General features: G+C 30.8%; 5 protein-coding genes across 10 annotated transcripts; 2 read left to right on the plus strand and 3 right to left on the minus strand.

Moving 5' to 3' along the window:
• Positions 1 to 16633: 16633 nt before the first annotated feature.
• On the minus strand, positions 16634 to 29066 carry LOC113401334 (serine protease nudel). Of its 2 annotated transcripts, none has more exons than XM_064215451.1 (26): positions 28925 to 29066; positions 27340 to 27415; positions 26421 to 26534; positions 25696 to 26343; positions 25565 to 25619; positions 25374 to 25487; positions 24889 to 25136; positions 24620 to 24774; positions 24358 to 24485; positions 24086 to 24266; positions 23525 to 23853; positions 23084 to 23382; positions 22879 to 22994; positions 22247 to 22406; positions 20965 to 22153; positions 20615 to 20784; positions 20428 to 20541; positions 20168 to 20345; positions 19656 to 20075; positions 19382 to 19570; positions 18892 to 19039; positions 18470 to 18632; positions 18036 to 18218; positions 17627 to 17858; positions 17384 to 17512; positions 16634 to 17046 (listed from the first exon to the last, which is right to left on the minus strand). In XM_064215451.1, the coding sequence occupies exons 1-26, from the start codon at positions 28976 to 28978 to the stop codon at positions 16734 to 16736; spliced, it is 6105 nt and encodes a 2034-aa protein (XP_064071521.1). In that variant the 5' UTR covers positions 28979 to 29066; the 3' UTR covers positions 16634 to 16733. The 2 variants fall into 2 exon arrangements, with proteins under 2 accessions (XP_064071521.1, XP_064071520.1); XM_064215450.1 differs by having other exon boundaries at positions 18036 to 18224.
• A 6598-nt stretch (positions 29067 to 35664) lies between these two features.
• LOC113401294 (uncharacterized) lies at positions 35665 to 47107 on the plus strand. Of its 2 annotated transcripts, XM_064215400.1 has the most exons (6): positions 35665 to 35904; positions 37327 to 37520; positions 42568 to 42692; positions 45627 to 45802; positions 46255 to 46290; positions 46559 to 47107. In XM_064215400.1, exons 1-6 carry the CDS (start codon positions 35722 to 35724, stop codon positions 46976 to 46978), a joined length of 1134 nt encoding a protein of 377 aa, XP_064071470.1. In that variant the 5' UTR covers positions 35665 to 35721; the 3' UTR covers positions 46979 to 47107. The 2 variants fall into 2 exon arrangements, with proteins under 2 accessions (XP_064071470.1, XP_026496934.2); XM_026641149.2 differs by lacking the exon at positions 46255 to 46290.
• Positions 47108 to 57554: 10447 nt separating this feature from the next.
• On the plus strand, positions 57555 to 94805 carry LOC113401177 (corticotropin-releasing factor-binding protein). The gene is made up of 7 exons (XM_026640988.2): positions 57555 to 57897; positions 77828 to 77927; positions 78976 to 79136; positions 81322 to 81517; positions 86265 to 86443; positions 88684 to 88792; positions 93993 to 94805. Exons 1-7 carry the CDS (start codon positions 57829 to 57831, stop codon positions 94142 to 94144), a joined length of 966 nt encoding a protein of 321 aa, XP_026496773.1. The 5' UTR covers positions 57555 to 57828; the 3' UTR covers positions 94145 to 94805.
• Positions 94806 to 101483: 6678 nt separating this feature from the next.
• LOC113401175 (acetylcholinesterase-like) lies at positions 101484 to 166503 on the minus strand. 2 transcript variants are annotated; one of them, XM_026640986.2, is made up of 7 exons: positions 166317 to 166503; positions 127589 to 128897; positions 118488 to 118630; positions 116520 to 116672; positions 105684 to 105847; positions 104038 to 104195; positions 101484 to 102733 (listed from the first exon to the last, which is right to left on the minus strand). In XM_026640986.2, the coding sequence occupies exons 2-7, from the start codon at positions 128766 to 128768 to the stop codon at positions 102621 to 102623; spliced, it is 1911 nt and encodes a 636-aa protein (XP_026496771.1). In that variant the 5' UTR covers positions 128769 to 128897; positions 166317 to 166503; the 3' UTR covers positions 101484 to 102620. The 2 variants fall into 2 exon arrangements, with proteins under 2 accessions (XP_026496771.1, XP_026496772.1); XM_026640987.2 differs by having other exon boundaries at positions 166321 to 166500.
• Positions 166504 to 175213: 8710 nt separating this feature from the next.
• On the minus strand, positions 175214 to 231403 carry LOC113401291 (protein tramtrack, beta isoform-like). 3 transcript variants are annotated; one of them, XM_064215397.1, is made up of 8 exons: positions 231067 to 231209; positions 194537 to 194701; positions 193415 to 193602; positions 192618 to 193266; positions 190898 to 191088; positions 190118 to 190204; positions 188293 to 188722; positions 186239 to 188201 (listed from the first exon to the last, which is right to left on the minus strand). In XM_064215397.1, the coding sequence occupies exons 2-8, from the start codon at positions 194679 to 194681 to the stop codon at positions 188050 to 188052; spliced, it is 1842 nt and encodes a 613-aa protein (XP_064071467.1). In that variant the 5' UTR covers positions 194682 to 194701; positions 231067 to 231209; the 3' UTR covers positions 186239 to 188049. The 3 variants fall into 3 exon arrangements, with proteins under 3 accessions (XP_064071466.1, XP_064071465.1, XP_064071467.1); XM_064215396.1 differs by lacking the exons at positions 186239 to 188201; positions 188293 to 188722 and adding an exon at positions 175214 to 182234 and having other exon boundaries at positions 231182 to 231403; XM_064215395.1 differs by lacking the exons at positions 186239 to 188201; positions 188293 to 188722 and adding an exon at positions 175214 to 182234.
• Between the last annotated feature and the right edge of the window lie 56955 nt (positions 231404 to 288358).

The raw sequence follows: 288358 nt of genomic DNA on the forward strand, positions 1-288358 counted from the left end.
TCAGCAATAAAATAAAAGTTGTGTTAGCCTAGTTTCAAGAAAATTTCAGCTGTATTATTCTGAAATATTTTGTGCCTTTTTCTTGCTGGCTACAAAACAATCAAATACTGGTTTAGTTGATAAATTGTATTAAAGTTGGTTATGAAGAATATTATGTATTTATATTATACATTATGAGGTTTATATAGTATAGTATATATGGCACAAAAAGTACGAATTGAATGAACACTCATTCGAAGCTATATTCAAAAATATAATTTTGCGCGCTACTGTTTGATACAAATATTTGCTTTGCAAACACTATGATCTATTCACAGTATATGGCTGTAATAAACATACACGCACTCACACACACAATCCTAATTTATGTATTTTTCTTGATACAAATTTACATAAAAGTAAGCATTTTAAAATTAAATATTATTCAAGTATGAAACGTATCCGTTTGGAAATCGCGTGGCAGCAAACGTTATCCTGGTAAAAAGATAGACGCTGATTTTAACTCGCAAAACTCCTTCCCTAGATTAGTTTCCTTAATTTAATTAAAATTAAATATAAACAGAATGGTTGTTACCTAAAACTTTAGTGCTACATGTTCTGATTTAAAGCAAAAACCTAGTTTAAAATCTTTGCATTTTATTCAGTCATTTTAGGTCTATATTTACTAAGCAGCAACAGAGGACTATAATGACTCATCAGAGGGCTATAAAACACATCTCGTCTGTATCACGGATTAAAATCCGAGTAAGTACCTCTAAGTTTTCGTATGCTTAATTAGCTTTTAAATATGAAACCTGCCTATGTTTGTTGATTTTCATCATTTAACCGAGTATGTAGGTCTTAAACCTCATATTTTACAAGAAGATTAAATTCACGTTTGTTACGAATTGTAGTGACTCTTTTTTATTTTATTTTTATGGCATAGATAGACGGACGGTCAAATAGACCACCTGGTGATAAATGGTCACTACTGTCCAATAACTTTGGCATTTTAAGAAATGGTAACCACTCTTACTTCATCGCCAATGCGCATCCAAGCTGAAATGTTTTTTTTATTCATGATATAGGTTGGCGGACGAGCAAATGGGCCAATAAGTGGTCACCACCGCCCATTGACAATGGCGCTGTAAGAAATATTTACCATTCCTTACATTACCAATGCGCCACCAACGTTGGGAACTAAGATGTTATGTCTCTTGTGCCCATATACTCTGGCTCACTCATGCTTCAAACCGGAATTAAGTAAGAATTCTTTATTCTGAGGACTATATATATATATAGTATATTCTTTATACAGGCAGATTTAAGTATTTGTGCCAGATGACTATGAGAGTAATTAATTTGTACTTGACTTTCCTTAAATATTGTGTTATGAGGAAAGAGCTTTCAATTTATTATATATGTATATAAAATAAAAAATCGTAAATAAATTCTGGAAAAACTGTAATAAAATTTTATAGGCTTAAGTAAATTTAAAAATAGATTATTACGTATTATGTATTCATAACTAGATTGTATACATGTATATAATAAAAAGCTAACTGAACCACTGTGTACAGAGAATATTTATTATATCTATCGTAAGGCCAAATACACCTTTTTTTAAATTGAATTGATTGTATGTTGAATTTTGATATGGTATTAACTAATTGTCTTATATATTTTTTTTTAAATGGGTGAGTGTAACTTCAGGACACAGTTGATATACAAATAAAAAAAAAAAAATTAAACACAAATCTTTCCCGCTGTTGCGTAATACAACTTTTTTATTTTACTCGGAAGAGTTTTATGTTTCTGCCTAAGAATTCTTTAAAATAAGGAAATTTAAGTAATTTATTTTACCGGGTAAACTTATGTTTTATATTATTATCGTAATTTTTTTCCATTTGCAATTTGTGTATGGTATAATATTTGAAATCTTCATTGGAATCCAGACAAACATATTTTTTGTATAAAATGTTCTTGTGTCTGTAATCTGCGTAGTGCGATTCTGCAAAAACCACTTTTTTATTAATTAACACTCTTGTCTTTGTGTGATTATTAAATATCCAAGTGTAGGTTAGATATCTCAGTATGCAGGAATCCAGTATCTTTATCTTCAATATTAAAAGAAGATTCAATTCAATGTAGCATCTATTTGTCTGTGTAGCGTGGCTGTAGCTTTATATAAATGTGTGCAATGTATCTGAAATAGAATTATAACAAATTAATATGTTAATTAGAAGGAACTAGTTCCCTTGATATAAAAATCAGCAATTATATGTTAAAGAAAAATCTGTGTACAATTGTAAATCTCAGATCAAGGCCCTTATAGCTTTTGTAAATTTTTTTTATCTCATTGGATCTTCATTGACAATGAATTATTATTAATTCATCACTACAAGATATATACGAATATGATTTTATTTTCTTTATGATTAAAAGAAAAATTTACTTAATGATGTATACTTACGTTAGGAAAAACTCTCATTCAGAGTGATACCATACCATGATACAATATCATACCAAGGTAGCTATTTGGTCCTCTGTCACGTTTTGAACAGATTTCATAGATTTACAGTTTTTACTAGAGCCTTCCGACATATTTTATCAAATTTTAATTTGACGTACTGAGTCGAGGTTAGTTCCATTTTTGAATTTCGATATCGAGTTACAGAATGCCAATTAGTGTCAAATAATACAACTCTCACGGAAAATTAGTTCGTATTACTTACAATCTCACAAATCGCTAGTGTAGATTAAATTCGAGTTTCTGAATATCAAATAGAGTTTTCATTACAAATTCCACATGGGGAATCGAAAAACGGGGTACAGAATCACCTCGTACAAACAAATACCAGTAAAATATATATAAGTCACGGTAATCATCATCATTTTCTACTGATCTTCGGTAATCCAAATATAAGGCTATAACGCAGTTTATAAGCAGATTTATCGGATGTTTAATCACAGTGTGTTTTACTGGAATGATTGTTCCCCTAACATCTAGGTAAGACTCGTAAATTCGATTGATAGATTCGGTTAAAAAAACTCCTAACCGCCTTTTAAAATACCTACGGGTTGATATACGATATATCAGAGAAAGAGAAGTTGTTGAACACAATCACGCTTCAAATAAAAATTACATTTTGTATAATAGCAATGGAGTTGCTTTAGAAAGGAAGACCTCCTTGGTGCTATACAGAGTTTAATGTAAAAAAAAAACATTAAAATTGATCCATTAACAAAAGCATCATAGACGAATTTTGAATTTCGAATTACGGATTCGGTTAAATAAATGAAATAAAAATTATATTAGATAGTAATCGATACAAAAGTAACAAACATGTCAAATTTTCATGCCTTTTATATTGAGTATACTTTAGCACCTCGTTAGCCTTCGATCGTTTGTATGTTGTCGGACCGGCGATACAGGCGTACCTACCGCAGTCAATGACTATCATATACTTATACGCAATGTATAAAACCATATTTAGGAATCCATACCGAAATAAAAATATGTTTACGACGATACATCATTATCAACTCAGAGTGTTTTTGCATATTAATTTAAAATATTTTTAATACGAAACATACTTTTGGTTTTACTGTAACATTGAGTTATTATTTAGATTATAATAATAATAAAAAAAAAAAAACATTTTTTTTTATTTTTTGACATGAAATTATTGTTTATATTAACTATTGAAATAAGAACTAAACGAATTATATCGAACATATTCCTATAAAACTTAAATTAGATGCATACATATATTACACATAGGTAGGTATTAATTTACAATAGCATATAGGGACAATGAAAATATACATAATGTACATGTGACCACTGTTTTATTGTGTCTCTTTCTTCTCAGCTCTGTGGTATTTTTTACAAATAGTAGACTATTGAACAAAAGCACGTGGAATGCTTGAATATATATATGTCTCAAATCTATGTTTACATTAAATCCAAATGTTTAAAATTAGGTTCTATGAATGTTTATTCATTGTTTTATTTTGGCGATTGTTTTAGTTAAAAAATAAATGTATAAATTATAATATATTATTCCATTGTTGTATTATTATTTATATAAATTAACATATTACGAATTTTCGATATATCGTAAATTAAAAAAAAAGGGAGTGAATTGGTGACTCAGATGAATGAATGATGTTCCCTTCCGAATATATTAAATATGTGACTCATTATTTTGGAACTCTGATGACACTAAAAGGTACCCATTACACTGAAAGCTTGATTGAGGAATTATATTTTTGTATTATTTAACATTTACAATAATATTCTAAACATAAAGACATACTAACATCGAATTTGTGGTACTGTTAAGCTATTTTTGTCTTAGATGATGAACTTATAATAATTTTATTGAGTCTTATAAGTTAATGTTACAGTACAAAATACATTTTAATACAACAAGTACTCGAATCAAAGTTATATATAAAGGCTTATTATATAACTTCTTATCGATGTTGTTTTGCTTGTTACGAAACATATACAAGTTGTACCGAAAATCAACGTCAAACCAGATGAACTTATATTTGTTAACAGTCACCTATTGATATTAGTATTTAAATACTAAGCAGCATATCTTTGTATGGGTGGTTTGGTTTGAATAGTAAGCGAACTACTTTAATTACAGTCCAGGAGACATAACACCTTAGATCCCATAGTTAGGAACGTATTGGAATTATAAGGGGCGATTAAAATGAACCATCAAGACCACTTAAATATAATCACGTCTAGCTAAGCTAATTCTTGTCTTCCTTTCTAAAATAAATTAAATAAATGGACAATGTACATACGCAGAGGCGACCACTTTCTAAAAGACAAACTATTTCTTTCACCAGTAGATAATAGTATTTTTTGGGTGCATTGGCGCTTACTTTAGTTCATTGAATTATAAAAAGGCTTAACTACATTTCTAAGAGAATATGACGCCCTTGTGAAAGCTTAATAAAAAAGACCTACTTTCTCTGAGCATAGATGAGATTATCCATATACCGATTTTGTAATATATGTAGAGATGTTTTGTTTAGATATCTTATTGAGAAAAAACATGTCTTCAATTTATTTTGGTCAAGGAAGTTTTATAAATTATAGCACAAATATAGCTTTGATTGGAACCTAGGTTTTTTGATCGCCGTGCCTAGGTCAATAGTTCAAGCGCAGTTTCTATAATTCTTTTGCTTTTTAACAGTTTCTGTCATATTCTATACACATTTAAACAAGATAGTAAAACAGTAAATGATGTCAGTCCCTCTGACTCATATCTTTTTTAAAATAAATTATTAACAAGATTTAACAATAAAATGTTATCTACAAGCTAAAATGGCAACTATATTGTTATACATACGTAGGTTGAGGCCATGCCTATATTTATATCAAACTTTAAAATATATATTTTTCGTTAAGAGTCAATTTTGATTGATTCGAAAAAAGATTTATAAGTTGAAATCGACTTAAAAGCTTAATAAAGAAATGCCATAAAAATAAGAATTCCTATTAAACTTAGGATATCCTTCGGAATATAACAGCAGGATAGGATTCAGTAGATGAAAAACATAAATAGCAGATTACTTACAGAATTCAATTACGAGTAATTGTTAAAAGGTCAATAAAACTCGCGTAATCTGGTTGTATCCGAGCCAATTATAGTTCTATTAATAAGTTATTTTATTATGCATATAAAAAAAGTTATTTGCTATAGGCTTGAAATTGAAAGAGGATTAAAAAAACAGTATTGGTAAGATAGAGTGACAAAACTTAAGGAAAATGTTCCGTAATATTTTACTTTTCTGATTTCGTACATACGATTTTTAATCGCGTATGAAATGAACATTAAATCTCTTTGAAAAGAGTAAACTGTTGGCTTGTAAATATCATTCTGCTGGGTTTAAACCAGCTAGAAATAACTTGAAGCTTATTCTACCAACACATATGAGTCCAAAATTTCATCATTATTTTCTTATCCGTCAAGCACGAGAAATACATATATAAATACAAATTACGGTTGTAACCTTTCGGTTCAGATTCACTTGTTTTAACCGGTCCATTTCAAACCTTTAATGAAATGAACATCATTTAGAACGAATGACGTAATGTGAAAGTCGGTTTGTTTTCTTTCTTCACTGCCCGTTTCCTAGAAAGATTCCTCCAAAGATAACCTCAAGTAATTTTGGATGTCACTAGTGCTCATATAGTCCCTCTCAGATGTTTTATGACGTTCGTGTTAATGACTATAACGGCACCATAAGAAATATAACTATGTTAATACTCTCTGGAACGCAGACGTCTACAGACTTCATAAAAATTACTTAGCTATTGTGTTCAGTAAACTTTTCCTCTGTGTGTTGATGTTAGTGTTACGTGGGAGCACTAAGAGCTTAAAATGCTAGACAGTAAAATAAATTATCCATTTCTAGGGCACACACATAGACGGCTTTATCCAAAATGATATAATAAAAACAAAAATTAGTTTCGTAATTATCAGCACTTTTATAACTAGGTCCTTCGACTGAAATCAATATTATTATTGATATTTTTATTATATGATATTTATATAATTTGTTTATGGTTCTTACAGATATCATTATTAGTATATCTACTAATCTAATCTAATGTATTAGTATAATAAACTAAAAAAAAAAACTTATAAGATATATAGGACATACAGACACATTTTTTTTTAAATGACTTATTAATCTTTCCGTATATGTGCTAGATGTTTTAAGACGATAAATGAAATATTGCTATAATTAATTTACTTGTATTTTTATTTTATTATTTTACCTATATCTATATCTAACTAAAATTGAGTCGCCTTATACTCTAAATTTTAGATAGCTATTGGTTTATTCAAAAAGTAATTAATTATTAAAAACAAGTTTCCATCATTGGCTTTATCAGCGTTTGAGGGAGAGAAAGGTGTTAGCTGTACTGTTTCCAACTCTGTACCCCTGATAACGTGTACGATTCACGATGATATAAAACAAATATAAGATCTGATAGTGTAACATATATACAAATTATATTTCAACTGTATTATATTTGTTAGAACAATGAGATGTACAAATAAAAGCGAGCAAAATAGCGACCGAAAGCATCCAAATTATATTTCTCAACACTACTATTTTATAAATTATATAGGAGTTTGTAAAAGAACTTACTTTTGTGACGAAGGTTAAATGTTTAAGACCTTACCTACTTTCGGTGAGGTCGAGTTCCGGTGACAAGTATCATCTTCGATGACGATTTTGACGACCTCCGTGGTCGAGTAGTGTGTACACCGGTTTTCATGGGTACGCCACTCCGAGGTCCCGGGTTCGATTCTCGGCCGAGTCGATATAGAAAAAGTTCATTATTTTTCTATGTTGTCTTGGGTGTGGGTGTTTGTGGTGCCGTCGTTACTTCTGATTTTCCATAACACAAGTGCTTTAGCTACTTACATTGGGATCAGAGTAATGTATGTGATGTTGTCCAATATTTATTATTTATTTATTTATTTATTTATGTACTGCGAAGAATATTTTTGTTATATCTTATGTAGAGACAATTTTTAATAAATTGCATAAAAATTACTAATTTTTTTAAGTCTATATTTACATGAAATAATTTTGTTCATATTTTTGAATATTTTTCATTTAAATATTGATATCGTTCGTGTATGTATATACGAGTATATTTATTGTTATATGTTGTACGAACCAGTATTTATACCACGTCATTATTTAAATATCAACAGAATGGGGAGATTCTTTTTGTCTTGTGACGCAATATAACATTGATACAGTAGCTTAATTTTATCTTAAACATAACTTAATTTAGATTTATAAATTTATACATCTAGGCCAAGACCACCGTTTTTAGAAGTTTTAAATTTGCTGCTCTACTATTGACTGGTGAATTAACATATGTTATATGTGCCAGAAATTCATCTGCTAAAAGAAATAAGGGTGACTTGTACTGATTTACGAATACAAATTTCATTATAAAATAATTATTTAATATTTATTTGAAAACATGTACAATGATGTTTTGGTTATAGAGTTTTTCCTTATTCTGTACGAATCTCTAAATTTTATTCTCGTTAAATATTTATTACGGAAATAATATATGAATAGATAAGAAGACATAAAAACAAGACCGTGATCAACAAATACAAGCGAATCGTTTTTGTTCGAAGCAAAAAGTAGAATTTTTCGCAAAATATTACGTCGATAGGTCAAGCCGGGTACTTATTATATTGAGAGGATCCTTGAAGTGATTTTTTCGTGTTTCAACAATCATCAATTAGAAGGCTTTTTATTGGCTTGCTACGATAAAGATCTCCAATAAATTTGACGTGACAGATTTATTACTGGCACAATGTTTGCAAAGTTCTTCCTCGTAAAGATTATTTGCATTATTTTTATCAAATACAATACGTACACAAAAATATTTATTTCGCGGTTATACTAACCGCACTTTAATGAATAATTGCACAGTAAGTTAATCGTTTTACATACAGTTGACTGTATTATATAAACAAAGAATATATTACAATATGCGTTAAGTCAATATTAAAATTTAAATAAAATTATTAATGGCTAATTTTTTTTCAAATTTAGAATTAAAAATAATTGATTGAGAAAGACAATAATTACTAAAGCGATATCGATGTATATTATATTATGCAAATAAAAGGATTTCTAACGTCATAAAAGTGACGTTACGTGACCGAAAAATATATTTTATTTCTCCTACAATTTTGGCGATCTTAAATACCCAACGTAGCTGAGGTACAGTCGGTCAAAGTCGTATAATCATTTGATTTGAAAATAGAACAAGATATAATTATGATGTGCAGTTTGTTATTTATGTTTAAGGATTTCGGTGGAAAGATTTGAATATAATTATAAAGCCTTAGGCTGTTTTATAACTTCCTTGTATGTCATTTCTTGCTTTACGAGTTAATTGTTGTTTTTATTAGATGGCAAACATTTGAATATCAAATATACATCGACTGATTGATTGATAATGAATCGATAAATTGCATGTTAAATATGAATATTATTTGTGTATTTTAATTCGATTGACACTAACGAGATTAATGAATATATGATTTGAAGTTACTTCCGAGGACTTTTGAGTATAGTCAGTTTGAATTTATGATAAGAATGTATTTTTTTCTCTTTGAAAAACACTACTATATGTAACTATTTAGAATATTTAATTATTCTAAATACGATGCATGCAAGTTTCCTCACAATATTTTCTATCTATATATAATATGTAGCAACATATCATTCATTTGTAGGAAACCTTGTACGTTCTGTATATTTATATAAATTTGACATTGTATGTTCAACTAAAATTATTAAAGTAAGTTCAACTAGTTTATAAAACTATAACAATAATCAAAATGTAAAATGCATGCATCACCGCGAGTCATGTCTAGTTATACAGAACTCAAAACGATATAATAATGTTTCTCGTATTGCAATTTTTTGTGTCATGGTAAATAATGAAATTAATTTTCTAAAAAAACAACTAGAAGCTTTTACTACAAATTCAATCAAAATGTAGTTTAATCTAGAAACATATTTTCTTATTGCTTCTTTATATCAAAATTGTCTTCAGAGAAAATCTTTAAATCTGAGATCAACGAGGTGGTTGCCTCTTTGCAATAAAAAAATTAAAAAATAAAATGAGTATATAAACGGGATTTTTGGATTGTCGACTAATTATTATTTGCATAATATGTGTATTTATTTATATGCAAGTCATAATTAGTTGCTTAGTTAATTATTGTCATTATAGAAGTGTCCTTCATCATTAATCTCCAATTATACGTGATGTATGCATAATTTTAACATTAGACTAATATAATTGTAGATTTAAAAATCTAATCTGTATTTCTTAATTTTTTTAAATTTTTGAGACGCCTTAATAATATTTTAAACAATTATTTGTAAGTAATATTAAGTCATGGCTGTATGTCTGATTTTCATTAAGCATTAATTTTTCAAGAAACATTAAAAAAAATTTACATGTACTGATTTTATAGAAAGGACTTAAAATCTAGTACAAGCGCTTAATGCATGTAACGGTATGTTTCGATGTCGGCGGTAGGCATTGATCTTGCGTTCCGTTCTGTGTCGCATAATTCATGCACCGATCAAATGAAGACGTAAGTATCTACTAGAAATGGCCTGCTTTCAATTTACACAAGAAAATTGATTTTCATGTCCATTTTAGAATATAATTTCTTGTATGATCAATGTTTTAATGCTCCTCGTGAAATACTTAAAGTGAAGTAAATAAAATATATGCCCCATAGCACTCCGGAATAATATAATATCTACCGGTGAAAAAATTGGGTCAGTAGCTTGGGTCGGAGATTACCCCCTACAAAAGATTTTAAAAAAAAGATCTCTTTGTAATATTAGTATAAATGTATCATATTTAGATACCTATATATTACAATGACAAGGTTACATATTCATAACTAGTATACACTTTTATGAACTAAGTACTTTCCCGATACATAATGTATGATATAATAGCTTTTTCGTATCGTCTGATTTATAAAAATAAACGTTTATGTCACCAGTACCCTTTATAAATAGGAATAAATGCCATATGTGAAATATAATTTTTAGTTAATAATGTTGATGCAGTATCTTCTGCTCACTTAGACGTTTACAAGAATAATGAACTATTTGCTATTTAAATACATTAAAAAGAACTTCCGTCTGTTAATAATTATTATATTGATGACTAAGTCTGAGCATTTCTTACTTCTACACAAGGAGTATTTGTGTGAAAGGTCAGGGCAGCTCAAACTACGCAGTAATTAAAGGTTATTTTTGGCGATAACCATCAGTAAAACAGTTACCTACGTGCGTGAAATAAAAAGCCGATGGTTTCACTCCAACGGACCTTGGTATGAAGGACCTAGAGTACAAAAAGTCAATCCATACGTATATCACATTGGCGACTTTAGCGTACACTCAAGAACTTTAAGAAAATTTGCGGTTTCCTCAAAGGCGGTAACTCTTTTATTGCTTGCAATTATATCGCTTTAATATTTATTTACAAGTCACTTTACGAATTCCACGTAAATTTAATACATTAATTATTTCTCGGTCGTAATAATTTTGGGCGTGATTTACCAACTCAGACGCGCGGAATAATGATGATGTCATCAGGGTATCATAAATATTTTAGAAACAATTGAATTGCCTCGAAAGAGAACGGTCTTGAGATATCCAATAAATTAACTTATCCAGGAACCAACGTTTCGTTTCAAGGCAGCCAAAGCAATGTCTTTATAAGAGCAATGGAAACTTCTGATTGATGCCGAAATAAATTCACCAATCCGCCGGAATGACAATCAACTTTACGACGATTTTTTTTTTATGTTTTTCATACAATTTTATTGTGTTGTAATAAAATAGACTTATGACGCTTTAGATTACCTAATTTGTCTATTAAATTAGTTCATATATTTTTTTAAATCGACTATATTCGATGTATAAACTCATGAATCACGAACTTTACATACTTATGAATAAAATATGACATAAAATATTTCATTCAATGGGCATTTATTAAACAGTAAAGTGTGTCCCGTTCATTCCTAAGCAACTGTAAACCCTTGCGTGTTGCGTCGATGTATGCATCCCATTCATAACTCTCGACTAAAAAAATTATCAAGTTACACGGACCGTAAATACAGGAGCCGTTAAAACTGTCTTACCCCGCTAACTTTAAAACACGTGGCTCGATGAAATGTAAAACGAATTAAAATACTGATTTACGACCAACATTACAATGCAATGAACGCTAACGAATTTATACGTCCTTATTGAATTATAGTCCTTATAATAATATTAAAAATATTTGAGTCATTTTTTTTCGACAGAGGAGCCGTAATAGTCGTGGTGTTGCAGATTGCAGCTAAAACACTTGGACCTTGGAGTAATAGTGCAAAGACCTTATTAAAAGTATAACACATCATCTTATTACCACGAATGGTGACATGTCGGCTGGTTATTTTTTTACCCAGATAATCAGATTTGCGATTCAACGGGGAACTGCTAAACTAACTAGGCATTCTTGCCACCATTCCACGCGATCCTGATTTATTCAGTGGCTTGTTTTATATTATACGTAATATTTTTATACGTACAATTTTTTTTTATTTTATACAAATGATAAAAAACGTTCTATTATAAAATCAAATATTATCTTACTGGCTAGTATGAAACGAACAAAAAATGAAAAACTATAAACATGTATTAATTAATTATTGATACATAAATACCTGATGGGTTAGGAAGTTTGACAAATAAATACTATGAGTATACGTTATTGTATTTTGAACATATGAATCCTTAGTTTAATTTTAAACTGATTTTGCTTCATAGTATATTAAAACCGATTCTTGTTTAATCTACGGATTTATATTAACCCATTCTTGATAATTTTGAATAATATGTCGTTCATTCGTTACTTTAAACTAGTAGTCATTTATAATTTCAGTTCGGAAAGTGTATTCTTTCAGCAGCTTAAAATATAAATTTGAATGTCTCTGGTTGAAGTAATTTCGATATTCCCAGACTTTACGGCGTCGAAACATTTTATATTCAACTTAAACAGGTATAAGGTTACAAGATTTATATTTTTATTTTAGTGACCGAACAACTGTCTCCGGTGTGATTTATTAATTCAACACTTTGTTAATGTATTTTCTATTATAAGGTTAATCACACGAATATATTTTTGGTGTATTTAGACAGAGATGTGTATTAATTGATTAATATAAAGTTATATATCACAACGTGCTTATCTGTTTGTTTAATGACTAATTTACCATTTGAAAGATATTGTAGAGTAACAGCTCATGATTATGTCACTGCTAAGCTAACCCTCTGATATATATAACTATAGAATAAGGAAGATTAAAAAATAAATAGATACAGAACATTTGTGTTTTAATTTATTGTTTATATGTACTAAGTTACAAATTTAGATTATAAAACCAATGCTCGCTCAATGGATTGATAGGAGTTGTTGATGGAGTCGTGAAGTTTTATCTATATATAAAGATAAACTTAAATAAAAGCTTATGAAATAACCCAATGCAATTTAACGATCTTAAAAGCATTCATTTAATTTTTATTAATTATTGTGTGAAATATTTACGCTATTAGAATTCTTAAATGTATAAAACATACTAGCAACAAGTCCTGTCTTCGTCTTGGTGAAATCAGACTTTTATTTAATTCCCGACCACAGTGCCAACTACCGAGTCCGATCTGCTTAACATAGATTCTCCATCCAGCAAACAAAAAATCGGTAATGGTCACATTTTGAAGATCTCCAGCCGTGGATGTGCAGAAAATGAAAAGGGGATTCATGATTGCAAATTATTAAATTGTTACAATTTAACAAAGAATAAATTTTAGAGAAAGGACAAAATGTACGAAAATCCTAAAAGAAACTTTTGTTAACGGTAGATTCACTTGTATTCTTTAAATATACAAATTATATACAATATACCCAATATACCTTATTGTAATTTTTTATATTACGTTAAGTTAAATACCTGACCGGCTTCACTCCGGTGCGATTTATTAATAATGCAAATGATACAAAATAAATATAATTTATGCCATGCCCTCAATAATATAGCTTTCTACTAGTAATTTTTTTTTAAATTGGATCATTGGTTCCGGAGATTACATCAACACACAAACAAACAAATCGAACCCCTTTATAATATTAGTATAGATGGTTATTTGTTATATGACAAGCTCGTAATCTAAGTCAGGTTATTTAAAATGCACCGTCGTTTATACGAAATTCGATTTGGTTATAATATCTTAAGTATACTATAATGGTATATTTCTTGTATATATAGACAAGTAAATATTAATAAACTTGTAAACGAAAAAAAAAAAACGTTCTAAACGTCATGATTAATAGGTTTTTGATTAGATAAATAAATTATATATTTGCTAAGAAATTGACCGAATGTATTTTAAATTGTAAAATAAGATAACACCGAATTAATATTGAATACATTTTATTATTTGAAATACTCATTTTGTTGAGAAACTGTGAGCCTCTTCGGTAGTAAGACATACGATAGATTTAATTTTAGGCAATATGATGCGATTAAAATTTTATTACATTAAAATTAAATACTTATTATTTTATAATACACATTATATTAATGTGTAGTATGTATTTATGTAGTATATTTATCTTGTTTAGTGTAATAATTTGTGTATAAATATAATTTCATATAGTATTTAACTTCTGTGCTATACACCCGCTTTCCGCTTCTTCATATTAACTCCTCCATGCTGGTTGTCTGGAAGAAATCGCTCTTAAGCGATAAGACCGCCTGTTGTACATTTCTTTTTTTTTATATTGTGTTATTGAATGTAAGTTTTTTTTTCTCGTGTATGTACAATAAAGAGTTATTATTATTATACTTCGAGTTTCGCTACAACATAACTATATATTTAGGTTATTATTAATTCGTTGATTTCTAAGATAGCATCGAAAGGTTTTATAGCGTTCTTAATAAAGTAATAAGTGACATATCGAATTTTATTAACTCCAAAGCTAAGAATCAGTTTGAAGCACCTGTCATTTTTATATAAGTGTTTACGATTATGTACAAAATCAAAAAACTTGTTTCGAATCGAACCAGTTTTAATCGTTTGTTTTATCTAAAAGTATACATTATGTAAATCCGTCATTCCTTTTTGGTGGCATAATTCTTTTCTAATGTAAAGTAAAATGTATGAATCATAATACATTTTATTAATATTATGCACATTAAATGATACGAGAGGTTACATTCTTGACCCGGGACACGATTCGGTCTAATGAACCAAATATTCTATGTAGACTGGTTTGGTTTTTTTTTTTATCATACATATTTTTACAAATTCTGACGACCGCATACAATATAAATCCACATTACAAATATAAAGCGTTTATTATATACTATATTTTAACAGAGGCTCCTAAATATAAAAATAAATTAAATTAATTATTCTATGGTTAACCCTTAATAATATCTTATTCGTCAATATAAGTTGCTCGACTTATGCCGTTTATGGGGTCAGAGCAATGTGTAAACGGGATGAAAAAAAAAAAAACCACTGGCTCTCCCACATTGCCAAGTGCAAGCAATTACGGCTTTGGTAGCTTGGTCGATAGCTCCGCGTCACAGAAAAGTGGTTGAGATATTTACAAGCTGTTGGATGCAGTAAGTTATTATATCATAATGGTTTATTAATTGTTGAGTTAATTATATTAATATGTTGAGAAATCAATAATAATAATACCTAATATTCTTATCGAATAATACGATGACTAATGTCAAGGAAGTAGAAGAACTCAATTGATAAAGAAATATTATGTACACAAGTAAGATGCAATCTACATTCTCACTTACAACTCAATGTGATGGGACAGATAACCAATAGAACCGGAATGTAATCAGGCTATCAGTATAAGTGCTTCCCGAAGCAGAGAAGTGTATACTTCCTAACTTCGGCACACAAATGACAATTTTTTTTATTGGGTTACATAGATGGTCCCATATATTATTCTATGATGTAACATATAATGTTCTTAAAGTTTACATCGCCTTAGTTGGTAGTTACATATTGGTAGATAAATTACGTAACGTTTAAGAAAAAGTATACAGCAGTACAGTATTATATTTTAATATACTTAAATAATTTAAGAAGGAAGCACGGGGTCTTCCTATATATGTTATAGCACAATAGGTACCTAACTACAAGCGGATAGATAAAAATTGTTTACAAATTGCATCGTTTAATGCGCTTTTGTTACTGATTTCAGAAATTTTTATAGCAAGTGCGTACGTATATAAAAATCATTTTGACAAATAACTCAGATGAAAGTTTTAAATTTAATAGTTTATAAGTACTTTTAGTATACTTACCTACTTATGTTTATACTTTTCACTTATATGTAAGTATAAACTTCAAAGTACAACTATTTATAAAGTTATTTAGGAAAATCATTTTTTTCCTTTGCTCTTAAACTTTTCTTCATAAAAAATCATACGAAATATAACATATAATTTAAAACTGAAATATTATGTCTACATCTCGCGCCTTTTTATTGAAGCATCTTGTAACGCTAAGTTAGTTATTTAGTACAACACTAGTGACATAGATGGCGTTGCTAAAAACATACATTCATAATATTTTTATTGTTGTTAATTGCTTATACACGCTTCATTAAAAACATGTTTATATTTTTTAGTTAAAATTTTAATTTAATACTTTGACGTCAATGCATAATAATTATAGTCATAAAAGCGTAAAACAGATGGCGCCACGTACAAAGTTAATATTTCAGTCTAATTTTTTCGTCACCATACACTTTAATCATATTGTTTGGCTTATTTAATTTTTAGATATTAAAAAAATAACTTTAACTACAACAGTAGGAACCAGATCAGACATTGTATTGTTTTACTAACTTACTATGATTAAAATTAAATATAAGTAATACTAATTTCGGAATACTCCAACCGCGGAATATAGTGGATTATTTAAAATTGTAAATTAAAAAATCATTGCATGTAAAAAATATAATTCTAAGATTTGCATGGTGTCTTTACAATTAACATATATAGTACCCAATACATAGATATTATAAAACTACTATTAAACACTGACGAGTGTGACATCTAAAGACATTCTATGAAAACTGGATAGCAATCTTCCCTTTCGTCGACAACCGCGCGGGCAATAGGCGTATGACTATTTCTCAATGTAATAGTAGTGTTCAAATTTAGCGTTATATTTGAAAACGTGTCAACAACAACATTGTTGTGTTTATCTGTTGTAACTCGGGGCATTGTCAGTTCCTTAGCGTGGCCACTTATAAATCCGAGAGTTTTACATATTTCCTCCAATTCTGATCTCGTATGGTTTTGTTTGGGAAAGCATTTTGAATACCAAACACCGTGTGATCTGACGATTACTTCGCCAACTCCGTATCTGAAATTAGATACATAGTTTAATACAAATATTCAAATGCGAAAGGTACAATAAATTATTCTATGAAAGAAGAAAATTATTTTGTGAAAGGAACTTAGAAGAGTTATTCTTAAAGAACACCCTCAAAACTCGCCTCGCCTGAAATGACAGAAAGTGGTATACGACAATGACTACATTATTAATTATAGGTAACTCTTAGAGAATGCTCGTTAATATCATGCAAGCGGAAAAGATAGAAAGTGATTCCTTATAGATTACTTTTGCAGGTCCAAAAGAGTCTGAATCGATGAATCCTTAATTTAGCATTATTATTTAAAAAATACATAAGTATACTCACGGAGTTCCATCGGGTGATCTAAGGCCTATACAAGTTCTCTCATCTTCTCCATTCGGACAATCTCTGATACCGTCGCAAACCATATCAGAAGCGACACAGTAATCTTCATTGTTGGATACCTGAGAACATCTGTAACATAAAATGAAATATAAATAGAACAAAAGACGTACTTATAATTAGTTCCACTAAAACTATAGCTACATTAATCTATTACACACAAGAAGGTTTATTCTGATAACTTACTTATATGCCTCCTTAGCAAAGCATTTACAATACATTGGGTCTTCATCACTTCTATCGTGGCAGTGAAGAATGCCATCACATAGTCTAGAAGGCATTACACGACTTAAATAATCAGAACAAGTCGTTTGTCCAGGTTCATCGGTACCATCACCGCAGTCATCGTGACCATCTTTGAAAAGTTCTTTGGAAATGCATTGACCATTATGGCATTTTAGCTGTCCAACTGGACATTCTGAAAAATTAAATATTACAATTTTTTTTCGATTTTAGCCTGATCAATTCAAAATGTACTTTTAGCAGTACATGCAGTTTAATATCTAATAGAGCTATTTTTCATTATATAATCATATATTCTACTTAATGACTTTTTCATTTATAGCAAATATTTGTAATATAGTACTAGTCTTACCACAGCCACGAAAATGTGGATCCTTATCGCATATAACGGATTTCTTTTTACATGCGTCTTTCGATTCATCAACGCCGTCTTCACAATCGGTCACACCATCGCAAATGTTACGTAATTTTATACACTTCCCACGCTTACACCTTATTCCTTCACAATTGTGAAACTCATTTTGGTCAACGGAATCTGAAACTAAATTTTCTGTTATAGCCGTACTACTCGAATATTAAATGCGTTTATAGTTGAGTGAGCAAATTACTAAATTTATTTTAACAAATTTGCTAAATCAGCAAAGGACACGTTCATAGAACATCGAGCAATGCTTAACGAAGTAATTGGATTTTACAATGTCATATATATAGTATTCATGGTGTCAAGTCACTGTGATTATTTATTTATTTATATGTAATTTTTATTATAATTGTTTATTTATTTACCTTCGTAATATTTAATTTCGTGTTTTAAATTTCCAATATCAGTTCCTATAATTCGATCACTTGACGAACAATTTTCTTTATTTATTATAAATGAGGCTGCTGGATACCATCCTTGTTTAGTATGACAAGAGATTATACCTGCCCATTGGGAACTCATAGTTGACTGTAAATTAAATTATAAATAATATTTCCTATTTATTGACCTCTGCTCAAACTAAAAATAAATTAATAGGTACGGTCGTAATCCAATATGATAATGCCTTTTATTATTAAAGCGCCATTGGTTATATTTGAGTTATTTAATTTTCTACGTGCTAATGATTTGGACTCTTTAAGCTATGCTTGGATTAAGATGTAATATTAGTGAGATATAAAATAATATATAATCATTTCAGAAACAAACAAGTCAAGATTGTACTAACATGACATAAAGTAGATGGCTTTTGTAAAATGAAACATCGGTTATGTAAGTCGCACTCGTCGGTTTCTTTTAAGAAAACATTGAAGGTGTCGTTATTTTTATCTTGTCCCACTGCGACACATACTGAGTTTTTATTATCTTCAAAATACCTAAAACGTAATATAATATACTAAAAAGTAAGCTGATGTCGATTAAAGATTTTATTTAACATTGCAAGCTGAATTAGAACCACTTTTTCTTATCCCACGGAGCTAAAATTGTATTGGTTCAGTTTCGATGACAATGCATTTTTATGATAAGCATGATGTTATTTAACACTCAGGATAAACCCCAGAGCAAAAAGTCCTCAACAGCCAATATCACAAACACAAAATTTTGTATACGCGTCAATTATTATATTCACAATTTTCTTCTATTTAACGCTTTAAAAAAATCTTTTGTATTTTTATGGCCTAATTTAATGTTGATATATTAAATAAAATGAGACTTACGAAGTTATTACCACCATAGGTTTTACCATAGTCGAATAAACTGCTGGTTGTTTCAAATGTAATAAAATAACCTTACTGCGATATAAATCTTTCTTTGCATCGATTTGATATACTTGTTCGTATGGACCTATAATTGAACCGAGAGTTTTATGTGATCCAAGTGAGACTGAAATAAAATGATGACTTAATCTGAAATCAATTGTAAAATATATATATTATGTATAAGCAATATTATAGAAGCAATTTTGTATATTTTTGAAAAAGAGAAACTTACGTAGCACTCTTCAGACAGGAATTACCCATCAAAACCCAAGATAAATCTACCAAAACCCCCATACATTTATATTTTCCATTTATATATAATTTAGCTATCCAGGGCCATAAATCATTAGAAACGGAATTTGTTTCATTGTTGTGTCCAAGTTCTTGGTTCTTTTCAAAATTTGTATAAAGAGAATGATCGCAATAAATAAACAACGCCATACAAGTTTTTGTAATATTGGGCACACATTCTTCTTTTATAACTTCAGGATTTTTTATAATATAATTATTGAGTTGGCTATCATTACTTGCTTTATATGCAAAACTAACCGGAACTTTAAGATCGATGTCTCGTTTATTTTTATTTCTTTCTTTAGAATTATCTAAGTCACCTTTCAAATTTATATACTTTATCATAAATCTATTTGCTGAACTAAAAATAAGAACAAAATTATTCATAGTTATTTACTAATAGCTTTTTATATAAATGTAGTAATTATATCACATAAATTAAAACAAAGATACCTGAAACCAAGATATCGACATATATGCGAAGCAGCTTCTTCTTGTTCATGAATCGATACATCATCTTCACATACTATTTGCCAATTTCCATCATGTTTTTTCGTTAAATAACCTTCTAAAGTCACTTCTGGTCTACCATTCAAATCAAAATCAATATATTTTCCATTTGAAAGAGTGTCTGCAACGAAATTTGAATAATTTGAACGACTTTAATACTTGCATAAACGTGATTGATTTTTTATTTGAAATTTTATACTTACAGCAATCTAATTCATCCTCTCCTAAAGGACATTGCGGTTTGCCATCACAAACTTTATTTGATGACAGGCATATTTTACTTCGCTTGCAGAGGAAATGATCTTCCTCACAACTATCTGAAATCATTTATTGTTATGATAGTGAAAAGTCGATTTTTTTTTAAATTTTATAGTTATATTTGGTACTTACAACAATCTAATTCGTCGTGACCGTCTGCGCAATCATAATTACCATCACATATAAGTTTATTATCATATGTTGTCAAATAATCGAGGCATGTGCAATCCAATTCATCGGTGCCGTCTTCACAGTCTGCTTTATGATCGCATCGAGTCGCATAAGGAACGATTTGGTATATTCTGTGAACACTCTTTATTTAACGTCAATCATTCCATATAATTATTTATTTATCTATACTCTTTTGGAAAATGATTAAACTTACACTTGCCTTTTATTTAATTTAAAATAATGATTTTCTAATATTTTTTTTAATGTTAATAAAAGAGTTGATCAAAAATTATTTAAGTATAAAATATTACCTTCTACATTGGAAGTCTATTGGTGTTAGATGTTTCTTTCTAATTTTTGCAGGTTGAAGTTCTGAAAGCATGATATCTACTATGTTATTAACAGCTTCGTCTCTAGAGTCTAGTTGTTTAAGATTGCGCGTATTATGTTCGACATTAGTTGATTCAGAAATTATCTGATCACTCATCTGATTAGTAGTATTATTTTTAACGGAAACCTCAGATTTTTCTGTAACCGAATTCGTATAAGGAAGAAATTCAATAATAAATTCATGCGAGTTTTGATCTGTTTCATTACTTATATAACTTTTGTAACTTTTTATAGACTCTTTGTTGGTGTTGCCCTCAGTACTTGCTATCAGAACATCATCGACTTCCAGTCTGTTTGTCGTTTGTTCATCATTCCCATAGTAAGTAATGGAAATTGTCGTTTCTGAGGGTAAAGCTGTCGTTATTGTTTCACTTAAATCTGAATTAATTTTATTATTTTCTTTGATAATATTCTTTTCTAATGACATTGATTCTAAGGGATATGTTTTAATATTTAATGCTTTTTGTTCCATCACTTCATTTGTTGTTGATGATGTTTTAATTGGATCAATTGTAACACTTTCGTCAAAATTTGTATCAATTTCTTCTTCGTGTGAGTAATCTACATGTGCTATTTCAACAGTAGAAGCATGTTTTAAATCTTCTTCGAGCTTGGTATATTCTGTACTTGACTTCAGTGATTGTGTGACAGACAATGGGCTTATTATATTTCTTGCATTATCACTATTAGGTTTAATTTGTAAATAACTTATAGTTTCATCGACGTATTGATCGTCTGAGTTAGATAAAGTTATATAAGAAGTTGTTTGAGTTGATTCGGTTACGTTTATGATATTCTGACTATCTGCAACGTATTCAATACTGGTTTCAGGAGTTAAGGAATTGTTTTCATTATTTAAGGTTTCTTCGTTTATTCGTTTATTCATACTTTCATTATTTAGTGACGTAATATCTGATTTTGTAATTGGCTCTGAAATCGTATTGCTTACTGAAGATCTGGCCACATCACAGTTGTATTCATCTTCTCCATCAAGACAGTCTATAATTTTATCACACATTCGTTTTTTTGGCAGACATTTTAGAATACCAGAATCACACCTAAAGCCCGGACATTCCTGTTTTGGTTGTATCATTGGTAAAGTTTTTGATGCTGTTTAAGGAAATAATTTAGCTTTTAAAACATTAGTTAAATCAACTGTACAAATTAGTTATAATTAGGATTGATTGATTAATATAAACTTACATATGTGATATCTTATCCAAGACACGAATAGGCTAACTCTTGTATAAACTCCAGGTTCGCCTTTTCTTGCACAACCATCTCCATGGCTAACAATACCTGCTACATACCACTGTTGAGTATTCAAAGGATTTCTACATAATAACGGTCCTCCACTATCACCCTGTAATTGTAATAAATAAAACCTTTTTTAATATTATTAATACAGTATTTATACTGTTTAATTTTGATTGTTGCTTGCTGCCGTACATTGTGCCCCGCTAGGTAGAGCCCACCTACTTATTCAAATTCAACCAACAAACAGCTATATATATTTCAATTGGATATGCTAACTAAGATCTAATGACCCTTGTGACTTTAGTTATGGGTTCCGGTTTGAAGAATGAGTGAGCCAGTGTAACTACAGGTACAGGGGTCATAACATATTGGTTTCCAGTGTTGATGGCACATTGGTAATTTAGTGTCAAAAATATTAACTTAAATTTAATAAGAATCCCGCATCTTCTATAAAGTCAGCTTAAATATATTTTTTCTTTTTTAAATAATTATCTAATAATCTAAAATAATACCATTTTAAGCATTTAAAATAATTATCTTTTAATCAATAAAATGTACTTATAAAACTTATGACTTACTTGACATGTATCTCTTCCACCTTCGACAAGACCAGCACATACTTCTTTGCCATCTAAATCATCTTGATGTTTACATTTGTCCCAAATTGGAACCTCTACCTCGCGCATATGATCAGCTGTAATTATATTTAATTTGATTTTATCATAAACTTTGGTTTTGTAAACAGTAATTAAACATGTTTGCGTCTTAATATATTTTACTTACGATCAGGTCCGTGTTCTACCGTAGCTCCCCATCCTACAGCGGTACAAATGGTTCCAGCTGGTGGTCCCCACATCCAATCTGCGCCAGCAACTTCTGGGCTTGGTAAGCATATTGGACGCACCCAGCGACTAAATTGTATGCCAGGTTTTACTCTTAATAATGATAGATCATTCTTCATGTCCTCTTGATTATAATTATGATTGACAATTATATGAGTTACGCGATGGTTTTGTTCTTGGGGTGAAAAAGAAAATCGACGAAGCATACCAACTTGCACCTCATAATAATACTGCCAAAACCTGAATGGTAGAATGTTTTATATTAAAAAGGCCATTGTGAATTTTATATAATAGAACATGAGTAACTTGTATAAACAATTGTATAATTATTGTAAATTTAATAATGCATTTTTTTTTTGTAATTATTAAATAATGTGTTTACTTATTCACGCAGTGTGCTGCTGACATGACCCAATTTTGATTTATTATTACTCCACCACAGTGAAACACTCCATCTCTGTATAAAGCAACCATCCAAGGCCAAGCAGCCGGCTGACTAGGTTTACCTCCAACCACTCTACCCTGAGCCCTCTTGCTCCTTACTTCATTTATTTTACCGTCACTTAAATAATTCAAAGGGATCTCTGATCTCACGCTTTTATTTCCTACGTTTCTTTTCATTCGACCGCCGTAAAACGTCATAGGTTGTCGTTGCCTTTGGAGAAGATATCTTTTGTTCCGGCCAAAGAGATGGTTTTCTATCGCAGTATTCTGTGACAAAAGCACCGTAAAGTTTATATGACAAAAAGTACCTAATATATTTGAATTAAGGTTAAATTAAATTTTTCATATTCATTTAGTAATAATAAACATAATAAAATACTTACTGTATTAAATTAATCAAATTCAAGTTATAATTTGAGTTATAGCATTTTTAAAAGAAGCTATCATTTTACAGTCTATTAATCGTCTATTTAAACTAATTATCGAAAAGAAAACTTACCTCTTTTAACAGCTGTGTTGCAGTAAGAACTCTGGTACCGCACAATAAGTCGGGGCACGTGACATATACGGCAGAGGAATTCAAACATGTGTTACTTGTTTGTAAAAATCCCCCGGGAGCAGTACTTATGTAATTTACTCTAAGTAATGGGTCTATTTGTAAGATTTGAATAAATGGTGGTCTGTAAGATATTTTAATAAAAAAAAATTAATAATCCAAAATAATTTTATAACTGTTTCTTCTCAGATTTTCTCTGACTTGAAATAAAGTACCTTATAATAAGGCCTGTTTCACGACGACATGCATCATGTGCCCACATGTAAGGGTTGTTACAAACAGCGTACCAATTTCCTTTATAATTTCTGTGTAAGTACCCATCTGTGTTTGATATTGCAAACAGCTGCAAAATTCACAATTTTGAACTCTTATTGTAATATAATATAATTATAATCGGTATATCATTAGGAACTACAATATTTTATTTTTTAATGCTAAATAAAAAAATATGTACAGATTTTTAAATTATGTACTCACGGGGTTCTTGTGTAAACTTGGGGCTAACATTGTACAATCAATTTCGTCTTTGTTATTCGGACAATCAACTATATTATTGCAGCGTTGTTCCTTAGAAAAACATGTGCTTAAATTAAAATTAAGATCTTCACAACTAAATGCATCTTCGCTGCAGCCTGTAGATGATTGATAATAATTATTATTGGAAGTTCTTTTTTTATTTTAACTTAGTCACAGTTTTCAGTCTACTTTTTCTTTCTAATAGTAAAGTAAAATTTGAATGTACTCACCATAACAACCCATTTCATCTTCACCAAATGGACAATCGAAATATCCGTCACATATTCTAGATTCATCCACTCTAGATTTACAACTGCATCTAGATTCATCGCTCACGTCATCACAGTCAACGTTACCATCGCACCAGTTATTTTCATCAACACAGAAGCTACCGCTTTCACAGGATATCTTACCCATCGGACATTCAACTTCATGGACAGAAGTGTTAGGCGGTTCTTCCTTAAAAGCTATTTCATGTCTAAAACCAATTCATTTTCTTTTAGGTTTGCTTAGAACACTATATAAATAAATTGAAATTTATTTATCTTTTAAAGCATCTGTTGCCTTGTTACTAATATAAATGTTTGTTTTAATAGCAATTTAATTTTACGAGTATAAACAATTTATTATTCAAATAATATTATATTATGGTGTTTATATTTTACTTACGAGCTAAATAAATTACAGCTACCATTAAATTTATTATATTACTTACTTGGGAGCAATAAATTTCATGGCAATTTCAATATCTTGCGGATGTGGCTTATGTTTTGGTGCATCCATAGCACGATTTTGGACGTAAGATGAAATAAAATCTGATGAAAATTGTCTAAAAATAACAAAATATTTTGACATTTAATATCGTAATAAATTATGTAAAAAATGTGAACGTACAATATAACCTACCTAGGAAACGATGGAATAAATGATTGATATTCATGATGAGGAGCATCATATATACCTAAAATATTAAGAAACGTTAATACATGTTGGTGATTTTATACAATGTAACTAGTTAATATATTATTATACTGTACCGTGTAAATTTGGATAACTCTGTCTCATGAGTCGCTTTAGCAAACATGTTTCCGTTAGTTGTGGGTTTAGGACGTCGCGTGAATGAATCATAGAATGTTGGGGCGTTCCGTGTATTTGTTCAGAATTATCAAAATTATAAGTGTCAATAGGTACACTTTTTATAGGTGTTAAAAAATTAGGAATATGAATAGGATTTGTTTCTCTTTTTGATACATCTGTAGGTTTGACCCTAAGTTTTGGGTAATCTTTAACTACGTTCCTTATATTTTCTTTAATTATATGATCTAATTCTTCTTTATTTATACGATGATTTGAAAGATTATTCTCTGTAAGGGATTTCAATTTCATAACGAGTTCCTTGCAAGCTTCTTTGTGATTATCTTCGTTACAAAGAAATTCGTGTTCTGCTATAATTTTCTTTGCTTTTTGTTTATCGTTATCTTTAAATTTAATATTTCTTTCTAATTTTCCACTTTTATATATTTGCGTTGAAGATACAGTTTCTCTTTTTTTTCGTTCACTTGGATTTAGTTTTGATGTTTTATTCTTCAATCGAAGCAAAATTTCTATTTCGTCTTGTAATATTGAAACGTTTTGTTCCTCGTGAAATCCAGATAGAACGATTAGTTCTGTTTTATGAACATTATCTTTAAAAAAAAACGTAATTAAAGATTATAATTATCTCAAAAAACAATAAGAGAATAATTTATTATTTTTAACTTACTGTCACTCTGCAGTAGCCTTAATATCAATAGATAGAATGCAATCACTATTAAAATTAAAGATATTATTGCAAGTACTTTCTGTATAATAGAGTAACATTTTTGACCATTTCGTCCTGAAATTAATAATAATGTTTGTATCAGCTAAAACTGAGCTAAAACTCTTTTAAGGATGATATACATCAATACCACTAATCACTCATATAATATAATAATCTCGCACTTGTGTAATCGACGACAATATTGTAAGTGCTTTGGGAAATGTCAAAGGACGGAAAAAAGGGATAATAATAAAAAAATGTGGCCTTCACAGAAGTGGCGTAGATGTGAAGAATCGAATATGAAGGTTATTGAAAGAATAATTAATTAAAAAAAAACATTAGCATTTCGTTACTAAAATAAATTTTACTCGTAATATTTCAATGATATTTCGCAACAAAGTATACGCTTTGAGTACATACAAAGGGAGAGATGCCGTATGGTCGCGGAAAGAATATGAGAACGTGATAATATGAGTCCCAACTAATAGATGTTTCACCACAAAATATTTGTAAAAATTAGCTTATATATATCTTTAAAATAAATCATATCGTCATCAGTCCCTAAAGTTTGTGTTAAATTGCAGCACAACTGATTGATTCGAACTGGCTCAAAATTTAGTTACAAGATTTTACCTCAAGTAAATGTAAACTTTACATACATCTTAACACAGTTGTATTTACATAACATCCTGTAAATTTTTAGTTTATAAAAAAGGTTGTCTAACTAAAGTAGAAGAAAAAAAATGAGAATTTATATTTGTTATAAGATTTTTTTTTTTATTGAAATTAAGTTTTGCACCTCGACGAACTGGAGTTATATAAATTTGTTAGAGTAAATTAAGTATAGTTAATAATTAATTCATTTATTAAACAAAGTTACCATCATCATTTGTCTCAGCTAATCCCATAGGTAGAAGACCGACTATTTTATTTTCTTCTGTATTTTCAGCAATCATCTGAATGAAATAATGTATAAATTAGTACATAAAAAGTAAACGCAATTGTTCTTAATAATTATTCTTAAGCATTTATTTAAAATAATATTCCAATTATAAACAATTACATCGTACATACATATATATATATGGGTCTTGTCCAAGTAGATTTGTTTCACTTAGCTAACAGTAATTCTATTTTTTTTAATATATCAAAAGTTTTAAGTACATAATAATGGTTGGTTGGTCGTTGTTTATATCACTATTAAATAAGGGAATATATATCTTAGTTTATGGTGGATTTTGTCATCCTCATATTTATTTAATTATAAAATAAAAACTAAAAAACGAACGAGAAACAGTTTTTTATGCGAATATTCTAACCTTACGGATGGAATATTTTCTGCTAAATTAAATGTGACCGATCTTTTTTCAAATTTCAATTAGAACTCGTCGTCAAAATGAATAAATAGACACATTCGGCACAGATATCGATGAACATACATACCAAAATAAATAAAGCCGATTTTATGGGATTTTATTTTTAATTCGATTGATAATTGCGTCCGATATAATATAAAGAAAATAATATTCGTAAGCGAATTATTGAATATAAAGAAGACTAATGTTATGTAGATAATGAAAGAATAAAAACCAAAACACAAGATTTTTTATTTATATAATAAGATAAAATTAAAGAACTCCTAGAATAAACACAAAAAAGTGATATAAATACGTTCAGATTCATAATAATTATATAATATAAAAATGTTTGTGTTTGTGACGGTAAGAAACTCGGTGGTTACTCTTTTTCTTATGAAAACTCAGTCAACCAGCTATGTGTTAACACACAGTTGACGTAATATAACAATTCACATTCTTATATCTAAATGTATTCTTGGTTTTGTCCATTTAAGTTTGCTTTTAGGTATACGTCTACTGAGGTAAAACATTGAACAGTTATTGTAGGCGCATTCGCCTTGTCATTAAAATAACTAGTTTAGTAGGGTATCCCCCGAATCAACGTCGAACAAATTGTAAATAAGCTTTAATAGGCGACTAAATATGCATTTAGTCGCCTTATATGCTCCGTAAAATAAATTAAAAACAAATTATGTCTCAAGAACGCAACGGTATACAGGTCTAGCGAAGTCAACGTCGCTGATTCGATTCTCTTCGGTGTAATATCGTTCTCTCTCGGCACACATTTAATGGAATATTAGACCAATTCTTCGCGGACATGATGTTTGCAATAGTTAGTTTTATTATTAAGTTTACAAAGTTGATTATTCTAATGTTAGGAATCCATTAATTATGACATTATTTAAAAATAAAATAGAATAAAAGCATTCTGATCATTCTCAAATCGTATTCCATATCTTTCAAAAACGACATAATCATTTACTTTAATAAATTAGTCAGAAAAACGATAGAATATAACATCAGGACGGAACGTTATCTAGTCCTAATATCTTAGATTATTACACTTGTAATTCTTTAAAATATTTATAAAACACAATTAGTACTTACGTTTGACTTTCTGTAATGCGAAACTTTTATATCACATCGGTCACCAAATGACATTCATATTTTTATATATTAAAATGTAAAGTACCGGCTCATGTCATGACAGTCGGGCTACTGTTTCGTTATGCTGTTCAACAAATATTCGGGTCGCGTTTTTGTTGATGATGAGTTTTACAAAATTGCTGATTATTATCTATTGTTACTTATAACATACATACTATTTGTTGAACTGTATATTAAAATAAATAATCTTATTACAAAATGAATTCAGATTTCTTAGAGATCTTAGTTTATTGCTATTAAAGTATACTTAATATGGCTATTATGGCATGGCTACAGGATATATTTAATGGAGTATAAAATTGGCAACCAATTGTGCGTTACTTTTATAGAAATGTCTCCACTGTCTGTATCAGGTGTCGATTTGATGACATCAGAGAGACTGTAATTTGATAGAATGCTATAGATAATTAAAGCTGTTAAGAACTATTGTGATTGTGTTAGTCGACGTTCTTTGGTTGTAATAATATACTTTGGTTATTTTATTGGTTATATAACAAAATAATTGAAAACATACTTATAAAATCGGTTGTCTTAACTGATTATTAACGCACAGCCAAAACTACTGTGTGCAGAAATTTGTAACAAAAAATTATTTTATAACGTAAGCATTCGCTAATGAAGCATTTTTGAAAATTTCAACATTAAAGGCGTAAATAAGATTAATAACTTTGCATTAATATATCGCGTATGAGCTCAACACGGGTAGTCAGTAGGAAATGAGGTAGTTGCGGGTGCATAATAAATTAAAGGAACGGCTAGACGTTTAGAAACATCCATATGTAGAAATGACTCAGGTTAAATGACAAACAACTGCTTTACTAATACGACTAGGCCGAACAATTTTAATTACAGGCCATTTGTGCAGTAATTGCGTAAACACAGTTGCTCTTTCTATTGTACCTACTCAAACATTTTAATGAGACGGCAATTCGATATGACAGGAGAGAAAACAGGACTGAACCAGAAATTGAAACAAGGGTTCGCACAATTCGAAACAAGGGTTCGAATGTACAAAACGAGGAGCCAAGAGGATAATGAGGTCATTAAATTAATGTTATGTGAATAACATTGGTATATATCTGGTTCGACATATGTACTTTATACAATCTTGTATTTAAATGATTTTATACGTTGAATCTTTATTTTGCTGTATAATATCTATAAATGCGACCGTTCGTATACATATGCGTGCTAATCTGGAAAACTAGCATAAATGGGAGATCTATATTAAACAGTATTAATGTAATCATGATTTTGTCAATAAAATGCTCAATCGAAGGCAACATGAATCGTCTAGTCAAAGTCAAAAATATTTATTAAATATAGAAGTGTTTACACTTGCTTATTGATAGTCAAAAATCTACCACCGGTTCAGATATTAACACCTCGGATCTCAGAAGAACCGGCGAAAGAAAATCAGCGGGATTTTTTTGATTAAGAGCAGACTTTCAAATACATTGAAGCAAACAGACAACATACGAGTATTTAATCTCTGTCTCCACATAGTTCCCGCTATCTATACGTTTAGATATTTTAAACAACCATCGGAATTAAATGCGGTTTTCATCAATAAGGAGAGTGCTTTATTTGTATAATACATGCATATTATAGTAGACGTAAGCCGTGAATTTAATCTACTATTCTACATTTTACATCTGTTCTACATCTAAAATTGTATAACGTTGCACACGTGTAAAGCTGGAAAGGGTAGTACATAAATATAGAATGAAATCAGTTAGTTAAAAGGCATGTTGTCCGTATCAATTAGCAACGCTTACTTTTAATATGGTATCCATTAGTCAATTACTGTTTTTTCCGGCACTTATTTCCTTTGCTTTAACGATAAACAGTGACATATAAAACAGATTCCGATAAAATGCAATGACGTTTATGACTTTTTATTATTAGTTATATTATTGTAAGCGTTACTTTTATTCTTGACAGTAAAATTTGTCTCCTTAACTTGAAATATTATTGATCATAAATGCGAAAGTAACTTTGTCTGTTGCATCTTCACGTTTAAATCGCTTAACCGATTTAGATGATGTTTGGTACGGAGATAGTTTGAGTCCCGGGAACGGAAAAGGCCCTTTATTTAATTAACCCCTCAAAAAAAAAAAGAAAAACTGAAAAACATTTTTATTTTCAAAGTGAAAAATCTTTATTCAATATAGAAGTGTTTACACTTGCTTATTGATTGTCAAAAATCTACCACCGGTTCGGAATTTAGCACCTCGGACCTGAGAAGAACCGGCGAAAGAAACTCAGCGGGATATATATATATATTTTTTTAACCATTATTATGTACAATGATAATTCTATTTTAGTTATTTGAAGCAGCCTGGAGGCGATCATTTCATTCCCAAGGTGTGCAGTCAACTAAAAAGTCATTAGTGTTGTAATATCCTTTAGCACACAAACGCTCTTTAACGATTCTTTTGAATTTTATAATTGAATAATTTTGAACGTTTTCTGGGATCCTGTTGTAAAAACGTATACATTGCCCCAAAAAAGAGTTACTAACCCTGTGTAATCGGGTACTTGGAGTAACAAGTTTATTCTTGTTCCTAGTGTTAATAGAATGTACGTCACAATTTCTGGGAAAATCGTTTATGTTTTTGCGTACATACATAACATTATCAAAAACAAATTGAGAAGCGACAGTCATTATTTTAATTTCTTTAAATTTATCTCTTAACGAATCTTTTGGGCCCAGGTTATAAATTGCACGAATAGCCCTCTTCTTTTTTTATTTTATTTTTTATTAGTCTAACCCGGTGTTTGAACCCAGGTCATCGACCGCCAGGTAATTAGTAAAACTTCACTTATGTAACTAACTAAACCTTATATGGATCAAAATCAAATACAACTCAAGAACATTGAAGTCGATTACCGAAATATTTTTAAATTTTAGCTTAGTATTTCAAGAGGTAAGTAAGCTACGGACAAACAAATACATTAAACTTCTTTACTATAGACATTAAAGCAATACAGTATTTTATTTTCGTGAATATACTGCTGTACGCTAATAGCTATAATACACTTGTAGCTTTGCTTAATTGTAATCAACAAATACATAATTTGAAACATTCGAATCCCAAAAGACTGGGATATAATGAAAACTTTACTTGGTGATACGGTTTTATGCAAGGCCACCTGGGTAGGTACAATCCACTCATCACATACTCTACCGCCAAACAGCAGTGCTCAGTATTGTTGTGGTCCGGTTGAAAGGAGAGTGAATCAATGTATTTAACTTAACTTAACTATAGGCACAAGAGACATAACGATTCGATTCGAACGATTAAGAAACATCATGTTGGTAATGCATTCGCGATTTAAGAAATGGTTAATATTCCTTACAGCGCCATTGGTTATGGGCGGTGGTGAACACTTACCATCAAGTGGCCCCTTTGCTTGTTCGCTTACGTATATCGTAAAAAAGACTAACATCAAAATGACTAACATCAAAAGATAAGCTATTTAACTTCTGTCAAAGGAAATTTGCATCAAAAGGACTCTAAAGGGATCGCTTATGTGGATACTTTAAACGTGTTTAATTTATGTTATTAAAGGTTATTTTAGTTGAAATTGATGGTTAAGCATAGTTATAACACGAATAATTTCGCCTGAAGTTTTAAATTTTCATGTAATTTGTGCTCATGTAAATGTTTGAAATATGAAATTTAATGCCTTACGGCATTGTAGCGTTTATATTATATTCCCGGGATTAATATTTGTATTAATGTTCGTATTAATTGATAAAATCAAATAGGTTCGATGATCTTGAACCATATATATAGTATATTTAAAATTTCGATTGATATGTATAAACTTATTTATGAAAATTGATTTAGATTAAAACATTTTACAATTCGATAAATGTAGCTGTAGCAACAGGCACAAGGGACATAACATCTTAGTTCCCAAGGTTCTATAATTTACCCGATTTTATTTTCATAATCATTTGAAAATAGAACAGCAAAAAAAAAAATCTAAATGTTTTTTTTTTTATTAATTCATCCGACAAAAGTCGAATATAGTTCGGACCATGTTTTCCTTAGTCATTTCTTCTTTCGGTCGTCTATTGTTGACACAATTTACCACCTACGGTGTGGATATTAAAGGGCCGTGTCTTTTGATGCGATAAATTTGTATAGCTACATAAATATAATATGAAATATATTGAGGCTATATCGCAAATTAAAAATGATTTTAGGTGAAGTAGACTTTTGGTTTCTTTTCTTTTTAATTGTATGTACATATTGAGGTGGTCACTAACCAAATATTGCGGGTTGAAATCAATGCTATTACTATTGAGTTTTCATTTAAGTGATTGATTTTAATAAGTTATATGTAGTAAAAATATCTTGATAAAATTTGTACGTATGTTTTGCCACATACATATCCACATATATACAATATCTTGATATGTCTAATTTTAACAAAATTCTGCCACATATGTATCCATGAACACGCATTGGAGCAGCGTAGTGGAAATTGTTCCAAACCTTCTCCTCAAAGGGAGAGGAGGCCTTAGCCCAGCAGTGGGAAATTCACAGGCCGTCAATGTAATGTATGTCAATAAAGGGAAAATGAATAATTGATAATGAATGGTCATGACCGTTATGGTAGCGTTCTGTTAGCCATGCGTGGTCAACTGTTGACACGATTTGCTTTGTAAACTCAGTAAATTACTAGGTTTCGGTCTTTGATACGTATATAAAAATAATTCAAAGCAATATTTCTTATTTGAGGTTTGTTCTCGGTGAAGGTTAGGTTTGTTGTGCACAGGAATTTCAGGAAACAAGTAATTATTATATAGATAATTTTTGGTAAGTTCTCTTTCTATAAGTGTTTTGTGGTTTTAGCAAAGTGGAGTAGATCCACACTATTTTAGCCGATATAGTCGTAGCCGTTTAGGATTTTGCTATGCGCGTCTATCTATTATTCCAAATAGTATTAGGGAACCAAACCATTAACAAAAGCATTCCCAAAGAAAACAGGTGCAAGGCAAGGTTTGCCATAAAATTCAACCAATTAATCGAAGTGGTTGTGTTGTTTAATAAAATGTTTATCACTAAAATTTTCAAAAATTTCACGTCATGGTATTTTAAAATCTATATAAAACTCAATAATAAAACACAATTTATTGTTCTAATCAGACTGATAAATACTGAGATTATCGCATTCAAACAAACAAAGTCTACTAACAGTCAAATTGAAACAGCATATCAAAGCTACCAACGGCTTGTATATTTGTTATATTTTAAAAGTGCTGATGAGTAATAAACTTGAACTAACGCTTACCATTTTTTTTTTAAATTAAAAGTAATTTATTTCTTTTATTTAATATAAATAAAGGATAAAGGATCTGACGTTACTCTTTTTTTCGTACTTTACATTCGTTTCGGTATATTCAAAAGCGTTCGTAATGCTCGACCATTCATAAGTACTTATTAAAGTATATTTTAATAAATATCATATTTTGATTTTGATATTTTTACTTTCAAGTTCTGAAGCAATTAAATATACGGCACAGAGTATACATACATTTCTAAATAAAATTTAACTATTAAACAACGAATTAATTGTATTTATATTCAATCGCAAAACACAATTAAATACTAATCAGTTTTACGAAGATGTTATTTAGTCATTACCCGCGGCTAAAACTTAAACTTCAAAGTAATTTAACTAAGACGCGGGGAACAATTGTTTTCATCAATTTAGTGTTGATTTTCACGTTGAATTATTTATTAGGCATAAACACCTCTTGGTAAATTATATTTTACATTAAATAAAGCGTTTATGCGACAGTCTGTTTTACGTCACTATCGATTTAAAGAACGTTTTCATTGAATTAGTGGCTTGAGTTTTGTTTCGGTTTGAATAGTGAGTGAACTAGTATAACTACAGGTACAAGGGACATAACATCTTAGTTTCCAAGGTTGGTAGCACATTGAAGTTATGGAAGGAATGGTTATTATTTCTTACAGCGTCAATGTCTATGGGAAGTGGTGACCACTTATCATCAGGTGGACCACTCGCCCGCCTTCCCATATTAATTGTTTTTTTTTTAAATTCTCTAATTATTTATATAATTATGTATATAAGACACAAATACAACCCAAGGGACGATCACAAGATAAAATTAATATCCTTATCTAAACCTTTTAGAGCGTAAAATTGCGGGAAATTTATAATTATTTCAGTAATCCGAAAACAAGTAATCCTACCAAAAAACGTAAACGGATAAAACATTTCAATTATTCCTCAGTAAAACCTGAATATTTTGTAATAAAAAGTGTTTGTACATTAACAGTTCTTTTTTGAATATTTATTTCACAACACAAAATAAGGGCTTAATGTACAATTGCATTGCATTGCAAAGCCGGTTTTGATGCTGAACGCATTACTACCAGACACGCTTAGGAAAGGGAATGAAAGTTAGTTGAGTCAAAGGAAAATCGGTGAATTAAACAGACAATCATATTACTCGCTATAAGACATACACATATACATTAGATAATATTCTATTAACATTCCGAATTAAAATGTAACGCGTAGGAAAATTCCATGAATTAATAATTATATAAATTAAAATAATTATACGTTTAAAATTCGAAGCACATTTTGAACTATCGATATTAAACTAGCGCCTATTTTTATAAAGCAAAAACAATCTTTTCAGGAAGTTTCAAGCTCGTGCAAGATATGGCACCATTTCTGGCGAAATGAATTACGTGACGTTGAAAACGTTTAAAATGAAATTCACACTTTACATACTGCTAGTTATATTCGCATCATGCTCTTGCCAGATGAATGACTCTGATACTTATTTGAGTACATTTGTAGCTGACTTGTGGATAGACGGAATGGATGTCGTGAGAATTATTTCGAGAGATTGCACAAAAAAGGTATTAAAATTATTATGCAATATATACACATTTTATTATCTGTATTTAAACAAAACTGTTGTTTTTCTAGAAGTTTCTCAATTGTTTTTCTTATCAAGATCTCATTAATTTGAATTTAGAACTTTCTGTAATTGTGTTTTGTGAATTCAATTATGAAATATATCAATATTAATAAACAAAGACAGTTAGAAAAATAATGATGATTAATAATATATTCAATCGGGTCTAGTTAGACTAGCTTATTTTATTCTTCATTGAAGCGAATTATTTCATAATTTTGTATCTCACAGACTGAGCGAATAGCTTCATATGTACATTTACAACTCTACGAAGTTTACTAAATGAAAAAATGTTCGTTTTTTTGTTCTATAAAAAGTGCTAGTGGTCACAGCGTTAATACCGAGACAGATAAAATTTTTCTACATATTGCTTCTGGCTTTGTCTCATAAAGTTTTTATTAAAAAATATTCTATAGATATGATACAATAACAATATTCTTTGTAACTAACTTCACGCTATGATATCATACGACATAATAAAGGTGGCGTTTTAATTAATTATTCACTTAATTTAAGAATTAATGACTTGGAATAATATAAAATTTAAAAAAGAGAATCGGACTTCAAACTTTTTTCTTCAAATTTAAATGAGACTAAACAGGAATACATTCGAAATAAAAAAAGAAAAAACAAATTTTAAATTTATTATCCGATAAAAACATAGTTCTAGAAAAACAAACATAATAAAACACCCGAATTGTTATGAAGAAAACTTCTTTTATACAAGTCGTTTAAAAATTATATTATGCAAGCCTCTTATTTCAAGACAATATATTATCTTTAAATAGGAGACGTATAAAATACTATCTTTAACATTATTTTAATTCGTATATAGATCATTTTTATCATAATATTTATTATATTTTTAAGGGGGTTTTCTATAGTATATCTCATAGTCGATAAAATATGTTGACCTTATTATGTAAGAGTTTGCTATAAACTTTTTATTGCTCGTTTTATTACATGAAAAAACAACTTACCTCGCGGTGAAAAGAGGTTGACACAGTCATTTAATAATGTGAAAATAAGTTTTGTGCAAATAAAATGTAAATGCTGGGAAACCTTCTTTATTTTTATACAATAAAGCAGTTTGAAGAGACAGAGGGTAATAATAATAATACAAGGGAAGTTGTCCTTCCAGAATATGATATATAAAATTTTTAGTAAAGGTCACAAATTTATTTTAAGCCAGTTCCGCGTAATTCATTTAATACACACACCTTTGGCGCAAGCGATGTTAACATATTTAAAAAAAAAACATTATAGGCATTTTTTTAACGTGTATGTATATTTTTATATCAGTTTTTTTTTTTAGTAATATAATCAACATTAATGCGTACTTTATTTTATTTTATATTTTCAGTACAAAGGTGTGAAAGAAATTATTAATAATAAGGAATATTATCCGAAGTTTGTAAGGTGTGTTAAGAGAAAGACGTTAGACGCTCTAGACCGCAGCTTGAGCCTCGACGTTGTTCCCATCGTAGATGGAGTGAATTTAGTGCGTTTTGAGCTTATCGATCATTCAGGAAACATCTTACGAGAGAATGAGACAAGGTATGTATTGGATGACTTTAATTTTTAAACAACCTTATTATTAATTAAATATTAATATTTATTTAAATAGTGTTTCATCTCTTTCGGACTCGTCGTTTGTAATTTGAAGGTATATGTTTTCGATAATTCAAGGTTTTTGTGAGTGTTATATCTGCGTTTATAGTTTTTGAATTCGTCTTGGTATCCATTACTATTATTTGATGTAAAAAAATTATCATCCATTTTGTTGAATAATTTATTTATATAAGAACATGACAATTTTTAGATTTTCAATTTATATTTGCAGGTATATGATTTAAATAATATACAATCATTTAATTAAAACGAAAACTAAAATAATGTGTTATGTATACCGACTTCAAAAGAGAAGAAGTTTGTCAATTCGAATCTATTTTTTTCATGTTTGTGACTCATTCATGAAGAAAGTATACTTTGATTTTCATATTGATACGTGCTTCAATATACAGACAGAATTATTTACAAACAACAATATGACACCGAAAATGTGTTATTGAATTTTTAATTGATATCAATTGTTCACAATTCTTTTACAAATAATTTAAAATTTCATTATTAGTATTACGTAGCTATTGGTAACATTTCTTAGGTTAGATAAATATTTATTATTATTTTAAAATATATGTTCTTTCGACGTAGGAAAATATGTTATTTTTGTTTTATATTGTTATAATTGTATTGAACGATCTGGTTCACAACGTTATATCAATATGTTTTATTTTACTCGGATAATACAATTAATATTCATTGAAAGAGTCTACGAAAAACAAGTTGAATTTTTAGAAAAATATCAGTTCTATAAATATTCATTTATTTCACTTGTTGGTAGGGCTTTGTGCAAGCCCGTCTGGTTAGGTACCACCCACTCATCAGATATTCTACCACCAAACAGCAGTACTCAGTATTGTTGTGTTCCGGTATGAAGGGTGAGTGAGCCAGTGTAAGTACAGGCACAAGGGACGTATCATTTTGGTCCCCAAGGTTGGTGGTGCATTGGTGAAGTAAGGAATGGTTAATATTTCTTACAGCGCCATTGTCTATGGGCGATGGTGATCACTTACCATCAGGTGGCCCATTTGCTCGTCCGCCTACTGATATCTTAAAAAAAAAAAAAAGTAATTTGTGTGAAAATATGTGATGTCGCCGATATCAAAGGCTAATTACACAGGGGCTATTATAGTTCACAAGTATGTGCGCAAACACATATTTTATTGCCATGACTCTCTCGCACTCTAAACCCAAAGGGATGGCAATCGAAGACTACGAGAAGATCATACTTTCAGAGTGACTGAAACATTTCTGTGGACAGTTTTTATACACACAATGAGAACTTATATTCCGGGATGCTTTGAACAACTTCTCGACGGAATAATTCATTTAATTTTTAGCCAGGGAAGGCCTCTGTCTTTACTTGACATTATCAGCCTCATGTACTTGCCACGTGATCGACTAGGCAATTGTATCAAATAAAAACCATTAAATTGTGTTTTTTTTTTTTTTAATTCAAAGTAGAGTTTCTGATATAAGTTTATTGAGATAAACGTTTGATTTTAAATATTAACATTCAATTCTTCACTCTCAAATTGATTTGATTTTGCGAAATAGTAAAATATATAATACATAAAAACATATATATACTAAGCGGGTAAAAACGTACGATGAGGAAAATATGAGGTGTGGGTCGAACAATAGGGTGCAAATCTATTCAATATGTGTTGAAAGACATTTCGTATGTTATAAGAATGAGATTATTATCATTCATAGAATTTATAACATAATATTATTATAATGCTTATATTTCGAGGAACGTGAGGCGATAATGAAGTTCAACGGCGATGACGCAAATCTAATGCTGCTTTTATAAACGACTTAAAAAAAAGTAGAAGTCAATATCGAAGTATTTCATAGATATAATTATTGAAATCTTGTAATAACTAAAGGTACTGATATAATGTATCCAGGTATTATGGTAATAAATTCAAAAACAGTGATTGAGATTGACAATGTTGTGTGTATACCAAATTCTATCCAACTGTTAAAAATTCTCATTTTTACTGTAAAATGAGCCGAGATGGCCCAGTGGGTAGAACGCGTGCATCTTAACAGATGATTTCGGGTTAAACCTAGGCAGGCACCACTGAATTTTCATGTGCTTAATTTGTGTTTATAATTCATCTTGGAGCATATATTGGAGCAGCGTGGTGAAATATGCTCCAAAACCTTCTCCTCAAAGGGAGAGGAGGCCTTAGCCCAGCAGTGGGAAATTTACAGGCTGCTAATGTAAAAAACTGTAAAATATCAATTGTCAAAATTAAGACGTATGCCGTGACGGCAAACGTCTCCTAAGTTACTCCTTTGTGGTTATATAGTTTACGCGTACCTATTTCGTTGCTGTATATTATTATATTTTTATTTATTGTTACTTATTCGTTTAATGTATTCGTTTAATTGTGAATTATTTGTGAATAATCATAATTTCTGAAGTTTCATATCTACCGGGCACCCGTGACGATCTCTCGGTAATTGTTCTATAAGTAATACATTACAGAAATATATTAAACATGTTTCGTTTCCTCTAAAAGAGTAGATTCTGGGTTCACAATTGTTCGATTTTTTTGTCACAAATATAATAATTACTTGACGTTATATTAATTAAGGTTGATAATTAAAGATACACATAATTGTTATATCATATAACAATGTGTTCCATTAATACAGTATTAGCTTTTTCAATAGCTGAGATGCGATAAAACACGTGAATCTTCAATGGTGAAATTCTGCCACGTGCACACATATATATCTTTCAACTCACACTAGGGCAGCGTCGTTTAATTAACTAGAACATTTTTTAAAAAGAAGGCCTTCGATATACTTTGGAATATTTATAGTTTCATGTTTTTAAATAGCATGCATTTTTTACGTCGCCAATGTTTATAGGACGTCTATCATTGACCATTTACTATCAAGCTCGACCGCTAACATAAGACATAAAATAAAATAATGTAAAAGAGTTAACAAAATTATTATTTCGAATAATCCCCCAAAGATTTATTATACGCTATATCTTTTATTAAATAAAGTGATAAATCACAATTTCGCGAAAAAAGTCGAGATGTTTGCTGCCCGTAAGAGCCAAGGTTAATGCACGCGAAATAATTTGTCAACGTCATGTAAAGTGGGTTTCAAATACAATTGTGTAAGCGCTCCGGTTTCGTCAATGTGGCAAAACAATACAGTAGGTAGAATAAATATTTATAGCTTAATAAATTTTATAACGCTCGCCTGCAGTTTGATTGACGTAAACATTTAACACATAAAAACACGAGTTGTTGTGATGTCCATTGCAATGTGATGTGTTCAATGGATTTGAATATACACATTTTAAACCTATGGGTATCTTGGACTACTATTGGAAACTATTGGAGTTTATATGTTCAACATTTTATTAGTAACAGAAAATATTCAAAGATTTTATTTAAAATTTAATTATATATTTCCTTTGAAGATTTTTCTTCAAAGACAACAATACTACAAACGATACTATACCTATATAATGCAATTACATACTATAGTCAGATACATAAATACAAATTTATTGGCAATAGAGTTATATATATTGTCAAAATATGTGATCTTGCGGTTGAAATAGACTTATATAAAAATATTTTTGTATTAAACATGCAGGGATGTTTCCAAAAACGTTTGGACTCTATAAACGTAATAATGTCAATTCCGTTTGGCTCCATTACATTTTTGTTTGCGTATCTATTTTTTCTTCTAATTGTTGTATTGAATGTCAAACACACAACAATATATTCAGATGGCGTAAAAAAACCCTAACCAATAAGAACCAGTTAAACATAATACAGAGTATCTTATCGACAAAAATTGAAATGCATCATTCTACATTTGCTATGGTTTATTTAACAAAGCACGGTATTAAGTACGTTATTAAACCAACTACGCGTAGACGCCGATACCATACGGATTACGCGTGCAAATTGCATACGATCAGCAAATGCAAAGACGGAGCAGTGTTCACAGAAATTAATTATTAAGTTAATTAAATAGTAATAATTAATCTTATGTTCGTATGCAATGGTCGTAATGCACTCCAGTACACGGTCATCTCTAAGCTTTATTACTATATACATAGAACTCAAACTTGCAATAGCATCTTGTGAAAATGCATACGTTAAATCCGAAGCAGTATACCGATCCAATAGAAAACGCTACGTCTGTACGGTCTCGTATAGTACGTATGTCATTCAATTTGTTCTAGCGTTATGAACCGATAAAAACATAAGTGTATTGGAAGCGTGAATTGAAATATGAAACTAATACGTATGAACGATCCAATTTATATTGAACATGGACTATAAACAAGATTTTATTGGACGTATTAATATGAACTGACATTATAATTTTATTATAAACTTTTCTAAGTTAATTTGTTTTATTGCGTATTCGTAATAAAATAATATATTCAAATTATTACACATTCTATTCTTAAAAAATAAAACATATATTTAGCCTCAGTCTGTACCTGCCTTTGCCAAGTTTTTCTAAAATATTCAAAGAATTTTGATGCGGTTTACAATATAAGATAGAGCGATAAATGAGAAAGGTTTCATATATATATTTAATATTTTGTACAAAATGGGTGAACTAAAACGACATTTTACCTACAACATTGTTTTCGTAAACTTACATGGCTAACGCTGGTTAAACCTTAGGAGATACATTAGAACAATGTACAATTCTATTCTAGGTCTTAAGCAAACCAACAGAAAAGTTTACATAACATGTATCTGCATCCTAAGGTATACTCATAACAATCATATTTATCTATTACAGATTAGAAAAAAAACTATTGGTGTTTGCAAAGCCAGACCGGTAACTATTGACCAGATTCAGTGTTAACAAAAAAATAAATCAATTAAATTAAATAATATTAAGATATAAAACTAAAGCAACTTCCACTTCGCTCTAATGATATACCGTTGAATTATTTAGATCCTATTTTTAGTTCGTGGACTGAAAGAGAGTTGGAAGAAGACGAATGGAAAAATCTTGCCCTAAGACGATTAGCGAGAGTATTTCGCACTCATGTTATAAAGTTCGACTTTGAAGATGACAACATTAATGATAAAGGTAAGTAAGATAATTATCTGATTTCGTGTAATGATTTGTATATCATAATAATTGTTGGTAGAATTTATAGCGGTAACTTTACAAGGTAAATTACTTGAATCCGACGATTTAAAAGTATACTTAATTTTTCAATATAAATTTTTCGCTGTCTTTGCTTTTAGTCGTCTCATTCACACTAGGACATCTTATAAGCGCGAACTTCACTCACTCTAATGCGCACCGTACAATATTATATAGATGATAAAAAGCTTGATTAGCATACGTTGAATTTTGCAGGATATTAATTTTATTGTAATTTACCTACATACCCATGTAATTTGACTTTTAAAAATGAGTAACTCCTGAGTTTTATGCCGGTTTTATTTTGGTATAATCTACATTCCGACCCGTATCGTACGTATCTACATTAATTTTGTAAAATAACAATTTAATAGTGCTTGTTCGAACCTGCTATATACTTTTTATACTAGTATAAAATATGAAATATTATTAAATTAAAAAGTTCAAAAAAAGGTATTCAATAAACGTGCAAACGATTGACAGATATGGTGTGTTATGGACATTGAAATGAATGAATAAAAATAATCATATCATAACCATAACATGAATTAACCCAGATATTATACACGCGAGTGTGTAGGCGTGGGCGTGGGCTATACCTATTATATCCAGTGTTATGCAATATGTAAATCTTTACGTTAATTACCTGTCTATACATTACAATTTGATGTTCGCAGTTTGAACGTGCTAACTGTATACATTATACACATTGTAGAAAGGAATACTGGTCACAGCGTGTGAATATCCGACTAGACAAAGGTGTCCAAAACGCTGTTTGAGTATATATGTATATATAATTTTACATATGTTATATAGGTCGACGGACTGGCAAATGGACCACCTGGTGGTAAGTGGCCACCACTGCCCATAGTGTATGAAATATTAATCAAACTTCATATTACCAATGCTTTAAGAAAGCTTGGAAAATAAGATGTTATATCCCTTTATTCACTCCTCAAACCGGAACAACATGATACTAAGTATTGGTGCTTGGCGTTAGAATTTATTATGATTGTGTGGTACCTACCTAAACGGACTTGCACAAAGCCCTACCACCAATGATGTTGATAGATATATGTGATAGAATTTTATCTGATACTGAGTTTTATAATTATAATGATAAAAATTATGAACACAAATTAGGCTTGTGAAAACTGAAGGGTGCTTGTCCGGTTTTAAGCCCCAATTTTTTAAAGTACAGCCACTTGGCAGACTCTGTCCTAAGCTTATAACAATATAATCAGTGTTAATATTTTTTAACAAAAGTCTATTGTATATGAAATTTAATATAAGTAATACACATAATATCTATGACATATATTATCCTCCTGACCGATTTCGGGCATAGCGGCGGAGAGAGTAGCCAACTGCGCGGAGCACAGGACATTCGTACGCACACATAGATGCATCTAATTCCGATTAGACGGTAAATCCGACACGATCGGAAAGAGTTCAGATACAGAACCAAAAGCATTATTTCGAGGTACATCAAAAATTGCCAATTTCCAGACCCCGATCTGCTACTGAAAATAACGACGAAAAACCCAACATTTTTTAATGGTCCCCTCGCCAATTTTACTCCAATACTTTACGTTTAATAGGCCACAGGCCTGATAACTTATGAAAATTATGTAAGAATATCTTTACTTACATAGATTTATAAAAAAGAAATATAAACTTCGTAAGAAACTTATCTTATTTACAAGTTCGAAGCATTTACATACTTATTATGAGTTATTATTTCGTATTTCATTTTAATAAATTCATCTCATGTATCTTTGTTATATAATAACTCTCTAATTATATTCCTTCAACTCTAATAGCCGAGGAACATTCAGTAAATTTGATATATAATTGTAGTAACGTTATTAAATGTAACCGGAGTGTTTCTGTACATAATGAGAAATCAGACATTGCGGTGATGGGAAGTAATCGAATTAAATATGTATCATGAATAAATCTTATAGGTATATGGAAATGGATGAACATTATTTTGAGATTATTAGGGCTTGTTTGTAGTTCGCCCAAAATAGACAAAATCATTTTAGGAAGCTTACAATAATTCGCATAAAGAAAAAAATTGGAACAGATCTTATTACATATAAGACTAAATTATAAATCATGCAGAGTCCAGTAAACAATGGGAAGTTTGGCGTGAGCAGAGAGAGCCCTAATTGCACAGAATAATGTTCACATTATTGGGATACCACAAATTGGGAAAAACAATTTTTTTAATAATATCCATTCATTTAACGATGATCCGTAATGGCGTTATGAGCAGTACATAGGGATCCCAAATAAAAATCATCGGTACCTGGTACCGGGTGGCACCACATGTCTTTGGTTAGTATCATTAGATCCTAATCTTCTAAATACAAGAGGAAGTCTCCGACCAGTGATTGATTGTCTCCGTAACTGATTGATAGTTTACTTTAAACCCCCTTTAGGGTAACTTATGTCCTAGAAGCGGGTACGATAGTAGGCGTGGATAGCATAATATTTATGAATAATCTTCCTGACCGATATCGGCCATTTTGGCCATTCTCAAGATAGACTAGTCATTTGAACAGAACATAATAATAATTAATATATAATAAGTTTGAATGAAAATGTAAGTAGCTTTTTTATGGCAGGTATATTGGGTCATATGGCAATTTTTCACCAAGGCCCATAGACATTAGTGCTGCAAGAAGTATTAACTATTCCTGACATCGCCAATGCGTCACCAGCCTTGGGAACTAAGATGTTATGTACGGTGTGCCTGTAGTACTGGCTCACTCACCCTTCAAACCGGAAGATAACAATACTAAATATTGCTGTTAGAGATTAATCAGCGTTAGTCATGAGTTTATAATATAGAGTAAATGTTTGCAGTTGAATACAGAGGTCGACGTCGTCATCACATGATGATCATGATGATGTTTGGAATCGTATCCATTGGAATGGTCCTTATACCTATGGGCTTTCAATTTCTTGCCGTGTTGGGAGGGAAGGCACTCCTCTTGGCCAAGATGGCTCTCATACTTGCATCGATACAAGGACTTAAAAAGGTAACTATAGACAATTTTAAATTATAAAAATGACACCTGAAAATTTCATACATATTTTAATAAAAAATATTTACATTTAGCTCTTAATTTTATAAAAAATACTATTAATAACAGCTAATATATAAATTATGACGAAATATATTTGTTTTAAAAGTATTTTCATAATCAATTTAAAATAAGACAGATTTGTAATTAAACATTTAGTAACTTAACGTAACAGGAAATTATTAATTATCTGTTACCATAAATTATCTGTCCACGCATGTATTGGGTTTTCATTTAGGTACACATATTTTAACATTATTAAACATCAATCGCACGTCGTAATAATTTAATTGAATTTATGCGTTAATTCAACAGTCACTGAGGTTAACTTAATTTTAACAAATTTAACGAAATTCCAAACTAAATTGTCCCACATTAACACGCTTAACATTCTTGTTCTATTTTAGGTAGACACTTATGATGGGTATCATGAAAGAGGGAAGGTATGACAATCTATAAATATAACCACACTTAGCTTAACCCTTATCTGTCCAAGGGTACGTTATGATCCCACTGAAAAAATTAGAACTGTCTGCAAATTATTATAATAGACAATAAAATGTGTTAAATTATTACAATAAATTCAACAAAAGTTCTGGGCGTATACGGGTTAATAACAATATAAAGACAACCAAAGAAAACTAATCACTAAACAGCAGCACGTTACTAATCAAAAACGATGATAAAAGGTTAACAGATGTTCTGTTCCAGATTGCTGCAAGTCCGCTAAGCTACGGCTTCTACCATTCCTACCCTCCTTTTGATCATCATTACGATAAAAGAAGCCGTGACGAACACACGCCATCAACAGCATATCTTGAGTCACAATTTGTAAAGAAAAAACTCAATCAAGCTGATGATACAGCTGATTTAACAATACCAGAATCAGATAAAACATTTACAAATATTGGGAAAGAAATGACAAAAAATGAAGCAATTATTAAAGAAGATTTAAGACAGTATCCAATTTACACAGGGCTCACGTCACCCGATAAATTAACTTCTATAGATTCACAACCAACATTAGTTGATCTTACAACTAGACCGGGAGAAGTTCAAGTGGACTACTCGTTAGATTTGCCCTTCAATGGATTTCGTTTTCAAAGTCCCACTCCTGTCGTTTCAGCTTGACGTATTTGCAAGACTCTTCAGAGATCTATTCGATGTAATAACTAGAATGTTTTCATATTTTGCACAAGTTCTGTATCCAAACAGACATGTTTTATATAATAGTTATTGACAATGTTTAATAAATATATTTGTTGTATATGTAATACGTGTATTCGAATGTAAACTAAAGTTGTTTTCTTTTAATATTCTTTTTATTTCGATCTAACTCTCATTTGCTTAAAATATCCGTCGTATTAAAAATATAAGAGTTACATTTTCTTTGTGACCGTTTATCTATACTAATATTAAAAATGCGAAAGTAACTCTGTCTGTTATCTCTTCGCGCTTCAATCGCTGAGCCGATTTAGATTAATTTGGTATAGAGTTAGTTTGTGCCTCAGGGAAGGATACGAGTTTTCTTTATTCCACCGAAGACGTAAAATTCAGTTTTACCTTTTGTGTATTATAAAGTTTCAGCTAGTAAGTAAATGAATAAAGGATAAGTAGTATGTGATTTCAAGTATGATTAATAAATTTAAAAGACAGAATTAATTATATTATATCGTAAATTAATACTAATATTGCAGTATATCAAGTAAGATTCACTTCCAAGGAATTTAATACAGGAAAATAAAGAATGAAGTAGCTCTACCCCGTGACGTCATATTTTATGATCACATTAACATCTAATGGCACTTTATTTTGAAAGCAATTAATGGTATTGCTCAAGCTTTTATGTGTTTTCACTTTATTAGTCGACCCCATCTCTATTCAAGTTTAGATTTTTAAATAAAATATTTATATACAACCTTCAATTTTATCATACGCTTAATATAAAAACCGTATTAGTATTTGTTTCGTTTCTCCTTTATTCATAAATTGTTTTAGGTTACTTTGTCCTATTTTAATTAATTCAACGGACTGTAGCGCAATTGTGGAGTATTTTTTATTGACATAGAATTAGGCATAAAATGTTAATTTCCTTTCATTCAAAATATGTATATTGTATATACCTACGTATATATAAATCTGCGGTACTTACCCCATCTTTGGTTAAAATTAGCGTGTTCTATCAATTCAGCCATCTTGGCGCGTTCCCCGTTCTTTGTCGAGCCGCAGCAACAGACCATTTATATACCCGTGACACCTGTATTTTTTATTTATACTTAATTTACTAAGTAAAATATTAGATTTATACAATATATACATATTATGATGGAATATGTGATATGTACATTTTTTTTTATTTAATCAAAATTATTATTGTTAATCTTTTCTTCATTTGAGTACATCGCTTAAATGAAAGCTTATTTATTAATAGGAAGGTTATAATATCAGTCAGATATCTCGTTCAGGATGCTTTACTCAGCAGATCGAAAGACACCCCAGCTTAAGTCAACTCTTCAAATACCACAGCGTTTCTGTTCTATAGACCCATTTTTGTGTTGTATCTTATCGAGTTGCTGTGAGCCGAAACCACTTCGAATGATGAAAGCGATTACATCGGTAACATCGATTGAAGCTGTATTCAGTCTATACCTTATTCAAAGATTGCCTGCGATAAATCGTTACTAAACAGCGATTAAGAAATAGTATTTAAACTTGTATTATTTCAACTTAAATGTTGTGAAAGCGTTGTTAAAGTAATCATATAAAATATGGTGGCTTATTTCGTAGCTCCATGTTTGAGATGGCCTAGAACATAGAATACGTAGATCTGTAAGGATACTGGCTTGAAAAAATTAACTATAAATGAAAAATAAAATCAAAATATTATTATTGTGCGCGACTGTGGCAGTTATGTGGGTTACATGTGTTGCTTATGTCAGCGTGCGTCTCTGATTTAACAACTATCTGTTATAGTCTTTAAATGAAATTCTTCATAAGCAAGGCGGACGTAGTTTTTTTACATTCGCAATAAGAAAACTTGTACGTAGTACCCCTGGTTTCCTCCCTCGGAATCAATCTATACTAATTAATATTATTATGGGATGTTACTAGATAACCTGAATGTTACTATTCTTTATTAGTGCCATCTTTTCTTATACTTTCATATAAATCTAACAAAATATATATCTCGTTTATTGATCTAACAGTCCATTTGATATAGTTTTTTGACTCACGGGAGCAGGGAAGTTGGTGCATGTTCAACTCCGTGAAGCTCTCTATATAACAATCACAGGATTGGAATTATACTAGTGTAAGCGCAGTTCTGACAGTCACCGACAGCATTCGCCTGTAATGTAACAATGAAGATTCAATTTTGATCATTCGTTTGCAGTCGAGTCAGTTGCTTTTACACTGTAAGCTTTTTTTTTTCATGTTATATTATAAATTATATCATTACAGATTACTCACTTTAACGAACAGATCTTCTCACTTACTTTTGTAATTTGAATCTGAACTGTTACAATACAGGTGAAGGTTCTTATGACTCGAAGTTAAAAAGAGAGAAAAAGAAGTGGAATATACTTTATTCAATTTCTTTCTGACTTATTATTTAATCGATTAAGGTGATTTCGAGTTATAGTCTAATAACTTATTAAAACTTTTGTCAATCGATAATTATTTTCACTTGGTGGCAGGGCTTTGTACAAGCCCGTCTGGGTAGGTACCACCAGTTATTCTACCGCCAAACAGCAATACTTAGTATTGTTGTGTTACGGTTTGAAGAGCGAGTGAGCCAGTGTAACTCAAGGCACAAGGGACATAACATCTTAGCTCCCAAAGTTGGTAGCGCTTTGATGTAATGCAAGGAATGGTTTTTATTTCCTACTGTGTCAATGTCTACGGGCTTTGGTGACCACTTACCATCAGGTGGCCTATATGCCCGTCTGCCTATCTTTATATAAAAAAAAAACTTATAATTGTTCAATATAAATAATCTATCAATTGTCATATATTTTTATGACATTTATAAAAGGCGAAAAGTGCGTTCCAATTTTCAAATACAATTAAATTAATTTGTAATCGTATATAAGTATGGAAAAAGATTGTAAGTTACAAATTATCCGACAATTAATGTAGGCGAGTTGTACATTTGTCAAGCTATTTGCTTACGTTTAATGAAAAACACTTAGAAATTAACATATCTACTACAACAATAAAAAATATATAGCAATAACAAAAAGTTCGGTTACAAGTCCGGGCAATCATAACTGGGTTTTCATGTGTTTATAATACGTTTCTCGCTTGGCATAGGAGTATTGTGTAATGAAACCAGGAAGAGCTTGATGATCCAAGCCTGCTTAAGAGGACGGGAAGCCTTTGTACAGTCGTTGACCATTTTTATTGCAATTTTATTGTTATTCGAAAGTTACTTTTTAACGACATTCTCTTTAAAAACATATTTTTATTTCAAATTGTAATTGCATGATATGCTCTTTTTTAATGTTGCTCTATTATTATTAAAGGCCCATCAAATTTATGATACTAAACGAGAATAGCTCTATTTCACTTCACACTTTGCTTTCAAGAATTTGTGGTCGTGAAGCTTATATAGTTCCAAAACAGTTTAACTATAGAAATACATTGATGTTGGATCAAAAGTCTAAGACGAAATTATTTAAAAATATTTTTTAAAACTTTTTTTTTTGTAAAATAGCATGTATCATACGAAAAAATCAAAATCAAAATATATTTTATTCAAGTAGGTTTTTACAAGCACTTTTGAATCGTCATTTAACAAACCAGGTATATTACTCTTTTTCAACATTAAAAAATACAAAGTCATGTTAGTTAAATACAATTATATATGTATGTAATTTTGTTAAAATGCGAAACATTAGGCCATAGTACAAGATCAGCCAAGTAAATAGTACAATTCGATCACCTGAACCATGCCGCTGAACCAGCTCCTAATTAGGAGATTAGAGCTTTGTCCACAAGTGGATGAATTACTGGACTTTTACTGTGAATACATTTTATTATTATTTAATAATTTTCTTGTAAATTCACGCGCCAAACTTAACTTTTAAATATAAAAATTCTAATAACATCCATGGAAGCAGAGCTTACTTAAGTATTCGCTGCTCGTAATAAATTCACAAGTTTAACTTGCTAGGAGACCTACTTTATTTACTGAAGTCGCGAAAACTAAAGGTATAATTACGAACTCGGTCAAAACAATAACATATGGATGAAACTTACACGCTTTAAAAAAAATATATTAAAAATAATCTGTTAGTAATAATCTCCCCACAAAGAACAACAATAAAAAATATAAACACACATAACATAATAGTTACCATAACATTAAACAAATTAGTCCCTACAGCTGGAAAAGCATTAACAGCAGATACGACTAGATAGTCGTATGTCTATGAATTACGAACGTCCATTGATTGTCAATTTCCATGGATATTGCTATTACGGGCCAATCTGTGTGCTTTTACGTCATCTATAAATAAAGCAGATCAGCATAGTGAGATACTGCCTTTGTTAGGAAGTAGTTGTAACGAACAAAATTAAAAGCAAGATTTTTTTTGGTGACGTCACGTTTACTACGTCATTATCACTATTCAGCATCACAGAAAAGCCAAAATAACATTTACCTTTAAAACTACCGCTATTTTAACAATACATCATAATATTATATATTCTCGCTGTTTCTGCAATGACATGTTCCGTATGTTTATTTCGTTAAAGTAACGATGGTTAGAATGAGATTCAAATAAGACAATAATTAGCAGGTATATCATGATTTTAATGTTCAATGCTCTAATGGTATGCAACATGTAATAGATATTCATCTGCTTAGCCAAAAGGTTGATTGGCAGAAAGTCCTTTATACACATTTAGCCCTCATATCGTAGTACCATATTGTATCTAATAATTCTGCAAATGATTGTTGATCTTTATATTTGTATCGATTCTCGCTAATGTGACTTCTGTTGCCAATTATTCTATGAATTATTTATAAACGTATTCCTCTCTCTATTCGTAGGTCAAGCATATTCGAAATAAAATCAGAACGTATTTACGACGAGTACATAGTGATTTATTTTTCTACGAGTGTAATTACTTATATTGTCCCCGATCCTCATTAATCGGCTTGTCCTATCGATTAAGCAGCATCGCTGTGAACAATAGCTGATCCAAAACTAATGAAATAGGGATACTCGCACCAATTACAGGATTTGCTGCTCTGGAGTAGGGATTAAGTCCTGTTTTAATCAGAGGCTTAAGCTTCTTTGTTGAACCTAGTAAGTTTGCACAAACAGTGAATTTCTCTAACAATTCCTTTAACGTATGCGAATACAAACAAGATTAAAGCTAGATTTACATTTTGGTATACTCTTCAAATATATTACTAATTAAATCGAGAGAGTGAAGATTCAAAATGTTTGAACTTTTGGTCAATGTTTTAGGGGACACTTTGCAAAGACAAAGACGATTTCGTCACTTCCTAATTACATTTACATGCCTCGCCATTGGTCTAATTTATAAGACTGAAGATTCGACGTTTTGGGTTGAAACCCGAAAGGGTCAAGCCTTACGAAAACAAAAAAAAACGTTTTTTTGGCACGAAATTATAAGTTGAATTAGTTTACACTCCCAAACTCTGGAAGTCTCGTAAAGTCAAGCCTGCGCTTGAACTATTCCTGATCATGTCTGATTGCTGTATCATAAGACTGCAAAAACTTATTGTTATATATAACGGGGCGAGATTACTTTGATTTTTGATTTGGATAATTAATGAATATTTGGCAATGATGTTTGATGGCTGATTTACTTTTAAGAGCGGGTCACCCCGAATGGAGTTGTAAGTGTCATGTCAACGCGAGTCGTTATGTTTTGACAAGCGATTCGAATGCGATGGTTGCTTGAAAACCCATTTGCTCTTAATCGAGATGAATTATTGTAATCCTTTGATATTATTGTGTTGTACGATTATTGAATCAATTAATACAGTGATCAGACGATATTAAATACGTCTTATTTTATGAATATCTCCATTGCACGCCCACATAGTCTTACAAATGTCGGATCAATCCCCGAACCCAACTGTTCGGCATCCTGCTCCTCCGACTTATATAAGTTTTTGCAGTTGCCTTTTGTAATTGGCTATTCTCCGTTGAGAATGTGCACTGTGACCGAAATCAGACCGAACATTACGCTCACGTTTGTTTTATTAGGTCGCCTTTTTACGAAAGATTTGACTTGATAATAATCATAGCAATTCTATTCTCTAGTAAATAATACATTGCCATGTCATTATTAATATAATGTAAAATTCAAACACAATTCGGGCAATAATATAAATGTATATTTTATGAAATGTTATACTCATAAGTGTGTTTCCAACCTTATATGTATCTTTCTGCACATTAATGCATTTACTCAGACACATCGGCAGTCGACCATTACTTCGAGACGTATTTTCCGCTGGAATAATTTCAAAACTAGACCGTGTATTTTGTATTTAATATAAATATCAATTTTCTGTTTTATAGGTAACATATACGAGTGCGATGAGAGGTATAGAATAAAATAATATATCAAAGATTTTCATTAAATTATATTTTGATATTTAAAATAAAAAAATATTTTTTATAATAATTGTATATATTGAGACAAAATAAATCAATAGAACCAACGTTTGTCAACTCGTATATAGTTTATCGGTTCAAATTCCAAATCGGGCCAATTAAAAGTTATTGGGTTTTTCTGTCGAAAAAATACTCAGTCAGCCTCTGGAAACAGAATATGGAAATCGGAATTGTGTAAACATACGTGTCTTGGAAAGCACGTAAAGCCGTTGGTGCTGAGCCTGAGTTATTTCCGGTCGTGTTGGATTTGTCGCCCCATCGGGTTATGAGAGTCAGAGAATAGAGAGTGCCCTATGTTTTCACAAGCATTATAATATAACCTCCGCAATTAGCTGGTCTCTCTTGAGATTGGCCGTGACTGGCGACAGGACGACATCATTATCACAACAGTATATTATAGTACTTTGATTGAAGTATTATTAAAGCAATCTAGGTCATTCTGTTAGATAAGTTTGTTTGATGTGAAACATCTATTGGTTTTTTTTTATGGTATTGGTGGCAAACGAGCATATGGGCCACCTGATGGTTTGTGGTCACTACCGCCCATAGACGCTGGCGCTGGCGCATGGCGCTATAACAAATATTAACCATTCCTTACATCGTCAACGCTCCCCCAACCTTGGGAACTAAGATGTTATATTCTTTATGTCTGTTGTTACACTGGCTCACACACCCCTCAAACCGGAACACAACAATACTGAGTACCGTTGTTTGACCGTAGAATATCTGATGAGTGGGTGGCACCTACCCAAACGGGCTTGCACAAAGCCCTACCACCAAGAAAATTTATGCGCTTCGAGGGTAAAACCGCCTAGTATTCCGTGACGGCAAACGGCATTCTCGGCCGTAGCTCACACGTTTACTGTAAATATTGTTGCTATTAAAATAGTAAGAAAAATATGTTCATTTTACTTACGAAACTTTGCGTTCTTTTTTATTTTACTTTATATTTATTAACTGGTTTAATAATAACTTCCTTTAATAACCATCAATGTCTTACATCTGGCGTTCTACATAATATTTGTTTGGCGGGTATAAATCGTTATGATTTATTTGTAAGTAAATTTCTTATACTGAATTATATATCTATATATTGTATGCCCATTTACATATATGTTAATTTAATATAATTAATATTCATAAGGTTATGTTCGGTTCTTTATCGATAACAATAACTGATGTCAGAATTTTTAGTTTATCGAAAAGGTTTGTCGGAAAGTTACAGAAAATCAGAAGGTGAACATCGATATATAGAACTAAATATAATAACTGAGATATATATAGTATTTTTATTAAATCACTAATAAAATATGAGAGGAAGGGAAAACATAAAAGTACGTATTCTTAGAAATGCCGTTTTATTGCATCCAACTTTTACCTTCGTTAAGCTGATTCACGATGACTCATCTTTGGCAACTCTGTACTTGTGCATGTGATTGTGAGTTGCCTCTGTGGAAAGGAATACTCACAGATACCTAAACCAAGTTCAATTCCCTGGGCTGGTCGATGAATGATGATGAATGATGGAAAATTTATTGGGTTTTTCTGACAAAAAAATCTCAATAGCAGCTTGGAGTGCGGAAGTTGGATATGTGTACACTCCCATGATTAGGAAAACCGTTGATGATAAGCCTAAACTTTTGCCTTGACTTTTTTCCATCCTATCAGATTATGAGAATGAGGTAATACATAGTAAACCTTGGTTTACAAGCTTGGCTTGGCTTAGCTGATATGCATATTATTTAATACAAGATTATATAGATGATAGAAATCGTGGAGCTATCAAGCTTCACTTAACATAGTTCTGTAAAATGACGTCTCAAAAGTACTTGAATAAAGTATATTTTGATTCAAATTTTAGATTTTGCGTACACGCATGTTCATGTTCAGTCTCCTTTGATTCGCTGCCGTGACTGAATACAGGGAAGGACATTGTGAGTTACGCGACCAATACGCACACAATTTTATACGAAAGGTACAACATTCTCTTCAATTGTAATTTTAGGTTACGTCTATAGATATCGTTTTATGTATATTTAGTTAATGCCGATGCAAAAATTATTGCTTAGTAAATAAATAATTCGTCGTCTAGGCTTTTTTTCGGAATATTCTTTAAAATAAAAAAATAATTTAATTATAAAAGACCAAAAAGTTTTTAATTCTTTTATTAGAATTATATAGCCTATTATTTTTAATGAGCTTGTCTGTCCATATAGACTTTTTACACGACAGCCCAAAAGAGGAGTGTAATGTTTTCAGAGTTCATGAGAGTTTCTTTAATTCATCTTAACTTATAAACGCCCGAACAGATTTCGATGTATGGGATTTAATTAGAATTCTTATCATCACGAGTGATAATTGATTAATTCATTCATTCATAAAGTAAATATATATATTTTTTTTATTTATCCCCCTTAAGTTTTGGCCTTTTTAAATATGCTCGATAATAAATAGCTACTGAAATAATATCTAGAACCCTGTTCAAGTATCAAAGTGAAATATAGTGAATTTTATAAATAGAACTTTGACTGAAAAGATTGCATAAATTGCCTGAAAGGATAGTTCTTGAAGGTTGCAAAAGCGGATTTATACAATCCATTTTTCTTTTACTTTATCTGCCTGTACAAAGTATATAGCTTAAAGGACTTAAAATCATCTTCGTATAAAAATTTATAAACTACTGATCATGACCACATTACATTATAAATCAATAAATTATCTTAAGTATTGAATACAATGAATACGTGCGTGTAATGCTACTGCTATGTGGAATGAAGATTTTGACGTTTTGAAGTTCTACGAAATTAAAATCGGGATCCAGTAGAAATTAATAACTGACATTTTTTATGCATATTAAAGACGACTTAAATTCTTCAACAACTTCAATCGTAGAGCGTAGAGTCTAAGTTGTATATATCTAATAACTTTTATATATAAATTGAAAATGTTGAAATTAAAATTATATTAGGAATGTAATTAAAGCTTCTCTAGTGTATTCGTTCCTGTGTGATGACTTTTTGTATTGTATATTGCAGCTTATTGTACCTTAACTCAAAGACCCCTGAATATATTTTTACTTTAATGTATTAATTTTTTTCCTTTGATAAAAGGACTAGTGAGGTAATACTAAAATATAAGGCCAAAAAGAAACGGCTCTTTGTAAATATATCTAATTATCGGTAAAACGGATTTGGAAATTTCGAAATATATTATTTTCTAATTATTTAATATATACCGAAATTTTACTTGCTGGTAGAGTTTTAGGGCCGTCTAGGTAGGTACCACCCACTCGTTAGGCATCCTTCACCAAACAGCAATACTTAGCATTGTTGTGTTACAGCTGGAAGAGTTGGTGAGGCAGTGTAACCACATGTACAACGGTACATCTTAGTATCCAAAATTGGGGGTGCATTGGCGATATAAGGAATGGTTAATATTTCTAACAACGCTAATGTCTATGGACTGCGTTCACCTTATACCATCAGGTAGCTCATTTGTCCGTCCTACTAATTAAATAAAAACAAGAAAACAATTTCAGAAAAAGAATTAAATAAAATATACAAATAGAGGTATGGACATAGGCTACTCATTTAAATTTTTAAGACGATTTGGTGGTTTTTTTATCACAGTGCTCCAGTTAGAACCAGGGGATTGATTATAAATTTAGCAAAAGTTCATCAAACGCAAGCACGCTTCGCTGTTACCTTCGCCGCTGAGATAAACTACATACACAAATGGAAACACCGACTGGTTTATTCGGATTCGAAGTCGCGATGTATCTACTTAAATATATACAAAAGTAAATATAAATATAAAAAAATACGCATTGTATAAATTGCAAAACGTGACAAATATTTACATAATAATTATTCTCATTAACCATTTATAAAATCATAAACGACAGTTTAAACATTTACCGAGCAAATAACTGATAAAATTCGCTCGTGCGCCGCGATAACATTTCTATCGAAGTGGTCCTACGTCTAGCATATGCTTATGCTGCTATCAAATATATATTTAATTTTTTAAATTGCATTGCGTTTATTCTATTTAGCGCGCAATATATACAGCCAGCGTCGTCCAAAGAGACATTAATCCTTATTTCCATGTTATTTTAATTATGTGAAATTAAAAGTGTAGGAAATTAAAGTACGTCAAAGGAAGGCGCATCTGAGAGTGCGCAGAACATTCTGAAAACGTATAAATGTAACGGGGAAGGCTGCCCATTCACAATTTAGCTGAAGCCGACGTCACCGCTCCGTGACAACTTTGAAAACGGTGACAACTTTACGTGTTACGGACGATTAATTCTTTTACAATATGAAAGCGTTCTTTTGTATCATCGTGGCAGTGTTAGCTTGCAATGGCATTGAAAGCCTTCTTTTACCGGTAAGTGAGCTCTGATTACTATTTTCGCAAAAGTTTTATGTATTACTTTAACAGAAAGAAAATTTAAGAATATTATATATTTAATATTTAAATTAAATTTAATAAATTATTTGAAAGCTAGTAAAATATTATAATTGAGTTTGTAGAATACTTTTTTGGGTGGTAAAAATATGTTATAAGTTTCAATAAATTAAAAAACATAAAAATCACTTTTTTATATATCTAAACATTAAATAGGATGTATGATGATTAATTTAGCATGTTTTTTTTATAATTGTATAAGCAAATAAATATTTATCTTAGGTATAAATAAATAAATAATTAAAATAAGATTTTAAATGAACATGGTTATTTTTATTACTATTAGTAATTGAGAGTTCACGTGACTCGTGAACAAGACATTCGTAGATAATGTTGAAATATCTAGCTCAACCAAATAAAAATAAAAAACATGGTTAATACCCCATTTCAAATTCTTATCGTAATAATTAAAATTACCCAATAATGTCATATTCGTAAGATAACGGAATGAAAATGAATCATTAAAATATTACTTAATAATTATCTTAACATTCTTATGATACAATTGTAAAAGAAAACGGACTTTATTAAAATATTCAGTAGATGATAATGTTATATGTTAATTTCATTGCGAATAACACATTTGTTCAAATATTTAAATAGAACCATAATATTCGCACAATTGTACGCGTTTATCTCAATCGGTTTCGAAAATACTCTTTGTTATTGTTTGTTCAAACCACCAACCAACATAATACATGGTGAATTATTTTGAAGGATTCAAAAGCGTTTAATTAATTTACTTTGATGCGTCCGACTTTCGGATGTTCATACTTTGGCCTAACATATTTTGAGGTAGTCCAAATTCGATTTAATACATTATTCTATTCGCGATGGTTTCTGTTTTCTCAAATATGATGATGATCTCTTGAGTGCTTATTCTCAAGGGAAACTAAACAATTGAGCAACAGCAGATTTTATAGTCACACTCTACTATACCTTGATTAAAATAAACTTATGAGGCGGATTTTCGATACGATCTAAGATATTTTAGGCGTAAGACCAACGGTTAAGTGGTTTTAGATACATAGGAGTATAAAGAATACCAACTTCCAAACTGCTACTAAAAATGACGGAAAACCAAATTTACACAGTTTGGTCCAATACGGGGTTTGGCCAAAATTTGGATCAAAATTCACGATTAGAATTAATTGGACCACAAATGTTAGACCAGTACCCACTGACCAATCTTATATCTTGCGAAACATATTATTTCCATTCAATTTCATTCGACAGTATTTAATTAAATAAAAAACACCTTAAATAGTGTAGGAAAATGAAATCGTATTCGCTTTTATAGTTCGACATCCCCAATGTAAGGTAATACTCATTAGAAGACCGGAAATCGAGCGTATGTAATAAATCTCCATTAAATGGAAAATAATCTTGACTCTGAGGGTGTAAAATGGCAAGTTGTTAATTAAAGAAGAGGCAATGTTACTCATACTTAATTCCACTTATCCTTACTTACTTAGACTTAGGATAATAATAATGAACAAAACCAAAATTAGACGATTGTAAGTTTTAAGCATTTCTGAAGTCCTGTAATTGATGAGTGTTTAGAAATTAATATTTCAGTCTTTTCAGATAACTTCATTATTTCCTCCGGTTATTCTCAAGTTATTCTCGAGGTTATTCTTTGCGAACCGGTAGTAGACTTATGACAGACAATAGATGAAATGCTTGATTTAATTTTTACACTTTATATAATCAGTAGTTCTGTATTACTAAAGTGGATTCAACTACATTATTTATCGAGGAATGCTCGATGCTGATGCTGATTAATGCATTTCATCATATGAATGGCTGAACTCTTTATACTACGAATATATTTTGATAGAAACAGTGACAGATTTGGTATATACACGAGAAGTAAAGATAAACATGTTACACCTTATAACATCAAGTTACATTTCGACTTGACAAAGTTAGTACATCCTTCCTGTGGCAGGGTGTTCGATTTTATAACAAAATTGCGCAGAACATTTACCTATAGCTTAATATATAATAAAAAACAATCTTATAAAATATAATACTGGACAGGATTAAATAAATTGTATAAGAGTTGGTTATTATTATTCGTTGAAAGTCTTATATCACAGAAATTTAACTGATTTACTGAGTTTCACGTATGTTTTTTTCAGCAGAATCATCATTCTTACAGTATACTTTATTCAAGTTTAATTTAATTTGCTTTTAAATTTATCGGATATCCTCAGAGATTGATTTTGTTTTTGTGTTCCTGATATATCTCGTGTTTCTGAACGTTCTTTTGTTTGTTATGTCTTGTGTGGAAATATTGATATGGACTTTAAACCGTTTTCAACTGATGCGTAATTGCATATTGATTACCTTCATCGTGCAAGAGATTAATTAATATGATAAATTTGTTCATGGGTTCGAACACAATGTATTCAGTTGAGAATAAGTTGTTCCATCAACTGGACCACTTGGGCCCTTTTATATTTAAGTAGAACAATGTAATTATTGTATTCAAATCGACTGAATAATTTTTCTTGGAAGAATATCCAATTCCACGTAGTCCACACCTATCTAATAATTAATTGTTAGCCCATGAATTAGTAAATTAAACAAAGTTACGCTTTGACGAAATACTAAGTAAATGAATTAAAAAAAAAAAAAATTATGTTTCAGTATATCGGCTATTTTCATTAGATCATATATTGGTAATTTTATTAAATAACATAGAATAATATGTCATATTTGTGAGTATATGACTTCGTTTGTTTCATGTCTGTTTAAATATATTAAAATATATTGAACAAATTAATGTTGACCTTGAACTAATCCTTTGTTACTGATAAGTTATATTTAAATCTGCCCAGTCTATAAATTAACGCCCGAAAGTAAGTTAGCTCCGTCAATAGACAATGAAATTATAAGTAATATTATAATTTCCTTAACCGCCGCCAAACCGGGGGTAATAAAGATGAAGATGTTTTGTTCCTTGTACAGTAATTTGCCTCACTTGCCTATAAAACCCCAACAAAGTTACAATGTATTTACTCTTTGAGCGTAGAATGAGCAATGAATGGTGATACCAGGTGCACTTCCTCGAAGGTCAACTACCAGTAATAGATATAAGGCCCTACTATATTAAATAACTACAAGTGTTTGTGGAAAAATTGATCCCTACGACCGTTATATTTACAGTTATTTACGTATCGAATCGTATGAACCTCGTTATAAATAACCATTGTTTCGACCAGTCAAATATCAGCCAACCCATAAATAACAAGAGTTATTGGGTACTATAATACAATACACAATACAATACATTGTATTGTTTTATATTGATGTACGAGTATAAAATCATTGTTATATAGATCGTTTAGATTGCATTAATGCTTTTAAAGATTGGGCTTGATGTAGAGTGTTATGTAAACACGGCAAATAATAAATTTTATAAGACTCTAAGACACTGTTGACAACGCTTTTGCTAGTTCCTTTACAACTCTTTTCATGACCATACAGGTTGTTCAGCTCCAAGTGGTGATGTCAGGTCAGCTCTATGTGTTTAAAACGTTTATTTTTTTTTTTGTTAGCGTGGACTAAGTAGTTCTCATTATTTGCACAAATTAAGATGTGTCCATTGCATTGGCGGTCAATACCAGCGAAGAAAAGCCAATTAGTTAGATGTTACAGTCCTCAATGGTATGTGTAAACACTAGTGCACACACCAATCCCTAATTATCTTTATCTGATGCAATAGATCACATTAGCAGCCTGTAAAGTATCCCACTGCTGGGCTAAGGACTCCTCTCCCTTTGAGGAGAAGGTTTGGAGCATATTCCACCACGCTGCTCCAATGCGGGTTGGTGGAATACACATGCGGCAGAATTTCGTTGAAATTAGACACATGCAGGTTTCCTCACGATGTTTTCCTTCACCGCCGAGCACGAGATGAATTATAAACACAAATTAAGCACATGAAACATATAAATGTATATGGGATAGACCATTTTGACGGAATTCCATTATCATCAGTGAGAAAGAAGAAACGATAAAAAAAAAATTTACTTCCCATATGAAGGTTATTTTAATGCGTTCGATTTTTGAAATTCCAAGTTGTCTTGAGCTGACAACTTGAACTTTCTCTCTGATTATATTCTATCTTATCTTATCTCATCTCCCCTGATTTATATTCTATCTTCGGATATCTGTACTGAAATTGATTCGGGTCCACTTTTATTCGATCCAAAAAAGTAACATGAATAGCTGATTAGGTCTCCATTAAATGCGATTCAGGATTTGCCTAAGTTTCTCTGTGGGTTAACCCGGTCTGAAAAGGATAAAACAGAAACGATAAATATGCTATCTTCGACAAATCTTCCAATGGCAACATGTATCGCCTATTTTGGTCAGGTCCGTTGCGATTTTGCCTTCTGTCTCGTGGTCAAGTAATTTAAAACCACCGCGATAATCAGTTTGTGAGCTTTTCGCGTTTCAAAATAATATATTACTTGTACATTACTAATAACACTTTTTTAAATATATATATGAAAAAAATAATGTGTAGTAGGTTTATATTAAATGTAAGATTTATAAAATTGTCGTTTTACAATACAAGTTGGAAAGGACTTTAATGTATTTTCTACCGCGAAGAAGCTAAGTCGTAATTAAATCAAATCGTCTAGGCTGTTTTCGTTTTTGTTGGCTTTCAGGCAGTATAAATTTTATTATATTTAACTGACATATGTAGCTTTGAATATCAAATATTTCAAAAGAGTTACTAATGAGTTTCTTGCTGGTTCTTCTTGGTACAAGTGGTTCCGAATACTTTACGTTTAATAATATTCTAATTATTAAACGTAAAGAGAGCCGAGATGGCCCAGTGGTTAGAACGCGTGCATCTTAACCGATGATTTCGGGTTCAAACCCAGGCAGGCACCACTGAATTTACATGTGCTTAATTTGTTTATAATTCATCTCGTGCTCGGCGGTGAAGGAAAACATCGTGAGGAAACCTGCATGTGTCTAATTTCAACGAAATTCTGCCACATGTGTATTCCACCAACCCGCATTGGAGCAGCGTGGTGGAATATGCTTCATATCTTCTCCTCAAGGGGAGAGCAGGCCTTAGCCCAGCAGTTGGAAATTTACAGGCTGATTATGTTATATGTTAATATTCTAAAAAATAACGATTCAAAAGTACTCGTAATAGTACAAACAACAAAATAAGACATTTCCTGTTTTGAAATTGGTTTAAATTAAAGGACAGTCTTCAAAAACTAACGAGCCGTCTGTTCCTGGAATAAAAAGTTCTGTAAGGAAAACTTTAAATATATTTTTTACGTACTTCCAATAGTTCTTGTAAGTACTTGAGGTATTCTTTAGTTAGTTAAGTCAAGTCGTTGATTGAATTCCTTCACTTTAAATTAATGACATACATTTTTATAAACGTATTTCAAATATTTTTTGTAATTTCCTTTCATACTGTATAGAAAATAAAAGCAAACAAACGAGGAAAGCCGATAAGCGACTAAGGAAAGTCGATTCAAAAAAAGGATCGTCTTTAGTAAACCTCAAAGGGCTTAGTAGGACTTAGAGATAATTATTATCTAGCTATCTAGCTAAACTAAGAAAAATGTTGAAGACTATCAGATATGCAAAGAAAAAATACTTTTAAGTTTCTGCTGATTAATCAGTTGTTGCAACCATCGTTGCAAGGTTTCGAGGAATTACTAAATAATCGTAAAGCTTGTGTCAGGACCGGGTCTGATTGTAGATTTTTTTACCACCTCATAACTTATTTCATAAACACATTTATAAAGACAAAATGGCTCAGTCACTATAACACGTCAATCTAATTCTTATGTTGTGGGTTCAAGTCGTCACACTGTGTTGTTGACGTTGAATCATGAATGGAAACAATTTAAGCAAAATGGGCGTCAGGTTCAAATAAAGTCTAAAAGATAGGATATATTTGCCCAGTTGTGAGATATTTACAGACTATTTACATTATATACACACTTAACAATAGTTAATTCGTTGTTTGAATTCTCGTAACAATGTTATTTATCGTTAAACGTAAGCAACAACATACTCTTCCAAACTAATATTATCTTTTTTACGTAATATAAGTGACGTCACGGCTTACTACAACTACAGGGTCACTGAGACACTTTTTATCACGAATAAATACGTAAATATTGAAATTCCTTGTATTATGATTTATTAAAGAAAACTATATCCTGTCACTTTAATAAAAACATACACAAAAAAATTCAAAATAAGCGCCATAGATTTTTAATTTTGACATATTGTGTGTTGTCTTTGTTTATTTATTTTTATTTTGATATGTTAAATTGATATATGTTTGAATTTGTGTCTTAAATGTATGCCAGTGTGTGTAATTTTTTACTAATTTAATGTATTTCTTAAACACATTTTTTTAAATATTAGCTATCTGCTTTTCCCTATAAACTTTAAGAAATTTCATACACCCTCCGTCCGCTTGATTTTCATAAAAGGGGTACAAGGTTTTTGTTTCACGTTTTCATATATATATTTTATACAAATAAAAAATGTATACACAAAACGAGTAACGCATACCCACATTTATATACAAACCTAATATTATTATTTCGCCTTTACCAACATCGAAATAAAACGAGAATAAAACGTTATAAAACGTTACGAATTGCCATCAGAATATCATCTTGACCTAAGCAATAATTGTCGTATGACATGACAGCAACCAATAGACCTATTTACGACGACAGCTTGTGATATAGCCATTTCATCACCTAAATTAAGTAACAGAAAATTCTTGTTGACAGAACAAGAATTTTCTGTTACTTATTACTTTATCGGTTATTTTGTTTTATTTTTATTTTTTATTTTTTTATAAATATTGGACAACATCACATACATTACTTTGATCCCAATGTAAGTAACTAAAGCACTTGTATTATGGAAAATCAGAAGTAACGACGGTACCACATGCACCCAGACCCAAAACAACATATAAAACTAATGAACTCTTTCTACATCGACTCGGCCGGGAATCGAACCCGGGACCTCGGAGTGGCGTAGCCATGAAAACCGGTGTACACACTACTTGACCACGGAGGTCGTCATGTTTTATTATTAGTTTAGTATGTATCCGTGTACCAAATGGTTTTAATTTAATTTTCATTGCAATATTTTAGATGAATACCCACTTCTCACGATGTATATTATATATTGTTCATCAAGCCATAACGTACATACCATTTTGACTGCCCCGTTGGTACAGTGATTATATATAAAGCACCAGATTCCGAGATCCCGAGTTCAAACCTCAGGTCGGGTTAATAAAAAATATTGGGTTTTTCAGTCGAAAATTCTCAGTAGCGGTCCGAAGTCTGGAAGTTGAAAGTGTGTAGATTCTTATATCTTGGTAAGTCTATCTGAAGTATTTCCAATCGTATTGGATTTGCCGTCCGATCAGATTATGAGAGTATGGGAATAGAAAGTGCACCTGTGCTTGCGTATTTGTGCACTATATTTCCTGTGTTGTTGGCTAGTCTCCCATGAGATTTGTCACCGACGTCAAAATCGGTCAGGACAACATTATTATTAATATATACCATTGTAATATGCGGTAGATGTTTGTTCAGATAAATTAAAATAAAATCTAAATATTATTAAAAAGCAAAACTTTTTAAAAGTCGAACTTTAGTGAGCTCAGAAATGAATTTCCAAGTGATCAAGCTTAAATTTAATTAAAGAGTTTTTACACAGTTCAGATATTGGATATCGTATTTGTTGAATTTCAAAGCAAGAGAAATTTAAACTTTTGACTAATTCTTTTTATTAATTTATCGTAATTATGTTTTACTATTTTTCCTTTTTGATTATTTAACACGAACAAATAACAATGATCTCGTTTACATGGAATATTGAACGACTATTTAATATATATCCTGAATAATCTAGCATATTTATTTCTTTTGAAATATAAAATATATTCATTAACTTGATATTATCACAAACGTACTCAAGATTACCTTATAAAAGAATATTATTATATTTATAAAAATAAACTATATTGGCTGACCTGTTAAGAGGGTGGGCGATAACTGATAAAAATGTCATGAAAAGTAAGTGGCTATTGATAATAAGGGTTAAGAGGAAATTGTCACTTATGAGGGAATTAAACGCTTTTTTTTAAAAGTAAAAGGTCGGAAGTGATTACGTTTGAATATAAAATAAATAAATGGCAAAGATTTGAAAGACTATCTATTGTATAATTTTATTCGAAAACTTTTATATAGTAAAAATATAATAACATAGCGTTCATTTGAGTAAGTATTATTTATTTTTTAATTTATGCGCTAAGTCGAGGCTTAAGTTATCATTTAAAGAGATTCGTCTGATCTTGACTTTATCTTTTTATTAATTTACGTAAGAAAAAGTAAATAAATTCATTCGGTATTATCAATGACTAACTCTACACACGGGTTTACCCGCACGAAATTTATGAAACTACCTATGGCACACAAAACCGTCACCCCTCATTTAATCTCTCGAGGAGTGAATTAAATAAAGTAGCCTATGTCCTTTCCCGGGACTCAAATTATTTCCTCGAATATTTCCCAAGTTCATCTGAATTGGTTCAACGGTTTAAGTTTGAAGAAGTAACAGACAGAGATACTTTATTTATAATATTAGTATATACTCTATCATAAGTAATATTATCTTGCTTAAATAAATGTTATACATTATCACAGTATAAAAATGTACACGCCAGTAATACCAAATGATATTAGCCCTTGTCCATTCCAAAAATCACTACTTTTATCACTAAAACGTTTAAGGGCGTTGACGTAATGTAAGCCTTATTCTTTAAGAATACATTGAATTTAGATAACTGAATCGATATCTATTCTAGTCAGTCAGTCAGTAATGGATCTGAACCATTAATATATCATTGTACTAAGTAACCGATTACTAAGTGTAAGGTTATTTATATTAAATACAGATTTTGACTTTGCGTTGATTGTATTAATTGGTTGTAGAGCTTTGTATAAGCCAATCTGGGTAGCTTCCACGCATCACCGACAAACATCAATGCTTACTATCGTGGTAGAGTCACATAACATCTTATATCCCAAGCTTGATGTAAGGGATGGTTATTATGTCTTTGGGTGGTAAAGATTACCTGCTTTAGCCCATTTCCCAATAAATATTTTGAATTTGGTTAGATCGAACAATTGTCCATCTTATTCCGGCACTGAATTGCAATAAATTACAGTAATACTCAGGTCGAGGTTTCATACCCACTCAGCAATCCATTGCTAGAACTACTAATATTACTACAATTGCTATAAATATCTGATAAGAAATACAATATATTATTTGTAATATAAGACATAATAAAGCACATGTCTTCCAATATGTATTTATATATTGTATTAAAAAAGGTTAAAACTGTATATTATAAAACATTAAAAAATAAAAAAATATGACTATTCCAACTTTAAAATTTAATAGTTGATTCAAAGGAAAACCCATGTTGTTTTTTTATTTAGGTAGCTGGACGAGCAAATGGGCTACCTGATGGTAAGTGGTTACTACCGCCCATAGACAATGGCATTGTAAGAAATATTAACCATTCTTTACATCGCCAATGTGCCACCAATCTTAGGAAGTAAGATGTGTTGTGTCCCTTGTACCTGTAGTTACACCAACTCATTCACCCTTCTAACCGGAACACAACAATACTGGGTACTGTTGTTTGGCAGTAGAATAACTGACTAATGAGACAACCCACATATACCCAGTCTGGGTAGACATTAACCGACCAGACCTACCTACCTAACAGAGGGGCTAGCAGAAAGCCCTACCACCAAATAAAAGTGACTGGATCAGAAGCAAGATTAACACATTTTTCATTTTACATTATTAATTAATATTATGTATATTCAATTTTAATCTATAATTAGCAAGCTAATTATAAAATAAATTGTGTTATCATTAAAATTAACACTGAATCAAAATCAAAATATTATTTATTTTACTAGACTCGTAATATGACTTTTGCATGGTTGACTTACACTCATTATTAATTATTAAATATAATAATTAAGGCATCAGAATTTAGTCTACTGAGAAGAACCGGCAAGACTAGCAACTCAGTACTTATTCTTATTCACCTTCACCAATTTAGATTGTTTATAAAATACAATAAAATGAATGATCGGTTGTGTGTATTATCATGCATTTAAATTGACGAATGTTAACTTAAATTATATATGTTGTTTTGGATTTATGAAATAAAAATAATTTCTCTCTTAATATGTATATGTTTATCCTGTACAATAATGACACTGAAGTGTATTTTGTCTTTCGTAAGAGATTCATTTGAATTAGCATTTGCTAATCAACATTTTGAAATCTCTTAGCTAGCAATTAAATATTTTCTAAATTTAATGAAAGATTCTTAATCCCGCTTCCATAGACAATAACACAAATAACTTTAAGTTTCAATCTTTATATAGTTATATTGAGTCAATATAAATTAAATTATTTCAATGATTTTTAATATCATTAGTAAGGATAATTTTTACGAAAGAATGAATTGCTTAATACGGAAAACGCGTTGGTAGATGTATCTTATTGTATACGACATTCGTACGCTAAACCTATTGATTCTACAAAAAAGGTAGATGAAATATATTGTAGCCAATTGTCTCTAATTTAATTTCTTACATAATTATTTTCATAGTAAAATGAATTGAAAAGTGTTTATTGTCAAAATACTGTTTCAGCGCGCCATTTTTTCCAATATGGAACGCGAGCGGCAAAAATCACCAATTAATTTTAACGGTTGACAAAAAGACGAGAAAAGGGCATTGAACTGTTTTGCCTTAGCCTATTTATATAAAGATAATATAGCTGTTCAATATTATGCAATATAAAGAGCAAATAACTTTTGTGTAAAAATATTACAAATTTAATTTAAAGGATAAAAATCGTCCCAAAATATCACAATAATTTGAGCAGTTAGTGACTCGCATGGATGTACGATATCATGTTCTACATCACTAATCATGTAGCAAAATTACCTCCCTTGAGTATCTATAACGGCAGTCATTTGTCTAGAGGATATTAATTAAACACCGAGTGGCTCTGCTGCACCCTGTATATACTTTTTTTATTAAGGAAGTTTTTACTTTGAAATATGGAACTGCTTTATTTATAGAGGACTTGAAGGCGGGTTGCGCGCTTAAACATTTGCTTTGTCATGTTAATGTTGTTTGAAAATGATGTGGAAGATAAATTTGTATAAGTTTTAGGAAAATGTATAAGAGATAATGTATCCTATTTGGTATCGGTTCAGTTAAGAGTCAAGAGGAAAAATTGTAAGGAACTAACTTACATTCGTATTTATAATATTAATCAGGATGTTGGGTTTAGTGGAAAGCTAGCAAGATACGAATCAGTGTATATTATCGTTAAGATATTAATTAAGTATTGAAAGCGTAGAACTAAGAAATGTATTCGATATATCATAACTTGCATAAATATCACACTTGATAAATCTCTTGAAGTTGATGTCGATTACGTTACGGCTATTAAATTTAGTCGCTACAGTATTTATAGGTTTTTAATTTAAATTGCGGTGTTTTTAGTTATTGTTTAAAATAATTTTATTAATGGTTCACTGGCCGTAACGCATTGATTTAATTATAAAATGAATTTTAAAAAACGGTCATAACCCGACACGCTTCTTTAATTTAATTTGCGTTTGTCTCATGCCGACGACAGTAACATGGATGCGTTGACAGGACAAGTTTTATTACATTTAAATTGTTTCCATTTTGATTTTTTTTATTATATAATTGAGTTGCAGTACATTATTTATTGCTCAATAATATTTAAAATATATATTATGTTAAAATAACTACTAAATATATTTAAAGTAAAGTAAAGAAACGATTTGCTGACTAACTCCTGCGTTTTAATCGTAGTGTGTGTCTCAGTTTTTTTAACTAAAGTATCAAGTTTTGTCTTGTTTATATAGCAAATTTATCTTTAATTTGTATATTATTTTATGAAAAAAGGTAAGGATATCTATGAAAAATAACAAGTCCAATCTATAGGATATTATGGAAGATTGTATGGTCGCCAGTACCACGGTAAAAAAATTAAATGTCAATTAGTTGAATGACCTAGACTATGTCGGGGGAAAGTGCTTTGATATGTTTTTACCTGGAACTAGGCCTCCCCGGGCGCCCAAGGAAGCGATGGCTGGATGTCGTGAAACAGGAGATGAGAGCCAATGGACTCACGAGACGACGCTAAAGACCATGCAAAGTGGAGTAGGCTTAGTCGAAAGGCAAACCCTGGCAATAGACGAGATTAATAAATACCAGGCAGAAAAAAAAGTCAAACAAAAATAAATGAAATCTCTATGTTAGGTTAAAAGTTAGGTATATATTAATTTATACATGCGATGCGAAACTTAGGGATTGTAACAATGAACAAAACAATTCACCTAGTCGATTAACTGTTTGTTACCAGTAAAAGTCGTTATATTGTAAATAATTTAATTCAAATCACAGATTCAAATACTACAGATACTCTTTTTGTTTCAAAAAAAGAACGCAATATATGCTAATAAAAAAAAAACGTTTTATATTTCAACAAAGAAATACAACCCTCATTTAAATTATCAATTATATGTTACACGAGGAATATTTGAATGATATACATTTTGAGAATTATAATCGTGTAGTGTCCCGTTATCTATTGTACAGTTGTATTTCAAAGAATTTCTGTTATAAAGTTATTCATATTCAATATTTGTACCAGGAATTGAATGAATACTATCAATATATATGTTACTGTAAAAGCTCGAACTAAGGTAAATCTTAAGATTTTCCAGTAAAACCTAAGATTTACCGACATTAGTTGGTAAATGTAAGTATTTATTATAAAGGAACGACTTTTTCGGACTTTTACCATTCCAACCTAACCATTTTTTTTTTTGTTTTACGAGGAGGAAATACATTTACGCATGCCTCCCGGTCGGGGAACCGGGACGGGTATGTGGGACTCAACCGGGATCTAATGCCCCGTGCCAGGGCATGCTAATTCTAATGCCTTGTCCTACCCACTAAAACCATCCTCGGGTTTCCACCATGCCGCCGAGTGGTGAGGCTACGGGATCGCCCCCACCAGCGGCAGCCGCCGTAAGGCGGCTGAATATTCATGGAGAGCGCGCCTAGTGCGCGCCTAGTGCGCGCCTTCCCCCTCATCCTCCACGTAGGAATGTCGCGAACTCCCCCGAGTCCGCTACTGGAGGCTGGGCGTCAACGAAGCTGACGCCCTGCGGCGGATAAGATGGTAGGCTCCGCCGCTGGCCGCCAGTGTAAAACACCTGGGAGGCTCGAGTAGCGAGCCCTCCCACTCCCTCCTAGCCAACGAGGCCACTCACATGGTCTGCCCTGACGCCGATCAGGGACGTACCAAGAGCAGCCCCACGGCATCCCTTCCGCCAGTCTTAGCCGTGGCCGACGAGCAAGCTCAAGCCGGCTTCTTTGCCCAGGGTACACAACGAGGAGGTTACTGGCATGTACCCCATTCCAACCTAACCTAACATGTAAATCATAAGATTTTTCAAGTGAATGATGGTAAAAGTTCGAATCCCAAAGTTTTATGGACATTTGCCATTCAAAATCGGTAAATCTTAGGTTTTACTGGAAAATCTTAAGATTTACCGTAGTTCGAGCTTTTACAGTAACATATACATATGACGAGCGTATCTTTAACTGTTACGGAAAAATTAGCTACCAAAGACTAACAAGGAAATAGAAATGTGATTGACGCAGAATTTTTAATAATCATAGTTTGTTTATAGCCCCTTGTTTTAAAGTAGTAGGTGGACGGGCAAATAGGCCACCTGGCGGTTTGTGGTGGTGTTTGTCACCACCGCCCATTAATATTAGCGCTGCGAGAAATATTAACCATTCCTTACATCGATTATGCGCCACCAACCTTGGAAACTATGATGTTATCTCCCTTGTACCTGTAGTTACACTGGTTTACCCTCCAAACCGGAACATACCAATTCAAAGTTTTGCTGTTTAGCGGCAGAATACCTAATGAGTCGGTGAAAGAATAATTAAAGAGGATAAAAAATATACCATAAAAGACAACTTTATCTTGTGTATATCACCAAGTATTGTGTGAAGTATTTAGAATTGGGATAAAATATGGAATGAGACCTTCCAGTAATTATTAAAATATGTGGCCTGTTGCAGAGGCTCTGCCAAAACCATCAGTATAAAATAAATAAAAAAAGTAAAAAATAATTTCAACAGTAACAATAAGTGAGTATGTTTGAAATACATGTTCGGAATTTTGTATCCTAGTAACAAAATTAAGTTTATTCGTATTTTAACTAATTACATAACGTATTTAAAAAAGTATTACGTTACTTAACAAACCCGTTTCTTGTGGAGTCTTTGTGCATTTTATATGTGACGTGTTAATTATGTAAACATCTTTTTAATTAATTGCTTGTAATAAATAATAAATGTTTGGGTCTCAACGGTTCTACTCAATTTGGTGATCTGTCGCGCTACTAAATTCGTACATTTAATCTGTACATTTTATTGAAGTGCTTATTTTTCTTAAATATACTGTATGCTAGTCCATGTACCCGATAGTATAAGCTATCGGAAGTATACAGAATCCAGTTTTCCTCAGTAATGGAGTAATTAATCAACTACAAAATTTCACGGAATATATATATTAAAACACTTATTTAAGGATTTATTGAAACGCTAAATACATTTTATTTTAAACAGAAGATAAATAGCGTTATCCATATTTCCTCATCACTTCAAAATGAGAAACTTACATACAAAATTTTATTGAAAAATTCTCTCATACACTTGGTGGTAGGGCTTTGTGCAAGCTCCGATCCACTGATCATATTATGTTCTACCGCTTAGCGGCAATACTTTGTATTGTTGTATTCTGGATTGAAGGGTGAGTGAGCCAATGTAACAAGGAACATAATCACTTTGTTCCCACATTTTGTGTGGTGCGTTGAAGATGTACGGACTGATTAACTTATAACGTCAAAAATGACACTGAAAATATTGTTTAGTAGGTATGCCAGGTCATCACTTTCTGTTAAACATTGAATAATTTTAATTACACGAATACGTATCGTTACAAAAATAGATGTAAGTTAATTTCTAACTTCAAAGTTCGAATACTGTTTAATATCAAATGTTTAATATCAGTCTTTGAAATATTCATCGTTTGCAATAAGTAATACATTTAAATTTTCTCAAACGTATTTCACGTGCTGTATGTTTGATTACGAAAGCCTACGCAATCAAAGTACCTAGCTTGATTGAAGAACTGGGTTCTTGGTAATTGAATAAAATGGGTTCTATATTTCGAATTAGGAATCTTTTTAGTATAAATGGGATATAACGAGGTTTTGATTTTATTTGAAATACGAATACGATTTTTTTAATACGTAGATTTGGTCAGAGTAAAATAGGCCAATCCGTTCTAAAGTTTCTTTTAGTCTTTAGCTACCTCTAGCCGGCTCAAACAACAACGACTCATAGGGATGTTGTGAGAGCCGACTAAAGGTAATGGTCATTTCAACCTTATCCATCGAAACTGTTTTGTGGCGATGGCGGACAACTAACTAACCAGCAAAAAAACAAATAAGACATATCATACTATAAATAAAAAAAAACACATAAATATAAATATGTTTAAAAAACAAAGCCAGTGAATTAATATAGATAACAAGAAATATTCATATGAATAATAATATATGTATGTTGCCTCTCGAAAGGACCCATAAAAGTGGATTTCCTGAATCCTCTTCATATGCCTTTCACGTACAATTATTGTACCCTAACGTTGAAAGTTACTTAGATAGAAACATATTTTGTAGGTTTTTCATAAAGGATACTTGCTTCTGACACAGACTGGAAAGTCTAAAAAATTGCATTAATGTCAGTTTGAATGAGACTTTTGCGTGGCTTTGCGACACTGCATTAGCGTGTTTGCACAGCGTTGTTTAATTTAATTTACGTATTTGGAAGTATAATAAGTATATCGTCTTTACATTTTCTACTCGCACTACTCTCTGTTACCAACTTTGCAACCTTCAAGAAGGAAGACGCACCTGTAAGCCTTCCAGTGTAGCAGATGCCCATGGGCATCCGGTGCTAGTCATTTACCATCAGATGACCCCCATTACCTTTCCACCATTGCCATAAAAACATGGACTTAATCTTTGAAAAACGCAAATATGGAAATTATTATATAGCTGCCGTCTGCGCCCTTTTTTTTGCGTGTGAGTTGACCATACTCGCTGCAGGTTTTATTTTGGATTATGTTATCCTATCTGTTAAGTCAGAATGTAAGCTATCTGTATTTAAAATTTCATCTAAATCTATCCAGCCGTTTTGTTATGACTTATTAACAAATATCCAAACAGTCACAATATATTAGCAGAATTCACAAAACGATTATCTCAATACTAGTGCGACCCTACTAACCGAATCAAAGATCTATGATTATTTTAACTCCTTTCATGTATAATTCATGTTCAAATTATACAAAATACTATAAACTCGTATCTAATTTTAAGAATCGACAAATAAATAAAACTAAATCCATCGGTCGATAATAACTGATGACTCGACAATGTATAGATATCATTTATAATCTTCTAGCGGACGTGTTGAGAGGTATTCGTGGAAGGGCCCTTCAAGGGCCCATCATTAGACAATGCTCAAAGATTCCACAGATAGGATATGACCTTTTACACTTAAACATGCCAAGTATATACATTAAGGAGGCAAGAGAGATCCCAAGATACATAGACCCAATATCAACCAATGATATATTACTAATTTAAAATTAGAACATAGACGTTATCAAATGGTCCCGATACACGTAACGACTTATTTTTCTTCTGCATTTGTTATTAAGTTGGTAATAAACGAGTAAGCTTGTTCTATTTTCCTCAGTGCAGAACATTGTATAAAATAGAAAACGTGCAGTCTGAATCCTTAGCAACATAACACAAGCCACGTTTTTGAGTTAACTGTGCAGAAGTAAGAGCAAAATTGTCGTTGAGGATGTAGCTGAGCTGCATTGCAAAATGAGCATGTAAAATTCGACATGCTCATTTTGCATGCATCTTTTTTGCAAATATATGTAATTCTATGCATCATAATTATTAAAGGTGACGTCATGTTATTAACACTTTTTTGAGCTTAATTACATTTAAGAGGACAGTCCTTGCGGAACGCCTAAATAGCGCTTACTGTTTTCGAAATATCTTAAAACTGGAGCATTGATTATGGATGAAAAAAAACATTCAGTATCTTAATAGATAGATCTCAAGTTTCACCGCATGATATTTATAAAATTTGTATAAATAACTCAGTAAATTCATCGTCAACATCACTCCAAACACTGAAATCGACCTTTTCTATTAACGTTTTTTAAGCTATTTAGCTGCTAGTTTATACATGTATTTTTGGTTAAATGGGGACACAAAAGTGTAAATAATAAGTTCACCGTGTTAAATTTCTATTATATCACATAATATTATAGTATTTTTTATTTAAATATTGCTTACTTTTTGGCATTCGTCGTCCATACTTTTTAGTATGGAGAAAATCATTTGACGGTTTTGACTTATTATTCGACATCGCTGTCAATAAATTTTCAGTCCCTCCCCAGATCTCAAGGTGGGAGCACGTCAGTTTTTATTTCGAGCCGAGTCTTATAATTTCGCGAATCGTCTACGCACACATAGACAAGTTAGCATAAGGGTGGGGCGCGAGTGTCGTGGGATGCAATTGTTAATTTTTACTTTCAAGATTTATCGACTATTGGTCAAGTCACATATTATTAAGTTAGTTCTTTGATAAATAAATATTTTTGTAATAATTAATAAAAATTGAACGATTTTAATTGGCTTTTTAATTACCCTGTATGAATCTACCCCATGGCGTACGAATTTACCGCATTTACTGTACGAACGTACCCCTACCATACCAATACGTGGGGTACATTCGTACAATTATTTTCTGTAGAAAAAAGCCTATAACCCTTTAACCTTTTGTCATAAGAATTTTGGACTTTTTTGTAACAAACTATAATATATTTGTTACACTTAAGCACATAAACTAGGTAAATACGACAATTAATCACATCGTAAAAAAATAAAATCTGAAAAGTGTACGAAGGGTAACTATTTTCCCCTAATGTCGAATTAAAAGTACAAAATTATAAGGATGAACATAGTGAATACCCGAATGAACCTGAATGTAATGTAATTTTTGCACTATCCAGCTTATTTTTTTCTCTTAATACGAAATTTAAAACAAACGCCAACTCATACCCAAACTCATGTCGTTTAGTTCGTCTGCTTAATTCCTAATTATTTAAATGCTTATTTAAAATAGTGCATAGTGCTAAGCAAAAACGGTTGATATACATTCCATTTTGTACTGATGCTATACTTAGTTAGTACCTTTCATGACCAGATACCGTCAGCGGGCCGCCCCCCTGATTTTTGTGTAATATAAAATAATTTTAATTGACTTGTTTAACCAAGAAGATTTTTGTCTTTAGTTAATTAAAAAAAAACTGATTAATATTTACCTCCATTATTTTTATTTATAAAATTTAAGTAAGTGATTATTTAATGTGTCTTAACGCCCTAATTCGTTATACCTACCAACCTTAAAATATCCAGAAAATAATTATTTAGTTAGAGGAGAGCAGTAGAATCAATAAAAATTATAATGTATGAGGCATCTTAATGCACTCTGACCGCACCCTATGCTAACAAATAATTTATAATTGTGTTTGCGAGTGACATCCTTATAGCTAATACATTACTCATAAATAAATGTATTTTTATAAATCCAACGTTATGAACGCGCAATGAAAATTTAATTTATTCGTTGCAACGAAAACAAGCAACTAATTGTCTAGGGGGTGCGTACGATACACTGCACAATGCAAGTGTATTATTGGAAAGTACCTATGTGTGTGTTCTAAAATAAATTCCCACGCTGACAAACTATGCTCTTAAGTATCGAGAATGAACTCAATATTCCATTTTCAAATTTCAGATCGAATTAAAAGTAAATGCAATTATAGCTGTGGCGAAGCCACGTATGTTACGACAGATAATTCTTTTGAGTTATTACCTTTTGCATGCGAAAATAATAAAGTCAGATATTTAAAAATATTACTCGACAATAATTGTCAGGCGTGATAACGTTGCCGGATTGATTTTGGTCTTTTGTTCCCAATTGAATGAATGAATATGAATGATAATGAAATATTAAATTTAAGATGAACATTATATACATTTTATTGATCTGTCCGTGTCTTTCGTTGTAAGTTTCTAAACCTAATGTTGTTTGGAAGCAGTCGCTATTAAGCTATAAGGCGGCTTCATTATACAAATGTGTTTATTATGATCTATTATAATAAACACTTCTCATTTTCTTTTATGTATATGGTGTACAAGACAAGAGTGTAATATATCTATCTATCTATAGATATCTGATAATTAGTAATTCTGTATTTATTATCATATTTTGATTTGATCATTATTCAATATAATTTGATTTTTAATACGTATCTAATCAAATTAAATACATAATAATTGCAAAATGATTATATTTTGCAATTATTATGTATGTATGTACATGTAGTTTAAATATCCGAAATAAACGTCTTCGAAAATGTTTCTTATATTCATATTTATATAATTATGAATATTAATGTTTATAGTTTTTAATGTAAACTAACTTTTTTAAAGACATGGAGAGGGCTACGGAGTCCAGGACATGCGCCATCTTGGTTTTCCAGAGTGCGACGTTATCCGATACCCACACATCGCATCATTGATCCCATCGAAGGTATGTTTAAATATATATAAATTTTAATATTATTTATGAATAATAGCTATTTAATGATTATAAATACACATTAAATATTCTCGATTCTAGATTTTTTATTTAAAATGATTTCAGTAATTGATTGGATTAAAAACTATAAAAGTCCACAAATGTCATTTTAAATTTAAAAATAATTATAATTAGGCCAACAACAGCACATAGTTTTTTTTAGTCATTTATATATCAAGTTATGTAAAAAACTACAACATACATTGAAGATTAGATTGTTCTTTTAAAAAAATACATATATAGGTATAGTTTGTATTATATAAAAAAGTTGAAACTACTGAATTATTAAAATTATAATATATTTAAATATCGTACAATCATTGTTTAAGTAAAAACATTAAAATGTTATAATATTAAAAAATAAATAAATTCTCATCATTAACGTTGTCCCAGCTCACCTGGGGTCGCAGTTTGTCTTCGACCTCCATTCGTTCCGGTCATCCGAGACATGCCTTTGTATTTTGCATGCATTTAATCTTTCACACAATCTATTCATCTCTGTTTTTACCTTTCTTTCCTTTTTCATCTATCAATTCTCATATTCAACACCCTTACTTAATGCCCAAAATAGGGTAAATAACTTCCCCCCTCGCTGTCTACGATTGTCCACTTGTGACTTTATATCAAGTTCTCAATTCTCATCCTCTTTTTATGTAATGCATCATGTTATGATTCATAAATAATAAGAGGAGTAATAATTGTTTTATAAATACTTCTTTTAAGTATTAAAATCAAGGAACTTATAGTAAGGCTTATATATTACAGTTTGAAATTGACTTACTATATTTTTTTACATAACTAACTTTGTTAGTTAAATACAAGTTGGATATGTAAATATATATACTTTATCTTAAAAATTATACTCACAACATCGTCCCATTTACAAGATGCAATTATTTATTACGTACTACATAATATTTAAAAATCAAAATATGTATAAATTGTTTCAAAGTAAAATTATTTTATCCGATTACTATTTTTATATACTATTTTAAAATAGACTGTTTCCTGGTAACGTCCGAAGAAGGGGAGCTATTCTTTAAGTCGCCGTCTGACGAGCCGACAGTATGTGGTATCTACATGATAGCGGAGCCAGATAAGCGGATCCAGGTCATATTCAACTATCTAGATGTGCCGTGCGACAATGGCGGCTTAGTCGCGGTAAGTTACCAATTATACTATTAATATTTATTTGAAAGCACTAGATAAAAATGTTTAATAATTATTATTATATACTTAATTCGCGGTCTAATTGCATCTAACGTAATATATATTATTAATAAATGTAGAATTGGTAGAGAAAGCATATATGGTTGATTAATTCGTTACGGTCATAAATCTTAAATCATCTTCGTTAAATAGTATTTTATTTTTTGTGTTCATAATGCCTTTTACATCTGTGGTAAAGTTATTGCAATGGCAGTGTTATTATTTCAATCAAAAGCCGAGAGTCAGTGGCTAGAAAAATAATGCTTAACCGAAAATAGCGGGTTCGAATCAGGACAAGATTTTTATATATTTTTGTAATAATTATTAATACATCTCATGCTCGGCTGTACATGTTCCCAAAGTTAAGAGATTGATTTGTGAACAAAATCCCAATAAATTGACTTCATATTAATTCGATTTTTTTCAGCTACATTTTAGAGCTCATTTTCTCCATAAAAAAATTGTAATAAGTATTACGCTTCAATGAATTTTCGCAATAAAGTCGCTTTCAAACAACTTTTCTTTTAATTGGAAAGCTGGCGTAACTCCGCAGCATGCATTGGCTGACAAAAAATTTAAATGCAAGCCATGTGTTGCAACTTTGTTGAAAAATTTTTCATCTCACCCTGTGTAACAGTTCGATGAAGAGTGTTTTATACGCGACCTATAATCCAAGTCACATAGTCGGAAGTTTTAGTAAAATAAATGTTAATTTCACGTATATAACAAGTAAAAAGTAAATTTTTACTTGGAATAATTTACTTCTTATTTAAGACGATTGCACACTGTGAGATCGAATGAATTAAAATCAGGCAATTAAAAAATATAATTGTGATTTATACGCTTCTACATGAAATAAAAAAATTCAGACTATTTTTGACTAACGTACGTAACTTTTTAAGAGACGTTACGTATAACTTCTTGTTTATCAAAATACGATAAGGAATATTGTAAGCATGGATTTCGTTTATTTCTGTGATAATATCCTTTTAAACAATTTCGGTTACAACTTCCGTTCTCAACTAAGACTCACCAACTAGTGCACTCTCATAGTGAGTTCAGTCGCGGAATTAACAGCTTTACAATTTTTTTTTATATTAACAGCCTGTAAATTTCCACACTGTTCCAATGCGGATTGGTGGCTAAACATGTGGCAGAATTTCATTGAAATTAGACACATGCAGGTTTCCTTACGATGTTTCCCTTTACCGCTGAGCACGAGATGAATTATAAAAACAAATTACGCACATGAAAATTAATTAGTGCTTGCCTGGGTTTGAACCCGCAATCATCGGTTGAGATGCACGCGTTCTAACCCCTGGGACATCTCGGCTCTCGACAAATTTACATATATTCCGAATTACAAGAGTTTAGAGACTGGCAAGGTCCAGAAACAGGGCTGCTATTAAAACATTTTCATTGGCGCTATCCATGATTTGAACCCAATATTCGAGATCTGCATCCTTTTAAACAGCCACAATACCATGGAGGTAGTGAGCAATATATAATCACTGTAATAAATCATCATCCATAATTTTAATGCAAATATAATAAATAAAGTGTTAAAGTTATACTGCGAGAAAATAGTCAATTTTCTATTGCGCGGGTAGAAAATGGGATTGTTACTTAATACCTAACAAGATTGCAGTTTATAACTTGATTACGTGATGTTATAAAACTTTTTAATTGTATTCTAAGAAGTTAGTACTTCATGAATTAAAGACATAAAATAAAAAATGTGTTTACAATTTAATAGTAAAATGAATTTGGGATGACAATAATTCAACTTCTAACTTGTTAACTTGATTGTCATCAATCAGAAGTTTCACTTCAATAAAATAAAATCGCATATGTTTGTCTTGTGATAAAACGAATCAATTTAATTGTTTAGTTTATAAGGTAGTCAATTTCTATGTTTTGGGTTCGATTTCTTGGTTCAGACACATTATTCGGGCTACCTTATCTAGAAATTCCAAGCAGCGATCTGAAATTAGGTAGTTGGTTACACTCCCAAGCCACTCCCTCCGATCATTTCAAATTATCGTAATATTGGAGTATGAGATTGAGATAGAGAGTGCATCCATGTTAATGCACGCACTTGTCATATGTCATTTTAATTAATTACTTCTATTTGTAGTGGATCGATGGCTGGGAGTTGAACGGGCAGGTCTGGCCAGCGGATTCCTGGGACGACGACAGGGTTGTAGAGTCGTGCGACACTCGACCACAACGCAAGCTAGTGTCCCGACAGAACGCAGCGCTAGTCCAGTATAGGGTACCGGCTCGTGGAAAAGGATTTGCGATAACGATACGACATTTGAGAAATGCAAGACGTAAGTTGTCTATACGTTTTGTTTTATAGAAGTATAAGTACTTCACTACTTATTGAAATATATTGTGATTAGTCTGACTATTTGTTGTTAGTTATGTCTCAGAATTTCATAATACATTTTATGTATTAAATGGTTTTAATCCCTAATTGTAAATACTTACCTAAACGGCGAATATACATAAGCGGCACTATTCAGCTACTCCAAATTTATACTCATATCTTTAAAAAATATAATTTTGAATATTTAATAATATTCGTAGGAATATTTCAGTAGGATAAATAAAATCTAAAGATTAAATAATCTTGAAACTTGAGTTTGATGTTATAAACACTTATTATTGTCATGTAACTTGTAATGAAATGAATTAAATATATATAAAAGTGTTCCTGGTTCGCAGTGTAAATGTCTGTATGTTTTTATGTTATGTAATAATCATTATTCGTTATGGTTTTTTAACGCAAAACCATGAGTTAATGAAATATACATAATTTTATTATTTTAAAATGTTTAATTACGTTTTAATATGAAAAAAATATATTTATTATTATATGTTTTAGGAAAAATGTTGCGATCTCTTATATCAATTAGTTTCCTAAACACTGCTTTCTAATTTTGACTCATAATCATAATATTCAATTTGATTGATTATTTTAAGAGTTTATTTAGCTTTCTAACGACTTTTTATCCCATCATATATTACTGTTTCCCTGTTGTATAATCCAGCCCAGGCACAAAGGTAGCTAAAAGTATTCATTATGCAGGCTGTTCGACGCCCGCTTGCCTTTATATTCGTTACATTGCGTCACAAGTCAGCCAGTGTATTGCTTTTTTTTAATTAGGTTCCTTTAACTGTAATTAAGTCTGCACTTGAATATTTATACTTATATGAAATGCAAATATACTTAACTAGCTGCCCGTCCAGTAACGTTGAACGTAGGTAGAATAAGGGTTTATATGAAAATATTCTGTCGTAATACATAATATTATAACTGGTTTACGCGGCGCACTCCGCTCTCCGCGAGGTCAAAGTGATAGAGCATGTTTTTTTTTTTCGACATTTTCAACAGCGTCATATTTCAGCAAATTTACGCATAACCCAATAAATTAAACACTTCCCTCATGAATCATTCCGTCCAATGGTGACTAACGCTATATATAAAAATCCTAATGTTTTCTTTGAAGTTTTTGATTTTATCGCTTTTACAGACAAACCGACGGTTGTGACGGAAATATATTATTTGATGATATGTAGTGATATAGTTTTTAGTTCGGCTGAAATAAGAATTTTAATTATATAATAATTATAATATTTTATAGAAAAAAAATCTGGTACCCAATTACTCTGTAACCTACTGAGTCCAACCCATACCATCCATATAACCACTCAAAAACACACAAAAAATCTTCCGAATCGCTGCAGCTGTTAAGGAGGAGTTCAGTGATATACACCTGTAAACAAGAATTATTTATATAGAGATTTTATTGTACATTAGAATCAACGCGAACATAATTAAACAAAATTTCGTACAAACGGTCTTATCGCTGGTAAACGATCTATTTAAGGCAACAGTTATCATTTAGCACGTTTGCTAGATTAACACTTATTATATAAATATTAGAAAAGTAATTTTATCACACTCGAATAATAGTCGCGAGCCATTATTTTAAAAGGATGTTCATTTCATTCCCCTTATCTATGTGGAATAAAATGAAAATAATAACACAATTTAAGTATGAAAATGTAATACTTTCATGTATGTATTTTAATAAGTTATAGTTTAATTATTGCGAATACTTATAAAATATATTTTTTATTGTCTTTACTCTTGTAGCAATCGGTCTCACATAGTAATGCACGGCGACAATTTAACGTGGAGGGGCGCGCCTTTGTAAGTGAATAATACTATACTGTAGTAGACAAAGTACTACCGATAAAGAACCCTTAGAATTTGCATAGTCTATGCGCTCTGCAACCAATGGTATAATTATTACGTAAACTTTTTGTAAGCCCTTCTGGGTAAGTACCACCCACTAATCAGATATTCTACCGCCAAACAGGAGTACTCAATATTGTTGTGTTCCTTTCTGAATAATGGTAGACATCTTAGTTTCTAAGGTTACTGGAGCATTCGCGATGTAAGGAATAGTTATTTCTTATAACGCCATTTTCTATGGGTCGTGGAGACCACTTACCATCAGGTGGCCCATATATTTCACGCATATATAAAATCCTTATAAAATTAAATATATTTATACACAATTCAGCTTAAACATTTTGCACCTCTAGCAGAATAGATAGTATTAAATATTTTTCCTTGAAAAAATGAATAAATAAATATTTGGATCGGGATTCTATCGAAGTTTATTCAACTCTAAGATATTAAACTATATCGACGAAAATAAAAATAAAACAAACAAATGAAAACAATTGTAAATACAACTAAAATATATTTCACTTAAGCCAAATCGAGATTGCAATAGTTTTTTTTTTTTTTTATCAAATGAAACTTTCAATAAACCGAGCAAATTTCACTCTAAATTCTACCACGAATTTATTTTAACGTTTCGTAGCTCAATGCACAAATAGAATTGGAAGCAATGGAAACGGAAAATGAATACTCGAATTTAAAATGGATTTATTTATATAAATCTACTAGTTATCGACCGCGATTTCGCTCACGTTTTAGTCATGTCAACTGTATTTGGAGTATAAAAAAGGAACCTATATACTCCCTTAGAGTTTAAGCTGCTTCATCTAAAGTTTCATCATATTTAGTTCATAGGTTTGGCCGTGAAAGCGTTACAGACGGATAGACAGAGAGACAGACAGAGTTACTTTTACTTTTGTAATATTATTATTTATAAAAGAAGAAGAAAATACAATAGTGCAACGATAAATATTGAAGAAAATGTGTAAACGATCGCATCTAAAAGCAATTTAAAATTCAATACGAAAATTAAAGGAACGAACCGTTCACCTCAATTTTGTTTTCTAAAATATTTTTTCATAAAAATCTTAATAATGAATAATAGACGTCAATCGTCAGTCATATTAAAATTAATGACGGTGTTACGATTTCAATAAAGATAATCTTGTTACTTTATTAAAAACATAAAAACATAATCAGCCTGTAAATTTCCCACTGCTGGGCTAAGGCCTCCTCTCCCGTTGAGGAGAATGTATGGAGCATATTCCACCACGCTGCTCCAATGCGGGTTGGTGGAATACACATGTGGCAAAATTTCGTTGAAATTAGACACATGCAGGTTTCGTCACGATGTTTTCCTTCACCGCCGAGTTACTTTATTATTTTCACACTTCTATACATATATTGTTTAAATCATAAAGTTTAAGTATTTAAGTAACGAATCATTTTAATTGACGGTGAGTAAAAGTCCGAGCTTTGCCTCGCCACAACTGGACCACAACACGAGGAGGGTTATGGATGCGTTACGTTGACATAATCTCGTAGCCTCCCCGAACCGTACTGAAGACGGCCATTAAAGTGGTTTAAGTGGTTGGGAATCCCACGTAATCCGAATCCCTCCCAAAAGGGGTCTCAGAGCTTTCTGAAGAAAACGAGTATCGTTGTATAATACTTATATTTATGACGTAACAATCTCCAATAAATAACATAATTTACGGTGCACGAAGAGTTGAATTTATTTACTTTAAGAGCGTGTACTATCGAACTCTTTATTATAGGAATATATAGAAAATGCGGTCATTTTATTCTTGTGTCTATAGAATCTTCATGCAAATAAACTTTACAAGTATGGCTCGATTGTTTGAACAAGGCTTGACTGGTTTTATTGACCACACTGACTTTTTTAAACCACAGATCTCTAATATTGCTAGGATGTTTAACATTTCTAGGCACATCAATCTAAATAAAAAATAAATCACTTGTGTGTTTCCTCTTTTTACAATAATATACAAGATTATATAAACGATAAAAAAGGCGTGGAGTTAGTATTTGTTGATTTCTAGGTAGGATATACATAGATTTTTATTGACATACTCTGTAATAAAAATGGTGGAAAAGATTAACCACTGAGATTCTTGGCTATTCTTCTCGGTAGAATCTACTTTCTGAACCGGTGGTTGCTACACATTTAATTCAACACTATAATATAACGATTCAAAAGTGCTTTTATGAGTCTACTTGAACTAAGAATATTTTGATTTTGAATAAATTTATACAATAGGTCGGTTTATATTAAAAAAAAATGTTATAATCAAAACAAATATATAATATATTAAAATCTGACAAAGTAAAAACATCGTTATCATAATCTTTATAAAAGGACGTATCTGCAATATATTAATGGAGTAAGTTTGTAATAGGTTTTTGTCATACATAATTAGTGACTGATAATTAAATTCCATTTGAACTTTAATCCAACTTTTGGACTACAATCGGCACAGATTTTAAGAAAAAACCTCAACCTTAATACACACAATAGGTACCAACTACATAGGGCTTCTAAAACTTCATTCAATCTGTCTAATCAGGAATAATATATTAAATTGAAATAATTTATTTGTTTATTAACAGTTGATTGATTTTTATAAGAGAATAGTTAGTGAGTTTCGGTTTGATTCTCTTCCAGCCAGAGAAGCCTGAGGTGGCTTTTTATTTAATAAATCTCGTTAAATAACTACTCCAAAGTTTGTTTTTAATTATGCGTGTAGTACAAATTTGTATGACATATGTTCTTTTTAAAATAAAACGTATTTTATTAGCGTGCAATCAGATGCTGTTCGGGACAGAAGGAGTGTACACGTTGCGTAATCATGGAGAAACTGGGAACTGCTCAATGATCGCCGTATCTCCAGCCAGCGTCCGTGTTCTGGACCTCAACGTGGGTCAGTCTATTAAAAGGGGAACTCTTCTGGATGTTGAAACAGGGACCATTTCTCATGTAAGTATTCTTAAAGAATTCCATAAATATGATAAATCATTTGAAATCATTTTTCATGTTTCCTTTTATTATTTGAATTTAGAATTAAAAAATCCAAGATTATAACACATCTCTTATAATTATATTTCTATTGGCTTGAGACAATAAATAACCAAATATTATAATAATTTACTGACACTCAACAAACCAATAAATCAGAACTATGAATAATACATTTTATAATAAACTTTTTTTTATCGTCTGCATTAAGTTAGTTATCATATTTTAAATACTAATGTTAAGTTTTATTTTTTTATTATTAAAATAGATCGTATCTATAAAATATTTAATTACTTAAATACCTATGGCAGTCAAAGGAAAAGAGCTTTTGAATTTTTAAAGTGCGGGCTGAATTTCCATTACCGAATAATTTTATGCCCGAGGGTACGTATTTTATCAAGTGAAATAAAATAATATAAAATTTCTTGTACATATACAACCTCTTTATATTTTAATTTTATAAAATACGTAGATGTACGAGCTGATAGGCCTTCTGACGATCAACGGTGCCACCGCCCATAGACATGGAAGCTTTAAGAAATGTTAACGTGCAAAAACGCTTCACTGTGAAGTTTACTTGAATAAAATTGATTTGAATTGATTTAACCATTCCTTACATCGCCAATGCCACCTTGGGAACTTAGTGTTATGTCTCTTGTGCCTGTATCAATACGTAAATAAAATAATTTTATTATTCAATACTAAATTAATTTGAATTTAATAATATTACAAAAACAGTTCGATTCCTTATTTTAATTTGTGAAATAATAATTTCATTTTAATAGAATAAAAAGTATCCTAACTTTGCACTGAAGAAGCACCTCTATCTAAACATTGACTTACAAAATTTCAATATAATAAGCGGTTCGACGAAATTAGATTACGAAAATGCGAATTTCGCTTCAGAATCCCGAAAACCATCATAATATTTATTATCATTACTTAACTTTATTAAGTAACACAATACAATACTGTGGTTGGCTTATAATATTTTCTTAATGTTATTCTATTTTCTATTTTTGGTTCAAAATTCGATATCTGCTTATAAAATACGAATACGAACTATACAAATATTTGTATAGTTCGTGCGTGTTTTTCGAACACTTCTCGACACACAGTTTCTCAACAATGATCGATAAGTTTAGAATGTTCTTTTATGATATAAATCATGACAAAGGATTATGTAATTTATTGTATAATATACAAAACGAACGCAGTAATAAATAGCTTATTAACGTTATAATAAAATTAATGAAAGGAATTTCTGTCCGTAATACGCTTGAAAGGATTTAGAACCTTATTTATAATCCTGCATTCATTACAAAACGGCTTAGCAGCTCGCCTTAATATAAAAATATTGTGTTTATTTTATACAAAATACTTTTATAACATAAAATATTATGTTGTTCTGAAAAGAAAATTAAATTATGAGATTGATAATAGTTCAATTTAACTCTTAGAACTATTTTCATTAAATAATTAGTCGATCTAACAAAACTCTTGATTGGTTTGCTTGAAGGTGTATTTTAAATAATTTTATAAAGGCAATGTCTCACGTTTCTATCCTAATTACTTGAGTTTAATTTCGATACCGTCTTTGCTATCGATATTGGTAAACGACACGACACATTCCTTGAGGCATTCATGACGATACGTGAAATCGTAATAAACAAACACATTAACAAACTCACTTCGCAATTACTATATTAATTAGGATAATCTGTCTCTCGTTAAAATATCTAGAAAGTAGATAACTGTTTATAGGAATGAACGTCTAAGAACAAATAATAATGTTGTATAGAATATTGTACGGCCTGGTGATAAAAGGACCAATATCAATAACCCTTATTCAGAATAGAAACATTGAACAGATGTCGTTTGTTTTATGTAACATACACCCTTTGCATAATACTGTTATTAGTAATGTTAAGCTTATATTATCTGAGCAAATTTAATTCCTTTTTTAAATAATTTAGTTTAGAAGCAAAATGTGTTTTACGTATTACTCAAATTTGTACTTGTACTGTTTTAGCATTAGGCCACATATTTATACAAGTGTGTAAAATACAACACAGATAGAATTCAATCCCACGGTGTTATATTAGAATATCCTTCACGAATGCTATCGACGCCGTAAAACGTTTACATACGTATCCAAGCTTGAATTAATTAACCCGTGTTTACATTGTTCGTTTGTCCAGTGCACAAAGCGTGGCCTCGTGGACTACGCGGATATTGGGGGAGCCAGCGGCCTCGACCACACCAAAATGGAGATCTACGACAGTATATGCGGTCTCAACTCGAATGAAGGTAACTGAATAATTACGCTTAGCTTGCTAAATGCTGTTCTTTCATAAACATATACATTTTAATTATAAATGTTAAGAAATTAAATATTCCAATGTTGGTATAAGTCCTCCTCTCATTTTTTAGGAGAACAGGACTTAAAGTTTGATGCACCACTCTATGGCAAATAATTTGTATCATTTTCTCATTTTGAATTATTATCTAATTTAAATCAAGTAGGATTCTACATACTGATATCACCATTTTCTAATTTGTCTAAATAAAATTACCAGTGGTATAAAATTTAAACTGTCTAACTCTTAATTAAGAGTGTCCGAATTCTTTAGACAATATCATCAGAAGTAATAGGCATTTTACCGCTCCAGTTCACTAATAAAGTCCTCATACCTTTTAACTCAATAACAAGAATTTCCATTCATACTAGAAAGGTTCATAGAATTAAACTTAATTATCTTGCATCTAAAACGTAATTAGTCACAGTATATAGTACGAAATAGATTTTTTTTATATTACATTTTATCTATCTTATCTAGACTCTATAAGAAATAGAATAAATGATTCTGTTATTAAGGTCAACATAACTTCTATTGAATGAATTGTGATAGAACTCGTCATGTTAATAGTTACTTTACTTAATAAGTCTGTATTGCAGAAGTCAATAAAAATCGAACCAAGATCTATTTTGTATAACATCTACTGAAATGGTTCTATAATATTCTTTTTATTAACGTATGAGTAACTATAACTATATCTGTATACATATACGTATATATCTGAATTTTACACATAATATTTTTACAACAAAAAACTCAACATCTAAGTATATACGTATATAAAATTGAAATGGCTGAATTATATTTATTTTCATTCGTCTGTCGGTTTGTCCATTTCAATCAAAACGGGTAAAAATTATAGTATATTTACATGACGTTTTTATGATTTCATGATATGATACAAATTTACACGTTACGTCACGAGGCTGCATTAATTATCAAATAATATAGTATTGATTTGATATTAATAATGCTAATGAGAATTATACGTTATGCGTTTGATGACTGGTAAACTAATTTATAAATGTTTATTTAAATAAATTATGAATTTGGGTGGAATTGTTATCGCGATGTGCACTTGCACCTCTTTATCCCTTATGGGTGTGTGTGTATTGTGAGAATTAATTACGAAATTTTCTTCAAAATATTTTTTCTTATCACTGAATTAACAACACAGCAACACAACATCTGCTTGCGAATTCACGGCAGGCATTTCATTAATAATTTTCCGATAGGTATGGTTAATTTTTTTCATTCTTATTTTTACGTCAAATTGTCCACTATAAACAAATATCATGTAAATTTTATTATTAAATTTTATTTAAGTATTTAACATTGATATTTTAGTAGGAAAAATTTATTATATGAATGAAATTATTACGTAAAATCTCAAATTAATTAATAAATCTAAAAACCGAATTATATTAGATCCATATTGGAGTTATTTTATTAAGGAAGGAAACCATATACAAAATAATATTATTTACTGGCGACATTCGAAATCGTACTAACAGCTGTTCTCATTCATAAACTTACCATATTAAAAATATGGACAAAGAAATCCGTAACATTTTCCTACATTCGGATTTGCGAACATCTTGATGGAATATATCAATTATTATTCCTTTCTACTCCAACCAATATGAACGCGAAGTATTGCGTGGTTTTGACAATCTTGTCACGAAGTTATAATGACGCGAAATGTGTAAAAGGGCTCACTTTAATGGGAAAAAGGATCATAAAAGAATATCTAAGTGTAAAAGTATGGTACTTTTTTACCCGACCACTGTTAGGCCATGGCTTTAAGGCTTAAAATTGATTCCATCGATCTGACCCAATGTTAGTTTGAAAATTTCTTCTGACGCCTCAGATTATAAGACAAAAGACAAATGGACCGTACGAAACATTCAAGAGAAGCAACAAAATCAAAAGCGATTACAAAGTCCTGTAGAACGAAATGACTCGTATTTTTGTCAAAGTATTTATTGGTTAAATATTTTTTTTTTAATTATTACACACAACACAGGGAATTAGCATTACGTATTGATTTTGTATTCGCTTTTGTGTATACAACTTTTTTCGCAATGTTTTCTTTTAAAGCTAGGAAGTAACATTGGGAGCTGCTGTCACAAGACAAGTCAAACCCACATTTTACGGCAAAATATAACTTCTTAGTCCTCGTTTTGGTTCCAAGTCTGTATGTCATATTTGAGAACAATTTGTTAGATATACCAACCACATTTTTAGACATATTATGTGACGTAACAAACCATAAATATTATATCGGCATCGTTAGATGCCGTCTAAATATATATAAGATCATATAATTTTTCAATTGCAATATAATTCTGTCCTTTGATAGAAATATTTTTATACGAAAGGGGGTAAAGTAAACAAACATTTTATTGATACATTTTTGAATATTACGCTTGATAAGATTATATTGACTGTCTTGTAAGATATTATTGGTGCAAAGAAAAGATGAAAGAGTCGAAGAAAAGCAGTTCGACTTTCTTGTTGAATATAATCAATTGTATTTTATTGTATCTACTACTTTAAAATGTTTTAACTAATCTTTAATTATCTTTATATATTTATCTATTATTATAAGATATATTAATTTCAATCATATTATTCATATCAATGTGTTTTTTATGCTCTTAGAATTAATTTACTTGTTTTGTAGGGCTTTTTGCAAGCCCGTCTGGGTAAGTACTAACCACTTGTTATATGTATATTACACCACCAAACAGCAGTACTCAGCATTGTTGTGTTCCGTTTTGAAGGGTGAGTGAGCCAGTGTAACTCCAGGCACAAGGGGCATAACATCTTATTTCCAAGGTTCGCGGTGCATTAGCGATGTAAGGATTAATATTTCTTACAGACATTGACTATGGACGGTGGTGACCGCTTACCATCAATTGGTCGTTTTGCTCGCCCGCCTACCTATATAATAAAAAATAAAATAACGAGAACTCACTGAAAACTGCATTACTGCATACATTTTACGACAAGACAATATAAAATGAAATTCTAAAATTTTGTAATAAAGAAAACAAGTCTGCGCAGATTTGTAGAGTTTAAAGGATAAAAGACAATTTTACTTAAACTAAAATAGAAACGAAATTTTATTATATTTGTCAAAGTTCAAGTTTTCTTGCCTCTAAAAGCTTGTAAATCGAATCAACTCAAATAAGATTAGAACTCGTTGTGCATAATAATTGCATATCGTTATTGACAAGTCGCGTCTTGGCTAAAATCGGTTGACGTTATTTGAGTAAATTTGTTCAACGATAAAGTGCCATTTTTTAAATATCAGAATTATTTTATTGGGAAAAAGGAACATTGTGACAAATTTAATAAATGATTTCAAGGTTTTTTTTTTTTCATAAAAAAGTAAGTGGTAAATGAAACATCATTTAGTATACTATAAATAAGTTAAATGATCCACAGCCATGTCTGATTCATATCAAGCAAAATAATTTATCAAAATAGATCACTTAACATAATACGTTTAAACTTTTAATGAATGTGTCATTGAAAATTAATAAAATTAATATCTATACTAATATTATATATGCAAAAGTAAGTCTGTTTATCTGTCGGTTACTCTTATATACTCATGACTGTACCTAATTTGATGAAATTTGCTATGAAACAAGCTTGAAACCCAAGGAAGGACATGCGCTACTTTTTATGCCTAACACCGACCAACACCTTTAAATTTAATATATATTTCATAAAATATTTGCACAAATTGTTTGATAATTTACACATCATGCCAACAATGCTATTCTGCAAGAACTCACCTCGTATCTCACTCGTGAAATTTTGGAAACCGAAATACGGTTAAAAGACATTTTGATGCGTATCCTTTAATGTTATAATTTATAAGTTATTTTCTGATATTATATCTATGTTCTGTTCAGTAGTTCGTATCGATGTTTTTATAACGGAATAGCTTCTACTGGTAATCATTTGAAATGAGCCGACAATGAAAATGATCGCATTCGAAATTTGATTTGAAGCGTTAAATTCGCAATACTAGGACACAATGGGAATGGTATGCGTGGAAATGAATTTCAAACGGCTTTCTATTATACAAACATTCACACAAACTCTGTAGCGGGTATCCGTAATCGTATAGTACGTATGTACTATTCGATTGGAATCCAATGCATTATCAAAAACGAGAAGAAACTTTTTCCCGGTACTATTATAGTATATTTTTCGACGTTAAAACGTCGATCTTGGTGGTAGGGCTTTGTGCAAGCCCGTCTGGGTAGGTACCAACCACTCATCAGATGTTCTACCGCCAAACAGCAGTACTCAGTATTATTGTGTTCCGATTTGAAGGGTGAGTGACCCAGTTTAACTACAGGCACAAGGTACGTAATATCTTAGTTCCCAAGGATGGCGGCGCATTGGTGATGTAAGGAATGTTTAATATTTCTTACAACGTCATTGTCTATGTCTGGTGGTGACTATTTACCATCAGGTGGCCCATTTGCTCGCACGCTTACCGATATCATAAAAAAAAAACTATGATATAAGAAATGATTCGTTAATATTGATGATAGTCGTGGATTGGTTGATTAATAAAAACATAATAGTGGAATCGTCTAAAGCTTGTATTAAAAAGTGTACTTGGAAAAAAACTGTTCTTATTCGAAGCAATTCAAAATAAGAATATTATAATGCATTCATTTTTATAATTAAATTAAAAAATAGTTTATTTTAAATAACGAAATACAGCAAACGCTTGTTGTTGTAAACAACTGTTTAATGCGTGTAGAGGATGACAAAATTTATTGGAACCGTTGTACAGTTAACGGATCATTATTCGTTACTCAGAAACGATTGGTTACAGATGTACAATAATGATTCAATAAATATGAAACGAGCATTAATCAAATTAATCTATTATGAAAATGTATGATACAAATTAAAATTAATTAATTAGATTGTAATGTAATTAGTAAAAATAAATTAAAAGAAAAAAGCATAATATCTAAGCGTTGAAATTCATCTAGATTTAGTCATTTTTATCTGTCAATAGCGCCATTTCATTTCAGCAGCGACCTCCGAAAGACCTTTGAATATGTATCAAATTATAAATAATTCATTGAAATATATTTACTTTGTTTCAGCTCATCGTCCCATGCTGATCGCGTGTGAAGATACGGTTATACGACTCGTATCCAGCGGACGATATCAAAATTCAATTACCCTGGCATTTTCACCCCTTCCCCTGGAACACTACGAACATGCTGATTTAATCTGCAGTATCAATGAAGTTTAAATAAATTTATTACCTTGGACATCGATTTGCGGCTCCGGCGATTCGACAGATGTTCTTGGCTTTTGATTTTTTTCTATAGAAGTCATGTCTAAGTACGATGAGTATTATTTGTCGATAAAGTTTTATAGGTATTAGACTTGTAACGACAATCTCGGTTTCAGCGGTTTACAAAACTGTATGTTTATTAACAGTGCGTGATTAAAAAAAAAACATAATGTTATAAACTTTATGGTAAAAGTCCTAACAACTATCTAACCGGCCTTTGTTGAGGAATTTCATTTATTTAAAATAAGAACACGTCATATGCTAATAATAAATTATATCGACTATAATTGTCTCGACTTATGTTACCGATTATTTACATCACTAATAAATCGATTATATCCGAATAAACGTTACAAGCGTAGTTGGTATCTTAAGCTTAATATATATGTAAACGTTTTAAAGTAAACTTCAAAGTAGGGATAGTATACCAAGAAAAACTAAATGTTTACTCATATTATAATGTACTTCAGAAGTAAATGTAGAAGCTATATCTAGTCAATCGGTAAAAACGGGTAGTTACTTCCCAACCGCCAAATAAATAAGGTAGTTTATTTCATAATTGTTTAGTTTTAACTTTTAAACAAATATTTATGAAATTATTATGTTTCGAATGAGATTTGTTTTTTATTTTATCCCATCACTGTTTCAATACACACAACCTATTTTGAAAGAGTCATTCTTATATAAAGCTCAATTATAATTTATTACAATTCTCAACACAATAAATTAAATATAATATGTCGTTTAAACTAAACTAAAAAAATATAGTTTATTTGAAACGCCATATCATAATTATGAATAAAAATTGTATATTTAATTTATTAGAATATTTTTATATTAATGAAAAATATATTTGCTTTTAATATTCTTAGTTGATTATATCATTCTACAGTAAAAAAAAACTTACATACATAATCATTATTCTAATAAAAAAGGAGACTTTTTTGTAACACCTGACTGCAAAAACAATTAACCTATATTACATAAAACTGATAACAGAAGGTTTTCGTATATTGACGTAAAAAAAAAACGCACTCGTGACGTCAATGACAGTTAAAATGTATATTCGTAAATGAATATGAATAGTTATATTATAAATAATATAATTTTTGCCGTTTTTTTTGGGGTAAAACCTACATATAGTAGCCAAATTCTTTAATAGTTGTATCATAGATTGTGGGATATCAATAACAATCTGAATTTCATCGCACTGATTGCCTTGTGAAAACTCTAGTAACTAGTTTATAATGCTAGAATCCGAGCTCTTGGATTTCAATTCCGGGATATAGAAATATAAAACTTAATTCATCAAAATTCGATTTTTTTTATTAGCTCCGGGGATTAAGGAAGTTGGCCGGCTACATCCCCATACCTCGGAAAACATGTATGTATGCGATGTTTAGCATAGCGTGATCAATTTGTTCATCTTTAATGCCTTTAAATACATTAAAGAAAAGCAACACATTAAACTAAAATATTTGCAGCTAAATTATTATTTTTCCGTATTATTAGAATTACGTTATTGATTAACAGCTATCACTGAGAAAAAAATTAACTAAAAGCTTTTAATATCAACGAAAAAACTCTTTATATTTTTGGCATCAATAAATGCGAAATTTTATTAAAATATTTAATAATTAACTTTTATATTTTGATTGACATAACGAGTAAATAATTAATTTTTAGTTATTACTCATTTAATTTTTAATTTTTTTATGAATATTGAAATCATGACAATTCAAAATAAAAGCTGATTGCGTAGAGTGATATGCAAATGTTAGTTCATTACTGTAACTTTAAACTGTAAATAAACTAGAGAAGGATGTTCGTAGAGTTTAAGTCACGGGTATATAGAGTAATAGATTACTACTGATAGAACGATACGCAAAATAGGTTATTTGATTTTCATTTATATATTATAACGTAACAATGTTAAATATTCCCGTGTCTTGCTTAAAATTGATTTAGTATTAAACTATTTATTCAATTTCCTTACTGATTCAGCTACAAATTGGAACCGATTGTGACTTTTTGTTCTTGTCAAAAATATTTTTGTTTTATTATCTACTTCGCTGTACTTCGGAGGGCTATCGTGAGATTCCAGATTCGAATTCCGGGTAAGATACGTAAAAAGTGCTTTTGGCTTAAAAAAACTTATAAAACTGTTGATTCCACATGATCTCATAAACAGTATTTTCGAAGTACTATCACATGTTATTTTGAAACAGATAAAGATTTTATCTATGCATGCACTAATACGTTTCATTTTATTCTGCGTAACCGACACTGAGGCTGAAATCAGCCAAGAGGACATACCTTACCTTGATGTCTAACAAGTTATCACAAAAATTTTGATAATTATGATTAACTTCGAACGCCAAAAAAACTTGCACCACTCTGCTCCCATGGTGGATTATGTTAATAATAAATAAATAAATAAATATAGGACAACACCACATACATTACTCTGATCCCAATGTAAGTAGCTAAAGCTCTTGTGTTATGGAAAATCAGAAGTAACGACGGCACCACATACACCCAGACCCAAGACAACATAGAAAACTAATGAACTTTTTCTACATCGACTCGGCCGGGAATCGAACCCGGGACCTCGGAGTGGCGTACCCATGAAAACCGGTGTACACACTACTCGACCACGGAGGTCGTAATAATATGATATACATAAAATTTTCAAATTAATTATTCATGTAAATATGATTAAATTAATATAAACAAAAGTGTTTTTTTTATGATATACGTAAGTGGACGAGCAAATGATGGTAATTTGTGACCACCGCCTGTAGACAATGGCGTAAGAAATATTAACCATTCCGTACATCGCCAATGCGCCACAGACCTTGGGAACTAAGTTGTTATGACCCTTGTGCCTGTACTACACTATCTCACGCACCTTTTAAACCGTAACACAGCAATACTGAGTACTGCTGTTTGGCGGTATAATATCTGATGAGTGGGTGGTACCTACCGAGTTGAAATTCTGATAAATCAGTTGTACCTTCAATGCGAATTCAGTCATATCCTTTCCATGATTCCATTTTACAATAATATTGAATATAACATACATAAATATACTAAATTATAAAAATAATTTAAAAATGAAACCAGAATTTTAATTAAAATTTATTGAATAATTGTCTGAATAAAGATATGTTATTTGATATTTAAAGCAAACCATTATAACTATAGTCTAAAATATTCAGATAAAAATATTTGCTTTACTACAGTGAAATTTATCATCATAACAATGTACAGTGATCTCCATATAAAGTAAAAATAGTAGCTCGTAAATGACCCGCAGTTTGACCAATCTTGACTCACCTTAGAGATTGCTTAGGAGTTATTCCAGCGCAATGCTTCGCTGCTATTGGTGGATATTCAAAATTGGCAAAATTTCTTACAATACATGCACGCTTACTCACTATGTTTTCCTTCACTATCGGCTATGAGATTTATTTTTGTAAATGTGATATTAACACAAATTAGGGACACGAAAACTTACTGGACTGATTAAAATTCAAGAATAATATTCATTTTGACTCTACCCTGCATTTATTTCTTATACAGATTCCTGATTTTACAGAAACAATGATTATTCATTTTTTTTTTAAAAAACTTCGAGTAAAATTTCTACCGAACAAAATAGTATATTAGCAACATTATTTGCAGATCACTGTACATAACGTACAATAATATCGGATTTTATTTTATTTATTATTTTAAACGTTCTAATAAATAAATATAGATGATTATTTTAACAGATATTATATCTAAAGCGTAGCACACAATATTGAAATCCAAAATTATTAACAGATATTGTCAATGTCATTTGCATTTCAGTTTTAATAGGTATTTTATGAGTAAGTGCACACCTATATGAATACATTACATAGCACCTAATTTTTAAGCGATACCTACCAGATTTCGAAACAGTAAACTTGAATTTATATTATAACATTCGAAATTATATTATTATGATATTACGGACGATAGAATCAGAGTTCATTTCTGAACGGACAATTAGCTGAGAGATGATTGGTCGCCTATATTATATTAGATAATTTTGAAATTTACCCAATGATCCGGATTTTACATAATACGCTGCGTACTTTAACTGGATAAAATAGTTTTTTTTGTTTTACATGTTTATATTTATGTTATTAAAACAGTTAGTGTACAATATCGTCAATAGATGGGGTTAGTAGTTCTTTAAATCGCGCTTTAATTGTCTTAGGTTTTATTATTTTAAGTATATCGTAATTCATAAAAAAACATAGACTTTATTGGATCAAATGTTTCATTCTTAGTCAGTTAATCAGTTGTTATCCATTGAAGCTTACTCAATGATTAATTATAATTTACGGAAATTTGTATTTATTATGTGATGTGATTAAAAAAATACTTTGTATTAGTATAACAGATAAAAACTACAAAACTAATACAAGACACGTCTACTGACGATTTTGTTCATTATAAATGAATACATAGATACATTATTAATAATTATAATAAATCTATTCGAAAAATGAATTTGAAAGAGTTATCTGTTAACATTGAATCCTCATGTTTCTTAAAAGTTTACATCTCAACATTTTCCTGTAAAGTTGACCAACATACTAAGAGTTTTAATGATTCATTTTTCTCAAGTCTATCAGCCGTAATATCATAATTTAAACAATATATATTTACAATTCAATTTTACATAAAAAATAAAGAAGGATCTATATTAGATATAACAAGTTTACATTAACTTAACGTCGGAAAATCAAACGATATGTTCTCTACACATTCTGTCATTATAGAAATCGTTCTTAAACATTCAGTATTATTTGATTTATAAGGTCTTTGCATGTTTATAAAGAAAAAAAATAACGGAATGTTTTTACCAAACCGATTTCAATATAGACCTTTTGAGTACAAATTAATTAGCGTAAAAAGAAACGTTGAAAACGTCAATGCCATAGTGTTTTGAATGAATCGTAATATTTATGATACGTATATAATGTAATGACAGTCTTTTCCGCCGCATTCCTTTTCACTTTCGCGTATCTTATCAAATTTCATATAAATACATCACATGGAAAAGTAATTAGTATTATTTTAAATATTATTAAAATCAAATTAAAAAAAAAATACAAATCAATACAATATACTTCAACAGCGTTACTATATAATAAATTTGAATAATGTTCTTATTTTATTGGTTTTATAGGTTTTTTTTTCAAAAAACTTCACCATTTTTTTATATGTGCAAAACGTTTTTGTTCTACTTAATTATATGCGATATATGGTTTAATTTTTTTCTAATATTACGAGTATAAAACGCCACAGCTGCTGTCACGAGCAAGCTCGTACAATCGTATTTAAAATCCACATAGATGATATACAAATATTATATATCCGAAATATAGAAAAACATTCCAATGAAATCGGAAATTAAATTACATTTTTAATCTTGATTTTAAACTTCAATCATTATGCAGAATCATTGCGTTCACAAAAAATCTCATTTCTTAACAGCTCTAAATATTTTTACAGAAAAACATTTTATAATTTAATATAATATTAATTTATTATAATATTATCATATAGTAACGTCATCGAGTCCATATTCAATAAAGTGACAGTTTAAAGTTCGAGATTGCAGTTGCAGCGCTCAGTTTACTCGTAAGCCGATCTAACACAATATCAAACATCAATTCTTGCGTAACACATAAAAGCTTACACAAGTAACATTTAAACATTTAATTTCTAACAAAGAGTACTTTCTCTAAGGAACTACACATTTATTTACCGAGGATTATGTTTCGAATAACTAAGAAGGATTATCTGAACTCTTATAAATAGTATGATTAATTGATATTACAGTACTATTAATGTTTTAATTAAAAAAATATATATATTATAATTCAAATAAATATTTTATATGAAATAAGGTTTTCTTTTAATGATCAAATAAGTCATAATATTATATGAGATTTTTATTATCTACAACATTCTTAATATTTTTTTTTTATATTTAAAATTTATATAATGTACTAAAATATATCTAAATTTTTCACTGAAGTGGAAATACCACTAAAATTGTGTGAAAACATAATTATTTAATGAACAATTTCAACATAGTATTATAACATACAATACAAACGAGTTAAAATATAATACGAGATACTAATCAAAATCACATTTAATCTAACAGATATATTTCTTAAAATATCAACGAAGATTAATTATAATTATTATTCACAACTTTAATAATAATTAGGATGACAATTATTTTAATGGTGGTTAGAGACGCAGATTTAGTTTTAGGCCCGAATAAAATGAAACTAACGACGTTATAGAACTCTTTTAATTTTGTTAATTTAAACAAATTACTTTTATTATGACATTTAAATTCGTTCATTGAAAAACAAAAAACTGTGGAACCATGAAATCATTGCTAGAATACATACTTGCTTTTTTAAAAGTTTACATGGGACATCCAATGTGGCGTTATTATTTTGTTTATTTAAAATCTGGCGGTTTAAAATATTCAAATTTGGAATTTGAATTTGGAAATGAGTTTCTATATCGCTTCTGTTTTTATTATTTTTTCAATGAATATTTTTAAATGATCAATCGCTGTTCCATTCAAAGCATGCAAAACGTAATCGCCTAGAACCTTCTAAAATCTATTTTTCTAATGATTCCGGTTATCGCTAAATATTATATTTCATTTATCACTTTACATCTTATTTTTAACTAATTAAAGCTATCCCATACAACTTCTCAAATTGTGCTTAATTCGACGAAAAAGCAAGATAGTGCGTCATTTATCTGAACTGTGTATAAATTGAGAAGGATAACATCCCTTGAAGTACCTATTTAGTGTTGGACAGATGCCTGTGTAAATTAACACTACGTGCTTATAAATTCTTAGTTATAACAATTTAGTGTATACTAAAGTGATCACTACCATATATTAACTAACAGCGACATTTAGTACGAATATTACAGTTGAATAAATTGATGGCAATACTAATTTTGAGCGCACATTAAAGATTTTTCTATCGACCTATAGTTTAGACGTTATCGAGCGATATTTCCGTATTGAATCACATTTGGAAACCGACTAAACTGTGAATGAAATAATCAATGTGCGGTTAGGGTAAATGGCACAATTAATTTGTGTGTAAAACCATTCATATACTATATATATATATATAATACAATACATATTAAAATCGTTCAAGTTTAATTGACAACCACATATAAATATTTATTATCGCTAATGTTTTTCATTTTACAAATACCATGTTTAAAATTTTATTAAATTCATAAGATGATTTCATTTTAAAGCATTGTCATGCTGTTTACGTCACTTTGACGGAAAAATACGTTCAATGCCATTATTAGTTTATGTATAAAAAAAAAAGTTGAAATTTAATAAAAAGGTATACATAATATTCTATACATAATATTGTTGGGAATATAAATGTTTTATATTTATAAACAATACCACGATAAGATACAATTAGATTCTTATCCATCTCTGTTACTACATATACTAATTTGCACAGCATTGCCGTTTTACGTTATTATTTTGATATCCATTTACCACGTGATTTAGTTTAGTGTTAACGATTACTAAGGTACTATATATACGTCCCATTGGTACATAGAAAAGTTTTATAATATTTAAAAGTTTATCGGGATATCGCGTCCTAAATGTAAGAAGGGTTATTTACAAAATATAGTATTATTTGTATGAAGTCATAAGAATTGGATTTCATAAGATACTCAAGTGGTACGAGCCGATAGCGTCCTAAATAGTAAATATATTGTTAAAAATTCGTCTCACATCGTACACACTTCTATACATATAATATAAAATTCTAAAATTTCGCTCTAATTTAGATATGTATCGTTTGCTATTAAAGCAGAGGCACACATTGATATGTACTGTGATAGCTTCAATGTTATGTTAAAGCTGAGCAACGCTTCAACAATTAAAGCCGATGTGTAAACATTTTTTTTTTTTCTAATAAAACTAACACACACTCAACCGGTCTCAATAATATTTGACCAAGAACTAAACATACATCCAAAGATCTACAAATCTACTAGGTAGAGGAACATCGTGAAAACTAATCACATAAGCGGCTACTCCATTCTCTTATATAAGTAAATACAGAGATTATAAAATTATCTTTTTTATTTCTTACAATTAAATATTAGCCTGTTTCAACTGGACCGTGGAAGGAAACTAAAATTAACAATACAGGTAGTTAAATAATTCTGCAAATTGTTTTAAGAATGTCAATTGTTTTGATGCGTTAGAAGTAACTTAAATCTAAGCGATATTATGTGATCTCCAATGTTTGCTTTTAAATAACGTTTTAAATTAACGTGCGATCTGTGATAGATTAATTTATAGAGCCACCGTTGTCGCCAGAGCAGTGAGCAGGATGATGGGTAACGTGGTACCAGCGACGCTTGAATAGGGCCCGGTTACGGCACCATCACATGGAACATGTTCCAATTCTGAAAAAAGAATATCATATTGTCAGGGTATAATTACATCAAAACCAAAATAAATCATAGTAAATAGCTTATAAAAGCATTTTTGAATTGTCATGTTACAGTTTTGAATTAAAAGTTACTAAGTAGATTTGACAGAGAACCTTCAAGAAACTTAGTAGTTAATCTTTTTTACCAATTTACATAGATATGTTAATTAAATACGATTATATTATTATTTAATCACATGTAAACTAAGAAATATGTTAATATAACATAGTCACAGTTTCTTTAATATTATTTCTTATAGCAGCTTAATCAATATATTTTTGTAATAAGTTTTAAATGTCTTAATAATGGAAGATAAATAATTTTATATTTAATTGAAATATAATCACTCTTTGATTGTAGTCGAATTTAATACCAAAATAATTTTGTACTTAAATAAAAACGTATAGGTACACTCAAAGGTCGATTCAAAGTTATTTAAAATTTAAGCTTCGAACTGGTTTAGCGAAGAATCGAAATTATACGTTTTTACTTAACATCGCAGACTCAGTAATTTCGGCACAACAAAAAAAAGTCCGTACTGATAATTTTACGTCGTCGACCGGTTCTGTGCCTTTGAAGAATTTATATTAACTATTGAAGATACGACCTTTTATAATAGGAATTTCGATTCAACGGGAAAATGCTGCTAGCATTCTTGTCATCATTTCACGCGATCAGGATTCGTACAGTAACTATTTTTAATGCATATTTGTATATATTTAAGGACATATGTTAATTCTTATACAAATAAGGTTCAATTAAAGTTTTTAGCGTGTGTTTCCATTGATATTAAAATAAAGAGAATAACATTGTTTTACTAAGCACCGCCTAAACAACATTTATAGCTAAAGGTATGATTCTAATATAAATTAAAAGAACTAAAAATAATAATTAATAAATCAATTATTTCTTCTAGGTGTAACTTGTAGCTTGTAGTTTTATGTCATTGAATTTTTTATATATGTTTTATTTGCTTGTATGTTTCTCTTTAACATTTAGTTAAAACTTATAACAAAAGGGCATTTATAAAGGCATTAGTAAATATTTCTTTCCTTAATAAAACTACTTCAATTGCTTAGAATGTCATCTAAATAAATTAGTATACAAATTAGTATTAAAATGAAATAATAAGCACTGTTTTCAAATAAATCTTCTAAACTTTATAATATAAACCATTAAATAATCTTAATAAAAATATAGTTGTAATAAAAATCGTATCGCGAACTTGCTCTAACATTATCTCTATCAAATTTATCAATTCCAAGCTGCATTATTACCATTAAGCTTGTTCAGGAAGTCGTTCCAGAAAGCGCAGGCGGAGGCTCGGGGTCCGCGTGGTCCGGCCGGCCCGCTTGGACCGTCAGCTGTATACGTATAGTAGTGGGGCGACGACCGCGAGTACAACGGCCATTTCTCGTCGGGCTTGTGCGGTTTCCTGCAATATTGTAATACTATTTACTACAACAACACTGAGACAAGAAACCTGTTATATTGTATGAAGTAATCGACTCATTACCTTTAAATATTTTAATGTCTTGTTAATTTCGTTGATATATTAAATGTGATCACATCTATCATTGTTTTAATAATGTTCTTATTTTTCTTATTATATATATTTTGTATGTATGTAAAATATATAAGAATCAGTCATATTAAGATAAATGTGTAAAATTAACAACAAAAAATAATATTTTCAAAATTGAAATTTTATCACCGAAAATATAGATACATCAATAAACACACTGAATATTATACATTTTATATTTAAGTTACCTATATTTACTTTTAAATACGAAAATAAAATTATAATAACATAAATTGTAACCGTCGGCCGGTCGGTTTTATTATAAGACATTTACAAAATTTTTTTTTTTTTAAAATAATTAAGACATATTTTGGAATAATTCCTTGATTAATTATATTATGCTGTTGCTTCTACAGCATGACATATACATAAGTTATGTTAATTTTAGACGCTGTATATTCAAAGTGACATTAACGCTAATTTAACCGACACAGGCGAGAGATCATATGACAGGGGCAGTCAAAACGCGTCTGCGTTTCCCGTATACATATATCTCCGTCTCATGTTCTAGTTGCATTAATTGGACGTCAGACACTAGAAACCAAGTAGATTGGCCCTTGGTTTACGCATTTAAAGTGTAACTATTGTGTTACGCCATTTATTTATTTCAAAAGGTTAGTAGCTTAGTTATAATAAGTTTTATCAATACCAATATTATAAAGTAACTATGTCTGTCTGTCTGTTGCTGTTGCACTGAACCGTATTTGATTAAATTTGATATATAGCAAGCTTAAACTCCAAGGAAAAACATAGGCTACTTTTTGTGATTATCGCCTAATGACCAACCTTTAAAAGGCATTTGAAGCTGCGAGCGATAACTAATTTGAAAGAATTTTCTTGTTATAATACCGACTAGATTTTAATAATAGACCAATTTTTCATATGAAATTCATTTTAAAAAAAGTATAATAGCGCTAACAAAAGTACAAGCGTAAACAATTTTATTTATTATTACAATGATTATATAATAGAAAATAATATCAAGTTTTATACGGCCCAGTCGTTCGACTCAGTTAAAGTGAATCTAATGAAAGATGTCATACTGTAGGCGTTAAAATGTCGTCTTCAATTTGTGGTGGTGTGTAAGAAAATATATTTCTATATATATCGGCATCTTGAAGCACAGAATAAATTTAGAAACAATAGACTATCATAACTGTTTTCTCAGATACTAAGAGCCACAACTATCTGTATATTAAATCAATATCTGATAGGTAATACTATCGTTCCAACGAGCATCAAGCAGGCAGACAGTCTAACAAATTAAATTTTGGTAAATGGCAGACACACTGCCTCTCAAACTTATGATAGTTATCACCTGCAATTTAATAGACTTACCCGGTTAAAGCGAATCGTGTGAAAGACTGCATGATATGAGCGGCCAGATCTCGTTCCCGGGTGTGGTACTGAAGGGACATGTTGAGAGGGTGTCCGAAGACGTACTCCATTTCGTCGCCATGCATCACGCCCATCCATTCACCCCAGAGGCTCGTGCTTGTACGCTGAAATAAAAAAGGTATTTGTGTTTTATATACATAAGGATGAAAAAATAAATTTCCATTAATATCCATGATAGGACTGTGTCATTCAAAAATATTAATTAAGTGAATCATTTATTGATGAACGTAGTGATAATTTAATATAATGTTTTTTGCTTGTGTTTTGTATAGAATAACCTAAACATTGTAAGTACCGAAGACATGTTCACACCTTGACAAAGTAAGGCAACACAGTACGGGGCTTCACTATTTTTTATCCCCAACTTTACTCCCTCAGGGGGCATTTGTAAAATGGATTATATTTTCGTGTTTGAGGTTCAACTTTCATCAACTCCGGTTCAGTGGTGTAGCCGTAAAAGTTTACACACATTTCCAAATCTGTTAGTGGACTATTTCGGTTTTTGGGTTATTTCGGACTAAGTCTATATAAGTAAATTATCATATATTTTTTTAAATATACATTTCATTAAATTTATCATATTATTTTAGTTCCATTTTATTTACTTCAGCAGTATTATTGTATTATTATATTATATTTGTTTATGTCGTTCGAAGTAACTAAATGTATTTACATAATATATGCGAGGTAAACAAAGTCAATCCAACGGTTATGTTCACATTTTAATATGAAATGTCAAATCCGTTGGGGAGCGTATATGTGACTTAGTTGAAATAATACAACCCACTCACTTTAGTTGACTGAAGTCAAAATAAACGCCTACACTATAAAGTTTGAATTCAATTCTAATAACCGTCCTTATCAGATTCAAATGAGAGTAATATAACTTTGGGAAGTACACAAACATTTTGGTAACGTTTCATTGTTTATTTTATTAAAGTGTCTTTGTGCTTTGTTCATAAAGCCAAGCTGTTGCAGTGTTTTCTTGATTTGTAATTTATTTCAAAGAAATTTACTGTTGTTTTACTACATTTTGAAAATCTTCTAAGCGTCCTCATGGCGTAGTTAAACCATTAATCCGATTGTGATGAAGTTAAGAAAATTCTGCTAACAGCATATGCTCGTCCGCCAACCAATGCAATAAAAAAAAATAACAAATGCAGCCATTTTTAAAGGTTTCTAGAACAAAAAAAAGGAAGTTTGTATCTTATTGGACCCCTAGTATCTTATTCCCTCCTATCCGAAGTCGGTCAGGTAGCCTGGTTATTTATAAAATAACAAGCAAATTGACATTTCAGTATATAGCAATTAAGTATTACGATGTTCAAATTTGAATATCTTAACATAAATACATATTAAATTTATACATAAATGCATGTGAGTTTTATTTAGGGATAATGATTTAAGCAATCCTGTATCTTCTTTCAAATGTCCAGTCAAAGTTCGTAGAGGGAATGACACCTTAATTAAACACTCGCATCGCAAAGTTCATAAAGTTAGGATAAGATGTGATGAGCCGTTTTTATCAAATTAAGATGTGTACCGAAACGGAACTAGTTCATTAGTATGTATTAATGTAGCAAATTGCACTGAAAGGCATAAATATAAACGGTAGCAGGTCACAGCCGAAAATAGCTCTCGTTAATCTGTGACCTTTGGGTCTCAGATACGTCTGACGATGCAGAATTAATTTTATTAGTCATGTAGGGATTTAACAGTTATTTAACAGTTTAAAACAATCCTTCAAATAAAACAAATTGTTTGTTTCGTTTTTTGTTTTAATTCCATGAAGTATAAAACCTATTTTTTTTATTAATGTTAATATATTATTAAATTGCTATCAATATTACTGTATTATTTTGTTATTTTACAATTTCTATAATTTCCGTTTATATTGCGCAACAAAGAAATAGATACTTGATTTTTTTTTTTTTTTATTTAGGTATGTGTAGACTGTTACTGAATATTATAAAGTCGCAAGTCAATTACTTAATATAGTCTCTTTGCTTATTTCAAAAACTACTCGATCGATTGTCGTATTTGTATTTTACAATTACACTTCACTTATGGAAATTTAACGGGTAAAATTTTAGTACTTATATTTTCGTTCAGGCGATTGCATGCAGAGCAATGACAAGACACCAATTATTATTACATAACTGCAATGAAATAAAAATAAGTGTATCGTACTTTATTTCAAGCACGCTTTTAAATTTAAGCAATTAATGATTTTAATACGAAGTCAAGAAATGCGAAATTATATGTAATTTATAAAAAAAAAACGGGAGATAACCGAGATGTCGCAGTGGTTAAAGAACGCGAAACTAAACCGATGTTTGCGAGTTCACGCCCGGGCAATACGAGGGAATTACATGAGATAAGTCAATGTATTTAATCTCGTGCTCGATAAAGGATAACATCGCATTGAGATAGTGAGGTATCCCAGAAGTGGGACGTTTATCATTTGTTTATTATTTACTAGAAGAAGGTCGACTGTTGTTCGACATTGAAATAACTACTATGTTTAACAAAAACCAATAATGATATTGAAACTACATAATGGTCAAGATATTAACCTACTTATATTCCGTTATCGTTCGTCTGTCAAAGCGTGAGTCGACAAATCGGCCCCTACTTAACTTCCTGATTTATAGCGTACCATTTATCCTATTTATTCTGAATATATAGGTCGACTTTCAAATTCCTTTAACATCAATTTTGGATTTTCAAACGGTCCATTATAGTTAGGAATAATAACGTGATTTGTTGAGATAATTTATAAGCGATATAATTAGGCAGCTATTTAACATATAATTTGACATATAATTTAATCCAACAGTTGTTTTTTTTTTTGGAATAATGTCATACAATATATGTGTACAAAAATTGCCCGCCTCGTTGGTTTAGTAGTTAGCTCGTATCGCTGGAGATTCAAAAGTATTGGGAATTAAATTGGTTCTATGAAATTTATGGGGTTTTCCTATTAAAATATAAAACTAAAATCTTAGTCACACCCATAGATACATTGCCGTTGTCAACGACGTGTTGTTGTCGACGAAATTGGGCATAGTCTCCGACTACATCCGGTCCGACTATAAGAGTCCACTATGATATCCTGTTCAAATAGCTAGTTTTTAAAATCTGTCAGGGCGGCGAATGGCTTGCTTTCAGTTCTTATACTTAGCAAACGTTGGCTGTTAAGCTACTTGCCTCGGAGTATTTCAGTGTTTCAAAGCTCAATTTTTAATAACTTAATTTGATTATTTGTGAATATTTCAAAATACAGTAATTATGTCGAAAGGCTGTCATTTTGCACGATCGTACGTACGTGGAGCGTTCGTGGATCGTCAGAATCCTGTCCTACATATTGCATATAATTTCTGCTTAAACTAAAAGTTGACTGGAGACTGACATCGGACAGGATTTATTCTAGCTTTTGTTCCAATTATGCTTATCAGTATCAGTATAATCTATTTCAAATATAATAAAGAAATAAAAATATATTTTAATTGTATTAAATACTTTTATCAGGGTAACATGAAGCCCTTCTAATTGCAAAATAAATATGATTATCGCAATGGAAAATCAATTTTAATAAGTAATTATAATATATTTTTATTTCTTATAATTATAATATATTTATATATACATTTCTTAATATTAATATAATATTTTTTTATTTATTCGATGGGTAATAATTAATTTTTAGAATAAACTATAGTAAAATAACAGTCCGTTAATACTGTTAGTGTCCCAACACAGAGCAAAGATCACTCCAGTTAGGCAGAAGTCTTGGAGCTTATTCCAACACACAGCTCCTTGTAGCTTAGAATACACAATATGTAGCAGATACAAAGACTCACAAAGTTTCTTTATAAATTAAATAACATAGTAGTATCATACACCAGTTATATACAATTATAGTAAAATATACAGTTAATTTAAAAATCTATTAAAATAAATTATATTATTTTTTCAAGAGTTCAAGTGTAAAGTAATTATAAATACATTAAGTTTCTAGTCATGGCGTCGCCCACGTGTGAGCTATATGCAGAATCTAGATACATTTTTCTAGGATAAAAAGTATATGAGATAGTTTTACAAAATTTTGCTCGTACATAACGTGCATATAATCTACTTATATATTATAAAAGTAACCGTCCCATGAGTAAATATCACTTAAACCTTCGTTGCAAGAACGCCTTTTTATTCCTTTCCTGTTGAAGCCAGTGCCGTAATATCCTGATACATATTTTATCATCTTTTGTCGTGGCACACAACTTTAAGCATCTAAGTTTCGCTTCAGTCGCGATGTATTCATGAGACTATTAAAATTCACTAATTTTTGTTTGATGTTGATAAGTTGACCTTGGAGTTTACGATTTTGTTTAATTTCGCCTTTTGGCACAACTTAAAGCAAAGAATTGATTGACGATATCGGTCATTTAACTAAAGTTGATAATTTGAATGCTGTCAAACTTTTGAGATCAAAGATAAGAAACAAAAATAAGAAATTAATTTTAACTAGATTAAACTAGATTGCAGTTTAGTTTAGCTTAGTTGACAACAGATTCAATAAACTGTATTTATATCGTGTATCGTTATGTAGTAAGATTTTAAAATACATGCTATATATTTATATATGCATAATTGCGTTAGAATTATAAGGAAAACTATTATGTAGCTGACATTGTCATATACATAATACCTAGGTATCGAGGTACATGCACATAGTTACATTGCTTATTACAAGTTGCTTTAAAATATTAACTTCTAGTTTTGTTTAGCACTTATTTATACAAAATAGGTTTAATACGTGAGTTTAAGAAAATATGAGTTTATAAACAAAATTTTGCATGAAAATCTATTTGAGAATCTTTCATCGGTTAGGTAGTTAAAAAATGGTAGATTACCAATTTTTTCAAACATTTGAACGATTATCCAAATTTTTGTTTCGAAACATTTAACTAAGTTATCAAAATCGCAAATCGCAATGTTCCACAAGTGCAATAAAACTTCGTAACCAAAACCGAAATGGCAACTAAACTACAGACTAACTATTTTAAGTTCAATTCTGCTCCAATATTTATCCAATTCCACTGTAATATAATCCAATGACTCCATTCAAATGAAAGCCATTGAAGTTTGAAATTAATTCCCTAGTGACGTTCCACTTTATCGGAATAATAGCTTCAAAATACTGACTACATACGTCCGATTTAATTTCCGATCATCAGCTAGTATTGTCATACTAATTTAAGAAGAAATATCATGACGTGTTTGGTGAACATTGCTTATCCTGTTAATAAACATATAACATACGTCTATAATCTTATATTTCATAATAAAAATTCTTTTATATAATTATTTTGGTTACGTATTTTTAATTAAACAATTCAACAATTGGGAAAATCAACCTAGACAGACTTCGCCCTTCTTCTTAAGTATGTATATGAAGGCGTTAATAGATAAATTGTCAAGTTCCAAACATTGGGCTGAAGTTGAGATTAACTTAACAAAAAACCCAACAACTTTTTAATAAGCACGACCCGGTTTGAACCTATGAGTACAGCCACATCCATTTATTTTGTAGAATGACTGTCAGATAATTCTAATAAAATTCGTATTTTTACTTTCGAACTGTAAAACTCAACTGTAAAACAGTGGGCTGATCTAGGTCAAAGTAAGTCAGTAAAAAAATTGGAAATAAATCTACAAACATTCTTCGAATCAAGCCAAATTTATTTATTATGTTTTCGCAATTTCAATACTGAATATGGGCGAATTTCAGCCATTGGTCTAAAACTAATTTAAAAAAAATACCAAGGAAAAAGAGACAGCTAGCTGGTTTATTTAAACAAAGCCACAAATTTTCACCTCGCCTCGCATAAACCTTCCCAGAAAGGGGTCGGGTATCGGTATCAATAAACTCTATCTGAATCTCCATTTAAATTAAAAAAAAACAAATGTATGCAGTACGTTCTCATATTGAAAACGACTTTTAAGATTAGACAACAAAAGACGTATGTATGAGTACCCAAGGCGATTTGCGAACAATTTATTGACAGTGACAGACTTCCAGTTGATTGACGCAAAGACTTAATAATCTTTGATGATAACAAATATTCCACGTGGCGTTTACCCCTGTGACCTTCATAATGGAGATTTAGGTTGTATATTTGAAATTAATATTATTTATCTTGTACTTTCAATAAATTTAAACACTGATAATTATTACTCGATATAAAACGATTATTAAAATTCGTTGGTACTATACGTATGTAAAGAGCCACAACTGAGGCAAGTGCGCCAAACCAAATAACGCACCATTATTATTTTTAAAAGCGAGCGAGCGTCGTATGGATAATATAGGAGGAGGAGGCTGCCGGTAGGTAATTAGAGCAAATACGTTAAATGCTTCGAATTTCCTCCAGTATTCCTCAAAACAAATTCAATAAACCAAGGTTAAGCAATCACAAAGACTGGAAACATTTTTCACACGGTAATTCAATGTTCTTTCGTGTTCTCTCTCTTTTGTGAAGAAGTACAATGAGGAACAATACACTACAGTAACATCGTTATGTTTTAATGAAGTGTTTGCGTTACATATTTCTCTGTGGACACTTTTAATTTTACACAAGAAAGCAAAACAGGCGAGGCCAGGCTGTTGCTGACATTTTAATGCACACTTTGTTAGCTTAGTTTTAATTATTAAAAATCTCTTAAAGGAAATCTTTGTCTTGTTTTCTTCCCGTTATAATATTTTTCATTTGAAAAAAAAAACAACAACGATGCCGAGATTAAGTGCTTGAAACAGCTTTTTTGTTGCTGAACAGCAAACACTTGATCATGAAGATGTAGTAGGAACTTATTAATTTAAGTATATTCTTAAAAGCATTTTAAAAATGACATTTTAAAAGTCTATTATGTTCATGAAAGGTGAAGTCGCTACTTCCTCGATAAGTTGTTCTGAAGTTGGATCTGCAGCATTCGATCAATTTAAAATGAGGCTGTTATTGTGTTCAATTTTGATGTTAATTTTACGCTGAAACTTTAACAATTGACGACTCGTTAGCCTCGTGGTTAACTTATAAAACTGCAGATGTTGGGCTTAAACCCCTCACTCTTCTTACTCTAATAGGAAATGGTTTCCCAGTGTGGGTTGATGGGGATAGGCTATACTACTAATCTCCATCAATGCAAGTGACATTGGTTATTAGATTCGAGCAGTTCTGCACCAGATAGCAAGGCGGGAAGTATGTACCCCCTTGACATAATTGTTGAGTGTGAGTTAGTTCTGCAAGTCAAGTTCTTCTCCGAAGCCACGAAAAGGCAGCGTGAGGAAAATATATATGCGGACTTCGCTTGAAAAAGACCGAAGAGAAGACGTCTCTACGCGCAAATTTCGCCCCAGATATACAAGAGCCTGACTAGAGCAAAGTAAGTCTCGTTACCGTATGACTTATTCAAGCAAGCCAGCCATAGGCATCCAGCAAGACGTCACCGTTGCATAACTATGCGATCTCGTACCATGACGACGGAGAAATATATAATTGGTTTTATTGGGTAGTCTGGCATTTGGTCAGAACTTCCCACATACCAGGTTCATTTTATATAATGATGTCTTCGTTGAATATGAAATTATATGACCTTAGATCATGGTTTATTTTTTTCTGTTTATTCAAATAATTATCGTACCATCGTCATAGTTAACGCAGTTATTTATTATTATTATTATCCAAACATTAATTCTATGTGTAAATTTTTAACGGAAAGAAATTACTTATGTACCTTTCACAATATACCTGCATTTTATTTGCAACGGGTTAGCTTTAACCGCGATTCTGTCTGATGTTTCGTTTATACATTAAGAATTATTAAAAATAAAGATTATTAGGAGTAAAAACGTTATGTAAAAAAAAAAAATTTATGTTGCTATGTTATAATAATGTAACACAAATCGTTACAATTATAAATCAATTGTCAATTAAAACGTTAATATTCTAAATTTAAATTAAGGAAATGGTTGTTTGTACAAAACGTAGGAAGGATGTTAGATCAATATATCTCAATTTTCACTTTGCGATCAATCACAATTTATTCCCAGTTCACTATGGGTGAAATATAAACAGATTGGTTTTTTAGTTATCTATCTTTATCAATCTTACTTGCAGCCATTCTATCTGTTTTAAAATAGGTAGGCTGCCTAGCGAGTAATTATCTCATGGTAAGTGGTCGCCACAGCCAATAGACACCGGCTGGAAGTAATACTAGCCTAACTAAGATGTTCTGACCTCTATGCCTATAGTTAGTGGCTTTAACAACTTGCACACAATAATACTAAGTATTAGAAGGTAGGTTATTAGCGGTAGAAATTGAGATGAGTCGATGTCGCCTACACAAATGGCCTAAGCTATCTATCTTCCTGGACTCTCCGTTTGTGAACGCAATGAAAACTTTTTTACCGATTGCGTCCTCGGTCCCTAAAGACCAATATTTAAATTTTCAAACAGTCAACGATCAACATGGATTTACAACTTAAAAATTGAGATTGTGATGCTGTCTGACAATAAAATGGAGGCACATTAAAAATCATATAATTAAATACTATATTTAACAATACTTGGCAGGGTTTCGTGTAAACCCGTCTGAGTAGATACAACTATCGTTCTATTAATAATAAAAACTGCAATGGATACAATCGACATTATTTTCTAATCAATATGATCTAACGATGGCAAGATAACTAAGAAGTAAGGATAATCTTGTTTATTACAATTTACCTCATGCTCGACGGTTAAGGAAAATTTCTTGAGAATACCCACATGACTGTTTATGTATTATGAAATTAAAGGACGATAGAGGGTTTCGATGTTTTTTTTTTATATTTATAACTAGAGATTTTAACAATACACAGCGCCATTGTTAGTAAAGTAAAGCTGATATTAACAATAAAGGATTTGGGTCAACAAGACTGTCTTGAAGTCGTAGTCAACATAAACATGGCGTTCTATCCTTTTTCCTATTATATTAATAATAAATATTAATAAAATTAATATTATTTTACATCACCTTTTTATATTTTATACATTTATTACGTCTTGGATTTTGTTGAAAACTACGCCTTCTGTGTATATATTTGTAATTAAAAGGCGAATATTTACTACTGTTTATTGAATACTGTTATTTGAATTATTTTCAGAAAAAAAGAGACATTTTATATTTTGCACTAAAAAAATGTAGGTACATAAAAGTTCATTTCAAAGAATGTCTATTTTCTGTAAATGTAAACAACATGAAATACTTTTTTCTAATCCAAGTCGACGTTGTTTTTAAGGAAGCATTCATCCACCGACACATTTCCTGCAACAGTAATTAATGACAAGATCCTGTTCTACTTATGAAGAAAAGTACTGGGGCATGTCTTCACAAGAAATACGACAGATTGCAAGAAAGATAAGTTTTTCACGAGTCGGCGTGGTTATTTATATAAGTAGGTTTATTTCTTAAGATATTGTCTTTGATATTTTTACTAAAGCAACTGATTGTTTTGTCCCTGTCCTGTCCCTGTCCTGTCCCTGTAAACTGAATGTAATAGACTAATTATCTGAACAATAATGTATTTTCAAAAATCTAAATTGAATATACAGTCATTATTTGTTTGCGATCAATCTATAGACCTTGTGACGAGTTGAGACTTAAGCGTAAAAGAAGATATCAAAATATGTTTTCAAAACGGTATTTTTATTGCGATGTATTTATCGAAAAAATCTGAGATCTATCTGTCCAATCCGCAGTTGAATAAAAAAAGCGGCTCTATATTGACCGTGTAGGTACTCCCAAGCGAAAACGTACATACATATGTACATTGTACACCTACGGAGAGTACTTTTAGCTTCGATCGCTCTTTGACGTCCAATGTAAATTGCAAAAACAGTTTTCCCACTAGGCAAGCCTTTAAGGCTATATAACTGTTTCCGCCATCAGGTCAAAAAATAAATGTTGCTGGCAGCCTCTTTGCGAGGGCCCTTGCGTATGGTTCGTTAGCTAAATTAACGTGTTAGCTCAAACGGGTCTGCAGTTTGAAGTGCTTCTTCTGCACGTGAATCTCTCTAATATTTTTATGTGTATTTCGCTGCTTTATTTAAGTGCATAAATCTGCGGATAGCGCTTCTTCATAAAATATGCTATGTTTCAAGGTCACGTCGGTAAAAAGACGCTTAATTAAAATATCTTTATGAAAAAACTGCACGATTATTATTAGATTTATACTGACATAAGGTTAAAATTATGCTGACATTATATCAACGAATGGTCGAAATTGTAGAAGGAAAAACTTGATGCCATAAGCCACAGTCAACAGAAACGTTGACGCTAAAATAATAAAAAGATATTATGACAGCGAGGGCTTTTACAATTTGACAGGTCGATTCGGAGGAAGCCTGAGTCGAACTTAAAATCATTTTTCAAGTAAGAAAATATTCATTTAAACTTTTTTTCTTTTTATCGTAGTTTAAATTTCTGTTGAATAGTCTTACAAAATGTTTGTACAAAATATTGTTAGCAATTACGAAGGTTTGACTCAATACTATCAATAAATAATATGTCATACGCGAGTCATATCGGTTAACGAAAAACTACAATGGCAGTACAATACCGTGTACAGCTACCGTATGAATTATTCGTTGCAATGCTACAATTAAATATTGCATAAAATTGTTGCGCAAAAAAGGGACTACTTAGGACTTAAAATAAATTATATAAAAAGATACTTACATGTGTAAAATAGTAATAATACACGTCGACTCCGGAATCCGCCAACACCTCAGCGAAGTAGTTTGTAGGACAAACGAAGAAGTAGTCGCCGACGACATCCGCAATCATCTTCTGATTCAAGTACCCATCAGTGATCTCTTCCCAGTCCGTGTACTAGGAATAAAAATAAAAACGATTGAAATCAGGGAAAAATTGTGGTTTTCAAATTATTCTTTAACCTGTTAATATGTTACATCATCAAACAAAGGTAATAAAGTCTGAAGATGAAGTAGAATATGATTATAAGTTAATATTACCAAAAATAAAATTTGGAATAATGTTTAACCATTCCGCCATTCATTAACATATTAAAAAAAAAAAAAAGAAGAAGATTATTCACTTTTAATTCTGCAATGAGTATGCCAAAAAAACGACTTAACTAAAATATGGTTTTTAAATGTAATGCAACATCGCAAATATGGTATAATATACACAAGAGACACAGTACGCATCGGAGCATTTTCTATAGAAGGAGGCAATTTCAAATGGGAAGTCCTCATTAGTTGATTCCGTGAAACTAACTGAAGATAATGCAGTCGAGGACATTAGGAAACCGTAATTTACAAGGAAATCATAATATAAGACATTAACAATATAAAGCTAATAAAAGAAACAATTTCGTACTTAACCATTTAAAAAAATATACCAAGTCTATTTAAGGTAAATGTTTGAATGAATATATAAATCTTTTAAACAAGAAGGCCTTTATTTCTTTATGGTATATAATGTATGTTAAAAATATAAAGAACAAGTAATAGTTTTTTTTTTGTTATAGATCGGAACAAACCAGTACTAATTATCGTGTTTGGCGGTAGAATATCTGATCAGTGAGTGGTACCTACCCAGAGTTTGCAGAAAAACCTACCGCCAAGTAAAAAAAAAAACATGTATAAAAAAAAGAAAGAAAAATTTCGAAGTTATTTAATACAATGAATAATACGGTGTTGTCTTTTACAGCGATATCTAACAGCTTTTCGTTTTGGAAAAATAATGTTAATAAATTATTTTTATTGAACATTGATAACTTTTTAATTTTATGTCAAAGGAAGGGTTCTTAGAAATAATAACATTGCGCCCTCGATGTCTTAACTGATAGGATTACTACTCGTCAAAAAATAATGTCACAATAGATCGATATTAATCTGCGTTTAAATTATTTTTAGGAAGCAGTGATGAAATCATACATAGCTTGATCTGATAAATCGGCTTAAAATTCAAGAGATTGAAGAATTCGTTTTATAACGCTATAGTGCTAAGTCCTTAATAACACTATACAGCACTTTGTCATTCTATTATCTGTATGTATCAATAAATCAGTAGAGTTATTCTGTGAAAAGCAACTCGAAACTCGCCGCAGAACACGAGCATAAAATATCAGAATATGCGACATGATACGCGACATTGCGACATAATTAAAAAAAATATAGGATACAATTATCAAAATGGCGTATTACTGTCAAGTCGTTTATCAACACTTCACGAATGGTACGAAGGGAATTCTTACAGAACTTCAAAACGAATTATCAAAATACATTTTCTCGTTTTTTTCAGATCAGATCAGTTTATAAAAATATATACTATATAAAAGGTTAGATTTAATTAGATTTTAGATTAATAAATTAAAAGTAAGGAAAGTCTGCACTATTGCACTTTTTTCATTATTTTAATACTTTTAGTATTAAAATAATTTCATAAACCTATACTCGTTTGTTAATTTTTCTGTATCATTTTCTTAAGCAATTTAACTTAATATTTATGTCATAGGTAAAGTGCGTTATATCTGCATTTGTACGTAGATTTTTGTTCAGATTCACCTCATGTGCAAAACTCGTTCAGCAATAGACTTTTATAATGCAAATAAAATATCCTGTATATTGTCATGCATTATATGAATTTTACATAGAAAATAACTTTAATTTAATAACTTACCTGAAAGACAATAGCCTCCCGTTTGATTTTGGAAAATTCCTTGAATATCGTGTCTATTATTTCCAGAAACTTCTCTCTTTGTAGAAAACTCGGACCATCTTTTTCGAAGTAGTCGAGGAAGTCGTAAAGCAGAAAATACGTTCCTGTAAATAAATATTATGTTGTAGCGCATGAAATGTATCGAGAAATTTATTTAACGAATGTCTTAGCATAAAGTTACAATACTGATTAAAAATAGCAGACTGCAACCTTAAACGATTTTTGGAAATATTTATTGGTTACATTTATGAAAATATTTGGTTATTTTTAGTACTACAAGTATTTAAAACTGGATATTTACGATGTTTTTTATTTTTATTTGGTGGATTATTTATCATTATTTATCATTAAGTTATCAAATATGACGAAAAACATAATATTGCTTATATTTATTTCAAGTTTATTTGACATAGTCTTACAAAAGGTCCTATTTTATAGTTTTTGTTAATTATTTTTATTGAAATGTATTTTGATTAAAGGGGGGTTCCTTTTAAACATTTTAAGTCGTTTTCTTATTTAAACAATATAATTTAACAGTAAGAGTACCTCATTAGTTACTTTTGGAGTTGGTGTTCATATCTAAATTTACCTTGACCTTAATAATATCTGATGAACGGAAATTATTTTAAAACGATAATGTGCTTAATAGTAATTAGTTTAAATTTACATTTAAGTTGAGAAATATAATAAAGTTACAATTATTGTTATTTAAACATCAGTGAATTAATCGCAAGAAATTCTACATTATATTCTATTATATTCTACTTAGTGGGTCGAGGTCAAGGTCACCAAAAACGTAGAGAAAGGTACAATTGTGACTTAATAGTACCTTACGTTCAAAGCGTATATTAATTATTCAATATCAGGGTCATTTCTATTACGTTAGTGTCAAGACCACAACTTATGCTAGAGTTCTGTGAAACTTTTTTTAAATAAAAGTATTAAAATAATTTCATAAAACTATACTCGTTCGTTCATTTTACTGCTTTTATTTCTTGAGGAATTTAACATAATATTTATGTCATAGGTATAGTGTGTATATATTTCTCATATTATAAAGTCCAAAAGATTTTGCGCAAGCGCGGGTGCACACCTTATTTTCTTATTCGTATAAATCAACGAGCCGACAATCCAATACTGCTGTACAGAGATCAGACGCTGGATCTTTGGGTCTATATGCTTTCCGAGGCACAGTAAGAGTGAACACTACAAACTTCTAATATTCGAGCTTTTTACTATGTATTTTCGAAGGACATCCCAATAATTTTGGGTTGACTTGGGTTAAGGGACTAGTCAAATGAAGACCGCAATAAAAGTACAACAAATAATTGTTATGTCTTCTACGGTAAATTAAACTGCCTTTCTTTGTTCACCTCACCAAGTACAAAAATCATAAATCTTCCCCTCCATATCTGAATAAGTTTTTGCGCATAAACACGAACCAAGTTACAATTATATGTATATATACATACAAATAATAACATAAATCTACAGAAGTGAGACAGAAAATATGTTCAAGCGAATAAACGCATTATTGTAAAAGAGATACATATACATTTCATACTTCAACTTTACAAATAAATGAGGAACACTCATAACCCCTCGTTTATTACGCTTTTGAGTGCTCATAGCACGACTAGAGACAAAACATCATTAACAATGACAACAGATCCCTTCTTTGCATTCCTACTAACGTTCCAGTACTGCTGTTTACTAGGAACTTAACTAATAGAAATGGCTATCTGCAAAAACTGGATAAGTTTTGTCTTTTCAGTGCAAAATGTAAATTAAACTGCTTTACAATGTTAGCGTATTTAACCAAAACTTTGAAATCCTAATAAACTATTACGTGTTTAATTTAAAACTCCTATAAACGATGTTGAAAGCAAATACTAAAGCGACTGCAGTAGATAATATTCGAACTAAAGGTTTGAGCTAATAGGATCGAACTACTAATCCGAAGTTGGAATAAAATTTGATAACGATCCTTATTAGTTCATTATCCATAATGACCACAAAATATTTTAATAATTTAATATCACAATAAAAAAAAAAATACAAATTAATATTTTTAGTGGCTATATTTAAACACTTAACACAATTAACCTTTAACTTTTTCGTGCTTGGAAAATGACAACAGGCATCGCTAGTTTTCAGATAAAATATTATTTTAACATTTCATAGATACTTTTATACTCTCTTTTTAAGAAAACCCTTCTCCTGCCAGCGTCACTTAGTTCAAATTAATATTATTTTCGTAATTGCGTCTAAATATTAATGTTCCACTGTTGGGCTAAGGCCTCTCTACTTTGGGGTGCATATCAGTCGCCTCCTCGTGGCGTACCCTGGGCAACGGGGCCGGCTTGAGCTTGCTCGTCGGCCACGGCTAAGTCTAGCAGGAGGGATGCCGCGGGGCTGCATCTGGTACGTCCCTGATCAGCGTCAGGGCGGCGGAAGGAGTGGGAGGGCTCGCTACGAGCCTCCCAGGTGTTTTACAACGGCGGTCAGCGGCGGAGCCTACCATCTTATCCGCCGTAGGGCGTCAGCTTCGTTGACGCCTAGCCTGCAGTGGCGGACTCGGGGGATTTCGCCTCATTCCTACGTGGAGGATGAGGGGGAAGGCGCGCACTAGGCACTATCCATGAATATTCAGCCGCCTTACGGCGGCTGCCGCTGGTGGGGTCGCGATTGCATGCCCTTGGCGATCCCGTGGCCTCACCACTCGGCGGCATGGTGGAAACCCGAGGAAGGTTTTAGTGGGTAGGACAGGGCATTAGCATAAACGTGCCCTGGCACGGTTGAGTCCCACATACCCGTCCCGGTCCCCCGACCGGGCGGCATGCGTAAATGCATTTCCTCCTCGTAAAACAAAAAAAAAAAAGAAAGGTCTCTCTACTTGAGGAGTTAGGATCCTATTCGGATTGATACACATTTTACCTTTACTGAGTACAAAATGAATTATAAACACATTTTAAGTAGACGAAAACTTGCCCGGGCTTGACATCTATATCCTCTGTTGACAGTCACATATTCTAACGACAATCCCATTTTGACTACGTTTTACGTTGATGGCGTATTATATATAAAAAAAACACATATGATGATACTTCATTCAATAAATCGAATTAATAAATTGTATATTATTTGTAAGATGTAAAATGTAAGGAATCTATTAAACGTATCGACGTAAAAATGTTATCTTTTGAAAAAGTTATTGCATTTACATATTTGTACACGAAGATCATTGAATAAAATGCAATTTGAATATGTAAATTACTTCTTTGGATATCATATCGCATGTATGATCTATATTTTAAAGTAAACATATTATTTTATTTAAATAAAATTGGAAGTCTTGCGTTAAAATTAATAATAACACTGACTTTTAAAAATAGAAGACTTGGCAGTTATTTGATAGAAAGTTACTATTCTACAAATGTAACTGACAGTATCAATTGTAGTATTTACTTCCATTTTCGACACGAATTTTCGACAAAAAAATCTTTTGAACGTAATTAACAACACCTATTTTAAACAAATAAGCTGATAGATTTTAAATGTTTCACACTGCCGGAAATTTGTATTCAATTTTGAGTTCCAGGCGAACCTGCATTTTGCAATTTGGCGTGCCCTGGCACGGGGCATTAGGCCCCGGTTGAGTCCCACATACCCCTCCCGGTCCCCCGACCGGGCGGCATGCGTAAATGCATTTCCTCCTCGTAAAACAAAAAAAAAAAAAGGTTAGGTTAGGTTAGAAAAAGAAAAACATTAGGTGTGTTTTTATTCTATCTCAGTTATTCAGTCTGTTCAACTAAATTTTTAAGTGATTACATTGATAACTTAAATCATTAATAACAGACATTAATGTCCGTAACGAACGAACGATGTTCGTAAATAATTCGATCATTCAGGTAAATATTTTAATAATAATAAATGTATATAATGTGATATCCTTTATTCAAATACTAAGGTCAAACATATAGGTCATATGAAAGTCGCCGGATGCTTTACAAATTAAATTTTATTTGAATATATTTGCACGTAAGAGATATACGGAACGAGCGGTACACGAGTGTCTTCATTAAAGCACACTTGCAAACACTTGCCAAGCCGGAGCGTGCTTTTAGATGCATTATAACATTTTTCTATGCTACATCTTGTTTGACCAACAAAAATAACAGAAAACATTTTGTATATTTATAATGTTTTTATTAAAAAAGTTATTTCATCGGTTGGATTTATCGTGTAATAAATTATGCCTGCCTAAAAATCTATCATTATAATCTTCAATTGTAATTAATTATGGAACAATGTTTGATAACTTCTATTCTTCACAGAAAACAAATTATTTGTTCGTTAATTATATAAATTTTTGTTTTCCAGCTAACCTCACCCATACTTGAGCTAAACTGATTCCTTGTTTGGAACATGAAATTGCGAGTACAAACCCAGGCAAGGACTTCCGAATTTTCATGTGTTTAATACACTGTGCACGAGATTAATTAATATCATGCACGACGATGAAGAAAAACATAACATGGGAACCTAAATATTTCGGATGAAAATCGACCACATGATTAGGTACCAGCCAGCATTGAAATATTGTGTAATTACTCCTGTTACTATTCTGTAATTTTTGTTATAATTGTCATACCACTAAATCTCATTTTCGTTTACTAAGTATTTTAATATTATAATTGTAATTCTCAACACGAAACATGATCACGAAATCAAAAGTATCAAATAAGAGAAGTTTTTGCGTATTTGAAATTAGATTTTTCATTCAACTTTTAACTTACTTTTAAACTAAAACTTTTGATTGCCTATAAACTTTAGTTGTTTGATCTATTTTTATATAAAATTCAAATGATTGCATTTCAAACAATAATGAAATGTAACATATTGACATACTATTTATTTAAATAAATCATTTGTAAGTAAATTGATTTAATTTTTGTTTTTATTACAAGTTATTGGCTCCATAAAGTATATTTCAATTTTTTATATAAATCTACTTATATTTACAAACATTAACTTTTTGCTTGTGATTATGCTTTGTGAAATTTAATTACCACATTTTTTTTGGCATAGATAGACGGAGGGATAAAAGGACGACCTGATGGTAAATGATCACCACTGCCTATAGAAATTGGCATCCCAAAAAAGAATAATCATTCCTTAGATTGTCTCAGCAGAAGTTAAGTTCAAATCCTAGCAAGTACCACAGAAAAATCCATTTGCTTGATTTTATAATTCTTGTTTTTGGCAATAGAGGAAAGCATAGTTTAAATTATCTGTCAATGAGGTATCTACTGGCTCACTGTAGGATTTAAATATAAAATTATGTTTTCCAAGACGAGAGAATGTATTGTCAACCTTATATCTCCAGACTGCAGACTGCAGACTGGAATTTTCCTGACAGAAATACCTAATAACCTTTATTGACCTTGACATCTGTTTGTCTGCCAAAGTTATATCAGCTAGCTTGGCCATTAACCCAATCTCAAGATAGGAAGCAAAGCAAGCAAATAGGAAATTTGCATCATATGAGCGATAGATAATCAATTAGTATTGGTCTTTAGTGATGTGGTAACTAAATCAGTTCTTCTTTAGCAAACTATTGGTTTTCTTTTATGTCAGTGAAGGTTGGACATAAATCCTCCTTATATCGAGTTTTTATTTACATATCAAATAAACTATTTTATTATAAACGATAACAATATATGGTTATGTTTATGAATCCTGGTTTCTATAACGCCCAATATTTTGGAATAACTTTTATCTAGACTAAGTTTGAAAATTAGAATTGACAAATAAAGTGACTTTTAATTTGCAATACAAGTTTGTATTGTTTGATTGGGAATTACAATAATAAGTTTTTTTTTTAATTTATGTAGAGAACATCGTATAAAAAGTTTTTTATGACATAGGTATGCGGACATGCGAATGGGTAACGTAATCCACTGCGATTCATGTCATGGTATCATATAGAGTCACCATCGTCCATAGAGATTGGTCTCTTAAGATATAATAACTATTCCTTAAATCGCTAATACCCCACCAACCTTGGGAACTAAGAGATGTGCACTGACTCACTCGTTTTCAGAATATATTGAATTCTATACTGTTTTTCTGTATTGATGTCTGTTAAAGTCAGAAAAAATATATGAAAGTTAGCCTGAAAAAGTAATGTTAAAGTTTATACTAATAAAAAGAAATATTAAAAAAATTACTACAGCCCTGCTAAATCCTGAGTACCAGATAGTCCTGTTAGGGGTACGTAGCAACAAGGAGGATGGGTAAATAGGGGGGATGGAGGCCGCCTAGATACGTGGGCGAGTCTGTAGTACTTAGTAGTACGGTCTCAGACCACGGCGTGATATTGTGTTTACGTGGCATTGCGCACGCGTATACTACCCCCCTTCTCCCCTCCTTCCTACCAGGTATGTGCCACGCAGACGACCTCGAACTCTATGCCCGATATTGATATGTCACGCTTTACGACAATAACAGGGCGGCTAAGGTCAAATTTAGGGAAAATATGATATTAAATATTTTCTTTACTTAGAGGTCACAACAAGCTTAGGAACGTAGTATATGTAATAAATCCTCTGGAGCTATTTGACGACCATTAAAACGACGCTAATTTCTTCTAGCGATTAGCTAATTTAATACTACGAGGATAATAGTTTTGACACTGCTCGTACATAATAATTTTTATTATAAGTCTAGTTGTCTACGTAATTTGTTTTTTCCTGTATATGTATTATTTTATATAAAAAAAAATATTAAATTTTTTATATATCTATCTAAATAATTTATCTAAGTTGAACAAAACTAAATAGAAACCCCTAAATATTGTAGGAATATTATAATATGAAAAAAAATCTGGTTTCATTTATACCAACATTTAATTCTGAAAACAAACATTTGCGGTCAGCTCTCAAGTATAATGTAAACTCTGCGTATAGATGCTGAGCTGCATTTTAAATTAATGAGTTCTTACGTAAGAACCACTATTAATCATGCTAATATTATTAAACTGCATTTTCTTTTTTTTTTTAATATTCAAGCAAAGACTACTAACCCGGTTGCTATGTAACTTTAACGTTATATTAGAGTTTAGATATAACCCTAATATTTACACAATAAATGAGGACACGTTATTATATTAATGCGTTAGTGAAAAAAGCTTCTGAACCAATAAACATAAAACTTGTACTAAGCAATGCGCCTTGGAAAAAGTATAACAAGCTGAGTTTTGCCGTTCCACCCGCTTTAGAGGTCATAACCTGGTAGTAGGATAAGATTAAAAAATTGTAAGTGTTCTTGAAATTATAACTGATATTCAAAATGAAATTAACATAAATATTAAAAACAGATATGTATCAATAGCTTATAAATTAATTCAATTAAATTATCATTGCAATTTGTTTTTTTGAATCAGTATGTCTTTTTATTTCAATTTAATATATATGTATATGCGTTAAGCTTATAGTCTATTGGAAAGGGGTCTCAGAGATTCCATAAATAAGGAAAATAGAGAATAAGGTGCGCGTTAAGATTTATTGGTAAAGCAGACTGGGTGTGTTCGGCCATAGAGGTCACTAGGCTAAATAATTTGTTCATTCATATATATTATTACGAAATAATTTATATAAAAATAGATATAACATGATTCACGAGCTATTTTTTAATAAAACTCGGTGAATCACTATATTATGTAAAATAATTATTTTTGTAAAGTCCAGGATACAATATAATAATCTCGAATCAAATTCAATATCATCAAAATGTATTTACACAGTTAACGTTGGTGAGTACCTATTAATTCAAACGAACAACAGCCAGCAATAGTGTTGACATTCGAGCTCAGCCACAAACCGCAATATTTTGTTTTGTTCCTCAACGCGGATGTAGTGGCCACGTTTTACAGTCCCTACTTTATATTGAGTGTTCTATGAAACACTTCAAGAAAAATGGAATAAATAATTTTAAGTTACAACAGTTTGCTATTATAACATGATAATTACTGGAAGACGACAAGCTCGAAGTCCAGCGAAGATCTGCTGATGTTCAGTAAAAATATAAAATAACGCCAACATTTATAAAAGTAAAATGCAAAAAAGGCACGGGAAACTGTGAGCCCGTGGATGTTGTAAATTAAACAATAATAAAAAAATACATGATTACTATTATAAAAAAACGTAATTGGCTGTCATTATCAATCATTATGATTGGATGTAAATAATCTATTACATTAAATAATCAAAATTTTATGTATGTATATTTTATAAGTATTAATCTATCTTAAACTACATAGGATATTATTATTTAATACTTAATTATAATATGAAAACTACATAAAGTTCTTCAATAACGATGAATAATTCGAAAATTTATAAAAGACAGCTTATATTAATAAAAGAAAGCCTTTTTAAATTAATTAAAAATTTAAGTAAGTTAAAAACTCAATTCCGTTTTCCTGTTATGGATATAAATTTATGAATAATTGTAGAATCAATAAGCAGGTACGATATTATTATTATTAAATAAAATTATATTGTAATTTTCAATTGTTGACGACGTATGGTTTAGTATTCTAAAATCTGCTTTAGTAAAACTGTTATATTCTGGACTGCCTCGTTGACTTTGGCAAGATTATAAGGCAACATATTCCAACGTTCTAGGTTGATATTTTCAGTCTAACCAGTACAAAAGTATCAAATTATACCGGCAAAAAAATGCCATTATAACCTAGAGATACGTAGTTATAAGTATTACAGTAGCGTAGTCTTTGGAAAGTACCGGAAAGCACGTAAAACCTTTGTTCCTGCGCCTGATCTCTATCCGGACGTGTCGGATTGCTACTCGTATCTTATCGGATTATAAAAGTGAACATTAAGAGAGTTCATCTGTGTTTTTGCTACTACTTGAACACTATAATATCTACTACGCAGTTTGCTATGTCTTGAGACTGTCGTGACTAAAATTTGGACAAGGATGACTTCAGTTTTGACCGTGACTATACCTATGATAAAATTATTATCCAAAAAACTTACCTTCATCTTGGTTGCTTCCAAGCAGCACTTCTGTATTATGAAAATGTCCCTCTTTCATCATAGTATCAGGGTCCTTCGGTAAAAATATACCGTCCACCGTCGGGGCCGATGGGAAACCAAGAATACCAGTGTAAGAGTTCCATTGCTGCACAGATATTGTTTTGGCGTCAACGCCTCTCATACAGTCCATGACTAGACTCGGATCAGCGCTTAAAAGGCTACTATTACAACTACAATCATCTACCAGAACTTTTCCGATATCCTGTGCTCTCTCTCCCGTCATCCAACTCCAAGGAGCATTTAGAGTTCCTGACTGTAAGATTCCTCTCTTAAATAAGCCTTTCATCTCCGGTGACAACATGTGTAAGCTGACACTGCCTCCACCAGCTGACTCACCGAATAAGGTAATCAATTCAGGATCTCCGCCAAACGCACGGGCGTTATCTTTAATCCAGCGAATCGCTAACTGCTGATCCCAAAGACCCATATTTCCGGGAGCTTCTTCACTTCCAGGAGAAAAATATTTATTTAAATACAAAAAGCCGAATGCTCCGACCCTGTATTGCATCGATGCTACTATAACATCACTCGATGAAGCCATTATGTCTGCTTTATACAGGTCAAGTGTAGCTGTTCCACTCATATACCCTCCACCGTAAATCCATACTAGTATAGGCACTTTAGGCCTTTCCGTAAGAGGTTTATCTTGATGATGTCGAACTCTTAAATGTTGCGGTACCCAAATGTTCAGGTAGAGACAATCTTCCGATATATTAGTATTAGGATTCCACATTTCCTCACCCTCAAATCCTGGAAAATATTCATATCTTTCTTGATAACAACTGTTTGGCATTGTCGTAGCTTCGAGGACACCATGCCAAGGATCAATCGGTACGGGTTTTCTAAATCGCAGTGGGCCCAGAGGTGGTTTTGCAAACGGTATACCGGTAAAAATATGCACTTCACGGCCCATAACAGTCTTGGCATAGCCTTTGACAAGACCACTCTTTGTTTCAACTATGAGAGGGTCATTGTGAAAATTCTTGGGTAAAGAGCTAGTCGTGGGCGTAGTTTGCGTAGTGGATGTGGTCGTGTCGTGGTGATTCGCCCACGATCGGCACGATACAGCCGATATACAAACGCATAAAAATATCTTTGTTATTATGATTTTGAAACTCATTTCGATTTATTTTACTTCTCTGTGTATTTAACGAGATGTATGTAATCGAAAGTAGTCCGCGAGCTTTATCAAATATTTGTTAAAACACATTTCTATTTTACTTGAAATCGATGCCGCTGCTTCACATGCCTGAAACAAAAAAAAAGTTTAACATTTAACTTTCACAAAATCCTTTATCAAGATTATTTACTTAGCTTAATATACAAGTAATACTTTAACATTATTTAAGTACGAAGTATTTATATCGAGAGATTATAACATGATAATATTAATCTGAATAAAAGTAAGTAATTATAAGAGACTCATTTTAAATAGATAAATACAGATTATTAGGATTGTTGATCCATTAGGCGGCTTAAAATTGAAAGAGTTTTACTACCTCTAAAATGGTAAATCAATCACAATAAAATCCTTCGACTGCGAATGGCTCCGCTTCTTTAATGGCTATCGATGAAATTGAACTTTGAGCCGTAAAGACGATAAAACACAAATTGGCACTATCTTATATCAAAACCATCGGATAACTGATTAGATAACTTTGTATTTATTTTCAATAAATACTCTTTCAGTGCATACTTTTTAATTGTTATATTTTTGTCTCCAAAGACATGTTGTGCGAGCTTTTGGTACGTCGTATTTATTAACGAGATTTGGAAGCTTATTGGATTTGAATCTTTTTGTTTGAATTGGTATCAATTAACATACGATGCCAACCAATTTCGCTCACGATCAACAGATTGCCGATCAAAATCTATTTATATGTATGGACCAGAAAACCTTCGGACCTAAAGCCAGTGGGTAATCATAATTTCATCGGACGTTGGAATCGTTCACCAGGGAGATATTACATTGTTTCAACATTCGATATGGAGTTGCGAATGAATATTGAATTGGTGCAACTCGAGGTCATCGTGAAATTGGTTTATCATTTTAAAAACTTAGTCAATTGAACATATTTGCTATTTATACATTTTTTTTAAATAATTTCATGAAAAAGCAGCAGTTAAAATCAAATTGAGACCATTTTGAGAAAATATTGTTATTTAAATGTCTATTTTTTTGACATCATTTAAAGAAAATTATAATCCAGTAAGTTTTAGCTACAGCCTTCATTTCTATTTACGTTTTTGGCAATTCTACTTTAATATTTGTTCGTTTATTTTTATTACAATATAAACACATAAATCTCAGTACGACGGTATTATCACGACATTTAAGGGTTCTAAGACCCATAGTCAGAAAACTATTTCAATTTCAAAAGTCCACAGGAACGCGAGGTTGCGTGTCTCAGGTCGAGTGAGGTACATAATATCTTTAACTTAGCCACTAAAACTTCCATCGAGAGAGAAAGTAATTAACACAATGCATTATGTAATAGCAACTAAACAATTCCTTTAGGGAGAATAAATTCAGTCAATGTGTGGAATGGGAGAGCATATCAAAACAATGTTTGCCGAGATCACCGATCCCTCGGGAACTGTCGTCTGTAAATTAACTTAAGGCACTCTGTATGCAGACGATCGCGCTTTGTAACGAGATTCAGGCCCTACGGAACCCAATACGTAATTCCGTCCCAAACTTTCTCAACCCTATTAAATTTTCTCTCCATAAATACAAAACAATAATTCGTCCGTGAATTTTATATACACCATGAGGTATTAACGATCAATTGTTATAACCGAAATAATATAATTAAGAAAATGAAATGTATATTAAACAAATATTTTAATACATATAATAAACGCAATATTATATTATATTTGAATAAAGAAATTTCATTCGCTTGATTAAAAAAACATTTTTAATTGAATTGAAGCGCTGGTTAAAATTAAAATTAAAACACAGAATCAATACGAAATTTAAAAAAGATACCATAAGCCAACTTAATACTTCAGACATACATATGTTCTTTATTCTTTAAAGAATACAATCCTGCTGATGCAATATACATTTACAAAATAAGGTAATAGAATCTTATGTGAGGCAAGAAAAAAGCTGTAGGTGAGTCTCCCATTCCGCGACTCACGGGAGGGAGGGTAAGAGTGGGGCGGCGCGCGCCGTTCGATAAATCGATGTTTGTAATACAATGCTATGCGGCGCGACGGCCTTGGTCGCCTGCAGCCAAGACACACCTCCCTACTCTCAAGTTCAATGCCAACTCGTATATCCTGACATAAATTAAATCACATCGAAGACTAACACTACTTGTCTTAGTTTATAATAGTTTAATTTATTAGGTACGTCTTTAATAAAAAAAATTTATACGATTTTATTTATATTTGTACAATACATCGATGCTGAGAAATGTGGCTGTTGAATTTCTTTGCTGTAATTTAACTACAAATACGAATAAATTACATAAGTTTTAATCGCACACAATTTGCATTACATTATTTGTTTTTGCACTTTGTTAGCAATGTTGCTTTGAAATTTCATTACTGTTGTTAAATATTTCACGTTTGCTTGTATTTTTTTTAGTTCTAGTAGGACGTATTCATATTTATTCGACTTTTATTTTTCTCTTACTTATAAATATGATATCCTAAAGCCACAATATGTCACAACAACACCTTACACATACGAGAGATCAATCGGCCCGGGTACGACGTGTGCTAGGCGCGCATCTAAACAAACAATTTTTTTGTTGTTTACAAACTGCGTCGGTCGATTCCCCGAACTGCATTATCGCTGCGTATAACTTACTCATTAAGCTTAACAATTCGATATGATCCTTATTGACAATGGCTAAAGATCTAATTTTGAATAAAGAAGATTTTACAATACATTTAATCGAGAACGATACTAACAACGATTGCTTAGAAAAAACTTATGAGGAACAAACACATTTAATTCAAGATATGGAAATGATGGAGTCGAATAGAAAACGAATGTTACACGATATAGAAGAAAACACAGAAGAGTGGCACGAAGTTACTAAACATGTTAAGAAAAAAGTAAGGGTTTTCGATAAGAGTTTAGAAGAAAATTTAATTCAAATCGGAATTACTAGTAAGGAATTGTTACCTAAACAATTTGCTTTAGCGAAAATGTTGCGAGAAAACCAAATCACGAATATTAGTAAAGTAAAATATATAAACCCGTATAAAATTAGAATAACATTTGATGAAGAATCTAGTGCAGAAAATTTTTTAGCTTGTCAAGTATTTAAAGATTTGGGATGGCGGTGTCAAAAATCATGGGAAATAGGTATGTCATATGGAATTATTAAAAATATAGACAAAGAATTATCAGAAGAAGAATTAATCAATAGTTTACGGTGTGATATTGAAGTCGTAGCCGTACAACGTCTCAAACGTCGCACAGATGATGGTTGGGTGCATAGCGAAACAGTTAAATTAACGTTTAAAGGGTCGAATATACCAGAATATGTATATATTTTAGGTCTGAGAGTGAAAGTAGAACAATATATATTCCCAGTTACTCAATGTTCTCGATGCTGGAGGTTTGGACACACAGCAAAAATGTGTCCATCCAATAAAATAATTTGTCCGAAATGTACCAGTAACCATCCAAATTGCGAGAATAATGATTTTATATGCATTAACTGTAAGGGCAATCATATGCCTCTGGATAAAGTTTGTCCTATATTTAAAAAAGAAAAACGAATTCGAGAGATAATGGCAGAACATAATTGTTCATACTCGAAAGCGATAACCTTGTATGTCCCTCCGTCTCCAATTTTGCCTAACTCTAACTGCTCCGAAGTAAAGACTATGAAAAAGCATGTTTACGCTCCAACACCTGCGGTTCCTATAACTTGTTTAGAAGTAGAATCTATGGTTCAGGAAATTCCTCAAATTTCTGGAACGAAAAATAAAACGTCAAAGAAGAAAAGAAAGAAAAAACTTATTAACAGTGCTGAAAATATATATGTGGATAAAGAAGTGTCTTCTGATTCTGATAACAGTATAGTAGATGACAGTTATATTAATAAGGACAGTGAGGACAATTTTACGAAGGAAAACATAAGTTTGCACTATGAACTAATTGATAAACTTAAAAGTGTGATTTTTGAAAAGAATAGTAACATGTCAGATAAATTTAAAAATATTGTTAAAATCATTATTGAGTGGATTACTTTAGCTGTTGTCAACATCTTTTCAGACTTTCCGTTGGTTAAAACTCTTTTTAATTATATACAAAGCAATGGATAAAATTGACAAAAAGCTCAGCAGATTAAACATTATTCAGTGGAATTGTAGAAGCCTTAGACCAAAATTAAAGCTGTTCGAACATCTGTTAATCCAAGAGAAGGTCCATATCGCTGCAGTGAGTGAAACGTGGTTCGAACCTGATGCCCTTGTCAAAATTAAGAATTACAATATTTTTAGAAAGGATAGAGATAGTTCCTACGGAGGTGTTGCAATCATTACGCATAAATCTGTCCAAGCTCACATACATAATGTACAAATTGGTAATAGTGGTATAGAAATAATAGGTGTTAAAATATTTAATTGTACACAAATTGAAACCGTTTATTCTGTTTATTGCCCTTGTGATATTCGAACAACAAAAAGAGTTTGGGAAAACTTATTCGCTTTAGTTACTGGTAAATCAATATTAATGGGTGATTTTAATGGGCACCATTCGAGCTGGTCTGTTAAAACAGATGCTAGAGGTACGCAAATTCATGATGCTTTACTTGATACTAATCTTGTTCTTCTTAATGATGGTAGCCCTACTCGACTACAATTGAATCAAAATATTTTACGCAAGTCTTCACCGGACATAACCTTAATAACATCAGATATTGCTATAGATTTTGCTTGGCTTGTTTCAAATGAGTCTCTGGGCAGTGACCACCTCATCATTAAAATGAATACTACAGTATGTTGTAGCTTGGAGCCGTTAATGAAACGTAATTTCAAACGCGCTGATTGGGATGATTATCGAACGTATTTGGGGTCTCTTTTTTCTGATTTCAACTTCTCTGGTGATATTCAAAAAGATTATGATTTGTTTATTTATTACGTTAACAAGGCAGCAGAAAAATATATACCTTACATTAAAGTTAGTTTTGCGCCAGACAATAAATTTATCCCCAAACCCTACTGGACTCCTGAGCTATCAAAAGCCGTGGCTATTCGTCGACTAGCGTTAAAAAATTTTCGTCGTAATCCCTCCCCAAGTAATTTAATTTTCTTAAATGATAAAATAAAACATTCTTTGAAACTTATTAGAGCTGCCCAACGTGACGCTTGGCACAAATTCTGTTCATCTATTCACTATTCATCAACAACTTCAGAAATGTGGAACTATATGAAATGGATTAAAGGCTATAAAATTCAAAGATCCATAATTAGTGAAGAAAACATCAATAAAATGCTACATAGCTTATGCCCTGATTTTGTTTGTCGACATTTTCCTAACTTCACCTCGTATAATCACAACTTGGAACGGGAAATTTCAGTACATGAATTAGAAGCTTGTATAAAACCTAATGATACCGCACCAGGGTATGATAACATTTCTTTTTCTATGATCAAACAATTACCAGATATTGCTAAAAATATTTTACTTGTTCTCTATAACAAAATTTTTGTATCCGGTCATCTACCCCATCAGTGGCGTGATATTTCAATTGTTCCTATTCCTAAAAAAAGTGACGATCTAGTTAATTTTCGACCCATCTCGTTGATTTCATGTCTATGTAAGATTTTTCACTCAGTTATTAATAAAAGATTGGAATGGTTCGTCGAAAATAATAATCTCCTATCTCCAGACACTGTAGGATTTAGAAAATTGCACTCTACAAGTGATAGCCTTAGTACACTTGTATCTAGAATTCAAAAGGGTTTTTGTAAGAGTTTTGTAACCGTTGCCTGCTTTATGGATATTGATAACGCGTATAATAATATTGATATTTATTCGTTATTGCTCATTTTAGACAATTTGGGCGTAGGTACAAAATTTTGTCGGTATTTGTGGAACTTTCTCAGCGAAAGATTTCTTAAACTAAGGATTAAAAATACAATAATTACTCGTAAGACTAGCCAGGGTTTAGCTCAAGGAGATCCACTATCCCCACTACTTTTTAATATTGCAACGAGAAATATATGCGAAGAAATTAGCAATAATGTTCATATCTCTCAATATGCCGACGACTTTGTCTTGTACATTACTACGCAAAGTATTATTGAGGCAGAGAGGAAACTTCAAGCTGCAGTTGATACATTTGTTCTTATTTTAGGTAATTTAGGATTAAATATTTCGTCTATAAAAAGTAAAATTTGCGTATTCAAAAAGGGTTTTAATAGAAGTCCAGTAAACATTAATGTCAAGGGTATATCTTTGTCTGCGGTAGAACATACAAAATATTTGGGAGTATGGTTGGATAGGTCGCTGCGATGGGGAAAGCATGTCAATGAACTATGTATCAGAATTTCGAAATTTCTTAATATATTCAAAATTTTAGCTGGTCCTGGATGGGGTGTGCATCCAAAACATTTAAGGCGTTTGTACTTATCACTTATAAGAAGCCGAATAGATTATGCCAGCTTTCTTTATAGCGATTGTAGTATGGCTCATTTGGTTAAATTAGATAGAATGCAAAACAAAGCTTTACGAATAATTGGTGGATACATTAGAAGTACACCTTCTCATGTAATGGAATCAGATTTGTGTATACAACCTCTTTGTTTTCGAAGATTTTTTTTAGCAGGAAAATTCATATTAAAATCAACGTCGATGACCAGTAATTCTCTCATACCTGTATTAGACGAATTCTTGGCTTCAAATTTAATTATTACATGGAAAAGGAAACGTAAGCCTTTGTTAATAGAGGTCTACGATGCTTTAAAAAATGTAGAAATTCATAAAAGTAACTCTTTGGAATTCTTTTCTCTTGATACTTGGCCGAGCAATATTCCTTTAAAAAATATAGTAAAATCAGATATAGTTAATATGAATAAACCTAAAAGAAATTATAATACAGCATTCTTAAAAAATCATTGTTTGAATTTTATTAACAATAATTACAATACCTTTTATAAAATTTATACTGACGGCTCCAAGGATGGTCAACACATAGGTGCTGCATTTTTTGATGCAGAATCGTTGGACTCAATTTGTTTTAGGATTAGTAGTAATATTTCTATCATGCACGCTGAGTTATTGGCAGTTTCTGAAGCCTTATCATACATATCATCCCTTGACTACGACAAATTTGTTATCTTTTCGGACTCCAAATGTGCCCTTCAACATATTGCTCGATGTACATCTAACGCTAGAAGTACTCCCGTAGCATATACAATTTTAAAACAAATTTGTAGTCTGAGAGAACGATCTAAATGCGTTGTTTTGCAGTGGATTCCATCTCACATTAATCTAGTAGGCAATGACATGGCAGATACTCTTGCTAGGACTGGAGCTTGTGATGGCGTGGAAATTAATGTTAAACCTAATTTTTCCGAATGTTTACATATAGTTAAGAATAAGTGTATGGGTCAATGGAGAGAATATTTTGATAAAAGGTCGAAGGACAAGGGTATCTGGTATCGGACCATACAACCTTCCCTACCTAATCAGCCTTGGATTGACACAGTCTTATTGAACAGGAAAGACGTAGTCACTGCTTTACGGTTGCGATCTGGACACATTCCATTTGGAAAATTTGCGCATCTGATGGGAGTGGTTCCGCATCCTTATTGTTCGGTTTGTGGAGTTGTGGAGGATGCCTATCATGTTTTGATGGAGTGTATCAAGAACGAAACTATAAGACGCCAAATATTTTGTGATAAGCTTTTTTTTTGTAACGTTGGAGAATGTAACAGTATTTTGTCCATACCTGATTCTGTCTCGGCAAAGAAATTGTACAAATTGTATGAAAGTGTACAAAAAAGCTGAATTAATATAAATGTTTAATAACAGGGCGACATAGTCGCATTAGCGACAAAGCTCTTAAATAAAGAAAAAAAAAAAAAAAAAAAAAAAAAAAAAAAAAAAAAAAAAAAAAAAAAAACACCTTACACGAGACATATAATTGATAGCCCTAAAGGGAAATTTCTTCTGACAATATTTACTTTACATATAGTAAGAGTTTGACATGAATAATGATGGTGGTTTTATAAGGCGATATTTTTTGAGTTACATTCTTGATCTTGTAGTAACAAAATAGCAATGACACGCCTCACCCTATCTTTTAGGCTCTACTGTACACAATGATACGGTATCAACAAGTATTCTTAGATTTTTGAATGTTTCTTTTTCGGTGTGATAAAAATTAATTTATATATTTATAATTATTTCTCAATATTTTTATGGTTAATAGATATATACGATTATATTTGATTAATAATTGTTGATATTTAAGCAATGGAAAATATAAGTTGAACACACAAACAAGCTTAGCACTTGATGTATCTGGAACGCCCATACATAAAAGTAATATATTATTTATTAATTAGTTTTAGTGTCCGTACGAAGCAACACCAAAAATGTTAACCGATTAATAAGTAAATTGGTACTAAAAAAGGTAATATTAATTTAATAAATATTAAATATTAATATTATAAATATTATTTTTAAAGACAAACGCCTATTCCAAAACAACTATAAAAAAAAAATTAATGGATTTAAACATGCAGCAAAAGAAGCGCCCACGACAAAACGGACACCGCTTAAAAATATATGGTATGTTGAACGCAATTTCATAAATAATCTCTCGGTATCACAGCCTGTTATCCCATATATATTTTTTCGTTACGACAAATCTGTTCTTTAATCACATTCGGTTCACTTACCATTAGTCAAATAACATATCACAGTTGGAGAAATAAAAGGAAAAATCTATTCTACAAGCATCTCATAGTATAAAACTCATCTTGTGCTGGATATGTCAGATGGAAGTCTACAACATCTAAAAGCATAATCATTAACCCAAAATGGAATAGAGTGGTAGCATAAGTTGTAAATCTTTTTTACGACTCTTACATTTTTTTCACATTTCAGTAGAATATATTCTTATGTAAAAAGGTGCAATTTTAAATGTTAAATGACTTTTATCAATAGAATAATTTACGTACAACCTTGGATATTAAAGCCAAACTCTAGACCCTTTTTGTTCGTCGTTTCTGACGGTTAGTGTTCATAAATTATGCAAGTAGCTAGTCATAATATATTTAAGCGCATATAATCCATAAAAATACGAGATTGTTACGACAAATTTATTTCAATTACGACATAAAATTTTAGGAGCAATATTGTTGTGTTTGAAGCAAAGTGGTCAGACGGCAGGCGTGGTGACAAAGAATATGAAATTCTGTCACATTTTGGTATATTTCATTTTCGAAAAATATACTTTTCCTCGAGGTGCCTTTCTTTGCTTCTGGGTTTCAAACTGAAATTTGAACACAATTTAAGAATGTGAATATGGAGATTACTCGAATTCGAACGCGCGTTATGGACTACGGTTAAGATAGATATATATATAAAGATAAGGGTGTTCTATCTACTAGGCTATCTTAGCCATAGGCCATCTTATATTACTTACAAGCACCGTCTGAAAAAGAGAAAAAAATTCTCAAGTCGTTTCTTCAAGAATTCTTAAAGCCCAGAAAAACAATTGAATATTTTAGAAGAACCTTTCATCTTTCTCTTTGAGACGAACGAACAGAACTGCTTCAATTGTGATTTATTTAACGTTTAGCCAACTCCAATTTCAAATAGGTATATTTTTTATAATTATGAATAAAAGTAACAAAGAGTTGAGTCTATTTAGATGTATATATTAATTCTTTAGAGCGAACTTGATAAATGCTTTGAATGTGTTCTTGACCTAAATCTAGTAATTAATCTGAATAGTATGGATCAGAGCGGTCTAACCAAATCAATGGCTAATTGGACGCTTTTGTTGTTCAGACATCAGAGAATTCTCGGCATTTTCAACTGTTTCGAACATCTCCAGACAATCTTAAGACTAAGAAGTTATCGATTGATTTTTTATCATAATTGGGATAAAAAATCAGTTAATTCTAGAATTATTATATAAACGTGATGTTAATCAATTTTATCCTATTAGCTTATACCATGACGTGTGCCTTTGACTATTAGTAAGTTCTTAAAATAGTCATATAATGTTTTAAATATTCAAAGATAATATAATAAACCAACTATTCACTGTTTTATAGCTAATATTTTTTTTCCTTTATGTAAAAGTTCTAGAATTATATTTTCTCGTTCCATAATTTGAAACTACTGTTGACTGTTGTGCAAAATTGTCACACAATACACGCTGGAACCTTATACCAGCAATGACATTCAGCGTTCTCCAAAGAGACATTGTTTTGCATGAAGCGAACTACACGATTTATAAAATGTAGCAGATAGTGGTCCTTGGGGGCTCGTAATGCTGAGAATTGTCTATCGATCCATCTGAAGGTACGTTCAGATTCGCACATTCGTAACGTGTGTAATGAATTTACTGTGTTCAATGTCAAAATGTATGTTTTTTCTCAAGAGATTAAAAAGTTGATGGTTGCAAACGAAAACTACAGGCACAGGACAAACGGATGAACGGTTTCCGAGATGAGTGTAAGCTCTTGCGACTTTATCACTCCAGGTTCCATTTTTCAACAGAAAACCCTAATTCGAACTATACCCCTTGATTTGTAAACATATACGCTAGCCACTAAATCAGCCTAGCAGTCAAATGTATTCTGTACAAATGTTGTGTTATGAAAGGAAAAAGACACATTGCCTTGATTTTCTAAATGCATGTTTAATGTCTGTGTAGCCTATATCTTTTAAAAAATATTTTGATAAATCTTTTTATGAATAATTATAATAAAAACCAATTTAACAATCCAACATCAATGTCATAAAAATTTGAAATCGAATTTCAAAACTCTTCAAATCCCATAGGACGTCGAATCCGATACGACCAGAGAGAGTACACGCTATCGAAGCCAAAATTCGGGTTGCTGCTAAGATCGATTTCTGGACAAAAACCAAATTTAAGCTTTTTAACCAAATTCGAGATAACCCAGAACCTCGACGTCGTATATAGTGACGAGGACAAAAGTCATTAGTCGTTATAGATCTCTTCACTCACGAAGGCGCGCCTCTCCACGCTAAATTGTCCGCATGCATTAGTATGACTGTCGCTGAGTGTTCGAACGTACAAGATGTCCTCGTGTGCGTAAAATGACTAATGTGAGAATAAGGACAGCAAAAAATATTATTCAAATTAGATCAAATTAGTTAATGCACTCCGGTAATTTACCACCTTCGTGTCTGAACAGTTCTATAATGGTCTTAATATTTTAAGATTAAGAGCTTAGCCTATGATAGCAATTAAAAGCAAACTCTTATGAGTATACAAATACTAATACTGTTTATAATTCACTTCGTCCGTCTGCCGACATCATACGAAAGTTGTCCGTTAATTAATTAAAATGGAACAATTAAAAATGATTTTATATATTTACTGTATCTTGTGATAAAAGCCGAGCCGAGATGGCCCAGTGGTTGGAACGCGTGCATCTTAACCGATGATTGCGGGGTTAAATCCAGGCAAACACCACTGAATTTTCATGTGCTTCATTTGGAAGGTGGAATATGCTCCAAACCTTCTCCACAAACGGAGAGGAGGCCTTAGCCCAGCAGTGGGTAATTTAGAGGCCGTTAATGTAATGTAACGTGATAAAAGACAATACCAAAAACGTATCTGGTAATAAAAATTGTATCCATTTGTACCAAATACGAAGGTATATACAATTGTATGTAAATTTTAAGCAAAGCGTGATTTAAATAATACAAATCTGCACTATTCGGGGCATCATATTCAGATTCTTCAATTCTTAAACTGATAAGTCACGCAATGTTTCATAATTCAAGAGGTCCTTAAAATTTTGCTCCGTAGCATTTATTTTTATTTTTTACCAACTTAAAAACAGGAGTAGGTTTAAATTCGTGTGTATATATACTTTTTTTATATGTGTAAAAGTATTTTGTTTTATCTATTGCATTGGGTTCAGTTTAACTCTATGATAATCATAATAGTAATTTCATTGATATATAATATGCCAATGAGTTTTAATTTGAAGAATTTTTTAAGTCATTTTTTTATTAATATTTTTTTGGATAAAAATTTAATTTTTTACCACTATTGTCAAATTATTACAACTTGCTAATTATTGTGTTTTATTATGACGGTACGTGTATGTTTTTGATTTCCTGGAAATCCTTATTATATGCAATAAAATAGAGATATATGTTTTGTTATCGATATATTATTAATAACCTTTTAAGTATAATGTAACTTATTTATATAAGAAAAAAATGTAATATTGCCTAAATTTAATTCGTCTAATTATTCACAATAGATTTATTTTAAGCAATCAAGGGCCCCGTGGGACGAAGTATATGTTGTCCCGTTTGCATTTAGAACAGGTATTTTAAGCTAGATACCCTTTACAGCCCACTGGAAATAGAAACAAGGCCGTGTGCCAATACGAGGTCACAGCGTCATATATATTTCATAACAAGCAAGTGAAGCTCGGATGTAAAACTTGGAAATCTATTGAAAAATGTTTTACAACTCACAAATAACTTAGGAACTTTAGTTCTCGAAATTATAACGAAGCAATTACCTTGTAAGTAGTTTCTTTCGAAAAAATAAGCTGTTGGTGAATAAATTGAGTCGAAATTATCCAGTTGGTTTAACACACGGACTAAAATCCGAATAAGAACACAGATTTTTATTAAATGTGTCAATGCAAATGAATGTGTATCTGTGTGCAAACCCGAGTGTGATCTAAGATATACGAATATATGTAGACCTATTTACTAATCCGCAGTGAAACATCGTAATGTATCGAACAGAAAAGCAATGAAAAATTTCTGTAATGAAAAAATTTCATAATTAAAATCAAAAACCGATGATATATTTGACTATATATCTGTGAGGATAGAAACGTGTTATAATAATAATAATAACTCATAATAATATTGTTTCAATGGCATATATTATAATATCTCTGTATCCCTTAACTGAGTTTTTCTTTTCCCTCAACAATTCTAAAGTAAAATAAATAAAGTGCTATAGAAAATGATTTCCTAAGGAAATATTTTACATACAAATCAAAGTGAAAAAAATCAAATATACGTGGAACGTAATTAAGCATGAATATTCAGCTCATTAATAATAATAGATTTATGAATTTCTCAATTAAAACAAAAACATAAAAAATTACTAAACGTTTTTTACGACCGCAATATAAAATTCGGCATGCTCATTATCAGAGACGACACGTTATAAATTATGCGAATAGAAAAATTTATTCCGTCATCAAAAGTATCTGGCAATTGGTATTGAAATTAGAACGATTCCTCCGAGCATTATCGATTTATGTAAATACGACTGGAAGAAAATATCTTTCGGGTTTTTTTTTTCTGTATAAAAAGCAATTTGCATTATTGTTTAGAAGGGAAATGTAGGGACGAGAGTTTATCATACTTTTTTACGTCTTAGTATTCATTATGTTTTGTGTTATTAAGTTAATGTATTATTATTATATTGTTTATTTGAGGCGTCACTCGAGAATATCGAATCCAGCTACTTAAATGATTATATTATTTTTAAATAATTACTTCGATTCTGTAAAACAAATTTGAAGTTCAACGCAAATTACCAAAATATAAGAAAATTATATACGATTTTGATTTGACTTGATTATTAAAAATCAATGCCTAACAGTTATAATCAATCTATCAGATATAATTTGAATGTACATATATTATTGTCAGTGCCACGAAAAAAAGTTCTTAATCATTATGTTAAAAGAACTAAAGTTGTCATAAAACCCTAATTGTTTTATGAGATTTCATTACAGTCGGAATGGTAGTTGCAAATTTTCAATATCAGCCTCCAATAATTTCACTAAAATTGAAATTCATAAACTTATCTAATATTAATTACCATACCAGTATCAGTACTTTTAGTACTGTATTGTAGTTGCCATTTTCTTAAATATAATAAAAATAGTTTTCACTTTTATACTCAAGAAACAATTTAATATAATATTTTAGTATACGATAGCACAAAATATGTGTTAATTGCTTAAAAATATTTTTTTTATTATTATTTTTTTAAGTGTAATTAAAGAACCTCACATTTTTATGATTTCGGAACCCTTAAAATATGAAGTATCCATAATTATACCTGAATATTAAACGAACACATTTTCTCCCTCCGTTTGAATTTACGATTATAATCTCAGTTCTTTATAAATTCAGATCGGAGACGCCAATAAAGTCGCGACTATCGAATCACGCAACAAAAGAAAAGTATAAATACCCTTGAAGTTTAACTCCGCAAGATTATACAAAAATGTTTGAAGCCGAAGCACGTACCTTCGAGAAAAAAATAAATAAAACTGAAATGAAAAATTTAAATAATTTGGTTTTATCGTGTCAGCTAACAACGGCTTCGGGCTCCGCAGTCAGGCTAATTATACGAAATAAAAAATCTCTGAGGTCACTTCGTATGTATTTTGTTGAAACAACAGCTTTATGTTAAATACAATTGTACGTCCTGAACATCATAGCCATAAATTGAAGTAAGTATATATATTAAGAATATATATGAAGCTGTTAGCTTATTTTATGAGAATTAATTTGTTAGACTTGAAGAATATAGAAGAAGGGGTCTAATTTGAAGCGCTATTAACCTAGACTTTCGAACCCATTAAAGAAAAGGGTCAATTTAACTTCAGCTTAAAAAGAATGAATCTAATCTACTCAATGTTATAAGCAGAACATAATTAACAAAAGTGTCACGCCAGATTACGAAGGTCTACGGTCTATATACCGATAGGTTTCAATAGACGCATTAATTACGAAGTACATTTAAATCAATAAATACCTACTTGATACAATTATATTGTGCTTGTGCTTTCTTAATTCATATATTCAGCGCATAAATATTTAATTAAGTATTGGGTAAAACTACATCTCCTGTTAAGGTTCTTCTCAAGTTCTCGTAATGAAGAACTACATATACATATATCAAGAAGAATACAGATTTTCTATCACGAGTTGGGATATATGCGGCAGAATAGCAAACGGAACATAAATGTTTCATAATGATGCCTACATATAAATGCCTAACTTCTCGGGCCGAGCAGAAGAAAAATTATGAGCATCAATAAAATACGAAAACTTGTCTGAATTTGACTCCACAATCTTCGGTTAAAATTGACGTGCTCTATCTATTTCCCCATCCCTGCTCCTATTCATAACTCCTCATAAAATTTAAATAAAAATCCCTTTACACACAACCTTCTAATGACATGACCTCGTGGAATCTTCAACGATATTATTACCGACCTTGTCACTTTTGATCCTTGACTTGTGTAAGTGGAAACAGTGTAGATCGAAATGAGTGGTGACGCTCAGTCACGCTAAGGTAATGTATGGTCTAATTCCGATGTACGAAGTGCTGTTCGAAGACAAATAGGCACTCAAATTTTTCATTACTTTTACAAAGTTAATTTGAAAATGTTAAAAATGGGTCATAAAATATTTCCTTTTATATAGGAAACTTTAGGTTGTTTTCTATTTATGATCGCAGGCGTGTAAACACTTAACTGTTTATTTTTCACGCTTCTTACACGTTTGTATATTTAATATCTAACTATTAAAATCTAAATAATCCCATAACTACATTTATAAAAATAGACAATAGCACAGCCCATAAAATATAAGTCTCACTAGTATAATTTTAGAAATTATTATATAATGGTAATTATTATGTCGGCACATATATATATTTATAAATACTAATGCAGATGTTATGGATGGTGTGGATTTACTTGATGTTAGAGCTTCTTGCAAGTCCATCTGGATAGGTACCACCTATTTACCATATATTCTACCGCCTAATAGCTTATATGTATGTATATACTGTGTAATTATATGTTCCAGTTTGAAGGTTGAGTGAGCCAGTGTAACTACAGGCACAAGGGACAAACTATTAATATTATTACAAAACTAATGTCTATGGGCAGTGGTTACAGGTAGCCTATTTGCCAGTCTACCTATATGTCATTAGAAGTAAATAAATAAATAAATTATCAAATTGGCATCTTGTTGGTAGACGCCATATACATTGGCACGATGAGAAATATAAATCTAATCATATCTGAGTTTTGTATTGAGATGCCCCTGTAGCTAGTAGATAGTAATCCTAATATTGTGGGTTCAAACTCGGGTAACCGTTGAGTTTTCATTAACTTAATTTGTGTTTTATGTCATCAAAGTGCATGTCGAATGAAATTCAAAAGAAGACAATGCTGATACTTTTTCAATTTATTGTACCTATGCTAAAATTTCAGTATATTATTAATAAACCTATGATGTTCAAAAGTCAGAAGTATAATCTATCCCAAATACTCATTCCACTCAATTTATTTCTCTTATTTTTAATATTCATTTGTTTTTTTAAATAATCTACATGCCTTTGCCTGAAACTATGTGAACATTTTTATGTACAGTTGTAATAGTTCGGGGTTAATGTTTTTAAGTATAATTGTGGCCTTGTTTTTAGAATAAATTATAAGCCCAACTGTTATAAATTACGATTGTTTTATTATAAGCGTATGTCTAATTAAGTCATCAAAAATTAATCTTTTATTTGATGTTATTTAAATAAATCATTTTATTTTTCGGTCAGGATAAAACTATTATGGTATTTGAGTTTCAATTTCATTTTCATTTGCCTTTTAATAATATATTTTCATAAGACCTTATTAAATTTATCCTTTTAATAATTGAATTTTGCTGGATTGCATTGATTTGGTTACCAATAAAATAGTGATGACGTCATCCTGGCATTTTCTATCACGGCGACCAATCTTAATAGATACCAGCCTACGCAGGACATATTATAGTGCACAAGTGTGTGTGCAAACTTTTCCTTCACTTCTTTTCCCTCACTCCTATAATCCTAAAATGAGACAGCAAATCCAACAAAACCAGAAAGAGTTCAGCTGCAGGACCAACGGCTTAACGGGCTTTCCGTGGCATGAGAGTGTACACACTTCCATCTTTCGTGACTGTTACTAAGAAATTTTCAATAGAAAATCCAATATCGACAAAATAATTATTATCAAAGAAATCACGGGTGATCAGGCGTAAAAATCAAACAAATGCTCTTGCAGTATTATCAAAGCAATCTGCTCCATCCCAAATAAATTGTATCGTTGATATTATGAGATATGAGATCGTCATCGATAATGAAGCGAACGGGAACAAATCGTATTCTACCAATTTCAGTAGAATTCGAGAACCTCGCCTTCATGACTATCATTGTATATTATAAGTGTCATGGTATGGGCATGTTATGCGGAGGAATGAGGACAATGTTGTGAGAAAGGTTTTGAGAATGGATGTGGATGGATATAGAGGTAGGGGACGATGGATGGATTGTGTGACCATGTGTGACCACAAAAACGATGGATGGATTGTGTGAAAGACGATATGGTTAGAAAGAATGTTACTTGTGAGATGACGTCCGACAGAGAAGTATGGAAGAAGACATGCTGCGCCGACCTCAAGTAAAATTGAGATAAAGGCAGGAGGATAATTATAAATGGATACATTTTGGCGTTAAAGTCATAATTTTGTAAGAGGACATGTCAGTAGATGTCGTTTGCTTATTTATTTACGAGTGACATAAAATGAGATATGTTCAGAAATGTAGTTACTCTAATACGTAAAATCATACGTAAAATAAATATTCATCATTTTCACTATCAGTATTTAAAACGAGATATTTACCATGTTTTTTAATTTTATTTGGTGGAGCTCGATATTTCGACATTATCTACGAATGTCTTGTTCACGAGACTGACGATTGCGGGTAGACGTTGAAAGCATTAGAAGTGTCCATATCGGACTACCTCCTTTCTCGTACGTTTGCTGCGTAAACACTGGTAGTGGTAACAAACATAAAGGAACAGATAGCAACTATACGAATGCTGGCTTCCACTCCACTGCAGGTCAAGCTGGTAGGAATATCAACGATGTTCGGTCCAGTTGGTAGACCAATGATGACAAATTAAATTAAGTAAAAATCTGTTCTTAGTCTGCCTCGACCAACCTTAAGACGACATAAGAAAACTTTTAATTTAAACGCAAATCCTTTTCTATCAAGTTTCGTTTCGAGCCTGAAGAAATTATAGTGAAAAATAAAAGTGTTTTTTATCTTTGAGACCCAAAATTACGAAGTTACGTTACGAAGCGAGCGGGTAATAGAAAGTACATTATAAACAAAAACTTTCCTTATAGGTACCTATCTCGCAAGAATCCACTCTCCCATATAAACATTACCTTTATTAGTAATGAAATAAACCTATTCGTACTGGGAAAATGTGGAAATTCTTAAGTGTGTTATGTTTAGGTAAACATGTATGTGTGTGAAAAAGTTCGTTGGGTCATAAAGTCGATTATACTTCAAATAGGGCTTTATGCTTGCCCGTCTGGGAAGGTATAACTCACTCATCAAATATTCTACTCCCAAACAGCAATACCCAGTATTATCAGGTTTGAAAAGTGAGTGAACCAGTGTAACTACAGGACAAGGGACATAATCTTAGTTCCCAAGGTTGGTGGTGCATTGGCAATATAAGGAATTGTTAATGCGGTGACCATTTTCTCGTCCCCCTACCTATATTATAAAAAATACTAGAGTATCGTATAGTATTCATGGTGTATGATTATTTTAATCCACCAATCTTATCTTGAGTTCCTTGTGCATGTAATTACACTCGGTCACCACCCTTCAAACCGGGAATACATAAAACAAACATTGTAGAACAAGTATCAAAACTTCTCCTTAGCACTTTTGCCCAGCAGCGGAACAGACAGACTATTCGGATAATATCCAATATGGTTTCAATACCAAATCAAGATAGAGGTAACTATGAATGTCTGCTTTTATTAATAATTGTATAATAATCATAGACTGTTAGGCAGTTATTTATTATACGAGGAAAATATTTGTCAACAATAATAAATCCACTCATAATTGTTTTTGCTGCAAACATGCGTTCACACACATATGTATGTACAACGATAGGCTGTACACAGTATGGCAGACCCACACATATACAACAAACACACAATCCCACACTGTGAGAATAAATACGAGGAGGTTTTTAAAAGAAACAGAATAAAACCCCCTAGTTTTCAAGGTCATATAAGTATTATTAATATACGATGTCGAAATTGTTTATTATTTTTTATTGAAGTACGTGTCTGTTGTAAATATCAATTTCTATATGTAAAACATAATATCAATCATAATGTAAATACAGCAATCGTAAGGATACTTTTTAATTGATACTACTAATATTAAATATACGAAACATTTGCAGCGTTTTTATTAAGTTGATTTACTTGTACCATATTAAATAAAAATGGTTAACACAGATTAAAAATGATTACAATGATACCTTTACGCCTTCATTTTTCATATTGGTTTTATGATAATTAAATTGCTATTTCATATATATTGCTATCTAATATATATATTTACATACATTAGTGTGTTTCGGATAATATGTGCGAATGGATCACATGGATCTTAACCAAAGTTCGTGGCTTCAAATCTAAGTAAGTCCGGGTGTGGAAAAAACACGATGCTTCAAGATGAATCACGCCGTCGGAACTTTAATAAGGTCTAATCTTTGCTAATATCCGAAGTGAACAAAAGAAAATTATAATACTGGAATAATGGATATAATGTATAAAATAGTAAGATTTGTTATAAAAATAAAATGATTAATAAACGAAAAAGATTAAGCAAAAGGCTTTTTAGTTTTCTTTTCATGTAATGGCGATGAGCAATGTTTTTTAGGCTATTGAAATTAGGTAAGTAGTTGATTGTATAATTATAAGCAAATAAATAGTAATATTATCTATAATCAGATATATATTCTATTTGAATACATTTTATTTAAGATACAAAAATATCTCTTTGACATGTTATTCTAACTTCATCTGTAAGTATTTTTTACAGACAAATCCTATAACTGAATTTTAAACTACTTCCTATTGGAAGTAAATTTAAAGTATGTAAATGTAAATTGGAAGTATCTTAACGGTAATCGGTTAATAAACCGATGGTTAATATATACCTATAATGGATAATATTCCGTCAAGTGTTCAGTCCAAAAAACTTTTGACTTTTTAACTTTAAGATAACCGAAATTTAAAACTAAGTTTTTTTAAAACAACATTTAAAATTACTAAATTTTTTTTTCGCAAAGAAAACTTTTGAATAATACAAAAGTATTTTTTAATGTATCTGTATTTTTAAAATTATAGAACAATTTCTAGTAAACTAATTATTACTAAATAACTGTATACAATAAAAATAATGGTTAAATCTTTTGGTTGCCTCAAAAAAACAACGTGAAAAGAAATTGGCGTTGGGCCAATTTGAGCGTGTTAAACACATATAAAATTTGTGCTACTGTTTCTGCGTAATCTTTGTCATTTTATAAAACTAATATTATAAATACATAAACATTGAAAATTATCGTACACATTTTTAGTATTCATTATAAAAGGAAAGGAATGTAACTCATACTAGGTACTGTAAAAATAATTGAATACTATATAAAAGCGATTTTTTATCATTTAAATACGAAGGCATACAATTTCAATATAAATATAGGTATGCAGGTTTAAAAAAATATTATGAAAACTTACTCGTATATTGTATAATTTAAGTTTGTCATGTACATATATGTATGTATAGGAATCGACGGTATTTGTGTCTTGAAACTAACTTTTTAGATTGGAAAGCAACTTAGATCTGTTCATTGGGAAATATTTTCTAGTATTTTAGCACAATATAATTTAAAATAAAAATATAAATATTTAAAGAGATTTATTTTTATTAAATGAGTTATTTTACCTATAAGTCGATCCTTTCAATTGCATTAATAAAGTAAGAAATCAAAAAACCCAGTGGATGTTTTGATGACTTCCATTGTGGTATAATTTTCTAATCAGAGTTTCATAGTATACAACCAAAGGCTTTGGATAAGTTACAGATAATCCATAACGACTGCAACTCCTACCAAGCTTTACGGATATTCTTAATAGGCCATGTTCGCACCGTTTGTTATCGGTTATGCAAATCGTCTTATATGAAGCCAATTGCTATGTTTCAGATTGGCTAGCATTAGAACATTACAACATTAGCAGCCTGTAAATTTCCCACTGCTGGGCTAAGGCCTCCTTTCCCTTTGAGGAGAAGGCTTGGAGCATATTCGACCACGCTGCTCCAATGCGGGTTGGTGGATACAAATGTGGCAGATTTTCGTTGAAATTAGACACATGCAGGTTTCCTGACGATGTTTTCCTTCACCGCCGAGCACGAGATGAAATTAAGCACATGAAAATTCAGTGGTGCTTGCCTGGGTTTGAACCCGAAATCATCGGTTAAGATGCACGCGTTCTAACCACTGGGCCGTCTCGGATCTTGGCTTGGCTAGCATATTAAATAGCAATTACTGCATAATTTACTTGACAAAAGTTTGATGAAACAAAGACGGTAGAAATAACTTTGACAGATATTTGATGGCTTCTGTTTCGATAGCGATGTCATCGATAATTTCTTACAAATAACGTCACCGGTATTGAGACGTAATTTAATAAATAATGTCAATAATTCATCAAATAATATTTATTTTTTATCTTTAAAATAAAATAACGTTAGAAGTAACTTTAAAGGGAATACATTTCTATAATTGTTTTGGGTTAGTAGATCATGTTCGAGTAGTCAGAATTCCGATGATGAATTCAAAACTTCAGCATATTTTTCCGGAGGGACGCCAGATATACGCTAAGCCAATTATAATTACTGCTCGAGTCGACCTCAAAATCCCTAGAGCCCGAGAAGTGTTTAAACCTTTTAATTTGGCGTTATTTCAAAAGTACACGTAATAAAATACTTTTATTTAATAAAATAAATAGTATATAATAATAGTATTCTATGTAATTTCAATTCTTTACAAATGAAGACAGAAACGATTTTGGCTCGTATCCTGTGTTAATATGCTAGGCTTTGGATGGGATTGAATAAATCTAATTTATCATTCATTACACACATTAGGTACATATCATATATGCAGCCTTGTATCCATATAAGGAAAACTTATTGCTAACAGTTACATTCATTCACATATGAATAGTATACTTTGACATATAAGGAATAATACGTATTCAAGAATAAATATTATATAACAGCAAAATCATTTCTACAGTACAAAGCAGTGATTCTAAAAGAAGAAAGTATGTTTAATTGCACCGCTTTTGCACGCAGGTGTGGCTGTTTCTTTTTACAATATCCCACAGCACAGCTGTTTTAGCTTAGCATGTTCTCTTAGACGTGGACTGTTTTTATAAATTTTGTCACAATTCAAATTGTGATACAGAATTTAAAGATTTTTTTTTTATTATGATTTGATTGAAATGACGGCCAGTTTGTATACTTGAGTTAAATTCTAAAGCAATTAGCGCAAATCGCAATATTTTTTTTATATAAGATGGGCGTTTATTTGGGAAGGTTATTAACTACAAAACTCCACGCTATGGCCCTTAATAGCTTAGTGGTAGCCATAAACGTCAACTAATTAGGGAAAGTTTACCGATTAGTTAACAAAATACATAAGATACTTATTTATGCTACGTAAACATAAGTAAATAATCGTAAATTAGGTATATAATATGTGATCTCGTGTTAAGGCTTTATGCAAGCCAAGCCTAATCCAATAATCATCAGATATTCCACCGCCAAACAGTAATACTCAGTATTGTTGTTCCAGCTCGAAGGGTGAGTTAGCCTGTATAACTATAGCGACATAATATCTTAGCTATCCGTAAGATTTGTGGCGCATGGGCAATTTAAGGGATGATTAACATTTCTAACAGCGCCAATGTATACGGGCGGTGTTATTACTTAACATTAGGTAATTTATAGTCAATCTCAATTCAACGAAATGAATTTTCTTAGTACTTAAAAGTACATTAAAGTAATAGCCTAAAATATCTCCTCTTAAGAAGATTTTCAGTTTAATTCTCTAATGTTTCTATGCGGCTTACGTGTGATAGACATTCATCCCGACATGAAGGTATCCCTATGTTCCACGACGTTTTCCTTAACCGCCGTGTTCTTCCGTGAGATTATAAAAACAACATATGAACACCTATGATGCTTAACGGGGCTCAGATTCACGTGTTCAAACGATTAAGCCATTTTGGTTCTTACTTAAAAGCATGTAATTTAAATAAACAATTTATAAACAAAACCTGTTATTCAATAGGAGGATCTAGAACCAAAAGTTCTAGAGTATAATTATGTATATAAATATTTAATGAGCTGATCTTTAACTCACGTTCCTAAGGGCAGCCATTACCCAGTAACATAGTTAAAAACAATACTTTTTTTATAAGAAAATATTTTTAATCTTTATTATAATTCATTCTGTTTGTCACTTGTTCCTAAACGTATCAATAGAAGACTACGACTGATCGAAGCGGGATCGTTCGTATATTTATAGGCTATTAATTTTTTTTATATCCTCAGAGTCAACCTCTTCCCCCTATTTTTCAGATTAAAATTTTGTATGCCCAACGAAACGCGTCGTTAAAAGATACACAAATTACAAAGTGTAGAAATGTCCTTTGAAAACATCTACATAAAACAATTACCGCCCTAGATAATTTGTACAGTTCGTTCACCCCTGAACTTTAAAATGGAAGCAGCCTGAAGGCATCAAGTTGGCGATAGTTAAAGTCGAGCTTATTACTGTCAGTTCCGTATCCCTTTAAGAGACTGTTGTGTGTTAATAACTAAAGTTATCTTACTTAATACGTCATCATTAGTCCTAAAATTAAAATTGTGATGCTGGCTGGAAATGCAAACATTAAAAACTTAACCCAAATAATTAAAAAAAAACTAAAGGCACGGAAACAAACAATACTTTTTAGATCACGAGAATGTAACAATAATAATATAACTTTGCCAATATCCAAATTTTCGTTTGTTTGTTTCGCTTAACTTTAGTGAGGGTAGTTATTACAAATATATTTTTTTTTCAAGTTATAAATATTGCCTATGATATAGTTTAGGCCTATGGTGAAATTTTTTCGAAGGAGTATTTATTTTTTAACGATACTCATACATATTTATTTGAATACGTACCTATAAAATACAATAGAAATCTTCATCATTATTAGCATAACCCAAATATCATTATTGTATTTGTATTTAAAAAAGAAGTAATTCTAATAAGATTAAGGTAATAATCTCTCGTACCCATACTAACATTATAAACGACGACAGACTTGATCTTACGCGTAATACCTTTTGATCTTGTCGGTTCTACATACATTTCATAAAATTAAACATTGTTGATGTAGTCCGGTTGTGAAGTGTGATCGCAGCTTTATAGTAAAAATAAATTCAATAATTGTATAATGGAGGTAGACAAAAATAAAGCAGTTACCGAAGAGCGCTCAAATTTTCCTGCCAGTTCGTGACCACGACCGGTGCCAGTCTATCTAAACGTCGCTTCGGGCAAAGTTATAAAAAAGATACGATCGCAGTTAACGCCCGAGTATCATGTATAAAATCTTAAAAGGGGTCAGGATTATAAAAATAAAAAACATTTATTTTACAATTATTGATTCTGCCGAATATAGATCTGAGCCTGATGCTTCTATTAATTATGAAAAAAAAAAAAAAAACCGTAAAAATTCGACAGTCAAAAAGTTCCTTTACTGTTACATTGTTTTTTGTGTTGACATTTGAACAACTATTAATTAAAGATTTACCATTGCCAAATAATGCGTGACCTCTTCGCACAAATTAATGAAACAAAGAAAAAGAAAAGATTTACTACATCGTTATTTATTGTTTATAATGACGTTAATTCACCTTCGATGCCGTTTATAATAATATGTCATATTGACAAAATTGAGTCAAATAATATGCTTAAAAATATATTATAAAGTAAGCGAATTTAAATATTATTCTCAAATGAATATTTTTAAAGTACAACATTTGATATTAATAGCTTAAACATATTTTTCTGTATAATATTATTAAGAAGCGTGATGTTAGTAAATATTAATTTTCTCTCATCATATTTGCAGTAAACTGATAAAAATATACTGAAACAAGTTCAAAACATCAGCTATTTACTGAAATTCTCGGTAAAATTCAATAACGGTTATACCGATAAAAGTGTTCATGTTAAACTTACATTACTTATTTGTAATGACATTTTAAATCGCATGTACAAGATTGAATATAATATTAATACAATTTTAGACATTCCGGTGAACATAATTATTCAACTTATTTTTTATTTTTTTTTCTATGGTACTGACATCATCTGTTTTGAGCACACCAAGGAAGAAATGTAGACCGTCACCGTTATATGTGAAACATCGAAATTGATGGTTGGAAGAATTTATAGATAAAACAGATTTATAAAAAAATATGGAGAACAATAAATAAAAACATAGATATTTGTTAAAATAAAAAGGGAGCATGACAGTAGAAGAAAGAGTCATGCCGTTTATCCTAACGACATACGAGTCGGTCTTGCGCCTGAGTGTTTCTGAGGCTCGAAAAAATGTTTCACATAGATATAGAAACAGAACTTTACGGCCAGTATCATTCTCGAATCCAGATGAAATTATTGATATGATAGTTGCAATATTCTACTGTACTGTAAACTAAATGGCGCATACTTAAATTTATATTCATATACCAAATAAAATTATATACCAAAATTTGCTAACGGCGATAGATTTACCCAAAATACAGCAAGAAAATAGTCTACCATTACGAAAAAAAAACATTAGCATAAATAAAGATATAAAAAAATACAAATTATACAGAACATACTTTTTCATACTTATGGCAACACTATATCATAAATACATATATATATATAGAGCCAAATATCAAATTATTATTTATTCACGTAGCCTTTTACATGAAGTTTGAAATATAGTGTAAGATTTGTTAAAATTTTATTACAAATATAAGCTTTATAGACTTTTAAAAAGGGTCAGACAGTAATCCGATTATTATGAAATATAAAATAGTTCGCCTTAACGCTCTATGCGACTGGCTGCTGCGCCCATATCTGCGCCCACTTGACTTATTCATGCTTGTACACAGTTCGTACTGTGTTAAAAAATGCAAAAAAGTTTAAAAAATATCGTCAGAAGTACAGTAATTATTTGTCAAATTTATTGATATGTAATCTTTCTTTTCGCTTTCCTGCAATCTGTGGGAGTGATTTCGTGAAAAGGGACGGAAGTGTGTAACACGCAGCCGAAGAAGCGCTCGTCGTTTGACCAATGATCCCACGCGATGCTAGACTTAGTTGCCAAATGGTACCAACCAATTTTCCAAGTTTCTTACCAAAGTGAGAAGTCAGATGTTACACATTTGTGACTAGTATGGGGCTCAGTCGTTTTATTTAGTAGACATTACTAAAACTTTGTAAAGAATATGAATAAAAAATTGAACTTGTTATAAAGTATTAAAATTTATAGTTAAATATACAATAGAATTCCAGATAATAGAATTAATTCAGTGCTTCCTCGAAAAGTAAATATTTTTTTAAGGAAAAAGGTCGTAAATTTACGAATTTAGTCTTAAAACAATTTTTTAGCTTATAAATAATCATAAAAAAGGCACTATTCGCATTAAAAAAAAGAAAATTATATTCAGTCTGAACGGAGCAAATTCTTAAATATTTCAGATCTTTATTTGTTTTGTTTTTCTTTTAAATAGTTTGTTGGAGTTAGATGCAGATTTCCTTAAGACAAAAAGTACCTTACTTACCTTATGTTGTAAATATATGTATAAGCATGATGTATAATTTATCTTTTATCCATTATCTTTTACAATATAATTACATTATGTTGGCATGTAGTTACAAACACGCAAGACCACAGTTCATTTGCAAGTCTTACGCAAGACTCAAGAGATGAGACTCATGATACCATGATTTTTAAAACATCATATGATTCTATTATAACTTAATCAGCTATAAGGAGAGGACAGTAAACCGCATTAGATAAATTTAATATAATAATAAACCGGCCATATTAAGGATTACTTAATATTACACAAATTAACGTACAATTTCGGAAAATGACGATTCGCTTATTTTAAGAAACAAATAGAAAAGGTTTAACTGATTATTAATAATTGAACAAAACAATTGATTTTTTACGAGTCCTTTCCTATTCAGTGAGTTCAACAAACGACGTACATATGTTATAATAGTAATAACGTACATTTTTAAGTATTTTTTAATAATAGAATCACCGACTTCAATAAATAATAACTATTTATTTACTTGTATGGGATGTTACGAATTGAATAAGTTTTCAAACTGAAGACACGACGAATATTTTTGTAAAATATTTATATGTGAACATAATTATTATGTAATCAACATTTATTAAGAGACGAAATAGACGTCAGACCACAGTGCATATGGTGCAAACAACATAATTGCAATGTTTGAATTTAGCGTGTAATTTCCCAGAAAATTAAGTATCACAATGAGTTAGTTCCGTTTAATTAATAAGCAATTTAAAATATTTTCGTAAACGTATCGTAGACTTAATTTAATTGATTCAATAACAATAATACCTTAAGACTGATAAGATTCGTTTTATATTATATTGAGAATAATAAATATTATTTAATTTTATCCTTGTAGTGCTTGCTTGGGTTTAAAACCGAAGATTGCAGGTTGAAATCTGCGATTTTATATTGTACTTAATTTTTTTTGATGACTCATCTCGTGCTCGATGGTGAAAATCACAAAAAAAAATTATTATATCCAATTAAAATCTGCCTCATTTATCTACCTACACACTCTTGGACAACGTCGTAGACAAAGCTTCAAACTTTCTCAAAAAGGAGGAGGAGGAGGAGGATGCTTTAGCTCTACATCAGAACACCAACACGCTGTATTTTTTGTTTTCCTTTTTTTTCAAATACTTTATTATTTACTTGCAAGAACAATAACAGGATATCATTTATCTTACTAGTTGGATTTACGTTCTAATTATAAATTCAAGGTATAATAAATAGGTGATTCTTTTACATAATATCAAAAGAGTCAATGTGCTTCAATAAACTCTGATTTCTTTTATAGATGCTGCAGAGCAAAAAGTGTCCTATCATATTAGAGACACGCAAATAAGGCCGCTTGAGGCCGGAGGGCTCATAAAAGTCGTGAATCATACTTAATTCTCCGTCAGAGACACACTCGCTACCCGCGTCCGTGAGCGGAATACCTATATACTATTTCTCCGTTGAATTTCTTTTAATGTCGAAAATAATATAACGCTTTATGTCATCAAATAATTTATCACATTTTTATGGTTCTTTCTGAATATAATCACAAAAGACATAATAATATTTTTGAACTTGTAACTTCAATTTAAAAAAAAAATGGTTTGTAAAAATTTATTTTAACTCAACATTATCTTTGTATTACGTTATCTCCTGTAAAAAGACGGAGCAGTTTTGATTTAATTCGGTTTGGCGATGGCTTTAATAATAATCTCATTTTTATATAATTTGGTGTCGAAACTCAATCGTAATCATTAAAAAATTTGAGGAAAACATTTTTGAATTCATGAAAAAGTGAATGTTTATTCAATCAAACATTTTTTTTCTGCTCTCATTTAATTTTTTTTTGATTATGATAAAATTCAAACTATCAAACAAAAAAGGTAAATCCGTTGAGGAAAAGATACTAGTTACTGTTTAGTAATAAGAATCAGTTTAATTATCATCACTCATAGCAAAAGTATAACATCTTCACGTGAACGGAAAAAAGTATAATTTATCATTATTCTTTCATAAAATTAATTGAAAAATTATAAAAGCAAGTTAAATTCCTAGTAGTAGATATGTTTAATAATTCGTAGAATGAAAACATTTCCAATGTATTTTCAGTTAACAAATTCTACAAAAGCAGGTTTATAAGGATTTGTATTTTAATGCTACAATAACGAATGAGATGTTAAAATAATATCTACATTAATAACATCGAACACGGGCTACCGTTTTAAATTATATAATGCTATGCAATTTATATGATAAAACAAAGAGAAAAATAATTTTATAATGCTTATTTTATATTTACTCGTTGCAATAAAAACGAAATAAAAATATTTTACGGTACACTCAAAATATATTTGATTTCTTACTTTTAAATAATTTAATAATCTATGTAACATTATTAACTTATGAGATCTTTACTTTAAATTTAAATTACTTTAATCGTAATTTACGATGTTAATTTTAATATTAAGCTACTAATTCCGATTGTATTATTGATACCGAGATATCATTTCTTGTCACACAGTACAGTATTTTTATATATTATATATTATGGATTATATTATTATAAATAGAAAAAAAAACAATGTCAGTGTAGGCCACGTCTTCCAAGAAGACGACAAGCTCGAAGTCCAGCGAAGATCTGCTGATGTTCAGTAAAATAACGCCAACATTTATAAAAGTAAAATGCAAAAAAGGCACGGGCAACTGTGAGCCCGTGGATGTTATAAATTATATAAAAAAAAACTCTTATTTTTATAACATCTAATTTTTAAACAGGCAATGTTAAAATTTTAGTAAAACGTTACATACCAAATGAAAGCAATGAAAATAAGGATATGGAATTTTAATGATCTGGTGAAACGCAGTACAAAGTAATTATCACAATAATATCAAAGCAAATAGAAAAGTAAGACGTAGCGAGCAAAAACGCGTCTGCTCGAGCATACGCGCTACTTTGCGCCACTAAACTATTAGCTAATACATTGCATACTCATTGTTTTACTCGAGTAAACCTCTGCGTGCCTGATTCCTTAAGTCTCAAAAGCATTTTTATCTGCTTGTATTTCGGTTAAACTCTAACTGAGCGAGCAATACAATGGTAAAGTCATATCAAATTATAATATCGATTCGATATATGGACTATTATTATAAAAAAGTAATAAGTTTAATGAATAATTAATTAGCGACATTAATGCTTATAATACCGGTCCAATGATTCAGCTGTTAACAGTTGACTGATATTATTTCCATGTCGTACACACACAAATGAACGAGTAAAATGTTTTACGGTATTTACATTTTGTTTTGTATACATATCGTTAATTTTCCTCGTATAGTAAACATTTGTTTTGAACCAGCTATTTAGAATGCATTTTACTGAATGTAATTATTAAATAATAATATTATGTATTATTTAAAATGAGTGCATTATCTGTTATGTTATACAATTGAAGACGCAAATTTTGATTTACATTTTACATATTTTAATTATTTAATTATAATAAATAAATATTGGACAACATCACATACATTACTCTGATCCCAATGTAAGTAGCTAAAGCACTTGTGTTATGGAAAATCAGAAGTAAGGACGGTACCACATACACCCAGACCCAAGACAATATAGAAAACTAATGAACTCTTTCTACATCGACTCGGCCGGTAATCGAACCCCAGACCTCGGAGCGGCGTACCCATGAAAACCGGTGTACACACTACTTGACCACGGAGGTCGTCGAAATGAGTATGAGTAATTATATGAGTAAACAAATACTTCGGTCCAGTATCAGCCTTATAAGTTCAGATATAGACGGACTGCAGATAGTAATATTGATTCAGTTTTCAGTAACAATTCTACATCTGAATTAAGAGAAAATGCTATAGAAGAAACGGAGTTTGTACGATGCGTTTTAAATAAATAGCACCAAACCATTCTTTCAATCGATAAATTATTAGTATTTCCCTACTATTACAAATACCTTTGTAATCTTGTTGTCTGAAAAGTATAATTATTGATTTCCACTAAGTGGCTTTGTTCAAGCCCGTCTGGGTAGGTACTCGTATATTCTACCGAGAAGCATTAATACTTTGCATTGTTGTGTTCCGGTTTGAAAGCTGAGTGAGCCAGTGTAGCTACACAAGGGACATAATAACTTAGTTCCAAAGTTGGTGACGTAATGATAAAAATATCTTACGGTGCCTATATGAGCGATGGTGAACACATACCTATTTCGTAAAACATTAAAAAAATCTAATCGGTTCTACTCAGTAGAATCTACATTCCAAACCATGAGTAGATTTAAATCGAAATTAAATTAGGCACTATTTAACTGAGCCCATGTTAATAATGTCAACATCGCATACTTTAATTGAATTAAAAGTAAATGTGATTCTACAATTGTAATATATTTTTATTGTATTATATCTTTGTAATATATCTTTAGGGTCTCAAAGAATGTGGAGCATTATTCAATTGTGATACCCTTTTTATTTTAATGGAAGTAGCCATACTATATACTACAAAGACAGAAACTAGCTTATCTTTCATATTTATATATACATTTTTGAGTAAAAATACAATATTATGCCGTATCACACTGAAAAACTGAATAAATTTAAAATTATCTGCTGTAAAGAAATCGATGAATGATAGAAAATTTGGGATTTGGTACAAATCTATACAGTGTGAAATACCTCGAGTGCCGTGGATTCATAATATTAAACTTATATATTTTACATATTCACGTTCCGGATGTTATCTATGAAATCATTTTGCGTAACGTAATTATCTTTAAGTAGTAGTTGTAACATGATAGACGATGTTCAAAACATCCTCAATTATACAAAAACCCAAAATTGATAATTATGATGTTGGCCCATACTTAAACCTTTAAAATGTTGGTAGATGTGAACTTGCAAAATTAAAACTATTTTTAATATGTTTCTTATAATAATATTAAGATACGTTGGGCCTAATATGCCCTAAAAAGTAAAAAATAAAATAAATTAAATCATAATATATTTGTACATTACGTCTAAATTTTAATATTAATGGTGACGATAGATGGTACATGTTAACTCTATATATTATACGAGGCGAGATAGGTTAGTGGTTTGAACGCCTGAATATTGATCGAAGATTGATTCATACACCGGCAAGCACTTCTGAGTTTTCATTCATCATTCATAATCCATCTCGTTCCTTCGAAACATCGCCAGGAAACCTGCATATGTCGGATTAAATCCTGCCACATTTGTATCCATCAATTTGTATTGAATAATATTAATAGGTGTAATAAGCTATACGGATGTTCAGTACTATTATATTTACTATGCTAACAAGATTAGATTTCGTAGGCAATTAAGGTTTTACTTCATGATATTTTATTAATAAGAAGATTCCAGTCATGTTCAATTCTAGAGACTTATTCCGATATTTCACCTACCTTGTTCCAAATACTAATCGATTTTTTTAAAATATTAATCATAAGAGCTTATCGAAAGTCACAATGACAATCAAAATTTTAAAATAAAATCATCGAAATGATATTAGTACCGATTTCGAAATTCGAATGAATATGGTTACAAAATAATTAAACTTAAATCGTTATTAGGTTGCTAGTTTAAATCTAAAAATGTTTAAGTTTATAAATATCTAGTTGTATAAGTTAATTTTCTGCAGATATTAGCTACGACTCAGTTAGAATATTAGTTATATTTTTTTTTATTTTTATGAAATCGGTAGACGAACGAGCAAATGGGCCCACCTGATGGCAAGTGGTCACCACCGCTCATAGACAATGGCGTTGTAAGAAATATCAACCACTCCTTACATAACCAATGCGCCTCCAACCCTGGGAACCAAGATGTTACGTCCCTTATGCCTGTAGTTACACTGGCTCACTCACCCTTCAATAATCAATAATTTAAGAATACTGAGTACTGCTGTTTGGCGGTAGAATATCTGATGAGTGGGTGGTACCTACCCAGACGGACTTGCACAAAGCCCTACCAACAAGTAAATATATTGTATGTTAGTAAATATGTATATTAAACGATTTAGTCAACGTGATTATGTTGACTTTCTAAAAGCACCTTTAAGATGATTACAAAACATCTAAATTTCGTTTATATATTTCGATATTAATATTCTATACACGAACGTTTCTTCGGAAGTAATTACTTACATTATGGCGTTAACAGTTTCAAAATCTATCGCTTAATTTAAAAGAAGTAAGTGAACAAACTGAGAGAAATACTTTGAGATACACTATTGAAAGAAGCTTTTCGCAGATAGTTAGTCAGGATTGCCTTTCATTTAAATAATGTCTTAATTGAGTGATCAGTGATTCTTTGAGAATATGAAGTCTTATAACGGCTTCTGGTGTTTTTTAGTTAGCTTTCCGTGTTATTTATTTTTTAAGTAGACTGTTGGCAAAATGAATAGTGTGTTTTTTACTCCAAACATGTAGAAGAAGGTTTAACGTAACGGTAAGCTGACTAAGTGGTCACATGTGGCCCAAGATATCATAGTTTTATTAGATGCTTTAAAGGAAAAAGGCGGGAGATGAACTGCTAAATAATTTGGTAAATATATATGTAGAGCAGGAAACTTTTAAGAACAGTACAATTGATTATTAATATAAAATTAAAGACCACTAGACGGGAGTTTTTATAAATATATCTAAGAGTTTTATGCATCTCATATTCTTAAATTGAGTTTAAGGGTACAATTTTTTAAAAAGCGTTAAGTTGGCATTTATGAGACCGCCAATGTACATATTCAGTATTATTTATGATATCATCCCCAAACTAGCTAGAGACAACTCGTGTATCATATTCGAAATAATTAATGATGCTGACTCCGGTCTTTTGATATTCTCCTTTTCGCTTTCAGCCAAGGTGTTTGGGTGCATTTTAAAGCGTGTGCGCAAATATGTGCACTTGACTCAATTCCTTGATTCAAATTCTGATGGTATATCCGACGAATTTGGAAGTTCAGGCTCAGTAACAATGGTTCTACGTGCTTTCTGAGGCAAGGCCAACCTCAAGGCTTTGGACTGCTACTGAGAATTTACCGAGAGAAAACCCCAAACTATATATATACATATATGAAAATAATTAAACGAATATTGAATCTAAGAATATCAAATGATGTATTTATAGTGTTGTCAGACCAAATCGAATACGGGCCATTTTTTAAATTTGAATTACATTTGGTTCCTATCCAAGCCAAAGGGCACACGACAAACGTATTCAAGTGTTAACTCTTTAGAAACTGTGTCAACATGAGAATTTATTCACACGAACCGTGATTTTAACTGCATTTTTAAAAAATATCTCTAGACATTATGGATATACCTCCGGGGTTCTATAGACCATAGATAAAATATAATTAAGAGTATACTTTACTTTAATTAATTTATGGATCCATCCATTCATTTATGGATCCAATAAGCCACCTATTAAAAATTATATAGATTTTTTAAAAATAAGGAAATGAAGGTTAATTTGATATATTACTTGTATTGTAACCAGAACATTAGTAACAATATATAATATACCAATTCACATAATTGTATTTCGAAAAAGATTTTATTTATTGTATAACATGATACATTGAATCTGACTACCGATTGTATTGTGTATAAAAAAAAATGTCTTTTTTTTTATTTATAAAGATATTAGAGTTTCAAAAGAACGTTTTGTATGACTTATATATTCTCAAGGAACGGTGACATAATTGAGGACAAAATTATTATTTCATTCATTAACAATTAAAAATATGTTTTTGAAATCAGCTGTTTGATCAAAGCAAATTTAGATGGTTCTTAAATAATCGAAACTAATGTAGGCCGTCTATAATTGGCCTGTAGAGGTCAGGCGGCAGTTACTGCGAAAAACGAGTGACCTGAAACATATCTATTTATAGAAAGGATCAAACTTTATTTCGCAAAACAAAATCAGTCCAATACGCCCACACTGTTTTCTTAAAATATATTTATTCGAATAACCTTCGTATGGAAACAAAATTACCAAGGCTTTGATGGCGGAAAATTAACTTATTATGTCTGACAATTCTAAAAAGGGAAGAATAGATGTAGATGATAACTATCGTATATTATGCATGAACGTCATCGGAAGACCGCAAGCTTAATACTGGTTAGAGCTGGTCTCAATGTAACCACAATCTGCACAAATAGAGAAAGAGATCAGGCACAGAACCAATGAAACAATTAAATCAAATATATCTTATCCAAAAAGGCTAACTTTTGAATCGTTATTCTACACAACTGTATTAAACGTATAGCTACTACCGGTTCGGAATGTAGATTCTACCGAGAAGAACCGGCAAGAAACTCAATAGTCACTCTTGCAACCAACGACTTACTTGTTTTCCATATAACAAGCCGTATTTATAACACAGCCTTATTGATTTAGTCTAGGCTGGTAATAAATATTTTTGGACAGAAAAAACTTAATAGCTTTAATTGGTTTTACTCGGGATTTCAGTAGACCAGAACCTCGGGATTTCCATTTAACTCTTGATTATCTACATAAAGAACTAGACGATACAACCACAATTATAAACACTGTATAACCATTGACGATGGAAGAAATCAAATTGTCAAAATTAGATCACAATAAACAAACCTGCTAACATTAATTATTACCAGGTGACCTACATATCCACAAAATTCTCATACTTCGTATCACCTTTGGCGGTGGCTCAAACTTGGATGAACTTTACTAAGAAATTCAAATAGTTAGATAGCACATAACGATAAACGAGGAACTTCAATTTATATTACGACAAATTAGTTAAAAGTACTATTTTGCGTGTTTGATTTCAGACATCATTCATTTTCCGTTGAGTGATAATTGAAAAATTTTATGACTATATAATATGCTGTTTCTAATTCAATAGCAACTGGAAGTGACAAAGTTGGCGATGTGGTACCATTACCCAAAAACCACAAAGCCGTTAATTCTTCGCCAGATCCCTTTCTCTCATTTCAAGACTAAAACTTAGGCAAAAGGGATTTACATACATAGGGAAATATGTAGTATATAATATGAAGAATATTCTTTGAGCAAAGCTGTCTAGATAGGTATACTCATCACATGTGTATTTTTAAATGTTGAAAAAGTGTAACTACTGAGTTTCTTGCCGGTTCTTCACGGTAGAATCTACATTCCGAACCGGTGGTAGCTTCACTTGATATAGTTTGTTAAATGACGATTCCAAAGTGCTTGTAATAGCCTACTTGAATAAAGTATATATTGATTTGATTTGATTTGATTTGACATATTTTACCGTCATACAGCAATACTAAGTAATGTAGTTTTGTATTCTGGTTTTTTAGGGTGGCTTAGTATTACTACAGACACAAAGAAGATAACATTTTAATTCCCAATTTTGGCGGCGCATTGACAATGTAAAGTTAATATTTCTAGCAGTGCCGATGCCTTGGGACGATTTTACTAAGTACCATTTGCCAGTCTGCCTTCATCATCTGCGCAGTTGGCTAGATCCTTGAAATCTATACTCGTTGATATTAATACCAACAAATCATTTTTTTTCTACCACTAGAACCTTAACGGCTTAATAAACCGATATAAATAGACTCACCAGCATAATGGGACATTTTGTTGTGTTTCATTTAAAAAAAAATACTGCACTTTTTCGCTGCAGAGGCAGAGGTGATCACTGTATCTCTATTATTATGTGGCCTTATATCATGTTTTCCTTCTAAGCATAAAAACGGTACAACGCCTCTGGAATCGAGTGACTGATCAGACTGTTCTGCCTTTCTGCGTCGAGGTAAGGATGTACATACAAAATAATATATCTATTACAAAAAAAAAAAAATAGATATCTTTGAAATATTATTCTGCCTGATCGCATATTATTTGTTATATTTTTATTAATTGTAATTCGCCTACAAATCATACTGTATAAACTAATACTACCCGGAAGCTAGCATTAATGGATATCGTATTAGTTTGCGTTATATCTACATACAAAAAAAAAAACAATATTATAAGCTGTCGTTAACACTTTTATAGGGTCTCAAATAATCGCGTGTAATCTTTAGATTTTTAAAGCGCATCCCTATTTTGAACTGCAGCTGTGAAACTGGGCTGCCCTCTGCTCAGCGTGAGATTTAATTAAATTATTTGAATGAATCCGACGCTTCCGCCGCCCCGTAGCGAGCCGACTGTGCAGGATATATCAATTGCCGCTACAAAACAATATATATGTCTGTTTGTTGATAGTTCATATTGCTGCAACTGTTTACTTCAAACAAATCATAATATATAATAATTATTATTATTATTGTTGTATGTTTAATTAGTTTATCATATTTTTATAAAACTTTTAACATATTTAACAACTTTGATCGTAACTAAATTCAACTTTCGAACGTTCTATTCTAAAATCAAATAAGCTTTTCTCTTTAAGCGAAACTTTGACTTCTTTAACAGTTTTAAATGATTGATACGAACTATTATATGAAAAAAATCGACCTTGAACTACAAGGGGGCCGTAATAATTAATAATAATAAGCGCTTGGCGACATGCATAATTACAAATTGTGTTTCATGTAACGTACATACGTATGGTGGACACAACAGGTGGCTGACTCCTGATGACCTTGGATTTTTTAACAGGGGTTGCACACAGTATGAAGTTCACATACACTCACTCGCGTTTTGTATGTAATGTCATATATGAAGGGCTGTAGAGAACGTAGACACGATGTAAGCCCGTCAACGTCCCTGAGTAGACTGAGCATCGGTGTCGCCGGAGCTCACTCCTAGGGTTGCCATATGGATATTTTATTACTCCCCAGCCGAATTAAATATTCCTCTCGCTCAAAACATAATTTATCATAAACGTATGTAACTTTAAATAATCAATATTAATGATGATATAAATCAGCAAAACTTAGATAAATAGGATTAGAAACAGAATATGGTGTAAATTGTCTGGTAGAAAACATAAATTCTACCAAAATCCATCAACATCTAATATATTTATTTGATATCAAGGAAGTCGTTAAATTAATTTTAATAATTTTATATAGATATAATATTTATAAAATAAAACGGACCGACCATATTTTTTAAAAATATATCTGTATAATTTCAGGGTAAACGCATTACGCTGTCATCACAAAGTGTAGATGATCACTCCTCCCGACCGCCGTGCCCGGGGCACCCTATACGATAACCTGTTACTAATACGTTTTTAGCAATCGGAAACATTTAACTTGTTTAATATACACTGCTGAATTTGTAAAGAACTTTAGAAGTACTCTTTAAGGCAATCAGCAATGGTGTCCTAAGTATGCATTGTAACGTTGTCGATTGGTATTTCACAAGCCCATGTTTTCCGTGGAGCAACACCTCAAAAACGATTAAATAATTGCAGATTCGCGGTTGTACTGGCTTATTTGGGAATTCACAACGAAATTGGGACATTTGAACGAACTTTGATTGTACTGGTAAGAAAATACGGCGTCTGAAATTCAATTGAAATACAAATTTGGATATTTCATTAAATAAATTTGCAAAGTCAAAAAATAAACACATACTAAAAGATAATGTTGTAATTAGATTAATATTAACGACATCACAACATATGTATAAATAAAAATTCTATACATTTGAACGTACCAAAATTTGACTCTATATAAAAAAAAATAATGTACAGGTAAATTTATAATATAATAACTATTAACATTAATTATAAAACTTACAAATATTATTATTGTAATATATTAACTTGCGCTTAGAAGTTCAGGCAAGGCTATTCTACCGTGCCTCGAAACACACGTAAAGCCATTGATCACGCGTGATATCTCTGGTCTCGTCAGCTTGCCTACCCATCGGATTATAAGATTGAATGACTATGCACTGTAATATTTTCTTATCACTGGACTGCATTGACCGTGATCGAAATTAGCTCAGGTTCACTTAAAAGCTGTTCTGTTATAATTTATAATCATAATAATAAATGCGAAAAGCTCTATGGTTTACCCGCCTAGCGATGTAAAAAGATTCAGGTTCGATCCTGACCCCTTGGACTATTGTCATCCTATCATCCTAGTCCACGCTTAAAGCTTAATTGGAAATAGAATATTAGAAATTCTTTAAAAAGATACATTGATACTATTATTTAAAAAAAGTAAGTGAGTTTTCATTTATTTCATTATTCGTTTTCATCTTAACTAAGTTTTCAGAGGCCTACATAGAACCCAGTTATAATTTATTTGAAATTCTTTAATGTTTTTCTTGAAAAAAAAACTTGTACAATAAATAAATGAAAATATATAATAAGGTTCCGTGAAGCAATCTAACAGTCCCTTGGAGTCTTATAAGCGGTCAAGGCAGTGACCCTATCGGCTCGCCAATTAATTTGCGGACGAATGATTTGCATCGTTGTGTTACTTTGAAAACATTGAATCAACTAGTATACGTTCAGATAAAATAAGTAAATAAAACAACTTTTCTATCTTTAATATAAGGATTATCTAATTACTTTTATAATAATATAATCCTTTGACATTGATACCATGACGTAGCCTGTTTATGTATATTAGTCAAACAACACCTGATTGGATTGAAAATCGTTTCACTTTATATTATTATTGAATAAAAATTCAATTGCTAGCAATAAAACTTGCGGATAATAGTTATTTACACTATAGCCTTTTTAAACAAGAATGCTCATTGATTTGAAAAAATCTACTACAGAATTACTTGCCAGTTCTTCTTGGTAGAATCTACATGCCGAACCGGTGGTAGCTTCATTTAATATAGTCTTGTAAAATGACGACAAGTGCTTGTAAAAGCCTACTTGAATAAAATAGATTTTGATAGAAGTCTTACTCTTATTTCGACCAAATCTCATTCGGTAATCTGAAGTGTAACTTACAATAAGAAACTTCGTCCCATAAATAATAATTAATAATCAAACATTAGATCCAACCTTCTCATCCTCATCATCATTATGATCAGCCTGTATTAGTCCACTGCTGGTCATAGGCCTCTTCCAAGGCACGCCACTGAGCCCGATCTTCGGCCCTCCTCATCACCTTTCTACCAGCCAGCCTTCCTTACATCATCGCTCCACCTTGCCACAGAGCGCGTCCTACACTACGCTTGCCGATTCGCTGTCAACTTTCTCATCATATTTAAATTATTATCTTAGGAAGATTAACGAAAAAAGGACCGTTTTGGCATAGCTCTCAGTCTGAGGTCCACAATGCTCTTACTTATACAAGATTAATATTTAGTTGAATAAAAAAATACTTGGTGACAAAGGGTTTTATTGGATTCTAATTTTATTATCTCGCTCGAAAACCGTGCGCGCTCTCACATGATGTGGGTTTCGTTATAGGATGTGGTAAGGTATGGGTTGGTATTTTTAATGCATATTGTATTTAAAAGACCAAGCGGTACCAACTCTGTCTCTTCGGAAAGCGTTACGAGATCGCTTGCGCATTCTACCGTGATTATAAAACCATTGCGACAGCCATCCTAAGCCCAGATCAGAAGCTGCGAGAACATGTAGATTTAAAACAAAAAATAAAATTTAATTTTAGAATTAATTTAATTTAATTTAAATCTACCGCAAAACTATACTTTGATTGTAGATTATACCGCTAATGATCATTTATGTACAATTAAATCTATACGTCCTGCATAAAAATCAACAAATACTATATATCTATCATAATATAATATATATCTAAAATAATATTAATCATCTATTAATATTTTTTTTATTTAAAATTCAATCCATCTTACATGGCGTTTGTGTTAGTAACCAACTGTTCTTTAATATAGAATCCAATACCCTGAAGAATGCATTTTTGACTTTGCAGAGTCGAAAACTTGATGTTTTAAACACAGCAAAAAAACCAATAAATAGTTAATGTGGCCACAAAAAATACATTAATATTTTATTTCGGTACTACGATGTCACACACAGATATATACACAGACTTAATTCTCCTTTTTCTTTTTTAAATTAACAAAATCATGGTTAATGACATGTAACTATATCTAAGATATAGTTAAAAAGTACTGGGATCACGTATAAATTGAACATAAAATTATTACAAAAAATACGACGAGTAACTTAGTTGGTACGATTGAAATGATTTTTTATGAAAATAATACGTAATTATAAAATTTATTCGTATGAAATTAATTAAATTTTTTTGTTCAAATTATTTATTTATGGACCGTATCATGTGTTACTGACCCAGAAACGTTTCATTTCTGTCACGTGTTTTAATAGGAAGCGTTTTAATTATTCTTTATAATAGTTATATAGCTAAACAATACTATATTGATTGCTTTTACCTTTGAGAATAGCAAGATATTATTCTATTTAGTATTCAAGCAAGTAAGCGACCCGAGATCACGTTCCTGTCTCAACACTGCAGAAATATCTAAGCAGGTATGAATTCATAACGAATATACAATAGCTACTATTGCTGTAAAGGTGCATTTAATGCAAGTTTCAGGATAAACTATATTCACTAGTTCACTCCCACGATTCCGCTTGTCTGGACTCGAACGTTAAATTTTACGAGCAATTGCTACGTGTCGTTGCAGAATTTTTTATATACACTATATAACAATTTCTGCAACAATATATGTATATACTGTTATTTATTTTTACACCGGCTTCGTGCTAGAATCGCCGTAACTATGCCATTTTGTAAAGAAATAAATATTGTATATCGTATGTTTTAAGCTTAATGAATTACTGCGCTTAATGGCATTGTAGATTGATTATAATATTGAAAATGCACTAATACTACACGGATAGAGGCTTCTGAAATAATTCCACGATCAATCAAAGTAATGAGGTGAGCGTCATCACAGAAACAAATACAGAATTAGGTACTTATTATTATTTTAAAAATATAATTTATTATTTTAGACATGATGAAAATGCCTTTATATAAAATGTTTATAATTTATATAAAATCGCAAATTTGAAATTCTTTGACTTCGAAGTCTCGAAAACTTTGAACTTCGATGACTTCGTTTTACGAAGTGATTGAATTTCAAAGTCTGTGGGGACAGTACCTTTTAAGTATAAATATGTCTCGGCTATCAATATTCTGTACATCTCACTAATTAATTACTATGATCATCTCTAAATGAATTCCTTAAAAATTACCAGTGAAAAATTATTTTAACTACATTATACATATCGTATTTGACAATATTATTGGCCATAGTATAAGGCGAACTCTGTATGATGTGCTCTTAAAACGGAAGAGCTTAAGTTTAGCGAACAATTACGAACCACACATAACTGTTCAGTTATTTGAAATTTGTTCTAACATTGTAATCAAATAGTTACTAAAGAAATGTTGTTGATATATTATTCTAGTTATTATTCGTTATAACATTTAATATGAATAATAATTGAATTTTGAAATGTATGGGATTGCAATTTCATATATCAATTTCCTTACGTTGATTTATATTTATTTATTTAATATATAATATTTTTTTAATCTAACTTAGTGGTATGGTACCAAAAATATATATATGTAGACTCAACTAGACAGAGAGACTGATCGACGTTGTATAAAAATCAACTTGTATTGGTTACCGGTGGTTAATGACTCAGTTTTATCGATTATAATTAGAATTAATTACTTATATTATATTTGAGGAAGTTTTATTTATTAATTTTAGCCGAAAGATCAATCAAGAGATAAAAGACATTGTTGGTATTCGAAGAACTGATTAAATTATTAAACACTTAAAAATTTAATATTAATAAAAAACAGTACACACATATATTATATAAGTAAGAATAATAAATATAATTACATTACATTTACATAATATATAAATTGAATAAATATTATTTACTTAAATTATCAAATTATATTTAAAAAAAAAAACAAGATTCAAAACCGGGCATAAATCGCATCATAAACGATCATAATTACCTATACACTTAAAGGTTGTTGCATAACCTTTGCAGGTATGTCATTGAATCATATAACGGTCTATAAAGTCAACCAATCAATTTATATAAAGAAATTAATTGTATTATATAAAACCCAGCAAACATTTATGAATAAATAAATTTGAAGCTAATATTAAATATACTTATATGTTCTATTAAAGGGGTAGGCCATCAGAATGACTGGTATTTTTGTTGTACTGACACGGTGGTACAAATTCATCTGTCAGTTGCGTTATTGATGAATTTCACAATATTTTCTTATATTTAACTATAACTTAATTAATAAGTGTCCGACAACATTTATTTTAAATACTAGTAAATGTATTATATACAAGACTGTGTAGGTAATATTACCGGATAATAATTGTAAGGATAGAAGGAATATGTATGCAGATAAACTGTTGAAAAACTATGAGTGGTGGATATTGTTATATATTTAATATATCGGGCCTTCAATTAAATTATAAAAAAGCCTAAGGTAACTTAACTAACCGTTTATAAGCTATTGAGAGTTCTTCTAAGGATATTTTCTTTTCCGAAACTGTAGTTAGTCTTTGATTTATCAATCGATTAATACGTGTAATGCTTCTTTATTAAATAAACGATTTTGATTTGATTTTATAAAACTAAAAACCGGCAAAGTCTGAGTCGAACTCGCGCACAAAGGTACCTTACCATTATATATAAAAACGGCAAAAAATTGTGTCTGATGTATGGGAGCCCCCTTAATTTTAAAAAACATGCATCATCTATACAAATTACAACTCTCTTACAATCACGGTTCATGAGATACAGCCTGGTGACAGACGGACGGACAAACGGATGGACCGTGAAGTCTTAGAGTAATAACAGAATTAACTAAGATCTTTCAGAGCCTACGTACTGATACTAAGATCTTAGATCTGGAATTCACTCAACATTTATGCTTTTATATTAAACTCACTTTTTATCTCACTTCTGAATATTCATAAATCTCTATATAGTATAATGTCGTATAAACGCTACTTTGTGAGATTAGCAGTGATGCGAACGATGTTTCCGCCCAGACGTTTTTGCGCGATTGAGCAATAAATATCCAAATACACATTTATAATTCAAGCAGGATTATATGGTATTCTGTAACTTAAAATCGAACGTAAAAACTAAACCTGAACTGAAATAATTACATACAGGTTTAAAAACATATATCAAAGTAAAAGGTCACTCATTAGCATTAGCATTTTAGCATTAGCAGCCTGTAAATTTCCCACTGCTGGGCTAAAGGCCTCCTCTGCCTTTGAGGAGAAGGTTTTTGGAGCATATTCCACCACGCTGCTCCAATGCCGGTTGGCGGAATACACATGTGGCAGAATTTCGTTGAAATTAGACACATGCAGGTTTCTTCACGATGTTTTCCTTCACCGCCCAGCACGAGATGAATTATAAACAAATTAAGTACATGAAAGTTCAGTGGTGCCTGCCTGGGTTGAACCTTAAATCATCGGTTAAGCTGCACGCGTTCTAACCACTGGGCCATCTCGGCTCTTAAAGGTCACTCACCTCACATTATTTGAAACAAACAAATTGTTTGGCTAGAGTAAGTTAGAAATATATTTAAATAACATGCTATACTAAAAATTACTCTTTAACTATAACAAATATCACAGATTTAACTATTAAAGTAACGAAATACTGAATCTTAGCAAGCATTCACACCTCACGTAAAGTTAGCTGCCAAAATAATATAGTAGGAATCGTAAGTAAAGTAACCATAATAGCGTTCCTTTTTACCATAACTGGTCAACCTCATTAAATATTGTTATCAATCATTGGATACAAGAAAAAATACTGAAATTTTGTTAAACTTACATTACCACTGGTTGTAAGGCTTTTGGGTAGATACCAACCACTCATCAGATATTCTACCGCCAAACAACAGTACTCAGTATTGTTGTGTTCCGGTTTGAAGGGTGAGTGAGCTAGTGTAACAACAGGCACGAGGGCCATGACATTTTAGTTCTCAAGTTTGGTGGCGCATTGGCAATGTAAGGTATATTTCTTACAGTGCCATTGTCTATGAGCAGTGGTGGTTAAAATTTAATTTTAGACTTACTTCCTAATAAAGTAACATACTACTACATCACACACATTCTTATTAACGACGTATTTAAAGGTGTATACAAAATACTTCGTTCCATAAATGATTGTAACGACGTCGTAAAATGAATAAATAACTTGTAAGGATTCGGTTGTCCTAAATTAGTGGCAATCTCGTTTGTGGTACACCCATTTGTTTGAATTGCCCGATGTTCGGTAGATTACTAAACATTATTTGTAACTTACCTTCGTATTCACAGCTATAAGACCGACTTGGATATAAACTTCGAGTAGGCTACGCGGATTTATTCTCACTTTTATCGTTACATCCTACTAATATTATAAATGTGAAAGTTCGATGATATTTGGATAGAGATATCTAATACTCTGATTTAATACACAGACTATCTAACACTTTTGTAAAGTTATCTCTGCTAATTTGATAATATTGTTGTGATCAGTAAATACAAATAAGGTTTTTGTTTGCCTAATTTTCTACTAAAGAGAAGATTTGGAGTTTGTGCCCCCACATTGCACCATTATAATCTCTGCATTGAGTTTTGTGTACGAAATCGTCCTCCTCGAGAACTGAATAAATTATTTACAGTCATAAAATAATGAAACACGTGAATTTCAATTTCAAATGATATTTGGACGAGCTAAAACACAATTGCTATTTCGTCGTTGTTTAATTTACTTCATTGCGTGTCATCTTTTATCTTAAGAGACTATTTAATTATATATTATGTATAAAAACTGCAGTCTGACTTCGATTTTCACTACTTATTTTCCATTACATTTTTTTTTTCATTCGGTAAAGTAAAATTTTAGTCAATTTGTTATGTTCTAAGCTATTACAATTTTATTTAAATAAGTATTGTAGGCCTTAATTACTCGCCATAAATATAAAAAAGGTCATATAAAAATAAATTCCTATTTCAGGAGTTACAATTGTAACTCCAAAGAAATCCGGCAATTAGCGGCTGTAAAGAAAACGGATAGTTATTTTTTTTTCTTAATTTTGGCTTTTATTTGTGCCGAGAGAGCACAGATTATTTCACCAAAGTCACGCGCAAGATAGTTATTTAACCGGATAGATGTCGCGAATGTTTTGACACGTCACATAATCTTCTATCTTGTATTCTTGGCTTAATTTTTAAAAAAAAAAGTTCGTCATTCCTTTTATTAGTCATATTTAATTTATTAAAATTCTAAATTTGCCTTTAATTTCTTGTACTGATCTACTTATTGTAATGGACATTCTATTAAAAACAACGTTTTCTTAAGCGAAACTCATAATCTAATTAGGCCGAATAGTGGATATGCGTTTCGTATCCTATTAATAGAAATATTTTTACCTTGAAAGGTTTTTTTTTATTATATGTTTTATCGTAATAGGAAAAGAGGACGAAATAAAAGATCTTTTAATGAAACAAATATATTTCATTACGAAATTAATTACCCAACAAATCCATTTTCAACACGTTTTCAAACCATTTTTTATAATAGGAAAATGTGCCTTTAAGTGCCAAATTTTCATTTAACACACTAAAAAGTATGGTTACTTATATTGAGATCATCGTTATGTCCAAAAACATTTAAAAAAACGAACAGTTGATTCTACTGTCCGTCAGTGCTAGTAACCATATTTTTTAGTAAAAATTTTTACGCCTAATGGTAACACTACAACACACACATTTATTGCACATTTAGATATTTCGTGAAGTGTTTTTGTCTTTTTTTTTCTTAATTTTTAGAGATCCAAGACATTTACTATAATTTTGCACATCAATATTAATTGAAACAATATACACAATAGCAATTTTAAGTGACTTAATACATATCCAAAATATTGAACTATCCTAAGTTAGTTGGAAAATGGACAAGAGATTTAAAACCAATGGACTGTTCCGTAGATAAAAATTTGACATAATATTTGCCAAATAAAAAAATCTTAAAATTCCTATTAAAAAGTTTGACGTGTTAAAACTATAAAACAGGACTATCTGTTTAACAGTAATAATTATCTGAAATATACCAGTAAAAAAAATATATTATATCATATAACAGTATGTATTACACTAGCGTTGGCTTAAAATTAAGGAATTTATCCTCCAAACAATATTTTCTATTGTCTTTATGTTTGTAATATTATACATATCTAATGTTAAAATTACATAATATGACATAAGAAAATCTTGCGAATTCAAGGTTTAGTATTACAGATTATATAATTATTAGATAATTAATAAACAAAATTTTAAAGTTTTATTTTTGAATAAACAAAAATATACATATGATGATGCTTGGAGAATAAATTCCCATTCATAGACATATTGAATTAAAAACATTTTACAACAAAAACCTTTTTTTAAACTACCTATCAGAAGTGAGACTAATATTAAAATTTACCACAAGAATCTTCCCGTAGAATCTTTAAGCAATGATCTTGTACCATACGAAGATATTTATTTAACTTCGTCATACAATAAAAAAAGGCCATAAAACAAGTTAACACACATGATCGAACATTAACGAGTCGAAATCAAATTAATATTAACTATCTAGCTGTTCCTGTTTCGTTATATTAAATACATAATAAATTAAAATAAGTAACGTTAAAAATACTAAACGCTATTTAACAAAAAAAAAAAAACGATTCCGCAAAATATAAAATAATTATGTACTTATTGTAATCCATTATTTCTACTACCAATTACATAAACCAAAGCTTTGAACGGTTGTTAATAAAAAAAAAAAAAACACTTTGGTTTTAGAGACTCCCATTAAGTCCAACGAAATCAACGATCTATAAATACTGGAAAATAATAATCTTATGTAATTATGTTCTTAAAACAAATTATTGCTGTTGTTGTTTGTATATCAAAATGTAATGTGATTATATTTTAATAACTATGGAAGCATCAATAAATAAAATGTCTCTGAAGAACAATTTCTATCACATATCATTACACGTTGTAGCACCACGCAGTTAATAGACCCATCTACGATATCTACACTTACCTCTATTCATTGTTTGTATATGGTCATGTATAAAAATCAATACATCTGAAAAATAATTTAAGGTCCGTATATAAAACATTCTGTATAAGTTATGTTTAAAATTAAATAAACTCTCTTATTGTTTTTATATCATAAACTATTGAGACTGCGTTTTGGCTTTTAAAAAGTTTAAAATCAATACCTATTAATTAATTATATTACTTATTGACTGCGAAATTTCTGGCCTACTTTATGTCTACCCGAAAATCAGTCTACGTTCGATCGTTGGCTAGGCTGTGGAGAGACTTCAGCTGTCAGACATAGCGCGGTTACAACTAATAGTAATATCACAATATTAGCAACCACCAAGTAAGCATTCGTTGTCTTTCTTCCGATTAAATATTAGTTTTATACATCGACTACATTTAAATAGTACAACATATCCTAGTTCTCTCATCGTCCCCTGGTGATTGCTTTTTGAAAACCTTACAGAACATTTAAAAGACTTATGTCAATTAAGTTAGAAGTCTCGTCTATCGTTGCTATTCGATGTAAATTGAATTAGAGAAGACACATTCTTATGTTATCGAAAAAAAAAAAAAAAACATAACATGACGTAGAAAATTAATATTCGTTGTATTAAAAATTATTCCATTAAACATAACTTTTATAAATTATAACCAAACGCGATTTTATAATTGGACGGAGATAATTATATAATGTTAAACACTTTTAAAATTGTGCGCAAATCTAAATTAATATACAGTGTCCTTACACCGATCCCATATAAATCTGATGCTTTAAAAACCTCTCTCGCACCTTGTGTGTTCAATTAAATAAAATAAAAAAAAAAACTGAGAGTAAATAATGCCCATTGGCTCACAGTACGCGGTAAAATTATTACATTTGCTTATAATCTGTGGCCATAACACAGATAAAATAAATTCTAGCTCCGAAGAAAAGGACAATATGTCTTTAGTGGTAATCATTATCATTTTGAACAGAATATTCACTTAATCTAATATATCACAATTGTCCTGGTATAGCACATATTTACAAAACATTTGCTGTGCTCGATATATATTTAGAATCTGATTTTAAATTATACATTATAAATTACAGTAATAAGTTATGTGAACATGTATTATAAAGAAGACCACACCAATATTAAAGACTACTAGAATTCAAAATAATCACTCAAAGGTACCTCTCTGCCTGACTGTATTTTTTGTAATTCAATAGTTGCTATGTGTAAAAAATATATATTCCAAAACTATAGTATCGGAGTACATCTGTTTAAGAAACATAACATTTGTTAAGGTTACTTTGAGTGATTTTTACCTTATATAATAAGACACTAATTTACACCACAACATCAAGTAACTACGGCTGATATAATTATAAAAACAGTCAACATCAATTTCGAATGATTATTTTTTTTTTTTTTATAAATTTGACGTAATGGCAAATATCTACTTACACACAGTTTAATGCGTTTACATTAATTTCGATGGTATTTATCATACCTAAATTTTACACGTAGAATTGGAAAAAAACGACAATACATCAGACTTTAATTTAGCATGTTACTAATGCCAAATTTATCAATATTATATTGTTATTAGAGTATTTTGGTAGTAAAAAATAAAAAATTCAGAGTATTGCTTCTCGTTTTATACTAGAAGTTTTCTACTACCTAAAAATTACTTATTATAATATCCCTCTGGCAAATTCAAATATATCATAATAAATACGCTTTATTTATTTGTATGTATAACAAAGAACAAAAAAAAACAAAAGGAAACTTTTCAGACAACCTTTTCCCTAGGGGCTTAAGGCGAACGTGTACGTTATCTGTTAACTATTTGTTATCTGTAAACGGTATAAATGTATTCAGTTATTGGTCAAATAGCTATTGTCATTATAATTAAGTATATAATTGAAAAAATAACTTGGATTGAGCATAACCAAGGTTTACTTACTAACCTCGTCCAGTTAGAAAAAGATATACGATGAAATCCTTATTGTATAAATCATAATGGTGACACCGAAAGTTCGCTGTTTATTTACTGAGAAATTATTCTCTTGACTGACGACCAGATGGTCGTTCGCACTTTTACTAATGTTAATGCAGTTTGTAGACAGAAGTTCGAGTATCTCCCTTATTCACGTTACAAAGTGAACTACACCCACTCACTCTCGCGTGTCTAGCAGACTCGATTATCGGCGACGGTCTAAGAACTCTTCAATAATGACAACAGTACTAACTAAATAAATTAGACTATTATATAACCCTAACTTCAATAATAACGGTTACCAAACAGCTTTTTCGTTGCATTGACTATTAGCTTACAAGAAATACGAACATTTTTTTTTTATATTATTCTATTTTTGAGTTTATCGTTACGTTACGTAACTAATGCCCGACGGATTTTTCGTGTTTAAAAAATACTGGCCCGCTTACTGGAACAATGACTATTATTCGCTACACAATACATATTATATCCCCTTAATTATAATAATTTAATTGACAATGAGTTGCACTCAGACGTGACACCTAGAAAAAAAAATACTTAAACTATTATTTAATTGAAAATTGAACGCATTCAAAATATATATGAAAATGGCCAGTTGTGTACATTCAAAATAATTTCAAATAAATATTTTTATTATTTATATTCACCTGTAATAAAATTATCGTTTATAATAAATATAATAATAATATATGACTTCAAATAATTTATATTTTTAATCTGTGTATAAATATTTTAATTTGTTGTATAAAAATATAATGTTGTTGAGGTAACTGTTTTACTGTTAATCGAACTTTAGATGTAAATGACATAAGACTATGGAAAAATCCAGTAACTATCAAAAATCAACACAGAATTTTGGATGTTAAAGTAAATTAATACATTTAGTTATACACTGGAAAACTAGATTGGCACATTAATAAAGACTATTATTATTGAAGAACGCAACTTTTTGTATTAATAAAATCGTTCTCTTAAAAGTAACGTAAGAGATAAATATAATTATGTCAGATAAATATCGTGTAAATAAAATAAAATAATTATAATATTAATGCCTCTGTCTTATTATAAATATTACCATTTCAATACAAGTTTTAAAAGACGAATATTGGTGTCGAAAATCTATGATCTGTATTGCTTATGAATTTATTTAAACGCTATAAAATAGAAAGGATGATTTCACCTGAATGATACGAGTTGTTTTATTGCCATTAAACACTTAGAACCCCTACATCGTGCACGGTTTATATCTATAAAGAATTATCACAATATCGGCAGTTAACTTTAGTTTTGAAGTATGAAATTAGCGATCTATAACGGAACTTATATTCCAGACGAGCGGACTGAGTGCGGGCAAGTATTTTTTTCTGTTCGGTTGATCTATTTGATCGTAACAGAAACTCGATGACATACCATTAATATGAACCTGCATACAACATTATATGTCAAAATGTGTAAACAATGTTCTCAATTAGTTTATCTACTTCAATGTTTACTTTATGAGGTACATATTTTGGCACAGAGAGATTACTTAAATCTAATATTAATTTAAATCTAGACATTTAAAATTACTTTAAATTACATAAAACATTTTCGATGTTTTAAAACTTGGTGACTGGTCTTAATCATATTAATCACAGCTTTTTTTGCATTCTCTTACCTACCTATCGTCAACACTACAATTTTCTAATTTCCGTTCCATGGAATGAGTTTTCAATCTTATTTAGAGTTTTCAAATTTTATTTATTTATATTTCGGCAACAAATAAAAAATTAGCTTAAATAAATTTATGTTACGTAAGATTTTTTTTGTTGTCAAAAAATATTCCCGCATTTGAAAACGAAAATCAATTATACCGAAATCGTTATCTATTCAGACTCTCGCTTACTTCGAAAATTTGGTAAAATAATATAATTTTTAAATATAAATAATTTAGCCTTAGTTTGCAAGCAGAATGTAGTGTGACGTATGATAAAGTTATCCTCTTTATTACTTAGCGGCAATCATTAGTTTTCTTTCCATTTATTAAACGTTATAGAATAAATATAGAAAATTATTTATTAAACTATAGACACCACTCCGAAAAAAAGCAATATGGTAAAATTCTATTTAGACCTGCTTAAATATATCCACGATAAAGTTGTAAAGATTCAAAATATTTTAAAAAATATTCCAATTTGCTGTTATAAAATGACTCGGTCATTAACTACAGAGGTATGAGAAGATCGAAAACAGGACGGCGCGGTCGATCAGCGTGCGTTGTGAACGTGCGTGGTCAAGTGCTTGGAGAGGTAGTCGGCCCGCGCGAAGCACTTTCCGCACGCCTCGCAGTGGTAGGGCCGCTCGCCCGTGTGGATGCGCAGGTGACGCGTCAGGTCGCTCTTCCCGCCGAATGCTCTGCCGCAAAACAAACACACGAACGGCCGTTCACCGGTGTGTTTCCTCACGTGTAGCTTCAAATTCTCCTTCGATCTCACACATTTACCGCAGAACGGACAAGCGAATCTTCTTTCTCTGTCTCTCTGTCTGTCGTCGTTTTGCAGAAATCCGAGAATACCGGAATGTGAACTAGAACTTTCGAGTTTACTATCGCCACGTGACTCGCTCTCGGAACTGTCTGCCATGGAGCTGACGCTTGCGAAGGATACGGGGACGCGTCTTCTTTCATTTGTGACGGACTCATCCCTTTTTGTTTCGCTATCTGCGCTCGAGTTCCTGCAGTCGTTGGAATCATCGACGGTCACAATAGAATCAGTGGGTCCGTTCGAATCTACGGTACTATCTTGTTCGCCATCGACAATGACATCGATAGGTGGCGTTCTGACAACGTCAGTTCTATTTTTCTTCTTCATGGATAAATCCATTTCTCCACACTGACCGATTAAAACTTCATTAGTACTAGTGACTTGGTCTATACCTTCCGGTTGGTCAGTGTTTTTAGTATGAAGTCTTTCCAAAGTATGATTGAGACGATGTTTTTTAAAGGATTTAAGATACCGAAACTGCATGCCGCACACGTCACAAGTAAATAACTTATCAGCTGGTAATCTTGCTCGGTGGTTTTGTTCTCTATGCTTTACGTAAGCGGATCTATAGCGGTAGCTCTGTCCGCATTGTTCGCAGACGAACGGTTTATCATCGGTAGAAGACTGCGACGCGTGTTGAAGAGCGGCATGACGTTCTAAAAGCCAAGTCGAGGGAAAGGAAGCAAGGCAGACGCCACAGCGGCGCCTTTCAGAATGAAGTAAATGGCGGCTCTGGTATGCCATACAATCATCGCTAAGATACCTGCGGAGACGGCAAGCTTGCAGGGCCAGAAGCGGCGACCACAGAGGCAGTGCTGTTGGACTACTGGGAGGTATGGGGCTTGCAATATTCGGAGACCCACATGTCATATCCAAGCACATCTGCAAGAAAAGAAAAAAGAAAAATTAAAAATGGCACATAAAGATTGTTTAATATTCTGTGTTAAATGTCATACGTACCTGAAATTCTGGTAATGTTGAGAAAATGAAATAAAAGAATAGTTCTGTAATGATTGTAGAGCTTTTATTTGTCAAAATTGTATTTTTACAGCTATGATATGCTTATATTTGTTTCAAAAGTTACAATGATCAACAGCGATGGAGTTGTGTACTGTTGCATTTTCAATTGACGAAATACCAATTCGATCCTCGACCTTTATGATATACTGTAACTATATTTCAACAAAATCGTACTGCTCTCTGTTACAACATTATGACCTATTATTAATGATAAGGCAAAACAGATTTCACTAATCTAAAATGTCAACAATGAAAGTTAAATAAAACAGCTTAAGGGAAAAATAACCGCTGACGCTTCTATGAAGTAACAACGATTTAAGCTATATAATAATATAAATAAAGTGGACCTACGTTATTTGAACTTGTGCTGATTACAATTAATTTTACAGCATAATATACAAAAATTCGTACGAAAGCCCACAACTGGGTACTGACGTTTTGAAATATCGAAACATTGAACGGTCAGTCACCCAGCGAAAACAGTCGTAACTCAAACAAATTGTATATGTATATCATGCTCTTAATCACGAAACTTAGTCTAAATAAATTATATTAAAAAAAATCATAATAATTAAAACAAATTGTACCAATATATAATAATCAATATACCTACAGGAACTTAGAAAAATTGCAATATAAGTTATATATTTATGTATGCCACTTAAAAATAGTAACATAATCACAAGTGACCAATGAACGCTCATTGCGGTTCAGGCTTTCAACCTTCAGGTCGGTGAAGCTTAACAGTATTATCTAAGATTATACAAATAAAACTATTGTCCTAGTATTGGTCATTAAAATAATTTTGCACTGGTTAATTTTAACTGTATAAATCACAAGATTGGAATGCGCTAACTACGGAGGTGTTATCTCGCGTGTATGCATTAGTCAGGTGTAATGGTGTATGCCATGCCATGCGGCATACGTGCGTAGTCGGGTATTCCCCGACACGTCCAACTATACGGCTCATGTTGTCGCAATTGTTAAAACAAAAGTCACCTGTTGCAAGTCACATATCATAACGCAACGTACAATTTTCACCATAAAATTACACATATTTCTCTATAATTCATTCCCTACATAAACTATGTATATTCCGTGATTTGCAGCCTTTATATAAGTCTTATATAGGCAAGAGGCACTCTAAATATAAAACTGTGGTCACAATTTATGTTATAAAAATGAATCTAAGTTGTATCTATTCAAACTTTTTAAACAACTTGTGCTAATCTCGACTTACATGCTTGATAGGTACTCAGAGAAAATATATCTACATAAAATTCACATAAATATCGTATATAACTATTTACTTTATTTTGTGCTAACGGCGTGTGAACTTCGCAGGGACGTGGCAACAACTGGCGAATGTTAAAATTTGAATAACTGCACTTAGGGGCCATATAATAAATACTATTGTATATAACAATCATCTTCTTCAACAACCTCATACTGCCTATATACATGTCAATACATAGAAATATGTATAATAATAATAATAATATTATTTCATTAATAAATAGTACCTCTGAAAGTTAGGAAACAAAAATAGCATTTAAAATTGCATTCAGTTCTATTATAAAAACTATTTCGATAAAAAATCGTACTTTGTTTAATCGCATCTTTACTAACCATTTAATTATTGCTATTAATTTATAATGTATATTGTAAATATTCAATCTTTCTTAAAACAAGAAGAGGAACATTAATCAAGGTTACATATTGCTATAAGTTTGGTAACGTTTGACTCCGAAAAATAAGATGAGTGCAGCTTTTCAAATAGCAACATTATGTATTTCTAATTTTGATTTTTTTTTTTTTTATTTTACTCCTTTTCCACCATTCTAGCTCCGGAAAGTAGCGCATCTACCAATCTATATCCTAAATATGCATTTACATGTGCCTTTTAACAGCAGACCAAAATTAATTTTCACAGCGAATAAATTCATGGTAAACTCTATAGAAATGTACGCAGATATATATAAAAAATCACCTCTATTTAAACAATAATATATAACATATTTATGAATGGATATTAAATTTTACGTAAATTTCTTCAGCGAATTTAGAAATAATTCAAACGCTATTCTTAGAATTCCGAGTGATTTGGGCGTAAATTTTAACATCCATCCTCCCACTTGGAATGTTTTATTATTTTAGTATTAAAATGACCAGTTAGACTATGTTAAATGATATTCATGAAATTAAGTGCGCACAAATACTGCATAGTCCATGCCTAAATTATATATTTGCGGCTTTCGAAACAGCCTCCTATAGACTACAAATGACAAAATTTTCAGTACGCCACAACATTTTGAAATAATTAAGATAACACTTTAAATATGCCGCGGTACTCATCGCTGTGTAACATACGTTAAAACTCATTGTCAATTACACATTAATTTATTCTAACATTTTTATATTTGACGAAATATTAAACCAAGGACGAAGGAATGTTGAATTTTGTAAATAAACATACCAATTTTTAAAAGATTTTTTTTTAATTCCGAAAAAAACCGACTTCTAACCAAGAAAATTTATTTAATGCGTTATAATTTTATGATTTCGTAGGATAATCAGTCAAAATCCTATGACAGCTGCAAAGGACCGGATGATAAAAGTCTATGGAAGGCCTTCGCAATCATTCAAGCTATTTTTAGAATCGTTGCAAAAACCGGCGTAGGTAAGTCATGAATAATCACTATATGAGCGTTGATTGGCTGTTGTATACATGACGAATGCGCTAATTGGCTAACGGCTTCATTAGTTGGTATTTTATTATTCTATAAAACTTTCCTTAATGTCCGGTGTTTTGCAAACGCTCTAGAATTTTCGCGGTGATTCGATTTGTCCGAATATTCTACGACAATGATATTAATCAATGGAATAAGTGTTAAATATTAACTATTCTTTTCAAACAACACTATTTTTTGACGAAGACAAATTTAAAAATGTGATTGTCATAATGTAAAATTGTCGTATATATATTTTTTTTTAAATAATAAGCCTTATACTCTATGACATTGAATCCTAACTCTATAAGCAATGAGATCTGATAAGAAACATCAATAAAAAAAAAATTGACAAAATATGTTACGAATCGCAAAATCTTTAAAGGAAAGTACTTTAAAGGTTTTTTTTTTCAAAGAAAGTAATTATAGACGATTATTACTAGTCTTACTAGTCGAAATTTTATTACTAGTCCAAATAATATTAACTGCAATTAAACTCAAAATACAATTTGAAACTGACCATATGTTTTTTTAAGTTTTTTAGTAAGACGAAATGATCATACCACTGCGTAAAGTGCAAGTGCATCGTCAAAAATGGGAATTAAGATTTTGTATTCCTAGTGCCTGAAATTATACTGGCTCAGACGGCAGACCTAACCAGACCACAGAGTAATGATATGGGCGTTTAAATAACGAAAGAATGGCTGATACCCACACAGGCATACAAGAAACAATCGGTAAATTAATTGTAAATAAGTAGACAAAAACACAAAAAAAAAGTCAAGATATGTTCAAAAGAATATTCCTACAAGATTTAGTACTTTGATACTTTCGGGATATATTTATACGTATCGAAATCATTTTTATTTAATAGCTGAGAAATGACGCTATGGCTTTTTTTTTCCTTTCATCTTTTAATATCTTATAGTGAAATAATAATCACTAAAATTCTGAGATCGAAATTTTACTCCCAGATGTAATACCTTACTTTATATCACAGACCATTTCTTAAATTACCATAATACTTTAAAGGGTTAATCCAAATATTACATGATAAAGAAGAAATATTTCTCTATAATATTTAAATTTAGAACGAATTCAAAACAATTATTTTTTTTTCATTATTTTCTCTATATCTTTCATTACACCAATGTTGCTCCAATTTCTAAAAATGATATGCACGATTTGAAATGATAAGGTACATCCTATTCTAATAGTAGTTAAAAAATTTCATCTACGATCAAATTGCAACATACACATACAGCCAGAGTACCGTCAGCATATCAAAGTTAAACATAATATAAATAAAAAATAATAATCAGTCGTCCAAACGTAGTCTAGGCTTATTAGCGCGGCATAACACATAATTTAATTTATGAATGAAATGACTTGCATGTTAACAATGTTTAGGCAAAAATAACTTCTATTCCAACCGTCTATAAAGCACATTATCGTGACCCAAAGCCATTACGATTTGCCGCGCTCAATAGAGCCACCATTCAATCAAGAACAAATCAAAGCTTTAGTAATATGTTTTTTCGGTTGTGACGTCGATGACAGTTCGTGGTTTAATTATACATATTTATGACAAAAATTTTCATTTATAATGAACACTGTCGTCTTAAACATGTATCTGTGTAAAATAATATGTTATCTATCTGAAATGAACGTTATAATCCATAAAATATCCCTGTATTTGACTCTGTTTAATTTCTTGAACACAGCAATTGTGAGATGACATTCAAATGCTTTTACTTTCACCATTTTTTTTATTATAAAATGTTGTATATATGTATAATATAACATGGAATACATATAGCATTTGAAACGTCGTATAAAAATAAGAATGAGACAGTTAATCTGTATGAAAATAGATAAAAAATTTCTACATGGGTTACCATGCCTCTGACATCCATAATCCTTTTAATGAAAGGCAAAATTATTCCTAGTTATTAAGACCGTAGTTACGGTGTAGCATGTGTCGAGTGGACTTGGACCAAGAGGCATAGTGTTCTGTTCGAACTGAAACGGCGCTTAAAGCTTTGATTCCCATGATCACACATCCACAACCCTCCCCATTTAATGACCTACTGAAGCATTATACTCTAATAAATTTCCTAAAAATCCGATATTAGGTACCAAACTATATGTATTTACATTTTATATGTCGTAATATTGCTTTTGAATTACCTCGGGGAGCGTGCGTCGTTTACTTCGAAAGACAGATAAAATTACTAAAAACCTCAAATTTCTAATTTATACATACAAACTATCCTGAGTGCGATTTCCATAAACTCTAATAATGTTAAAGCACTCATCGTTAATTTCTCAATTTGGTTAATAAAACAATTCTGAGACAAACACTATAATAAATTTGCAAATGTCCAAAGATTACTTCAGCTCTAAAGGAATAATTTACATTAATTGAACGTAGTGTTCATATTATCGAAATCACTAAAACATTAGTAATAGGCTTATATTGTTCTAAAATAAAAAGCAAAGCAAACGAGATCTTGATAATCTTAAATATAATTTTGAAAAATTTTACTCTCTATTAATCTTTGGCTATGCCAATTAAGGGATTGTTGCTAATAAAATTACTCATTAGTATCTAAGGTAAGTAAGGTAAGAAAAGCACCTAAATGTTACAAAATTCATGAAAGCAAAATTAAGGAATCAATCAAAACGCGCTCTTTATCATAAAACAAAAAAAAACTCAAAAACGTAACACACTAACAAATTTTGTGAGTCAATTATCTATAAGTGAAATATCAAATATTTATTCATATCATTCAGATCACAGTTGCGGCGTTTAAATCACATTCTTAACTAATAACATATTGTCCTCCGTTTGTTCATTCAACTCGCACCATTGACTACTTCCAATAAAAACTTACATTATTGGCTAATATATTCTGATAAATTTGTGCACTATAGCCATCCCATACTCATTGATGTGGACTCTCCTCTTCCGTGTCGACGGGACTCGGCGACAGGAACTTCCTCGCGTACTTCGGATAATGTGTCTTCTCGTGCGCTTTCAATATCGTTGACCGCGAAAACGTTTTGCCGCACAGAACACACCGAAACGGTCGCTCACCTAAAATTCAAATTTAAAAAATCAAATTGCGTAACATTAATGATTGTTTGAACCAAAAAACACAAGATATTTTAATAAATGTTGTGCCTACCTGTATGCACTCTACAATGGTCCTTCATATGATGCCTCAATTTAAACGCCTTTCCACAAAATTCACACTTAAAAGGTCGATCTCCGGTGTGCACTGGTAAATGCGCTATTAAAGATGATACGTCAGGAAAACTCTTGCCACAAAATTTGCATAAAACGACATTACCAGGCTCTACTGGACCGATATCTAAATCTAGGGGCGACTCTTCCGTCGGCATACTCATGTAAGTCGGTTCGCTAAACTGCCCGATCATTGGTAATCCCATAGGCCTGCCCATTAAAGCGTCGCGATACTTCAAAGTGTCGAGAGTGTGTGTCGTCAATATATGCCTGGTTAGTTTGCTCTGATGTGGGAACGCCGCTCCGCAATGTATGCAAGGGTACGCCCTCTCCCCTTCATCAATTCTCCCCCTACCGGACCCTTCGTACTCCTGCAACCACAAAAAGAACATCAACTTCTTTTTCTCTTGTTCGTTCTTAGCAAGGACCAAAATGTGTGCAAAATCTCTACCACTACTTTCTAAATTGAGATGCAATCTCTGTATATCTTTAGTTTCACTATCTAAGTAAGAAGTTGACGCTCATTTTTGCCCAAAAAATGTGCAGGAGTGAACCCGGGAGCCGGCTACGCGTAATGCCTTGTTGTATAGCATAGCAACGCGCGCGCGTACTGAATCTAAGATTCGTACATATATCGTATGCAATAATATGGCCAAAATTTAAAATAAAACTGCCCAAAATATATGAAACAAAATGAATGTATGTAAAAAAATGATGGCCAACAAAATGAAGGTCAACTTCTTGACAGCAAGGCATAGTACTCGTTGTTAAAATAGCGCAGCACATCAATAAGCATGCAATTAAATACAAATCAACTTCCACAATAATCGCCAACCAACAACAATGATGCTCAACTAGTACTCTTTTAATGCCGAAGGTTGGCATACTCATAGATACTTATTCATAAACTTTGCTATAAGTGGGAATTCTGTGGTATATATATATACATAAATATATATATGGGTTATAATATATTTTTGAGACAGCTAAATGCAAATATTAATATGTTAATATAAGAAGGTAGTTCTACCTTGGAATATATGGAATATTCTAAATTGTAATAAGTTTGTATATTTCAGGACTTTTATACTTTGCTAACTATAAAGTATTATTATATTTAAAAAAAAAAGTTGTATTGGGCATTTTATATTAATTTTTTAACAAGGTTTTAAAAATGTATGGCATTTTATCTACTGGAATAGCATAGTAAATGATATTACATGAATCAATAAAATAAAGCATACAAAAAAATTTAGGAACATTGATACTTAATTTTAAGCTTTCCAAGCGAATAACATGGCTCACCACTTTGGTATAATTTGATATATGTAAAATAAATACGTATGAAATATATAAAATAAAATAACATGCAATAAGGTGCAAAACAAATGACATGCATTAAATGTATTTACTTAAAATGAGGTTTTAAAAAAAATTTACAGATTAAACATTGACATTGGGCAAAAATTAAGCAAAGTCCAATATATTTCACATGTGACATTCAAAATCCAACACTTTTGCATCGATTTTGAATAATAATTCCAACTTAGATTACAAGTATTTTTTCAATTCACATTATCAGTTATTGAATAAGTATATATATTTGATAAGGTTAAAATAATAATACCACATTGGTAACCAAATTAAAAAAAAGCTATATATACACTTAATAAGCAACTATCTAAAGTGAATTTTGAAAAAATATATTATACAAATCTACCACAACCACAGAATGTACAAAATACGAGAAAAATATTTATACATACAGATTCATGCTGCATCCGGTACTCCGGTGCTGACTCCACACTCTTCTCCTCGTTACTCCTATCCCAATCTGCTTCTTTTTTCAAGGACTGAAATTGTATTAAATTAACAATGTAAAAAATAAAAAAATCATGCTGTTCAATTAACATAAAATATTAAACAAATATTTAAATAAAACTTCTAACAAAGGAAGCAGCTCATTTTGTAGAAAGTTTGGGTACATAAAATTATTACATAAGTAGCTACACTTCACAGTTTCACCAACTTTAAATTTAGACTATAGACATGACAAGCTAAATGTGAATTAATAATTATAAAAACTGTCAGAACATAAAATAAAATATTGAAAGAAACACAATTAGCACAGTATAAAACAGTTTTTTTTTTAAATATTTTGATCCTATACTTGAATGAAATACATAGTGTAGAAAATAAAATAAAATAGAAGTGTGTAAGCCTACCCAGATTACAGCTCACTCATCATTTTTATTCTACTAGTTGAATTAAAATGAGTACACAGAAAAACTTTATATTGTTTATTTATATACTTTATTTTTGTCTGCCTTCATTTATTAAATTTAAAAAATGAAGGTTTCCTGGAAATATTTATGTTTCGAGAAACAAAAAATAATCATTAATTTTTAGGAAATGATCAGACACATTCAAGAGATTATCATGTTCTAAGATAAAGATCTGAATATAATATTTAAATTTATATGTTAAGAATAAAATAAGCATGGTTTAATAACTTGCCCAACATAAACAATTTTAATTAATATTACCAAAGGTACTTGTTGAACAGGAGGCAACCCGGAGGGGCCTGCTATAGGTTCATTTCTTGGACTCGACAATGAACTGTGTGAGGGATGAGGCAATCCAGGATGCGGTAATGTGTTCAGCACACTGAGCCTTTGTTCTACAGGAGAGTAGCGCGGTCCCAAACCACCATGACTGTTTATTATCATATTTATGCCTGTAATTTGAAATTAATTAAATTTATATCTCTCTAGGATTATCTATGCTGTATTTTAAATAATGCAACCGAAAGTATTTTTATTTATAGTATTACACCGTATAATATTATTCAATAATAAAGTTTAAATAATAATTATGAACTAACACTGCAAATGCAACTGACTACATTGATTTTATTAAATAAAGAACCATTTTTGCAAATGAGAATCTTGTAAGGATACCTACATCAGTAATAATTTGATTAATTGTTCGGTAATTGTCATAAAATGCATTTTAGGGACAGACATATTATTTACTTTACACTTCTTTGTATAGAGAAATACAAAATGCATTTTTGTAGAATAATTCTTCCTAAAAATATGTAAACACATATTTGACACAATCACAATTGACAATCGACATCAACTAAAAATAAACACGTTATGAAACTGACAAGAGTATTTTTTAAGTATTTCGTATCGGTTGCGTAGACAACAGCTGTACATCATACAGCCTCACCGTCATCATTTATAACCATTTTATTTTGTAACCTAAGTAACTTCTGACATTTGAAGTATTGAATTTACCCTATTCATAATAGATACTCCTGATCTTATACGATATAAGACTATTGTGAATTTAAGACATATTCACGAGAATGTCTCAAATTAATTTAATTAATCATCAACAATAATTGGTGTCGCTTAATTATCAATAAAACTAGGTTTAAGCAATATCACCATTACAAGAATATTAATTTCTTTTTTTAAATTGTTAGTAGAGAAATTAAAGAAAATAATAGTGCTTGCTACTTATACTTAACGTATAAGTAAAAGTGTAATGACAAACCAATCAATTTTTTTTTATGACCAAGATAGCGTTTGGATATTATGTTGCAGGCAACTAGCTTAATTAGCCATTTAATGAACAGTCTAGCTTCTTTACTAAGCGGCACCGTTCAATCGGCGGCCTAAATAACATTAAACCAATTCATCTTCCATTCATAGAATAAGATAGAATAATTTGCTAAGATCTCCTCAAAGTATAATTTATAAAAATTTTCTAAACGAATCACTTATAATCCAATCTAACCAAATAAATATTTTCAGGAGATTCATACAAGTCACCGATTAGTAAAATGGCTAGTCTGTTAATTAAAAGACTGATTAAACTATTGGCTGCGACATGTAGGTACATACATTAGTATGTGTCAAGTTAATTTTAAATAAAACCCCCGTCGTTATAATAAATAAATAAATTGTTTTTAATGATCTGTATAATTTAGAAAAAAAGCAACGACTTGATTGCAATCACGATAAACAATAAAGATTGCTTAACATGACACACTAGCGATCGTATAATGACTGTAAATTAGAAAATTATCCCGGTTCAATTTAGTTTCTAACCTAATATAATTATGGTTGTTTAATTATTACTCTGTACGTGGCGATATAATTTATATATAGTTCATAAAATACGAACTGCATTAGTATCAAAATTATATTTATTAAAGAATGTGTATCATCATCAGACACGATAGTGACATACCCATGTTCTCATTCGCACCATTGGACCTAATTGAAACGGAGTCGTCTTCAGGTGATGATGGTCGCATTGGTTCGTCGGGCGGCTCGTCTTTTGGTATAGGTGGATGCGTTAATGTTGGAGTTTCAATTGACGTTTCAGGCCTAAACCGTCTCACAGAAAGTAAGGGTGATATTCTTGGTGGAGAAGCTTCAACGGCTTCCCGTTGATCGCGAGCATCACGAAGATCTCTTGCATCCCTTATTTCACGCAGGTCTCTAGGCTCTCTATTATCTTTAACATCTCGTAATTCTCTATGGTCTCTAGAGTCTCTATGATCCCGCAGGTCTCGTGAATCTCGAGTTTCTCGTATCAAGTCTCGTGGTTCCCTTTCGCGTTCTCTGTCTCTTTCTCTGTGCCCACCCAAATCTCTCGTTTCTCGAGATTCTCTATGACCTTCTCGTATATCTTTACAATCCCTTTCACGGATTTCACGACTTTCTTTTGCTTCCCTCCTTTCTTCTTTGTCGCGTGTGTCTCGCTCGTCTAACCTTTCATGCGATTCTGTACATTCCCTAATATCTTGTTGTTGGCACTCCTCCATCGGTTCCGGAACGTTCCTCGTGTCAATGCCGGCTGCGCTAAGCGTAGTCATTTCAGCTAGTCCTTTGACCTTAAAAATAATAACAATACGTTACTTTGATGTCAATATACATCACAAAGTTTTAGTTCAATAAGAATTAAATATTTAAAGATAATTAATAAATAAAAAGAAAGAAGACAAAACGAATAATTTCAAAACTATTTAATAACTAATTCACCTGTAGACTCTCAGCAGTTTTAAGGAGAGCAGGCAGTTGGCAATATTGGACGTTAACCTCGCCCTTGTACATGAAGTCTACGAGCGTTCGGAGCTCCTCCAAACCCACGTCCTTGAGGATCACGATTGGATGACGTGAAGGATGGTCCACAAATAGCGAACGGAAGTAAGATGAGCACGCTGATAGTACTACCTGAAAAAAAAAACTTATTTGATTAAAAAAATTAGATAAGTATATTAATTTAGATAGATTAGGTATTATTTACGTCACATCATTTTCGCTATTAATAATTAATTTTACTCAGCTTTTGCTCTGGAAAGAAATGTATTAATTGTTAAGCAAACTAACGTGACAATAAGCATTGGTCAATATCTGATTGGTTTTTCCACGTTATGCAGCAAGTGTGACTCACAAATCAAGTCAAACCCTTCAAAAGTATCAAACAAATGTATTAAATATTCTAAGCTTTTTAGCTCATAACATAAAGATTTTTTTTTATTCTCTATAATATTTTTATAACAATATATTATTTTGTATGTCTTGTTTCCGAAGTTTTGCTTGTAAAATATGTCTTGAACAGGTGTCCCTTAAAGAGTTACAAAAATATTTCTATGACCTAAAGCTATGCACCAAAGCTAGCTACATAAGTAGGGAAATACAGGGAACCTTGCCACCTGGCCTGCTCGGCGCCAGATCATTCTATAACAAAGACTTATTGTATACAGCCGCTTGACGTATTCACTTACGCTAATCATCTAATATTTGCCAATAAGCGACATAATTTTTAATTGGAAACCTTTTTGGCATTCATATCTTCCATTAATCTTATTATATGTGATGTTCAATAATTTTCTTGATGTCCCTATGTGGTATACCGTATATAAAAGAAGACGCATTTGAACTTCCAAATAAAAATAACTTACTAATAAACAAAACAACATGAACTACCTATAAATATATTTATCAATTCGGTCACTGAAATTATGTCTAAATCTATACCTACTACCCTTATGTTTTCAATTTAACAATTTTTGTAATTTGTGTAATTGATTGCTTATAATGTAAATGGCAATTTTAACCATCACTATAGGACTTTCACGGACTAGTTACTTTTTTAAATACCTACCTTATGAGCCCGGATGGAGGCACCTTCGGAACAGGCGAGCGTGACGTCCACCAAGCTTTCGTCGTGTAGCAGTTGGCTGAAAACGCCGAGCAAGTTGCTCTGATGATTGTTCCACCTCAGGCAATAGTGCTCACTTCCCATGTCTGAGCTAGCTCCCGCCGCTGTCAAATGAAAAGATTTATTAGAATATCAATAGGAATAATTGACTATCTGGCTTCCGTTAAAATCAATATTATATTTTGTTTTTAAAAGTATTACACGGTAGTCATTAGCATTATTACTAATATTATTAATAATACACATTTATAGCAAATAATGACAGGTCTCTGTGCTTTTAAAGTTACGTTGTACATTCGACCAGGGACTTGTCAGGAACGCATTCTATTAGCGACCAGAATTTAAAATGAGAAGCCCAATAAGCAATGACCGAAATTAACTAATATTTTTTATCTTTAGTTATGAGCCTCTACATTTTATTTTAGTATAAAATAGAAAACCGTTTGATATTTTTCATTACAAAATGGACTAGGTCGGAAATCCCAAAAATATGCGAATATATACTTTAACACCACGCCCACTTAAAAATAAATCTTAGAAAGAAACAATTACGTAAATAAACTAATATTAAATCGAATATTTCATCGGATTTGGCTAATGAACAAGTGCTTAGTGTTACCAAAGTCTACGTAATAATCTAACCCAGTTTATAAAAGGTTAGAAGTTTCTCAGAGAACGATTTTATTAATAAGAACGGATAGATAAATATGAAATATTTACGCACTTGTATAACAATAAATATTTTTAAAAATGGAAGCGAATCATCATGTCATGGTGTATCATAATGAAGACATTAATAGATAAAAAAAATAAAAATTTTAGCATGTGCCGTTGTGTGTGTGAGTAACAATCAACGCAAGAATGATATCTAACAGTTAGCAGGTAATTGGTAGGTTTGGGGGTTTGCCAAATACATCCAGCATATATTTTATTATCGGGCAAAGATAAAATAATACATCCTATTTTCCGATTCAATTATGAACAGTTCTGGTGTTTTTTATTAAAAAGCATTAAATACTGCTGTTTAAAACAGAAGGTGATTACAAACATAACTATAATTTCATCTAGATAAATTAAATCAAGATGTATATTTAAAATTGAAATAGATAATATTCGAATTTCAGTTATAATCGATTTTTGAAAGATCTTTAAGCAATATACAAGCAAATGATTCAGTTAGTTCTTGGAACGGAAATATAGAAGAAATGGCAGGCGTAGAAGCGAACATGACGTCGGACTTATGGAAGATACCACAAATAGCTATATAATAGACCTTATCCGCTACAGATATTAGTACTTTTCTATTCTTTATTCGTAGATGTAGAGAACATCGTTACATTACAAAATATTTATGCATTTTAAGATTGAATGTGACACGATAACTTGCTGTTTCCGAATTGTGGTAAGAAAAACGCTCGGTGCCATTTCTAAAGTCTCTCTATTCCAAGTCTAATGTTACGTCAACATTCAACGTCATTAGCAAAAACGTTAAATACGAACTTTTTCGAATTAGTACATTATTTTTGTTTGAAAATCTTTGTGCGTAATTAAACAATATACCTACAAGATTATTGTATATGGTAAAGTTCTTTGTTAGTAACATCTTAAAATTATTTAATGTGCTCTAGGTTGGAGATTATTTTAGAAAAAAAGTAATTAAAAATTTAAGGCGTATCTAGTATACTATCGACTTTATTTGCTTCATCTCTGTGTTTTTTCTTCCAAATATATATAATATACTAGGTATATATTTTTTAAAGGACCTTAAAGATAATATACCAAGTTACCAATGCTCACAGTTAGTACTAAGACGGCTATCGATCAACGGTCACACGTCCTACGCAATTTACGAGCTAAAATACTTTTAACTACTGTTTTGATTTTAAGATGATTACGCAATAATTGTATGTGATTTTAATGATTTTTTTTTATTAATTATTAATATTGAATTTATTGTTATATTATTTGTTTAATCTGTAACTACTGTTATATTATATTAGCTACCTGTAGAATATATATCTATATAATCTGGATTAAAACTTTTATGTCGCGATACATACTTATTATAACTTCAATGATATACCTACAAGGCGCACGTCACTGAAGGTTCTAGTCGCCATGATAAGTGTATAACATTCAGACAGGCTCTGTTTTATACCATGTAGTGATTGGAAACGCCGAAACTTTTTTTCTCGCTATGCAAGTCCTTGTAACGCTTAAAATGCTTACTAAACTTAAATCTTTAATAATTACATTTTCATCTTTTTGTATTGAGCAATGTTTGATATCCAAAACAAATTACCGATTTTCCGTTTGACTAATGTCGCGCATACTTTCAAAAGATGTTTTGTAGTACGTCTCTAAAATATAGGCTCATAGCAATAAAATAATATATTTGTTCCGTTGCGAGATACAAATTAAAGTTTTTGAGAATCTAATCTGTTCTGTAAAAATTAAGTTTTGAATGAAATGGCATATGTCATAGACATCTTTAATACCTTATTAAGAGAACAAGTAACAGTATATCTATCCTCATACCCATCATTACGCATTATATTGTAACTCAAGTGCACTAGTAAGGGACATAACAGCTTGTAAATCTGCGTGCTAAGGTATCTCTTCTTAAGAAGATGGCTCAGAACTCACAAGCATTGCTTTAATGTGAGTTAATGAATACACATGTGACAATTTCATTAGATGCTTGAAGATATCTATGTACATGACGTTATCCACAGTAGAGCATGAGATGGATAATATACGCAAATTACACAAAAACTCAACGGTGCTTGGCCGTAAATAAAATATTTTAATAATTCACGTATCTTCACTGCACTGGGCCATAATATATTTGTCGTATGTTTTACGACAAATGTTTTGTTTTTGGTACACGAACATCTTAACTAATATAAACCCGAAAGCGAGTATTTTCATAACAACTTATGACATAAATATTGTTAAAATAATTTAACGACATTTCCAATTATAAAAACTTATCAGTACCCACTGATATTGCATATACTCGATGTCTCTTTTATTACAATATCTATGTTATGATAGACCAATAACGCTAGTTTAAACATTAAATAGTGAGTAACATTTACAAGGTAATCACTATTTTTCCTCATACATCCAGACCCCAACAATAATCGAATGTCACTTTTTATTTCGCGTTGTGTGTACACAGTTGTAAAAAAAATAGTTAAAATAACATGCTTGAAAAAGTTGATGACACAATACGAAAATCATATTTCATTTTGTTGTAATCCTTCTAAGATAAAATAAATTATAGTCTACGACGATGAAAATATACAAGAAAATTATACTACACACGTTTTATTAGCTGAACTCAATGAAACCGTGAAGAAAAAGCAAATTATGTGCATAATTAAAAAAAAACACCTAATCGAGCATAAATTAAGAACGCATTAGTCTTTGCCTCGAATAGAGCAGTATTGCTATAAATTAAACCGCGTGTATTCAGTTCTTATCAGCACAGGCCTATTTCCTGCACGAGTTACGACTGATTAATAATATGTTCGCTCGCATGCGAATATCTGACCTGATTCATGCGGTCCACGCATAAGAAATTTACTATTAACAATGCAATAGAACCTCAACCTTCTGCTTATAATTTTCAATTAATTTTAATCTTTTAAAGATTGTAGATCTGGCGTGACCAATGACATATTTCCCTAGAGGGCTATTGAAAGTTTATTTTTTATAGAATTTAAATTATTAACTTGTTTCTTAATTACGAAAATGATATTTTTTTCGTACTATATTTAATAAAATGGAATAGATAACATAAAACCATTGAACTACATATTTTCGACAGATTACAATTGAAATCTAAAGATCATGCCCCTTAGTATCCATTGATTTATTAATTAAAATGCACATATTTTTTTAAATAACGTAAATGTTAAATAAAAAAACAGTTTAGTAAACCATTGTCTTTTTTGACTTTGAACTGTCACTTTAAATAATTTTGCATGGGTATAATATTTTATACTAACTGACAATAAATTTGTTTTATTAATTGGTTATTATCTATTCCTAAAGTATTCCATAAATTCATATAATTTAACTTTAGAGTCTTATTCATAATTTAAAAATATTTCTTTCAAAATTGATAATTTTGTTGTAAAACATAGACAGACTCATATACTTCACGTTAATATTATAGTTCTTTGAATACCGTTTCGCACCTCCATGCGGGAAGATAAATATAGTCGTGAGTGTATTTATATGTAGTGTGCGCATACGCGTGCGGGCGCGACGCAGTCAAGATCAAGGGCGTGCGATTGCGCAAGAGCTGGCTGTCGCACCGCACTGCAACTCGGTGTGATGTCATCCCGTCTGCGCTCCCCCCCACACCTCTCATCACGATCGTTTCAGAAAGGCCGCGGACGCGGAACGTTCTATTTTTAAATTTTGTAGCAACTAGCCGGCTTTAGCACTATCTATAACCTTAATATTAATTTTTGTCTAAGCACTAATTGGGTTAGACTAATTTTAGTGTTACAAAAAAATTTAAGGAAGTCTTTAAGGTTAGACAGGTATTATTATAAAATATTCGTCGATTGAATTTTTCACAGCTTAATGATAATTTCGTTACATAAATTAATTCGTAGGTATATAGTTGAACACGAATATTCAAAAAGGACTCGAGTAAATCATTGCATTTCCTGCTAAGCATTCAACGCGACCTTGTCTTGGGAAATCACCTTGTGCTTTTATAACCTATCATTTGTTATCGAGCTATAATATTTAGTAACTACCTAAGTAGGTATCTCGACACGTTACATAGGTATCAATATTCGCGATGACTATTGAATCAAATTCATAGATAAATATAACGAGAGTTACAATTTTTGTTAGGCAGAAAATACTGACAACCAATCTAAATCTTGCGATAATAAAATTTATATATTGACAATACGTTTTTAATGTTCATCTTAAAATTGTTACGTATATACTAGGCAAATAAGACTTGCTTGCCAACGAGAAATAATTATAAAAATAAATATTTCCTTTTAAATATACTTACAGCTACTATATACATTTAATGTCTTTTTATAATTGTTTCTACACTGTTTTTATTCGGAAAATCCTAAACAAGTTGTTTATTTAATAAGAGCTTATATCCCATTGGTTTTTCTAAATATATATGTATACCTATAAGATTTCAATGCGTTATAGTAGCAATAGGTACATACGAGTTTAGATTGTCATTATTATGATAAATTAAAATAATTAGTAATAACGTAACATTTTAATGTTATTTATTTATTCTCAATGGCATTCTATTTTTAAATTCAGTTTAAAAATAAAATCCGTTTCGAAATCTAATTTATACTAATTGATGTTTTTTTTTAAATGATTGCTTGTAAGATTTATGTCATGTCGAAATCAAAAACGTTCTTACCAGTAAGTCTTCTTTAAACGCCAAAACGGTAAATCGTACGCAGATGTCTCCAAAACGTCAAAAACACAATACAATTCAAATTGCAAATTGCTCTTAAAAATTCATAGCTTAATCGATTTTCAATGATAATATAGGTAATAGGACATATCATGAAAACCGATGGCCCTCAAAGAAGTAGGTAAATGGATGGCTAGTTATTTAGTTGTGTTTGACCTTCGCCGCACAATAGAGGAGCTGGCGTGCACGGCGTGTTTAAGGATGAGGACATAACGTCACAAAATGCATACTATATATGTATACTTAGCTGTAAGGCAGCGCCTGCGTAACTATTATGTAATTTTATATCCGTGTTTTTATATTGAGACAACTTATTTATTTTTTATTATTAAAAATATTCTACTGTATTATTGAATGCGTATGAATCGTACCTAAATATAAGTGACGGAATCTGTTATAAAATTGTTTTAGATATTTAATTAATTATTTTGATTCGTATATAATCTGCTTTGGAATAGAGGTTTGTGATCTTGCCCTAAATCTACATAGATCATTGCAGTTCGCATGTGGCTATACTAATAATTATAAAGCCGATTTCATAATTGTTACTATGTTACTTTTAATCGCCAGTCTAGAAATATATCAAATGCTTTTCAAAGTTTTATTGAATATCATTTTATTTATCATGAATTTATCTTTTATTAATTGTTCCTACTTCTCTCTTAAGAAACTTTCCTATCTAAGAGTGTAGTTGAATGGGACTACTTATGATTGATAATTTCTTAAACAGGCTGGTCGATTAAAGATAACAATTGTCATCACTAGTTACTCATCGCATCTGCGATCTTTATAATACATAAAAATATAGTTAGAAAAAAGAAAACAAATAGCTTAAGTATAAAGAGGTTGCTGAAAACAATATTTTAATTATATCTTAGAAGAAACTCTGCCCATCAACAAGTTTTGGTTTAGAATCTAGGATATATACACTTTAACTAACTTTTGTTCTGATTTTAAAAAATACCTATAATGTGTTTATTTAATATTCACTAGCTTTATTGTACTAAACTGCGTATGAAAACCATGCTGTTTATCTAATTATTGTGATTTAATTTTTGATTTAAATACCTTCGCTCCAATACAAAAATGGTTCAGGACAGGAGCAAAAAAGCCTTTGTTAAACGTTAATCACGTCAATCTATTTTTTTATTTGCCAGCTACGAAGTAAATTCTAAAGCTAATAAAGGCAGCACTAACCACAACTGTATGGAATTAGCCTTAAGATACACGCGCAGCGCTGCGCGCGCTGCGTGGGGATCAAGGTCGTTTGAAATAACGCACACACTACATGCTAGCCATATTACTTACGTATCTCTAAACTTGCCTACCGATCGTAACTACGTAACCCGTCGGCTGGACATCCGGTCGCGCCTAAAAGAGCTCTCGAATGCGATAAATACCGAAATGTGCTGAAAACTACCAAGGTTACATGTGCGCATCACGAATGAGCATATTGTTATCTTAGGTGATATACATAATACAGTAATAAGGACAGCGTTGTATTAGAGCACGTTTGTGTGTAATTTATACATTTATGTACCTATGTTTAAGTTCAACCATAGGTTGGTTTGATTTAAGTAGTCGACCGATAACTCTTTCAACGTGATGAAAAAATCTTGTAGATTTTTTCATTAGAATTTAAATTTCGAATCGGTGTTAGTTTTATGTACATATATGTAGACTTAGACGAACTTTCAACTATTGTAATTTAAATTTGAAAGCATAGTATTAGTTAGTAGTTAGTATATTCAAAATGTTTCACATGACAAAGCTGTCTGAAATTGGATTCGTAGTACAATCAGAATTCAATATTTATTATAGGAAATAAAATTAGCTTAATAATTAAGTTTATTATTTTGAATGTATATGTTGCTCTTAGTAGCGTGAAAACGTTTAACAGCATTGCAATTTGATATTAAGAACTTACTAAATTAGTTAGGAAATACGAACGAAGATCTCCATCTGTACCTGATCCACCGGTGCCTACTGTTACACGTCTCACAACAGAACTCTCCTAAACTAAACTATCCTATAATATCCCTAAACATACTGACCGATAGATTGGATATAGGCAATGGGTATGCCATTGCAAATTCCAGGTAGTGCGAAACGATGCGTATTTTTGTTAATACATTAAAAGTACTGCCACTTGAATTATTAATTATTATTGGCCTATTAACAATTTGTTAATTATATCCTACAAATACTATTTACTACTGTTTTGTATTTGCTTTTGTTGTTTGAACATAATGTTCGGCACGCTCCATCTGCTTTTGTTTTACAATCTGAGATGGAAATCATCAATATGATTAGTAAATTTAAAAAAAAACAGCGCCAATAAAACTAATGTGCCGCTCTTAATGCCTCATGTTATTAATTCTTAATTTAATAATATATCTTAATGCACAAGCTTAAATTAAAACGTGTAAGCTGTTAGTGTTTAATGAATTGTTTGAAATTACCCCGTTTTAATACGGTTATAATGCATGTCAGATATTTTGAAGTAAATTTATCTGGAAGTGAGAAGCGATCGTTAACATATTCTTTACTAATCAATCGATTTAGACGAAAAATAAACATGATATTGCCGTCTGTTTATAACAAAGCTTATGAAATAATTATTGGTTGTCACGATATTTATATAAAATCCATAAAAAGCATACATTTATACAAGTCTTTCGAGTTTAAAAAATAAAAATGTTATACGCCAAAGAAAAGTATATAGCTCCATAAAACCTATTTCAATAAAATTTAATTTATTCAAATCGGTTTACCTTTTTTCGCATAATAGAGGAAAATTCATATAATTCATTGGATAAAACACACGCGACAACTATATAACTATAAATATATATAATATATAAATAGAAGTTTGACAACCACTCCAAAAATTAAAAAAAATGTGCATCACACGAAAACCGGACATATGATACGGACAGATGTGATGAACATCACTTTGTTAATTATAAAATTTACCTGAAATACAGTACTTACTACCTTATATTTTGAAGAATAATAAAAATAGCGAATATTTGATACCCATACCATATCCATAGTCAATATCTGAACGACCAAGTCTTAGATACATATCTATAATACATACTGTTTTAAGGATAAACTTTTTAATATTCAAGACTCTTCAAGATCATATAAATAAAGGAGTCGCATAACGTGTTTATAACAACGTGCTTTATTATATAGTGATGTAATCTTCTTTACATAGGAACTGTACCATGTAATTAATCCAATCATTGCATATAATCAAACTTTACACAACATAGAATGTAATTCCAATTTCAAAATCATTTCATGATCATATAATTCATTCGTAATTCAAATTTAAGCTCAGATAAGGAATGAGTACATATATGAAGAAGTATGTGAATGGCATTAATCATAGACGAATTAAAAAGTAATAAATTGTCGTTGTTTGGTCATGAATAGAAGCAGGATATATGGCATTTGACTTGAAGAGTTTTGAATATGACTACTGAAGGAAAAGATATGAGAGAAAGACCAAAGAAGCTTATAGTTTAGGTGTTAAAATGAAACGGTGATTATGCCTTGATTTATTTTTAATATATATCAATGAAATCAATAAAATCAATGTATACATAATGACATGACCATTTTGAGTCTTTGTAATTGGAACTATTAATAATCGGGATTTATTAAAAAACATTTACCTAAAGAGCAAATAACAAAAAATGCACTGTGGGAAGTAAGCTCATTTAAAACACTACATGTATACAGAGAATAAACATTTGTGACTATTAAAGTTCGTATTCCAGACGCACGTAAACGCGAGGGAGGATACGCTGCGCCTACGCAGAATTTTTGCACGATACACTTTCTATCGTCGTCTGACATCGTCGCAATAAATCGAATATTATTGTCCGGAAAACCATGTCAGAGACTGGGCGTGACAACTTCGATTTATGCAGCTTAAGTTAACAATATCAGATTATAAAATTTAAATGTCTATATATGTCATATATCATATTTTATTGCCAGATTCAAAACTACATCCTACATCCGACTGACATCGTTAAAACATTTGTAATGTCTACATATGTATGTTATATTGAGAATAATATTAAGCTTATGCTTCCTTGCGGTTATTGTCAATTATGAATTTCAAATTAAATTCATTTTTGTTAATAATATCATTCTTTGTTTAAGTTGTAATATTTTTTTAAATAGGTTACCAAAATGAATTTTAAGAAATTATAAAGTGCATTATCCCCACAATTTTATGGAATTTTAATCTTGTAATTATTATAATATAATCTTAATTATATTGATAATGCCTAATTAATAATTTCAATAAACAGACACCATATTCCGTGCTAATGGAATTGTAAATCGATTACATCCATTTTATTCATACCTGATAAATAATGCTTTACCTATTAAATTATTGTATGTACATATTTTATTAAAATATATACATCGAACTAATTTAATTTTAATTGTTTTTTGGTGTAAAGTTAAATATGCGTGCATATGAATAGAAAATCGTTTCAATGAATATTTATTCAAAGGCAATTTAATTCAAAAAACACGATGTACTTGACAGCATCAGACTAAAATGCTAAATACATATTTTAGTATTGTTTCAAAACTTTATCATGGTCAAAATTAATTCTGACGAATGACAAACACTACGTTAGTTTCGGTATGTTGAAACTATGCTGCCGCCTCTCTGATTCGTGCCGAGGTAGGAATACTATGTGACCCGGCTTGGCAGGTCATATAGGAGTCTCTTTCTTGTAGTTAAATATATTCACTGCATTCGGTACCTGAGTTATTTCAATGGCTGGGCACTAATAAGGCTATTTCTTCAAAGATTTATTAGCATTTATCTAAGCCGGACTATATTCTGCATGTCCGTCAACTGTATATAACAATATGTAAAGATAAAAAGATCTTTCGTTATCTCCACCCAGTTTTATGCCTAAGATGTCCCTCTTCAATGAACGCTGACATGTAAAAAAATAAAAAAACTATATACTTAACTATGACCATAAAATAGGGAGGGATGTGTGTGCACATAATTTTACATCAATATATTTCCTGAACAGTTCTTGAGATTGTCTGTCCCAACTAAACTTAAATACTTCATTTCAGTAGTAGTATGCAAGCGGTTAGATACAATAACTAATACTTAGCATTGCTAAATTCCGATTTGAACGGTGAGTAAGGTAATGTAACTTGTAACAGGGGAAGTAACATCTTAGTGCCCAAGGTTGGTGGCGCGTTGACGTATTTTTGTATACGCATTTTATTTCTTACTTAGTCAAAGACATATACTACCAGTTAGTCAATATGTTTGCCTTCCTACCTCTTAAAAGAAATCAATAAATTATATTGATTTTATAAATGTAGTCAAGGAAAGTTCACATAATCGTGAGTGGAACGACTTCATATTATGTATTGAAATGAAAGAGCCTTGATGAAACTGACACTATCAGTATATGCGATTCTTTTCACCTACAGACGTTTGAGTAAAAAGCCATTGCTCATATTTATTCTTATTTTTATTCCTAATTATTTTAAATATCCATAACTGTGTGAAAAAATTAACAGGAATAGTGCAAATAAAAAAATATATATAACACACTCGTTCTTTGTATTTTAATAAAACTTTAATTTACACGAAAAATTATTATTTTCGGAAAAATTATTCTATATTTCAATCATTTACGTTCAGTTTATCGACATTTATTAACAAAATTAAACTTGATCGATGAACGAACATCAAAATTTTTAAGACTTTCATATTAGCAAGTCATTAAAATTTAATGCGATATTTTAATTTTTTTTTTTTTTGTTGCATGACGCTTCTCTAGACTTATTATCATATAATATTCGAATAAAACTCCAGACTTTCGAATTCATTATATTAACGGTATAATTTCAAGGCCTAATATACTGAACATTTTGTATTTTAGTATTAGAAATTTTACTTACAAATATTGAGCAAATTTCAAATCATAGTTAGCAACTAATGAATTATGAAGAAATATGCAGGAAAGCAACTACACTTCTTATAAATTACGTCAAAATGTATTAATTCGTTACTGCAAGATAAATATCATTTCATATGCTTTATGCTTAAAAGTAAAATTTGGACTTCTGACACGTTTTGAATAGATCACATAGATTTACAATTTACACTAGAATCTTCCGCCACATTTTATCAACTTTTAATTTGCCGTGCTAAGTCGAGGTCAGTTTCGTTTTTTAATTTCGAAATCGAGTTACAGAATGTCAATTAATGTCAAATAATACAGTTCTCACTGAAAATTAATTCGTTTTACTTACAATCTCATAAAGTGGCGCTAGTGTAGATTTAATTCGAATTTCTGAATAACAAGTAGATTTTTCATTACAAATTCCACACGTGGAATCGAAATATGAGTTTCAGAATCACCTTACAGGTGTAAGAAGGGATGTTGTGAGTTTTATATATAAAAGTTTATGTTTACTTGCTTCATACCAAACTTTATCAAATTTGGTTTAGTGGTTTAGCCATGAAGTAACAGACAGATAGCCAGACAGAGTTACTTTCACATTTATTATATTAGTATAGATAGTGTTCGCTTCATAATTGATTTATTGAATAACTTATGAGCTCAAATTACAATATGCGGGGTTCGAATCGATGCAGTCAATAAAATGTTATTGGGTTTTTCTGACAATAAACTCTCAGTAACAACCCGTTGTTAGTTAGTTGGCAATGTTACACTGTCGGGCCGCGAAAAACACTTAAAGCCATTGGTCCTCTGCCTAGTCTCTCCAGTCATTTCGTATTTATTATAGAGAGCATATTATTTATATGCTATGTTGCTGATATACCACCACGAAGACATAAAAAAACGAATAATTACACTATTCGCTATAAAAAAAAATAATGTTAGTTCACTATTTAATAATAAAAAAAAACTAATAATCTATCTAGGTTGGAAAGGTCAAATAGCTGCTTCTCTTAAAAATTGGTAGTCTGCCAAACCAAGATATATGCACACTCAGAGAAATGCAGCCAAAACGCAAAAGAAAGTTAATTTTGTTTTGTAGATAAGCTTTCTAACCTAGTTTCTGTATATTACCATAAATATATCATACTTTACGATATAAATTCTTAATAATTTTCAACGCAGGATACGTAAATTGTTTTAATTTAAATGCAAAGTAGTTTTAAATTAAAAAATATATATATATATATATAATAATAATAAACCGAGCATTATTCAGCGGAAATAAATTCGAATTGTCATAAAAATGTCTACCAAAATATAAGTGCAAACTAGGTATGAACTACTTGAGTGATATTAATTACATGAAAGATTTATCGATACACTTCGCTCGCTTTTAAAAAAGATATAATTTCATTCTCTGTTAAAACATAGACTTGATTATTATTTTTTTGTTTTTCTTAAAACACATAAACAGATTTTTACATCCGAGACTTTTCCTTTCTGTGTTATATTTTAATGTTTTATGTCTTCGTTAAATTCTTATACGGATACTAGACGGTTCCGTTTCGTACGGGTGAAAAGAGAATACTAATTGATTTCCTAGAGTAGCACTACTTAATGGGTCAAATCTAAGCCATCAAGAGATATACAAACAAAAAAATCATCAAAAACGGTCCATCATTGTCGAAGGACTTCGGTAACACACACACGTGGTGCTCGAACCAGCCGGAAATTCAATCGATACGGTCTCTTCCCATTGCCGATTTTGCACCAACTCACCTTTTGATTTTGTTCTCACAGCAGATAAAAAGTGATCGAATCAGACCGATCAGAATAAGATCGTAAATTCGAATGGTACAAATCTCACTCCATTGTCGACCTTTTTTTTCTCATGCAGTGGAGACCTTCAGCAAGGTACCCGGAAACCAGGTTATGTAAGATTCCTACCCACTAAAACCACTACGATTGTCGTCCTCGGCACGGATTGGAGAGGACTGCGGGATCGTGTCGATATAAGGCATCCTATCCCGTGCGGATAGGAAACGTGAGCCCCCCCCCACTCTACGAGTCCAGGGCCCCAGGATCATGTCCTATCTATTAAGCCCCGGACGACTGTGGGACTGTTCCAATCTTGTCCCAACTCATCCTTCAGAAATATTATATGAATAAAGTTATAATATTATCACATAGAAATATTTGTGAAGATAAAGTAACAGTGGATTGCGACCCAGTCTTTTGTAACTATCTATCTTCGGTGCAGTGATAAACGTAATCTTCAATAATGTAACTAAATAATTTGCATTTACTAGAAAAATGTTTCGGATAAAATTCTGCTAAGTAGCGTGGTATAATAAGCTCAAAACCTTCTTCAGAAGAAGAGAGATGGATTTTGTTTTCTTATTTTTAATCCATATACTTACTACGTTTCGTTCAAACTTAAGCATTAGGAAAAATATTCTATATATAGAATTTGCGTTGTGCTTATGGAAAAAAAAATCGTTTTTAAGTATGAAAATATGATCTACATTATAGATAATAATTAGTCAACAAATTTACTCTGTATATGCTGTGTTTATGTGTACGCGTAAGCAACAAATTCGGGAGGTAAGGCTTTGATCAATATAATTTTATCGGATGGTGCGTATTAGACAACATGATTTAGAAGTAATAAATAGTTGTATAAGCGTCTACAAAATGACAGACTTTTCAAAGAGTCGTATTGTTGTGTTCGTGTAATATATTATATATGAATTTATAACTCAAAATTAATCGCTTACTTGGAGTGAAACGTAATGCCGTAAAATCGAATTATTTTTTTAATCGATCAAATTCGCATTTTACGTCAAAGCGTCGTGTACGTTTGTAGAACAATTATTGTTATTAATTTTATTCCCTATTTAATATTATTTTTTATGATATAGGTTGGCGGACAAGCATATGGGCTACCTGATGGTAAGTGGTTACCACCGCCCATAGAGGATTGCGCTATAAGAAATATTAATTATTGCAATGCGCCACTAACCTTGGGAACTAAGGTGTTATATCCCTTGTGCCTGTATTTCCAATGGCTCACTCATCTTTTTACTGAGTACTGCTGTTAGGCAGCAGAATATCTGATGAGTTGGTGGTACATACCCAGACGGGCTTGCACAAAGCCTTACAACCAAGGAACCACATCTTAGATATTTTATTGTATCACATTTTATCAGTATAGTAGGTATAGTTTAAGCTTTGTGTTTGGAAGTTAGGACGTTGCATTTTTAAATATATAGGTAAAGATTTTCATCATTACACATTTTATTTGCTCTCAAATAAGAAATAAGTAATATGATTATTTAACAAAAAGTATGAAGAGAGTTAAGATGTAAGAAAATGAAAATGGTGAATCGTATAACAGTTCTTTTTTAAAACGATGATCTTTTTATTTTATACATAATAAAAACGATTAGTTTGCATTAAACTTTCTATTTAGTAAGTTGGTACTTTCAAAATTACAACAGTTTTTAGATGCGCTTACATCCAAAATAGATTTAGGTCACAAAAATAAACAGATAGTAAAATAGCTGGTATTTCCGTGATTTTATTTGTCTCGCTGTTCTTAAAGTACATTGTAGTTAAGCATCGTGGGGATTTCCCAATCTCAATCTGCAAAAAGATCAACAAAAACGAGTTCAAAGACCCTAAATTTATTTATCGTTAATAGTCACTCTGCTTTCAACGCTAATTTAGAAGCTCGAGCAAAGGTAGTCAGAGATTAGAATAATTTTGTGTTTAATACGATTTTTCATATAATTTTCTGTCAAAAGTTTCACGTAAAGTTAGTATTTGAAAACTATATTCAAAGTTATGCACAAGACTTTTTATCGAAACATGATAATCTCGAAGTCAAAATATTTTTAACAACGGTTGGGACTGATCAAGTTTCGCAGGCGCAGTATCCGCTCATGTCAACTGTAACGTGGGTGTTTCCTTCAATGTATCTTCGAGTTCTAAAAGCCGTCATCGATTCCGGTTTTTACTATTAGCATCTTACTATAATCGTTAACTTTAAATACGACTAAATTAAACTAATTGTGTCACGGTTTTGCGTTTTGAATTATTTGAATTATCCTTGACTGATTGATGAATTATTCCTTGTTTACATTTGAGTACAGTATAAAATATAAGGTTCACATTCATATTCAATGTGTATTTGTTGTTAATAATTAATATTTTTATTAGAATATTAAAAATTTATAACTGAAAAATATAATTATAATTTCAGTGAACGCAAATTCAGAACTAAAATTAATTAGAAAAACAAATTATTAACCACTACACTTTTTACAGAAAGTTCAATAGAAAATTTCATTATTAAAATAAAAAATAAACACCAGTAATACTTTGGAAGCATTGTCCCTTTATAAAATGAAAGGAAACCTTTAATAGACATCAACGAGCGCTCACCCTTTCTCTACAGGAGTAATTTTACAAAAAGCCGAGTAACAATACAGTAATGGCTGCCATCGTTCGTTCATTAAAAAGGAAAATCGTTATTTTAATTATTCACTGGAAATTCAGAGTCCAATTACGAAGTCAAACATATCAATTTCCTATGTATAAGCTTGACCGGAAATATTAAAAAAAAACCTAAAATAACATCCGAGGTAGACGTTAGATTTGCCATTAAAAATATTTAAGAACCCGTGTCTCCGACGCAGACGATACGCCAGACAGTTGTAAATTATTTTAAATATATCATTAATTATGAAGATTATTACCTTGGACCGGTTCACTGTTTTAGTTTTTTGTCAATGTTACGAATACCGTATCATATAATTATTAAACCAGAACGTTTGTACAAGTTTTAAATACCAGTTAACAAGCTTTTTGGCGTAACGAAAAAAAAAACAACTATGTTTTCATTGTTTGCTTGAATTATATTTGTACAAGCGAAAATGTTGATGAAACATTTTTAAGTAAAATTTTCGTTTTCGTTTATAAACTATAAGCGCATGTTGAAATGAAAAATAGATTTATTTAAGCCCGTGCGTCTAGTGTCTCAACAAGACTATTATTTTGTTTCCAAAAATGTTAAGTATGATATTTATTATTATACTTTCGGGTAAGAATTCCTCCAAAGAGATATTATCCGTGCCTTTGGTGTATCTTTTCTGTGCCTTGGTTTCATTACCCAAGATGACTACTAAACCTTAGCTTTTAACACTTTGAATTACTTATTACATAAATAAACAAACATAATAATATTGGTTATCGCAAATAAGAGCGCACAATAATCGATACTTACAATTTTATATTTATATTGATACTTAAATTGTAATTTGACTAAGTAGCGAAGTTACCGATCCGGCAATGACACTATATTTTTTTAGTAGCATCAAATAAGTTTGGCACCTATACCAATACCTTAAGACATTTCGCAATAATCATATTATAATATGTAAAATAATAAGTAGATGCTTTTATTTGTTTTGAAAACTAAGACAAATCGAATTCTAGATGAGTACAATAATCCAAATATTCCTAAAATTGATTTTCTATCTAAAGGCTGCAAGGAAGGGACCACTTCACACCTAGAGGGACTTTATACATTCTGGTAATTATTAATTTATACATTTATATCACGTATATAATAATTACTTTTTAATTTGAGTGAAATAAAGAATAAATATATAAATTAGTTTTCAAATTTTAATATTTCGAATAAACTATCTTATCATAAAATTTATAAATAGAAAAAAACTGTTTAAATAGACCTAAAACCGAATAAGAGTGCCGAAAAATTTACACTTATAGATGTCAAAACAAAATATTATTCATTGAAGTACGCTTGGCTTACAAACACTTGAATCGTCTTTTTGTAAGATAAATTTAATGTTCCCGTTCCGTTTGTAGATTCTAACGAGAATAACCAGCAAAAACAGCAGTACTTTATTCATTAATCATATAAAGTATATTAATCATAATTATACAATTAGATTCATATATCCTGCATGAAAATCGGAGAATATTAACTTCACGCTTATTTACCATCTATTTATCTGATCTTGTATAGAATGATATGCCTTATTAAACGCTCATTTCAAATAATTTAATTATTTCTATATAAAATACCAATTTTATTAAATAAACAAATACGTTTATCAAAAGGACGAAACGCGACAGCGCTATAATGGTAACATTTGGAAAATGAGGTTTAAAATTTGGTTAGTAAGCCCCATTTTCAAAAAGCACCTTTTTGGCGTTTGAGTCTTTCTACCGTTCCACTAACTATATATTAAACTTCATTTGTCATTGCACAAAATAGTTTCAACAGACTACAATAAAATATCTAGTCGTAATATATAAATGGAATTATATTAATTTAAATACTTAGTTATTGATGAAATGAACAATGCCTTAAACATGTAATTGGAGCATTCGTGGATTAATGTCCAACAGCTCGTTAGAATTAAGTAGGTTGAGTGCGATCCCACCGGTACGACGCATTTTATATGCACATTTCAAAATGTTGATTCGATACAAAGTACACATATACCCAGATGAAAATTACTTCGACCTAGGTACAGCTAATCTATGGTGACTTTTTTATTGTATTCCTTAACTGAAATATTCCTAAACTGTTCCACATAAAACTATACTAGAAGATAAAGGGCGTTTCGTATAAGGTTTTAGTACTTATATATGGCAGACAATATTTGCCGACAGCTTTGCTTATTAGTATATAAACGCCGTGTTATTCCACTAGTAGTCCCCATTAACCCATGGGAGAGATAATAGTTAAATTAAGGATGAATCGACCATGTAGATAAATAATTAGGTATTATAAAGTAAACAATCCCGGAAAACTGAAAATCAAAAGAATTCCTAAGGAGGCAGGTCAGGCAATAAAAGTCGGTTAATTTTTTTTTTATAATAGAGTAACTGTTTAATGTATCACTTCTTTATGTATACATTATGACTATAAGTAAATCTAAGGTTTCTATCGACATCTTGTAATAGCATTTGGTCAGTATTTGTGATTTAGGGTACTAGCCTACATCACAATTATAAGAAATAATGAGATTCGAACGAGTGAGGACACTTTGTGTTTGCAATAAATCCGACTCCCGGGACAATATCACAAGATACTACTTTTACATAGATAATTAAATCAATTCACCGGGCAAACGCTAAGTTTTTATTTTGTTTATTTTCTGCTTAATGTAGTTTTTTTACACATTCTCATTTTGGTCATTTATAAAATTTCCTGAACAATATATATAATGCCCAATTAATCAATTAATTAATAACTTCTATACACCAATAAAGTGTTGTGGAATAAGAAATAACACTAACGGGCAGTTATTTTACTGTTTTAAATTTGGAAAGAAAAAAAAATGAATTAAGTTGACATTTAAATTCAGAACGTAATATATGTACATATTTCGTCATATTTCTGTCACTTTGAATTTGTGTATGCTTTATTAAATCTACTTATTTTTAATTGATTTGATATAAAAATAATTCTACGGTCACTACCTAACATATTTAATAGACTACCTAGAATATTTGGAAACTGTCTGTCGTCAGTAAGTCGTAAGAATCGGCAGCCATTTGTAAAACATTCAAGGCTGTATGAAGATTAGCAAAGTCGGGCTTTAAATAAAACAAAAGAGTTGCTCTACATCTATACATTGTAGAGAATATTATTTATTTTTTTGGACTAAGTCAACTATAAAGAACTTTTAATTAGGTACCGTTATTGAGTTACAATATATAAAGTTGTACGTTGACAAGTGTACAACAGTTGACTTAAAATCCTATAAACTCAGACAGAATAGTTAAAAATAAATACGCCAAATCTCATTGTTTTTTTTTATCACAGAGATTTCTTTTCCCAGAATTCTTTAAATTGTCTTTGATATTTCTATGACCTCGTTCTTCGCATAATCGTCCAGGATAAGTAAAGATTGCTTTAGATAATCAGTACAAGCACTGTGAATCAAAATATCGCTATCAAGAGTGGATAAGAAATCTAAAATGAGACAAAAAAAAATACCCATGTATAACATATTGCGTATATAAAAAAATTCAAGTAACATGTAAACATAAAATATTATGGTCAGGCAGGTATGCGTTAATAAAAAAACTAAAAATTAAATGCATCGCTGTGAATTTGTGTAATAAACTTCATAACGCAAACGGCGCTTGAGGTTGTATTTATTTCTAGAAACAATATTACATTTTGCCACTACACCCCACGTACTACAAGCATGCAATCGTAAAAGGTAATTGGTTTATCAAATTTTTATCAATGCGCTAATTTATCTAGTATAATGCAAGCGCTCAAGGGCAAAGCATGCGTCCGGACATAAATGTTCGCGCGACTAGGTCTTACGTGTGTGCGTTGTATCGTTATATAACCTAGGTAACTATTGTGAGTCATGTATGCATGTTTGCGTTACGTGCATGTGTGCGTCGCCGACGGCGGTTGATTTTTCGATTGCAGATAGTTGCTATGCCCGAAATATACGCGGATAAATTTCGCGCCAATGTTACGCATACTGTACGAATAGATCAAAGCTGACCGTCGCTCACTAAAAAATACAATTGTACACATAAATGGATTGACGCGATGCGGTGACAAGGAAGTTATTTAATATGTTATACCTATAGACGCATTGTTTTCTAGACTCCTTTTTGAAGCAAGCGCTTGATCGCTTATTTTAATAATAATGACACGATGACGTAAATCATAGTTGTAAGTAATCCTTACGAGTCTAGTTGTACCTTCTTTCTAAAATTCTCATCCATCAGCAGCATTATGATGCTGCCACACTGCATTGATAAAATGTTATAAAACATTAATAAACATTTGTTCATTAACATTTTTTCACAATAATGTTTTGTACTACCTCAGAGATCCAAACTGATAGTTATCATTGTATGGAGTACGAATATGAGAATATGGAACGTTTACAACGTCTTAAAAAAAACGTGACACAATCGAACATATGTTCAAAAATGTTATAGTGTTAGTTAATATATTAAAACATTTTATATCTCCAGTCTGGCAGCACCATTACACATTCACGGAAAACTTTATTCTTAATAGCTGCAAATTTATTATTTAATTATAATATCCTAGTCAAGGTCCCATTTTAGTCTAGACTTCAATATATTCAAATGAAGTTTTTTTTTTCGATTTAAATGTGGAATATATGCATACATTTTTTCTTATGTCTCCGGTCTCGGAAGAAACACGGTACACGACTTAGAACGAACTAGCCGATATGTTTTTTTTTACAATTGACTGTTTAACTGTTTCTACGCTTTGCAGAAATTAATTGTACGTTAAGAAATTATAAATCACTTTACCGTTTTCAAAATAGATTTTTGATTATTACGTATACGTATAAAAGGTAAATAAGTTTAGTAACTGCTTAAAAATGTATGTATGTATTTTTTCTCTCTTTTTGCCATCACCGATATCATATTAGAAAAAATAAGACAACATCGTTTAACTAATCCTCTCCTCAGAAAAAAATTGCAAGCACACTCGATTTTTTTTAAATATTACTTGAAATAGTGAATCCGATGGATAGCTCAATATACATTTTAAGATCATTATTTATCGTCTTGCGTATTAATATATTTTTTATCAAATTCTACATTACATCAAAACTCATTGATCAGATAATTGTGCTCTACGATAGTCATGCTCATGATTAAATAATATTTATGGATAATTATTTTTTAATTTCTTTTAAAGCAATAGTATAACAATAATATTTTTTCAAATATATTTTTTTATTTTCCTTAGAGCAGATGTGCCACTTGGTGCAAAGTGATCACCTCGACGACACTGGCATTTTAAGAAATATAACCATTCTTCATTCACGCTTACATTGTAACCATTATTGAGGTTTTTAATAAGTTTAGGCAAAATAATAAATATATTGCAATATTTTTGTCTTATGTCCTGTGTTTACATTTCGAACTGTACAAGTAGCGTTACATTATTCACAACAAATAAGTTTGTTTTCGTCTACACCCTTCCTGTCCCACGACATCACTATGTCAATTTTACATATATATACTGACTCATACATATAAAATCATCCCATATTTTTTTCATATTTGTTTTTAAATTTATATTATAGGGTTTGCTAAGTTGCCAATAAGATAATTCTACCAAAGTTTCTTATATTCATAATTTAATAATAATCTTATTAAAATAACTACGGATCTTTTTTTAATCTGTTAAATTAAAAAAATGAATAAATACTATATATAAATCGCCAAGTGTGCACGGAACGTTTATATTTGTCCAAACAAATAACGGACGAGCGATCGAATAACCAATAGCTGATAGGTACGAGTATATATTGAACCCATAGAGAACCCAAAAAATATAGAAGTGACATGTTGCGCATGTCAACAGGCAGATATTCTCTTTGAAAATATTTGAAAAAAGAATAATATGTGTTGTCTAAAAGTATTTTGAATACTATATTTATATTGAGAACTTAATTATTAAGCTGCTTGCTTAATGCTTACGCTTATACACACGAAAATTAAAAAATAATATGTCCAAATCGTGTCCGTGTGATGAAATGAAGTGAAGCAAGAAGCCCGGATATTATTATATTTGAAATATTAATAGCTTTACAATTTAAAATTTGATGACCATATACTTATTGCATTATCACTTTAATAAACATAATACTTTGCAACAAAAAGTGCTTGTCCTGTTTTTAAAAATATAAAATCTTTAATACTAACAAATATCCATAGGTTTGTGGTCCAATCCTTTGGTATCTTTCTATTATTTTGATTGACTTTATTTTTGATGTGCCTTCATGTTTTTATTTCGAGGCAGCATCACCATCACTGTCGAAATGTTAGGGTGAAAATTTTAATTGCTTTCGGTGGATATTTTTTATGCGATTTCTATATTTTTGTGTGCCAGTTGTCGTTTTGAATACTAGATATGCTGAAACTCCACCTCGATTAAAATTAACGAAATCGGCATAGGTTGAAGGCTAGGATTTCAATATATATACGTATTATAAATTTCATTATTAATTCCGTAAAAAAACTAACAATATATGTATATGTTATACGAAATAAATCATGTCATGAAAGGATGTTACGACATGGTTAAAAATGGATTATAAAAATATTATAAGCTTGTATAACCAAGAGGATTAAGTGGAACTTTTGTCGTATACAGCTATTAAGGCTTTTAAGGCCAGTGACTTCTGAATTAGTCAGTGACATCGGCCCTCCGTTAGATGCTATTTCCGATACATTCAGCGTTCTGACCTTGCATCAAACTCGTCAATTCACTTCATCGATATGTTAGGTCGTTTTATCTTTTTCGTTCGTTTTTTAGTCAAACGTTTACTAAAAATCAAATATATTTTTTTAAAAGTCGTTTCATCTTGTGCTTCATATTATTTTTATAATTAAAAAAAATATGTATATTTAATTTCTTCCAATTTTATTTATAGTTTTTATAAATATTATAATCGAAGAATTGAAGATTAGAAATAATGTGGTGGAATCTTTGTAGTGTTTAGGAAAACAAGACGGATCAAAACATTTTTGGTAAAACCTAGAAACTTTTTAATTCTGGAGCATTTTATCGTATGACGGTTACAAAAACTGGTGGGAAAATAAGTAATTCTATTCTTAAACATAAAAAAATACCCTAACAAAATAAAAATAAATGCACTGTTTTATTTTAATTAAGCACAAATTTGCAAAAGAAGTTAATGAATATTAATTGCTATATATATTATTATAATTAAAAAAACTTATAATTATAAAATAACTCCAAATTCGAATTATGAATTTTAAAAATGAGGTTTACGCAGCGGCTTTTGCACCATGTTATACGCAATAGGAAACAAAATTAAACAAGCTACGATATAAAAAATAACTATGGTAAATCTATTCAATAAACAAGGACACGCTAATTGTAATAGGTGAAGCCACAGGAAGTAGGTAAGTAATTATTTCAAAAATAATATAATTATTAATAAAATTTTAGAGCTCAAATCCTATTCTACATTAAAAATACGTCAACGGTTTGATTAATGATATCCTTAATTTAAATCATTTTCAAAACATTTTCCGGTGTTCTAAAGAATTTTATATAATTACATAAAAGAATTTTCGAAATAATTACAAAAGAACTTCGAGTAAAGTTCAAGTAAAAATCAAATATATTTTATTTTTAATTTAGTTTTCTGACCAAAAATAAATTTGGTAGAAGATCAACTACTGATAAGGTACTGATAGTATTCAAGATTTTATTAGATATCCCTGATAACAGTTGTTTGGTCCAAATCGAGATTTAAACAAAATTTTGCAATTACTTTTATAAGCTACCGGCCAGCTAATAATTAGACCAAGGAGGCAGTTAAAAGCTCAGAGACTTAACTTTACACTGGCTCCTGGGATGTGCAACATTTTGAGCTAATCACAGACCAACAAGAACTAGAATAAATTTTGATAATCTAATTAAAATATACCGTAGCATATGTATGACCTATCAAATTAAATTACTTTTGATAAATCTGAAACTTAAGTAATTTTATATTGTGTATTTAAAGTTTGCTCTTGCTCGTTTGCCACCTCTAACATAAAAAAAAAGTATATTAGAGTATTTAAAGTACATTTCATTCGGTTTATTTCATAGCTTTTTCTGTTCGAGATAAATAATATACCGAAACATAATGATCATTATCATATCTTAATGATAACAACCGAAACGAACGAACTAATATAACTAGAAACATTTTAATTTTTCATAAATAAAAAAATAATTATATTAATTTTTATTAAAAAAAAAAAACAATGTCGAATGCTAATTCCAGATGTATTTAATATTACAAACATTTGCAGTATTTTTATGCGCATACTAATGAATTCGATAGTCATTGTAACGAAGGCCAATTACGCAGGCTAGCCTTCTGTACGAATTTTTTTGCGCTAATACTTGTATTAAAACTAAGCCCTACCTACATATGTATAGTTAAGCTATAATTATGCAACAAATTATTAACTATAGTTTAATATATATATATTGTATTCGTTAAAATATATTTCATCAAACAGCTATAATGATGTTAATAAAATGATAGCCGTTGTGTATTTATTGGGACACTATTAAATATAAATTATAAAAAATTATGTACTTGTTAAACTTTTTTGAGTTGACTATTTATTTTATATTATCATAACGAATAATGGCCACGCTATTATTTACCAAATTAAAAAAAAATATCGCGTCGTGGTGATTGAACGTGAAAAATTGACCGAACTTTTGAACAGTTTTTAGTCCCGATTTTGTGTAGATCTGTTAACTCACGAAGGCGCGCGCCTCCACGGTAAATTACTATCGGCGTGCATATTTGTTATATTATCTATTTTGTATATTTTTTGGCTTACATTAGTCATCTCACGCACACATAGACGTTTTTTAAGCACGAGCGTCACTCATGCTAATGCACGCTGATAATTTAACACAAAGGCGCGCGTCTTGGTGAACAGATCTACAGTCGTGTATGTCGTGAAAATCGTTAAAGAATCTAAAAAAAGTGTGAAAAGGCCCTGAGGTGAAATAGTGATATGCCATTTTTAATAACAGTTTCGATAAAAATATAACGTTCGATTTTTGAATATTTTTCATATAATCAACAATTGTTATTTTTTATTTGTGTATAATTAATATACCAACCACAAAATACTAAAAGTATTTAAATTAACCCATATCGAAATTCGTACTACATAGATTGTATAATCTCAGGTGCACCGAGATAACGCGGCTCAAATTAGCTTGTATAATTAAGAATTTTAAGACATATTACAAAGTAGTTAAATACAAAACAGTACACTTTAGTCATTATTATAACTCTAAAAAAATCCGGGCAAGTGCGAGTCGGACTCGAGCACTGAAAGTTCCGTAGCACCACACAATACTGAAAGATTTACCGGTTTCGGATTTTTTACTATACCAGTGTTATAAGATATTGCTTCTCGTCAAATTTAATGATTCTAGGTCGACGGGAAGTGGCCTATTGGTTTGTGATTCCCTCTTAGGACCGCAGACCTCATTCATTTCAACTTCACTTTTAAATGATGGACATTCTAAAAGACTAGTAAATTGCGTAGGTGATATTATAAATTAAACGTGTATGTACACAAGGTGCATTTTCAATTTCCTCAAATAATGCGATTAGATGGCAATTCGACACGACCATAAAGAATTCAGGCTCAGGACCAACATCGTTACTAGCTTTACAATATTACGTGCAAGCAAGTGAACACTGTTAAATTTTGAGAATTTCATAGTACACTAACCTAATAACTTTTTATTGATCTGAATGCTTGTAGTTACGCACCCTTCAAGCCGGACCACAGCAATACTGAATATATTTGACGGCAGAATATCTGAGGAGTGCGAGGTATCTACCCAGACAGGCTTGCACGAAGCCCAACTACCAAATAAACGTAAGTAACACAATATACGTGCATATACGTGCAAACAATTTTTACTTCGTAAAATTAGAAGTTAGATCTGATTGCATTAATGTATGATATATTTATAAATCAATTACTTATTCCATTTAAATGCATGCACGGAACCTTAAAAACGTTAACATGCGGTACTTTAAAATACCATGCATGATTGATAATACCAAAAAAGTCATAATATGTTATCTTTCTCTTTTTCAAATATAAATATATATATGTGTATATAATTTAAAAACACGATTTTGCAGTTTTATGATATTTAAAAAATAGCGACCTTTAAAGACAGGATGTGTTTAGTAAAAAATGCATGCAATTCTCGTTTGCTGAAATGTTATCTGATAGGCAATTTATTACACCTGATAACCTTGAACACAGCGAAACATTTTATCAATAATTTCTTATCTATTTTAAGATTATATTCACTCTAGCTATTGACAGTGGCATCTTCCCTCATATTTCATAATATTATCAGAGATTATACTTAAATTTGCAAAGTTTTGGCTGCGATTAGTATTTTAGAGTTAGTGCGATGCTACTGCTTTTTATATCGTAAAATTCAAATAAATCGTATTTCATGCAATTCAATTATAACAAATTTTAAATCATTTTATATGTTTGTATGCATGATTATTACTATACATGCAAGTCTTCTAGGAAGCCAACCCGTTTTTTTTTATAGGATAGGATTCAATTGGACAGAAATTGGATTGATCTTTAAAGGATATTAATCGACAAGATCGTTTCAATTTAATATAAATCCTTAATATAATCTCGTAATATAAATTTTATCACTTAATATAAACTCGTAATAAAATCAAATGCGGTAGTTTTTTCGTTTTTAAAAATTTACATAGTTATGAAATTTTAGCAGGTCCATGTGCAATTATTATTCAATGGAATGATGATAATGATTTTGTCCTAACCGATTTCGGCTACGTTGCCCAATCTCAAGGGTAACCAGCCAACTACGCAGGATAATTTTAGTGCACAAGCTCAGGGATACTCTCATAATCCGATGGGAAGGCTAATCCGAACCGACCGGAAAGAGTTCAGACGTAGTCCTACGGCCGTACGTGCTTTTCGAGGCAAAGGAGTGTTTACACTCCTTTAGTAACTTTTCAAGTTTTAGACTCCGGGCTGTTATTGATATTTTTTCGATAGTAAAACTCAATAACTTTTTATCGGCTCTATCTGCGGTTTAATCCGGGACCTCAGGAACTGCAACGAGGCAGTCAATCGAATAAGTTATTATTGTATAGTATATTTTAATAACAGATACCATGAATTGAACTCTTTAAACTTTCGTTGTGCTGTTTATCTTTCGTTATTTGGGTTAAAAGTTGAATTACGTCTGTGGTCAAATGTCAACAGTTTCATCTGCTTTAAAATTACATACATTGACGTGACGTGACGTGTAATCATATAATTTAGAGCGTTACTATTCTTAAAGATAAAAAAAAAGTACACACTATCGACTTAATACTTTATTAAATATTTGTAAATAAAAAATAACTAAATTCTTCTTAGGATATATATCAGCCATGTGTACATTTACAACCAAATATTAAATGAAATAAAACTAATTAAATGTTTTATAAGATATTTCGTAGCATCACTTTACGTAACCTCGTTTTTCTTAGTCCGATCACATATCACGACGTTCCTTCGACAGCTGATTGTGATGTGAGGTAGGTCAGAACGAAATATTTTAATCGGCGAATTTATATATATAATAATAATGTTCTTATCTTTCGTATACGTATTGATAGCATGTTTTTAAATTTATACTGTGTATGTTAAACGGAATGTTGTCTAATTCCTGTGATTATCTAGACTGTTTAAATGTGAAATTACAAAATTCTGTAGTAGTTACGTTGACGCAATATGTTAGTTCCATTAGAGAAGTATATTTTTTACAATTGTGATTTTGACTTATAAGGTCATAATATTTTACCTCTACGTACTGGGTTGTATACTATATTAATTCGTTACAGACAGTCACGTTATTTTGGATAAAAACATATTATGTTTAGGTATATACATAGATATATAAATAAAAATAGTTGACCTTCATTATGCGACAATGACAAATTCTTGTATAAAAATAGCGTCTAAAAAGTTTTTATTTGATTTTAGACCGACATATGTAATTTAAATATTTTGTTTTTTTTTTCATTTATTATAAAACAAGCTGATGCTGCGTCTTTACCGACGCGAAATTTATAAAACTTTACCTATATAAAACACATCGTTACACAGTATTTTACTCCCTCAGGGGTTGAATAAAAAAAAAGTAGCCTGTCTTTCCCCGGGACTCAAACTATTACCGTACCAAATTTTATCAAAATCTCTTCAGTTGTTTAAGCGTGAAGATGTCACAGACAGGAGTTCTTTCGCATTTATAATATTTGTATAGATAATACAAATGTACCGAATTAAATAAGTACTTTCAATTTAAATTGATATCGAAAAACTATTGAGGGACACAATATCTATGCTGTAAATAATATTAGCATTAATAAAACCACATGACAACAGTGCGTTTGCTACAAACATATATAACGTATTTATTATCATAATTATCAAATATTATTAGTACAAAATTATCAAAATATATTCCCTAAAAAAAACACAACTCATTTTAAACGTAATTATATTTCAACACTTCTAAAATTGCTTACAAATTCACAATAAACGTAACGACATCATATAAAATATTTTTCCTCCTTTCGCTAAACTATTGATTATTGCACTATTAATAAGTATGTGAAAATTTGCCATATGACTAGACGACATACAATAACATAAAAGCTACATACAATTGAACATGTTACAAGTGCCGATCGTATTTTTATTAATAATTCTCTAATAGTTCCGTTCTCATTCATTTTATCTTAAGATAACTTACTTAAAAGCATTATATAATATTTAAACTGTATATACATGACGCGATAGCCAAGTGCTGAAAAATTCAAAAGTGTTGTTAGTTGAAAGGAGTTTGTATAGACTTTGTGCCAAAAGTGACAAGAAGTAACATGAAATCTTCTTGTTTCTTGATTAAAAAACTCTAGCCTCTAATGAGACGGTGATGGTAGTTATCATTCTTTCTGAATGCTCGAACTAGGTCAACGGGCGTCGATCCTCTAACGAAAAGCATACGGTAACTTAATAAAAAATAATTCATTATGCTCCAAAGTATTCGCCCGGTAGTCGAAATTGGACAAGAGTCATTATTTTAAATAACGCGAAGATGAAATTTACACTTGTCACTTCAATAGTCCCAATTTATAATTTAAAATTGCAAAGCGGAGCTATTTGTTTAATAATATAATATTATATAATAATTATATAGAGCCGAGATGACCCAGGGGTTAGAACGCGTGCATCTTAACCGATGATTTCGGGTTCAAACCCAGGCAGGCACCACTGAATTTTCATGTGTTCATTCAATGTGTCTGATTTCAACGAAATTCTGTCACATGTGTACTCCACCAACCCGCATTGGAGCAGCGTGGTGGAATATGCTCCAAACCTTATCCCTTTGAGGATAGCCTAGGAGGCCTTAGCCCAGCAGTGGGAAATTTACAGGCTGCTAATGTATGTAATATAATAATTACTCAAAAACGCGCTGTATCTTCTGGTATAAGTTTTATGTATATTGCTTTCGTACGTTTTACCGTTACACAAACGTAAAAAAGTCTCTTCGTCTACTAGTCTAGACTAGCACGTTTGACTTTATTTAGTCTTATTTCCAAAATATTTGTATTGACACCAATATAACTCGTTAACAAACAAAATAAAAGATGACCAGGAGCAAAACGTACTGCTATTGGAGCTATTTTGTCTGTATATATTTCTTAACAGATCAAATTTAATATTTTTACTGATAAGACCCTGGATTAAAACTGTATGAGCTAGCTATATTACTAGACCGAGGCAGTCAATGACGGGTAATGCGTCTAGAATGACCTGTCAAAACATTCTACATACCATCACGAGTTTATAAACTTAATATCAATTGCATAATTTATTTAACTTTATATCGCAAAAGGATATAATATTTTATGTTTTATTTGTATAGAATGACGTAATAGAATACTAGATGAGTACGTTAAAGGGAGTCTGAAAGTCTGTCTGAAGAGAAGAACCCGTGACAGAAATACTAAACGTACTAAAGTATTAAAGACATAATATTTAAAAAACGTACAACTGGATCCCATGGAGAAATTAACTAGTTATAACATAAAAAAATATATCACTTTTTAATAAGAAACTACTGAAATTATTGTTTATTCTTGTATGTCATTTATAATTTACTTTCAGAATTGGTGATTTAAATAAAAAATAATTTGTTTTGATTGAATGTGGACAGGCTACAAGCAACGGGCTCTCGTATCATAGTCAAACACACAATTGAATATGTTATTTGTATCTTTCAACCTTTCGTAGATATCTTAGAATGTGCGATGAAATTCGCCTGAAAAATGTGAGTACTGCTAATTTTCTCTCTGACTACATTAGAATTCCTACATATCAAACTATATCTAACGTAATACTCATCATGTTAAACACAATAATCAACTTACAAAATATTTCTTCTTCCTAAAAATAACACAGTAAGTACGTTCAAGATCAATCGTAACAAGTTATATTGCAGTAAGAGACATGATTAACAGTTTAAAGTGCTAATATATTCCGTTCAAAATAACATTAACGTATAATATTTTAACACGTAAACCAGTTACGCATGGGGCTATTGGGATAAAATTTTGAATTTAAGTGTTGTGGTTGTACGCAATGATTAATATTATTTACACTGGTAATATCTACGTAGTGTCCACTTATCAGCAGGTGACTTATTTGCCAGACTGCCTTCCTGTATTTAATAAAAAAAAGGATATAACGATTCAAAAAAGAACATTTAGTATTACTGCTGCAACCCTTTGAACATCCACAAGTATCGTCATTTATAATTGTGTATATAAAACTAGCTGCTTCTCACAGTTTCACCCTCCATAACCTTTACTACTTCTATAAGATTAGAGCATTCAATCAAACAACCAAACAAACTTTTTAACTTAATAATGTGTTTTTATATATTTTATATTAATTATATCTATTTATGTTACCTTATATCCATTCACTTACCATAAACAACGACTAAAAAAGATAGATAAACGGATGACATATGCAAGGGAATATGACTAAGAATAGATATGAATGAATGATGAATGAAACAAACATAAAAGGCAAGTGAATGATGATTTATAAATTGATTAACGGCTTATATTAATATTGTATTTATAATGTGTTTTTTATGTAAATTTATAGTTATTTACAGAATTTTAAGTTCGTTTCTTTCGTAAGTATTTTATGGCTCCGTTATATTATTGGTAATAATGAAATTAATCCTACAATCCGAGATTTATATCAATCTAAGATAAAATCTTCGTCTCAATAATGACATTTCACTCAAACGTTCCTTTAATGTAGTGTAAGTTTATCATGTAAGATCCTAGTAAAAAATAAATATTTCATAAACATTATTATTTTTTAATTTAAATTTAAATTATTAATATAGAATGCTTAATTTCCGAAAGGTTTTATTATTAATTAATCATTTTTTAAAACACGATTAATTAAAAAAATAAATAAACGAAAGTGGAACGAATCAATTTAACTTTGCCGCGAATACCCATAGACGGTTATTGATGGGAATTAAATGAAATTAGCATACAAAAATAATTCCTAATTCGACGTTCAAAGATATACGGATTATTCTACTTAAAGTCATTTTATATTATAAACATTATTAATTTCAGGCGTAAGTTGTCTTTTTCCCATTAAAATATATTTATATCTCTCTAACTAACTACACAAATACTATACTGAAATAAAATTACACTATAAATGGTCATAGATATAGGTAAATCCTTGAAGTTGAGGGTCTATACCGTTTTAAAAATGAGTATTTAATTAATATTTTTTATAGTACGTCTGTCTTTACTTTAAAATGACTATTTAACTTTTTGTATGTCTATTTCCTTAATATTTTAAACAATGCATGCAAAATTGCATTTAAACTTAAACCACTGATCTTAAAATCTTCATTATTTTAACCCGTCTAGCGAACTTTTTGTAATAACTTTATAAATATTTTCTTTTTTATATTTTATATTTAAAAGAATTATTTATAAGAATTTTATAGATACAAAAACTTTGTTGCAAATTAAATTTAACCTTCAGTTTAAAAATAATTTGTCTTTTTTTTATTTATTTGAAATTGTTCATTAGACAAAGCCAGTTTTAGAAATATCAATAATCTTTTCATGTATCATTATCCCATCACCAATACACCACCAACCTTGAGAACTGAAGGTGTATGTCCCTTGTAACTGTACTTTAAATAGCTTACTTACCCTTCGGAACACAACAGAACTAAGCATTGCTGTTTGGCAGTAGAATATATGATAAGTGGATGGTACCAACCCAGACGAAACACAAAGTCCTACTAAGTAATATTTAGAAGGCTGGAGTATGAGAATAATCCTTGTGATACTATAAAAATTTAACCAAAAAGTCGAACGCTAGACTCCCGATTATATACTTTCATAAAATTCACAGTTGCTTCGACATTTCATCTGTTTTTTTTTGCATTGAATTTTCAATCACTTATGACCGTTCTTCAAGCCGCTGGTCTGACTATATCAGTTCACTCATGAGTCTTCTAATTATAACCGTTAGAAAAGCCGGGGACCAAACGCAGTGGAAGGCGCTACGAAGGTACTAAGTAACGGACTTGACTTGCTATTATATATACGACTACGATTAAGAAAGAAAATTGTATTGAAATAAAACATAATTTTATAAGCATGTCTTGATGAGTATGTACTGTTATGTACCTGAATTATTTGTGGCAACTTACTTGATTATTACGTATTTAAATAAATATATGAATTTAAAACAACTGTACTTTTTTTGTGCATTATATTTGCACATCTTCATAATTATATAGAAATATATGCTCGGTAAATAAAATAAAATCTATCGTAACTCAAAATTACTTAAAGCATCTTTTAAAATGCATTGTTTTAAAAAAACTACATTAAAAATTCAAATACTTATGACAAAAGTACTATTTATATATAGTACTATTACGACAAAAAATTTAATTTTAAACTGTGCTTAGTGAATTATTATTTCGTATATGTTGTTTGGAACTTTGTGTTTGCTATTATTTGCAAATATAGTATGACAAAGAATAATAATTATAAGAATAATCGGGCATTACTGGTTTATATGTAAAATGAGTGAGTAACAGTTATAACAATGGATTTATAGAAATAAAAATACGACCACTGTCCGCTTTCGTGGCAAAATATTTACAGAGACAGGATCTGTGGTCGAAATTAATATATCAAACGGGTCCAGAGAAAATATATCGGAATATCTTAAATAAACATATTATTTTCAGCTTTAACACAACAATACCAAGAAATTAAATAAATAAATAAATCTGCCAATAATTATATGGATATGAGTATAATCATAAGGATAAGTATTTAAAAAAAATAACATCAAATTTCAATATTCTCTTGGTGGGGGGGCTTTGGGCAAGCCCACCTGAATAGGCACCACCCACTCATCAGATATTTTACCGCCAAACAGCAGTTCTAAGTATGAGTCAGTGTTACTACATGCACAAGGGATATAACATCTTAGTTCCCAAGGTTGGTGGCGCATTGGCGATGTAAGGAATGTTTTATATTTCTTATAGCGACATTGTCTATGGCCAGTGGTGACCACTTACCATCAGGTAACTCTTTTGTTCGTCCACACATATAATTGAAAAACCAGCCGTTTGTTTTGTTTTGAATCGATCGAAATCGATTCTTATATTATTGAGAAATAAAACAAATCCATTTCAAACATACATCACATAGCAAAACAGGATATAACTCCTGTTTATTATTGTTATACATCAAAGAAAAATATATGAAATGACTTGGGGAACTACCTCAATAGAATAGAGTTTAAAAAAATTATAAGCGTCTATATTTTTTTTAAGTCGATTGAAAATTAGCAATTCATTGCGTCTGTATAAGCCAATGTATTGAGTATAAAGTTATGTATTTTGTGTACTAACTTGACTGATATGCGTGTGTTTTTTTAATACATAAAAAAAAATATGGGAAATTTAAAAACAAAGGCCTTATAAATATTCAAAAAATAATTATATATTAACTATGCGAATTAATTAGCTATTCATTAAATACTTAGTTGAGAATTATTAGTTAAGACTTAGTATTTTATTGAACAAAAGCCATCAAAATTATTCGAATTAATTATATTCAATTCATATTCTTAATTTGAATACACTAATCATATACAAACTTTTTATATTCACACGAAACCATGAACACAATAATGGAAATATATTTGCTATATTGTCTTTAGAATTTGAATCACTTTCTCGCGCTAAGCAGTTTTAATGTACCAATAATTGAATAACATTCCTTATTATGATTCATCGCTGACGTCTTTCTCCCTCCACCCCATCTATAGATACCTATATTTCGTATAAAGGAGAATGTAAATACTCGTTTAAGCCAATATAAAACTAAACTTTGATTTATCTATAACTAATTGTCGTCCGCAGCTTCCCTTGCGTTTTTGGAATTGAACTAGCCTATGCATTTCCTTGGGGTTCAAACTTGCCACCAAACTAGTTACAAACTTCATACCAAATTTCATAAAATTCCATTTAATGATTTGGCCTTGAAAACGTAACAGACAAACAGACAGAGTTACTTTTGCGTTTATAATATTAGTAAAGATTTGAATACAGACGTATTCCTTATAAAATAATAATTAGCGCCCTTATATAAAAATCAATATTAACTTTGAAATCAAAGCAGAGAAACAGATTCTACACAAGAGAAACCAAGACACAACTAACAAACTATAAATGAAAAAAAAAACAATTACAAGCAAATTCGAATTTAGATGCACATTAAGTACCTTTTAAATTTAGAATAATTAATAATTAAATTAAACATCCGAGAATTTTTAAATCACACGCGGTTGATACAGACACGATAAAAAATAACCACCTTTATCGAATATCTACATTATTATTATTAGTACATATAATTAGTTAATTGCATAATACATGCAATAAGGAAGTCGAATCTTAAAATAAATAAAAACTATATTCCTTCTATAGACGAAAAGTGCATATTACAAGCTACTATGACAGAGCGTAGCGGATTAGGTTTCAATTTAGTTTCAATATCTCTGTTCCGTATTTAATTATTAATATTATATTAATAATAATAATTAAAGTAATAATTCACTTAATTTTAAGCAACACTTGTTTACATATATTTTACGTTTTTATAAATTAAAACTATTATCAAAAATCGTACCCTACGTTGTACTAAAACAGATTTGATATTCATATACCTAATATACGTCTAACAAATTTAGGTGCCTGCTTAATTTATAAAACCCGAAAGTCATTATTGATTTTATTTTGATTCATTTTTACGTTACGTACATAATCCTAAAAGTTTTACAAACGTCTTTAAATCATGAACATAGAGCCACTAAGAATAGTTATTTAATATTATTAAAAATAATATAAATAAAAATAATTTACCTGAATTGTAGAAACGGCTTGAATTTATGCACATTTCACGTCATAAAGTATTAATTAAACATCTTACTTTATATGAACACTTAAATCTAACACAAATCCCCGCAATAATTTTCAGATATTATTCAGATATTTTGGGAATTAAAATGCAACTAATATATAAGTAAAAGTCACACACGACGTCTATCAATGCATAGAGTCGCTCAGATAACCACTTTAACTATCGAATAATTATTTATTTCGGTTGCAAATAACTTTGGCGCATACACGTAGCGAATTGGCTTTATTGAAGCGCATCTGTCTGCAAACGTTCATTGTAAGTCGGGAGGGTAGCGACGTAGTCGAGACGTTACGTGTCCTTTACGGCACGTGAAGCACACTTTATTCTAACCACATTTATTTTCCTTAATTATCATTAATTGCTCTTTATAAAGCCTAGTGCGTTGCAAATAGAAAATTAACGCAAATATTGTAAACTAAAAACTATACCTAGATTTAGTTGATTTAATTGAAATAATTATTGTATAAAGTTAACTGATTTTTATGCATATTTATTAAATAATATTTCGAATTTAACAGATGATTTTTTTTTTTTAAAGTACTAGATGTTATGAAGTTTATTACAAATAAATTTAAAAGTATGTTGCGTTCGGAGTAAACGTTCAAAGAAACTTGTTCTTGTGCGTTGAGTTAATCAAGTGGAACATGATTATGTTTTCAATAGTTGAAAATTTCATGGCGAACTCGATAACAATGATGTAAGCCGTAGGCTTATCGAGTGAATCACTGGTTTTTCTGATCGTGTTTCGGACCTACCTATAAAATAACGGTGTGCGGAGTGCGCGTACGGCTGAAGTGCGAGGTTGCGCTAGGGCGCTCAGGATCGACGGCGGGCGGCGCACAAACACTCACATTCAAATATTCGTCTAACCTTGATGCGAATCGGCGCACTCCGGGTTCCATCCGACGACGGTCGTCGATACAGACGGGTCGAAGGGCTCGCTTCAGGTGTAACAGTGAAAGCGGCACCAGCGAGGTTCGGGCGTTAAGAGTATCGAAGGGGCTCGTTAAGCGTAGCGGCGCGGGCGTCGGGCCGGACGGCAGGCGCATCGGCGCGCCGCCACCGGCGGTGTGGTCGCGAGGCTGCGGCGCGACGGCCGCGCTACATGTCACGGTGCGGCGAGCGCGCTCTTCGCGCCGTGGTCACCGACTCACAGTGGCGTCGCCGTCCTACTGTCTGCCCGACGGCCGGGACGGCGGCGCGCGTTGCACCGCCCCGCTGCACTCCGCCTGCCCCCCTGCCGCTGTGCCCCCTCCGCCCCCTCCTCCCGTCGCGCTTCACCCGCTCCGCCCCGAAGAATTTTCCGCATCGGGTGGGAAAAATCGATTGTGCAGCGAGCCCCGAATAATTTCGGCAAGACGCACGGCGCCCTTGCGTCCTCCTCGTCGCCGTCGCCGCGGCCGCCGGGGCCGCCGTGGCCGCCGCGCCGGTCAAGCGCAGCGCGGTAGCGGTCGCTTTAACTTTAGCAACTTTATGAACAGCTTTACTGACTTTTTTAAAGACACTATTAAGTACATTTAAATTAGAAATAAATTCTACAACTTATATATGATATATATGTATCAAAAAATATGACTATAATTTACAAAAGAAAAAGTAATAAATTATATTTATATTTAAAATAGGGTGTAATGTAAAAGTGATATCTATTATTTTTTCAGTATCATTTTATAAATAAACTTAACTAGTCTTTTATTATATTATATATTAAACATATGCACCTCACAGTCTTAAAAAGTTGACACAATAAGTTTATTACTTACTTTCCGTAATAATTTACTAAAATGTGACACGTACGTTTATTTTAATGACCTTATTTGTGCACAATATAACCTGTATGTATATTCCAAGTATTTCTAGTTTTGATAAGTTTTACGAATTCAAGATCAGCAATTTACCGGTCAATTTGAAATTACTTTAATTAATTATTATTTATTTTTACAAACTTTATTTCTTAGAAATAGTTATTGAGCATTATTTTTCTAAGAAAATAATTAAAACTGCATAAAAATTATGCGATTCTTTTATTTTATATAATTTCTTTTTTTGCAGAATGTCTTTTTTTTTTCTTAAACATTACGGACACATTTTTGACTTAAAACACACATTACTGGATTAATTCGTGTTAATTGTGTTTTACTAAGACAACTACATATTATTTTGAAACTTATTCAGATTGATTCCGAATCTTAAATTAACTTTTCTTACCTAAAATAATGATAAAATTTGAATTTATTCAAATCTTTCCATTTCATTATGACACGGTCATAATAAATACACAACCAAGACTCGACACAGACCTTCCTATATAACAATTTATCACGAGTAGGGATCGAATCCGCGAATCGAATCGAATCGTTACGTTAAAGCCATATACAGATCTGTCAAAAGACCAGTGATAGTCAGGTGCAGTACGAGTCATTTATGAATGATTATTTTTTAATTTAATATCATTGCTATATAAAAATAAACAAAATACAAATCAATCATGTTTATACCACACAGGTTTTATTATACAAATAAAACCTGGAAATAGATCGTTCTACTTTATTCGTACCTACTACATATTTTTTTAACCTTACACCAATCATACGTTATAAATATAAGACATTTCAAGCATTTTACTTATCTTTGTACAAAATTATGAAGCTTTAATTCATGATCATAACTTGCACGTCCTTCGCACGAAACGTATAGCTGCTGGGCAAAATTGTCAACACGTCAGTGAAAGAAAAAAAGTAATTCTCTATTAACCCAATGTCATCACTATAATAATCATTATATTAAAAATATATAACATACGCTACAGTTTAAAATAACTATAACTTATTATATATGTACATATGTATTGATACTTAATATATACATTACATAAAATTTTAAATTATTTAAGACATTAAATATAACTAGAGAATTCGAAATTTTATTCAAGTTTATTAAAAAATATATATTTATATATATTATTGTATAAATTATACAAATAATTAATGTTATCAAAATAATAAAATTTTCATTTATTTAGTACCTTTTTATATTTACCTAATAAACTAATTAATTTATTTTATTATTCTTTGAATATGTGAACGTATGTAAATGATAATTATATTTTTTAAATAGATTTAGTGAACAGCTAATTATTTTTGTTCTGTTACTTAATCAAATTAATTCTATATATCTCAATGCCCTGACTTCCAAGTGCATAGTAAAATTTAAAATTACTTTGAAGTTGTGACATAGTAAACCTAAAGAATAGAAACTCGTAAGCTAGTAAGTTAGTTGTGTTATTGCATGCACTTGAACTTGTTTAATTGTGAGGGTATCTTGTGCACGATATACACGGAGCGCGAATTCAAATCCTCCCTTTTGAAAGATCTAATTTCTGAATTTAAAGATGGTTTTTCAACTTTTGTTTTATTGCAATACAATTTATTTAAAAAATGATTATTTAAAATACGATATTGACTAAATATTCTACACAAACCTTTATATAATTTATAAACAGACACATATATATATTTTTTGAAGCCCTAATTAATTGAATTTATTAAATAGTGGTTAATTTATGCTAAACCTACGTCAGTATCAGCCAGTATATATCACACAAGTGGGCGAAGACTCCAGTTTAACCTATCTTGACATAAAAAAAAAGTAAAAATTATTGTTGCATTGCAAGTTTTCGAACTTCTTCATTTCATATCAAAAAAAAATTTAAATTACAGTTATAATGATATAAACAGTTATCAATAAAATTAAAAAAAAAAGAGTCCGGGATAATTCTTTTTAAATATAAATTTTTTAGACATAAATGATTGTCAATAAATAATTTCGATAAAATTAATTAATATTACAAACTTGTATAAAATATTCATTAAAAAGATTCATGACATGTGTTTTTGTTTAAGTTAAACGGTCTAAAAATGTCAAATTCGCTTAAATTAATTCACATTATCGAAGCAAGCAAAATAATGATTCTCAGAATGTTACATCAATGTCTGTTGGTGGGTGTTGTGTTTCTATTATAGGTAAAAATAATTAGAACTGTTATTTGTCGACAGTTATGGTTTTCGTATGATATTTTATACTTTATGAATTTAGGGAATATAGTTTTTATGATATAATTATCATAATACTCGAAACTCATGAATGTCCACAGCTGGACAAAAGCCGTTTCTCTTCTTAAATAGATTTGAAGCTTACACCACCAAGCTGCTCTAGTACGAGATTTTTAAAATTTATCATAGACAGGCATACTTGCAAATACCACCAACCACCACCAACCATAGAGAATGTCTCTGGAAGTATTTTCCGCCAACGCATCATTGACCTTTTGAACTAAGATATTTTGTCCTTTGTACCTGTAGTTACACTGGCTAACTGACCCTTCAAACTTAGACATAATGACACTAAGTATTGCGGTTTGACGGTAGAATAAGTTGTGTCATGTTAGAGTATAAACTCTTACCGAAATTTAATCTAACACATGCAATTTTCTTACGACGTTTTCTTAACCGTTGAGTGTCGAGATGAATTATAAACGCAAATTAAACTCATGAAAGTTCGATGCTTGCCGAGATATGAACCTGCGAAAAGGTAATATTCACTGGACTCTAGCATTCCTTAAGGTAAATTAAGATTATAATATTACAATCAGTACGACAACAATCTAACTAATAAAAGTTAATAATAAAAAAAAAGATCGGCGGGCGTATGTATGCGTGCGTTTATAAATATTTGTATACTTGTTTTTACGTGTACCTGTTATAGTATCTAGAAAAACAAATAGATAAATATGGTATGATTCGTAAACAAAATGAGCTATAATATTTCAATTACTATTATTTATACATTATTGAAAGGTAAAACATGAAATTAAAGCTATAAAAAAACAAAATTGTATTTAATAATGTCATAACTTGTACTTACTTACATAATTCATATTTAAATACATTTATGACTTAGCAAATATAACGACAAATTTATTTGACTCCGCGTTCTGAGTTTCGTACTTCTATTATGAATATCTCGACAGAAAAATCTAATTTTTTTTTTTGGTCCAAATTAAGTACTATGTAACTTGCTCGGATTTAAAGCAATCTTTGACTGAGATCCACGTGTTCAATCCACGGGGTTATCGCAGTTCAAATAAAACTAAACCCTTTACTATTTTGCAAAATTGTAACATTACATTTAAATACACAGACAACCGTAAACAAACACAATAAATATATTACTTTCTATGATATGTAATTAGGATATATATACAAAATATAGAAAGTATATCAACTTAACGTAAAGACCTGTTTTGGCCAAGCTAACGTAGGTACAATGTCTAGACTTTTCCTTGAGTTTTACTTTGTTTCCGAACGTAACGAATAATATAAGCGCTCTTATCAATACTAAACTTAAAAAAAAAAGATTAAGTACAATAAAACACAAAATATTTTTTATGATTAAAAACTTCGTACGTTTAACTTTACAACGAGCGTCTGTGACATATTCGATCAATATACTGTTTCTCCGAAACTAGCCGTCGTTGCATTCGCAAATCTGCGGTCATTAGGGTAGGTCAAAGCTCTAAGGGCTTTGCCCTGAAGAGTTCAAAATACGTTTAAAATTTCAGCCTACAGCCAGAGGTTTATAGACGTCTGGATCGAGGTAGCATTGTTTGAATAATGAATAAAAAATGATAACGATTTGAACGATATTTTATGCTTTGATAGAATAGATTACATTAAACACAAATCAAAGACAACAGTAATTCATTTGCTTTTTCTTTTACAAATATAATTATATTAAATTTTACTAGAGGATCAATCGGTAATTTCAGTAAAATGACTGCCTGTTTCTGTCCCACAACTGGGGTAAGTAACGCTTCTTATCCATTTAAGGTGATTGTTTGCAGCTTCCGCCACACCACTCCATTGCGGTTTGGTGGACACTCATGTGGTAGATTTTCATCCGAAGTATGCGCGTTTTCGTTTAACCTGATTTGTATCCGCAATCTTAGATTAAGATTCATGACTTTTAACTACTGAGCCATCTTGGAACTTCACCAAGCAAAAGGTAATAAATATTCTTTCCAGTAAATTTTTTATTTTTTACTTTTTTCATATTATAACCGAAATAATTAAAACTATTAATAACTCATAAAGCAATATAAATTATTATAATTATATTCTATACTTGTAAATATAATTGTATTTTAAAACTAATATTACACGCAATTAGTGAATTTGAGTCAGATATTTTTTTTTACTTAATTATTATACTCTGACTTAAGTTTACTTATTTGTTAAATTATTTTCTTAAAAAGGGTATATTATATTATTTATTAATATGATAAGGTTGTTCAATATCGCTAAATTCACTGGCTCTATATAATACTACTGACTATTTATGTATTGATCATATCTGTTGTCCGTTACCTTTTTAATAGTATAGTTGTTAACTGAAGTTAAACAAGCTTATAGCTTTAACTAATACCAATTTAATTATTTTTATATGATCCATAGACACATCTGTATGATTCTTCTGTACTGTAGATGGCGCTGCGATCGGGTCGAGGTTTATTTTTAACAAAATAAATTGATATTTCACTCGTTCGAATTCAGTTTGAAATAAATATTTTTTGACAGCTTCGCTGATGTAGTGGTTATATGGCTGCAATTCCGAGGTTGCTGGTTCAAAGCCCGGATCAATAAAAAAAACTTCGAATTGTTTTGTCAAGAAATGATCAGGTCATGCAGTCAGAACTCGTTTCGGTCGTATCGGATTGGTATCCTATCGTATTTTGAGAGTAAGGGAATGGCGGGTGTTATGTTTGCACAAAAACCTGTGAAGTTGACTTTTCTTTGTCAGAAAGACTTTTCTGTGACTGAAATAGGTCAGTAATTATGTAAAAATTAATTATTAAAAAATATACTATTATGGAAATTATATTTGGCAAAGTTTTAAAGCACATACATACAACTAGATACATCGTTTAAGTTTTCTTATAAATAAATGTAAAAACTTTACGGATAATAAACGTGGGGTTAGAATTCATTGATTTCCATACAAGACTATAATGACAAATGTTTAGTTTGTTTCAGAAAAAGAGTACGTATTGAGTTTCTTACAGATTGCTGCTTTATATTTAATTTATGATTATTGAAAAGTTTTTATAAGAGCCTACTTGAAGAAAGGGTATTTTGAATTTATATTTTAAGATGGAGAATGTCGTAGAAAGGTCCTTGCGATAATGAGTTCGACGCATCGCACTTACTAGCATTCGATAGATTCATTTCAATATTTTCTTATTGTATGTCATTAATTACCAAGCTGTGTGCGGGTTCCACTTCATACTGGCTTTATACATATTTCATATCATTTTCCATTTTGACTGACGGTTATGATTACTGCAATGCTATTACGTAGAAACTCACTTCGTATGTCACTCGTGAAATGCTGTAAATCAACAAGTTACGGTGATAATCTATTTTGATTCGTGTATTGCGTATCCTTAAAATTATTGTCAATGTCACGTACCTAACTCTTTCTGATATTTCTGTATCGTGTTGTGTGGTGAATTTCGAGTTTATTAATTCAGAGAAGTTTTTCTGATAGCTTCTTATAAAAGGATTATGTAATGCTTAGTGAAGGATCCAAATCGATTTCCTAACTTCGGAGATTAAATATTAGAACCGTGCAATCGCCAGCTTTATTATGTACTTAATTATATTAAAGATTTGTGCCGAGATGGCCCAGTGGCTAGAACGCGTGCATCTTAAGCTACGACTTCGGGTTCCAACCCAGGCAAGCACCACTGAATTTTCATGTGCTTAATTTGTGTTTTATAATTCATCTCTTGCTCGCAGTGGTAAAATACAGGCTGTTAAAGTAATTTAAAAAAAAATTATAGATTTATTTCAGCATTATTAAATTTTGGGGAAGAAAATGTTGTGGCGTAAATATTATAAAACAATTATTCAATAAAACTATAAATCTCTATCGCAAATGAGCCAAAATCTCGTTGCGCTTATAACGCGTGCATCTTAACCGATTGCAGATTCAAATCCAAATCCGGTGTAAAAAGACATCGTGAGAAAAACTGAGCTTAATTTCAATGAAATTCTGACACGTGCGTATCCATTACAGCTGAGTGCAATAAGCTCGAAGCCTTCAGCCTTCCGCATTGGAACAGCGTGGTGTAATATGCTCCAAACCTTCTCCTCAAAGGTAGAGAAGGCTTTAGCTCAGCACTGGGACATTTATAAGTATTTACAAAATTACTTAAATATATATAAAAAATGTAAAAAAGAGATGTTGTAAGTTTCATATAGAAATAATACATATGCTAAATATTTCTTTATGATTTTAATTAATATATTTTGTAATATGTTAATTTGATTTAACAAATTTAATATCTTAGTATTAATTAAAAAACGTAATATAATATTTTATTTGTTATATATTATAATTTAACCGAAAAAGAAAATGTTTTTGAATACCGCTAATTAAAACAATGTACTCGTATTTCCATATTCATATTTTAAAATATTCTGTTTCTTTCTTATAATTAAACATAATTAATAAAACGATTCTTTGATTTTATTATTATTAAGATCTACAAATCCGGATCGACCCAATAAACAGTCTAGCTCATCAGCTCTCGCGTGCCTTCTGTATGCCTTACCAAACTTTTTAATGAAAACAAACCGCTTATTTTAATCTCGTGTAATTCTTCGATAATCTCTCCCTTTCTTGACGTTTGAAACGTTGAAAACGTTGAAATAAAAAAAATTATATACACGTACAGACGTACAGAACTTTAGGCTGATATACCTAGTAGTACAAAATGTTAGACTATTTTTAAGAGTACTTAAATATTAATATGTATAAGCAGATAATTTATTTATAGAGCTGCGATTTTTTAAATTGTTCAATATACGTATGTACATAATTATATCGTATACATGGTTAAATGAAGATTTTTTTTTTTTAATTTTATTATCGAGAAACAAACAATACAATAGAACAGTAATATTAAAAAACAATAAAATAACACATAAAATAATCAAGTTCTAACCAAATCTAATATCTAATACAAATAAAAAGTAGGAAGTAATTAATTACAAGATCAAAAACCAATTCATGACAGTGATTGAAAAATTAAAAACATAAAAAAACAATGATTACATAAGACAAGTTAGCATTCATTGATTTAAGAATTAATTTAATGTTCCTTTTAAAACTAAAAAGGGAACATGTAAATATTTTATTTTATTTTCAATAGGACGACCAACAGTAGATACAATATCACATCAAAATAAAAAAAATACATTTCAAAATAAATGTTTCTACTACATATTTAAAGGTAGTCTCATGTACTATCAAATTGCACAATATGTATTAAAAATATAAATTAAACATGATCAATGATTAAAGATAAGAATTACAATAATTTTTTTTTACTATTATATAATAAATAATAATTAATAAAACCAATAAGATATAAGATAAAATTAAAAATAAGCACAAATAAAATTCTTTATTTATCGATCGAATTGAAAATATATCTATAGTATTAAATTTTTTGACTGAAAATCCCTTATCACTTGTCCCATGAGTCTTACCTTATGTTACCTTATTTCACTTCGTCCGTTAGTAAGTGGGGTCTTGCAATCGACCTTTCAACCAGCTCCACCTAACCGATTGAGCGAAAATTTTGCGAGACAATTTCGGTAGTGGACATTATAATCTTCTTTACAATTCATTCAATATTGCTATAAATATTACTTTTTAAATGTTTCTATTGAACTGTTACTTTCTAGTTCTTGATATTAAAATGCTATTTAATATATATTTTTGTTCCGACTTAAAAATAATTTTGAAGCTATTGTTGTCTTGATATTTTTTTTATAATTATTGTTACAGTTTTTTCGAAAGAACCTAATATAAAATATTTTATGATTTTTTATAACACAACCTAATACCACACATACAAAGCAAATAAATCACTTTCGTTCAGTACTTTAACACATTGATATGCCAGAAATTCGTGCAACTAATATATTATGTAATTCATTACCTCTTTACAGAACTGTAGGCTTAAATTATATAAATTTTTTTGCATTTTTTACTTTTAGAATAACAAATGAATAACTTAGAAAGATTAACATAAAACAGTTAGTGGGTGGCATCTCGTCGTGGCTACAAAGTCAGCATCGCCGTTTCTCGGAAGTATTGAGACGTGATACCCGCTTATATTTTATAACACGCCTTGTGCAATCTATTCGGACAATGATTGTGTTACCATTTAACCAATTGGGGTAACAAATAACATTCTTATAGTGTAATATTACTTACCCGCTTTTTACTCTTTTTTGTAAGTAGGTTCTGACAAGGACTTTTGATAATTATGTCAGTTTCAAGGTTAAATTTAACGTAAAGTTGCTGTTTGTTGTCTGTGTGTTGACATTTGTGTGTTTAGTTTGGTCAATATTTATTAGATTTACTTATCGTATATATTTATTTTTTTATTAATTGGATCATATATTTTTAGTTCAACTTGGATTTGACTGGAAGAACCATTTGGCATTATATCTGCCTGCCTTTGTATATAATTCATGCAAAAAAAAAAGTATATATTTACATTGTATGCCAATCCGTTGAAGGATGAATGAGACATCTCTTATCACACTAGTATCCCTGAACGGCGGTGTATAACATAAAATAACTTTTCTTTTATGAATGTAATTTTATTAATGATATTTATTATTAATAAAATTACATTCATTAAAATTAGATTTGTAGAAAAATTACCATGCTATTATTACAAGATAAGTGTTACTTTTGATTTTGAATATACATCCAAAAACTATTAATCCGATTAATAAAAATATTTATACATCCTATAAATTAAAGATGTAGGATAAAGATATATTATAATATGTATGTATCATATTGCACATATAATATATATATAATATACAAAATAAACATAAGAAATTCATTGATATATTCAAAAATATAAAAAAAATCATCAATAATTATCTGAATCGATAATATCGGTATGTGAAAATTATGTATATTTTTTAATAATCTCTTTCAGCAACCATGCAGTAGAAATATGAAGTCAAATGGGCAAAGGGGCAAGTTTTAATGCAGTGTTATATAATATTTAATTACAAGTTTTGTACTTAGGATGAGTCCAGGTAAAAAAAAAAAAAGTATTTGAAAAGAAATATAGAAATGTCGCATTTGCTGTAATATTTATTAGTACCAATTGAAAGAAAGGCCGTTTACAGGACTAAACATCCAAATATATTTGATTAACGTTTAGTCTACCCGTGTTATGTCGAGGACGTCGCTTGAAACATGAAATAAAATTGCACACAAAAAACGGTATTTAGTTAAAAGATGTCATGATCAACGCACACCACGATAAAAACCATACCCATACCATAACCTACATCAGCTAATTGCAAGGACAACTCTGCCAGCCATCAGAGGTAATTCTATAATAATAATAGATACATTATTATATTTTTTACCGAATAATATTGAATTCACGTTTTATTATCAAGAAATACTTCAATGAGACAATTTTTTACTGCTGAAGTTTCCAGAATAAAAAGTCTCAATTTATTCAAAGAGAGTATTGTAAATAGTCTTGTTATCAAAAGATTTTACACCGAAAATCTATTGATAACAATAAGAAGACGAATTTTAAATTACTGATCGAATTTCAAAGAATTTTGCAACAGTCGCCAGTGTCGGCCGTGGTAAATAATATTTTTTATCAATCTTTGCAAAATTAAAAACGTGATTTATAAATCTCTTTTTTATTTTTGGATATTTTAATTCTAAGAAACATTCTATATTTTATACACGTTTTATATAGTAATTACATTCAATGTAGAGAAGTTAGGGTTTTTTTTTTTTTATTCTATTTTGGGCATTGGATTCATTGTAATTGCGTTTTCTTTTTTTTTTGCCTTATTAATTACGATAGTAATATTTATATCAATCATCAAATGTAACGATTCATTTTGGAAGCCTTTGCGCTGAATCCACGACAGGCACCATTCAGCCATCAGTTATTCATTACTTATAATACTTTGTACTTTGTATTGTTCTGTTCCAATATGAAGTATGAACTGTACTACGGATATAAAATTCATTATCCTATGATTTGTAGTATATTGACAATATCAAATATATGTACCACTAGGTGTCGCCCGCGGCTTCGTTCTGCCTATGTCTTTCCTTGGAGTTCAAGCTTCCTTCACGCGAAATTTCATTTTTAGTTCAGCGGTTTGGCCGTGAAAGAGAAATTGACAGACAGACAGAGTTATTTTTGCATTTATAATATTAAGTATAGAATAATTAATAATATACTTTTAGACGTGGTTCATTAACGAAACATCAAAATGATGATAAAAAAGAAATTTTTCTAGAGATGTTCCCCATAGATAAGCTAAAACAAGCAAAAATGTAAAAATAAAATAAATTATTATAATTGTATTTATTTAGATGTTGATCCACGACTGACACAGCTGCTATATAAGTGTTGTACCTGGATCGAAGTGATTACTGAAACAAAACTAGAATATTATTTAGAAACGAGATGATCCCAATCTAATCAAGCAGTGGAGTGTTGTTATAGACAAAACCAATATTGTGATTAAGTTTTTTTCCTACTATTTACGTAAGCCTCAAGTGCGGGAAATACCGCGAAGAGTTCAATAGCTCACAAAACAATGACGTCATAAAGTTTATGATATAAGTACTATCGCATAAATTGCAAATTGCTTTGTGTAACAATAGGACAATTAGTATAAAAATAATATCTAAGAATATACGCAGGTATTAATAGTATAGTCTGTTACATCATTGCATATAAGTATAAATGATTGTATTATCAACATCATCCACTGCCTTCTTTATCCTATTAATGGGTATAGGGTTCTCTCCGTAAGTCATCTGCCTAGGGCTTGTGCCAATCTGGTCCAGATTTTGACCCAGACATTGTAATAAGTAAATATCTAAGCATCTAATACACTAAGTTTTGCTATCGAATCGGAATCTTCTTTAAAACATTTTAATAATAATATTGTTATTAGGTAAAAAGTTTCAAATATAATAAAATTGATTAATCACAGAATAGTTGTTATAACTTTGTTATATATATTATACAGAAATAAAGAAAAAACGAGGTACATTTTCTGCTCTTATATAGTGTTTTTCAAATAATATTCTCAAATGGGTCAGCAGTAAGTGGTCACGACCGCTCATGGACAATGGGAATGCAAGAAATTTTAAGCAATGACAACTAAAGTAAACTAACTGTAAAAACATTGTCTTCCCCTTGAAACCGGAACACAACAATCAAATTTATATAATGATGATTGCTGTCTATTTTTATATAATGAGTGGAACATCCCACTAATATCCAAATTCATTAAATTCCCAACTCTTTGGTTGAACTTCGTGAAGCTCTTTCGGGGCACCTACCCAAACAGGCTTGCACAAAGCTCTACCAACCGGTAAATATTATTAAAAAAAATCTGCTCCAAAAACGTCCAGAATTTTTCTTTTTATAATATATCACTCTCCGCCGTAAACATGTTGTTCGTGAGAAATTATATATGTATTCTCTCGTTGAATGTTAGCAAACATTTCAAGTATACCAGAATCTTGTATATGCGTATGACGTTTTTCTCTTTCTGACTTACCGCAGGGTACCATTCACCTGTTGACAGGCTTGTTGACATTTGACACTTATTAGCGTTTGTGGATATTGCTGCGAAAAGTTCACATAACTTTACTCGAACAAAATTTGTCGTTGAAATTATACGAAATCAAAGCTGCTAACATTATTCAAGAATCAAAATTAATATTTAGAATGATCCGTTTAATACATCTAATAACATTTAATTAGGTAAACAAAATTGTGGCATAAGCTAATAAAAATACTGTGAAAGATCTGTCCCACTTCAGTTTTATTTAGAAGCCGGATGGAGAATAAGGTAAACAAAATTTACAATCTTATATTGCTTTTCCAGGCTTTATAGGTTTAAAGTGAATAAAGAGTTTTGTCACCTTAATAAAACCAAGAAATATTAGAGTTCTTTGGAAAAATATGAGCAGATATATCTAATGCTAATATTTTACATTTGTATCAGATTGGCATCAGACAATCAATTCTTAGACGAAAACCAAATGCTTGAAAAAAATTACTAATAATATTAAAATAAGACTTCCTACTACGATAATGCATATTTCCCAACAAAGTTTTCAGAAAAAGTAACCAATTCAATTAGCAGTATTCGATTATGCCATACAAAAGAAAAATGTCAATCATTATAAAACAATCCAGGAACTGTCCAGAAGTTTGGGAACCTACTAAATATATTTTATTAAGATCGAAAACAGTTGAATCAAATATAGAGTTGTACCCAATAATTTATGATTTCTAAGTATCTATGTATTAACAACACACTTCCATTAAATATCCCAGGGCTTTGGTGCACACTAAGTAAGTTAGAGTTAAGTAGTAACGAGCATTAAAATGTAAAAACAGATATATGTACAACTGCTCATAGATATTGATGTCGAGTAAATTTTAAACATTCCTTACATCGCCTATACGCCACCATCTTTAGGAACCAAAATGTTAACTAAAAACAACAGCATTACACCAAATCAAAATGACATACTTCTGGTCAACCCACGCAGCTGACGCAAGCTGGGAATTCACCTCATCAATTATATATACCAGACAGGAATTCCTGAAAATACATCACCATCAGAACAAATTGAAAAACATTATGTGACTATTGACTCAAAAGATATGTCAATGTGTATGCCAACCTTTAACGTCGCATTTACTCAGACAATCGTTTAGGATGTACATATATCTTCATCACCTTGAAGACTTTTAAACATGTGAAGATGATATAAAGGTGTATAGTTATAGCACAATCAAAGATCTGCAGAAGAATTTGATCAATCAATCGACATAAACATGCCTTTTTCACTTTTGGCGGTTAATAAGATGTCTACAAGATTGAAGATTGGATTTATAAGATCAAAAACTAGAGCTGTTTTTGTAGAGAGGTTGAGGGATAACTTGAACTACCTATAGTACTCCAATTGGTCGTTATCTTAAATGGTGAGCAGCAGCAGCAGAGTAGATCTAAAATTACTGCTGGAAATAATACAGCATCTTGCTAAGCTGTTATCAGAAGAAATTTGATGCAAAACTTGTACATTAATAAGCCAGTTCAACCTACAGCGTTACAAGTGTGAGTGTTCTGGGGTTCATAAAATTATATTAACCTGGTTACAGAAATCATTAAATTCAAACACTGTATTATCTATAAGACTCAACATTTGATTTTATTGGAGATTTCAAAGTTATCAATATATCTAATGAAAAAAGAAATATTCTATAAAATATTTCTTTGGCCACCTGGTCACGGTTTTTGGTCACCACCGCCCGTAGATATTGGCATCTTACATCCTCACCTCGCCTACCTGCCAACAACCTTGGGAAGTAAGATATTGCTTATGCTTTTAATTACACTGATTCTCTCACCCTTCAAACCAAACCGCAGTACCAAGTACATATATTTGGCGGTAGAATATGTCATGAGTGGATGTTACCTACTTAGTCGGGATTGCTCAAAGAGCTGCCACAAAGTTAATGTAAATACCGTTGTAAATATCAACGATTGTCGGTGTAAGGAGTGTGTTGAATGGGATATAAGGTGACCATATACTGTCTCGTAGTAAGCTTGTTTACACGTATGCCTTACTAAAATCAATTTAAAAAAAAAACATCGACTGCACGTAGCCGATAGCGCTATGCTTTTGAATAACTGCAGTATGCAGTTTTAAATACGACGCACCCATTCGTGCTAAGCGACCGTGAGACTTGCAAAGTACGGAATATTTTATCCACGTAATAATATCATTAAATTCATATTTATAATCTACATTGGAAAAAATACTATTTTTTTTTCATATATTTAAAATATTGTCTAATGGAGTTGAAACTTCCAAAGCCTTAAGTAGATTATTTTTACAGAAGTCTACATAAGACGTTAAAACAGTATTAATATTATAAAATTAAAATTCTGATTTAATGGTGGAAATGTTATTAAGGAAACGATGGGATTGACATTTATTATTATATTCTAAGGCCGGCACCTGCAACCCCCCTGTTGTTGCAGATATCCATGGGCGGTAGTAATCACTTTCCATCAGATGAGCCTCCTGCTCGTAAAAAATATTAGATTTGTCGCTAAAAAGTCCCAAAAAAAACAAAAAGAATCTAATTCACTCACCTTTGAATTTTTCTCTATATAAAGTTTGAGTGGTTTCTATTTATAAAATTATTGAAATCAATGCTTTTCAACTTAGTGTAGAAAAAGAATATCTAAAACAGTATAATATAACAAATTCGTAAGAGACCATACCAGCTACGTGCGTCCCCCTGCCGCCCACGCATAACAGTAATCTTTATCTAAAGCTCAATTTCACTTTCTATCTCCTATATAATATATATATGTAGTTCCATAGACAAACTTCAGTGTGACTTATACTAAAACAACTAAAGGTTTACCCACACTTCAATTAAAATGAAAAACAAATTGTTATTTTATTATTTTTTCGGTATAGTTATTTTATTTTTTATAGACTCTTGTAGAAGTTATTTTACAGATAAAATCAATAAAACGAAACTATCATGCATAACATCTCTAACATTAAATATAGAATTGGATTTATGACGTAACCCACCGATAGGTGAACTACTAACACCTGCTGACTAAGTGATGGTCGAAACAGATGTTAAGAGAACATACACGCGAAACAATGTCCTGGTCCCAATTTTATTACAAATAAACTACTCCCCCATCAGTTCATCAATCTCCTTAAACTGATCTACAAAGTAAGACACACTTCTAAGTATCGACATACTTTAAAAACCTAGAAATCAACCAACGATCCACTCAACCCGTTAATATTTTGAATCCTTTTTGCCAGGTCTACGAACGAAAGATTCAGCTCAATAACTCTCTTTAACGAACAATGCAGCTTAAGACCTTATTATTAATTCATCACGTAGTATCACGAAGCTAATACCCAACGGCTTCGCTCGCATATTCTTCTAGAAAACGAATGCTTTCAACTTGGACGTTAAAAAAGCATTTGACAAAGTGTCACTTAACAGCCTTAATTTTTACATTACACATTATACTGTTATTGACGAATCCCTGCTTACATTATCAAGTACATGACACTTGGTCTTCCTCTTGCATGGAAAAAAACTAAATAGCCCCTATTGTGATGTCTTGTCAATGTGTGTGATCTGAAAGTATATTCTTACAGGAAAAACCCTTAGGATGTTCGGTTCCATGAGCCCAAGAAGGCCGTAAGTATGACCTTCTTTTTTCGACTAAATTTGTAGCTCGCTGTCAATGACGCTATCTAGCAATTCACATTTCTGTAAAAAAAATACAACTGATTTATTTCGTGCTTATGTTTCGTTACTTGGGGGTAGGGCTTTGTGAAAGCCCGTCTGGGTAAATACCACTTACTCATCATGTAATGCTTTATCTTTAATATTTTTGTGTTCCAGTTCGAGGGGTTCGAGTGTCAGTGTAACTACAGATACAAGCGTCTTAACACTTCCGTTACCAAGGTTGATGGTGCATTGGCAATGTAAGAAATGCATAAAATTTCTCACGGTGCCAATATCTGTGGACAGTGGTGACCACATACCATTTGGTGGCCCATTAGCCCGTTGCCTACTTATGCTATAAAAAAGGTAATGAGTTGAGTAAGCAATAAAATATACTGTCTACGGGCAAGACAAAGTAACACATAGTAAAGTACTTTCATAAAATACGCAAGTACATATTTCATAAATAATACATAAGATATTATAATGTCTTTTTTCAACTTTGTATTCCTACGTGACTATGGTAAAATAATGCCTCCGAAGTACTTTTTTTTAAATTCTCGTAACAACAAATGTATGTACTTTATTTCAAAAACCGCTACGACCGATTCTTCTGCTTAATGTGGATGCAGCCTTTGAAGAAGGGAATTATAATTTATTTTCTTTGATCCGTAAAGTCGACGAACGCATTAGTGTCATTATAATAAACTCATATTAAATTATAACAGGACTGTGTCCGTATGTGATAATATTATGATACTATAAATTTTTCCAATAGCACACTGTCTGTCTGTCTGTCTTTCCCTATCCGTTCTAGTATTAGATTGCGTTTATTAAATATTCTTTTTTATGATTTTTTTTTAAACTGGGCATTTTAAACATATCATCTTATTCACATAGAATAATTAACATGAAGTTAAAAAATCAAAGGCTATGAATAGATACGTTCTTATCTCGTCACATAAGTTTTTATTAAGTTACACAGATTAAGAGAAAAAGAAAGGATGAAAAATACAACATTAAAAAGTAGTAACTAAAACAGAAAATATCATGTAACAATAATTATTAATTAAAATAAATAAAAAAATGTAAGCTTTAAATAAAACAATATAAAAAATATATTCGGAGAGATTTTAATATAAAACGTATAATAAATGTGTCTAAAGTTTTTTGAGACTAATTTATAAGCAGATAAAAGAAATTTAAGAACTAGTATTTCGACGAAGTCTAGATTTTATCCATTCCGAATACAAGATCGTTGAACCTTGCATATGGACTGCTGAATTTACAACGCGTTTTATCTATTCATGTAGGTAATTTATTCATATTGATAGTGCGTAGGTTGGAAACTTTCAAGGATAATTATTTATTTTTTTTATAATGTACATACGACATTTCATTATGTGTTTTTTTAATATTTAAATAACATTTATTATCAAAACATATTATATAACAAAGTCTAACCGCCGCGTCTGTCTTTATGTACGCGACAAACTATAAATGACCGATCGGATTTTCGTACAGTTTTAAGCAATTGACAGAGTACTTCGTGTGGAATTAGGTAAGTTTAGTTGTATAATTCGTTGAGTTATAATGGCGTGTGCCGTGTAAATTAATAGAGTTATAAGTAGGCATTAAGATTATTTAACCCGATCTGGATAGCTATTTACTCTTAGCTCTTAAAAATATGGTATTATTTATACACGTTTAATGTTTTTCAGTGAATTGATAATTCTGTAGCAAACATCTGTCAAGTTAACATTTTTTTTATTTTTTATTTCTGTCAATAAAATTAGGAAATCACTTGTTACTCTATAACTTAATAATTAATTATTATTTTGTATGGACTAGTGATATAAATTGAATCATTTCATTCGAATGTATATTCTTATCGCATCATAAATCAATTGAGATAGTTCAGAAGATAGATAAAAAAAGTCCTCTGATTACCGTTCTAATAAAGCTAAGCAATAGCTTATACTAACAAACAACTGTTTGTTCGTAGCGAATACAAAATGTTGCTAATATTAAAAATTATATGAAAAATATGTCATAAAAATAATAATTAAAGTTATCATCTTCCTAAAATGACATTTTTTATTTTATTCACAAAAAATACTTTAATTAAAATAATTGTGACGATTTTGCGTCGCTCCGCGAATATAGTTCGTGGAAAGTATGAAAGTTGAAGTCAGCGTTAGAGCAACGACTTGACCCCGCCAAAATTGACATTCTGTTATAATATAAACCCAAAAACATATCCTGGTCAAATTTATTTTTATCGGTTTGCTATTTTGTATAACGTTATATATTGACGTGTAGTCTTCCTAAATATTAAAAAGATCCAAAACTCTACATATATGAGAAGAACGCTTCTCTATTACAAAAAAGTGTTATTGTCAATATGCACACATTTATTTTGAATTCATCAATTGACAGATCTTTCGGAATATATTTTTTTTTTTCTTAATTATTATTTTTTATAATTACTTTACGAATTTAATAATATTAAACAAATATATGTCTGTACGGCGAATGTATGTAACCTATCATTATAGTGTGACGACATTCGGACTATATTTTCGTTAGCGATACTTTATCTTTTCATAGACAAAAAATAAAATTATTATATACTATTATTTTTCAATTTCCTAGCGCAATTAATCCTTAATTATAAATAGTGTTTTAAAAATTGTAACATAAAGACATCACTGACCAAAAAACGTTACTCGAATTTATTAAATTTAAGTCTGGTAAATATAAATTTATACTATAATAAAAAACTCATTACATATCTATTAACTTTCAATAAAAATAAACTACTACTTTAATATTACCCGGCAAACTTTCATTCCTTTTGATAAAATATCTTATAATACCTTCAATTCAATTTTACATAGTGCAAATGATAATTTTGTGTAGAGAAAACGCTTTAAATGAAAATACATTTTCTTTATAAATATAAATACCGTGACAAATACTACTAACTTTAAAGTTTATTTTTATATTTTTTTACGGCATTAAATACACCGTCTCGGTATTTTCTGCAAATATTTTGAATAACTATAAATTCTTCAGTTAAAGTTTTTTTTTCTCTTATAGATTAGGTTGTGAACGCAAAAAAAATGTCCGATATTATCTTTGATTACGTTGGTGTAATGACGTATAACTTGTAAAAAATATATATAACCATATTAGTAGCCCGCCTGAATTATAAACTCATAATATATAATTACTACTAACCTTTAATAATATTTTGATTAAATGTGCTTGAATTTCTGTTTAACAAATACCTAATTACAAATTTACCCTAATATAAAGTATAATTCATATATTATCATTAGTAACTGAACGCTGACAAATAAAATATATTTACGTTCCAAGCCTTAAACGACATAACATACGAAATATTCGCATTCATGATAATTATGTTAAGCTAGATCTGCTGGTCTAAAAAAGACGTAATAAAAAACTGTGCATGTGTGCGATTCTTCGCGCGTGTGCGGTAGGCCGAATCGCGGAATAACAGACGTCTAGTAGTTCAGTTCAAAAGCTGTACCGCGCCAATCTTACGGAATCATTTTTTGTTGACTGTCTACTTCTTAGCGTGTTAGACACCGTTTTTTCTACGAGTCAGTCGCGGCGTGACCTCGGCTGACATTAAAAATGGTTATGCCTTGTGCATTTATACTACTTTTTTGTTCAGTTTGGGTGTGTGAGGCGCTTTTGAATATTTCGTTTCAATAAATAGACGTACAATGTTTTATTAGAAAATTTTAGTGCGTCCGATCTTTTGGATGATAATCTTATGATCCTGAACGAATTTTACTAACAAAATTGTTAATACAGTGCGATTATTAACACTAAATATATTATTTAAGCATTTAATATATAATAATGAATGTATTACATTTATATATTACATGGAAATATACATTAAGGACACTAACATTTAAGAATAGGTCAATCTTTCATCTATTCATCGACATTTGGACTTAATCTTACTTTAGAATGCTTTAATTTATTTCTCGTTTTCTCTAGTAAATATAATATTTTAACAGTAAATGTTGGTTCATAAGATTTGGTCTCGTCCACTTACATGTTCAACAATAATATTTTTTTATAAGAATCAAATAGTTTCAAAAATCGAATATCCTAATTTCTTAAATAAACATGTACGTTCACATGAATCATGAATTAGGATATACATACAACAATATTGCTAATCATTTCATAATTGTCTCGCCGTACATGGACGCAGTTAGGAGCAAGTTAACAATAAAGCTATAAAACACGTATATATAAAACCTTAACTGACAAATAACGCAAAGTCTAGTATCTTGGGATCCTTTGTGATTTTGGACAGTGGATTGTGAGAAAAAATTCAATGCTAATATTTATCATTGATATTATTAAAATTTTACATAATTCCGACTTCTTGATCTTAAAGACGAAATCGCTTATAGAACTAAGTTTAATTCACTTTTATTTAACTCAAACGATTCATTATTAATATTTTTTCATACTAAATTTTCGGTACAAAAGTATTAAATAAATTTGAATCAGAAATATTATTTTGGTTCTACTCTAAAGTTACCGTATTGTCTTGTCTGCCTTTGAAAAACACAACACACGCTGTCTGCCGCGTTGCATCTTACCCTTAGATGACAGAGAAATTGTATCTAATGTTAGGAAGGACTGAATTTGAAAAAAACATTAGACGTTATCTCTTTTCAAAGCTTTAAAGAAATATAATTGAAAGTATGCAATATCGTTTTCCTTGAACAAAACTCTTCTAATATTATCGAGGTATATAAAATGATTTAATGCATTTATTGAACAATTTTGGCAATGTTATTTGTTTACATAATAGATGAGATTTTTTTCAATATTTTTCATTTATTTTTCTTAAGAGTAACGTTTTATCTGACAACGTTGTGTATTGTATATGTTCCTAAAATAGGTTTTTCTATTTGTTGCTATAGAAAGAGACAGACTGATTCGCAATTTTATTATATCAATACTAATGACCGTTTTTTACAAAGCGACCACTTGGTTCGGTTCAATGACCGTCATTAGTTACGAGTACACACTATTAAAAAAAAACACAGATTATTTTTTAAGTTAAAAAATTAATTAATATAGTGATTCGGTAGTAAGGGCTAGGGTACAAACCCCTGTCGTATAAAGCTTTCTATCGCCAAATAGCGATCATTTGTTTTGCTGCATAGAAAGGAGAGCCACGATAGATACGGGCTTGAGCTTAAACATGGTTGGCAGCGCGTTGGCCGTGTTTGGAATGATTATTATATATATTGTCTTCCATCTGGTGGCAGATAGGCCGTCTGCACTACATAATAAATAGATTAACTATTTGGATTAAATATCTACTTAAGTCATCTTGATAACGAGAAATTATTAAAACATTTAATCATAAAATTGAGGAGAAAATTATGTCTATTTTTTGCTAGGTATGGCCTATTATTATTACTTGGCAAAACTATTATTTTTCTAAATGGGGCTGGAAATTTGGCGGTAATAATAAGTGGACTATGACCTCACCGTCTTCATGCGTACGGTAGCAACCGTATTAAGTCTTAATGTGTTATATTTTTTTCTATGTTGGCGCGTCTAAACTTTTTTTTTCGTACAATAACTTTTATATTTTATTATAACTATTAAATATAAAATAAAATAAATAGTTTAACTCTAACAGTATACATAATAGGCTTCACGAATCAAATATTTTCAATGGCTCTTTGCTACAAATTTTGACAAGTCATTCTTAGTATTGCGAATATTCGTTAAGGTTGAACTTTTTGTTACTATCGATTCAGAAATTATTTCGAATATTTTTCCTTAACAAGTGGAAGTTCATTAACCTTTAAGTACCGACGTGCATTTTTTGTAACGTTAGTACCGATATGAGGCCTGAGAGGCCGCGTATATAATATCAGTTTTTTTAAAGAAAGTAGGGGTTGAATATTTGTCCTTTCATTATGAAAAATGTTTGATTGTTTGATTTCAGGTTGCCATGGAAGATAAGTCTTTTGTGTCTTGACTTCCTCAGCTTCATTTTCACACTTTTCTAGCTTATCAGAAACAAGTACTCTTGTCCAGTTGGGCAAAGCGTGAACTTAGAATGAGTTCATTCTAAGTTCACGCTCTAATACCAACTGTCGAGATATTTTTTTTATAAATGATCCTCTATCAGGGTATCGTCCCACGTGTACATCGTGTAAAAGATGAGAATTGACGCAACTAATAGCTAAAATCCAGTAAAAAATTGTCTTTGGCGCCGTCTTGATCGGCGACTGCAAGTATACACAGAGCATTTCTTATCTATTTCGTCTACACCGCCTTTCGTAGAATTATGAAAATATATAATTTCTGGCTCCCCTGAGTGTGTTTGTTCTTTCATTGTGATACATTGATGAAGCTAAAATGACAGCTATTCCTTTCTTGGCAACTTGAAACAATATCGTTGTATCCTTCGTAAAAGCAAATAAAGTTCAAAAATTCTGGGGATATTTCTCTTTTATATATGAGCCGAGATGGCCCAGTGGTTAGAACGCGTGCATCTTAACCGATGATTTCGGGTTCAAACCCAGGCAGGCACCACTGAATTTACATGTGCTTAATTTGTTTATAATTCATCTCGTGCTCGGCGGTGAAGGAAAACATCGTGAGGAAACCTGCATGTGTCTAATTTCAACGAAATTCTGCCACATGTGTATTCCACCAACCCGCATTGGAGCAACGTGGTGGAATATGCTCCATACCCTCTCCTCAACGGGAGAGGAGACCTTAGCCCAGCAGTGGGAAATTTACAGGCTGATTATGTTATGTTTATGTTATTTCTCTTTTATTTCTTTTTAATTTGTCGCACAACTGTTTCGTTTACTGCCGGAAGTCCATGGTGTATTCATAGTTCATAATATCTCTCAAAATAACAGTTTACTCAAACAATAAATAAAACAAAAAAACTTACCTAAGTAACGACGTGAAGCCTGTGAGGCCGCATCGGAATTTCAAAGGGTAATTACTAACCAAATACATCCACGTCGACAACATTGCCGTTTCCGACATCAATGTGGGCACTGACCATGCAGCTACTGAAAAGCTGGGATCGGTACTGTGAAGAGAAAGGACTAAACTAGCAATTCGAGTACCCATCGGGGCCTCTGAGACCGCACGTCGGTATTTAAAGGTTAAGTAGAAAATCTGTTTCGGCATCAGATTTTTTATAACAAAATCACCAATTGTTTGTTCTAATTCTTTTCTCACCTCTCAGTAGGGTAATGCTATTTCTATTGCAGCTTAAAATTTTATCTTAACCTATTGACCGATTTTGACAAATAGCTGGTTTTATTAATAAAAAAAGAAAATCAATTGTTTATTTAAAACACCAACGCATATTAACTCTTTAGTAATAATCTTATGACGAACTAGGGCAGTGTAGTAATGTTAAGCGGACGAAACCGCGCGGAGCAGGTAGTTAATCATAAGTGGTTAAATAGTTACAATAATCCTAATAATAGCGAGGTTGAGGTTTATATAACATTCTATAAAAAAAATTAATCCATAAATGTTCCGCTGCTGGACAAAGCCCTCTCCTCTTAAAAAAATATTTGGAGTTTCTACCACACTGCACCAATGCACCAATTCTTGGTGGTAGGGCTTTGTGCAAGCCCGTCTGGGTAGGTACCACCCACTCATCAGATATTCTACCGCCAAACAGCAGTACTCAGGATTGTTGTGTTCCGGTTTGAAGGGTGAGAGAGCCAGAGTAACTACAGGCGCAAGGGACGTAACATCTTAGTTCCCAAGGTTGGTGGCGCATTGGTGATGTAAGGAATGGTTGATATTTCTTACAACGCCATTATTCATGGGCGGTGGTGACCACTTACCATCAGGTGATCATAAAAAAAAACGCATTGGAGCAGTATAGTAGTCCATAAACTCATATACGATGTCAATGACATTTTCAGTTTTTTCGATGAAGATTCACGTGTTGATTATACTTATATTACTCGATGGTACTGCTTTGTGTGAGCAGATCTGGATAAGTTAATTCCGCTAAACAGCAAAACTTAGCATTATTGTGTTCCAGCTTGGAAGGTGAGTGATCCAGTGTATCTACAGGGACAAATTATATAACTTCAACGAGTGACGTGTTGTGCTACTCGCTAGTTCGATTCTGATCCCTAGGACTAGCTTCCACACCTAGTATATGCTTCACGCTTAATTGGAGAGGAAAATGGGGATATTTTTTATGAACTAACATAAAATTATGATTGTGTTGCTGTTTGTTAAAGTTGCATTGTTGCAAGTTGCAATATTAATATATTCCTGTACAAATATTAATATATCTATACATATTAATATTAATAACGCTACATCTATACCGTGGACAGCAAAAAGAACCAACAACGACCAACTGTAGATTACTACCAGACTATATACTACCAAGGAGTTCTAAGATATTTTGGTCATATTTCCCGGTGACAACTAGACAGTCTGGATAAACTGGTTGAAGGGAAAATCAAAGGCAAAAGATCACGCGGTCGATTACCTACTCGCTGGTCCGATTCAAAATATAACAATGCCCTGACCGAAGACAGAGTGTGGAGTCACATCGATGAAAACATTTCAGGTCACGACCTTCAGTAATAAAGCACGCGAAGAAGAGACACCCATTCGATGTCCAAGAACGAAAAATGAAAGACAAAAACTTCAACATACTTAATACAAGTAGCCTCTTACAAGTAGGTACTTTTGATAATCGTATACAAGATTAAATATTCGATATCAACGGTTCGAAATTTAGAATATATCGACATGGACAGATCAAAAACTCAATAGTTAATAATTTTGTGTTACATTATTGGAAACTCTTCCGTATTCAATTACTGTAGAACTCCTTTCATTCTGAGGCGATAAAGCTTTAGAACTTAATTCCCATTGAAGCAAGAAAAGTGATTGAATGAAAGTAATTTACGTAAGATTACATTTATTTTTTTTACGCTTCTATCTAAATAAAGAATATCTATCCTTAAAAATTAATTTTATCTTAAGTATTTATCAAGGAATACAACGAATATCCTCGTTTTTTTATCATTTAAATAATTATAAACTATTGATAAAAAAAAAAATACAATTTTCCTATGCGTATTTATTTCTGATATCTTTGTACTTTTGCTCCTTTCCATTCAATCCATTTTGTGCAAAATATATACCATATCATTTATAAAGATAAATTGCCTACATCCACCTAAGGACCCCCAAAACAAGAATTAGTTTTTTGCATTTAAAATAAATTGTAAAAAAATTAAAAATCACAGCGGAAATTTATAAACTAAATTTGTATTTACCTATTTAAAATTTCTATTTTGTTAAATTTTTTCTCATAGTCTTCATAGACCTGCCTTTGTTGTATCTTCCTATTGTTTGGTGGAGTTTGGTAGTTTGATATGTTTTTCTATTTTATAAAAAGGATCTATGGTTTTTACGACGCCTAAAGTAACTTACTATTAGATTTAACTTATTGATTTTTTTATATCTCTTAAAAAACAAAATTCTTGCTTTATCAGAATAAGTTCTTTAATGGAGCTGTAAAAAGCCGATTCCTCTGGTATTATCAAATACAATGAAAACCATTTTTTAGTTACGTATATAAATTCTTTGCAATGTCAAAGGCGTTAAATTATTCTTCCAAAATTTTAATAAATCAAATGACAACTAAAAAGCAAAATCGTACACGTTTAAAAAGATATTACGACGCCAGACTATGTGTCCAGTTTACAGCCAGTTCAAGTATCACAAATAATTAATTCGATAAAGTCCAATTGTAATATAATACCAAGAGCTAACAAGAAAACACTAACTTAGTAATAATAATCAGTAAAGACTGATTGCTTTGGTTCAAAGTCGATTACCAAAGAGCAGAATTAAAAAAACATCGCCTATCCGACACGCACTTGGCAAGTTAAATGTATTTTCAAATTCTTTCACGTTGTTGATCTGAACGATTCAATCAGAATTACTTTATTTATTTACTTTAGTAATTATTTTATACTTTAAGTAGTTTTTACACATTACAAGTGATAGCAGGATATTTATATTCAATTTACTCAACGTCTATATTGTAGAAACGTATTAAAGCAAAAATTTTATTGTAATTAAATTGCTTATATAATGATCCATTTATTCCGATTATTATTTTCTGTTAAAATTAAACTTTTTTTTACTATTAGTATTAAAAATATCATAAATTATTATTTTTTTACGTTAAATAAATATTTGAGTACGTCTATGCTTAAAAATAAACAATTAATTTCATGCAGAACCATAGCAATAAACATAAAATATGAAGGCCTATTTCTTTTTGAAATCGGCTAATAAAATAAAAAAATAAAAAATCGGCTCTATCGGTTTACGCTATACACACGATTAGTTTTAGGAGTTTATCTATTTTTTTGAAAAACAAGCTCACAAACAAGATTTAAAGGGTTAATTGGATAAAGATAGCTTACTCAGCATGATACTTCAAACCAGATGAACTAAAAACTAAGAAGTCAATGACACATTGAGGAAAACTTTCATAATTTGACCGTAAAAAAAAAACTAAAATGTACGTGACGAATCCGTGTTACTTCAGAGGGGTATTAACGTAATGAACAAAAAAACTCCTTGGTCAAAAAGTATTTAGCATTTTGTCCACCGGTAGGACGACAGACTAGACGGTCAGCAGTCAACGGCCTCGCATTTCTACTTCTGTGCGACGAATGATCGGTTCTGAAAATCTATGTCATAAGAACACTTTTAGTATCAACGATAAGGCGAATCGAATTACAAGATGAAATCGATAATTTTTCTTTTATTTTTTATATATGAAATTCAAAACGTTTATTAATTCATAATCTGCTAAAATATTTTTTTGTTGTTATTATTTTTGTTGTTTTTTAACGTTACTTTAGTTAATTACAGTGAAATAGATTTAAATATGTAAACCTATCTAATCTACCTTACTTGATTTCCACACGGTTCGCATATAACGACAATGCGTAGGCGAAATAACCGTTAAACGATTAGACATTGATTGTCTATAGATATTCATGTTTTCTCAGGACCTCTTTAAACAGAAAATACTAAAAATTATTTAAAATTCTATCCTATGTACTAAAAAAAAAGTCCTGCCTTCGATATTCTAATCTATTTAAAAAAAGAAAGTACCTTCTTTTCTAGATATTCGATAGTCAAATTTTTGAGAAATCTCAACGTTTCGAACCTCATTTTCGTTGAAAATAACTTGTAGATGTTTTTATTGTCTTTGTGGTCGTCTTGAAAAATAGATCGGTCGTGCGTTACGACTGATTGAATTATAATATCAATTTATATCCCATTTTATAAATAAATACATTAAAAGCCAAGTATAGAAGCCAAAAGTAATTCAAGTGTTTTAAGAATACAAAAAAGAAATATGTACAAGAAGTATAATTATAAACACCGTATCTGAAGCAGTTAGGAAGCAAATTAACAGCGCGGGCGGACCAAATCGCCCAGACCTAGATCAATTTTATTTATCTTGTTTAAAAGAAAAAACAATAATTATCCGATTAAAATTATAGCTATCAAATCCGCTTCTAATTTAAATAAAATCTCTTCTTGATTATTAAAACGAAACCTACATTACACATTTCAAATATTTTCTTATATGAACCTCATACATAAGTTTCCCGATTTCCTGAATATTATAAATAAAAACGATTTATTTGTTTGTTGATTAGAAATTCTTAAAAATATTATAAGTATTTAAATATCGTTAAATATAAATTAAATAGAAATATATATGAATAAGCTGTGCAAATGTCATAGCGAAACTAGTTTCAATAGATACACATCAAAAACAGCATCCGTAGAACGGTGAACACATAATAGATCATATTAATATTACAAACGCACCACTCTGCTTGAGTTCAAAAGAAAAAGGTTTATAAATTAATTATTAGCTTTAATTCACTATCAATTACTACCACAAACTTGCACAAAGCCCTGCCACTAATTTGGTGGCGGGGCTTTGTGCAAGGCCGTCTGTTCTCATTTCACAAGTGACATACGAAGTGAGTTCGTACAGAATAGAACTGCTACTATTATGATGGTTTTTAATTATAATGTCCTTCTGTCCGATTTTGGCCACAGTGGTTTATGAAAATTCCAAACTCTAGGCTGTGGGTGAGAATAACTGACCCTAACAGGGTTTATAATCTTGGAATCTGCAGGCTAGACCATTGACGCATTTTTATCATTAACCTACGTCACTATTTTTTTGCCTTCAAATTATATTTTACAAAATTAAAATTAATATTTAAGATAATAATCTAAGATATAATTTTAATAAATTAGAATATCTGAGCATATGTCTATAAATAAAATGTGACGTTCCATAAAAAAAAAAAACTTGCATCTAGCCTTAGCCTTGAACCTTACCGATGACATTTTCGACTAGGAATGTTAGACAAAAATGTAGCGAAATAACCGTAAAAGATTTCGAAATATCGATACGAATCTTATAAATGCCAAAGTAACTCAATCTGTTTGTCGATGTGTCTGTTGTTCACGAGGACAAGTTTTACAAGGAAGGACATCGGCTACTTTTTTACACCTAACACCTGGCGACCAAACACTAAACTAAACTTCTGTGCAGACCCCTCAAAGGGTTTATATTGTAAATTGTAAAATTTAAAAATATATGTTTTTAAAAAGAATAATAGAGAATATCGCAAGTCGAAAATAGAACATCGTTATTGGAAATCCGTAACATATAATATATAGTAGAGCACATTTCCAGTTGACTGTGATTCTCTTCTGTAATTTAACTTAGTATGCGTGTGCCCACATACATACTCTGAGCGTAGCGATAGAACTCACGCTTTAGCGGCGTACATTGCACACTTGCACTATAACTCTTGGACCCCAAGCACTATAGTGCAAGGTGCAAGGGTGCAACGTCATATTTTACTTTCCCCAAGCCTTGGGGAAAGTAGTGGGGCGCATCCTCGTGGATTGAACTATGCTCAGGTTCCATATTTTAATGAAATTATCCCAGTATTTTTTTTTAATTTACACTGTTGAAATTATCTGTTTCATAATCAGTAATGCGATAAGGATCGTGAAATGTCAAAAGGGCTTAAGCGAACTTAACTATAAAAATTATAATATTGAATTTAGTAGACACATGCATCAAAATAGCGTATCACGTGATAATTTTTTAACATTTCACAAGTGAGATACAAAGTGAGTTCGTACAGAATAGCACTGCTATTATTTTGATGGTTATTAATTATAAATACAAATTTATAGTTTGCATTGAAAAATTTATTTTATTGTTTCTACGTTTTTATATATTATATACTAACAACCCGTCACGGTTTAGTAGGTACCCTTATTCTATTCAGATAAAAAAGGTTGCACATAGAACGTCTATATTTTATAATACATATAACTCCATATAAAATTCAAAAAAATTCAAGCACGAGATTATAAATTACGCACATGAAAATTCAGTGGTGCTTGCCTGGGTTTGGACACACAATCATCGGTTAAGATGTACGTTCTAACCATTGGGCAATCTCGGATTACACAAACCCATAATTAATAAGTGTTCTCCGTCTATTAGTGAACCGTAAAATAACAGTTCGGTTCGGACAGACTAAAGCAGCTAAAGGGCTCTGTTTGATAATACGTAATGATAATATATATGTAATGCAACATTTAAAACTTCTTTTGAATATTAAATTAAATATGTCATTTGAAGTGCGATTTCAAATGTCATTCCCAGAACTCTTCCCATTCTCCAGTGACCCTGTAACCGCTTAAAGTGGGGCAGTCTGTCGGATCCTCCTTGGGGTCGATTTGAGAAATGTTGTAAGTTTAATTTTAAGAAGTTCAACGCTAAATTTACTAGTAAGGTCGATTAACGTTATGTAAATAAATATTAATATTTAACCACATCGATAATACGATTGCGTTTAAAAATTTGTAGTTATTTTTAGTATTATAGTGAAAATTTCTGATATAAGGTTAATTGTTTAAATATATATACATATATATATTTCTAAAATCTTATTCTCAAAATATATAGAAACCAATTGAAATTCATTTTTCATATTTTTTTTTATTATTCAACTACATATATGATGCATTTTCAGTGAGCTTTAATTTTATTTTGAGTATTATTAGTCTTTGAGCTAAGTGGCTTAGCCCAGCTTCAGTAACCAGAGTTGTGAACTACCTTCATAGTGTCTCTTATTATACTTTTGGTATGGATTTGTTTATCCTTAAAAAAAAAACTATTTCCGACAACTACCCCAAAAAGTCTGCTTAAAAAAGGTACAAAAGCAAAATAAATAGTATAATATAATTTTAATAGAATAACAATTACAGAATAGTTTTCACACGAAGTAACTTATTTCCGAAAACCACAGGAATTCCTTAAGTTTACGTTCGGAAGAAGTTCACGGAAACTATAGAAGTTTCCGTGAACAATAGGAGTTTCGTAACTTGACTGCGCAAATGTAGGAAGTTAGTTTATTATTAACAGATAATTTTCTGTTATTTAAATGTGAAACAACTAACCTATCGAATACAAATCCTGTTAGTAATGACAGTACCATCTAATCACTGAGGTTTTCACTGATCATTAATTATAACAATCCTTCGTGTTATGGTTATGGTGATATTTTGTGTGTGTTTTAAGAAATTCTCTATGCAAACATTATTCTTTATTGTGTGAATTAAAAAAAAAAAACTTATATTTTCTTCAAAATAAAGTTCGCTTCGTTTCCTTTATCAATTTAACGTTACGTTGTAATAATACGTTGACTATAAGAAAACACATATTCTACAGACAATCTTTGGGACTCTAAAAATAAACTAAATGAGGCCAAACTATAGAGGGACAGATAAATAAAGAAGAAAATCGTTAGATCAGCTTGATGGTACCAAATAATTACTTATTTGCAAAGTTTCCCAAATCTTTTCGACTATTATAAGCTGATTAAAATCGAATTCCTTGATTAATTAACATATATACTCAATCATGTTTGTAATATATAAAATGTGTAAAAATTGTTTTTTATTAATTAAATAACCATAAAAGAAGATAAACTACAATAATTATCCGTTTCACTCTCAGAGCTCAGCGATATCTATTCAAACATGACCACACTAACACTTCAGCGACTTTATAATATAAATAAAAGTTGCCACCGCATTAAACGTCATGAATCGTGTGACGTCACAAGTGAAAAAGCAGGAAACAAAATGCAAAGCTGCAAACATGTGAGCGTATGGAAAACGAAAGTCTTGTGAGTTTCATTCAGACGAAGTTGGTCGGAGTTGAGAGCTATGAACCACTAAATGCGCTTTATTTGGACTGGGTATCCATATTTCAACACAATTACTTTTTTTTTTAAATAATATTATTTTAGGCAACGATGCTAATTATTGTATTAAAAACCTAGGTTACCTTATTTATAAAAAAGATGTAAAATTACACTTAAAATCGAACCGAATTAAATTTATTATTTTTCTATAATTAAAATCCACAATGCATCAAATCGTGCAAAAAGTATCTGATTACCATTTTGTCTGTTCCAACATTAAAGAATATGCACGTTTAGAATATGTAATAAAAAACCCTAAGATCGTATAGATACGAAACTACTGAGATATTTAGGTAAATAACCTCTATTACTTGCAGACCTGGTTTTCTGTGCAGCAAACACACTTTTCGCATAAGTTTAGTAAGAATTATAATTTATTGAGGTTAGCTAATTTAGAGTAGCTTGTTCCACCATGCCGCTCTCCTGTGGAAGTTGTCCAGGCTTCCTCACGAAATATACTACAAGTAAAAATTAAGTCACGTGAAAAACATTAAGTGCTTTTCCGGATGTAAGCCCGCGTATTCGGGTATTCGCTTGATTTCCATATATTTTATCCATTGAGTAATTCGACGCTGAACCCAAGACAGACTAAAGCTAAGACCGAGATTATGTAAAATATTTAATTGGGCGACGAGTAAAAACAGGAAAAATTACTTAGGCAATCTAAAATGACCTCTGCAATTAAAAAGAGTCCAAATCAAATTCGTTCTAAACGACCTTGTTTTTTTAATTTTATATTTAGATTTTTACACCAATACTTCCTATGCACTAACTTTGTTATTAGACGAGAAAAAAATTAAATAAAAAAAAAAAAAAATTATGAAGATAAAGAAGAAGAAGAAAAGAAAACGATATTTTTGAAGGCAATGGAAAAAACACTTAATATTTCTTAGATATATTAAAGTAGTTCAATGGTTATTCCACCACGCTGTTTCAATGCTGCATCTCGCGAGTTTTACGCCTAACACATGTAGGGGGTGAAATATACTAACTTATAACGTTTACGATATATCCCTGATTCTATTCCATACATAAATAAATCGTATCGAATCGTATTTAAATGGGAACTATAGTGATTTATAAGAGTTACGATTTATACGGTTTCCTATCGAACTTCGACCGAACCGCAACTGGATCATTGAGTAAGTAGAATAGGAAAACGGCTAAACGACAACGATTAGCTTTCGATTCGATCGACTACTTGATAGTAGAATTAATTCCAATTTCGCGATTTTTAATAATTTCAAAAAAAGGCATGACTATTTGAAAGCTTCGATCAAAACGAAAATTGAAAAATAGATTTTTCTATTATTTTTCGACATCATTTGTTTTTAATTTAATTACATATTTATAACTTATTTTGTAATACAATCATATCTACCAACTATTTTTTATTTTTATTGTATATTTTTTATTTTCAGAAATATCCTCTATTTCCCAAGTAAAATTTTTAATTTTGCAGTAATTCCAATCTCGTTCGAATTACAAGCTTCTGGTTTCTGTGTCTCATATTTTGAGTTATGTGTCGATATTAATAAGTCGAACTAAAATTGCTATTCATTAAGAAATGAAATAAAAAAGCTGTTAGAGATATTTTAAAATATAAAAAAAAAAAAATTATTTAACTAATAGGCAACATAAAGTTCATAGAGTTTAAAATTGTAAAAGATTTGGAATGAAAACTAAGCAAAGTAGTTTAAACAGACACGAAACGAATTTGAGATACTTTCCATTTTGTCGAAGCAATCATGAGAAAATAAAGCCTTTTTTATTGTAATTTTATCTATTCTTAGAGGTTACCGTTTAGTCGAACGTATTTTTATTTTTTATTTTCAATATTGTCATTTTAATAAAATATACGTTGTAATTTTTTGTATGTCTGCTAAATAGAGTTGTTACAGCACAATATTCCAAGAAATAAACGAGGTATAAGAAATAGTACGAAAGTTCATTGCTAAAGAAAATTACCTAAATATTCGTAGTTAGCTTATTTGAAAATTATTTCATGTACATAATACTAAATATATTAAATCAAGGAAATAAAAAATCTCTGAATCATTTTGATATCGTATACTTAAGACCGTATGATCTTATAGCCATATCTGTTTCTCTCTACAGCATTCCTTTGTATAAATATATCATACATACGTATAATAGTATACGATCGCCAAATTTACTCACCGTCATTACAAGCGGTCGCGATTAAATTGTACAGTAGTTACTTTTACTTTTGATTGTTATGTACCCATTTAAGTATACAGTATAAATTATTATCGTTAAAATGTTGGGTAAGTATACACGAAATAGATTTTAAAGGTACCTTATTTCAATTTACTGTCGAGTATCTTGATTTAAAATATTTTATTTACTTACATTTTTAATTTTAAAAAATATTATAGCTGAAATTGGGATCATAAGTTTATTTTATTACGTAATTCACCAACATATTATATATATATATATATATATATATATATATATATATATATATATATATATATATATATATATATATTTCAATTTAAAGGCGGGGCAAAAAGTGAAGCGTGAAGTAATGTAGAGATAAAATATAACGTTCGCCCATACATAGACAGGACGCGTAACTAGTGTTACAATAAAGATTATGATCGTATCATTTTTATTCTTAAAGCCAAGAAGATAATAAATATACAACAAGAAAAAACTGGTAAAAAATACAAATTTTATGCATCATAGTTCTCTGCAACAAAGTAATGAGCCACTAAGTTCTTAAACTAATTACTGCACGAGTACTGCTATTTAATTATAAGCTGGTAGAATGTCTGATCACTTTTACTAATGCGAACTCTTAGAATGGATTCAGGTTAATAAGATTTAACAAAGTCTAGACAAAGGCCACTGACGTGCGCTGACCCAAATCCCTCTTTATACTCAAATTAATATGATTAAATTTAAATTAATTCTCATACGTACATAATCGCTTACTTCGTAAAGTTACGTAAATAATATTTTGAAACTTCTCGATCGAAGAATATAAATCGGATTTGTTTCAAATACGAAATGATGTTACGATAAAATATAACATTTAATTTTTGAAATATAAGAATAGATTCAAATTATAAAGTAAAAATAATATTTTTACTTTTATAACACTAAGAATTTGCTTCAATTCCGACGATCTTTTTAAAAGTAATATATATATAGTCTCTCTCCCTCTTAATAATAATATCCTCCTGACTGAATTTCGACTAATCTCAAGGACTAGACATCCGCCCGAGGCAGGGGAGTGTAACAAAGTTAAACTCCGCAGTATAGTGTTACTAGCTCACAATAACTTGACAAAAAAAAAATTACAATCATTAGAATTGGGGTTTGAACCCTGAACTTTAAGATCGAGATACCAGCGTGATAGTTACTTTATATGAGATTATTTCAAATTGGTTTGAAGTATTGTACACATTAATAGCCTGTTAATTTCCCAGTGCTGGGCTAAGGCTTCATCTCCCTTTGAGGAGAAGGTTTGGAGCATATTCTACCACGCTGCTTCAATGCAGGTTGGTGGATTACAAATGTGGCAGAATTTCGTTAAAATTAGACACATGCAGGTTTCCTCACGATGTTTTCCTTCACCGCCAAGCATGAGATAATTTATAAACACAAATTAAGCACATGAAAATTCAGTGGTGCTTGCCTGGGTTTGAACCCAAAATCGTCGGTTAAGATGCATGCGTTCTAACCACTGGGCCATCTCGGCTTTCGAACTAACTAAATAAATCGTCTCGATATATATATGACTCGGTTAAGAGACAGTTAGTTTCATTTGTGGCGCTGCAAGATGCAACCTAACGTTACAATACTTTTTATCACTGGGAAATAATTATAAACTACTTGTGTAAAAACATCTGTGGCGTTTCGAAACTTGCAATGAATATACAATAGGCATATAAAGTCTAAGTAATAATTAACCATGTAACACATAGAATTTATATTAGCAACTGTTTACTTCTAGGTATTTTGAAATAAGATACAATACAAAAAATAATAATATCTTTAAATTTTACTTATATGAAGAGACTTCATTATTTTTAATTTTAATCGCAGGTCACATTGAGCTTGCTAGTGCATTTAAATAATATAAAACAAATTAATTTCCTGTTTAAAATCCTGTATAAATGTTAACAAAAACTTATCTTATAGAACTATTTTTATTATGCTATGTATGACACTTGTAAGCGACGAGCAAAGTCGAGTTGCATTACGATTGACTCTCGACAAAGTGCGTTCTCAATGTCACGAATTGGGGTCCGCTATACATTATATATGTATATACAGTATATAGGGTTACATAGACAAGTACATAGTACTATTTCTATGAACGCACCCCACCGATTGTAATCTGGGTGAGGGGCGAACGTTCAAACGAACGGACCAATCGCTGTGCTCTCGTGACCAGAAAAGTGGGAGGAGTTTCGCACCCCTAGTTTTCTAGGGGTTAGTATGCTTCCGCGGCCAACCTAGTTTGCCGTGCCCCCGCGCCCGCGTGCCCCCGCATCTACTAATTTAGGGTTGATCAATCGGCCGCGCCGTCTCTTACGTAATAGACACTACACGAATTCCCGGCGAAACGAAGCTACTCGAACCTCCTGAAATGTTGTCTACGTCTCTTATGTAAGACATATTTATGCTTGAAAGCACCGCACACTGTCCAAGGATTGCTTCCAACTTCTCTGAATTCCCACTCAGATGACTAGCTAGTGTAATACAATGAGATGCTTGTCACGTGTCGCTAGGAGCGCGTTATTACAAGGGTTTTTATACAAACGAAACAGATGGCGCTTGAAGCGCTGTTTTTGCTCACGGATGCTATTTTACTTCATTCATTACAAGACTATATAAGAATCGACCAATCTAACTATATAAGTAAAATACAATTTTAATATAATGGTATAGCCTTGTAATTTATAGGTCTAAAGAAAACATTAACCAAAAACTTTGAGTAGGATCAATTTTTATTTTTTATTTCTTTCATATTGGTTATAATATAAACATAGATTGAATAGCACTCATTCACATTTAAATTAAGTTATAATTAGTCAGCTACTAAGGTTATCACAAAAAAAAATATTTTTGCTCAATGATTAATTCAAAAACGAGGTTGGTCGAATTCGTGAAATGCATATACACGCTCCTCTCCAAATAAGGCGAGGTGATCCAGTGGAGAGAACCAGTGGGTGAAGCGTGGATGTTAACAGACGCAAGGTCCTGGGTTCAAATCTAAGATCGGGTCGATTATACGTTATTCTCAGTAACAGCCCCGAGTTAGGGCGTTAGAGGTGTTTACATCGCACGTGAAGCCATTGACTCTGCACCCGAACTCTTTCCAGTCGTGTTGGATTTGCCGTCTCATCGGATTACGAGAGTGAGAAAATAGAAAGTGCCCCTGTGTTTGTCAACATAACAAATATTTCAGCGCTTAATTTGTGTTCATATATATGTTTGTTCATCCTCTGCTCGGCGATGAAGGAAATCATCGCGAATAATATGTGTCGGATGAATCAGCCGTACATGCCCCAATACATATTGGGTCATGGTAGAAGCCTTCAAGAGAAGAGGTGAGGCACGTGTACAGTAGTAGTTAGACTAGGAGTTAAACAAGTATAGTTGGCTTATTTTACTTTTCTGTGAACAAACTTAATTTATTTCCACGTTATTTAATTTTTATTATTAATATATTATTTACTAGTAAATAAATTTCAACTACCTTTGCGATTTATTGCAGATATCTCTTTTAAGAGATAAGTAAGCCTGTTCACACTTTTTTCTCTTTAAATAAATATATTCATTACTGTCTTAAGAATTTAACTATTTTTTAACAATATATAATACATCTATTATTATATTACAGGCTATACTTGACAAAAACGTTTGGAGAGAAAAAAGATGAATCGAGAATTTTGTCTTTTAAGTTAGACGAAGTAGCGTCAACAGCATAAGATACAAAAAGTAAACTATTTTGTTTTGTCTATGAAATGTAAATGTGAATAAGATATACATTTAATGATTTAAAAATAGAAATAAAAACATGTATGTATTTTATTATGGTAAAGTATTTGGTATTATACCATACTATAATAGAGGTATTATATATTACATTAATATTGAAGTGGAGTCTGTCATTACATATTTAAGATAAAATCTTAATACAAAATATAACTGTTAGATAGTAGAACAATTTGTGAATGAGTAATTCAAATCCTGGTTAGATTCAATCAACCAGAATTCAAGGTGTCATCTCCCGCTTCGCTATTAGTTGCAGGTACTTACCGAAGCAACCACATCCAGTAATCCTGCGTCCACCCAGTGACTCAAATGGGCTACATTGTTAGGCCTTTTGATGGGGACTTCAATTCCTCCTACAATCTTCAAATCAGTACTCGAAACAGCCCTGAATTGCCTAACCTCGGCTGACCTTAGACGGTCAGCGCTCGTTCTGACTTCCAGGAATCCGGAATCCCGGATCACCTCCACCTAGAATTCCCAGGGCGGATAGCATGATACAGTACGGTAACATTATTATATCGCTCTTACTGCTATTCCCTTCTGCGGCATCTGCAGAAGAGCCCTTTTCGGTTGTACCCATCCTGGTTACAGTAAACTATTAAAACATAGATAATAAGTATATTTGTTATATTTTTGAAACATACATATACAGGTGCAAAAGTACGACAAGGGTCTTAGTTTCTGTAGCTTTTTTGTTATAGCTATAAAATATCCCTTCACTGCGACGATATTTTTTTTAAACAGCTTGTTACAACACACATTTTAGAATTCCAAAGCGAGTGCGAATAATGGGGCCTTGAATGAAAAACATACCAGTTTATTAATACTACAGAGTATTGAGTCAATTTTCAAACGTTCGTAAAAACAGGAATGAATCAATAATGATTCATAAGAGTATAATGGGGATATTTTAAATTATATGGCGTGGTATTTTATAATGGTGAAATTGCGTTATTTATATAAGATATGTAGTGTATGAATACACGTTTTAATTAATCAATTATTTTTTGTCAATATTGTCATTAAGTGGGAAACAGTAGTAGAAAACATATTGCATTTACGGCATGCTATAAATAAAAAAAAAAAAATATATATATATATATATAAAGTATTTTTTAGTACCTCAGAACACCGTAATTTATGAACCCGTTTGGATTATTTTTTGAGTGTTGCGGTGAGATTGCAGTTGAGGTGAGGAGGAGTGGTTTCAACGGTTGTCAAAATATATTTAAATTGTGATCTTCTTTGCGGATGTGACAGTTACTTGAGAAAGCAAAATGAGCGGAATATAAAATTAATCATCCATGTTCTATTAAATATTAAAGTTTTAGTATTTAATACTTGTTTTACAAATAAATTAGAATTCATTATTTACATTCGTTAACAACTCGTTATTTTATTATATTTGTAGGCCAGATAAAGAGGTCATCTGATGGTAAGTGGTCAAAACCACCCATATACATTATAAAAGTAAGAAATACTAACTACTCCTTATATCGCCGATAAACCAACCAACCTAGGGAACTAAGATGTTATGCCCTCGTGCCCTTAGTGAATCTGGCTAATTTACTTTTCCATAATACTAAGTGTTACTGTTTAGCGGTAGAATATATAATGAGTGGGTGGTACCTCTACCCAGATGGGCTTGGACAAATCCTACCTCTAAGTAAAAATCTAACTAGGAGAAGTGAATTTTAAACGTAGTTTTTCAAGGTCTAATTTACTACCCGGGCTACTACTTACCAACGATTTTTCATACACTCAGGGGTGAAAAAAAATAAAAAAATCTGCCGTATGTTTATCCACTTATCTGCAGAAGAACGTCATAGTTAAATGAGCTGAAAACCTCAAGGCCTCTTTCTACTAGTGCGCAGTGAAACCAATTCAAACCGATAATCACACATCACAATTTGAATAACATAATATCTGGGAAGGCACATTCTTACAAGTCAAATAATTTATATTATATATCGAACATTATACATACTAATAAGATACATTAAACAATTGCAACGTAAACACTAAACTAACGTAATTAATGTTTAAGGTAGTTTCAATTATGCTTGTGCTTAAAACAGGGACAAAAAATTAATAAAAAATAATTTCTACATCACCATATTATCAAGTTGATTGTAGGTTTTTGTACAAGCTCCTCTGGATTGATGATTATCTTATCATTTCTTCTACCGCCAAAGGATTTTTTAAAAATAATAGACTAATATTTTCTGATTTTATAATAACAAAAACCAACTAAAACGGCAATTTTTCTATGACTCAGAAATACTATCTCCGGAGCATTAAAACTTCGCGCCAAAAGTAAACTCAAACTTACCTTTTTCTAATGTCTACGAGATATTAATGCATTAGGTGGTACGAATATAATATAACATAAATCTGCAATATCTATGTAAAAGCAAATAAAACTCTTGTAAAAATAAACAAAAGAATAACAAATATAATTCCCGAAAATAATGTCTGAAAATCAAAAACAAATAAAAAACAAACAGTGTAATATTTTCAGAATTCATATTAGTAAGTTTCTTAATTCCACCGTGTCTTTTAAATGTCTAGAGAAACAGGATTTTGTTAGAATCCTTACGTCTTCGCAAATGGCTATGGAATGAAAACATATATTTTCAAAAATTTGACTCAAAAAATATTCCTACGTAACAAAAAATATCTTCTTAGTTTTTAAATATGGTTTTTTTTTACATTTTCTAGAATATTCAGACTTATAAGAAAGTAAGCAATGCGCGTTACATAACGTTTCGTGTTTATTTTTTTTTTAAGAAGACTTCAGTTGACCGACTTTTTCACTGCCCATTAAACATTGCAGCGCTTTAAAAGTATAAACCGTTTCTTACATTGTTACAGCGCTGCCAGTCATGAGATCTAAGTTTATACGTCTGTAATAATAACTCATAACATTTGATTTCCTAAATAATTAAAACCAACGAAATTAGCACTTTTTCGCTACATTTTTAGTTATAATATATATAAGTGTATTATGGAGACGAAGAAAAATGACACGCCGTTTCACACAAATAGCTTGCATTGTGATGCTCTCGCTATTTTTCGTCGTTATATCATAGACAGTGCATTTTATGTCTAATCGTCACAGGCTAGTCTGCGAACTAGTATTTTTTTGCGAGAAGGAAAAAAACAAGCGGCTACATCGTCTGGCGAAAACAAGTTCATATTTACATATGAAAATCTACTTACATTCAAATTCATTTTTGTTTCATGTTATGTTAGTTAAAACCTTATCGATATAATATATCGTACATGTGTCGTAATAATTATAAAAATGATATAAGGTTTAACTCGAAAGTTTCTGACTCAAAATTATATGTAAATATTAGAAGTCGTAAATATTTAAATAACACTAATTTTATACATTTTGCTAATAAACTTTTCTTAAACCTAATTTATACTAGCATTTTTTAGTTTTTTGTTAAAATATACATATCGAAGCCATTTTGTGTATTCGCAAAAACTTATTTATTAACCTTTAGAGATAGTCTAAATGCTCAAATGACCGCCATTTAAAGATAAATGACAAATACCTTTCCACCTTAAAGTGCAGAGATTTTTTTTTATTTTCTCGAAGTATAATCTATTCAATCAAAACAGAATGATTAAGATTAATTTCCAATCGTCTAATATATTTCGTAATTAATACACAATAATTTCGAATTTTCTTTGGTTTTTCACATTGAATAATATACTTATATGTACTTGGTTGGTTGTAATATATACTCACAGAAAATCAATCACTACAATAAATCCAGTAACGTCAAAAATACCAATACGTTGATTAAAAATTGATTAATTTTATTTTGAGTACTAGTCACAAAGTTTAGCAAAACAAAGACCATTTATTTCGCCTGGCTCTGCATGTGTCGAATTTCGTTGAAATTAGACACATGCAGGTTTCCACACGATATTTACCTTCACCGCCGCGCACGAGATTTATTATAAGCACAAATTAAGCACATGAAAATCATTGGTGCTTCCCTGGGTTTGAACCCGAAATCATCAGTTAAGATGCACGCGTTCTATCCACTGGGTCATCATCAAACATACTACAATGTCCGACAAATCGAAACAAAAAGTATTAATAGAACATATAAATATACACACACTTATATGATATAAATTATTTTATATAAGCGTTTTGTATGCTTTCTGTCATACGTTTGCAGCATGAAGGGTAATGTCAATAGCAATCGATTCAGACTGCTTAACAAACACAAAATTATAGCCTCAATTGTAAATATAAAGCGTTGCAGTACAATGGACTATTTCATAAAATGAAATTTATTGTTTCACTTCAATATATACTTGGTGGTTTGAGCTTTGTGCAAGGTTGCCTGTGTAAGTACCACCCGTTCATTAAGATAAGTGATAGATTTGAAAGGTGATGACCACTTGCCCACACGTCTACCTAAAGCAATAAAAAGCAGTGGTACTTAGTGGAGAGCCGAGATGGTCCAGTGGTTAGAATACGGGCACCTTAACCGATGTCTGTGGGTTCAAACCCAGACAAGCACCACTGAATTTTCATGTGCAGTGCAGTGCAGTTTATTCTCCCTTATTGTACTGGCCGTCTTTGCGTTTGGAGCCCACTACTACTTACCATCGGGTCGAGTGGAATTATATGCCTACCTGGTTTATTTTTATCACTTTTACGCCGAACTATACCAAAGTACACAATTATTGTCGACAATCTTCTCACCGACAACATTGAAAAATCTTCATCATACTATAAAACCTAAATTCAACCGAAATTATTAAAACAATAGGTTCCATGTAAACGAAAAATTTACGTAAATTTGGTGAAAACAAACAAAGAAAATACTTCGTCTTTACAATGTTAATGTGATCGGTATGTTTTACATCAGAAAATAGTATTAACCTTTTTTCTTTTATTTTGCTACTAAGACAAAGAACCTATCCAGAATGCCACCCATCTGCACAAATTCGTAAATAATGCCTTTCAGTGCCAAAAGTACATTTTTCTTGATAAATCTAGCGTAACTCGTACGCAAAATAACATGATATTACATCGCTTACGAAATGACGGATAGCATACCTTTTAAACATCATGGCGCCTAGCGTTTCAAAGATTTAAAGTATAGATAAAATATTGGTATTTTAAATTGAATTTTAATACTTATCTTATATTTTTATAAAACCTACCTTCGATTTTAAGGCTATATTAATTATGCATTTATAATTAAATTTTCACTACTTTACCTGTAGACAGAGTATATGTAAAAAATATGTTTAAATCAAATAAAATTACGTTTTATCCGATTAAACTTTTACAAGCATCTATAAATCGTCGTTACACAGAATTATGTATATTAAACGAATGGTTCGAAATCACTAGAACTTCTTGCCGTTTTAGATTCTACTAAGAAAAACTGGGGTGAAATTCAGTTTTCACCGTTTCACCGTTTCAATTACAAAGCTATATCAGTTAAATATACAATTCAATTTATGTAGGTATATCCTGCCTGAGACGTTTTAAGATATTGCACATATAATAGATAACTATATTAATTTAAGGTATTTTTTTATTTAATGTAACTCTAACAAATAAAAAACCCTTACAAACACAAATATAAAAAAAATATCTTTTTAATATAAGGACAACTCTATTTAGTTAATAACATAAGTAGTGTCATTATAGAAGCTAGTAGAAGTAGAATATAATCAAATTACATGATTATTGTAACAATTCGCGTCATCTCAATACTTAAAATCATTTTTGGTGTGTCCTTTTTTTTTGTATAAAGTGTATTTAAAATCAAGTATATTTGTTAAAAAACACTTATCTTGATCTGCCCGTCTGTATTCAAGGTATGGCGACAAGGACTATGTGCATATCTTTTAATATTTTTTTTAATGAAATATTATTAAAAATATTGTAGACATTAAAGGGTTTTTTTTTGTTCAATCCACTAGGAGGATATTATGTCACCATTGTCCAGAGACATTACTACTGTAAGAAATGTTAACCATTTACAACGTCAATGCGCCGCTGTGGAAATTTACATAAGACTAAATATTACACGAGATCTAGTAGGCATTTACATATTACTAGATATTTTACGAGGTCTAGGTGGCATTCGTATAAGTGTAGTGTTAAGCAAAAATAATAACACACTAGCAAAGAAAGCGGCCCACTTGTTTGGTGTCTATTCTCCCCTTAAGTCACCTATGTATTTGGTGCTAAGTGGTAGTATCAGTCAGCTTAAGTCTACTAAGCCGTAACTCATAACGTCAGTTTTTTAACAACTCTTGTCACCTTGCAACGGCCATATTTCGGGATCCAATTTTCCTTTAGATCGAAAGTCATTGACCTTAAATACGCAAGGCTGCCCTTCTAACTCCTGTGAGGATTGATGATTTCATTCCAAACAATCTAAAGTTACATTAAGTAATAAAGACGTGGGGTATCAAATAGGGACACAACATTTTTAAACACACTTTAGTTCGAGATCTTATATTTAGAGAAAGCGTCGACTACCATAGTATGCTCGTAGCTGTTGGATTCCAGCAAAATCTCCAAAATATCTACATAAAGCGTGTGAAAAAACGGTATCTGGTTTAAGCTATGATGTAATAGGATGTAATGGTTTTCACGGGATTCTCTTATGGGTCATACGTTAGACAATGATCCGCGAAAAGAACAAGGAATTAAGCGTGTTTTATTACCTCGTATTTTTTTCTAAACTGACATGGAATTATCGTCATGTAAAATACTGAACAAATTTAATCGGTAACCTTTTTGTATGTAGCAATAAAAACGCGGTTTTTTCACCTACAGGTCAAATAAATATTTATATTAGAGTTATATTATTTTGTAGTAGACGATGTATTTTTAATGGTAACGTCTAGCATGTAATTGATACCAAAGGTCTATCTTCTCACACATTAAGTCTAGTGATACTTGTTTCTAACAATGCACGTAATTCTGAGTTATTTGAAATACTTCATATCACGAACTATGGGTTGTAAGACTACGAGATCGATACCGTCATTTCGAAATGTTATAATCCCTAAAACGGCTACGTTGGCGCTTTCCCTTAATAACAAATAAAATTCAAATCGCAAAACATAAATATTTGCAAATAATGTCACAAAGCAGTTACTCAGGAAAAAATATTTAATATTCATTAAACAAAAATTAACAAAAGACGAAATGAGTTTGAATCTCACTTCTAACGCGATCGTAATTTAATTCGTATTTAATAAACGTAATTTTAACCAAAAATCTGTTAATCATTGTCAAGTTATTCAGACATCATTAAAACAAACTATTAAATATATTTAGTCTGATTTTATGATGTTCAAAGGAAAATACATTGAATCAACTGAAGACCCACACAGGCAAACAAGAGACAAGTGACATAAAATATATTCCATGACAGTCGACGCAGTAGCAACGTCTAAGTGGTTAAGTTTGTATTATTATAGAGCGTTTAGGGACAATGGAAATTATAGAGGCCCATTTGTCCCTCAGGCAAATCACAATCGAAGACCTAAAAACATTTATTTTTCTTTAGCAAAGAAACATAATCTTAATTTTACTATGGATGTAAATATTTCTTAATAAATCATACACTAAAAAAAAAATAACATTTATTATCATAAAAATTTACACTATCAGATATGGTGATTTACGTATAACATGATAGTTTGCATATTATGACTTTCTATGCTCAGACTTAAACCGGGACCTCTTGTTATTTAATTACCTCCGAGCCAATAAAAATCCGTTATAAGTTGTTTTATTTTAAAACGTTACATGTTAAATGTAAATAAAGGTTTTACACAATAAAAAACTGACTTCAGCATTATATATGCACTTGAAATTGGAAATTATATATTTGGCGAAGATACGAATATGTTGTATACAATTATTTTAAGTAATATCGACTGATATGAGCGGGTGCTCGTCATATATTTTTATGCCAAACAGCATAATACTTAATATTTTTGTTTTCCGGTTTGAAGGGTGAATGAGCCAGTGCAATTACAGGCACAATAGAAATAACAACGTAAAAGGATTAAAATGATAAGACAGGATTAAAAAGATTATACAAAATATCTTAATTTCAACTTAGCTACTGAACTATTTATGTATCTAAATTTTATTTTAAATTTGTATTAAGTAAGTAAGTCAAGTAAATAAGTAGGTTTTTTTACATTGGATATTATTTTAAATCAATTTTGTGGGAATTTTAAAGAGCGACCTTTTGTACGAATTCGGTCATGTTCGAATACGAATTTCCACCAGCGTCCTTTCTGATCATTTTATTTCGGTTGCTTTGAAATAAATTCCTAGTTTTTATACATTTCCGGAAAGCTAAGTAAACGATTATGTTTTTAAAATAATCTGCAGAACAAGTTTATAATTATTTTTTTTGTTTTTCAGGCATAATTGATACAAAAAAAAAATAGAAATAATATCGTTTTCCGTCTCGCATTTTAAATTTGGACCGATAATTATTGTTTAAATATTGAAAAATATCCAATTTTTTTTTCAGTGTTTAATCGTTTTTATAAATCAGAAGAAAAAATAGATTTTAATTGATACTTTTTTTGTAATAAATTTTTGAAGTTGCATTTTTGACTTATTTTGAAAAAATCTAAAAAACGCGATAACTCAAAAATGGTTCACTTTTGCATTATGCATATGGGGTTAAAATTATCGCAAATAGTCACCCTTATCACCTCCTAACGGGAATACGTCGAATTACCAATAACCCTCTATAATTCTTTATACAATATTAAATTAAATATAGCAAACTCCTTGGAGAATATTATAAGCATTAAAAAAAAACAATAAGGAAAAGCAATATGACAGATCGTGATCCTAGAATTCTAGAATTCAAATTTTCATTCGACTCCCTTCAACGTTTCACCAGATTCCTTTCAATCACAACCTGTCACTTTGACACAGGGTGAGGTCAGTAATACTCGTTCCGGACGTGTAGTCAGATTTCCTGACTATTATTGCCAGTAGAGACGATTTCTAGACTGAAGTGATGTACAAATAATTACGATGAAGATATTCCTGTGGCAATTTTATAGCCCCATAATGAGATCACTCCTAATCAATATTTTTCAGTAGAGCTAAGTAAAAAGTTATAATTTTAATGCAAATTAATATGCAAATATTGCTTCACGGGATTACAATACTTCGAGTACATTAGAGACTTACTACCTCTTGCCTTTAAACTGTCAATATATATTCCTAATCAGTTTGATCGGGTGGCTAGTAACTAGTATAAAATTCAGTTGCAAGTGTTGACAATAGTAACAATTAAATTAAGATAAAATCGCGAATCATAATATTGGTAGAAACAAATAAGTTTGATCAAGTCTATGTAAAATGCGATTTATTCTTCTTCAGTCTTCGAAGAACTGCTTGAATAATAATGTAGTGTTGCCACCTCAGCGGTTTCGCAATTAAGCTATATTAATTTTGTTGTAGTGGACCAAAAAATAAATACTGGTTTGTTAGGCTAAAGTTTTGCATTGTATTAATTTCGAAAATCATGTTGTTTTTTTTAATACCCATAATTAAATTTCAATAAACGTGTTTACCTTTTTATTATTTTATGCATATACTTGTACTATCAAACAGGATTAGAGGCTTAAGAGTGAGTGTTAGAAAGTATAAAATAATGGTAACATTGCATATAAGCAAACATATTCTCACATCGGCATCTACTAGCATGTAATTATACAATTAAACGACCCTCTTGTATAAATTGTAATAAAAAGTTTAAAGACAGGTAATTCGAAACACAGTAGTAGATAACTAAATTACTACACGAGTTGAAAAACATAGTCCAAGTGCGAGTCGCATTTGAAAAGAAAATAAAATTAGCAATGTACCGATTAATAAAAAAAAAATCATCATATATTTTTGCCCACTAAAACGCGCTTGAAAAATCAAAACCATAGATAATATTAAAGATAACGATGTTTGGTAAAAAAAAATATGACGTCACGGGACGTAAAGTTACACACTTTTAATTTAATGGTTAATGAATTAATTTATAATTTAAAAAAAGTTTATTACTTTAAAAAAAAAAGTGGTATTTGATAACAACCAAGTAATAGGTATACGCCATAAGTCAATATAGAGCGACGACGAGAGGTGTCATGACGGCATAAAAGAACTTTAGCCGTCACGGCATACGAGTCGCCATTAACCCAATACGTGAAAAAAAAAACATAAAAAATAACGAGAAATTTATCACTCGTTTCTTGGAAAATTATTCATTCTCATTCGTTTGATTTCATTCGAAACATTTGAATACGGAACTCTAAAGTTTTAATTATTGTTATGGTAATCGATTAAATGATTGAAGCCATTATCATATAAACACATAAGAGTAAGGACTGTTACAATGTAAGAAACCAGTCTAGGTACTCGTAAATTATTACGTTTTATAATTGTAAAAAAGTTGACTTACAAATGTGATTCTTAGTAGTTACTTCTTCATGTATATCGATGTATGGAAATTTTAACTCGATACTAATTGATTATGCCTGGCGTTTGATTCCCGCTTGTATCAAATATTTGAAAGACAAACTGTTATTTCCATCTGTGAATATTCGTTTTTGTGTATAATCTCCAACGCCTCGTACTGTTTGGAATATAGGCTTTTAAATTAAATTTAAATACAGGTACAGGATATATAGCATCTTAGTTACCAAGGTTAGGGGGGGGATTTGGCAAATGGAATGGTTAAATTTCTTACGCCACCGTCTATAAGCAACCACTTACCATAGCTACCTTTTGCCTATCACTTCATAAATCGAAAAAAAAAAAAAAAACGATATCCGTCCTCGGATACACAACTGAAAAATTCAAGAATCAAATATCAAGGTCTGCATTGCTATTGTATTAATAAGAATTGATTTGAATATTATGATATCTATTCAGATCGGCTAAAAAGCTAAAAAATTAATACGCAGTGGCTAAAACGCCAAGCACGCTATTACACATCGGTCCGATAGCTAGATCGTGACGCGGCGACTGCGACGTTCCTTATCGCCGCATCGGTTCGTGCCCATCGTAAATAATCCGCAACTTTTCCCGACACGCCCCTTTGGAACAAAAACACTATGCAGTCTCAGTGAACGCCACTCGACGAATCCGCGATTTGACACGCGCCGCACAGACATTGTAACCATTTTCACATTTTTTGCAATGATTCATTAATCAGTCTGGCTTGCAGTGATAATAGATAAATTAATGATGCTGTTTTGTCACCGAACTATAAGAGGTCGGTTTCAAGTTGGTTTAAATAATTATGTCTCAGCCTTTTGGGATAGATACAGAACGTCTATCACTAAAATAAATATAAATAGAATAACAGTACTGTAAATTAAATATATATATTAAAAGAAAAAGTTTGCTAACTGTTTTATTTATTTTTAATTCAACTTTGTTCGCAACTTAATCGAGATTTTAAGTCATGTCGTAGTTTTTTGTCTCCTTCTATAGACAAAGGACTATTTATTAATAATAATCTATAAATTACATTTTTATTTTCCAGCACATAATTACTAAATAGTACTCTCATTACGCATACAATATATCAAGCAATAAATAAAATAACTATTCTCAGGCTAAGTAAGGCTATACTAGACTTTTAAGCAGTCAATTTATTTTTATTTTGCATAAAATAAACATTAAACAAAATTTATTTTATAGCAAGTGAATTTGTTTGAATATATCTTCAAAGTAATGTGTTTTAATTTTTTGTGAACACGTCGGGCGATTCTTTTGAATCATCTAACCATGTAAAAGTTAGGATTTTATCAAGTATATGAGGTACATTAAATATGCAAAATAACAGTCAGACCGGGCTTATAATAGACTAGTATGAAGGTGGCAACTAACAGTCTCGAACTTTCTAATTTTTGTTTTTTTTTTATTATCTTATTTGAGTGCATAGTCGTCTGACGAATGCGCTCGACTCAGACGTTAGCAGTCAATCCATTCCAGTCATAAATCTAAGAAATACTGGTTTATTACCTAGCACGTATCTATTACTGAATTATGTCATTATCTATCTTTTTCTCAAATCACAGTCTGATGCTAGTTTGTGGTCTTTGCATTCGTCTATATTAACATCTGATCTAGAGAAATCGTGTTGTATATACAGAAAAAATCGTTGTGTTAAACATGTGGTCTTTAACCGATAATTATAGGTTCACATATAGCCACGCATCAATGTGTTTTACTGGTATATAATTGATATCGTGCTCGGAGATAAAGGAAAATATCATGAGAAAAGTAGTGTGACAGATGAAATTCTGATGTATGCATATCCTCAAATCACAGCGTAACGACGTGCTGGCAAAAGCTCCAAGAATTCTCCCTAATAGTCTTTGAGGGACTGAACTGGATACAAATACGTTTTTCTTTCTTTTTAAATAATTATTTATTAACAAGTATAACAGTGGTCAGTATTAATTTAGATTTTTTTTTTTTAAGATTGAAGTTTTTTTTTTCTAGACGTCGGTGCAGATTTCTAAGTAACAGGTTCACTACATGGTCACTGATTCAGACGAAAATAAATCGTCTAAAACGATCAAGAGTATACATTAAAAATTACAGTTTTAGTTAATTCTTTGAATTATATATTAATAATAATTTAAATTATGGATATTTAGCTAATTAACGCATTGTCACCATTGCACAAAAAATCATCACTTTCCACCAAATAGAGCTGTGTATTTTTTTTTATTTTACGCTGAAGTTGCAGATTTGTTATTACAAATAAGTTTTTTTTTATAATACGTGGTTGTTCACAAAATAATATACTTAAATTGTTTTTAAAATAATTATTTCACAAAGAAGAATTAGCTTAAAGAGAAGGTTAATTTAAGTTTATTCATTTTTAGCCCAAAAACATAAATACGTAATAAAATCATACGCTGCTTCAAAAGGATACAAATCTAAAATGTCTTATAGTATTTTAAATATTGTTAAATTTGTTCTAACGATTTATTGTAAGAAGCCTTTTAAACCATTTGAGGATTTTTTACTGAATATTAGCAATTCCTTTTTCAAACAATTTGACAATGATATTGGCACAAGATCATACGTTGCTTATAACGAAAGATAATAAAAAATAAAACCAGGAATAGTTTTGTAAATAGATATATGTACGCCTAATATTTTGAGAAAAACAAATTCATAATGTTTTTAGTCTAGGTTTAAAGAAAACGTCATTTATTAATTTAGAATTATCCAAGAAAAAAAATCGATATTAAGATATGATATACATATTTTTGATTTATCGATTTGAGGTTAAAATTTTTAAAATATTGTAGTAATCGTCTCCATAGATTTCAAAGGCCTAGTGTACATCGGCTTAACCGCGGTAAAACTATCGCGGTCGTGGCCGTTGCGTTGTTTTTGACTGAAAAAGGTGCACGCGCGCTTTATGCTCCAAATAGAGCCACGAAAAATACGTTTTTACCAAGAACTACTAAATTTTTTAATATGCTCTAAATTTAGAGGCAATATTTTAAAATTAGAATTTTTTGTCTTTTGTGACAGTTGTTTCTTCCCTTTATTTATTGTTATAAATTTTCGCTGTCCAATAAATTAAAACATGTTTAGTTTTTTATTAAAGAATTTACAAAAGCGGAAATTACTTGTTAATTTGTGTTAATTTACATATAATTATACATTATTCATTCACGATTTTTCCATGTATGGTTATCAGTATATTTTAGTATCATATAATGCATAGTATCTTATATATCTCGCCTAAGAAGCGTAACTTTTTAAGCGTTTTTATATACTATTAAATCTAATGGCCTCATTCTATTCGAACAGTGTTGTCTAGTATACTCTTAGCAGAGCATGAGTACAGCAACTAAACGGTTACATGTTATATATGAGATTATGATCACTTCCTCAATTTTATTTTAAATTTAGAACTAAAAAAGTGAATTTAATCATTAAATGTACTACGTTTTTTATCGTTTCACAATTGTGAGCACTGGCAACACGTGTAATGTATGTGTGAATGAGTTTATTTGCTAAAAATTCATTACACAGCGTTCCGTCATACGCAGTACAACATTGACTACTACAATTACAAAGATAACTTAAATATATTTGAATACATTTAATGTGTGTAAAACTGTATGATTCAATGTAAATAACGTAAATGTATAATTTAAGAATCTGGAGGTCGTTTAATATGAAACCATAACGGTATTATTGTTATTTTAGAACATGAGAATTGTCTGGTATTAGTGATGATACGATAAGGATCGCTAATATGAGAATTTCACTGTAAGAAGTGTAAATAACTAAAACCGTCACTTCTTCTCCAAATATCGTATGTAAGAGGATAATGCCTTTGTTACAGTAAGTAAAACCACTGACTCACTCGCCCTCCAAAGAAGAGAATAAGTTAAATTTTTTAAGATAAGCGTGCATAAAGTTTCCGTATCGTATAAATAATGTAATTGTAATTTACATATTTTTTACATATCACATTTTTTTTTAAAATATGAAACCTTTGCTTGTCACGTCACTAGTCAAAAGCATTTGAAATTGCGAAGCGCAGCTACTTATGTATTATTATTATACACCAAAACCTTCTGTCAAACTCGCTGATATATAGTTTTAAGTATATTGGTTAAGTATTTTTTTTCAGTTAAAAATTACAAAAAAAAAGTCATATATTAGTACAGATAGCAAAAACTTTTTGAATAAATACATATTATAAAATAAAAAAATTTAATCCGTTTACATTTACATGACTTTAAAAAACGTAAAATTTAATTTGACGTTAATGAATGATGTATGAATTTAACATTGGCTAGCCGCACTCTACACCAGACTAGACTAGACGCGAAAAAAAAGTTAATAGATAAAATTATAGTTCCTATTTTTAGGAAATAAAACATGACTGTTATAACGTGTTTTATTGCAATAAAACCGTCTGCGAATATTAATTAGATGGTATTCGTGTATCATATGTGATGATAAAGGGCTTATGTAAAACATTTGAAAATAATTTTATAAATAAATTGAAAGTTGTTATTAGTAATTATATTAATAATTTTTTTTTTTAGATTTATAGACTTCGACCGTTTGGGCGATAAATGAAAAATGTAACATGCATGTATTTTTGATGGAAAAAGTTTTTACTCCATCTACTTATGTAATAAATAATAGAATTCAATTGCGAAGATATCTTCGCAATTGAAGTGAACATATTGTACTTAAATTATGCACTTAATTGAAACAACAAACGCATCAAATATTGCTTTTAACATTAATATTTAACAATATTTATGGTTTTATATTTATAAGTTTTGCATAATATAAAATAATGTGAAAAAAAAAGTAAATAAATAGTGTAATTAGAAAACAAAATAACAAATTTTCGAACTTATATCAAAGATATGACAACGACTCTTTTTCACTCAATGCTCTGATATTAAAATCCTTGTGACAGTCCGTGAATATCCGACTATTGGGTAAAGGGCTCAACTCACTTAAGAAGCCTATTTTAGAATGCTGTTTTGATACCTGATTAATTGTGTCTGTGAGATAAAATCTCACCTCAAAACTTTAGAAAACACCTTTTATATATTTTATATATATATATATATATATATATATATATATATATATATATATATATATATATATATATATATAAATGACTATAAACTACACTAATATGATGATGATATGACTGCGATAGAATAGGCCAATAAAGGTAAGACAGGAACGCCATAGGGTACTTTTATTGCACCCAAACATACAACGCTACCACAATCAAAGCCGCGGGCGAAAGCTATAACGATATAAACTAATAATTGTATTCGAAATAAACAAGACAATATTCGGTATCGCCATTTTTGTGCAAAAGACTATTAGAAAACAATTACTTATTGTAAAAGATATGCACATACGTATAACTATATATTTTTAGTACCTTTTATTTCATTATTTTAATTTCTAAAATATTATTCCACTTTAAAAACTTTTCCAAAATCTTTAATTTTTTTGTTAAATAAAATAATTATACACCAGACATTGATAATTTAATAGTTTATTTATAAGAACGTAGACTTCGATATCGAGGTGATTTGCAATTTTAATGTAAAAAAATCGTCTTTAGAATATACGTACTAACTTCGCACGAGTAAACAAATATTATAATAAAATCAATATCGAACGGAGCGATCTATTCACCAGTACGACGCTATAACAGATGTACGGCACGGCCCACAATATTTTTTTATTTAGGATTTTTTCAAACATCTTGTAATATCTATGCTACGGTCTAAATTGTAAAGCGCAAATAGTAATTTTAATTTACAGTAAACCACTAATTTTTTTTATTTCTAGAAGAAAGAAATATTACCAAATCGTTTGACTGTGTAAGATAATCTTCTCATTACCATAATGAGCTATCTAATATTTAAACTATATATATGTAGCCTTTGTTCGTTCTGCAACTTTAACTATAATTAAAAATTTCCGTCAATTCTTAAAATACGCACAAACATACTTAACTTACCTCGAAATATCATTAGTATTGCGTATGAAATATGATAATTTTTTATTGTTATCTAAAATAACAAAAAAGAACCTACACTCGCACACTATGATAAAACCGATAAGACCTAGCTCAGAGTAAAAGTCTCACGCTAAGAGAATCTTGTTACCAGACAGAATGTCACGGTCAAGCGTTAAGGCTCGACCTCATAAAGATATTTACTGTGACGTAGAATTGATTAAAGAGTTTTTTTTTTATTATTTGATTCTTCAACAATGTGTACACTGATTATAATAATATAATATAACAAAGTAAAATTATATTCTAAGTGTCACAATTACTTAAAGAAGAACACAGCATGCACAAAAAGAAAACAAACAACATCTTAACCTAATTTGAAAACTATTTAAATAAAATTTAAATAACTATTTAATTAAAAGGAAATAAAAGTAAAAAAATAAAAAAAACTATGTAATAAAAATATAAGGATGTATCAACTTGACATTATTTTTGCTGCGCAGTACGATATTTTTCATGGACGCAATGGACGTAACATTTAGATCGACACTGTTTTGATATTCATTATAAGCATTGTACATTTGTGAAAGTGGGCTATGTAGTTTAAGATTTGTGCGATGCTTTGCTTTATTAAAAAAGTGTAAATTATTTGACCTAGGTAATCTGGTGGGAACATTAAAAGTAAGCTTTTGTAATAGGTCAGAATTAATAATAGACCCAGAAACGATTCTACTTAGAAATATTAAGTGAAACAGACTTCTACGTTTCGACAATGGAGAGAGTTTGAAAAATTCAATACGTTCATCATAAGATTTTAGTACTTTGCTAAGCTTGCAACTAAAAGTTAAATGTCTACTGAATTTCTTCTGGATGGATTCAAGTCTATCGATACGATTCTTGTATTTAGGAGACCAAACTACACTACAGTACTCTAAATTACTTCTCACCAATGCATTGTACATAACAGTTTTTGTAGCTGCTTGCTTCAAGTTCTTAGATTCTCTTATTAAAAATCCTAATATTATTGATGCCTTGAGGACTATAATATCGATATGTTTATCAAATTTAAGTTTTTGGTCCAAATTTATACCCAAATCCCGAATAATTTCTACCTCTTTAAGTACTTCGCCATTTATATTATATACTGTCGGTTTTTTATATTTGTTTTTTGTGAATTTAATATGTTTAAATTTTGCTACATTTAAAGCCATTTTGTTTTTTGTGCACCACTCTGCAAGTCTATCTAAATCATTTTGAAATAAAATAGAGTCGGAAGTATTCTTAATCCTAGCTGTAGCTTTTAAATCATCTGCGAATAGATATATTTGTGAGTTTTTAAAGCATTCACCGATATCGTTTATAAAAATTGTAAACAATTGTGGTCCTAGATGGGAACCCTGCGGGATACCAGACAAAACCTGGAAGGAATTGGAAGTATAACCATTTACCACTACTCTAGCATTGCAATTGATCAGATAAGAATCAAACCAACTAAGCAAATGATTCGATATCCCGTAAGATTTTAATTTGTCTAATAGAATAACATGATTTACGGTATCGAAGGCCTTACTGAAGTCGGTGTACACCGCGTCTACCTGGATTCGTTTATCTACAGCATCAATTAGGTCTTCGACGTATGAAGTCAAGTTAGTTGCAGTAGATCGCCCCTTGTAAAAAGGGGTTTTCTATGTCATTCCATAAATTTTACAAAAATTTTTTTTCGAAAATTCTAATATATCTAAGTCTGTGTTTATTTTTTGACAAAAAATTGTCGCACATTATCGTAAATACAAAGAAAATATAAATATAGTCATATAAATATCAACAAATATATTAGGTAATTATTAATAGTATATTTGAGATTTGATTTGTACTATCTACCTTATTGTATATCACCACTAGATGACACAGCCCATCAAATATAACGTTTAACCGATCATTACTACAGATAGCTAACAGCCAGAAACTATCTCACTGCTAGGCTTAGGCTTCCTCTTGTTTGAAACGAAGTTCTTTTACCCGGTTTACAGTAGAGTAAAATTGACAGAAATCGTCACGTAAGGATAAAACAGTTTGCCCCCACTAGGCGACCTTTACTCCTCTTTGAATTCTTTTTATCTCTTTCTATTCGATAATATTTTATATACGGTTTTAAATAATTAGCCCCGATCTCCCTTCACTGCCTTATACGAGACGAATTATAAACACTAACTAAGCACACGAAAATTCTGTATCCGTTGCTCAGAATGTAATTCACAATTTCGATTAAGATTGTATTTTAACCACTATGCAATATCAGCTCTAGGCTACAGAGTGTTAGAAAAACATATGCTGCTCATAAACTTCCACTTGTGGAAATAGTACAACTATTAAGTTCATCTTATTTCCACTACATCTCATACTAAAACCACAAATGTGTCTCATGTCTGAAACACCAAATTTATACCCTATTTGAGTGAATTATGGACGACAGTTTGTATGAGAAGTTTTGGTAGTTAACAACGGGAAGGAA

Source organism: Vanessa tameamea, chromosome 7 (assembly GCF_037043105.1).
Source record: "Vanessa tameamea isolate UH-Manoa-2023 chromosome 7, ilVanTame1 primary haplotype, whole genome shotgun sequence".
Lineage (NCBI taxonomy): Eukaryota > Metazoa > Arthropoda > Insecta > Lepidoptera > Nymphalidae > Vanessa > Vanessa tameamea.

Bases quoted from the DNA above. Each gene is read 5' to 3' on its own strand.
- LOC113401334 (XM_064215450.1), bottom strand. From the start codon at position 28,978: ATGTCATTTGGTGACCGATGTGATATAAAAGTTTCGCATTACAGAAAG. The intron at 22,407-22,878 runs GTAAGTCATAAG...TTACAATTACAG, and splicing joins GTGGAAGAGATACATGTCAA to GGTGATAGTGGAGGACCGTT. The intron at 19,571-19,655 runs GTAAGTTTCTCT...AATTGATTTCAG, and splicing joins TCCTGTCTGAAGAGTGCTAC to ATTAAGTCATCATTTTATTT.
- LOC113401294 (XM_064215400.1), top strand. From the start codon at position 35,722: ATGAATTACGTGACGTTGAAAACGTTTAAAATGAAATTCACACTTTAC. The intron at 35,905-37,326 runs GTATTAAAATTA...TTATATTTTCAG, and splicing joins CGAGAGATTGCACAAAAAAG to TACAAAGGTGTGAAAGAAAT. The intron at 37,521-42,567 runs GTATGTATTGGA...TCCTATTTTTAG, and splicing joins TTACGAGAGAATGAGACAAG to TTCGTGGACTGAAAGAGAGT.
- LOC113401177 (XM_026640988.2), top strand. From the start codon at position 57,829: ATGAAAGCGTTCTTTTGTATCATCGTGGCAGTGTTAGCTTGCAATGGC. The intron at 79,137-81,321 runs GTAAGTTACCAA...TTCTATTTGTAG, and splicing joins ACAATGGCGGCTTAGTCGCG to TGGATCGATGGCTGGGAGTT. The intron at 86,444-88,683 runs GTAAGTATTCTT...TCGTTTGTCCAG, and splicing joins AAACAGGGACCATTTCTCAT to TGCACAAAGCGTGGCCTCGT.
- LOC113401175 (XM_026640986.2), bottom strand. From the start codon at position 128,768: ATGAGTTTCAAAATCATAATAACAAAGATATTTTTATGCGTTTGTATA. The intron at 118,631-127,588 runs GTAAGTTTTTTG...ATTTATTTACAG, and splicing joins TGGAAGCAACCAAGATGAAG to GAACGTATTTTCTGCTTTAC. The intron at 104,196-105,683 runs GTAAGTCTATTA...ACAATATTGCAG, and splicing joins ACACGATTCGCTTTAACCGG to GAAACCGCACAAGCCCGACG.
- LOC113401291 (XM_064215396.1), bottom strand. From the start codon at position 194,681: ATGGGAAGTGAGCACTATTGCCTGAGGTGGAACAATCATCAGAGCAAC. The intron at 193,267-193,414 runs GTGAATTAGTTA...ATTATTTTTAAG, and splicing joins AAACTGCTGAGAGTCTACAG to GTCAAAGGACTAGCTGAAAT. The intron at 190,205-190,897 runs GTAATATTAATT...ATACAATTTCAG, and splicing joins CTGTTCAACAAGTACCTTTG to TCCTTGAAAAAAGAAGCAGA.